Source organism: Elgaria multicarinata, chromosome 8 (genome assembly GCF_023053635.1).
Source record: "Elgaria multicarinata webbii isolate HBS135686 ecotype San Diego chromosome 8, rElgMul1.1.pri, whole genome shotgun sequence".
NCBI lineage: Eukaryota > Metazoa > Chordata > Lepidosauria > Squamata > Anguidae > Elgaria > Elgaria multicarinata.
The window spans coordinates 52,685,635-52,934,716 of record NC_086178.1 but is presented as its reverse complement, the minus strand read 5'-3'; the positions used below and the strand labels follow the sequence as shown (position 1 = coordinate 52,934,716).

Sequence of the window (249,082 nt, the reverse complement as noted above, 5' to 3'; positions counted from 1 at the left end):
TGCCCAAAAACAAATCTGACTCTAAATAAATGTAGCACTCTTCTATCTTCCCTACCCCCTTCACCGTGCTTATCTCTCTGTCTTTGGTCATCTCTAACTTACCAGACAATGGTCCCGTTCAGACAACACGCTAAACCAAGCTGCTTAACCACAAAATGGTTAACGAAATGTATTAACCTTAATGCATTCCATTACCATTTTGTGGTTAAGCAGCATGGTTTAGCGTAGGGTGACCATATAAAAAGGATGACAAGGTTCCTGTATCTTTAACAGTTGTATTGAAAAGGGCATTTCAGCAGGTGTCATTTGTATTTATGGAGAACCTGGTGAAATTTCCTCTTCATCCCAACAGTTAAAGCTGCAGGTGCCCTGCCCTCTTTTAAATCTGGTCACTCTAGTATAGCTCCTGCATTTTAACTGTTGTGATGAAGAGGGAATTTCACCAGCAGGTTCTCCATATATACAAATGACACCTGCTGAAATTCCCTTTTCTATGCAACTGTTAAAGATACAGGAGCCCTGTCCTCCTTTTCATATGGTCACCCTAGTTTAGCGTGTTGTCTGACCGGGGCCAATGGTTTGTTAATACTCCAGTACACCATTGTACTAGATATTAGGGATTCCCAAACTTTGCTACTGTGAACCATCATAAGTCAAGAGGGAAGAAAAAGTTTAATAAACCACTTTAGGTGTATTTATGGAAAAAATGTGGCTAATGATACTTGTCCTTCTCCTGAAAATAGTGTGGGATCTTTGTACCATTCACAATGGAACAAAGAAATGGGGGAGAAATTTGTTCCATTCACATTTTAATGCTAATTTACATAATTTTACATTTTCAAACCACTGCAAACTGAAATCCTTCCAAATTCGCAGTTCTCCAAATTTTGCAGTGTGCTCCCCACCACAAAATGCGCACAAAGATGGGTATATTACCGAAAATAACATTAAAAAAACATATTAGCAAAACTGCATGCAAAAAATGTGTATATTAGGGAAACATGCACAAAAAAATACATGGATCAGGAGTAATGTTCAGAAGAAATGCTTTTGAACTTTCATGCAAACTTTAAAAAAACACCTCAAAGTTTTGGACAAACCAAACTTAAGGCTGGAAAAATGTGAAATGGAGAGAAACCAAAATATATGGATTCCTCCACCCTTACTTTACATATTGGTCAAGGCTGATCGTTCAGGGCAGTCTCAGGAGCTTCTGGTTCTGTATGACCATTACGGATTGCCCTAAATATGTTACAACAGGACAGACATGAGAGTTGATTTTCTGCTTTGGGTTGGGAACTTGTGCTTTGTTGATTGCATATGTTAAGAAGATGCTATTGTCATGATTAAACTATTACTTACTGAAGACTTAGTTCTCTACCCTCTTGTCACCCTATTGGGAAATTAGGTCTAATGGATCAGTCTGTCACCAGCACTGCATGGACGCCCTTACCTCTCAACCTGGCCCAGAGCTTTGAAAAAATTATTAGTGTTCTTTAACATTTTTCGATCCCTTTGGGTAAGTTCCTTATATTTCAGGCTGCCTGATTTGTTTTTTAGCCAAGTGGAAGTTTGACATGCATAAATATTAATTATACACGGGAAGCAAATGCCCTATAGCTACTGTTCCATATCCATGCACATGAAGCTGCCTTACATGAGGGATGCTTCCAGATGAGGCTTTTATCACACAATCTGCCTAAGCCCTTTCCTTCCCTGAAGCCCCTCTCCAAAGAGTGCCTGCATGGAACTGGTCCCACCCCCCAGGAGCTGCTGCTTTGAAGTGCCTAAAATGCCTTGAAGTGGTGGTTCCTGCAGGCTTGGCATTTCCCTCACCTTCCCTAATGGGAAACGCAAGGGGTGCACAGAACTGGCTCCTTTGGGAGCTGCTGCTTCGAGGCACCTTGAGTGCCTCGAAGGAATGGTTCCTGAAGAAAGAAGTGTGTGGGTGTGCATGGGTGGGAGTGCATGGGTGGGTGGATGAGAGTGGGGTGGCCTTTAGAATCTGACCACGCCCACTTCAGGTATGTAACCATGGGAGGATTCTTGAGTGCTAATCTGTCCCCTGGGCCAAACAGTTTCCCTATCCTTCACCTAGATCAGGGTTACAGAACCTCAGGTCTGGGGGCTAAATCCAGTCCCCCAGGTGGCCATGCCCCCTTCCCACAGCCCCACTCCCTTTTCCCTAACCACTGATCATTTGTTGGGTCCCTCGCTTTTGTACAACTTTCCCCGTGTTCTAAAAGGTTGAAATGCCTCTCCTAAGGCTTAGTTATGGCTGTAAGAGCTTTAAACTAAAATATGCTGATATTTTTACCTCAGACTTTTTGCCTTTTTATTTTTTGTCGTTGGCTCCGCCTACCACTAGGAATGCAGCCCAGGAGCTTTGGAATTTGGCCTTCAGGCTGAAAGAGGTTCCCCAACACTGACCTAGAGGCTGAGATGGGAAACAGTCACTTATTGACCCTTTTAGGCCTTCAGTACTGCGGACCATGCAGCCCTGGTGTCATTCCTGCATTGAGCTGGGGGTTGGGATCGATGGCCTTGTAGGCCCCTTCCAACTCATCTATAACTGGCAGAGGTTTATAAAACCATTTTTAATTTGAGAGGTTCTTATCACTGGTAGAAAAACCCCAGGGATGGTGAAGTGTTAATGCTCATCATCACCTCAGATTGTCCCTGGGAAGTTCAAGGGGTCCCACCTTGTCCCCTTTCCTGTTCCATGTGTCAATAAGGCTGTTGGATAAACCAAGACACTGTGCAAAATTATCCTTGTCAAATGTGTTATGCAGATATGCTACAGGAGTGTTGTTTTTCTAATCAAAGTGCTATTCTTGGCAAGGAGGTTGGCAGGTCAATATAATTTGTATAACTGTAAAATCTGTGGTTTCCTGTATGAAATGGATAGCAGTTGTACCAAAGACTTTGTCCCAAGTGTTTTAAACCATGGTTCCACAGCATAAATTAACGTTAACTTTAAGAATGCTGGGGGTGTTCTGTACATCAGAACTGTATGCTTGAGGAATTATGGAGAACTCTCTCTCTCTCTCTCTCTCTCTCTCTCTCTCTCTCTCTCACACACACACACACACACACACACACACACACACCACCTTTGCATAGTTGTATAGTCTCAGTTATTCTGCATCCTGAGAATGGATGTGTCAGCTGCTCAGGACCTCTTACAGTTCCGGTTCCTGCAGTTTCTGTAGCTGACAGCAACAGCATAGTTCCAAGAAGCAAAGTGCAATGCCATCATGTTGCTTCCATATAGCAAGGATATATAAAGATTTAAACAGAATAGCAGCGATGAACAAATAAGTCTATTGTTACTGAAGCTATATAGCCTTATGGTATTCTTTGTTGCACATTTATTTCAATATAAGTGATATACCAGGAGCATTATAGAACTCGTTTCTAAGATAGATAGGGCCTATTCTCACAACTTTCTCAGCTGCAGTTTCAATCAGGCCATGTGTCTTTAAAGCAGCTTTGCCAATGACTGAGCTGATTGTGCTCACTGATGATGAACTCAAGTCAGCCCAAACTAGGACAAAAAGCTATATTCATATCAGTGTTTTAGAAACTGGAAAACTAACTTTAGCACAGCATGCATATGACTAGTTCAGTCCTTACTAATTAGGGATGGACAAATCTGCCTGTTTTGCTTTCCATATCATTAACATTTTTTTTTCATGCACAAGTTCATTTCATCCTGTTTCCACAACAGTTTGCAAATGTATTTGCAAATATATTTGCAAACTGCACAAAAAATTGTGCGCAAAAATGTATATGCGCTTTGTGCACATTTTCATACATTTTTTGTACAAGCAATTTTTTGTGCAAGCAATTTCCCCTAATGTACACATTTTGCTATGCAATTTTCCTTAATGCATAGACACATTTTGATTAGAGAACTGCATCACAAAATTTGGAGAAGTGCGAAAAACAAAGGATAATTGTGTTTTTGTTCGTGTATTAGTTCAGGTAGTGCGAATTACATTGGTTTGTACTAAAAACAAATTTCTCCCTCATCCCTATATAAGTGGATGGTAAATCCACTCTTTTAATGTCTGTGTCACTTTCACAGATTTTCACCTATAATTCTCTTCTGTTCCATTTCCATATTAAACTGCTTTAAAAAATCAAACTCAAAATACATATCTAATGAGTTATTTTCATGCAGATTTAAATATGTGTTTTCCCTCAAAAGACATATTCAGTGTATATTTGTATTTTCTAGCTGGCTGCATCCCACTCCCACACTTTATCCCTTAATGCCTAAGATGTCTTCACTGGACGTATTGTGGGCTGACAGCTGATTGCCATCTCTAGCACAGTGACAGGAACTAAACAACTCCTCTGCAGCTGTGCTGCTTGACAAACAGAGCAGATGGTAGCCAGAAGAAACAATGAGCTATGACTAAACTTCTGGTCAGCCAAAGATAACCCCCTTCTTGTTTTAAAATGAGGAGGAGGAGAGAGGAAGAAGCTGTTGAGAGATCTAAATGGAGGTGCCATAGAACTGAGTGATGCCATTTGTGTAAAAGATACAGAAGCTTACCCCTACTGACTGAGAAGTAGAAGTACAAAGTACAAAGCAATCTGACACAACAACTCCTGAAACAGGACCACAATATAGGGGAGGGACCCTACATCCTCTCCCAGCTCAAGCCCCCTCAGAGCACAAAAACATTCTTTGAAGCTTACCTTGGCGGCTGCCATTTTAGTTTTCCAGATGCAGCATTGTTCTGGAGTACTCTGGGGAAAATGTTAGCCACAGTCTAACCAATAGGGAGACACCACTACATCCAGGGCATTCTGAGAAATAAAATAGTGGCCGCCAGTTGAAAACAAAATGCTGCCACTGCTGCCAACCCCCATTTTCCAAATAATTTTGCTACTCTTATGCACACATAGTGAATATTAGTAGAAAGTTTGAAGATTTGAACTTTCAGCCTACTTCAATATACTATCCTACAGGCTTGTACCATAGCTTGATGGTGATCTTAGAGGGAATACTGAAATAAGGATTAAAATTACCTGGTTATTAAAGATTAAACCAGGTTATCAATAATGAAATATCCTATAGATCAAGGTGTTTTTATTAGGTAAGGAAGGCTATTTATTAGGCAAAGAAGGCTATTTGACATCAGAAGAGTAATTAATTGACACAGTATTGCAATGCTACTGAAAGTTACACCAACTTTATTTTATTGATTCTAAGAAAGCATTAAATAAGATAGAGTGGACATCTATTTAAAGTTACTGGTAAATTTAGTTAAGCTGATAAATAAGATTTGCTCTTTTTGTGATATTAATGGTTGTTGCTTTTTACATCTGGTATAGATAAGTTTAAATTCTTATTGGAAATTTGCTCATCAAGCCCAACCCTCCGCTCAGTGCAGGAATCCAGCTGAAAGTATTCTCTGAACCTATTCCAATTCATATGAATGCTTCTTAAAGTATAGTGTTTACAACTAGACACAGTATTCAAGGAAAGGTCTGACTAGTGCAGAACAGAGTGAAATTATTACTTTCCATGATTTAGAAACTATACTCCTATTGATGCAATCTAAAAAAAATTAAATTTTTGCAGCCACACCACACTACTGACTCACATTCACCTTATGATCAACTACGACTCCAAGATCTTTGTCTTACGTACTATTATCAAGCCAGGTATCCCCCATCTTATACGTGTGCATTTGATTTCTCTTTGCTAAATGAAGAACTTTGCACTTGTCTTTGTCAAATTTTCGTTATTTTCTGCCCAGTTTTCTAACCTATCAAGGTTATTTTGGATTTCATTTTGGTCTTCTAGGGTATTAGCTATCCCACCCAATTTTGTATCTTCTGCAAATCTGATAAGCATTGTCCACTACCTCATCTTCCACCTCTTTAATGAAAATGTTGAAGAGTACAGGACAGAGGACCGAACCCTGTGGCATCCCACTCAATACCTCTCTCCTTTGATGAGGAACAATTGTTGAGCATTCTTTGAGTATGTTTTTTCAGCCAGCTGTGGATCCACCTAGTAGTAGTGCCAACCAGCCCACACTTAACTAAGTTAATAATCAGAATATCGTGGGGTATTTTGTCAAATGCCTTGCTGAAGTCAAAATATATTATGTTTACAGCATTTCTATGATCTATTAAGGAAATTACCTAATCAAAAAAATGAAGTAAGATTAGCCTAGCAGGACTTATTTGTGATAAATCAATGCTGGCTTCCAGTGCTCACTGCATTAGTGTCATGGTGACTACAGATTTAGCACTTTATAATGTACTCTAGAATCTTTCCAGTTATTGATGTCAGATTGACAGACTCCCTGGATCTTCTTTTTTGAAGAAATGACAACACTTGCCCTCCTCCAGTCCTCTGCTACATCACTCGTTCTCCAGGATTTCTAAAAGTCAATAGAGGTTCTGAGAGTCCATCCACTAGCACCTTGAACATCCTAGGATACAATTCATCTGGATTTGGCTGTCAGCATTTTGCCATCACTGAGCAGCTGGTCTTCTATTATTTTTGTCCTCCTTTGAACATACCTGAAAGAGCTCTTTTCTGTTTTTCTTAGCATCCCTCACCAACCTCAGCTCATTCTGAGCTTTAGCCTTCCTGGCCCCATGTCTTCAGTTCCAGGCTATCTCCCTGAACACTTTCTTGGTAACTTGTCCCTCCTTCTACCTGTTTATATGTGTCCTTTTAGATTTTCAGATCATTGCTCAGCTGTTTGTGTAGCTGCACTGGCTTCTCATGTGGTCTTCCATTTCTTTTCCTCATTGGGATTGTTTCTGATTACACCTTTAATATCTCCTTTTTTAGGAATTCACATCCCTGTTAGGTTTTCCTGCCATCGAATCCTATTTATCATTGCTCTGAGTTTATTAAAATCAACTATCCTGAAGACCAAGGTACATGTTTAAGCTTTAATTTCCCTTAAAATCAAAAACTCAGGAATTACATGGAAAGCTCCAGCTACTTTCACCTCATCAACTAATTCTTCCCTATTGGTCAGAATCAAGCCAAGAATGACTGATCCCCTCGTTCTTTCCTCCACCCTCTAAAGCAGAAAGTTGTCAGCAAAGCAGGTCAGGAATTTTCTGGAGAGATTATGCTTGGCAGTTTTAGTCCCCTAACAGATACGTATATATCAGGGTAATTAATGTCCCCTGTTACTACTACTTCATACTTTCCTGACATGTTTGCAATTTACTTTCAAAAGCGTCCTCCACATCTTCTCCTTCGTTGGGTGGTCGGTAGTAGACTCCTACCACAGTATGGCTATTATTCCTTCCTCTATTTATTTTAACCCAGCTCATCTACACCTAGAGCCCTTTCGAGAGGGGGGAGGGGGGATCGTGGGTTTCCAGGTTCCAAGATAATTCCTCACAGGGCACATACAAGGGAAGTTTCCCAGGAGTAAAGGAGAGGTGTTGCGGGAGGACTTGCACCCCATGATGGCTCTTCTGAAGGTGTTTCGGGAGAAGTGGGCAGGACTGGACAGATGGGTACTAAACATGGAATTGTTTTTTTAATAACTTCTCTGAGATGCGCACCAGCGCAAATACACAGAAACGCAGGGGGGATAGGTACTGTGTTGAAGAAGCGCTTCTGCGCATCGATATGTTTCTGTTTTTTAAAAATACACATGATCGGCGCCAAAACAAACCAATAGCCAATCAAAAATTGTGCCGAAAATGGCAGCTGCCCACTCCCACACACGTCCGAAACTTCTGGACACTCCCCTGACAGCAGGTTAGCTGTTTGCCGAGCCGGGAACTCACACCAAACAGCAACAGCTTCGGGAAGGGGGGGCACACCAGCTGCAAACTTCAGGATTGTTGCGAGAGAGCTGAAAAACCATGGCAAAAGCAGTCGGTGATATTCCTGGGTAACTGAGGGGTCGTCCCTAGATCACTGTGGAAGTAGGTGAATGCCATGTGGCGCAGTAGGGATGACCTTGATATTATCCCAGAATAAATGGCTGGTGTAGATTAGGCCCAAGTCTCAGTTGTACCTATTAAATCATATTTACCTTCTTGAATTAAAGACATCGAAAGCCATGAACTTTATGCTCCAATGACCAAGGTTTAACAAGACCCACTACAGCTGCGCTCCCAATTCCTGCTACAGTCCATGAGCCTTTAAGTGTAGTCCTTACTTCTGAGCTTCATCTCCATCATCCACAGGATTCAATTTAAAGACCCCCCTGCTCAAACTCACCATTCTTCGGGCAAACACATTCTTCCCAGTCTTCATGAGAGGCAGTTCATTTTCTGCCAGTAACCCTTCGTCCAGAAGTCATGGTCCTAGAAATCTCTCCTGGTGTCACCATCTTCGTAGCCAGTTGTTCACTTGCAGTATTCTTCTTTCCCTACCTAGTCCTCAGCCGGAATGATGGCTGGGAATGCTTGAGCCCCAAAGGTTTAGAGCTTGCTTCCTAGTGCTTCATGGCCCAACATGATGTGATCATAGCTGCGCTTGGCAGTATCATTCAACCCCACATAGATAAGGAGGAGGGGATAACTATCAGTGGACTTGATGAGTGTTAGCAGCCACTCTGTTACTAGTTCAATCCATGCTCATGGGAGACAACAAAGTTCTCGAGCAAACAGGTCTGGCCAGCACATATCCCCTTGCAATAGAGAGCCACCAGGGACTCTCCTTCTCTTCTTCTTGCTGCAGGGAACAATTTCATCCATAGGGCTCCAGCATCTTGCTTACTATGCTGCAAGATCTACTGTAGATCTTCTTCCAAAGGCTGAGCCACTCTCTTCTGCAAGATCTCAAAGTGTTTTCATAGAATCATAGAATAGCAAAGTTGGAAGGGGCCTACAAGGCCATCGAGTCCAACCCCCTGCTCAATGCAGGAATCCACCCTAAAGCATCCCTGACAGATGCTTGTCCAGCTGCCTCTTGAAGGCCTCTAGTGTGAGAAAGCCCACAACCTCCCTAGGTAACTGATTCCATTGCCGTACTGCTCTAACAGTCAGGAAGTTTTTCTGACTGTTAGAGCAGTACAGCAATGGAATAACGGGCTCAAGTTAAAGGAAGTCCAGCTGGAATCTGGCTTCCTTTAACTTGAGCCCGTTATTCCATGTCCTGCTCTCTAGGAGGATCGAGAAAAGATCCAGGCCCTCCTCTCTCTCTCTCGTCCTAGCGGTGCAGTGTTTCTTTTGACTCTCTTCCTCCCTAGTGTCACTGTCATCCATACTTGTCCTGCTCCACTTTCCAAGTCGCCCCTTGTAGTTGTCCTTCCAGTGCCTCCTGTGTTCTGCCCAACAACTCTTCATCCTCTCTTATAACTTGAAGTGTGGCCACTTACTATTCCAGGCCACTTGTTTTTTACTTCAAGTAATGTAACCAGTTTGCACTTGCTGTAAATGTACACACATTCAGGCAGGAAAGCAAACACATTGCATACCTTGCAGGTTACCACTGCTGAACTGCATCCATTTCCTCTTCCAGATGAGTCCTTCCTCTTCTCTATAGGTACAGTGGCCATTTCTCCTACTTATTCCATTAGCAGTTGATGGGCACTTCTATGCATACACTGTCCAATTAACTTATAGGAAGATTTATAGAGACAACTCTCCACTGCCAAACTCCTGTTAGTTCTCCTAGTTTACTTGCTCAGTAATGTCTATTAATGCCATGCCCCTGCTAGAGGAACCTTCCTCTGAGGAGGAACTAGAGCTTCCATAGGCGGACAAGGACACCTTTTTCAGAAAATCTGAAGGGGGGGGCTCAGGGGAGATCACTGCTAGTCCATCCCTGCAGGAGGAAGAGAGTGCCAACCCTGAGGCAGAGGCTGGGCAACCACCTAGCCCCTGAGAACACCATTTCCTCAGTAGGTGGGTCAATATGGTTTCTTTGAGAATAAGTGCTTGAATACAAAGGAGGACTCATCGAGAGAAAGGACTCTTCAAAAGCAAGGCCCTCATCCCAAGTAGGACTTTTGCCCGGGAGGCCTGTAATACACTACAACTGAGCCCTGCGTAGGACTCAGGAAGCTCTGATTGTATAAGTCTTCAGTTTTAGCCTAGCCAGTGTTGGAACATCATTCTATGAGCAACAGTATCTTGCATTCCTGACCTTGCCTTATGACTGAACCTCTGTACTACTGACCCTTGGACTCTTGCTTGACTCTGCTTCTGGATCGTTTATTGTATCATACTGCTTAATTATGCTTTCACCTTTGCTTGAATCTTGACTACTCCTGCCTTGGCCTGAATCCATACTGGGTTGAAGCTTTTGTGCTTGACCATGTGCCTGCTTTCTTGCCTTGCCTTTGGATTACTCTGTAGTTTGTTCTACCACTGAGTCAAATTTAGCCATAACAGGACAATTAACTGCATTGTTACTGTAATGTTTCCAGGGGTTCACTTTGAAGGCCTTGGCTTCTGGCTTTGAGTTACAACAACATCTACCACCAGGATCACTTCCACTACCAAGTCATTTTCAATTAATATGGGGGCAGACATATAATTCATTATGGAAAACCACCTCTGATGTACCCTCCCACCTTTTGTATCTCATCTGAACGCTAGCCATAGCTACAGGAAAAGGAACTCCCCCACCCACTGACTTGTAGTTAAGATCTGTTTTTCAGGGAGAATCTCGGTAGATCCTACGAAATTACATTCAACCAGTATAATTAAATCAGCTTAATTTTTTTTTTTAAAAAAAGAAAGATTTCAGAATTTATTGGTATTCTATTGTTAACAGAAGTATTCTGCAATAGAACATTTGCTTACATTAAAACTGGCTTTTTTTATTTATTTATTAAATTTATATACCGCCCCATAGCCGAAGCTCTCTGGGCAGTTTACAAAAGTTAAAAAACAGTGGACATTAAAAAGTATACAAAATTTAAAACCATCAAATATAAAAACAACAGTATACAGTATCCATTTTAAACAACAACGGTTCTGGGGTCTATTAAAAAACAACAACTTAGCATATGTTGTTAAATGCTGTTAAATGCCTGGGAGAAGAGAAATGTCTTTGCAAATTTCTATAGAGTAATAGGACATCTACAGTCATTAGCAATTACCAATCGGCCACAAGAGGGCATTAAGATCTTTGCCCATATATGGGGAACTACCAAAATTAATCTAGCAAACTAGCATGTGCCAGTTACGTAAACTATTTCTCATCTAGCTTATTAATGGCTTTTCTCTTGAGGGGAAATAGTACAGTGAGAATAAACTTTTATTAAAGATGGCATAACAATTTACAGTTTCTCAGATAGCATTACATAAGAACATCAGAAGTGCCATGCTGGATCAGACCAAGGGTCCATCTAGTCCAGCGCTCTGTTCACATAGTGGCCAACCAGCCATCGGCCAGGGATGAACAAGCAGGACATGGTGCAACAGCACCCTCCCACCCATGTTCCCCAGCAACTGGTGCACACAGGCTTTCTGCCTCAAATACTGGAGATAGCACACATTGCTCATTCTGTGCCACAGTTAGGTTTTGCTAAAATTTGGGTGGGGTGGGGTAGAAAGAGAGTTGCAAACTGTTGAACTTACTTCTATAACTGCCCCTTTAGCAGTAGTTGGATCTGCAACAACTAGAAGTGATAATGTTAAGCTTCATGCCATGAGAAGCTTCACCTACTGATTTCTGCATATAAAAAACTCTATTAAGGGCACAGGAACAGGCTAGGACATTCTTTCTCTGGCGACTTGACATTTCCAGGCAGATCTGGAGTTTTCAGTTTTGCATTCCAGCTTGTTTTGCATTGGCATTTTAATATTTTGGGTTTTTATTGATTCTACCCCCTTTGTTTTTGCTCTGATTTATTTGGATTTTATTGTATTGTATTATTTTATTGGGCAGTATAGAAAAATGTGTGAGATAAATAACAGAAAAAGAGATCTGGCTGCTGCTTTCTTGAAATCTCTTCTAACAACAAATACAATCATACAATCATAGAATAGTAGAGTTGGAAAGGGCCTATAAGGACATCAAGTCCAACCCTCTGCTCATTGCAGGAATCTACCTTAAAGCATACCTGACAGATGGCTGTCCAGCTGCCTCTTGAAGGCCTCTAGTGTGGGAGAGCCCACAACCTCCCTAGGCAATTGGTTCCATTGTTGTACTTCTCTAACGGTCATGAAGTTTTTCCTGATGTGCAGCCGGAATCTGGCTTCCCGTAACTTGAGCCCATTATCCCATGTCCTGCACTCTGGAATTATCGAGATCCTGGCCTTCCTCTGTGTGACAACCTTTCAAGTATTTGAAGAGTGGTATCATGTCTCCCCTCAATCTTCTCTTCTCCAGACTAAACATGCCCAGTTCTTTCAGTCTCTCCTCATAGGGCTTTGTTTCCAGACCCTTGATCATCCTCGTTGCCCTCCTCTGAACACACTCCAGCTTGTCTGCGTCCTTCTTGAGGTGTGGTGCCCAGAACTAGACGCAATACTCAAGATGAGGCCTAACCAGTGCTGAATAATGACAATCCATGATTCAACAACAACCCATACTCTAACCATATTCTGTGTTGTTTTATGCAAAACAGGCAAATAAATAAAACAATTTTAAATTCAAAACAATAAAACAAATAACAATAACAGTATAACACAACATAAAAACACAGGTCACACAGAGTAAAAACAGCATAAAGCTGAGACAGATTAAAAGATCTGTAAAATCAAAGTAGGTATCAGGAGAGACTCTCTGAGGAAGGCACTCTACAGCCAGGGCAACTGCAGTGAAATGTGCTCATTAGCAGAGAATGGAGAGAAAAGGCCTATATGGTTGAGCATGGAAAAGTGAATTTAAAAGCCAAAGGACTAAAACTCCAGAAAAAGAAGCCTGCATTAGTGAGCTTGTTGCAATAGCTCTTAGTTTGTGGACAATAAAAAAATGATTGTTATTATACTGCAGTCTCCAATATTCATTAAACAGCCACCATTGAAAAAGCTTCTCTCTCTCCCTCTCCCTCCCTCTGTCACCCCCCCACCCCACCCCACCCCACCCCCACCCCCTTTGGAGGATGACTTAGAGAAGGACCTTCAAAGATCTCAAGGTCTGGGCACATACCGTTGTGAGATTGGGCAAGTGGTGATCTTCAGGTATCTTAGATCCAAGTTGTGAACGGCCTACATTGACAGCCAGTGTGGTGTGGTGGTTATACAGTGCTGGTTCTCATCCCCATTCGGCCATGAAGCTCACTGGATGACTTTGGGCCAGTCACTGACTCTCAGCCTAACCTACCTCAATGGCTGTTGTGAATATAAAATGGTGAGGAGGAGGATCATGTAATCCGCCTTGGGTTCTTCAGAGGAAAAAAAGCGGGGTGTAAATGTAATAAATAAATAAATAAATAAAAGGTAAAAAAAACCACAGTATCTTGAATTGTACCCAGACATGGACTGGGAGCCACAGCTATGATAGCAAAGCACTGGCATGATGTGCTCAGAATACAGAGAGGTAATACAAAAGAGGGATCAAGGTTCCCCCCCCTCTTGCCTATATCCTCCATGTATTGTGCAAAAATAACTACCTCTCTCCATTTTATATGTGAACAAGGCAGACATGTGAATAAAATATTCGTTGCTCACCCTTTGAATTTGGTCCTAAATGTGAGCATTGTCTTGTTAAAGCATTGCTGAACTCGGTTATGCAGTTCTGGGCCAGGAAAAATGCAGCAAAGAAAACTATGAGCAGGTTGGGGAAATGGAGGGGCCTATATAGTTTCAAAGGCTGTGTTGCTGTCTTTGAACCCCACCTTCTGCTTGGTTGGTATTGGCTGCCATACTACCTAGCAACAGAGCAACAAGGAAGCAAGGCTTAAGGGCCTAGCCAACATGCACATAAGGACTTGCAAAGATTCCAGCACTCCATGTAGGCAGCAGCATTGGGCCCCGAGCTGGGTTCAAGGCATCAGCAGCTCCCTTACTATGCCAGCCTCTGAAGCCAACCAAGTCTCTGATGCAGATAAAACTAAACATCTTGACATATGAAGCACATCTCTCATATGGTTTTCCTGAAGAGATATTACCAGAGGACACAACACATACAGCTATGTCTGTAAAGATGCAATCTGAACACTAGCTGTTTCATTTCTTCTGAAGTAGGCATGTGGTCTTGCTTCTAAACCCAGATCTTTTGGACCCAGGATCGATGCAGTTTCTGTGGGGAGCTTAACTGAACATAATCCATCGTTAAATGTCAAACATCATCTCTGTCTCTCTTTTTCTTTCCACACATGGAGATGTACCATTGGGATTAAGTTAACCAATTCTTAAAAAACACTAAAAGCATTTTAAATCATATTGGGAGCAATTAGTGCTTGAATGTGCATCTGTAATGAGTAATTTGAATAAAACAAGGGAAATGATTCTGTTAATGGCTAAAATTTCTGATGGGGTGATTTTCTTTGTTCTCCTATTGTATCGTATCGTTGTACTACAAGCTGGAAAATTTGCTTTGTCTCAGGTAGCTACCAGCTGCTTCAAAGTAATCTTTGATGATATCACAGGAGATTTTTTTCCTGTTGTAACTCTTGGAATGAAGGAGCACCTCTCTCTCTATGAGTCTGCCTATATCTTAACATGTTGAGGCTCTCTTCTGTTGAAGTAGACAATGTGGCAACAAAGGACAGCCTTTTCTGTGGTGACACCACAACTGTGGAATACTCTCTTCATAGAGTACAACTGTGACCGCAATATTTCTTTTCAGCACATAATTCTTTTTTATTTGCCCAAGTGGTCTAAGATGGGCAGATGGAGAAGAACTCCTAGTGGATGCAGTCAAACATTGGTGTGTGCTTATGGTGAGGTATGTTCAGGGGCCGTGAGGGCAGGAAACAAACAACACCTTACTGCCGCTCTTGAATCTTCTATCTGCTAACCAGTGGAGTTTTCCAGAGTTGTCTGGGACTATTATAAGCCGGCCTTAAGGACACTGTAGATCCATCTGAGGTTAGTGCTAAGCACTTCCAGGATAAAATCTTTTGCATCCACCAGGACATAGGCTGCATCTACACCTTGAGGCCTTCTGGGATGGGTGGAAGGGGGAAGGATCCTGGGCGTACCTGCTTCTGGGATCATCACAGAAGTACACAGAGGTACACAGCAGTACAGCAACTCCTCTGTGCGATGCCAAGTGCGCACTTGGCGTCGCCGAGGCGCTGCCTCTGGCAGGCTGCAGATATACCTGTGGAGTAAGGCGGAGCACCTGGTCAGCTGACGTCAACAGGTGAGGGAAGAGGCTGCAGAGAGCAAGCAACTGCAGCCTCTGTTCTTCTTTCCAGAGAGCTTCGGCTATTGGGCGGTATAGAAATGTAATAAATAAAATAAATAAATAAATAAATAAAATCCCCCTGTGTCTAAACTCGAGTGTGCCGTCTGGGACATCAAGAGGGATGTTCCGGCATGGCTTTTTTAAAACAACAACAACGAGAAGAGACATTGTGCTATTGCGCAGGCGTGATCCTGCGCCAAAAATAATTTGTTGAAACACACACACATAAAACTCAGTGCCCTAACATGTTGAGAGCTATCCTGGGGATGACGAAAAGCTGCCCCCCTCCCCTGATGGGCACGGAGTCCCCCCGCACAGCTCCATGCCCATTTGAAGAGCTCTGCTACTCGCAGGAAGGAAGAAGCACACGGGAGTGCTTGCCACACCACCTGCGATCTTCGAGGTTGTCATTTGGACGCACAGGGACAATCTCAAGCTAACCCCAGGATAACTGGATGGTGTAGATTAGGCCTTAGACTCCAGTGTTACAGCAGATGAATCAGGTGAGGTATGCAGAGTACAGTTTTCTTGGATGATTTTCAATTGATACAGCTCGAGGACAGTGACAATGTGCTTGGACAGGCTCATGCAACTACTTCTGTATTGAATCCTTGCCTCTCCTGGCTTATAAAAACTGGAAGGGAGGGAACAGCAAGCTGGGCCAAGAAGGTGATTAATGCTTCCTTGAAAGAGGGAGTAGCCCCATACAGTCTGAAAGCGGCAGTGGAAAGACCACTCCTGAAGAAATCCTCCCTAGACCTGAAAAATCTTAATAATTTTAAGCCAGTATTCAATTCTGGGGCAAGGTCCTTGAGCAGGCATTTGCAAGCCAGCTCCAGTCCAGACACTTTTGGATGAGACTGATTATCTGGATCCATTTCAGTTGGGATTCAGGGCAGGTCTCAGCATGGAAACAGCCTTGGCTGCCCTGTGTGACGATAAAACTGAAATCCTGCGGTCTGTGGGATTAGCCTGGGGGCCAAAGGATTTTTCAGATCTCTCTCTCCAGGGGTAGAGAGGGGGTTGTGACATTTAACATCCCATTATGACTTAGGAGGCTCTCCAATATTAATAAATGATTAATTTTAACGAAAGCCTGCTCAGGTGACGTCACCACTCCCTGTTGGCCATGATCTTTATATATCCAGACAATAGTAAGCAGGATCAAGGACAATGTGTCATGGGGAAGGTCTATGAGTCAAGAATCTGTAAAATCAGGGCCACAGAATTGACTGATTATTCAAAAAGGGGCTTGTTTATTCCTAGGCAAAAAGGCAGGATTTACAGGTGGAAAACAAGAATCAACATGTGCAACATATACTCAGGAACAACTTGCTACCATGCCTAGCTACATAAACTTTATTCCTGGGAGCCCTTAGTAGGCAGTTTGTGTCTCCCTCCCAATGATGTTTTGGCCTACAACTCCCATCATGCCTCCCCATTGGCTGTGTTGGCTATGGCTGATGGGAGCTGCAGGCCACAACATGCATACTCACATGAACAGCAAGCGTACTCACAAATAAACAGGGTAAGCCTCAGCAGCACTTTCAAAACATGAACATCATGTGTACTCACAAGTAAGCAGGGCAACCCTCTGCAGGACAAATGGGTAACAAAATGAAGAACCTGTAGCCCTTCAGTTGGACTACAGCAAGGCCAATGGCCATCCCTGACCATTGCCCTAGCTGGCTGGGGCTGATAGGAGTTGGAGTCCAACAACATTTGGATGGCTGCAGGTTCCCCACTCTGATTATGGTCATTACTGGTCACAGGGCAATTGTATCTGGGAATCCCTGCATACACACCTGGGTAGAACTTCAACGACAGCATTGCAGAAAAGTCCATCTGTGTGCATTATGGGGGGTGGCTATACAACACCGCTTTATAGCTAATTTCCTCACAACCCGCAGTAGTGCTGCTGCGAGGCAGAAATGATTAATAAATACAGACTATCCGGCCAGAAAAAAACGCAGCCATTTGGCTCGTCAAGCCCGCCTCCTGGCCTGTGTTCCTGTGCTTACCCTGGATTGGGGGCGGGACAGAATCACAATTTGATGCAGAAATGAGATGGAACTACCTTACAAGTGAAAAAAAATTAAAACTCAATAAAAATCCAAGCTTGTGAGATGTACCATCTCTTGCAGAATGGGAGATGAACTGTTGCATCCTGCTGAAAAGCTTGAAACATGTCAAGTTTGAGGAAGAAGGGATATGTAAAAAGGAGGCTTGGGGAAAACTGATAAATAGACACCCGCTTGGATTCTCCTGCAGCATGGCACACTGGCTTAACTCGAATTGAGGCCATCACTGACAGAGAAACAACGTGGTGACTTTAAAAATTCGCAGTAAAACCACACCACAAAAAAGTGCAATTTGAGGAGTAGAAGCTCAATGTGACTGAATTGGTGGCTGTGTCATATAAACAATGCAGTGCCACTGTGCAGCTTCAATGGGGTAAATAGGCTGCATAGACACCCCAAGGACACCATTAAGTCAATGAAGTGTGTTTTAATCTCCTTGCCTTGTATACAAAAGGAAATGAGCAGCAAGAGTTTATGGGGAGTCAGCAATTTCCCTTGGAAGACCACATTGACAGCATAAATCATCCCCTACCCCTGTAAACAATTTACCTTTCTTGTAAAAGAGCAACATGGTGAATGCTGTAATTAGCCTTAAACTGTTTCTTAAGATCATGAAAAGCTGTGTGTATGTGACAATTTGGTGTGGGCCTGACTCCCCACTTGCTTCACTGGCATAAATCCATAATGAGTCATTTGGAGTTGCAATGGCATATAAACCAAGTGACTGAGGGCAGAATGAAGCCCTTCAACATCTGTTACTCTGCATTTGTTACTTCGCTTCTCTTACAGTATGGTAGAAACTCTGATTATTATTTTTTTGCTATAAAAATGCAAATAAGATGTGTGGGTGCAGTAATAAAGGGATTCAGAAATAATCCAGAACATAATATAATGACAGCATATTGAACAATGAAGTACTCATTTGGAAGACGGTGCTCAGTTTGTAGTGTCACCTCTTATGAAAGAGGCATAGGTAGGTTCCAATCAAAAGAAGTGGGCTGGGGTAGAGATGTCAAGTATTGGGAAGTGTGTCTGGAAATAGACTAATAATGGGACAATTTTGATCTATAACGCACACTATCCCTCAGGTTGCATTCAGAAATTTGCAGGGTGTGTGGGTGTCTCCTTGCGTGCTTCCTATGTTGTGAATCCCTGAATCTAACAGATAACCAGGATATTTGTTTAGTCTCCTGCATTAGTGAAATGGGCATATTTTCTGGATTATTGTAGCATTACATTACGTTCATAGGAAAAGCAGGCATAGCTAACACAGAAAGGTTTCATAGAATAGCACTCTATGAGTCCATGACACTGCACTAACAAAAATCAACACTGGCCCAGTGTCAGTGGCACTTGTTAGTACAAAGGGGAAAAGGGCCACTGAAATTCTGCAACAAATTGTCACACTCACTTTGTACTAGCAAGCATTAATTACATTGTGCAATCATTGATTTATGCAAGTGCATTTGTGCCAGTACTACAACACCATTGGATCCTACCCTATATTATGTAGTGGATTTGGAGAGTACTACCAGTGCTCAATGTTCTGGATGTATTCATCAGTCCATTCCTCTTTTGCTCAACTGCCAGAGAGAAAGTAAAAAAGAGCCAAACTTCAAATTAATCTCTTGACTTGCAATGTTGGTGACTTGACTGAAGATTTTTAAACTCTTGCGGTGGAAATCGAGGCTCTGTCAATGCCAAGGTTCCCGGAATGAATTTAAAAAATACTGCAAAACAAAACCTCCAACAACAACAAAACAAAAATAGCAATAACTTTGCATTGCATCAAGTCGCTTTAACACCCATATCACCCCATCCTAAACCACTTTGCTTTTTGACTCAGCCATTTTGCAGGTGTCACGTGTCAATACAAAGCTCACCCAGACATTTTTTTAATGGGTGTTTGGCTTGCTTAAGCCTTCGAGCAGCACAAATGGCACTTGGCATTGTGTTTGCATTAACTTATCTGAATAAAAGAGACCTGTTGCTTTAAATCATGTTTGCTGTGACTCTGGAAACTAAGTAAACAGTGACTTGGTAAAACCTTGCTTTCAAACACAGAGAGGTTGGTGACAGAAGGTGCCAGGCTGAAGGTCGTGGCTGTTCTCAGCAAGGATTTTCTCAATCAAGGCCTCAGAACTTCACGGTAAGCTCCCTAAATCACTGCAAATAGTGGGTGGAATTTATGGTTATACCTATACCCTGTTGGTAAAACATCCAGATTGAGTGAGGAAACCAGTCATAAAGCAATAGGTGAGAGGAGGAGGAGGAGGAGGAGAAGGAAGAGGAATTGTTTCAAATCATGGGAGAGCGGATGGAATCCCAGAAAGCTGAAAAGTATATAAACCTGGAATGTCTGACAGAGCATGAAGTGAGGTAAATGAGGTCACCTTATCCCATCCAGCATGGGAAGCCACTGGGAATTATTCAAGCTGTTTAAATGTTTGCAAAAGCAGGGGGGTGGGCAGGGACAGAACACACCATTGGCAAAATTATAGCAGCCAGGTCAGCACCGCAAGCTGTTGGAGATCCAGTGTTCACAAGTTGGTCTGAGGAACACTGTTCAGCAGTTAATTCGAAGGAGGGGCAAAAATTCCAAAAGAAACATTCCAAGCACTAATCCACCAAATAACGATATTTTGCAGAGGCAGGGGCTAAGAAGCAACTGCATTTAGGAATTTGGGAATTCTTTGGGTGCTTCCAGACAAGGCTTTTATTGTATTATCGTCCTGCCTCACTTGCAGAATTTTACGAGGGTCCAGATATTGTTGTCTTCCATTTGTAACCCCCCATTCTTTCCCACCTCTTTGTCCTTTTTCTTTCCACCAAAAAAAAAAAAAAAAAAAAATGTTAAGAGAGAAAGATGGAATAGCAGTCTTGTGATTGGTAGTGCTACAAGTCCTCCACCTGGAAGCACTTTTCATCCCAAACCTTTATTTTTTAAAGAAACATTTTTTGTTGTTTTGTTACTGTTGTTAAAATAGTTGCCCTTAAAATGCCTAGGATCTTATTAAGTATTTTATGCAATTGCCAACATGCAAAGTTTACCTTCTTAAAATATTCAAGGCCTACTTGAGCTCAAAAATAAAATAAAAGTAGTTTCGGCAAACAGCACTGATTTTTTTTTTAAAAAAATAATCATTTTGTGGAAATGTTTTTGAACCTGAAGGAAAGATAGCCTGATAAATCCAGATTCATTTTTTTTAAATAAAAGTGATAGGTGGAAACAGTAGTCTCTTCAGACTTCCATTTATCCAAATTCCTAAACCCACTTACCTGGAAGTAAGTTTTAATTGAATTTAGTTTAGGTTTGATGTACGTACAGGAGCATGTATGTAAACAAGGGTATGTTAATCGGCTGAACAGACTAGGCCAGAGGTATACTGAGAATGTATTGTTTTGACAGCTCTATGAGTAATAGGGTTCTTTATCAGTACACACCCAATAGAGTTCACATAGTTAAATAACCGCAAGCCATGCATGAAGAAATCCACGCCTTTAAAGTAAAATGCTTCAAATCAAAACAGTTTTAATTTTTAAAATGCCATTAATACTCAAACTGAAATTTTGAAACTGTATCCACTTGCACAGGGTCACTTGACTTCACCCTCTTAACTGTACCATCCATAAGCCAAGGTCAGAGCATCATGGAGCGTCAAGGGGGCACTCTTCCCTTGGGAGTCTTGTCCAGGTCCACGCTGGAGTATTTCCCAAAGTTCTATAAAATGGATGTATTTGGGCCAACTTTTAGTTAAACTTTTAGCTTAAACCTACCTGCATAAATTTTAATTTATCATACAATATTGTATATATTATAAGCATTTTATTCAGTCGGAATAAAAAAAATCCAGAAAAGTAGATAAAAATTTCCAGTTACTATGCTACTCCCTTTCTCTCTTGTAACTTCCTCTCTCATGAAGTATCTTCTCACCTGTTTCTTTCTCTCTGATACATCTCTCCTTCTCTCATTACTTTATTGCTTTTTGAAAATCCAAATATGGATTTTAAAAAATCTGGTTATCACATTTCAGGAAAAGCTAAAAGAATCCCATACTTTCCTCATACTGTTGCCTGCTTTTGTAACAACAATCTCATACCATTAAGATAACCCAGGAACTGCAGTTCTTTGAATTCCTCCCATCCTACTCCTGTAATCTTGGTCAAAAGACTGATTATTCATCAAGATCACTCCAGTTACTTCTGTCTTCAAGCTGTTGTTAACATGAAAGCTTGAGGACTCTGATTTTCAAGACATGCTAAGGCCTTGTCCACACCAGCCTGTTATTCCTGAATAATATTGCAGTCGTCCCTACCAGGTCACATGACGTTCACTTACTCCCATGGTGATGTTGGCTCGACCCCTCAGTTATTGAGGAATATCGCTGACTGCTTTTGTCACGTTTTTTCCAGCTCTCTTGCTATGATCCCGAAGTCCATGGTAGGTGTGCCCCCCCCTTCGCTGTTTGGAGCAAGTTCCTAGCACAGCGAACAGCCAATCTGTGCCCCATACCCATCTATCTAGTCCCGCCCACTTCTCCCGATACCCATTCAGAACCGCTGTCACGGGGCACACATCCTCCCGCAACACCTACCCTTTAGTTGTGGGAAACCTCCCCCTTTGCTTGCAGGAAACCTCCTTGCCCCCTGAGGGATGATCCCGGAAGCAGGAAACCTCGCAATTATCCCTCCTCCATTGTGAAAAGGCTGTAGGTGTAGATTGCCCCTAAAAACATTAAGGTTTGTCTGGCAAATGACAGGAGGGGAGAACAGAACAGAAGATCCCAAAACTAAAGTTCCCAAGGTCAAATCTTATATAGCCTATACAATTTGTATGATCACAGCACAAAGAAGACCCATGTTAGACTGGGGCATCTTTATTGTTAAAGTATTCTCCAGTAAAAGGGTTGTTGTAAGGACAAATTAATTAAGAATAATGACATTATGATTATCCTCCTCCTCTTTCTTAGCACTTATCTAGCACATTTCAAGCGTTCACAGTGCTTCTCATGCATTGTAACAGTAATCCTTATAACAATAGCACCATAAGGTAAGTACAATATCCCCATATTACAGAATTAGGCTAAGAATGGAGAGGGGGCTGACAATGAGAGAAATGTAAGCATTTTGTGCACTAAAATACTACAGATGTGGGCAGTCTTCAAGGCATCAGGTTGGCACCATTCCACTGCCAAACCCCACAGTAACGCTGGTGCGCAGTGGCAGAAAGTTGTCCTTATGAAGGAAGGCAGCGCGGGCATTCTGGCGGCCATTAGGCTTGCAAGGCCCTCCCCCTCCCGTGGCTTCCGGTGACCAATAGGAGGTCGCCTTACATCCAGAAATGCCCCCGGAGTGGCTCCAAACGAGGACAGACTGGTGGAAGAACCAGGCTGACCTCACCCTGGCTCGAAAAGTACATGCCTTTTCAGCCACGCAGCTTCACCTCTTTGCCCTGGGGTGGCTTCGAATCTGTGGCTGCGTCATATAACTGACACAGCGCAGATTTGGAGCCACCCCAGGGCAAAGACGACGTCAAGACAGCCCCATGATCTGCAAGCACTCATTAAAGGAACAATCCTGCCCTGCAGAAGAGGTAGTATAAAGACTGACAAAACAGGAGAGAAGGAACACAAGTGCTGTTTCCCAAGGGTAACTGAGACAGAGAAACTTTTAGGCTGCAATCCTATGCACATGTACCTGGAAGTAAATCCCATTGAACCAAATGGGATTTACTTCTGAGTAGACATATATGGGATTGCGCTGTAAGGCACTTGCCATAGCTCTCAGAAGGCACCCAGTTGGAAAACGTACACAGATCTCAGTCCAGTAACAGATTTTAAGCCATTAAGCCTTCCTTTCTCTCTTCCTTTCTTTTTCATTCCAAAATAGAAACAGAGGTGTTTCTCAGAGGAACTCTGCACAGTGTTCTAAAAATAGGCAGCCACTGCTCCTAGAAACAAGCTGAAGAAATGTCAGTAAAAACATAGAGGAGAGGCTCATTTGTGAACCTCTCATCATGCTGGTATCGGTGGTGGGCAATAGAAATTCTGACCTTGTGACATATTCCAGCATGCCATTCAGTGTAGAGACTATCAAATTAATGCAGTCTACCATCTCCCCAGTGCAGTATTTCCACCAGACTGAGCTCCATTCTGAAGCACAATCCTTTGCCAGCCTCATTAAATTTATACAATAGATCACAGAGCTGGGGAGGTTTGCTCTGTGACACTGTAACGCAGGATGCTAGCTATATCTACTGGTGTGCGTCGAATAGAAGTAAATGGTTATTGCCCTCCGATGCTGCACATACCAGAGCCAGGTTGCACTATGCTTGCCTAGAGGCATGCACCAATAATGTCACTGGTCTGCACCAGGGTGGGATGGGGGAGATCTAAATCTTCCTCAGCGTGCAGAATGCGGATTTGGCTATCCCCACACTCTCTCCAGGGCACAGAGATGGAGAAGGACCGATTTGCAGGTCACTCATAGGGATTGGGAAAAACACGTTCAGTTTGGATTTTAATGCAAATTTATCAAATTCAGCACTTCCAAGCCATTTTGCGAGCTAAAGCTCAGTTATTCTTTGAAATTCGTATCTTACAATGGAGTTCTCCAATCAAAAATGGGAGAAATAGAAAAATTAAGGCTAATGATACTTGCCCTTCTCCTGAAAATGGTGGAGGAAAAATGTGTTCTTTTCATATTTTAATGCTAATTTACATAATTTCACACTTTCAAACCACTATGCAAACTGAAATCCTTCAAAATTCTCACTTCCCCAAATTTTGCAGTGGAGTGCTCCAATAAAAAAATGCACACAAACACACATATATTACAAAAATTGTGTATATTAGGCAAAAATGTATACAAAAGTATATGTATTAAGAAAATGTGCATAAAAATGCATATGAATTTGCATGCAAACTTTTTAAAAAAAAGTATCTCAGAATATGAGACAAACTGAACTGAAGAGTAGATGAATCAAATTTAAGATTGGAAAAATGAGAATCTGCAATTGACAGATTTGTCCATCCCTAGTCACTCACAGCAGCTTGAAGGTCCTTGATATGCCTGTGTATGTGCACTGCATCCAGGGGAAGGATCAGGGGTTATGCATGTTCCCTCAAACAGTACAACCCTAGATGCTCACTTTTGCATAGGCAGAACAACACTCTGAACATGTCTACACCATTCCTTATAATATGTCTACACCGTTCCTTATCCTGGGGATAGTCCCGGGATCATCCCTGTGTGTCCACATGATGCACAGAGGATTCCGGCGGCAGGGAGGGATGATCTCTCCATTCCCTAGGGATAACCGGGACAGCTTTTAGCCCAATTTTTCCCATGGTCTCAGGATTGTCCCGAGACCGCGGGAGGTCTGGGCGGCCATCCCGGTTTAGTCCTGGCTCCATGCGAGTAAATGCGAAGAGCCAGAAACCGGGCACGGAGTTCTTCAGGTGCTCCATGCCCATCAGGAGTGGGGTGCAGGAGCCAGGCTTTTTTTACCGTTTAATTTTCGCTGGAGTGCAAGTGTACTGCAGCACTTCTCACTGTAAAAAAAATGGCCGCCGCAATGGGTGCAGTGCCTGAGACGTGGCGTGGCCCATGTGGACTGAGGGGGAGGATCTCACGATCAGCATATCACGAAATATGAGGGCTCTATGCCCCCAGAACATGGTGACCACATAATAAACATGCACAAAGCCCTAAACGACTCCTGTGGGCAGGTATAACAGGAACAGATGGAACTCACCACAGCATGTGGCAGGCTTCCTCTCAATGCAGCAGTGTTTTCTTCCCAGTTGGACCCCCACCCCACCTCTGAATTCCCTTTTCCCTTGGAGTTATAACCCTAATAACAGTATTTTGTAATAATGATGAACTAATACATTAAAAGCAAAAATCCTTTTTTCCTGTGGTTTTAGACTATGTTTCCCAGAGGGAAGGAGGGAGGGAGGGAAGGAGGGAGAGAGGGGGCTGTTCAGACAATATGCTAAGCCATAGTTAGGCTTTTTGCAGCAAATGGTTAGTGAGGATGTTTAAACTGTGGTTTTGTAGCCATATGGTTAGGAATGGTTCACATGACATGCTAAGTCACCGTACACACAACAAGCTACGCCATAAACTTCAGATCAAAATGCTTAAGCGCCGTGGCTTAGCGTGTCATTTGAACAGGGTCAAAGAGATAAAGTCTATCACAGTTATTTTATTCCTTCCTTCCTTCAATCTTTTATCCAGCCTTGGAAGCTAACAGTAGCAAAATGCAGATCAAAACGTAATTAAAACATAAAACCAAATTCTATTAAAAACACAATTAAAACCCGTGAAAGGAAATAAGCAGCACATAATTAGATTTAAAAACAAAAACCCTTCAGCAACAACCAGCTTTTTCATATGTGACCATCCTCTCCATTGTGGATAGTGTACCATACAGCGGCTACAGCCAACATTCACACAAATGAACTGATCAGTGTATTAATTTTTACCCATCTTCCTGTTCCTTCTTTACAATATCCAGAGCAGAAATAAGATATTTGTTGGTACATTTTTAGTGATTACCCCAGCTGCAACTTTGAGTCCAGTTCCCCAGCACAGCCCCACATTTTGGATGTTTATAGTTATATGAATGTATTAATATTATTTTAAAGTGCTGAAGTGTGAAGTTCAGCCAAAATAATAGATAGAGTTTATTGCAGTAAATGTTGTAATAATAAGACTGATGAAGTACAACCCTCAACATCACATTGAAGTATGACTAGAGTGGCCAGATGCAAAAGAGGCGTCCTGCACCTCTAACAGTTGTGTAGAAGGGGGAATTTCAGCAGAGGCGACTTGTCATGCAAGCTGCATTTGCTAAAATTCTCTCTTCTGGAGCAGGAACTCTGTTCTCTTTTGCATCGGGCCATCCTAGATGTGAACATTTTAATGTTCAATCTGCAACTTTCTCTCTCTCTCTTTCTCTCTCTCACACACACACATGTACACATGGAATTTTTTTTTTTAAAAAAAACACACATTGAATAATGTGCTCTGTTATGTATATAAAAAGTGAAAGTCTGAACACTGCATAGTTGAGTTTGCGGACTTGCAGTGTCATTGTACTTGGAGCCATTGTGATTTATATACATTCTCATTCATGAACAACATAGACAAAATATGTACAGCTAGCACCAAGATCCACGGCACGCTTCCTTGGTGGGGAAGCTCTATTGAAATCCAAGGGAGAAAATGGGGTTCTGGCCATTACAAAAACAAAAGTCGGCCCAGCTCATGAGAGAAGGTTGGCTCGGCTCGCATCTCGTCAGAAGCTGCCTCAGAATTAGTCTCTCTGAAGTTAATGTGTCTTAGGAAAAGGCTTTCCATTCTTCTTGAAAGGACAGTTGTCTCGCTTAGTTTGCATAGTTTTGCCTAGGGGAAAGTTCCTAGAGATTAGACTCTCTTCAGGTGGGAAGAGATGTTTATCGCGTGAATAAAGCTTTGTGGATTACTTAGCAGGCCTCATTATTTATTGTCTCCCAAGAAGGCAGAAGTTTTGAGAAACACGACAGCGAATAGCCAACCCGCTGTCAGAGGCTTGTCCAGCGGTTTTGGACGTGTGTGGGAGTGTGCGTCTGCCATTTTCAGGACATTTTTTGATTGGTTATCGACGTGTTTTGGCGCCAACCATGTGTATTTTTTTAACACAAACATATCAATGCGCAGGAGTGCATCTTTAACACAGTACCTATCTCCCCCTGTGTTACTGTGTGTCTGCACTGGTACGCATCTAGGAGGAGTTATTTAAAAATACATTCCATGCCCTGTACCTGTCTGTCCAGTCCCACCCACTATTGCCAATGCACATGCGGAACCGCTGTCACTGGGCACACCTCTTCCTACAATGGCTCTCCTTTACTTGTGGGAAACTTCCCTCATGTGTGCCCCGTGAGCGATGGCCGCGGAAGCAGGAAACCTTGCAATTATCCTTCATCTGTTGCGAAAGGGCTGTAGGTGTAGATTAGGCCCTAGTGAGTTTCATTGCTGATCTTTGATTTCAACCTGGAGCTTTATCCATTATATCATCCAGGATTTCCCAGTCCCACAGCAGTACAGAGTGTCCTCCAAAAAGCTGGAAATTTCTAAAAAAATAAATATTTCAGCCAGTTTTAAACTATACTGTGCATCCTTGTACTAGAAGCATTACATTGTGGGCGTAATTATTGGCCTTAACTCCATGCCTGCAGAAATTTAATATTGCTCATTGAATCTTTCTTTGTGGTTTGGTGATTGCGACCACACCCATCCAAGTATGCACACGACAATCATGGTTGCTAGCTGAGGCATTTGAGAACAGAAAACTTGAAGTGGATCAGGCAGTTTTAAGTTAGCGGTATTGAGCAATTTGTTCATGACTATGAGTTATAGGAAGTAGCAATGGTCTGCCAGGTAAACACCCATATCCAAAGGGATAAATCCCTGTACTTTTTTTTTTCATCACAAGGGTGTGGACAGGGTATGAAGCAGTATGATAACATAAACCTTGAATACTTGTAAGCAGTGTGCTATTCAAGTGCTGCCAGACTGTGCTGAGCAAAAAGAAAAAGAAAAGAACATGTATAGATGTAGCTTAAGAAGTAACGAAGAAGATAAACAAAGTATGGATTAATGACAGGGTTGTTTTAAAAACAGAGATCTACTTATGGCTTGGCTTTTTTAAAAGATAATTCTGTCTACTGGAGTGTAAGATCTAAGTCCCTCACAATATCTCCTTTGGCAACTGCCTTTGCCTCCACAAGTAGAGGTTTTGCAAGCTTTGACAATCATTGCATTAAAGGGACAAAAAAATCTTGCTGGATTTTGCTTAGCCTGGATCTTGGATCTTGGGCGATGTAAGCTAACAGTAGCCTTGTCAAGATTATGGGTTATATTTGCCCCAGTGTAACCTTGTAAATCACCTTGAAGTATATGTGAAAGCTGTGAGATGGACAGCTCTGAAAAATTTAGGTTTATGTTTATCCTTACAGCAAGGAAAGTAGGAATGACATCATAGTAAGCTGTCCTGACAATTTTTCATATTCCTTCTAAAACTCAAGGGGTTCCAATTGCTGAAAAAGGATCTCTGGTTTTTGATGCCATCATGTTTTGTATTGTTATAAATGGGAATGGGAGGTTACAGTGGCTTTTCAATCTAGTATCTTTTACAGTTATACTTTCCCTTAATAGAGTCCCTTCAGTGAAAAAAATAACCATTAGACTTTGTGTTTGCAGTGATTTAAGGAATAAGAATAAGATAAGGTCAGCTGATAGTTTCATTCATTTTGAAATCTTATAATAGCAGTGAAAACTCTGTTTTCAGCTGGTTTTCAATATTCTAAAGGCTTACTTTACCTACATGACAGCAATGAGTACTTAATAGTCCCAAAGGAAACATCCTTCCCTAAGATACAGCTTTTAGCTGTTTCTGCTCAATAAGACCCATGAGACAAAACACAGATTTGTGCAGGATGTGAATGGACTAAGATATGATATATGAACTTAAGAGATATTTCTTCAATGTGTTGTGTAGTGTTGCAAATATGCTTTGTGAACACTGGTTATTTACTTTGGTTACATAATGAATCAACAGACAGATGTGATAATAACAGACAGATGTGACAAAACAGTATTACAAAATACATTAATTTTAACTATAATCTCACATTTAAATGTACCTCTCATTTAAATATGCAATAATGATGTACTCTGTTTTAGCCAAAGATTCAAAAGAAGATAACAGATTTTAGAAGTGGAACATTTTAGGAGAGATTTAAATGTGCCACATATTACTTGCTTTCATCAATCTGCATTTGTCTGTATGACAGTTATAGCATTACATAACACAAGAATTGGTTGAAAACTTTTTACAGAACAGTCAGCTAAGCACTTTCAGAACCGGCTGTCTATACTGCACCTGATCCACAGAGAGCAACAGAGTGGAAGTGAGGGGGCATGCACACCTCCCTGGCCCTGCCCCCCAGACACAGGTTACACTATAGCACTAGTCTCCTGGGGTTCAAGGCTGCATGAGATGAAGCAACTCACCTGGCATCAGAATCAACTTCCCAATTATTTATACTCTCCCACCTTCAATGCAATTTGCTGTGGACCCCAAACACGTTCCTTCTAATATAAAATTTGGTGGTTCTGTGTGTATCAGTAGGGCAGCCCTCCTAAGATGCTAGGAGCTTTTAAGGCAGAGGTGGGAACCCAGTTTTGATTTGGGGGCAAGATTGCACCCCTGGACCAAGCCAGTGGACCGAATGATGTCAAGGGGCAGGGCCTCTCCACAAAGCTCCTCCTCACCCATGACATCATCTGGCTCTGCCATGACCATTTTCCTTTCCTCTGTGCAGAGAGAGGCATGAAGCTCCAAATTAGGGCCAAATTAGGGTGAATGCAAGGGTCTGAAGAGGCGCTTGCATACAGGCATTTGCATGACCAGCTCCTGCAAGCACCTGCTGAATCAGGCAGGTCCATCAGCAACTTTGCTCTTGTATTTCATTCCCTGCATAGAGAAGAAGCAGGAGTGAAGAACACTCAACTGGCACTTGCAGGAGTTTCTCAAGCGCTAGTCGAGTGCAAATCATCTCCCACAAGGGAATCCCCTTATTATCTCTTATCACAGACTGGATATGAGGTAACAAGGAGATTCCTTTCTCTGCCTCCTCCCCAAGCCCCCAGGAGCCTCCAGACCAGGGGGCAGGACTCTGGCCACTTTGAAGTTAAAAAAATGTATTGGATTAGGATGGACAATGAGAAATACAGATGAGTGAACCTGTCAATTTCACTTTCTCCGGAATATGAAATTTGCAAATTCTGGTAAATTCTTATCAATTGAAACAAAATGCTCACCCATCTGCACAGGCCAAATTCAATTAGTGATCCCTCTGCTCTGAACCCACCCACCCACCCACCCACCCACCCACCCACCCACACACACACACACACACACGTGCTTCTAGTTAAGGCTTTTGTTGTGTGATCGCTCTGCCTCATTCACGGAATTTCATCAGGGGTCCAGATGATGTTATCTTCTATTTGTAGCTGTTTTGTGTTTCACCACTGCTGCTTCCTCCTTCTTACCAGAATAAAACCCATTAAGGAAGACAAAACAGAATAACTGCACAATCTTTGGATTGTGCGTACGAGGAGCCCTCCATCTGGAAGCACTTAATATTACCTGTCCATGAATTAGGCAGGGGATTGCACAATAAACGCCTCATCTGGAAGCAGCTGCTGGAGAAGCCCTGGTGGTCATTTTGAATAGAGCATTGCAATAGGAAAGAGGCTGACAGAGTAATAAGGTCAAATATTACCTAATGCAGTGCTGTGACTAAAGCAATGGAGTAGGAATTTTCAGAATGTGGAGAAAGTATGCATCCAGGTTGGAGCTTCACTGTTCAATGAAAATAATGTTGCACTTGAATGAGCTCTCATTTCAACTATCAGTTAAAAAGCACCAAAAGGCTGATAATAACCTTACAAATAGAAATGACTCCTAGAACAAAGACCCAGTTAGATGGATGGGCAGAAAACAGGAGCTGTAGTTGTGTTTGGAGGAGTAGAACTGGCTGCATTTCAATTACTAAATCCACATTGAACTCACGTGATTGTGATTAATGTTATTAACACCTTTAGGAATGTGCAAGTTGGAGGTCCCCAGGATTCATGGAAGAAATAAGCAACTGGGAATCCCTCACAATAGCACCATAGCAAAAGACTCCAGAACTTGAAGGTTTTGGACTTGGTGGGCAGCGGTACTGTAGTGATAAATTTTGAAGTGCAGGCACTCATTGTCCCCACAGCCACGTCCCAGGGAGACTTAATTGAACTTAATTGCCCATTCAAAACCAAGCCACCCCAAAATACTTCCCATCAAACAAAGTGGTACAGTTGCCCTCCTCATGGTGCAAAGGAGTGGGAAATTCAGATCAGAAGACAACAACAACAACAACAATAACAATAACAATAATAATAATAATAATTTTATTACCCGCCTCTCCCTCTGGATCAAGGCAGGAATAACACTAAATAAAATATAATACATAAAATTAGTTAAAAGAGCATATAAAACCAATACAATATTAAAATAACAATAACAGCATCTTAAAATTCTTAGGTTTAAAATTCATCTGGGTAGGCCTGCTCAAAGAGACTAGGCTTTACAGCTGTCTTAAACTCAGAGAGAGCATTAAGGTGATGAATCTCCTCTGGCAGGCCATTCCACATTCTGGGGGCAGCAGAAGAAAAGGTCCTCTGGGTAACAGTTGCCAGCCTAGTTATGGCTGACAGGAGTAAACCCTTCCCAGAGGACCTGAGTGTGCAGGGCAGATTGTATGGGAGAAGGCGATCCCGCAGGTAACCTGGACCCAAACCATGTAGGGCTTTAAAGATAATAACCAACACTTTATACGTCACCCGGTGTGGATCTACACTTCTGCTTATATCGATTTTTTGAGCCTTTGTAATGTTGTAACTTGTATCGCTACCTTGTATACCATTGCTCAGTAGCGTTACTTAGCTTTTCTTGTAACGTTGTTGCGGAACACACTGTTCGTTGCCCCGTTGTCTGTGTTGTTTCTTCTTCTCATTTCTGTGATCCTTGCAATTCCCAGACTGTCCTTTCTCTGCGCCTCCCACTTCCTTGTTTTTGTATTTTCCGCACCTCTCTAGCTAACATTCCTTTATGCGCATGCTCTTAATTTCAAATCTTTGTGGTGGGAGTTCTTCAGAGAGAGTGGTTTGTGGATTGTCAGAGTTGTCTGTCTCTTGAGGAAAGTGTAGGGATGCCCGGTGAACGGAATGTGTTAAATCTTTCTCATTTTTTAAACATTATTTCCGTGGCATTACATGCAACCTACCTCGGGTGAAAACTTTTTTTTAAAAAAAATATATTTAAAAAAAAATTAAATTAAGGATGCACATATGCGCATCGTTTAATAATTTTTTTTTAAAAAAAAAGTTTTTACCCGAGGTAGGTTGCATGTAATGCCATGGAAATAATGTTTTAAAAATGAGAAAGATTTAACACATTCCATTCACCAGTTCTAACAACAGTTACTGAAGGCGTGTAGAGGAAGTTACATCAGACAGGAAGCCCGGTGAGGGATCATGTGACATTAGTTTCGCAATGCGACACAGAAGACATTGTAAGAAGTCTAATGACGCAGAAGTGTTACAACGAAAGGTAAAACAGTACAAAACCTTTCTGTATAACGATATAAGGAACACATCACGTGATCATTGACGTCATCCAGAGCTGTCTATAACATTACAGCTACAGTAATGTAGATTCAGCCCCGGAAACTAATTTATAGCCAGTGAAGTGATTTTAAAGTTGGGGGTACATGCCTCATGGCATGTACCCGCAACTTTGGTCTTACCCTTCCTCCCGGAATACTTTCACCTGTTACCCCCCCTGGGGCACTTCCAGACGGAGGGTCCTATTGCTAACAATCTCACCTCCTTGACTTATTTACTTGATGCTGCCACCACTCTCCATGTTCCTAGCCTTGGATTGAGAGAATCCCAAAATTTGCAGATTAATTCCCAGAGATTGGTGGAGGCAGTTCTTAACAAACTCTTCTAGTCACCACCAGGTAAAGTCCAATTCATTGTTCCCTTCACATTCCTTTAAGCCAAGCATGTAGTATGTTGGTAGGGCAGATCCTTGGGTATGCAAAATATCCATCCAGTTCCAGGTTTATTGCAGTTTACCTGTTTTGGAATGGACCCCCTTTGCAATGCCTTGTCCTTCTTTGGATTTCATACCAAGATTGTATCAAAGCTATTTGTAAACCGCCCAGAGAGCTTCGGCTATTGGGCGGTATAGAAATGCAATAAATAAATGAATAAATATTTCTTTTCACCACATAGAACTTTATGTGATAATTGCAGACCCGCATCTTTGAACATGAGTCATCATCATCAAATAATAGTAAAGTGAGGTGCAGGCAGGGGGTAGGCCTCCTTCTGCCTGCCACTTTTCACCCTGTAAGTACCTTCCTTCAGCCACTTTTCTCCAAATTGGAGTCTGGGACTGGAAATAAGCCTGGCTTAAGGATGAGGAAACTGCTGTGGGGGATGAGTTGTGCTGGTGAGTGGATAAAGGGTTCGCTAACCCTCTCCTGCCTGCTCCTCCCCAATGTTTTACTGCTGTTTGGCTTCAACCTATGTTCAAAGGCAAAAATCTTCCATCATCCTGTTCTCCCCCCAGAAGTCTAATACTTCTAAGTTTTTCCTCTATATAAAGTTTGATAATCATACACCCCTCAGCTGCGTTGTTGTTCTTCTAGCAGCAATCACCCCTCACTTTTGAGAGCTGTTACTCTGTTAGTGAATCATCTGTTCAGTTTGAGCAGTTTTCGTTTCCTAAGTGGGAAGCAAAATGTCTCCTCTGAAATCACATCATTCCTTTTAGCTCTCTCTTTAGGCTTTATGTAGCACTATCCATGCCAACGCAATTCACCTAATCAATCTTGCAAACAGTACATTGTTTACTACAAGGACATTTGTGTGCTGCCAAATGCTAAAGCCAGTCTTAACATGATGAAAACCACCAGTTCACTGAGAGCATGGTGATTCATCCTGTGAATGCTCCAGTAGGTGTCATCAGGCTAATGGAAACTGTCTCTCAAACTGGGAATTAATCTCAACGCAGAGGAACATTCACAAGACTGGTCACCACACCAAAAAATCAATTTGCATTAACAAATCTCCAAGTAACAAAATGGTTGTGTGAATTGACCCTGAGTTTCTTCCAAGCAATACTTTCCTTTGTCCATGGCTTCCTAGAATCCTGAATGCAGTGAAATCAACACTAAGGTTAATCACTGTTCTGAAACTCCACAATCTGGTTTAATGAAAAACCAATCACTATTAGCAAGGCTTTAATAACACATTGACTCAACTTTGGTTAAAGAAGTGCAACTATTACTTGGTCTCGTATCCTAGCTTGAAGTGGGTTTGAAAGCCATGGTTTATTCTAACTATCGTTTAACATGACATATATGTTGGTAAATCATAGAGGCAGAGGCAGCTACGCCATAGAGACAGAAGTGAACTTATGATGCTGAGTGTTGAGAAGACTGAAAACAAGAGCAGGCTAGCAGCTCTATTCGATGGTTTACCAATCGTATGTTTGGTAGCTCAAACCAAGGTTTCAAAATGTAGGGTATAGTTAGCTAAAACCACTGTTTGGTGCGATGTCTGAAATGAGGCATATTCATGCACAAGACATGAAAGAAACAACCTCTGCAGAAAATCAAAGGAAGTCAAAGTCAAAAACAGGACCAGTGCTAAATAGCTGGAATCAAGTGATTTTTAAAGGATATGTTAAGTGTAAATAATGTATTATCTTAGGCAATTAAAATGTATAATTGATGTAAAATTGATCGATGGATTGTATCTTGAGAGTTTATTTTTCTTGATGTTTTATTTATTTACTAGAGATTTGCTATATTTATTTTTTTAGGAAATATCAAAGCCGCGTTGGTGGTTCTTGTTAAAAAGTTAATGTATAATTGCTTCTTATTGGTATCAGAAGTGTTTACAAGTTACTAGGCAAGGGAGCAGGTCTTGGCTAGTCAAGGATCCAAGTATTTATGTATTGGGGAAATATGAGGAAACAGAAACGAAGAGTACAATTAGTCCAGATCTAATTTCTGCTAGGTGATGTGAATGGGAGTCAGGAGAACGAACCTGACTTTTCCTTTCTTGTAAAGCAACTTTTTTTATATGATATACAGTAAAGGCTAGATTGATTTGATCTGTCTTTTTCTATCAAATCACCAACTGATTTTCCTGAAAGTAATCAACTCTTACAAATCACAACTAAATCTAGATAATCCAGTTAAGCAAAAAATAATAATGATAATGGCCCTAAATGAATGTATTGCACACATGTCTTGCTTGTGGGTTTCCGGTGGATGTCCACCGTGTCAACAGAATGCTGGACTAGAAGGACCCTTGTTTTGATCCAGCGTGGCTTTTATGTTACATTTCTAATCTTTAATTTTGACACTAATCCTTAATATTGGGGGGGGGGGGGGGTACAGCATGTTCTGGGTGGGGTTGCACTCCCATTGACCTACCAGGTTTACTGCTTGGAGGTGCTCTTGGATCCAGCCTTTGTCCAGCTTTGGCATGGTCATTATCCATATATCTTCCCCATAGCATTTGAAAATATCTGCTGTTGCGATACTCTTCTTCTAGAGAAGTTTTAATGTGCCGGGTAGCAGTTTAGATTTGGGTTGGGAAGACCTGGCAATGTTGAGACCCGTACTAGCGGTGAAACACGTTTATGACTAACATGGGTTGGTTATCTCAGCCTAATCTACCATACAAGTTTTTTGATGATAAAACAGGATTTCTTCAGGTATGCTGCCCTTTGCTTTCTGGAGAAAGGGCAAAATATGTGTGATAAATAAATGAAAGTTGAGAAATGAGGGAACCCCTCCCCATAAATATAAAGAATAAATCCTCAGTTATCTCTTAAAATTGTTTCCAGCAATTTCTCACCAATCTCTACATAATTCTTTTTCTGTTATTTGTTTGTACCATATGAAGACGTATAATATAAATGAAAGAGGAAAACCATGTCTTCAAAGACCTTAGAAGAGGCTTAATGACTTCTGGTGCTTCCAGACAAGGTTTTTAATGTACAATCACCCTGACTCATTCACAGAATGATATGGGTGGGGGTCCAGATGACATCATCATCATCATCCACTTGTAATCCTAATATGTTTCCCCACCACTTCTTGTCTTTTTCTTACCATGGAAAATCTGTTAAGAAAGAAGACAAAATACCTGTGCAATGTCTGTTGACAGTTAGTGCTAAGAGGCCTCAATCTGGAAGCACCCTTCCATTAAAAAATAATTCTAGTGAATGGGAATTTGCAGTTTAGCTTTGTAGAAGGATGATAATGATGAGAAATCACACCCAGCTGAAATATTTTGAAAGCATGAGGACTCTTAATTTCAATTCATGTTTCAGACAGTTTTATAACTTTAATGCAGGTGTCGGAGACTTCAGGCCTGGGGTCCCAATCTGGCCTTCCCAGGGTCCCAATGAAACTCTCCTGTTTCCCCAGATGGCCCCTGGCTCCACCCACTTTCCCCCAACTGCCAATCTTTTGGTGGTTTCCTGGCTTTTGTACATTTTTTTTCACCATTATAAAATGTTTGCCAAGGCTTAGTTACTGGAAGTAAGAGCTTGAAGCTACAATAAGCTGGTGGTTTTTTAAAAAGATTTTTGGGCTTTGCCTCCTTTGTCTTTGGACCCACCCACCACTGGAATGTGGCCCCTGAGAGTTTCCCCCAAATTGAATTTGGCCTTCAAACTTCAAGAGGTTCCTTGCTGGGGTGACACCTGTGCCACTAGAAAAGTAGCAAATTCTGCATTGTTATAGATGAACAGTACTCTTGGTATGTAAAAAATACACACAAGAAAACCCACCAAAATACTTTCCTATGCTTTGTTTTTAATTCTAAAGCAGAGAGATCTGATGGAGGTGATAAAAGTTCCTTGCTGGCTGCTTCTGTGCTATTAAACAATCAAATCTGTTGCCATGGAGACCGAAGAACAGGAAGAGGTGGAAAGACACTGTGGAAAATCAGCCAATGGTCTCAGGACGGATTGTTCTCCACAGGCAATATCATGCCTGGACTTGATCTATGATGAGTCTGAAGCTTCTGAACACATGACTGAGAAGGAACCACAGACACACTACATCCCTATTCGAAGAAATTCCAGATACTATCGCTCCTTCAGACATCGGAACAGAGGGAAAGCGAAGAGTAGCAAAGAAGTTCAAACTGAATGCTTTGAAGGTAAGTAGCTGTCTAAGTAGTTTCTCTGCCTTCTTTGTCCGCTGAGATTGAGAGTTATGAGTACAAATAAGACAAAGTTGATATATAACAATAGTGACTATACTTAAGACTCTAGAATCTGGATGTCTGCCTTCACACATCTGCTGTATATCAAGCTGTAGCAAACCTGAAATTGAGAAGTCAAAACAAGGCCTCAAGAGAATGGGTAAAATAGGGCGAGATCTGATGCCATTTCATTTACAATGAAGCACTGTTTAGTTGGCAAGACCTGCAAAAAAAAAAGAAGGGATGAAGAGCAAGAACAAGAACAGTATTTTATATAAACAGATCTGCTGGAACAACAGACATTAACAGGATAGTCCTAGGCACGTTTACTCAGAAGTAATTCCCTTCAAATGCAAAGGGACTTCCTCTTTAGTAAGCATGTTTAGGATGGCAACTTTAAGAAGTAAACACAAGGCTATTGTTGTATAAATGATGTGAATAATATCAAGCCAGTGAAGATTTCTTTATCACACAGCAAAGGCATTATTAATTATACTTAGCATGTATGTAGCACATTCAACTGTTCAAAATGTGTCATACACACGTCAATAATTGTGCTGCTCCTGGCAGGAAAATTTACTATGACGCCAGTTAAGGTCATTTCCCCTCTCAGCAAAGACTTGGGTTTTCCCTGAGAAGTGGTAGTACTTTCCCCCCTCTTCTGGGCATAGGCGTATCTTGCTTATCATTGCCCCATACTAGCATCAACTCCTAAAAGACTGGGCCCATTCTGTCTTGCAATATATACAAAGTAGATGTCTTTCTTTCTCCGAAGTTGTAAGGAGCTAAAACTGCTACTTAATATTCTGCTCTAGTCATCAGTGTCATTTATGGTCAAAACGAGCTCTTCTGTATGCCAAGGCAGACGTCTTCTCCACCCTGTCAATGCAGTACGTAGCCAGGCTAACATACAGTGTTTCTCATTGAATCACCTGAACTCAAGGGAGACACTGCACCAAGGCTGGTGCAGATGAAGAGAATCTGACCTGCATACAGCACAGAATCACAACTGTAAAGAAAAACAACACTGTTTGTTTGGGTCCTAGCAGAAGAATCCATCTAAAGAAAGCCTGTTCTCCTGCAGGTTAAAACTGGAATGTTTGTAGTTCTGCTGTCCTACATACTCGGTTTTTTCATTGCTGAAGCAACATTTGATCATCTAAAGAGCTGGAAGAGGAATCAATGTCTTCTTCAGAACATAACATGAGTTTATTAAGAGGCAGTAAATCTCTCTTCTGCATGAGCTAATATTTACTCAGACAGCTAGGAAAGAATAATCTTCAGCTTCATACCTCAGTGGATACTGCATGGCCCTGTAAAGCCTAAATCTTCAGCAAGCAGGGAATCTTTTCTTGCAGCATTGGCTAAAGTGCATGGACAATAAAGATGGGTGAGCTCTTTTATCTTATCGTTTGAGAGACTACTGTAATATTGTTTGTTTACAAAACTCAGTCAAGCTGGTCTTACTCTGTTGATGCAGATCTGGGCACGTTGGTCAGGAGCTCTGTGTTCCCCTTCCTCCCCCCTTTTTGGGGTGGTGGGGAGGGAAAGCATGTTGCCTTGCTGGATCTTATAAAAGATGCCAGCCAATTTGCCCTCCCCTATACCACCCTCCAGAATAGCCTGTTTGGAAGTTAAAGGACAGCAAAAAGAGCATCATTAACCAGCCACTGGCTGGTTTGTGTCCTAGTTATCAAGGTCAAATGTCTTATACATCCAGTAATACATCCTCTGGATTTGCACTGCTGTAGTAGAAGAGTGGCGAAGGGCAGACAGACAGACAGACAGACAGACAGACAGACAGACACACCCACCCACTCCACCCACCCACCCACACGTTATTGACTAGAATGAAATGTATGTGGTAGAGGGAACTGGAAATACAATAAGTTAAAATTGTGCAATCACTACACTGAGTATATAGTTGTGTATCATATAAGTTGCCAGGGGAACTGGTTATCACCAGTTCCATCACAAAAAATATCCAATAGCTTCTCATGACTCTCTTGCAACCATATTATGTGCAGCAATCATAATAGGAATGAATGTGCTCTCTGGGGAAATACTGCAAATCTTCGGCTTTGTTTCCAAAATATACTATTCTGTCTACATGAGTGTATCTATGGGAGAGGAAGACTATGCAACAAATGATAAAAGCTCTTTAAAAAGAGTGCCACAGTGCATTATTTTCATTTCCGACCTTCAAAATTCTAACACAGAGCCATGAATCAGATTAGAACATGCCTGATTCCTTATGGGAACTATTTGGGCCCATTTTAATGGAAAGGAACAAACTGTATATGATATTACTAGCGCAATCCTAGACACATCTACTTGGAAGTATGTCCCATGGTAAGTCTTCCTTATTGGAAGAAAAAGCAAATTTAAAGTCAAGGCCTGAGAATGGCATACAAATATCTGTAATTCCTTCTGTCTCCTTAATAAAGTTTTATGTTCCGAGAAACTAAGGGATGAATTTTGCATAAACAGTTATATATTTTGTGCTCATTAACATTTTAGAAAATTCATGTCTGAAGGAATGCAACCAGCCTTCTCCACTGAACGTAACTCAACTTCTCTCTTTTTTTCTTAATTGCAAACAGTTTGTAATAGTGACAGAAAAGAACAGTAACTATTTACCTATCAAGATTTCTTTCTGTATTTCAAGGCTCACTAAAAAATGGTAATACCAGAAATGAACTTCTGAACAAAGAGGAACTGTTACGCATATTCCACAAGGGCCTGTCTCTACATGTAAAACCAGATATGACAGCCACAGAAGAACAATGGTTTCAAAGGTAAGAAACACTCAATTTCCCTTAAAACAGAGAAAGTAAAAAAGATGAGAAAAATGGATTTTAGCGAGGATAAAACAAATTAGTTAAATTATATTCACCAATTTCTATTTTGTTAAATGAACCTTCAGTTCATTTTTTCAGTTTTTCCATTTCTCTGTAAATACCCACATATCAGTTCAGTTTGCTTTTATTGTTTTTAACCATTGGCCGTCACAACATACAACACTGCATGAAGTGCTGACCACACACAAGCCAATTATTTAATTTAAACCAGAAAATGTTAAATCTCTATAGCCCAGTTTATAACATGATGTTGAACAAATGTATCATAAGATTTTGCTAAAGCTAGGATAAATAAAAATGACCTTACAAACAAACTGCAATGTTATTCTTAGCAATATTTTTAAAAAAGAATTCTAGTTCTTTAGTATAAGTCACCCTGTGACATTGAGCAACTAAACGAAAAGTGAGGAAGGTCCTCAACTTGATTATTATCTGAGTTAATAGAAGTGAGATTTATACCAGATCTTACAAAATCTTCCCTTTGATAACAAAGGTAGCATCAGTTGGAACTTAGCCAGTGCAAACTCTATTCTTAAAGTAAATCTTCCTTAAGTAAATATTCTTCTAACCTACGTATGCACCCCTTATACCAGAAAAAAAGTGTTTATTCATCTAATATTACAAGAGTAGCATTAGACCTCAAACATCAATGGGGACAGATATGGTATATGAGCTCTGATTGTTTTAGGCTAAAATCCTATACCGCTTACCTAGAAGTAAGCTCCACTGAACTCAATGGGTGTTACTTCTGAATAGACATGCCTAGGGTTATTAAATTAATATTAATTATTGATGCTGTCTATTTTATAGTGAGTATAAAATGTTATAATATTCACATTGTTGAAATAAATTGTTTATTTGCATTATTTTATTACATGTTGAGATGAATTTGTACTAGACTGGTTGTAATGATATATTGATATATGTTCTTGTGTTGTGAACCACTTTGGGCACATTCATTTGGAAAAGCGGTATACAAATTAAAGTGGTGGTGGTGGTGTGGATTGCACTGTTAATGAATTTTCTTATGAGATTTGCTTTTGACTTTGTATTGAAAAAACAGGGTATAAATGTTTTGAACAGACAAAAACAACTAGGCAAGATAGAAAATAATTAAGATTTCAAGAATATACTTTAAAAGATATTAATCTAGATCCCAACATCCCCCATTGCAACTATACTCATAACATCCACCTGCTGCAATGGGTTGTATTGGAACCAACATTCTTGAATATTTATCTGAAAACTAATTATTTTCCATCTTGCCTACTTTATCTATACATTTATCATTTTTAAAAATCAAGATTCAAGAAATTATGAGTCGGATCCAGATTTAGGTACATACAACTGGATTGGTGGAAGTGGATTTCCCTGCTCCCTACTTCCCTTGGCAGTCTCTCCAACCCACTGAAAGTGCTCCAGAGAGGGTCAGGGCACCCTGCTGAATGGGGGAGCAGTAGTGCAGGGGGAGGGGATATCCCCCCAAATCAGGCAGACACTTTTCCAGAGTGGAGCCCTCCTCCTCCTCCTCCTCCTCCAGACAATATGACACAAACCTTCAAGGTTTCTGCACATGGAAGCCCCACAGTGCATATGCAAAATGGTGCTGTAGGGATGGGAGGAATTCCATGTATACAATTGTCCCAGTTGCATTCATAGTGGGAGCTCTAATCCAGAGACCTTGAGTGCAACAGCAAGCTGCTGGCTCCCACCCACACCCTTCCCTGCTGGCTCCCACCCACATCCTTGCCTGCTGTTATCAGTGATGGACTACAATCACCGTCTTCCAATTATCTCTTTAATAGGGGGAAGAGATGGTGATTCTGAGTATTGCTGCAATGGGGAATGTTGGGATCAAGGTTAACATCTTCTTGGATATTTGGTTGAAACCTAATTATTAATGCTTATTAATTTTGCACAGTGGTTACAGTGCAGGTGTGAAACCATTTATTCAGTGGCACACTAGGTCAAATAATTAAACTGAAAGTTAATCAAATGCAAGAAAATAAGTAAAAATAAGAGTCTGTCCACTCAACCTGTCAATAAATCCTTAATAAATAATGGTCTACAGTTTTAGAGCTCCATCCGACAAATGTTTTATTGCATGCTCGTTACTGGGCACTCACAGATTTTTTGCAGGTCCCTCCCATGACGTCGTCTGCCTCCCATGCACCTTCCGCCCCTTCTTGCCTTCCTTGCATGACAAAAAAACTCTCCACGAAGTCCGATATATTTTAAACCCGGAAGTTGCTGCTCTCTCCTGCTGTGTGTAGGAGAAACAGCGCGATTAGAACAGCCAACTGAATGGGCCTCATGCTTGTTGTTTACTTCCTCTTTTGAAAGAAATGAAAACACGGGCGGAGAAGCGACGGTAGGGAGCGTGTTCTCCCCATGTGATGGAGCTCTTAGGCTTCATTTGATCCAAAGGAAACAGTAATCCTTAAATAAATAATAGCTCAATTTAAAAAAAAATATCTTACAAGTATTTCCTTCTCCATTCCATATATCAAAATGTGACAATATTTGACAAAATGTGCTAGTGACCACATGAACACTTTTTCTCCTTGCACTTCTCCATCGTAAACATAAGCTGGTCCCTGATCACATAGGAAATATTAATTTGATTTCAAGATTAATAATAATAATAATAATAATAATAATAATAATAATAATAATAATAAATTTATTTCTTACCCTCCTCTCCCTTTGGATCGAGGCAGGGAACAACATTAGTACAGGAATAAACACATCTTAAAAATTCTTGATTTTACATCGATCTGGGTAGTCTTGCCAGAAAAGGCTAGTCTTCAAAGCTGCCTTAAAATCATAGAGAGAGTTAATATTACGAATCTCCTCCGGCAGGCCGTTCCACAATTTGGGGGCGACAGAAGAAAAGGTCCTCTGGGAAACTGATGTCAGCCTAGTCACTGGCAGATGACACGCCCCAGCACCAAGTGATGGTCAAAGCTCCGCTCTCTATGTCCTTCCCACGTGCCTCACCCCATTCCCTCCCCCATTCTCTCTTTTAATTAGTGTATAATAATATGTTCCTAACTGTACTCTTCAGCATAAATGTTCAAACTGTTGCCAAAACATAGATTAAAAAGCATAGCTAATTAGGCTTGAGTGAATCCACAGGCAGGAGTAATCATGCTGTTTGCAAAACTATGAGAAGTAGCAATTGGAACTGGAAACTAGGAACCAGCTTCAGCCTCATTGCAAAGCTTCAGTTGAAGGCAAGAAATGGGGAGAAGGGTAGTCCAGCCAACTTGTACACTTCTGAAAATAGTGAAGCAATTTCAGGCAACTTTTGTATAGGTTTGTGATTCACTATTTTCAGAAGTATCCATTATCAGCATGGCCGATTGATTTGAATCCTGCTCATAGCCAGGGGTAGTCACGCAGCAGGGTGAAGCTATCTGCTTCAGGTGGCCCTATAAAAGGAGGATAGAGGATGGCAGGAATTGTTGTCTGAATGGTGTAGCAGAACTTTTTAAAGTGTTCTGCAGATTGGCCCTTCCAAGAGCCAAGGAGAGTCTCCTGGCTCAGGCAATGGATGAGGAATCATGACAGATTGTTCCCCTGCCTATCCACCACTGTTTTTGGCCATCTGTAGGGCTGTCCGCTGCCACTGGTCTGGCATCCGCTCCTGCCAGATGCTGGTCTGTCTGCCTGCCTCACCTTGCCCCTGTCCAAGAGAAAAAACCATGACCTAGACATTCCTGCTAGCTGTGGAGCAGCTGCCAATGGGCACTGCCTAGGAACGCCACTACCACAGCAAAAACAGTTTGAAATGTAACGGTGTTTGCTGCAGCAGCAAAGTGGCCAGCAGAGCTCCTGCGGGATTCCCCGAGGCCTCAGTCTGAGGAAGGTTACAAATAGCACCTTTCCTCAGAGTGAAGCATTGTGGGTTGAGATTGTGTCAGAGAATTTGTGGGACCACTTGTGTTGCTGCTATTTTGCAGTGGCAGCAAAAACTATTTAGAGGAGGAAGAGCAGTGTACATTGAGTGGCAGCCGCTGTTCCTGCAGCTCAGTGCACCAAATGGTGGGAGTGGGTGAGGGAGGAGGCACAGTGGGAGATGGAACGTAAGGCAGCTGGGCAACATTTTGCTGGTCTACCTCTGGTAGCAAAATGTCTTGGGCCAACCCTGAAATGTTAGCCTTAGTGGAGGTGGGGAGTCACCATCTGGACTTGGCTTCAGGCAATAAAATTCCTTGAGCCATCACTACTCATAAAAGGTCCACCAGAGTGTGTTTTAAAGGTGGAGCACAGATTTCAACCCAATTAATGTTTGTGACTTTGAGTGCAGAAGCAGTAGGATGGCAGTTATTCTGGGCTAACAATCCTAATAAGCAGGCCTTATCACTTCCTCAGCACATCAAGGGATTCAGTTCCCTTAAAATCTTTCATTTGTGGTCCAGTGTGCAGTTAAGACAGATAGATAGTTCAGAGTTCATACATGTGAACAGCAACTGCACATTGCATTTCCTGCAATTCCAGCCCAGTTCCTTGCTCTCCCCTGATTTGAATCAAAGAGAAAACGTGCCTTCACAAACAAAAGATGATCCTACCATTTTAATTTCTATTTTACTGAATTTGCCTACAAATCCCCCACTGACCGCCAAAATAGTTTCCTTGGCTTCCAAAGTTCAGGAGTTAGTGGGTTTTTTATGTAGCCAAAATGGCACCATCCATACACAAAAGGGAAGTATGTGGAGTCTTGAGTAAATCCCAAAGTTTACAGAAGTAACCCACCCCATCATTGGAAAATAAAAAACTCTGACCGTGGGGGGGGGGGAACGAACCACAAAAACTGAGCATGCTCAGTGGCCATGGAGTGCTGACCGACTGGTGGAAGGGTGGGTGGGAAAGGAAAAATATGTGGGGGGGGGAGAGAGAATGGAATGGACTATTCTGGAAGAGAACATAGCTGTCTAAATGGAACCCTAAAAAGAAACCTCCACACTGCAACATTTTGTTGCAGGTCCCATTTATATAATTGATTATGAATTAATATACAGTAGTTATATTCCAGGCATTTGTAATACAATCTCTGTCAAATGATACCTGAAGTGATAAAAAATAAACAATGATTTAAAAATCCCATATAAACAGCAATGAAGAAATTCATAATACAATAAAACATTAATTCATTATATATATAATATATATATATATATATATATATATATATATATATATTTAAAAAAACCCAGTTAGAGTAAAACAACAGTAGGCCAAAACCATGCAGTACAACCATCAGCCAGAAGAAAATGCCTTTTAAAGCAATCCAAAAAAATGTATGTCTTCCTATTTACATGTGAAAGCTGAGACTAACTTGCTAAAGGCCACACATTGAATCCATGGCAGTGTTTGAAGAACTAGAACACAAGCTCCCACAAATTTTTTTTGATATCGCACATCACATTCCCTGCTAATCCTACCCTATCTCTACCCTTCAACCACCCATATTTTGCTTTCAAGTAAAGAGGAAAATAGAACATTCATGCTTTTGTAAACAAATGCTGCTCTCACTAATCTTTGCCATTTTTTACCTCAAAATACACCTGGAAATTGGTAAATATTTTTGTGAACCGCTCAGAGAGCTTCGGCTATTGGGTGGTATAAAAATGAAATAAATAAATAAATAAAAATAAATAAATATGTTATTTCCTTAATACAAATGGAAAACTGACGTTCAGAGAAAATTGTTTGCACAAGGCCAGTCAAAAAATCTATGATAAATTTGGGAGTAGAGTTCAGGTCTTACAAAAACAACTGCACTTGTTTGGATTTATTGTTTTCCTTACTCTTCCAAGAGTTCTCCTGGCTTCCCTTTCCTGCAGAAGTACAGAAATGAAGGAAACTCTGTGCTGCTTCCAGGCTTTATCACATTAAAAAAACACTTGGCACATAGGTCAAAATATTGTTCCCATACATACTGATGTGAGGTTGAAAGTAGCACACAAGGCCAGACTGTAGCAGAAAAAGCTTAACTATACACAGTGCATATACTTTTGGCTCACTCTGTTAATTCTTTTTTTATAGATTGTGAACAGAAAATGAGGGGAAAGGGACATAAATTCAGCAAACAGTCCACAATGCAGGTTTTAAAATTTAAGAAAACCGTTACTACCCGTATAAAATTCCTGTGCGATAGCTAGAAAAGTGCTAAACTAAAAATGTGTAGACTCCCCCGAGAACCTTTTGTTAAATATCACTAGCTAAGTGTTGCTTTTTCCAAAATTGGCATTATAACAGTAATATGGCGAGGATGGGGGAGAAGCGTAGGGGAGAATTGGTGGTCGGAAGTGTATCAATAGGTAGAACTAAGTGAGACACACAGGAAGCTAGATGGAAGAGGAAGTCAGGGACACAGACTTTGATTGAAGGAATACTCGCCCAATCAGGAGGTGACACAGCAGTCAGTGACTCAGCACTCTCAGGAGTCAGCCAGGGCTGGAGAGAAGTTAGAAGCTATGTTTGTTTGAGGCAATACAAGTTTTATTTTTATATAATACTGCATTCCTCATTTGCAGCAAACCTATCTTTGAAACAGGGAAGGGTGATCCTCCCTGCAAATGCTCCCCTCAAGGATGTTTTCACCCCAGCAAGGTTTACTTCTAGTCTCAGCTAGTGGGTGGAATTATTAAAAATGGCCTAGAGGGCATGCACAAGAGAGAACTGGCAGGCAAGGGATTTCCTCTCCCCTGCTGTTTCTCCCCTGCAAGTCTCTCCTTCCTAGCATTCAGCCCCTATATTAAAATTATGACGAAAACATGGGATTGGGCACATGCAGTTTTATCCTTATGGAAATACCTTTGTATTCCTTCAAATTTTAGGCTAACTTCTTTGTCTTGATTTTATATGATGAAGATAGGAATGTCCCCATTTTAAAAAAATCCACCATAAATATTTTAGCATTATCTGGGGTTTATATTTCATATTGGTCACAATTAGATTTAGTTAGGTAAAAGTGAGGGCCTCCTTTGTAGGGTTGCTGCTGTATTTATTTGTTTGTTTTGCTTTTTGACTTTTTTTCAAAAAAAAGAAAGACAAAAAAGGGGTTAACCTCAGCTGATAAAAGAGCTATGGAAAATTACATTCAGCAAATCTAAATAGGATTTTAAAATGTAAATAACCTGTCAGTTTCACTTCTGTATTAGAAAGAAAAAATCCAAATATCTCAAATTCACAGAAATTGAAGTCCCTTCTCAGGCAGAAAGAGAGAGAGAGAGATCCACTTGCATGGATAAATGATCCTGCAGAGAAGGAAGTCCACTGTGGAGATCCCTCCTGGGGCACATCTATACGGCTTGTTTTCCCCGACTTAAATGCACATAATCGCATTTTAAGTTACATGATGCAGCCGTCCATTCGCCCTAGCACCGGGGTTTTAGCACGATAATGCGCATATTCGCATCCGTGATTTACCGCGACTTTTTGATCATGTCTGGGTTTGTACCATGTTATAGTTATGTGTCATAGTAGGGGGAGTTAAAGTGCATTTTGACAGGTGGGTGGAGCTTTGAGGGAAGGATAACGTGATTGGACGATTTCCTGCCTTCCTACCTATCGCAGCCAGAGGGAGGAGATGTGCACAGTCCCCCCATCTCATTGGTGCCGTTGTAAGTGGGGGGGCATCAGTGAGGCATCCAAGGCAAGCATCTCTCCAAGGCAGCGGAGCAGTAAGCCCATTGGGGGAGGCGTCATGGCAGGAGGCACCGCAGCCTGCCCTAGGGAGCACCCCCTTATAAGCACAATGCTCTCGCTCACTCAGCAGACCTGCCCACGGTGCCTGCCTCTCTCCACAGAGCAGATAAGCTCCAGCAGCAGCCTGCAGCAGGACCAGCAGCAAATCACCCGCTGGAAGGACATCCCCTCACCTTGCCAAAGTTCACTGGGTGCCTCGCCATTACGGGAACCGGCGAGCGTGTCCTCCTCTGCTGCATCGTTACTTCCGTGTCCCCCCAGCCTCGCACCTCTTACCCCCACCTGGCCTCAGTTCTCTGGTGGCAGCTTTTGGCGTTTAAAGGAAGGAAAGCATTCTCTTGTGGTGTAGGGTGCTGAGAGCAGCGACCTTAATTTAGATTCCTTTCAACAAGAGAGGGGAAGGAGAGATAAATTGCTGTTGCTGCGGCAATGTGATGCTCACTGGCTAGATTCGAACCTACTAAAAAATGGGTTAAAATTAAAAGAGAAGCAATCCCGCTGTCGTATAGCTAAGCACCGGGACCGGTGGCATTGCTCTGTAGGCCCTAAGAGCAAAAGGGGGCCATGTCAGGGCATGTTGGGCAGATTGGGAGAGGCTTGAAATCCACCAGATCCAAAGCCCTCTCATTTGCCAGACATCTCCCCAGAACAGGGGAATAACTACGCCAGCCCTGGAGCTGATATCGTTATTTTCCCTTCTAGTAGAACCAATGGCACAGTGGGGAGAGGAAAAACTGGTGAGAAAAAAATGGGGGAAAATTAAAGAGCCCAACCACCTTCCAATTCTGGCTAGCATGCGCCCAGCAGCATTTAGGAAGTGGCATTTCCTCCAGCACAATCTCTCTCCCCATCCATCCTGCTTTCCATACGACTGTTCTGTTAGGAGAACTTGAGCTTTTCTACTCTATGACTTCCACAAGAGCACCTTTAGGCAGTTAAAAAAAAGGCAGGCAAGACCAGCATGGCTATTCTAGCTGTCCCAACACCCTCAGAGACGTATCTTCCCATCACCATCTATATGCATTATAGGTGGATGGAATAGCACATTATTGTCACTGAAAAGTTGCTTGAAATATCACACAATGGTTACAATACATTTCAGTGGCATACTTTAATTGATCACGCAGGAAGAAGTTGGCTTGGGCTTAGCATTGTGGGTGCTTCCAGACAGAGGGCTCCGAGCACTATCAATCAAAAGGCACTGTGTAGCTATTCTCTCCTTTCCTCCTTATTTTTTCTGATAAAAGAAAAGATGGAAGCAGTGGAAAAACACAGGAAGGTTGCAAATTGAAGACGATGTCATCCGGCTCCCCAGTAAAATTCTGTGAATGAGGTAGGACAAGGCACAATAAAAGTTCTGTCTGGAAGCATCCTAAGAGTCTAGACTTGTGGTCATAGAAAATCATCCTTCTAGAAGCCCTCCTTAGTCCAAATTAATTAGTTTTTTGAGGTGACTACTATCTTACTCACAATAATATGTGCCTATAATAGAATTTAATAGAAAAATAGCTTGCAGATCTGTAAAGAAAGAAAATCAATTATAGTACACAAACTAAATTAACAGCACACTGTTATGAAATGACCAAATGTACTGAAATGTTATAAATATAAAAACCAAATATCAGTTTGCCAGTGAATTAAATTTCCATTGAAATGTATTCAATGTAGTGATTAAAGATAACAAATCACTTTGCTTTCAAAATTAGTCATTGGATGATAATACTGGAAGGAAGAATTTAAGAATTCATTATTTTCCAGCTGTAAAACAAGGGAGTACTAAGTTTCTTAAGAATTCATTCTGACAGTGATTAGATATAATCTTCAAAGATTCTTGAGAATGATAACAAATATCCAAGCCTAAATCATTTAAAACTAGTTATTGGAATTTAACCATGCACTGCTGTGTTTTGCTGTATTATTTTTCAACAGATACCTAGGTAGTTTAAATCTTCTGTTATAGCTAACTGCATTTGTGTTATCTTGCTCATTAATATTAATTTCTTCTTAGCTGACAGTCCATAGTGAGCTATTTCTATCACTACTTCTGCTTATTCAAAGACTTCCAATATCTGCTATACACTTTTACCTCAGGAAGGAAGTTCCGCCTTTCCCCATCACTTAGCCTTCCTGACCATGCAATACTCCTCAAAATCTGAATCCAGATAATGAGAGTAAATCTAGTCTCTGCATTGCCTATCATATTATTATTTTTAGATTAATTCCTAGTTAGGGATGTATGAGAATTTTATTGCTGTTAAAAAAAAGGACAAAAATGCCTCACTTACAACCCTGAACGTGAACGTGATTGCATTTTTCGAGAAAAGGTCACACTTTCACAAATTTAGGATTATGTTAACAAATTGTATCATTTTTGGAAAATGCACTTTAAAATTACATTTCCCCCAAAGGACACATTTTCATGTTTTAATGTGGGGGGGGGGGGAGTGCACATTTCAGTGTGTGCTTGGAAAAAATGTGCACCTTTTCTGTTTGCAAAAAAACTCCACTCACATTCCGGAGTGAGAACAAGACGAAGTAAACATTGAGGTGGAAAACGTAAAACCTCCTCAACGAGCTCAAACATTGCTCATTTTCCCATCCCTAGTTTATCTCATCAACTCTCCAGTTTATTAGTTTATTTGGCAGAGGATGCATTTCTGCTAAGGTTCTACCTAACTTTTGCACAGCAGCTCCCGCACCCCTCTATTCCACGCATCACTTGGCTTATCTCTGCAGAAATACTGCATTCTAATATGAGGAAGACTTTTGCATTGTGTGTTTAGATCATTAGACTAAACATGTCATGTTTTTCTAGTAATCAGAGTGACTTCAGTTGTATACCAAATTTAGTGTTTCTACATTTTGTGAAAACACTAAGAATTTCACACATAAAACAAAGTAAATCACGCTGGTCTGTGAGAAGAATTTCCAAATTCACAGTCAGGTAATTCCTTTATAAGGAACAATCAAATGTGTTCGTCAGTGTAAGTGAAACCTAAGCATCGATATAGAGCAGGGATGCACAACCTTTTTGGCCACAAGGGCCACATCCAGTGTCAGCTGAAGGGCTGCAAGCCACACATGTGCACACATTGCACACATACACACGCTCATATCTCACCTCCCTGGCTACTGCATTCTAGGGATCAGTGTGTGTGTGTGTGTGTGTGTGTGTGTAGGTAGGTAAAAGCCTCTTCAGCTCTCAGCTCTCTCCACCAAGATGGTTGTTTGTCTACTGCTACTAGCATTGAGAAAACAGTGGTCTCAGAAGCCAAGAGCAGCATTTCCCCCCACTGCCCACCTGATTGCTGGGCAATGGGGCAAAGTAGTTGGGATCCTGCTGGTTTCAGGAGCCGCACAGAAAGTGCCCAAGAGCTGCAGTTGTGCACCCCTGATATATAGAGCTACTTTTAATTAATGTACAATTCAAGACGTACTGTAGTCAAAAATAAGTGATGAGTTTAAATCTCAATCCCAATTATGAAACTTTTAATTACTAATACAGGGTTCATAAAGCATTTCCCTCCAAGCCCCCCTTTTCAAATATTAAAGCTGATGCAAAACTGTTCTCCTGATAAAGAACTGAGATGTAATTACTTCTAATATGAAACAATCAAACTGTATTTGACTCCCTTAATGAGTTACAAAATTTACAACTAGCCTGTATACTGCAACCTCACTGACATTTCCACAGCCTAACCATGCAATTTTTTATTTCCATTCACATTAAGTAACTGACTGGAACATTATCTGAATCAAATGCCCAACCCTGCCCTGCCCCTTCAAATCCTCTTATGAACTGTGAGTTCCTTCTGGTAACAAAACTGTCTTCTCACAGCACACACCCTATCTCTTAAATGCACATATATCATGGGACAAGTTATTTTTTCAGCAGTGCAAACATAAAGCTTGGTCTTGTTTATGCGACTTGACCTAAGTTTATACCACATTAAGCGACAGGTTTTGTCAGCATGTTCTAAGACAGCACATATCTGGCAAATATTAAAGCAGAATGAGGAAAAATAATATGCAAGCCTTCTCTAAACTCAGGGATAAGCTAAGACATGGATTATGTAATAATATTTCGTCAGCATATTCATTTCCACAGGTACAGAGGAGAACTGAAGTCTGTATGCAAAATGTGCCTGATTCCTTCATTGAGAACCTCAAACCTATCATAAATAGAAATGAAGAGAGCTGTATTTGCACCAATTTGATACATTGAATAGAATTTCAAATGCATGGCTGTTTGGAAATATCCCTGAATCAAAATAGATATTAGGGATATTAGGTACATTTACACAACCCCTGCATTGAAAGAATGCAAGAGGGGAACTGTGGGGCCATATGGGCTAGCCCCACCCCCTGCTGCTGATGTACGCCACAGCCACACACTGTGCCACCTGCAACAAAAACTCTTCCCCATTGTTCATATATTTGAATGACATGAAAAAAGACTGCATGCATACTGATGTATGCAAGTAGAAATCCACAAGAGGAGAAACTTGGTCCAATCAGGGTCCCCTTCATGTGGCGATCTACACACATATATGGGTATGCATGGAGATTCCATTCTCAGGCCACCTGAATGTGAACAGCAGGGAAACATTTCTGCCATAGGGGCAGGGCCATGGTGTGCATCAACAGCAGAGGTGGAGCTAGTCCATATGGCCCTCAACCCTACTCCCAATTTCTTTAAATGTCTGTCAGGATGTCATTTGAACCTCCCATTTATCTAAATCTTTTAGGCTCTTGGGTGTTTTTTTTAAAAAAAGTTTTTATAGTGGTTTTAAATTTGTGTGCCTATTGTATGTTTTTTTGTGGTTTTTAATTTTTGTATATTGTTTTTAAGTGTTTTTATCTTTTGTGAATCGCCCAGAGAGCTTCAGCTATGGAGTGGTATACAAATGCAATAAATAAATAAAATTTTAAAAAATCTGGAGTAGGCAGCTTTTGTCTCTCCAGATGTCTTGGCCTACAACTCCCATCATCCTTCACTACTGGCTATGCTGGCTAGAGCTGAGGGGAATTGTAGGGCAAAACAGCTGGAGGGCCACATATTACCCACCCTGATATAAACCTGATTCAAGAAGGATTTGGGTGACTCATGTTCCAGTTATTTTTCTCTATGTGTGTGTGGTGGAAATCTCTACAGAGCTAGTAACTCTAGAGGCAGAGATAGTGTAAAAAAGATGAGGGAAAAGATTGCTGGGATGCTCTGAAATCCCCAGAACTGATATGTTTTTCTGTAGTTTAGATCTGTAAGTTCCTATATTGGTTGAATACAGTGAATTCTTACTTTATTTATTTATTACTTTTCTATACCATTCAATAGCCGAAGCTCTTAATATCCGTTCTTTAAAAAGAAGTGCATATAATGCACTAAAATAGAAAGAGATTGAAGAAAATAACTCTCCTCCTACACTCCAGCTTGTAAAAGAACATAAGTTGGACATCAGATGAACATCTTGCTGGTTCAGACCTATCATCCCTATAGTCCAGCATTTTGTGTTCCAAGTGTGATAATCCAGACGGCCCTGAGAATCATTCGAAGTGGATATGATTGTATACTGTAATTACCACTACCATCTAATTTCATACTTAAAACCATAAAGGACAATTAGACTATCAGACATATGCATGCATTGAAAGGCCTGATTGTGTCTGATAAGATCATTAAAGTGTTTAAAGGGGAAGTAGATCAGATCAAGTGGTCTGGAATCTACAGCCTTATACAATTTGGCTGCTCTCTCAGAAGGTCTCAGGTTCAGACCCTGTCATTTCCATCTGAAAGTGTCTCAGCTGAGCTAAGACCTTGGAGAGTCTCTGCCAGTCAAGGTGGAATATTTTTAACTAAATGGGCCAATACAACGACCTGAGCACCTGACACATTTTCGTGGGAAAATCTCAGCATTACTTCCACATTAGATCTAAACCCCTCCAGGTGTTTCGGCTGGTGCCTTGCAACACCCACCCACCCTTGTGGAAATGGCTTGTTTTGAAGGGGTGCCGCCTGCGCCTTTCTCCTAGTTCATGGTGGTGGTGGGGAGCTGTTTCTCATGATTTGGAGTGATTGCGAGGGAGGCCTCCGTGGGGTCCCAAGTGCCGTCCGAGGAGCCTGTGTGAACAGGAGGCTTCTGAGGGGACCCTTTGGCTTTGTTTACTCCTTAAGACTTTGCCCCTCTTTTAGGAAGGTGACTGTTGAGGGAAGGTTTCTTAAAAAATCAGCGGAAGAAGCGGGGTGGGGGAGTGCCTGGGGAAGAGCTGTAGAAGTAATAAGGACAAGCGCTGAGGGGGTGGCGGAGCAAGAGGGAGGGGCGGCGGCTGCCTCCCTTCCTCCCCCTCACACGCCACCCATCTTTCTCCCTCTTTTTTCTCTCTCCCCCAACTCCCCGTTCTTCTCCTCACCCCCCCTTCCTTCCTTCCTTCCTTTTTTCCCCTCCCGCGCAGGCTTCTCCCTTCCTACCCCGGTTACCGTGGCAACCGCCCGGACTCCCCCAGCCCCGCGCCTGCTGCGGAATCGCTCCGTAGCAGTAGCAGCAGCCGCCGCTCGCTGCCGGAGTCGCTGCTACTGTCGCTGCCGTCGTCGCCGCCTCGCATGGAGCTGCTGGCCGCCGCGCTGAGCGCCGCCTGCGCCCTGGAACATGAAGGCTCGCCGGAGAGCGTGGCCGACGGAGCCAGCCCGCCCGGCAGGTGAGGAAGAGGAGGAGGAGGAGGAGGAGGAAGGGTATGGCTGCTTCTTTGCACGGCGCGACCCGTTGCGCGTTCGTGGCTCCGGAGTGTGCGTTGGCGGCGCCCCGCTCCTTTCTGCCCAGGCTTCGACGCACACCTGTGCTGCTGTTCGTCTGGCAAGACTTGAGCGCGGGAACTTCGGCTTGTCTTCGGACCAAGAGGCGCCAACCCCGAATAGCTGTCCCCTGTCGGGAGTGTGGAGCAGAGCTCTCCGTCCACTGCCTTACTTGACAGGGCTACTCAGAGCTGCCCTCGCCACCTCCTTTTCTCCTCCCACCCCGTTCTCCCCCCCCCCCCCGCCCCCCGCCGCGGCGCAGACAGGGCTTGCAAGGGGCAGTCAGCCGCTCGGCCACCCACCCTAGTTTTCTCCACGCTTCTAAGTGGTCTCTTTTCCCACTCCACCCCACCTCACAGCTATCCCTCATTCCACATTGGGATCGGAGATGGACTTTCAGAGTTGAGGGTGTGGCGCCAGGAAGTGCCTAAGGCTTTACAGCTCTCATTAAAAAAAACAAAAACCTGTCCATGGGGTTATAATTCTCCAAGGAAATCCTGATTCTCCCCGCCCCCCCCTTTCTCCTGTCCTTGAACTCCATCATTGTTCTCCTGCCCAATTTGCTTCCCTTCAGGAGGGTCTCTTAACAGGTAGCTCCGGAGAGTCGTAGATGGGCAGCGAGGAGTGATGGAGCCTAAATGGATTCAGTTTGGTTTACCTTCACTCCTTACGCATTCGCAGCCCATGTAGCCACTGTTGTTCAGTAGCAGTGCTCCTGTCTAGAGGTGTATGAATGATGTGGAACAAGCACCCACACTACTGTTTCTTTCTCTCTCTCAAAGTGAATCCCCTTCTATGGCTGGAACAGTTTCTATTCCAGAAGAGAGCCCTGTGAATCCCGACTGCCCTGCTGCTTTCCCTGAGGCCCTGCAAATGATTCACCCCATGACAGCTGACTCCTGGAAAAACTTCATTGAACAAATAGGTAAGGAGAATGTTTAGGCAGCAATCCTGTGGACTGCAAGTTACATTCAAATGTGCGTATTTTCTTTGAGAAAAGCAGCTTGAGGAGAAGATAATTAAGAGTGGAGAATTGTCCCTTCCTCAACTTGATTTTGCCCTTCCAAACGTTTGTTTGAAGTCCTGTGAGCTGGGATGAGGAGAAAGTAGTTTTAGGATGGCTGATTTGGAGCAGGGAAACAACAGGCAGGAAAAGGGTTGAGTCCCCCCACCAACAACAGCTGCTGCTGCTGTTTTCCCCTGCCAAAATCTCTTTGCTTAAACAAAAAAGGATACTGTGGATTCTGGTATGTATGTTTTCATGTAACATGTAGTTAGAACCTCAGCTCAGTGGGATTTACTTCTGCATAAACATGCATATGATTAGTCTGTTAATGTGCTATAGAAAACATACAAAACAAGTTGATTGATGGCATGTCTACCACTTTCAATAAAACGTGATAGTAATCTTAATATTCATTTTTTATGGCTGAAGTTAGGAAATATATGTTATTAGGAAAAATAACATAACCAGAAGGAAACTTGGACTGAAATCTGCAAAAAACAAATTTGAGGCTTATGAGCAGAACACTTGGAGAAGAATTTTTCCTGTAAAAAAAAAAGCACTTTAACCAAGATCATTCTGAAATATTATTCCTTCCTATATATAGCCCTAGCCATAGATACTACCTTTATTGCTCTATTTCATATCTCCAAGTAAAATCACAGTCCTTAAATATTCTTGTTAAGTTTCAGCAGTCACACAAGAAGTGAACTGTCCTTCTTAGCCTCTTACCAGCTCTCAGTCGAGATCTTAAATCTCATCCTTCATGCCTGTTACTATTAGTTGCATTGCAGTAGTGTTCAGAGTCCTGCATTAGTCCAGAGACCTACTGTGGTAGTGTATGTAGGGAGGCTCTCAAAATGGGGTCAAAAACTGACAGCAGTATAAAAATAAATGTTTTATTTATTTATTTTATTTATTATTACATTTATTTATTACATTTTCAAGATAATAATATCTAGTTTTTTTAAAAGCAAACTGTTGGCATCTGTAAGTTAGATATTGCCTCTAGATGATCTTCAGGATGATGAAAGGAACTTGAAGATCATCTAGAAGGAAGAGGAAAGTACACTGTTTCCAAAATACAGTTGTAAAATTCTTCGCTTTTTCAGAATTGTTATTTGTTTATAACGTCTCTTGAACCTGATACAACCTGTATACCACGTCAGCAAATAGTTTAGGTATATGCTTCTTTTTCACACTGCCTTCTATTATCGGTATATAACTGGTTTGGGCCATCACCACTAAAGAGTTATTTTCCCCCATCCCTTTCCATATCCAGTGTCCTCCATAATGCTAAGCACAGCTCAGCCTTGATTGTTAAGAGCAATTTCAACACTGACTGAAAATATGTAACAAAGTAGTTCAAGTGGAATTATGTAAGTATCATTCCACTAGAACAGCACAACACATTTAAGGGCAATCTCTCCTTTTCAGTTAAGTGTGGGAAGCTAACAGGAAAGTACATGGTTTCCAAGGTACAGTTTCTCCTATTGCTATTTTAATCCCATTTTGAATAGTGTTCCAAAAAGAAATGATTACTGAATATACTCACAGTATGCAAAAAAACCCCAAAAACATTATTTATGGCCACTTTCCCATTATAAGTAGTGTGTATCTAAGATCATAAACTAAAAATAGTTGCAGTTGTGTATAAAATGCTCGAGTGCTTGTCACAATGATAAGTGCAAGCAGTTAATGAGTTATAATTTTGTTTATAACATCATATAAAATGTAAAAATAAATTTAAAAATAAATATACTTTTGAGTCCAGCTTACAAAATATACTTTTGTGTCCAGCTTCGTCCTGTGCTTACTAAAACTGAAGGGAAAATAATATAAATTGCACTTAACTTTTATATGGAAGAAATGACTCACAAGAAATTAGCACAACACCCTGTGGTTTTAGAACTATTATTTCTAGAAACCTGTAACTGGTATTTTGATTTGTCTGAAATAGGATTTATAATACTAGCTTTATGGTTGGCACACATCCTCAAACTTTCAGTTATTTCATTCTCTTCTTGTAGGGTGAATTATGCCAATTTTTGTAGTATTCTTGCATATTCCTTCTATATCCTCAAACAGTGTGATTTGGTTATTATTGTCTAGAGAATGATTGAGAAATTATACAGAAATGAATTGTATTAGATCTTTCAGTGGCCTTTGGCCATGAGGAACATCATGAGGTGTTTCTGTTATTTCTGCAGGGTCTGATAAGCATTTGTAAAATAGCACTTGCATTGTTAGAGTTTTAAAGATAACAAAATATATTAATAGAGAACCTCATATTTCATTGTGCATTATAGGATCCCACAAGTTTTCATCATATATTCCTTCCTGGTCAACATGTTTGTGAAGCTGCTAGATCAGATTGTGTGACAATTTGAAGTTTGGTGTCACCAGTATTATGATGACCTAATCAAGATCCATAATGAGGAAATGGAGTGTAGGTTATTGCTCGCCAGGATTGCTCCTATACCATGGTTTTCAATAAAAGTTTTGAGGCAATTCCTGGTTAGTGCTAATCATAGTTTTCCCAAATGAGACAACACAGCAAACTATGGTATTGAAAACCATGGAAGGGAGGGGAATCTTCAAATTAAAGAAAGGAGGCAGAGGAGGAAGTGCTCAAGCCTGTAGCATATTCCCAATCTGTAAATCATACTGGTGTTTGGACCAGTATGGCATTTGACTTAGGCCTATGTTGAGCTGTTCTTGGTGACTGTTTGGTGGTTGAAGTGGGTATAGGATATAATTATTTATCTCCTAATATGAATATATTGATTTAGTGTTTGGTGTAATGTTTTTAGAATGCTGTCTGTAGGATAGTTCCAGGAAAAAGTAATGTCACTGTATTCACTACAGTTAGATATATTTATGAAGAATTTATGATATTTTTAGTTGGGTATCCCAGTGTTGTCCCATTTGGATCAGAAATGGTTCCCACCCACTTACATGTGATCTTCTCTGTTTTCTTTCTTTTCTTTTTTCTTTCCTCCGGGCATCAAGGATGTATACAACTAAGGAAAATCAGTGGATGATTAGAATTTTATGAAATAAAATCTCCCTTGCAAAGAAAAAGCAGTTGGTGTTCGCTGATGCTCAGAATCTGACTGATCATCCTATTTGGGACTGGGAAGGATTTCCCCCCCAGATCAAACAGGCTCTGGGTTTGGCTCGTCTGTTTTATTTTTCCTGATATTATATGCTTGTATCACTTGCTTGAGTCAACTAGAGCTATCTGTTCTGCTGTTGTCTTTCTGTGGCTTGGCTGATACAGATCAAAACATTATCCTGGAGCCACTGTGAGGGTCTAGGAGTCAACATTGAGATGCATCAGATGAGCATTTTATTGCAAGCTCATTACTGGGCACTCACAGATTTTTGCAGGTCCCTCTCACGATGTTGTCTGCCTCCCACATGCCTCCCTCCCCTTCTAGCCTTCTTCATGTGACAAAAAAACACCCCAGTAAGTCTGACTTAAAGACGGAAGTTGCCACTATCTCCTGCAGAGGGATCAAAACGGCTCACTGAATGGGCCATGTGCATATTGTTTACTTCCTCTTTCAAAAGAGGAAGTAATGAGGGACAAACTTGCGGGCAGAGAAGTGACGGTAAGCAATCATGATTTTCCCCTGTGTGATGACTCTCATTGTCTCAAATTGCAGCTCTCTATTTTCCAAGCTGTTTTGGCTGAAGCCGGGATATATAATACCTACGGTTTGTGCAATAACCGTTACTGTTCCCAGGTCTGAATGTGGCTCAGTAGTAGATATTCTGAAATGTTCGTTTGGCATAAAAAATAATGTTGGTTCAGTAACATTTTGTATACTTTGGTACTTTTTAGGTCTCTTGTATCAAGAATATCGTGATAAATCCACACGTGAGGAGATTGAAACTAGGCGGCTGCAGGATTCACAGACAGATATTGAAGAGTGCTCAGCTACTGAAGAGACACCATTGGAAACTGAACCTATAAACACCACAGAAAGCAGGGCTGTTCCCCAGATTAGCTTGCTCAGGAATTCCACTTCCAGGTTTAATTTATGGCAAGATCTTCCAGAAGTCAGAAGCAGTGGGGTTCTGAACATTCTTCAGCCAGATGAGGTCAAACATCAAGAGGTAATATGAGGGGAAAGGGTATTGGATTGTTGGCATTTGAATAAAAATCATTGTAGTTTGATTCATCGCATACAAAATGACACCATTTAAAATTAAGCTCACTGGTTTTAGTAAAGAGACTGTTTTATGCAATCTTGAACTAAATTCCTTTCCTTACTTTAAAAAGTCAGTGGACATTCTGTTCCTTTTCAATCCCACCCTCTAGCTCTCAGAATAAGATTGTGGTGCTAGTGAATTAGCATCAGTGAGAGATAGAGCTAGGGCTAAAGTTTTTAGAGATAATAAAAGTGTATTCAGAAGCAGGAAAGCTTCTGAATACACTTTTGTGAACTGCTCAGAGTGCTTCGGCTATTGGGCAGTATAGAAATGCAATAAATAAATAAAGCAGGCCAAGGAGTGGAAAAAGACAAAATTTCAGAGAAATTAATGAATTAATTACATCAGTCCTCAGAATGAAAGATGTTGAAAAAGTACCCACCCCTTGTTTTCAGACAGTGCTCATGATGAAAAACTGTATGCCAAATTGAAACAGCTGGTTTAGATGAACTGAAAAACTAAACAGTAATAAGTCACTGGAAATGGATGGCATTCACCCAAGAGTCTTCCAAACCCTTGAATGTTAATTGTTGATCATTTAACTAAAGTACGTAACTTATCACTAAAACCCTGCTACATTCCTTAATGATTGGAAAGTAGACAACAATGTCTCAGCAATTTTACAAAAAGATTTCAGGGGATCCAGTAAATTAAAGAACAGTCAGATGTCCTGGGTAGACTGCTGGAAAGCATGATAAAAGGCACAATTCCATGCCTATTTAGACAGAAAAAAGTCCTACTACTCCCAGTATTCCCCAGCCAGCATTGCTAGGTGAGGAATACTGGGAGTTATAGGCCTTTTTTCAGTCTAAACATGCATAGGACTGCGCCCTAATGCTTATTTATTCATTTATTAATCCAAGAATTCTGCCCCACCCTACCTTTTTGTCCAAATTAAAAACAATAATATGTAAAATAGAATCATAGAATAGCGGAGTTGGAAGGGGCCTACAAGGCCATCGAGTCCAACCCCCTGCTCAATGTAGGAATCCACTCTAAAGCATCCCTGACAGATGGTTGTCCAGCTGCCTCTTGAATGCCTCTAGTGTGAGAAAGCCCACAACCTCCCTAGGTAACTGATTCCATTGTCATACTGCTCTAACAGTCAGGAAGTTTTTCCTGATGTCCAGCTGGAATCTGGCTTCCTTTAACTTGAGCCCGTTATTCCGTGTCCTAAACATACTAAATAAATACTAAACATACAACAACATAAATATTAAACATAAATACTAAACATACAACAACAACAAATAAAGCAGAGAACTGAAAATTGAGCATGCAAAAAAAAGGGAAACGCACACTCATAGAAAAGGAGGTGGGGTGGGGGAAGTGTTGTTGAGCATATAGAAGAAAAACCCTCCCTGAGAGGCGGGGGGTGGGAGGGAAATCATGGAAAAGGAAGGCCATTTCTACACCTGCCTTTTTCCCTGGGATTGTCCCGGGTTCATCCCTGTGCATGCAAATGACGCACAGGGGATCCCTGGAGCAAGCAGGGATGATCCCTCCATTTACCGGGGATAATCCTTAGGTGTAAAAAGGGCTGAAGTTTAGCCACACCAACCTGTTAGAATATTTTTGAAGGAGTCCACAAGTTCATAGATAGTGGGAACTGTTGGAATTCAGTGTGTAAATTTAGCCACCCCATCACTAAAAAAGAAGACAAAAAGAATATTTAGGAGCTGGTAAAAGCGCAGTCTAGAGGCATTTATTGTACAAAGAGTGTTGGATTAGATGGGTCATTGTTTTGATCTAGCATGGGGTTCTTGTGCAGTATTATGCCCAGCATAACTTGAGGAACATAATGGTTTATGATTTGGAGGGCTCAAAGTTCAGCATCATAATAATTTCAGCTTTCACGCTGGGCTTGCATGTTTGCCATTCCTGTTTCTCTTCTGGTATGGCCACAAGGAGGAGATAGGAAGCTTCCACTTCTATAATTGATTAACTGCAGTTTAGCATGTCATCTGAACACTAAACTGCAGTTAATTTTAACAATGGGTACTGAAAACAAAGCCGGCTTCATAAACTATAGTTCATGAACTGGCTTGCTTTCATTAATCATAGGTAAAATTGACCACCTTTTGTCCAAGTTCAGACAACACAGCAAGCTGCAGTTAATTAAAAAAAATGGAAGTAAATGTTACAGACTCCTTGCAGAAGCCCCAGAAGAGGTGTGAGTCCTGTGGGTCTTATGTCTTAGTTATAGCTCCTGGATTCCCTGCTTTCATTTAAAAAGCAAGTCTTTAATCCTTGTTGAAAACAGCATACAAGGCAAAATGTGAAGGTACTGTTCTGTCCATTCATTTTGTAAGAAATTAGCCTGCTCCTACCTTTAAATGTTTTTAATCAATCAATGAAGTCATAGCTGTGCTTGGCATTTAGAAAAGTAGAGCTAGCCACATAGACAAATAAAAGCTAGAGTGTTCACATCCATTGCCTGGAGAAGCAGTCTCCTGGTTCATTTTAAGCCCTTTTTTCGTCTTCCTTAGCGAAGAAGTGATTGCTACCCTATAGAAACAATGTTAAAATCCAGGATTTTAGTGAAGATGTGATTGGGCAGAAGTCTGTCTACCCAAAAACAAAGGTAGCAACAAAGATAGGAATTCATGAACTTTCTAACTTAGGTCTTATTTCATACCTCACCTCCACAATTACCATGCCAATGCAGATAAAGCCCATTGTTATTATATAGCCATTTAACAGGGGATGGAGCTGTGACTGAGAGAGGGGGGTGCAGATCTACACCAAGCAGGATATAACACTTTGAAAACAGTTTGAAAACTGTATGGAGTGTGTCCTCGGCCCCAACAGTTGTCAATACTATTATAAACTGTTTTAAAGCAGTAGTGTAGATTCTGCCTGAGAGTTATGCTAGGCCTGCAAAGTAGTCCACTGTTATTATACCCATTTTGCTTGGTAAAAAGGGGAATTAAAGTAGTGTAAGACAACTCTGCATTGTATTCCAATGTTATCCAGCCTTCTGCCATTTATTTATTTATTTTAGAAAAATGGAGTCGGGCAGGGGGGCAGTGAAATTGATTGTAGCAGCAGCGCTGCAGGAGAAGTGGTGATAAATTGCTTTCCTATCTATAGAGGGAAAATAGGGGAATAGGAATATTCTTATAGGTGGGGGGTTTTGCTGGCAAAAATAGCTTGAAGAGAAAGTGTTGATCCCTCATCTTCCTGAATAGATAATAGTGAAGCAACTTGAAGCAATTAAAAAAAATTGTTCAGTTCGGACAACATGTTAGTCAACGCAGTGTGAAAACTCCACTCACCGGTTGAGTTTTTAGGAGGTACTCCCTATACAACATGTTCTAACTCCACCGTTGTGTGACTGTGGGCTATCATGGAATTGAGTACAATCCATCGTGATGTTTGGCAGTTCCTCCATCCTCTCTCTTCCCCCAGTCCTCCCAATGGTATCCCATCAGCCATTGCTGCAAAAAAACAATCCCGGTAGCTTTCCTAGAATGGCACTCACTCCTTTTGCCACTCTTGCTAACGAACTCTGTAGCCAGTGGGAAAATTCAATGCAACGGAAAACTCCACAGAGACCTCCACACAACACGTAATACAACTGTTGTGCAGTTATTCTCCTCTGCACAACGTGGATATTCTGTGTGGAGTGTTTTCCAAAGAAACCTACACTGTGGGATGGAGTTTTCCCGCCACGCAACACATTTCTCAATGGTGATGTAAAAACTCCACTGTGGAGTTCTAAAGCCACTGTTGAAAAATATGTTGCATGAACTGAACCAATGTCTTTTTCCTTGTTTAATGGATTTAGATTTGTATTTAAAATTTTATGTGTATATATAATTTGTGTTAGCTTCATCCCACCTCCACTTTTTTCCTGGTTCTCCCTTGGATTATCCCATTTCGCTTATATAGCATTTACATAGCGTATGTGCGCTTGTAGGAACCAAGCCTCTTTACATCTCTGCTGTAGTGCGTTGCTGTGATCATTGTTGTTTTCGCCATCGCCTCCGCCCCCTCTTCCCATTGAGAAGCACATCCTCACCCACCCACCCATATCTCCTTTGTACCTCCCTCTATAGTTTATTGCTTGTTGGAAGTTGGACAACACCCCCTCCATTGCATAGGCTACTGCTGTTCCCCTCACCCTGCCTGGAGATTTTGTTGCGTGCAATCAATGGGATTTACTTTTGAGTAAGGGAACCAGGAAAGTCTGATTACTGCCCCAACCCCCTGCCTCACTCTTGCTGATTACTGCCTCTTGCTCCAAGTCCTTGCCTGTTTCAAAAGACTTTCCAGCCTGACTGAAAGGGAAGTAGGTAACTGACTGGACATTTGGGTGAAACTGACCAGACTTGTCTAGGATCCAAATTAGGAGTGGAAGGGACAGGAGAGTTTGCATCTTATTGCCCTGCATCCCGCCAGCCCGGCCTGGAGCGTGTTGCTTTGAAGAGCACTCCTAGCGCTTCGCAGTGGTAAACTGTAAACTCCAAGGGAGGGAGGGAGCCTCCAGGCAGGGTTAGGGGATTTACTTTACTCAAAAGCAAATCCCATTGATTTCAACTGCTAACGTGACATGCTGCCTCTTGGTCTATGCTTGGAGGGGAGAGAAACGGTGAAAGGGGGGGCAAGGAATACAAAGAATCCTACCTAGGATTACCCTGCCTGGAGGCTGCCTCCCTCTCTCTGTGGCTCCTCCTTAGGAAAAGGGCGCAGAAAGAGGGGAGATCTTTCCAGTCTCACCTTCCCTCCAAGCACAGACCAAAGGGCAGCAGGTCATGTTAGCAGTTGAAATCAATGGGTTTTACTTTTGAGTAAAGTAAATCCCATTGAAGATGCACAGCTTCGGATGTTCAAAGGAATGAAAATGTGATCCTACTTTCCTCCACACTAGCTCCAACAGATTTGAGGGAGGAAATGTAAAAAATCATTAAAAAATCAATGGATGACCCAATCTGGTTCAAATTCGGCATGCTGAGAGCTCTCCTTAAGACATACCACTGTGCCAATTTGGATCTCTTTATCTTTAAAAATGAGGGTGCTGCTGGCAAGGAGGGTGCATTTCCCACATTTCTTTTAAAGTGAAAATGGACGAGTTAAGATGGAGGAAGCAGGAGGAGGAAGGATTTGAATTGGCAATTAAAAACACTTGGTGGAGACAAGACACACCCCTTTCTTTCATCAGCAATTCTTCCCCTTGAAAACACACCCACAGAACACCGGATTCAAAATGAGGGATGAAAGTACATGTTGCAGTTTGAGCGATGTGCTTTTGCATGATCAGAAGAACCGTACTCCCTGCACACCAAAATATTTCACTTCTTTTGGCTAAGAAGTACAATTAAAGCGGGATGCATGGGAGTACTTCACAATAAAAGCAGATTATAAGCTGGAAAACTTCGGAGTCTTTTGCACGCAATTCACAGTGATTGCACAGTGTAACGCTGGTGTGATGAAGCTCGTATATACTTCATTGACTCCTCTCAGAAAAGGTTGTGCGGAAGCTCATGCTTCCATAAGGCACAAAATCAGTGCAATCCAGTGCAATTCAGTGCTGTCTGACAATGCAATCCTATGCATGTCAACTTAGAAGTAAGTCCTGCTGAGTTCAATGGAACTTACTCCAAGGAATGTCTGTATAGGAGCTCCATTACTGCCAGAAAAACAACAACTTATGTTTGGACTGTTTTTATGAAGTTTTAAAATAGCTGAAGAGTTGTAGGAGTAATGAGAGGCCCTCAGCTCCGGTATTAGCTTTTTAGTTACCAGGAAAGATCGACCAGTACTATCAGCCTAAGCGTTATTGTAATTTCCTTTTGAGCAATGCTTGGTCTACAAATGTTTTAAGTTCAACATCTGGGAGCTTTGAAAGGCAGATATTAAGGAATTAAATATGGTGAATATTATTTCTCCTTGATTGCAGATCATAACTAGGCCAGACTGAGCTGAAATATGGCTTAATTTAAATAGTGCTCTGCCTTATGCTTGTTTATGGTTTGTGCTGCTAAAAGAACATTTTTTTAAAGTGTTTTAAGAAGTTATAGCAATTCACAGTTAATGGATGGTAAGCAGATATAGATGGAAAGAATACTGAGCCCACTTATTGTAAATAGCAGACCAATGATTGCAAAAGAAATATGTTTAAACATAAAAATAACTGTCTGTTATCAAATATAAAAACTCAAAGATATTTATTTTTTACATTTCTATACTGTTCAGTAGGCGAAGTTATTTTGAAAGGAGGGGGAGAACGCAACACAGCAATGTGGATAATGTGTTCTTCCAGACTTAGACATTTGTCTGTCAAGATGTGACAATGTTCAGACAACACGATAGTCAATGGTGGGGTAATAACCAACTCAACAGTTGTTTATCTAGGGTGTACTCCTCACACAACATGATAATAATCAATCATGGTGTGGATTAGGATCAGGGTTGAGTTAACTATTAGTTCACGTTGAGTTGACTCACTCATCCCCTGCCCTCTCTCCCCAGTCCTCCCACTAGTATCCCATCAGCCTTTGCTGCCAAAAATCTATCTTGCCAGTTGGACTAGAGCTGCAGCCATGCTTTGGTTGCTCTTGCCTTATGACTCTGTGGCTGATAAGATAACCAATGATGGCTGAAGAAATAACCAACGGTACCCTCCACACAACACAATAACCCATGGTGGGTTAAATAACCAACGGCTGACTATTTAAACCAACACTGGATATCGTGTTGTCCGAACCCAGTCATAGGGTCAATTGGGTCATTCAAGCATCCATAACTTAAGTGATAAAGAGCAAACTAGAATGGTGGCCCACAATACAGCACCATTTAAGAATAACTGTTCTAGAGTGTAGAGGATATAAGAGAACTTCATGAGCAGCATGAAGACTATTTTTGTTTAGAAAGGAAGGGCAACTCTACATACGCGCTTGTGACAAAGTGTGATAACCAGGGGCACCATTCGAGGTTTCAGTAGAGAGGAGGGCAAACTGATAGGGAGAGGGAGTAAAATTCACAGGCAGATTCAAAGGTTTCATGCATTATTCAGGATTGTGTTGGGTGGAAGTGAAGAGCCTTTGTACTTGTTACTTTTTATGCCTCATAATAACTAGAGGAGTTATGACATGTTGTGACATAAGTTACTATATGTACTCTGAAACACAGGGGTGCTCCCCCCACCCTCCCTAAATGACTCCCCTGCTCTTCCTAATGGGAACAGGAGATGTTGTGGCTACTCCGGAATGGATTGACAGGAGTGTGCGTGGTACAAAGCATAGGACTGTGGTCAGGATTCACAGAACTGGCACGGGGAGACTCTAGCACTGGGAGCTGGCCCTAATGCAGTCCTGATTAGACTGTTGTGGAAAGAGCTTTTTCAGGGGATGCAGGAGGAGGGATGGAATTGCTGACAGCCACTTAGGCCCTGTCCTAAACCTACCAGAGCGCACCCACAACTCCTAATGCTGCTGCAGCTGGGCAGTGTAGTAAGCTGAGCATTACACTAACTGTCCATCTCCACCCTGCTTGTTTTGCACAGGATGGCCTGATGGTGGCTGGTGAATGCTGGGAGTTGTAAAACTTTTTTCTGTCTAAATATGCATAGGATTGTTCCCCTAAGACACAAATCTTCATTTGCATTACAACGACAACTGTGTGGAAGACAAAATTAGACTGGCCAACAAGGTTTTATACTACCCTGCAACGACTCCAACAACTTTACAAACCAGCATTGGGTGTCTGAGGGAGATGTATCTGTCACTATGCACATTGGAAGAAATTTGAACATTCATAGAGAGAGGTTGAAGGAATGACCACACATCTGTAAAGAAAGCAAACAAAAGTTTGCAAAAATGATACTGAAAGCTAGATTTGAATCTTCATATTTTTGTTTTTATGCCTGGTCGAATAGGTTGGTTGCAAGACAAGGTGGAAAGTTATGGCTTTACATTTGCAATAAACACAATTTGAAATTATGCTATTTGAAAATTATGGTAACTGCATAATATAGCAGGCTGAAATGGTTTAGGCCATCAGGGGTTATATGGAAGGGGGAAAACACTAATGGAATAATGAAAAAAATGTCTATAGTGCTGATAGGTAGTTTTAATTATCTAGACATCTGTTGAGCATCAAGCACAGAACAACATGAATCATCAAGGACATTCTTGAGCTATATGGAAAATAATGTAATGATGCAGAAAATAGAAGAGCAAGTCAGAGAAGACATTACTCAGGTTCTTGTACTGTACTGACATGGAGGAAATGACTGAGAAAGTGGCTATAACAGTCACTACCTTGAAATCACTACCTAGCATTTACATGATTTCATAAGTTTATAACTATAGCATAAACATTTTTTTGTCATATTGCTGGACATTGAAATCTTCATAGCATTAAGCAAGCTTGAAGGCATGAGTATCTTTGTAACGTTGGGCTTCTTCAGACAAGCCTAAATATGTTTTTGCTTTCTTGTTTAGTCATCACGTTTTGTTCTTTTCAGCCTTTTTCCAGTTCACACCTTTCACAAAGTCATCCTTTGTTTTTGCATTGAGTGACCCTGTTCAGACAATATACTAAGCCCATGGTGGTTAAGCATTTTGAGCTAAATTTTATGGCTTAGTGTGTCATGTGAACCATTCCTAACCATGGTGGCTACATAACCACAGTTTAAACATGCTCACTAACCATTTGCTGCAAAAAGGTTAGCAGCCTAATCATGGCTTAGTGTGTTGCCTGAACAAGACCATTATTCTAACCTTGTCTTGTCCCTTCAGTTAAAAAAAATGCCTTGGAGGAATATACACATGAGGCATTATATTGGGATGGAAAAGCTATATCATTTATTTCAGGAAAATATGTGAGAAGGACACCAGGGGCATATCTAGATGGGGCGATACCCCAGGGATCGCCCTGGGATCATCCCTGTGTGTCCTGTCTTTTACTGCGGTCTCTGGATCGTCCCGAGACCACGGGACATGTGGGCAGCCATCCCGGTTTTGTCCCAGCTCCTCGTGAGTAACTGAGGAGCCGGGCACGGAGCTCCTCAGAAGCTCTGTGCCCATCGGGGTGGGGTGGGGGGAGTGGGAGGGTTTTTGTTGTTTTTTTAAAAAAACTCCTTACCTTTTCACTGGAGCACTCAAGTGCTCATCTTCACAAAATTTTAAAATGGCGGGCGCAGCGTCCTCTTGGGACGTCGCATGCTGCATGTAGACTGAAGGGGAGGATCTCGTGATGATCGCGAGATCCTCCCCCCTCCGTCGGTAGGCCTAGCCATGCCCTAGGACAACAGATTTTCCCCACAAAGGCCATACATTTTTCAGAGATACTCCTCTAGAGGATGTTATGTTGGAAATGGACATTCGATGTCACATTACGGTTGAATAACCTATTTTTTTGTTTTGTGATTTATGCAATTATGCAAGAAATTGGTTAGGTTAACATGTACCCCAAAACAACCAAACATTTAAGAAAAATAAAACTAGGGAAAATTGATACATTGCCATTCAAAATGTATTTGAAATGTTGCTTGTAGTGTTGTTTCAAAAAAATTTGTTCACAAAATATTTTTGAAGCAAAAAGTGGACTTTCAAGGCTTGTGAAAAGACCAGTTACCTTGGTGGATTTTTTTTTTTTTTTTTGAAAAAAATTGGCACCACTTTAGGGAGATTTTCTTCTTCACTGCATGCTTCTCTCAGCCAGTGAACAGAATGATGATACGTTAACTCATATTTAACTGTATGACAGTGTCACAATTTGAAATTTTGAACAAAAGCAGAGAGAGTAAATATGTTTACTACTGAAATTTAGTTTTTTGTTAGATGCTTTCTTGAAAAATGTGCTAGTACTGGGAAAGGGTTTGCAGGTGTCAGAAATCTTTGTTGCTTTGTGCTTGTGATTTGTATTTTTCCCTTCAGATTCTTTGCTATCATGCTTAGCAATTATGATGCTCTATTCTTTAGAGATGGTGCAATTAAAGAATAATCTGCTTTATGTGGATCCTTGATCACTAAAAACTAGCAATAACTCTGAAGCCTGAATGTTTATCCTTTCTCCATTTTGTACCACTTTTCCCACAGGCACTTCTCTTTCACTTCTAGAACATTGCTCTCACTTCCTTTCCCTTTTCAACAACAACTGTCATGAACTATGATATAATACATTATCAACATACAGTGGCATTTTTTATTTAAAGTGCCATAATAATTTCAAAGTAATGGAAGTCACATTCCAAGTCTATAGTATCTTCCCTAGACTTAGGAAAATAACTGAGAGAACATTTTCAGGATTCAACACTTAAGAAAGGTGTTTTGCATTGTTGTTGTTTTAAACTTATAGGACTTGATTCAGCTGTAGCTGTACTTTGGTTAGGTCCAGGTGAGATGTTCAGCCTCATCTGCATCCATGAAGGTCAGTGGGGTATTTGCATCAGCTGCAAGTAAAGATACCCTTTGCTGGAGCAGGACAACAGTGTCCAAAATCTGCATACTGCATCCAGTGTGCATTAATCATTCTATTAAGCTTCCATTTTTCAGCTATTGTCATGGCTTTTAAGCTGCTGCATGTGTTTCAATTTCTTTTGGTCCATGTGCACTGAACTGGCTTGGTAATCAATGCAGTAATTATACGGAGCTTGTGAACTTTTATACTGTCACTATGAAACTGGACTTGAGTGATAATCTCTGAAGCTTTCAGTGTGTTTTCACTTATGCATCTTTCATATATAGTTTTGACATTCTCCTGCAGGCTATGTTTGAACTGGTCACTTCAGAAGCTTCATACTACAAGAGCCTGAATTTGCTGATATATCATTTCATGGAAAATGAGCGATTGAAAAAGATTCTACATCCTTCAGAAGCTCACATTCTCTTCTCCAATGTTCTGGATGTCATCGCAGTCAGTGAGCGGTAAATCTCTTAATGGTTATTGTGCATAGGAATTAAACCTATCAGATCAGGAATTACCCATTCTTTCTTTTAAAATTCTGCTTTCCCTAAGGAAACATTGGTGGGTGTTGTCCTTGATTTCCACCTCCCTAGACAATCAGTTTTAGCTACTGTTTCCCTTTTAATACTATCATAGGGAAATGTACCATTGTCCATGATTACTATATTGAAAAAATACTGCTGAATCCCATCTAGTTCATTTACAGAATCTCTTATTTTGCACCAGAAGCAACTACATACAAAAACACTTGCAAGCAAGGTGGAAAGAAGATCCCCACTCTATTGTGAGGATATGATTATGCTGGGCAGAAGGCATGTCCAGGTTACCTGCGGGATTGCCTTCTCCCATATAATCCGCCCCACACACTCAGGTCCTCTGGGGAGAACTTACTTCAGTCAGCCAAAACTAGGTTGACAACTGTTACCCAGATGATGATGTTTGACTGTATCGGTGGCAGTATAGTGAGCTGAGAACTTGGTTAGCCTCTTCCCTATCCTTACAACCATGCAGTCCTGTCCCTCATTTTGACCTGGTGCTACAGGTTTGCTCAGAGGGGGCAGGACTTAGAGGCAGCCCAGAGGGAAGATGCTTTCCTTTAGATTGCCCCAGCAGGACATAAAAGTGTCGGTTTTCAGGCCCACATATACATTTTCAGTGTGTATTGTGCTAGTTACTTAATGTTGGGAGATTCAGAACAGACAAAAAGAAGTACTTCTTCACACAGCACAAAGTTAAAGTACGGAATTTGCTATCACACAGTCTAATGATGGCTACCAACTTGGATGGCTTTACAAGGTGATTAGACAAATTCATGGAGGATACAATGGCTACTAGTCAGAATGGGTAGATATTACCTCCGATATCATAGGAGTATGCCTCTGAACACCATTTACTAAAGAACATGAGCAAGACAGGTGCTCATACCCTCACGATCCTGCTTCTGGGCTTCCAATAGGCATCTGGTTGGGCACTGTAGAATTGGATACTTGGTCTGATCTAGCAGGGCTCTTCTTATATAGTTATTTGTTTATTTAATTTATATCCCACCTTTCTTCCATTGTGGAACTCAAGGTGGCTACATTAGTTCCCAGGTGGTCTCCCTTCCAAGCACTGCCTAGACCCATACCTGCTTAGCTTCAGCAAGGTGCCTGCCTCATGTGCCTTCAGAACTTGACCTGGGACCTTATGACTAATCTCTTATGACTAAATTAGTTTCAGATCAGTATCCATCCAAGGTAAATTTGAAATAGAAATAAGTCACAGATTTTCTGGCTTTCATGGCCTGTTTCTATTGAATTCTTTGTTACAGTTATAACATGAACGCCACACTTATTTACATACATGTATCTGGATGCACATTCCTTTCCTCAGCTATACACATGATAGGATACCTTCCTCACCTATACAGCTACATCTTGTCCTGGAAATCAGAGACATCTGAGCATATGTATGTGTTTGATGTGGCTAGAAATATAAACCAAACAGTTATAGCTACCTATACCCACTTTGACCAACCTTCATTGCCAAGGATGGATCATTAACTAAACAGGAATGCTGGAATTTCTTCAGGAAGCTCTCGGGCTGATTAAATTTTGCACAGCCCACCTAAAGCAAGGGTACAGAACTTCAGGCCTGGGGACCAAACCCAGCCCACCTGAAGACCAAACCACAGATGACTATGCCCCCTTTTCCTCAACCATCAATTGTTGGGTGGTTTCCCAGCTCTTGAACAGTTTTTTCCCCATTCTAAAAGATTGAAATGCTTCTTCTAAACCTTAGTTACTGGCAGTAAGAGTTTTAAGCTAAAATAGGCTGGTACTTTTGGCCCTGTTCCTTTTGCCTTTGCCCCTTCCCCCACCACCACCACTGGAACGTGACCCCTGAGAACTTCTCCGAGATGGAATCCGGGCCTTAGCTGAAAGAGATTCAATATTCCTGCCCTAAAGGGTAGGATGTCTCACTCTGGGAAGCTAGACCAAGATGAAATACCTCTCGTTGGTGTTGTACATCTTATCAACTAGACCTCTTCTATTCAAATAGAATGAAGATAACTGGATTTACCTCTAAACTGATAGCCATGGATTAGCTTACATTCTCTGATATATATTCTGAGCATTTTTTAAACCAGCAGTTAATGGATTTTCATGTGGTTCATGGACAGTATAAAACAAAAAAGGTACATCGCTTCCAGCAAGCACAAACAAGAATGAATGTGCTTCAGAATCTGTATTTGACAACTCTCCCCCCGCCTCCCAAAAGCAAAATTTTGAAACCGAAGAAGACTCACTTTAAATTTGTACTTTGTGTTTGTTGACTATGTCTGTTCTGGAAACTGATGTCAATGATTAATTCTGAGTTTCTCATTTAGGTTCCTCTTGGATCTTGAGAAGAGGGTAGAAGAGAACATTGTAATCTCAGATGTCTGCGATATTGTATATCAGCATACAATTAACCATTTCTCGGTGTATGTAACCTATGTCTCCAATCAGACCTACCAGGAGAGAGCTTACAAGCAACTTCTGTGAGTGTGATTATTATTCAAGTATTGCTGGCTCATTAAATCCATTCAGCTGTTACAGCACAACAAGTGAGACCAACTAGCACGGGTCAAATGGTGGGAGCTTATTTTGACCAGTGTATAAGAACTTAGTTTTTCTCCAAAGTATAATTAGATGCTCACACTCTAATCCCATTTCACACTAGAAAAAAAGAGTTAGATAGACAACTGGGAATTGGTGTGGAACCTGTTATGGGTTAATTCTGTCACTTAGAATTAACTCTGCACAATTTTTACAATATACTGCTGCAAGTGTGAGCTTGCGGTGCACTGTGCTGAAATTAGAGTTCAGGGGGGGATCTACACTACTGCTTTTAAAGCACTTTAAAGCGCTTTGAAAACGTTTTGAAACCTGTATATGCAGTGTGTCCTGGGCCCCAACAGTTGTCAAAACTGTTATAAAGCACTTTAAAGTAGTAGTGTAGATTCCCCCCCACCCCTGGTTGAATCTATCAGCACAAGAAAGAATGAGTCCTGTGTGTCTCTTCTAATGGATTTCTAAAGGTCGGTGTCATTTTTTATGCACTCCGGTGTATATATGAGGGATTGGATCCAGATTTATGCTGGGACACCTGTGCTGACTGAAGTAGACTTCCCTGCCTCCTCCTTTCCACTAGCTCCCTGAAAATGCTACATGGAGAGTTAGAAGACTCAAATGGGATTCCCAAAAATCAGGCAGAGCGACCTTCCTCAAACAGAGCCCTTCCTCTCCTGGAAGGTTCCTTCCTCTCCTGGAAGGCAGATCCTGGATCCAACCTGAGATCTGCAGTCTGACCTAGGTATATAAGTCTAATCTCTGCCTACACTGCTGGACAGATTTTTCAGTGTTGAATTGTTTCTTATGATGAAGTGGAAGCAGCTAAAGATGCACTCCACTTTCAGCCTTTGTTTATTTGAACAGCCCCAGTTCATTCAAACCCATGATTGTCAAGTGGAAAGAGGCAATGTTTATGGAATGGAATATTGCTCATCTATTAATTTCTGATCTTTAGAGGATGTAATACTACTAGAATTCTCAAAACTATGCTTACTCTTTGAATAATGATTATTTAACAGTGCAATCCTAAGCATGTTTATTCAGAAGTCCATTCCAGTCTGTTCAATGGGACTTACTCCCTAGGCCTAGGACGTGTGTTTAGGATTCCACAACTGTCATAGTCTTGGATCAAATGTAGAATCTGGTTTTAGATGTTTCCTCAAGTATGTTTTAATATGCACTTTGCATGACAATAATTTGAGAAATTATTATTTTAACAATGCTTAGAACACATTGGAAATATACCACTTATGTCCAAAAAACAGTCAAGAGGGGGCCCCTATTGGATGCTTTTGCAGTCTTCCCATTTAAAATTAATGAGTAAGAGAGCTTCGGCTATTGGGCGGTGTAAAAATGTAATAAATAAATAAATAAATAAATAAATAAATAAATAAATGATAGTTTTCTGGATTTTCATATCTGTGGTCTACTCTGCTTTCTAATCAGATTTCTCAGTGCAGCTGTTTGAATTTGTTGGGGGACTTTGTAAGGGAAAAGTGATTGGGCAGTCTGCAAAAATGTTAAGATAAAAATATTTAGAAAGGGATAATGAAAACTGGAAAGCATTCAGCTGCTTACTTGAACACATAGGTCTGAATGTGTCCCAAAAGTCCACTTAGTTCAATACTACCTGTCTTTTTCATGTTTATTATGGACACATTGTCTTTCTTCTGAGAGAGTAAATGGAGTTGCAAGCTATTAAGCTACAACCATGCTGATAAGCTGGGGAACCTAGTAATTCATCATGTCATATAGTCACTCTTAGCTTTCATTTTGTAGAGCTACTTTATGTCCAAAAGAAGAGAAATTAATCCTTAAACCAATTTAATCTCTATAGACGCAGGCTTTGGAGACTGATTCTAAGTAACCAGATGTATGATGAATGCTGGAAAACTGTCACAATCCCCCTTCTTCTCTTCTTCTGTCATTTAGGAGAGGAGCTACTTGTCACATGTTTAAAAAGCAGGTGATTGTATCAGTATTCTTTAGTGATGACAAGGGATGGAAATTAAAATTGCCTTCATCTTAAGAATAGTTCTCACATAGGAACAACACATTCAGGAAATGATAAAGATAATGCTGGAAAGAAAGTGTGTTAAGGCAGAAGTTAGTAAATAAGATCAAACACAACCTTAAAGTTAATATAGTGCAGTACTTCAGCTCCCTTTTTTGCATCAGCTTCTGATTAAGATGCTGTAAGATTGATTTTCAGATTGTGAATGTGAGAGGCACCAAATCCCTATTAGAAGACAAGCAGAACTTCCCCTTTGTTCCTTATTACCCTCCAGTTGAAGTTCCCCCAATAACAGAGGGCAAAGCAACAACAGAACAGGAATATGGAGTCAACCTGAACTCTTTCAGAAAAATCTAAAGGGGTTCAGTATTTTCTCAGTCGTGTATATGGTGCATAACCTTGCTCCTGTTCCCAATCCCAGGGCTAATTCATAGCTCTATTATTAGTTCCATCCCTTCTTTCCTCTGCCTTAGAGAAGTATTTTGCATGGTTTAGCTGGCTTGGCCCTCACCAGGAACAGCATCCAGAATGGCTGTTGCTATGTCAGTGCTTGAGCTGGAAGTCAGGTCCTGGCTTGAGTTGTCTACTTATGCCGATGCTTGGACTGGTGCACTCGATCCTATAACTGTGTTCCTGTTAATACTTTCTTTAATACTTTTATTCTGAAGGTTTCTCCATATTGTACACTAGTTATGAATAGAAGAGTTTCTTCACATTAGTGCCCTTTTTGTCAATGAGGAACCCAATAATGTGATCTTCCTTGCAGATTATGTGCTGCTTTTCTGTAGCACTGAATTCACACCACCAGAATTCTTACTACTGAAGACCCTGGCAGATCTTCAGTAGTTTCACTGCTATGGAAGATGATTTTTTTCAACCTGTCATTTCCAGCTAGGTCTAGCTTGGGAAGGCCTTTTTCCTGTGACTATATGTATTTCACCTTACCACCATAATCCAACTGTGTAGAGATGTATAATTATGTCTCTGACTCATCTACTTGGACACACAACCCATTCACGCACACCCACACACACAGCATATGCTGCTAAGTCTGTATGTGCTACACATGTGAAACCATTTCTCTGGCTTGCACATTAAAAGCCTATTTTCCCTTTCCCCGATACTATAAATAGATCCAACCTTAAACCCAAATTCACTTAGTACTATTTCCCCCCACCCCCAAAATTCTCAGAGCTGAATACCCATAGTGTCATGGAATAAAGGACCCACATAAAGCAGGTCAGTTACTCACACAAGTTTCAGATAGAAGGAAATAACAAGCACCATTCTCCATCTGTCTCTGTTTGTCAGTCAGGACAAGCCAGCTTTCCGGGAGGTAATCACACAATTGGAATTGGATCCGAAATGCAAAGGCTTGCCTTTCTCATCGTTCTTGATTTTGCCTTTTCAAAGGATCACTAGGCTGAAGCTGCTGGTACAGGTACAACACATTATACTCTTCTGGTAGCCTTTAATTGAACAAACCCCCCTACTTTGTCCTAGATTGAATTAGCTGAGACCAAAGGACTTTTTTACAGGGAAGGAAAAGCCACTGAGGAACATTCCTTGCAGGGGGGCGGGGGAGGTATACATCACTACATCATCTACACAAAAAAGTGGTGCTGATTCCTCTCCCTTTTCTTACACACAAGTGAACAGACCCGGGTTCGTACAGGTTTGAATAGGCCTTAGTTTGATAAGGTGAAGCCTTCAAGCAAACTTACCAGCTGTCAGAATTGGACATATTGTGCTTGCCCTGTCTGAGAGAAGCCTTACCTACTGGCACCCCTGAGCATGGCCCTCCCCATGGTGCATCCTATAGCTCCCTGAGGCCCTACTGAGGTCCACTGGCTGCTCTGCAGCAGGAGGGAGGAGCATGTGTATAATTGTGTCTCTCAGCTTATTAATTTCCCCTGGCTTCGAAGTGCATGGACTGTAGGGATGGACGGACCCACCCACCCACCCCTGGTGGGCACTCGCAGAGTCGCCACTGCTTTCCCCTCTGCTCACCAGGCCATGCGAGCCCATGGGTGAGGGGGTGAGCATTGCGGGAGCACCTGCCAGCTGCCTGCTTCTCTATGCGAACCACCATTTTTATGCAAGATGGTGGCCCTGTAATTTTTGTACTTTTAAAGCTGAGCAAAATGGCAGCTATACAGGTTCATTTCCTCAACATTAGAGGCATAGAGGGGCCCTGGTCCTTTATACCTGCCTTTTTTGTGCAACATTAAAATACGGAAATTACAGAGTATAAAAATGGTGGCTTGCATCAAGGAATGGGCGACTGTGGGGCACTCCTGGACTGCACTGCACTCAGCGAGCACTCCTGCACGTGCCCCGTGGCTTGGTAAGCAATTTCCACCCTCATTTCGGGCAAAGCTATATGCAGGTTGCAAACGCCTGCCCCTAGTGACTGAAATTATAACTGCAGGCTTCAATCAAATGGACACATTTAAATTAATTCATGCATTTTAAAAGCAAAATAACCCCAAGATACACACATCTAGGATCCTCTTAGTGTGTACAGTCCCCTTTCTTTCAAGTGTCTAGATGTTATGGTATTGGCGCTGTGGTACCAACATATGGATGGACAGCCAGCTGGAAACATACCCTCTTTTATTATTATAGATATATAAAAGTAGAAGCTGTTTAACAACAGAGGTCCCGTTCAGACAACATGCTAAACCATGCTGCTTAACCACAAAATGGTTAATGGAATGCATTCAGGTTAACCTACCATCTCTTAAAGACACTCAATAGTGGCTTAAAACATCATCATCATCACTATTATTATTATTATTATTTCTATAAGTATTTCTCCAAACTGAAATTTGAGCTAAAAATTCTTAAGGTGAATGACAGTCAAGCCTATGAAAAGATGTCCTAAATTATTCTTAACTGTTAGAAGGACTGTGACTGTTGAAAAACTTCCTCTAGTATAAAGTAGGTGTTGAAATTAATAACATCCTTCCTGTCTCCTCCTGTGCAGAATATCCTGAAGAAAGTGGAAGAAAAATCTGAACGTGAAATCACTGCCCTTGAAGCTCACAAGGAACTGGAAACAGTAAGTCTGGGCTAACTAAAGTTTGTCAGAATGTTAGGATTTTTGTGTGCTTTTCTGGGGCAATTAAATAAATCTAAATTACATAAAAGTCAGGAATGTAGCTGAGGTGATATTACTATAAAGTTATTCTCTCCTTTGATTCTAGCTTTGATTCTAGATTACTAATTATTGTAATCAGTGTCAGAACAGGCATGCTGGGTAGGAATTTACAGTGCATTCCTAACCTCCAAATAGTGATGGCTGGAAGGAGTTGACAGGCCCTAGGCGTGGCCCTCTGCCAGCAGAGAGAAGCTCCACTGGTGTGTTTTGTGGGTGATCCAGGCATTGTGCATTGGCAGCTTTGAATCCACTGCACCTAATGCCCCACAGACTCCCCAAGGGGCCTTACCAAGAGAGGGACCGCCTACACACACACACTTCTATCCCGGCCATCGTGAGCCAGCAGGGCTGGGGATGTGGTGGTGTATCTGCTGCTCCACTCCTCCCTGGGCCTTTTGTATTGTTCTGTTCATGTTTAACTCTATGTACATTTTCAGCGTCTGGTAAGAGGGCCTTTGGAGAAAGAATTTCTGAAGACAGGTTGCCTCAGACTTCAGAATGCAAAAGCTTTTGTCAGACACTTGAAGGTGATGGAATCCATGGAGAGCCGTAATTTAATTAGCTGCTAGCAGAAGCAAACTGTTAGTAGGTCAGGTTACATCCAGAAGTACAGATTTATTTTTCTGACCCAAAACTCCATGGGTCATTAGATGCTTTTTTATGAGTGCTGCAGCTCATTTTGAGTGCCGCAGCTCATTTGTAGGAGGCCTCTGAGCCTGTGTGCTGCCTATCTAATTACATATTTTTGGGCCAGGCCAAAGTGCAATATACTTTTCAACGTTAGGCTGAACCAGGGGAGTATGACTGCACCTGCTCTCCCTGTCTATACAGCGTAGCAGCCCTGCCTCCACTGTCCCTGGCCACCCATACAGAAGGTCTGTATACACTGTACACAGGAAGGGCAAAATTGCACAGTCACTTCTGTGGAAAAACAAATCTAGCAATCAGCTACACAATTTTTGGCCTACACAGAGGTAGGCACAAATGTTCTGTTCTCAGGAAGATACACAGAGCAGGGAAGGCATGCTGGGTGGGTAGAAAGGCATGCTGGATGGACACGTTCATTCCCCTCCACATAATGGGTGGGATCAGAATAAAGATTATCTAGTCGGGGCCCATCATTCAAAGTATATTGTACTTTGTCCTACCCCAAAATGCAGTTAGCTTCACTACTGCAGAGTTGGCCCTTCCATCCAGGCCTCATTACTATTACACAAAGCAGTTACGGAGGCAGGCCCCAGAGCATGGGCTCAGTGAGAACTGAGCAAACGATAAGGGGATGATCCAGATATTTGAGGGGAGGTAGCTCAGGAAAATTTCCTTGACTGGGCTAGAAAACCTATTTTCTAAGGAGTCAGGGAATTGTCCAAGCACAAGTCAAGAAATACCATGGTGGGGGTGGGAGAGGCATGTTCCCAGGCATGTTCTAGGCATGTTCCCTAAGCTCCTTTCCAAGGTTCTTAGGGTGCTAGAGTTGAAGGAGAAACATAAGGAAGGAGGCAACTCTTCAAAAGGTCTTTGAAAAGTGAACAAAGCTTTCTTCTCCCAAAGAGACCATGAGCAATCCATTCCCCTTCCAGGGGTTTTCAGCAGACTCATCCAGAAGGAATGGGCTATGCGTACAAACAGTCCTAGCTTCCAATTCCAATGGTCTTCACAAAGACCAAAGTGGCATGTGCATAGATGTATCCCTACGATACGGTTTCGAGGCCTCTACTTTAGCACTTAGAGCTTCCATTATAAACTCCTCCTTCTGCAGGACCATTTTCCTATAGGCCGAGAATTTCACCTCAGCTAGATTCCTCTTCAGCAAGAGTTCTCTCCAGGAAACCAAAGATGAGCGACACAAGATTGCCCTCTTAGACCCTTCACAGGGTGCCGTTCAATTCTCAATCCAAGCTATGACTGTGAAAATCACAGCACATAGGAATACCTGACTACATCACTGGGAAGTGGACCAGGCTCTCAGACCCATCTCTAGGCCTCCTTTTCAGGGGCAAAGCTTTTTAGAGAGAGATTGGATGCAATCCTCATGGAAATGATGGATAAGAAAAGGAAAATCTCTTCCAACATGAAAGATGGAAGAGAAGACTTCCAGCAGGTTCCAGTGCCTCCTATGGCTTCAGTTATGCTGTATGCCATAACTGTGAATCTATGATGAAATGGTGTGATATTATTACTCCCTAACTATCAGATCCAGTGTATGGAGTTAAATGAACATAATAACAATGTTTATATCACCTCTGGGGACTCCATCCCAAGCATCTCCACAGGTGATACCAGGCTCAATACTGTAATGTGATACTGTCAGAACATTACATCTGATGTAATGTCTTCTATCTGATGAAGCACCCTCAAAGATATGTACAGGTACATGCAAAAAGCCACCTTACAAGAGCAGAGGGATTGACTGTTCTTGTAAGTAAAACTTTGTGGTAGCAAGAATGCATGTTTAAACACTTCATTCCAAAGTGTCAGTCTCAACATCATTGGGACTGGCATCTTAATGGTAAGCATGTTCATTTCAAAGAAAGTCTCAGAGTTTTTAATGGACCATATTTCTTAGCAAAACACGTTGAGACTTGTACCCTAAAAAGGCTTACACAGAAATATTTTTGTTTAAATGGGTCAGGCTGCCTATTCCTGCATCTATGGTGTGTCATCCTAGAGAAGTTACGGCTTTTAATCTATCACTCCCCAACTCTTTTATAATATATTATATGCAAGTCTTAAAAGCTGTCCAATAAGGGAGCATTTAAACATGTTTCCCACCCACAGTGGTATAGTCCAGAAAAAACCTTTCCAATCCTTCACGAATCAATTTGTGGAAACCTGTGTTTACATCAGACAGAAGGCTGGCTCTGGAAAATGAATGCAATTGGGACAATGCAAACAGTGAAGGGAGTGATTGGGGAGGGGGGCTTAGTGGATCTCAGGAGCTTTGAACACCCAACTCTGACCTGCACTTAGGCATGGGCTAGCATCCACACCATGAGAAAGCGGCTAAGGCCTGCAGCCATTGACCTGGTTCATGTAACACACCAGGCTTGTCAGGGGTTGTTTAACCCATGACGAGCCATATTGAGTGCTGGGAAACATTTTAAATATGCAACCCCTGATTGTGGCGATTGGAGGGTTACCATGACATGCAAACCCTAGCTGTGGGTTATTAAGCAACCCTTGCATGACCCTCAGTTTGTAGTAGGGTTGTTTAACCCTCCTATAACCCACGGTGACCAGGTTCACATGACACGGCAACCCCCCCCCCCAATTGTCCCAATAGTGGTTGCATATTCAAAATGTTGCTCAGCATGTCCTGCAGTTCATTGTGGGTTAAACAATCCCTGATGAACCCTTGTGACATCCTCTGTTTAAGGCCTATCTCTAACCAACTAGGAGGCAAACTAGGCATTACTAAGCCCAAACTTTTGGTACTTGTGTTCCCCCCCCCCCCCCCCGTTGGGCCCTTTTTCCTTCCATCTGTGTGTCTCCCCTTCTCCCACTGGGGGGCGCAGTGGCTCGATTTCCTTCATATTAATTATGGCTTTAGGTCCAAATCGTAACCCTGGGCCAAGGAATCCTATTTCTGAAGCATTCTCATCTCTCCTCTTCCAGGTGGTGAAGGCATGTAACGAAGGTGTTAGGAAGATGAGCCGTACAGAACAGATGATCAGCATCCAGAAGAAGTTAGAATTTAAGATCAAGGTATAAGTATATTTTGGTAACTACTGAGGAGAGGGGATGGCCATCTGCCCCAGTGCAAAAACAGGGAATAAATTTAGCACAAACTTTGTATATAATTACCTTAGTCAGTAATCTAATTTAGTATTGGATGGAATAATTGTAGCTTTGATACTGCATGTCAGTGTTCAGTTTACCAGGCTTCTTTACTTTGGGTTCAGGACCACAAAGAGTCACCCATCTACCTCAATTTCTTTTTCAATTGCCTGAGCTTGCAAATAAAGCTCTTATCGTGCCGTCATCCTGCCTCAAACACCTGCATTTTATGGAGGATCCACGAGTCATCTCCCATTTGTAACCCTCCTGTATTTTTCCATTGCTTCTTCCATCTTACTGCCAAAAAAAAAAAAAATCCATTAAGGAGGGGGAAATGGAATAGCTGCACAATGTCTTTTTATTGTAGCATTGTAAAATTTTATGGAATATATATGAAAACCTTAGAAGGATAAAGAACAAGGGAAAATAATACATTTTCAAAACAAAAAGTTATCATTAGGCTTTTCATTAAATAGCACCCAGTGTTTCACAAAATTATCTACTTGGCATGCCTCCCAGAGCTTAATATAATTTGTCACTTTTGTCAGTCTCAGCTATCCGCAGATCCTCTGCAAATAGCTTTTAAGCTTAAGTGTAGCTGCCTATTTGCAACTCTCTGCAAAATTAATTCTGGCTGTTTACAGAAGATCTGGAATATAAATAAGTTCAGGGTCCCATTTCTGTCATTCCCTCCAAGTCACAAAGAGCGTTAATGGGTCGAAGGGTAATTCATAGGGTTGGATCCACTTTTAGGGTGCAATGCGGTCTTTGGTCAGAGCACTCTAACATTTTGGAAACCCTGCCAGGTTCCTGCCAGCAGGGCAAGAGTGAGAGATGAGCACCAATTGCTGCTAATCCTCTCGGGGTTTCTTATTTTTGTTTTTGCATTATGGCACAGATAGACACACACCTTATGTTGTGCAGTTGTTGTTGTTTTGCTTGATCCTTACTTTGCTTGTCCTCCATCTCTGTCTCCTTAGGGTTGCACAGTTTTTCTCCTATATATTAGCCCCCATTGCTTCTTTCCATACGATTTTCTTCTTCATAGTTGTTTGCCACTGTCTCATTGTCTCCACATTTTCTCCTGCTTCTCTTGATCTTTCTTCTAGCTTCTTCAAATTTACTACTTGTTTGCTTGACTTGGTTCCTTTGTTTTTATACTGAATTGCTTCTTTGTGCTGTGGTCTTTTGTGTATTTTTAAACCCTTTCCTACTGTGATTTTCCTGCTTCTAAAAAAAGGGGCCATTGTTTAGAAATTACTTCTTTGTCTAGATAAAAAAACGAGTTTAGTACTCTCTCTCTCTCTTGTTTCTGATTTCTCTGTTTCATTTGTGCCTGTTTCTGGTATCACTAGTGTTATTGCTCAGAATTTAGGTGTTATGTTTTATTCTTGCATTTCCTTTAATCTCATATTTCTTCTATTGCCAAAACATGTTAATAGCAACTTCATAATCTTTCTAAAATTCATAATTTTCTCTTCTGTTGACTTGTCTCATTCTTTAGTTAATTCTTTAGCTTTAGCTTATTGTACTACTATATTTAGTTGACATATGTCGTCTACCTGAGGTCCTTTATTTCAATTTTCACCTTGAATCCAATGGTGTCTTTTTAAAAGTGGAATAGAAACAGATCAGATTTGGGGATCCCTCCAGAGCAGGATGGGAAAGTATGCTTGCAGGAGTGGGGCCAAATTTGCCAAACATAACAGCACATTTTAGTTTAAAGCCAGTAATTAAGCCTTAGGAGAGAGGCATTTCATCCTTTTAGAATTGGGGGGGGGGGGCTATCAAAAGACACAGAACCACCCAATGTTTGGTGGCTGAGGAAAACGTGGTGGGCCCAAGAGAATGGGGCATGGCCAGACTGGGACCTTGGGAGGGCTAGATTTGCCCCCTGGGCCTAAGGTTCTGTACCTTTCTAATTCTTTCCAGAGGGGGAGAGAGAGAGAGAGAGAGAGAGAGAGAGAGAGTGAGAGAGAGAGTTGTGGTTTTTTTTACTGCCGGTGTTCCACATCTTTATCTCATTTGAGTTCTTTTTCAATAGCTACCATGTGATCTATCAGGGTGTAGTGATGGTGGAACTTTCCCTTACCGGTGGACTCCCTTTTTGTAAGGGTGTCCCAAGAAGGAATTACTGATAAGCTGTCAATACAGCTTAATCCTCTCCTGAACATTTTAGGGTAGGGATGGGCAACATGCAATAACCACACAAACCCTGCTGTATTCCTTGCTGCCATCTAAATTCTGTAAACGAAAAAAAAAATGGGGTGGTGGGGAAGGTGTCTATAGTGGCTACAGAGCACCAAAAGCTTGTTTGCAAGCTAATTTGACCCTTTTAGCACTATATAGATGCTACAGAACTACTACAGATATCATTTTTTAAAAAATTAACCCTGGTACCAGGAAGGGTTTCAGCCCATGGGGGGGGGGCAGGGGGCAAAATGCCCCCCAGACCTCCTGATTGTTGCCCACCCTTGCTGTAATCTGTCCATCTGCTTCAGGAGATTCTAAGCCCTATTACTGAGGATCCTTCCCTTCACCCCAGCTGTAAAAGAAAAATAAAGAAGGTGCTTTGAATTTATTTGCTCAGAGAATGCCAAATCTTACAGGGTTTTGTGAACTAAATAAACATACAGTCTTAGCACATGGAGAAGGTTTTAGTGAGAAATTATTTTTAAAACAATGCATCTAAATGTCAAGGAGTAAGAATAAGTTTGTTTGAGAAAAGGTGTAGGAGGAAGAAAAAGGAAAATCAACACTCATACACACAGAATTCCAAATAAAAAGTAATGAAGTCAACCTTAGATAGTACATTTTACCAATTTGAATAGAGTTTGGAGTTTCAAAGCATGTGCAAAATTCCTTGTAACGCAAATGGTCTGAGAGAGAAAATCTTTGGATACTGGATTAGATGGTTCCAAGAGACAAAATACTGTGGTGTTACTTTACATAGTTATGAGCATTTGATACAAGTAAAAGCTAGCTGCTTAGTAGAAACAGATTGGTCAAACCAACAATCATGAATGAAACACAGTGTCTGATGAAAGTGTTCTAGCTAGCCAATCAGATAATAATTTAGAGTTTGCTTTTACCACCTTAATGACCCTTGATTTACGTTACTAAAGGATTAGCTGTTTTCAACTTGCTGAGTTTTTGTAAAATGAGATTCACTTCAGAAAGTATACGGGATAAACAAAGACAGGATATCTATCTGAGGTGGACTTCCAGAGAAGTGGGATGACTGCAGAAACTCTAGGGGTCATTGTTGCTCTGTTCAGAATATAAGGTTCATCACATATTCCCTGTGCCTGGAATATACTTCCTGCTGAGATCTGGTCAATTAGATGTCTTCCAGCTTAAAATCTATTTCTTTCTGCTAACATTCTCCTAATTATTTTATTGGTCCCATCTTCCAGCATTTCTTTTTCTTTCTTTCTCTGTCTTTCTTGTGTTGCATTACTTAACTTGATCAGGTATTGTAAGCTTGCAGGCAGGCTATATCTTCTATTTTTGTACAGCATCTAGTTCATTTTAGGTGCTTAATAAATGTTAGTAGTAATAGTATACCCTGTGGCAGGATTTCAAAACTGAAACTGTATTTCTTGTCTTGGAACTCTGGAATATTTACCATATTGGCTGCCTACACCTTAGGAAAACTATGCCCCCTTCCCCTGACAGTGTATTCAAATTGATTACCATAGGGTGCTGTGTTGCAGTGTTTCTGATTATTATTTTATTTCTTTCATTAGTCTGTGCCCATCATCTCTCACTCCCGTTGGCTGCTAAAGCAGGGAGAGCTCCAGCAGATGAATGGCCCCAAAACATCACGTACCCTTCGTACAAAGAAACTCTTCCGAGAAATCTATTTGTTCCTCTTCAATGATTTGCTAGTGCTCTGCAGACAAATTACTGGGTGAGTTTGAAACACAGAGAGGCAAAATCCTGAATTATATATATGCAGTATTTCACAATTGGACAAGTCCCAACCATATAGGCAGGGACAGTATTTAATTATCATTGTAACAATTTCCAGAGGAGTAGCTGTGTTAGTCTGTTACAGCAAAACCAACAGAGATCACATTTGGGCTACACGCTATTGCTCATTGTTGGTTGATTAACCCATAATGACCAGTGGTGCCCATGGTTGCCAAGTTGCATTTCGACCCCCTGCTTATAAATGTAATAAATAAATAAATAAATAAATAAATCATACCATGAATTTTGCAAGGGTGGTTTAAACCTAGCATAACCCATACTTGCCAGGTTCTCACATCATGACAGCCCCCAAGCAGGGATTGCGTATTCAGAATGGTGGCAATACATATCCTGCACATGCCACAGCCTCATTGTGGGTTAAATAATCCATAGTGGGCTGTCCTGTCATGTGAACAGCCAAGAGAGTCTTTCAAGTGCCACAAAACTCTTGTTATTTGGTTATAAGTTCTTGATGCATTTCAGACCAGCTGTACAGAAAGGTTTTAGACAAATCTTTATAGCTCTCATTAAGCAAATTTGCAAATCTGTACACTATCATCCTAGACCTCTAAAACTGGGGATTCCCTACCATTGTCCCCTTCTTGTTTGCAAAGGGACATTGGCAAGTGGCAATTTACATCAGAAAAGGATTGGGAGGGAAGCAAGTGTTCAATTCTTCCCCAGCTAGTCACTTTTCATCTACATCCCACTGTTCAGCAGCTTCATTTCCAGAGCTGTGTTTGCAAGGTAAACAAAGACTCTTGAATACTGGCAGGAGATAAAAGTGCCTGGGTTAGGGAACGTTTTAGACGAAAAGTAACTGACACAAGAAAAATTAAGCATTTCCTTCTCTCCTGTTCTTCTTTAGATGCAAACCATCTCTTCCTGAATGCAATGGAGAAGAGTTTGTAAGAGTTTTGTTATGCCAAGATATAGCTTAATCTGTAGTTTACGCCTTCGACATCAAGCCATACGTTATTCTATTTCCCCCCCAGAAAGGATCACTCTGTTTCATCTACAAGAAATGTGTTCTGGCTGCTTCTCTGTCCCATCTTTTACCCTCTTAACCTGTAACTAATGATACTAATCTCTTTATTTTCTCTCTCAGGGACAAGTATCAGGTGTTTGACTCTGCTCCCCGAGGACTTCTCCGGGTGGAGGAGTTAGAGGACCAAGGACAGAGCTTGGCCAATGTCTTTATCCTGAGGCTGCTGGAAAATGCAGATGACCGTGAAGTCAGTTACATGCTGAAGGCATCATCCCAGTGAGTACAGTTAGACTTGCAAGTGGAAATGTGTAGATTATATAGTAGATTATTATCAACTTGCTCTGCTGTAATGGATTCAAGACCATTATGGCTTGGGAGATAATCCACAAAACTTGGGTTTGCTGAAGCTTGCTCTGAGTTGAGTCTGTATCAGATTGCAAGCATTGTTTTTTTCTTTGTCTTTTTTTCCAAATCTATACATCAATCATACACATCTTTGAAATGTATATTCTTCTACCAGTGATTCAAGCACATCTGTGTGCATTTTTCAAAAGTATCCATTCATTCATGCATACTTTTTGAATGCGTGCGTGCTGTCAAACCCTCTTTTTCGTCCACAAATTACACTGCAAGCTCAGAAATGTACAGACCTCAACCGCAAATTGCATCCAAGACTGTGTTTAATCCAGAAGGTGCAAACTGGGTAAATCCTGATAAAAAACCCAAATTGAAACAAGTTTCTCATACATCCCTAGATAATCTATGAGGAAGTTGCTTGGATGTGTCTCATATTATATTTGTATGTATATATATAGACACAGGAATCACTTCAAGGGTTGCTTTATAATGTTAGAGGGAACTGCCTTCTAAGTGATAAGCGTTCCTTTTCAATTCACGTATTTAACAGTAAAGTTTGTTTCTCCTGTCTCCTCTATGGCTCTTGCTTGTTTTACAACCCTCATGGGTGAAATGCTTCCTGCCACATTTTGGCCTACTCTTTATTTATTTAAGGTTCTTCAATGTTGGAGATCTGGTCTGGCCTGAAATCCTAGCAGAGGCTGGAAAGATTTTGCCCTCCCTGCTATAGGCAATGAATGAAAGATTGTCAAAAAATGTTTCCTGTTTGTTCTAAGAATACCATGAACAGTATTGATAAGGGGGGTTGGGATTAGTCTGGATGACATTTCAAGGGTCTCTTACAGCCTCATGCATATGATTGGAAGGAGATTCAGGATCCCCTCCAACTATGCAATCCTTGACTCTTTAAGATTTCTGTAAGTAGGGCTATTGCGTGGATGCCTTGAAGTAATATCTTAAGTCCTGAAAAGGACAGTTGATAGCTGGTAATATTCTGATGATTCAGTGGGAACTGGGGTGGTCCAAAAAGACCTATATAATGGGTGGGGGTGACTCCTCTTTCTTCCCTGTACTAGACAAGGGGTGGATACAAGAGAGGACTGTGTGTAGTGGCTCAGGTGTTGCACTGGGAGCAGGGAGATCCGGGTTCTAGTCCCCACTCTGCCATGAAAACCCACTGGGTGACTTTGGGCCAGTCACATACTCTCAGCCCAACCTACCTCGCAAGGTTGTTGTTGTTGTGAGGATAACATGGAGAGGAGGAAGATTATGTACGCTGCCTTGGGTTCCTTGGAGGAAAAAAGGCAGGATATAAATGTAATAAATAAATAAATGACTGCATGTGTAGCAGGAAGTTAGTCTGTGCTGGAATGGATATGGCCCTAACACTCTCATTGGATTTTTAACACTGGGGCTGTCTACACACGGGGAAAGCCCTGCAGTGGCTGTGGATCTGCATCCTGTCAGTTAGACAATGCAGATGTAGGTTTGCAGCCACCGCGGGGCCTTCCCCATGATGCTGCAGTTTTGAAATAGTTTGGGTTTTACCCAGACTTTTTCAAAGGAAGCGACATCAATGTAATGTTTCTGCCATATAATGTTGCTCCGCAGCCAATCTGGGGCTAACCCAGGAGCAGAACCTGGTGGAAGGTGATCAGCGATTGGTCACCTTCCACCAGGAAAGTGGCGCGGCTGGCTCTGGGACCCAGACGGCCGCCCAGAAACCCGACACTCCCTTCTCAGCATCGGGAATCCACAATGCGGCCCCGGGAGAAGGAAAGCACAGGGTTGAGGAGGGAGGCAGCACCAGCCCCAGTGCCTTGAAGACAGTCCCACTGTGAATGCTTGTCTTATGCTCAGCTTGTATATATGTGTAAACAAACCTTATACCCATAAGCCTCTAGTGACTTCCTTCTAAGGAAACTGAGTACTGAGTAAACACTGGAATCCTTGAAACTTCTCACCACTCAGAAGTGGGGTGCATATGTGTAACATTATTCACATCACTGCTAGCAATATAGTGAAATAACTGTGGATGGTGATGGAAAAAGCAGCCAAGGAAGAGAATATATATTTGAACAGAAGACTGAATTCTAACCCAAGTAACCAACCATAGAAATACAGCCACATATATATTGTCCTTATATTGTCCCTATAAATTTGCTCTAAAATATCCCATTCAGATTCTATAGACAATCAAATAAAATCTGCCTTCCCCCCACGCCCCCCGTTAATATTGTTGTTCTCTTTATCAGGCTTTTTTTAATACAACTTCATGACAATTTATAGATTGTCTACCAGCAAGTTCTGTGGTAGTTTTTCGACTGTTCCTAAAGTGCATATAAAATGTAACAGTAAAGCACATTGTTGTAGCTCTGTGCTTTCTGCACAGGTGGCATATTCAAAATGAATTCAAGCTCTGTAATTGCTGCCCCAAATCCACTGAATCTCTTTTCCACGGGCACTTCTGCTTTTGCACTAAATTGCACCCTGCTGGAGTGGGAAGCTGTCTTCACCTGGGGGTGCTCCAAATTAGATAAGCTGCTAATTACATCCTGCTAAGGAGATTAAGGCAGATTTCCCCTCAGTGTGTTATTGTCCAATACCATTTATTTAAACAGAAGTTTTATTCAATTACCTGAATTACTGACAAGCAGGACCCCCACACACAACAAAACGTGGTAGAGGAAGGATTAGGGTAAGACAGAGGAAGAAATGTTTCCTCCCTTTACCCTATTGTCTTTGCTCCCTTCCTCATACTTCCTGAGTCCTTGGAGAGCAGCTCCAGGGACAACCGCAGCCTTAGCTACCAGGAAGTGCTGGGCTTTAGCAGAGAGGAGCTGTAGCAATGATTTTAGAGGTGGAAGGTTTTTTTTTTAATTATTATTATTCCAGGCTTGCTTCCTCCCCAAAGCTATCACAGGACTTGTGCTTAGCCTAGGTGGGTTCACCCCTTGGGCTCACATTGCTCAAACTTCATGCTGTTGTTGGGAGGTAAATTTGGCTCAGATTTCACTCCACCCCCACCCCGTGGCTCCTTGAGTTGTAGAAAGGCACTGAAGAGGGGGGTCAAATTGGGGGTCCCCACATTTACATATTCATCATGAATCCTCTGAATCCTCATGAATCCTCTCGTTTGACCCTAAGAAAGGGGAATGGCTGTTGTGGGTATCTTCACGTATGCCTGTAAACAGAAAGAAGTGAGAAATGAGAGGGTTTTGGCAGTGGAGTGCATCTATCTCTGCTGTGAAGGATTTTTGAATCATGTCCAAATTCTTTCAGTGTAGTTCGTAGATTTGCCCTGAACACCTTGTTAAATTACCTTGTGCGTGACATTCAAACCAACGAGTGGGAGACGATGAGTCAGGATGCATAAATGTCTTTCTGACAAGTGACACTTGACAGGCTTGGTTAACAAGGAAAGAGAAAGGGAGCACATGGATTTCGTCTTTTCGCATGTGTAGAAGGGTTCAAGATTGAGGTGTGTGTGGGGGGGAACTGGGCCTCAGCATGAGCAAAAGAAAATACTTTAAAAGAAGCATTAGACCTACAAGAAAGGAAATGATGGCACAAATGGGTCTCTATGACAAGGTTCGAACAATAAGCCACAGCTCATTGCAGTCACCAGTTTGCAGATGCAACTTCCACGCACAACCCGATGAGATGGGTTGTACAAAGGTTAAACAACCTCTGATAACCCATGGTATTTTTTAGGGTTATGCAAAAGTTGTTTCACCCTCACATAAATCACATTTGCCAGGTTCGCATGAGATGATAACTCCTGAGCAGGGGTTGCTTATTCAAAGTGGTGGCGGCATGCCCCTCAGCCTCACCATGGATTAAATAACCCATGGTAGACTGTCAAGTTGTGCGAACAACCTCTGTGTGTCATTACTATCAGTGAAATGAAACCCATAATATGCTCACTCGGGTGTTCAGACAAAGGGATAAAATTGCATTAGCCAAAAGAAGAAAGTCGTGACGATGACCTGGGGGTTGTCTTCGCAGTGCTGGGTTGGCATCACCTCCCTCTCAATCCTTGCGCTTTCCCTCCCCTGGAGTGGCGTCAGGTAATCCCAATGCCGAGAAGGGAGCGCGGGGTTTCTGGGTAGCCATCCAGTGATCGGAGCCACCCCCGCCCTCTTCCTGGTGGAAGGCGACCGATTGCAGGTTGGCTTCCACCAGACAGTGGCAACATATAATCAACAACACCCCACCATGCATCCACCCCGGGGCTTTCTGAGCTTTTAGACAGCCCCTTGGCAAGAGCAAATTGTTGTAAGAGCATCACTGTTGTTACTGTCTCTTTCCAAAAATGCACAACCCTTGATTTCTGTATTTCCTCCCTTACATCTCCCCCCACTCATGCAGAAGTGAAATGAAACGCTGGATGATCTTGCTGGCCCCAAATCGGCGAACCAAGTTTGTTTCCTTTACATCTAGGCTCATGGGTAAGGAGGGCAAGGAAATTGGGAGGGATAATGACACGTCCAGAGAGCATGTTTCTACTTCTTTTTTTTATTTTGTTGGGTTCTAGCAATGTCGGTTCTAGAGCAGGGCAGGGTCCTATTCATTGAACAAACATTGTTTGAAACTACATTCTCAGGTTCAGCATTGAATTGTCTCCACAAGCAACATTTTGTGAAGCTAGTAAGTTAGTCAGTCTCATCTACAATTACAGGATGGTTCAGTAAAAGGTTACCTGTCCTATTCTTATCTTCCCCTGTCCTATTTGAGTGACATTTTCAACCAATGTCAAGCTGTGTAGTTCAGGTTTTACAATGATGTGCAACCTCACTGTTCCATATTTGCCTGCTTCCAGTTCCCAGTCAGCCCTATCCCTTCAGATTAATCCTTAGTATCATTCCATGTTGCATCCCAGTGCAAGGTGCCCTTCTGAGGTTAGTTCTCTTCTTCCATGAAATAGTGCATTTCCTGAGCCTCATAAGTCTGTCAGTGTATGTAGCTGTACAATGACCCGCCAGTGCCCTCACCAGCCACCTCATTGGACCATTTGCTGAGATGAAAAAGGTCATTGGCTAGGTTCCTTTTTCCCCTGGTCGCTCACAAATCCCTTTTGTCACCACAGAGGTACAGGCAACAGAATCCTCATCAAGGATCACATGTTATGATTGCCATTCTAGGCCCTGGGCCAGAGAGTCAACAGCTCTAGTCTTTGGATATTCACCTAAACTGGAGTCTCGTTAGCATCTAACTCTGCCTCAGACATCCTCCCAGCTCCCACTCCATAGTGCTCATAAAGCTGTATTAACTTTTCCTTTCTCATTGGCAGATTGCCCTCAAGTTCAGTGTGTCCACCCATATGTGGCTCAGCAGCCAGATGAGCTGTCGCTGGAACTTGCTGATGTACTGAACATTCTGGAAAAGACAGATGATGGTAAGAGCTGTCATCTCAGTCATCTTTTAACAATAACTATGTCTTTAATCCAGAAACATACACTCAACAATTCGAACAGGGGAACTGGATAACACTTGGCCTGCAGGGTTAAAGGTTGATAATCCAATATTGCTAAAATAGTGGGATGTAGACTAATTGGGCTAGCCCCAGGAAAAGGATGAGAACCAGTATGTGTTTACGGTTATTCTTCATACTCTATTTTTGAACAAATTAATGTCAAATCCTTGCAGTGCCAATGAAGCTAAATTCTTATAATCCTCCTAAGTTGTAGCATCTGCTTCAGATTTAAAAGATTATGTAACCGGTTTCCATTAATACATTCTGATATGATCCATTGTTGTTGTGGCTTTAACTTTCCCAGTATTGCCAGTTTTGAACTTTCCTTATATTGTTAACATTGATTTATTGTGTTTCCTTCACCCTTCACCATCCTTCTTTTTAACCTAGGCTGGATATTTGGGGAGCGTTTGCATGATCAAGAGAGAGGTTGGTTCCCCAGCTCGATGGGTGAAGAGATTATGAATCCCAAAATTCGATCTCAGAACTTGAAAGAGTGTTTCCGGGTGCACAAGACAGATGACAGCCAGCGGAGGAAGATGGGCAGCAGGAATAGGCAATGATCATTGCAGACAGTTACCTGTTGTTCTTCAGAAGCAGAAGACTGAGACAATGGGATTCAATACCTGGGAGGTGGCACAGGTATCAGCTTTTTACAAGGAAGTCCTCTCACCACCAAACTAGTGGGCTTCTTTGCATACTTGACACAGTGTGGACTATATCTCTAAAGACAGACTTGAAAGGAAGTGAGGCTGCCATGAGCCTGTACAGATCTAGGAGTTGTAAAATGTATTTTCTAGTGTACTTCAAACTCCAAAGAATGTAAATCTGCATGGTGAGCAAACACTGAACAACTGGAAAAACTATGCCAAGGGCCTGGAGTTTAGCAGCTCCACCCAATCGAACAATCGTTAGCAGTTCCACTCAATCGTACAACAGGGTGCAGCATTCAATTTTCTAGTGGCAAGATGGAAGTTAGGGAGCTTAGGAGCCCAGTAGTACAACACCTTTAAAACTTGTTCACTGTAAACTGTCGGTATCTACTCAGGAAGCTCCTCTTTAGGAACTGAGTTCGGACTGCCCACACAAGCACACTAAGAAGTATCTGTTATCAGCAGAATAGAGGTGAAGGTATTATTATAAGGCACTTCCTTATCTGGTACAAAATATTTCACAGCATCCATTCACCTGTATTCTTGAACTACCTTGTAGAAACTTTGGACTCCAAATTCGCAGAAGGGAATTCTGAAGCAAGAAAGTTACACTTCCTAAAATAAGAGAGAGTCACTCCCAGAGGCAGGACTGGAAACTCAGGCTAATATCCCTGTATTTCATAGCCCCGCAGTTCGCTGCCTAGCCCTTGCTTCCCAAAGTAAAAACTTGACTCAGCCAGCATACTGAGCCAAACTAACTGCCTCTCAATCTGCCCCAACTTATTCTGTCCTGTAAGAACTTTCTGATATGAGCAACCACTAACTGCATTTAACTATCAAAACAAAGTTCTCCTAGACACCTGGTTACCACAAACAAACCGTATAGACAATTTTGAGAGATGACGGTAAAGTGGATAGCACATACTTGGGATTTCCTTTGCCCTAGACAAATGTTGCACTGAATTGTACAGGGTCAGTGAGAACATGGGACAGTATCCCATAGATTGGGTTCACTGTTTTGGTCTGTTGAGCATGCTTAGGAATATTTCATCTGTTGAAAAGAAGAAGACAAACAAGAGCCATAAAGACAATGTTTTGGCAGCCAAATCAAGGCACAGGTGATGTTCTACAGAGATGCTACATCTGGAGAGCTAGAGAACTCATTTGTGGCTAGGCCCACTATGTTCTGTATAAATGTATTGCTTTTCCTTGGTGTATATATGGACTCTGAACACAGTACTTTAAATAATATTTCTGTCAAGTTTAGACAGTTCTAAATGGAATGTATCCTTGCCAATATAGGAGGATTATATTCAGATAACAGCTCAATGCTCATGCAAAGAGATACTGAGGTCACTTGTCCTCCTACCACCACCCCAAAAAGGCTGGAGACAAAAGATGGGACACTTTTGTATTAGCTGTTGTCTGCAAAAGTTGTACTAAATAATAGGAAGGCCTCTTGCACATCAGCTGGGCACCCACTTTCAGTGATGTGCATGAACTCTATGTATAATACTTTCAAGCTAGTGTACATAGGAAAGCCTTAAAGAGCCAGAAGGAACAAGGAAATATCTCCTCTTCTAATGCAAAAGTTATAACCAGCAACAAAATGCTTCTGGAAAGAAGAGAGAGAAGCTCTATAGAGAGAATTTGACGAAGGACAATCATTTGGTGAACCATGAGACTGCGATCAACTGATTAAAAGATTGTAAAGCACTTTGCCTATTAAAAGTGTTATATAAATAATAACTGATAAGTGTTTATTTAATCACAACACTCCTGTACTTCATTAAAAGGTGCCTTCCACAAGGAAAGCCAAGGACAGACAGACAGACAGCAGATCTAGCTTTCTCAAGGTAGTTCATAGGGTAATGATGAACATATGAAGCTGTGTTCTCCTTGAGCATCTACTCCGGTTGGCAGAAACTCTTTTAAGGTCTCTGCCAGACTTTCTAAGCTCTTTTAGACAGAGATGCCAGAGACTGAACCTGGAACCTTCTGCAAGCATGCAAAGTCTTCCCTCCACTTTTTTATTGACTAATATAATAGCACTTTTGTTTCTCTGGATATTTATACAAGCTTTCTGGAGGTCCTGATTTAGGATGAAAGGCAGCCTAAAAATGTAAAAAGAAAAATCAATAGATGGGGGGGACCCTCCTCCCACATCTCTTCTTTGAGTCATGCAAAAAAAAAAAAAGCTGCATAAACACCTTTTTTGCCAAGTCGACAAAGTCAGCTGGAGAGAATGGCAGAAAGGACAGTTGAACCAGTGCATTCAGTCCATACAAAGCAGCCAAGGGCAGTGTTAACCTGGATGTCTGTCACCTCATATTTTTGTACCTTGTTAAGTTTTATTGGGAAAACTTGTTCTAAGTGACATAGCTTGAAATGTGCAAACAACTTCTCAGTCAGACACTTTTTGAAAGACAGTCTAACTCTGGGTCTAGGTTAGGACTTCCTTTAGCACTTGCTTACAACTAATTATTTAAAGCCAAAACCAGTGAGCAACAGTAAGGCGATCTAATTCAACTAGTGGAAAGCCATGGGCGTTAGTAGACTGAGGGCGAAACGTACTGCAAATGGCGAATTCTTCAGCACTAAGAAAATCCCACCCATTGGGAAGCCCAAGATGAGTTGGAGCTTTTAAATTGCTGTACCATCAGATGGTGCGGATGATGTAGCCCTAACTCTGTGGCAGAAGCAGCATCTCAGCTTAGTCCAGCCTGTTCTTCACCTGCTCCATGGGTCTTCTGAGTCCAGGCTGGAGCAAAGTCAGAAGGAGGGTGTGGTTACCAAGGTGTCCTCTGAGAGAGAGGAGGAGGAAACAAGCGGCCCCTTCTTGAGCCGGGAGGTCATTTAAAGATAGGATAAGGAGGTTAGGGGCATTGGGGGGGGGTTGCTATCCATTCCAGTGGGCGTTATTGTGATTTCTTTTTTCTTTTCTTTTTTGAGGGAGGTTTAATGGTGTTCTATTCATTAGTGAACCATATTTTCCGCCATCCACATTCACTTGGAGGATGGACGGAGGAGGGCCTGGAGGGTTTCCATAGCCTCTTCGCTCACCTCTGGGAGGCTGAATTTGCCCTTAGGCTCGTAAGGCGACAGCTCCACTGTTGTGTAATTCATTGACATTCTCTTGCTGCCATCTCCTCCTTCCCTATGTTATTTATTTTTATATCTATAAGTTTTCCCTCATTAACTTCAACTTAGGGGAAGCATTGTATGCAGACGTGCAGCATCTGGAATGTTTGAAGGGAGGATGGATAAATGCAACAGCAGGTACCATCTTTTTCTCTGGCAGAGAGGCTGTTCTCTTTGAAGGGGCGATGGCAGGTCGCATCATCTTTGCTTCTGGCGGGGATGGGCCTTTCATTTTTAATGAAAGTGGGAGGGAGGCAGAAACCCACGAGTGGGAGCTGCCATCTTTTTTTCTGGCACAGAGGCTTTGCTTGTTAACGTGGCAATAACAAGAAATGCCATTTTTGCTTCTGGCAAAGAGGCTATTCTTGTTAACATGCTGTTTGGCTATTAAAGCTTGAGCTTTGAACTTTTTCGAACTTTCAAAGTTTTCTGCATGTCTACACTGTTCAAGCTTCAGTTTAAAACAAAAAATGAGCAAAGTTGGTCTGGTAGAGTAATAAGTGTTACACTACCATATTTTATATAGATAGATATCACATTCCTGATCAATTCAGTCTTGTGCAGTTGTCAAAAAATGTTTAGCCATGGCACTAGCACTGCCCAAAACTGAGATTTTTACAAATGATAGTGTTAATTTCAAAATTGTTTTTTCCTGATGACTATCTTATTAAACTCTACAAGGCTAAGGTCACAGTGGCTGAGTTATGTAAAGGATAAGAGGTGCTGGCATTGATCAACCTGTAACCAATTCTGCTAATTTAACAAAACAAAGCAACTCAAAAGCTGTTATTTTGCTGCAATTTTGAGACTACTGAAGTGTTTCAAACGTTACAGAATGTACCAGTTCCTTCATAGCCACCTTAGCCAATGTTGCATCATTCCATTTTTACACAGAAGTGTAGATTTTAGCATAAGCCAGTAGATGAGTGCCTGAATAAAACGGGGAAGGGAGGGGTAATAATTTTTCTTTACAAAAGCATAATTTAGCAAACAAGCAATTTCACAGTCTTATGCTTTTAGAAATTTCATTTGGCTTTTCCAGAAGCTAGCCCTCACTTACCAATATACACCCAGTATCACAAACATTCATACAACATTCTAAGTGTACAATCCTATTGTATTGATAAGCTTCCAAACTTACAGTCATCCTATGCAAAGCGGGAGGAGGAGCAGAGGCGATCTTCACCTTCTCAACCACCCGCCCTGCATTTTGTGCCAGGTAGGCTTTTTTGTCCACCTAGATGGGAAACTTTGGAGGAGGAGGAAGAATGAGGTGCCTCAGGGTAGCTTGTATCCTGGTCTCTCCAGTCTCCTCCCCTCCCTGCTCATCAGAACGCCCCCTTCTTCCCTGTACCAAGATTGATCATAGAGCAGCTGGTGTGGTTCTTTCTGCACCAGCTGCAAAGGGGAGGAGGAAGGGGTTGAGCTCTGATTCCCGGCTCTGAAGTCAAGCAGGGAATCTGGAGTATCCTATGACCCCTCAGATAATCTCTAGGGGCCATACGATTGCTCCCTAACTGGATTTACTTGTGTCATAAGTGAGCTCATCTGGTTTTGCTGATTTGCTTCTCACTCTCAAACCTACATTTTTGCTGCGCTTTACATTTTATTTCATTTTATTTAAGTACAAGTACATAGTTTGCAACACAACAAACCGATAATAATAGTGTAATAAAATATAAAATAAGATATATGACAGCATATAAGGAAAATGAATTAAGTCATAGCCCCTAAGCTGTGTAAAGCAGATTACAACATGATTACTAAGTCAGGCAAGTATCTTTCCAAAAGGATAAATGAAATTCAAATGTCCGACACCCCTTTGTTGATGTAAGGGAAGAAGGAACATCAGGTTTCAAAGAAAGAGAGTGGTTTAGCTGTGCCTCTTGCCATCTGCTTTGGTGTGTTAACATATTTGCCAATGCCAAAACCCAAATACTTCTAGACCAGTTCTGGATTGAATCTCCAGAGGAGTTTTTTCAATGCCTAGCTATGTCCATTCTAGCGGCTATAGGGAGGAACAGGATGGAATCCTTGTAGAGAAGCTGTTCTTAAACCACTTCATATATTGAAAGAAGCACTAACTTCAAGTCAAGTGACATGATCGGAATGAACAATGCCCAATATAATCCCCAAAACCTATTCCCCAAGTATCTCAACAACCTTACAAGTATCAGAGCCCCCTTTCATTGCATTCCCATTTCTTAACATGATGAAGGCAGAGGGAAGTAAGATGGCACCCACTTTCAAGGAAGCCTCGCATACTGCAACTGAAGCGGACCCAAGGCGTTCCTTGGTCCATACAAATGGCCAACGTTGCTCTGCCTTTTCAGAGTGCTGCCTACCACTTGTCAAAAATCGAGGGCTGAGCTGACTGAGTCAACATGCTTCCCAGACCAATTGCTGTAGTGAATTTTATCACTTGAGGTGAGAGATTTTAGCAGAGTTTCACACACTGCTGTTTAAAATCCAGAGTTGTTACCATCACCAGGGCCAGCATCAAGGTTAGGCATGGTTGGGCACCATACCCCAGCAGCGGCCTACTGGTGAGCCACCTGGAGTTGCTCCTCCTCTTCACCATGGCAACCTAGTTCGTCTGCCTCTCACTCTGGCCCAGACAATGGCAGTGGTGAAAAGGAGAAGCAGCAGGTGTTGCTGCCTTCTTGCTCACTGGCTTTCTGCCTGTCAAACAAGCAAGCGGTTGAAATCTTGGGAAAGTCGATGGGGAACAATAGCAGCTGGTGACAATGGTGGTGAGAAGGTAGACTCACTCCGGAAGAGGGCCCATTGCAGGTGACTTGCCCATGGGGCTTTGAAAACCTGGAGTCAGTCACCCTGCTGGAGCTTTATATCCAGGAAGGAAGAGGCAGGTAGAGAGGTACACATCAATAATGGTATGGATCAGAATGCAGGTAGACTTTCTAATTTCACTGTCCCCCGCCCCACCTTCCCCAAATATAGCATCCAAGGGCCAAAGCAAGGCTCATTGATCAGCATGAGCTTCTTTCTAATGAGTCTGGGCAAACATGTGTTGTTGTTTTAAAAAAAAAACACTTTCACGAAACAGAATAGGACATAAAATGAGGCCTTCCAAAATTAAATACAAGATATCATGCTCCCCCATCCCCAGCCACCAATGCTACAGAAACTAAAAGCCAAATGTCCATTTTATTTTAGCTGTAGCAATCAGGCCCTTCCATGGTGAGGTTGGGTGTATGCCTTTGAGCACATGCATGATGTTAATGTGACGTTTAAATAATGCATGTACTTGAATCACATTTGAATGGTGATGCAAACGTCTTTTTGCCAGAAAGTTGCAGAAGCTTCTCAATCTATATCCCATCGCCGCCACAAAGCCCACTTGTGAAATCATGAAACATGACGTTTTCAAAACATTTTTATCAGAAAAAGTAACAGGCGAAGTGACCCTGATCCCAGGTGGTTCGAGGGACTGGCTGACCTGTGAGGTTTGGGGAATACAACTGATAAAGGACCTTGCTAGAAGCACAGAGGAAGGAGGGAGCTTGGACAAAAGTATATTAGTGGGGGGAAACGTTTTATTGATTTCAGGAAGCAGAAAACTTTCGCAGAGTGATGACAATCAAGGCCACAATCACAGATGTTCCCAGCAAAGCAGCAATCACTATGGCGCCGATCGCTCCAGGACCCAGAGAGCCTGCAGTTGAGAAGAGAAGAAAAAGAGAGACTCAGGAGAAGAGAAAATGTACGCAGGAGACACACACTAGCGGTTGTATCCATTTAAGTCCTTCCACAGGTAGAAATGGTGAGAGGGGGTGATCCCCCCCCCACAGCCCCCTCATATCCAAAATCTTCTCCAGAAGGTTGGGGACCCTCTGGATCTAATATGGGTGGACGCAGGGGGAGGAGAAAGTCCATTGTATGACATTGGATTACACCATATGTTCCAGCATATACTTCTGCTTAAAAATGCAGCCCCAGGAGGATAATATCACTGAACTGTACTGGATCAGCCTAAGTAACGCTGTGTCTAAAACCCTTCTGTCACAATCTCTAAGCCAGTGGTTGATGTCTATATTTAGCAGGTAGACTAATCTAGGTCAGAGCATAAGGATAAGGACCCACCCTTTATGGTCTTGCTGACATCATACGTACTCATAGTTGCTTATTGAGGTAGAAAGCTCCATCCTAGCATGGTGCACTGACGTTCCTGGGGGGAAATGATTGCAGGAAACCCAGGGAGTAGTGATAGCTCCATTGTGTCATTCTTTACATTGCCAAGATAAATATAATATTGGTTGGAAGGAGGAATGATCAATAACTCCCAATCTAAACCAGAAGCTGTAAGGATTTTCAAGAATTTATGTAGCAGAGCACTGAGATATTCAAACTGTTCTCACAACATGACAGCTCACTATCAGATGTTTAACCCATGGTGAGGCTGCAGCGCATGCAGGGAGTGTGCCACCATTTTGAATAAGTAACCCCTGCTCAAGGATTGTTGTGTCGTGTGAACCTGGCAAGAGGGTTAAACAAGCCCCGCAACCTCCACGCTCTGCTTTAGGGTTATACGAGGGTTGTTTAGCACTCACATAACCTATGCTTGCTGGGTTCACATGACACCATAACCCCCAAGTGGGCTTTGCATATGCAACATGGCTTGTCGTGGGCCAAGTATGTCTTCTAAACCTGATCGATTTTTGTTGCTGTTCTTTTTACATGTCAAACATTTTCTTCTGAAAACCCTGATATTCCAAGTCAAATAAAGTAGTTAACACATCTTTTTGAGCAACAAGAGATAGTGGCCTGGTTTGCATAGTTTAGCATTATGTGCATGTGCCTCAGGCTTATGTGATTCTCTCTCCAACATGGCCATGAGAAGGAGATAGAAAGCTTTTGCTTCTATTTTCAATTAAGCATGTTTACTTGTTATCTCCGACCGAGACATACTCCGGTTAATATTAACTATGTTTACAAAAACAAGTCAACCTCAAACCATGGTTAATTATCTTCGCTTGTTTCCCTAAACTGTAGTTAACACTAAGCACAGTTTGTGTTTGGACATAGTGACCTGATTTACATCATCACAGCAGCCCCCTGTCGCTTATTTAAGCCACGATGGGTTATGGGGCCAAACTGCCAATTCAAGTCTCGTGCTGCAACTTCTCATGCTGTCTGAACCCAGTAAGGGTGGCTTGCTAGGATGGTTAGCAAACCACCCAACCCTACAACAGGCCATGGGTTCTGGTGATTTGTTCACCACCCCAAGTCACCCTGATTGGGTTTGGACTACATGAGAAGCCACACCTGGCAGGGCTAATTATGTAAATTGGGCCGGTACGCAACCAGCACATACAGGATCATTAACAAGCTACCATGCCTTATTAAACACCCTTGTTTCAATTACTGGGTTAACACAACATGGTAACTCACATTCAAGGATTGAGTGTAGGTTGAATGTGGACTGTTGAACCATGGGTTATAGTTGAACCATGGGTTATCATGTTGTCTGAACCCAGCCATGGTAACAGACCATGCTTTGTTAACCACAAATAAATTCACAACCCAACAACAAATCACGGGGTCTCTTCATGGGTTGTGTGTGGGTCAGTCATAGTTTGTTAGTGCAGCTGGGTTCAGACAACACCATAACCCATGGTTCAACAACAAGCCAACCTTAACCCATACTCACCCTCTGAATGTGGGTTATCATGTTGTGTGAAACCAGAGTAACCATGGATAGTTGAAAACTGAAATGAATTATTCCAGTCACCTCACAGCTGTGCTAGAGGAGGTTAAATTATGGCTAAGTGTTATGTGGGAGTGTCACCATATATTTGCCACCATATAGAAATAGGCAACTGTCCATTGTACAATTGGAATGTCCAGTTCTGGGAATCTCTAGCTCCATGGTTAAGAAACAGAACTGATTACTTATGGTTGTTTATATAGCACTCCTATATTCTGTGGTCTTTCTCTAAGGGATAGGTCTTTTATTATTTCTGTTTACAGGTGAGAGCAACTTGCCCAAGACCACCCTGGGATTGAGCTGTGGGCTAAGATGTGAGTTTAGATCTCCTAGATCTAAGTCTTCTCTCAGTTGTAGTAACCTGAGCATCAGAATGCCCAGGAGAGGGAACAGGGCTAGCAGTACAGTGAGAAAGTCCATATGATTCAAAGCTAGACCCCATGTTTTGCCAGGAATTCTCTGATAAATACACTTAACATAAGGACTCATGCGGCCCAGATAATACTTCAGAGAAAATCTGGGAAACCCTCACAACATTTAGTGGGTTCCCCATTTTGGGGGTGCAGGTATGTTTGGGCCCACCCATTTTTGGTTTTGGCCCTACCCACTTTGGCCAAAAGTGTATTGACCAAATACCACCAATTTGGCCAACACATAGTTGGTATGGAGTCCCACCCACTTCTCCCAAAGGAATTCAGGCATCAGAGTGAAAAATGGTTCTCCACCCTACATGAGTAGGAGTTGATAGGATGCCGATATAACCATCCCAATAGAGCAAACTGCTGTGACCTCACATACAAGAAAAATAAAGCCCTGCTGCTAAGCTCTATCGCCAAGCACACGCACCATTCCCACTTTCCAGCTGGTGGAGGTGGGTTGTGTCCTCTGGTTCATAATCAGAAGTATACGGTGGTAATCCTGCAGAATCTGAGAAGCGGGCAGCGGTGGAGGTTTCTAAGGGCCCTCCACCTGATGGCAGCTCCGGTGGATCATTCCACAGTGTTGGCAAGGGTCCTTGGGGATATTCTGCCGGAGCAAGAAAAATAAATAAAAAGCCCAGTTAGTATTTTGACTATCCCAATCAATGCCTCTAAGAAGGATGTGCAGGGGGAGGGGACTCATTACGTCTTCTGGCCTCATTCAGCAATGCTCCAAGTGCACATCTTACAATAGGCAGCTGAACAAACAGGACAGACTGTGAAGCATAGAAAAGGTTGCCCTCTGCTGGATAAAGTCTTAAGAACTGTTCCATTGTCCCATAGTTTTGAGTTTGTTATCTCCAGCAGCACCCTAAAGATGCTGTCAAAAAATCATCTTTTTAAAGTTCACCTGTCCATCTCTCTTCTTTCTGTTCTACGGACAGTTTTGTCCTTTGCTACTTGCACGCAGTCACTGATGGCTGTTCACATGATTTCATTCACCTTCTACTGGTTTTAAAACAACAATTCACTTTATGTTTGCAAAGAAAAAGCACATTTTTTTTGGCAAAGAGTGATAATGTTGAGAGAAATGCACAGATCTGCCCTTTATATATGTTTTTAGGTTGCGGAAAGAGGACAAAAGAATGTATGTATTTGTGATACATTAATTAGGATGAGCATTTCCACGTCACCAAAAAGAGAGGAAATACATCACCAAACAGGACAAAAGTTATCTATTTGCATACAATTTGCACAGTGCTAATTTATAGAGAGAGAGCTGAAAATTTAGAAATAAAGACTATAATTTAAATAGAAGCACAATATCTCATCATAGTGATGAAGGCTGAGTGGGTGACCTGGTGCCTGCTGAGTCTGTCATCCAGGTGCTCACGGTTAATAGGCAACTTTGAAGGCTCCTGTCTGATAGTTCTTGGACTGGGCAGACCTTCAAGTAGAGGACTCCTTCAAACAAAGTGCCACAGCCACCCTAAGACTAATGACAGTAAAAATAGAAGTAGATCACGTAAAAGAGGATAGAGAAACAAACGCACAGTAATGACTACCAAAACAGCTTCCTTGGAATTGGGTGGAAAGGAGTAGTTGAGTTGGGTGTCATCAGCGTACTGAGGCACCGCACCCCAAAACTCCAGGCAACCTCTTCCAACAGTTTCATGTATATGTTAAACAGCGTGGGGGACAAAACAGAACCCTGAGGGACTCCACAGGTCAACGGCCAAGGAGTTGAACGGGAGTCTCCCAGCACCATCTTCTAGGTCTGTCCCTCCAGGAAAGAATGGAGCCACTGTAAAACAGTGCCTTCAAGTCCCATCCCAGCAAGGCAGTCATGGTCGATGGTATCAAATGCCTCTGAGAGGTCCAGCAGAAACAACAGGGACACACAGCCCCTGTCCAGTTCCCAGCATACGTCACCAAGGCAACCAAAGCTGTTTCTGTCCCATAACCGGGTCTGTTGCTAGACTGAAATGGATCTAGATAATCCATCTCATCCAGGAATCCCTGGAGCTGGGAGGCCACCACACACTCCAATACCTTGCCCAAAACCCTAATATTGGAGACTGGCCAGCAATTGTCTAATACATTGGGGCTGAAGGAGGGCTTTTTCAACATAGGTCGCACTACTGCCTCCTTCATGCAGGGTGGAACCCTGCCTTGGCAGAGGGAGGCATTAACTACTCCACTTACCCACTCAACCAATCCCCATCTGGCTTCTTGTATGAGCCAGGAAGGGCAAGGATCTATTACACATATGGTGGCTCTCACCTCTCCAAGGATCCTGTCCACATCATTTCCCCCAATTAATGCCCTGCTCTGCTCATATAATGCCTCTGTGGTTCAGGCTTGTCTGTTCTTTGCCTTGCACAGCTCCTAAGAGAGCCATTGGAAGCAGAGGTGATGGTGACACTCCTCTGATTTCTAGCCATCCTGCTTTTCCACATGTGGCCGCATTCCCTGCTTTGTCTCTCTGGAGGACTTGAGGAACCCGATCGTCTCTCTCCATGCAAAGGCCTATGTGTCATCTGAAGTCCACTCTGGTGGCTTTTGCTTGTCAGACTGAACATACAAGATGATCCATTTTTATTTGACCTGTCCTCTCAAGGCCTCTGCCTGCTGGCTGAGTTTGAAACAGCTTGCAGTGACTTAAACAACCGGTTAGCTCAAGAAGAGGACAGGCAGTGAGAACAGTTGTAGGATTAACAGAGCCTTTGCATTGGCAATCGCTTCCCTGCCCACAATGTTAGCGTCTCACTCCCACAGCAGATGTTCACTGCCAGGACAGTAGGCAGGACGCACAGCCCTGGAACAGGAGCAGACAGGAACTCAGGTCCTCCCCTGACTGGGCCCCTATGATGCCTTCTCAGGTGAGATTCCAAGAAAATTGCTTTTGCTTTGATGTTGCCATTCATGTCCTGTTTTTTCCCTTAAGCGGGCTCTGGAGGGACTAAAAAAGACTTTTCTGTTTATATGTGGCTGGACCCAGAAGGCAGCAATCAATGCTCATCTTGTTCAGGCGGAATGAAGCAGAGGCCCTGGCAAGAACTGGAGACATTCTGCAGGGCCCTGTTGAAACCGCTGGAAATGTCACACTGGGATGAAAATTGGAACAGAGCATCCAAAGCTATCTAATCACCTAAGATGACCATCTGACCTAAAGAAAAATGAAAGGGAGGCCCAAAGCTTGCCAGTTAACCAAGCAAGAACATATAGAAGGTGGCGGTTTATTGTCATTGTTGTTTCTATTATTAAAATGCACTGTAAAAGAAAAAATGGCCAGGGATCAGAGTAAAGCGCGGTTAACTTGTTGAACTGTGGGCTATTGTGTTGTCTGAACACAGAACATTTTCTGCAGAGTGGCTTGTTAACCATGCAGTGTGGCTGGGTTTTTTTTGAACGAGCCACCTTGAGAACCCATAGTTTGTTGTTGGGTTGTTCAGGGTGTTTAACAAGCCACACTGCATGGTTAACAAACCACCCAAGCTCTGTTCAGACAACACAACAACTCAACCCGTAGAAAACATTCTGCGTTCAGACAACACACTATCCCTCAGTTCAACGAACACTTCACGATTCAAAACAACCCACACTCAGTCACTGAGTGTGGGTTAGTGTGTTGTGTGAACAGCCCCTAAGTCTCACCACAAGCCCACAGATGAAAAGCCAATCACTGCTAGAGTACTATGTATGGAGACACAGCTTCAGTCCACAGCATGGCTTAAACAATCTAAAGTAGCAAGGCTAACCGGTTAGCATCAGTAGCAGAGTTACATGGATCACTGCCCTAGCTCAATATAAAGGCAGCTCCTCATTTAGACAGAACTGTTTGGTGCAGCACAGCGCATACTCAAAGCATGCCATTTGCACTCACTTGTATCTTTCTGAAATTGCACCTGTAGTCCACCTTGTTGACTAGGATAATTTTTGCACCACTGAGTAGAAATAACTACACAGAACTGTGGTCAGCAGCTAGCGGCACTTTGGCCAAATCAACGCTTACTAGCTGGCCTGCAAACTGATGTTGCCCCACCCTCTTATTGACAACAGCTCACAGCCTGATTATGGAAAACTGTTGTGCACAGAGGATAGTCTGCTCACAACATATGAAAATATCCAGCTATAGGACCTCATAGACAAGCCCTCTTCATATTTCCCCTCACAATTAGTATTAAGGTAACTGTACCAAAGGGCAAAGTATTGCACAAAGCCTGCGACAATTCTAAACCAGGGGTGCAAGAAGCTCGCCACTTAGACGGCATGCAGCCTGCTAGACGCCCCCTGTTTATGCCTCCACAGGACTGGCTGGGGTTATCTGCCTGCTAGCATTAGCAAGGGAATCTCCTCCTTGTCGCCAATCTGATCAGCAATAAGGAAGGACTTCCCTTGCTAGTGCCAGCAATCAGGGAAACCTGCATGTAGGGAAGCCTTTCCTTTGGATCTGTTCAGATGATCAGCAGGGGAAACAACACATCATTAGTTGTTTCCCCTGACCCCTTGCCGGTTGCGTGGCTGGGATTACGTGAATTACCTGCACTGTGTCATCCAAACCTGGTGCATGGTGTGGTCATAGTTCATTTTCAACCACTCTACAACCCTGACTGGACGCTGTGGGTTGTAGGGTGGGTGAAAATGAACTGTACTTGCACTGCATTCAGACAACATGGTAACCTGCAATGTGCCACGGTAACAACTGACACTGTATTGTTTCCCCTGCTGATCATCTGAAGCTGGGCTCTCTGTCCAAACTCTGACGAGAGATTAGAGGTAAGAAAGGGATCCCATTTGTAGAGAAATCGCAGGATGAGAGGGTTTCTGATGAGAGATCTGAGATAAAGAAAGGATTCCCTAATCCCTGATGAGATTAGAGATCAGCTCCTTTCCACTAGCAAGGGAATCCCCCAGCATGCGTGTTTGTGTGTGCGAGCACACTTCTGTGCCTGTGTATGCACCACCTGATGCAGCCCCCTGGCACCACCTGATGTAGCCTTCAGAGCCAAAAAGGTTGTGCACCCTTGCTCTAAACAATACTTCTCACACTAGTTAATGACATTCTCCCACTTCTGTTCCAAAATGTCTTCTAATTTTGGTCTTAAGGTGCTCTGTATCCTCAATATTTGGAAAGCAGGTGTCACTTTTGTCAGACCTTTGAAGCATGTCTGGAATGCTTCCAAAGTAACCACTAAGGCAAAGATGCTGAAATACCGAGACTGTGTTTTTAGGATCCTGCAATATGTTGGCGAGAGAGGGACCACTTCTGGTTCTCACGATAAGACATTTAGCTTCCACTGTTGCTGTTCCAGCATGCCACATCTTTGACAACCAGATGGCAAGGTAAGATATACACATTATTGCCCAGGCTGCCCTAGCTCTTCACAGAGATGTCTGTGCCGGTCCTTTTGGTGAAGCAGTGAATGCTAAGGGACTCACAGGGCACCCAAACCTCCAATATGAGGATGTCTGTAAGACATGACATAGGAGACTGACATCAGTAAGTGAAGGAAGCTGGCTAATAACAGGAATATCTGCCATCACAGATGCTGGACAGGCATGCTCTAAACAGAGTATAAGTTAGGAAACAGAGCATTGGCCATCATCTTTCCATTTTGGATTCCAGATGTGACATACATGGGCATGTCCTGACAATCCCCAATAGGTATCTTCAGTCCCCAGCAGAAATAGTTATTCAACCATCCAAATTATTCCTAAGGTTGCTTGTTATAAGGCCAGACCATTTCCATACCAGGCTCCATCACACCTACTTTTCTCCTCTGGTTTGTCTCCATGATTTGTAGCTCCATTTCATTAGCGAGTCAAGCTAATGGCCCCTTTCAAGTGGGTTTGTGGTATCATGCTATACCAATGAAACCTCCTTTTCACTTGTCTGCTCTTCCATTCCACCCCTTCTCCTTCTGCCTCCAGTTCATTGGTTGTAACATTGTGATTGGCGTGGGCTCCTTCCCCACCTCACTCTGGCTTTGTTGTCTAGCAATTTACCGATTTAAAGTTTGATCGGCTGGGCTCCGTTTCTGCGGGCAATGAGAGTGGGGTTGGAGCAGTAAAAGTCCATTCAGCTGACTCAGCACAAGTCTGTTGGTTCAACAAGGTGCTGGAGAAGGAGAACTGCCCCGCCCTCCCCTTTCATTAGCAAGCTCTCCCTTCAAAGCACACGCCCCCAACAAAGGAAATAGCGAGAGAATGGCACTACACGGGGGCTGAAGGGTGATTTAATTCCATTTTGGGGAAATAATCCAGACTTTCCCAGTTCTAGGAAAACACGAAATAAGGAAGGGAAAAGGTAGGGTGTCTGCAGGACAGGCACAACGTCATCTGAGTTCTGTGCTGCAAAACTGCAAACCAGGCATGATGAGAGTGCAATAAAACATTGGTGTGATGGAGCTCATCGTTATTTGCATTCATTCTCCTTAAGTAGGGAATTTGGTTGTAAAACCTTCTCTGCTTTCATAGGGTTATTTCTAATTGGCTGCATCCAATGTAAGTCTGACTTAAGTCCCATTTATTTCCATAGGTCCACTCTAAGCAAGACTAAGATTGGATACAACCCATAAAAAACTTTTTAAAAACTTCTGACATGCCATCACTTGTAAAATCTATGCTGTATAAAATGTAACACTGACTTTAAGGATCATCTTATCTAAGGGATTCAATATGAACATGACTTATACATTCTTGTAACTTGGTAAAATTAAAATTTGAGTTGAACGATATTGATAATTTAGAAGAATGCACTGTACTTGCACAGTAATGAATATATTGGCACCATTTTTGTAGTGCAGGAATCTATTTCTTTCATCATCATCATCATCATCATCATCATCATCATCATCTTTATTTGCAGTCAATTGACCAGATACAATTTGGATACAACATTCTGTGTTTTTTTAAAACACAAAATTACTATTCTACTCTACTTAGAGCGTCATCGGATGTGGGGGAAATTGCAGTTCCCTACCGTTGCTTCTCCACCCCTGCTCCTGTCCCGTGATACTTCCTCTTTCTACAGGGAGAAGAGGAAGTAAACATTGACCATGTGGCCCATTCAGGGGCTGCTTTTATTGTGCTGCTTTTTCTGCACACAGCAGGAAATAGTGGCACATTCCATTTCAAAAAATTTTAAAAACTCAGTTTAAAAGTGGTCCATTTTGTGATGGAAAACAGGCAAGAAGGAGCAGGAGGCATGCAGCAGGAGGCAGATGTTGTCATCTAAAGTAGGGTGACTCTATGGAAAGGAGGACAGGGCTCCTGTATCTTTAACAGTTGCATTGAAAGGGGAATTTCAGCAGGTGTCCTTTGTATGCATGCAGAACCTGGTGAAATTCCCTCTTCATCACAACAGTTAAAGCTGCAGGAGCCCTGCCCTCTTTTGTATCTGGTCACTCTCGTATAGCTAGTCATCTAAAGGATGCACGAACATCCATAAGTGGACAGTAGCGAGCATGCAGTAAAGCGCTCATCTGATGATTGTCTTAGAGAGCAATCCTATGCCCCCTAGATAGTGTCTGGGGGAGGGCCATAGGATATTTCTGATCCCTGGATCCGAGGGTCCGATTTCCCCGCTCCCTTTGCAGTTAGTGGCAGGTGCCTCTGAGCTTACAAGTTTAAGATTGGAGGGGAGGGGAGAGTAGCATTCCGGTGGGTGGGGAGGGGACATGGGAAGAGGGGTAAGGAGCAATATCCAGCCTTCCCCAGCTTCCATCCCTCCCCCTCCCCAATGTCTCAGCTAAGCAGATGAAATCACCTGTCTAGCTGAAATACGGGGTGGGGTGTGGAGCTGTGCTGTTCCCACTCTGCATAGGATTCTTGTCAGCCTGCAAGTTTGGAGGCTGATGGGAATCCCGCAGCAGATGACTACCTAGGCTTCTCTTCAAAGCTTCAAGAAGAGATTCTGTGCCTTCCTAAGTAGCTTAGGGGGCAATCCTATGCATTTTTAGACAAAAACAGGTCCTATGAGCTCCCAGTATTCTCCAGCCAGCATGGAGTTTTTCTGTTTCAATGTGCATAGGATGGCACCTTTATTTCATTGTTGATCTGCTCTTCATTCTTCTCATGTTTATGAAATTCGGGGTGAGGATGGGACATGAAGAGGTACGTACAAAAACAATCTTGCATGTCTTATTTATTTGTACTTACACTTTAACAGTTATGTACTACATTACTGCCGGGAGCACTCCAAGCAATTACAGCAAATTAATCCTGCTCTAAAAATGTAACACTTCAAATCATCCCAACAAATATTGAACTACAACAAACTGATAACAGTGTGAAACACTGCTCTTTAGCTCTCCGCCAAATAAAGCAAGTTTCAACAATCTTGGGGGTTGTATATTTGTTCTGGGACCCCCAAGGTGGTGCTGCATCGGATGGAGTGAGGCAAACACAGCCCTTTGGCTGTCGAACCTCACTCCATCCTTGATGCGGAGGTGTGGCTGGGTGGATGGTGACTGCTGATTGGTCGCCATCCACCTGGGCAGAGAACAGGCCCAGACACCTCTGCAGTTTCTTAGCTGCCGCCACCCCAACACAGCAAAAGTGCACTCTAGGAACCCCCCTGGTAAGATATGGACCTCAAATACCGAATATGGGTTTTCTATGGTGATCTCTCGTAGCTTCATCTAACACTACTTCAGTGACAAACAATAACTCAAATTCAGTGCCTGTTCACGAGCTCTGTGGTCAGTCTGTTCTCTTCAGCAGGGGTGGGCAACTTGTGTCCTTGCAAATGTTTGGGACTATAACTCCCATCATCCCTCCCTACTGGCTATGCTGTCTAGGGCTGATGGGAGTTGTAAGTCAAAACATCTGGAGCGCCACAAGTTTCCCACCCCTGAGCTAGAGCAAAAATCCTGACCAGGAGATGGAGATGCTAGTCAAGGTGTCCCTGCTGCCAATTCCATCCAGCAGGGACTTCTACTTGCTCAAGAGAGAAAGGCTAGAGTGGAAGCCTAAGACAAGCTGGAAGTAATTTACTCACTGAGAGCAAATAACAAGGAGCTTGGCAGACCACTGCTCCAGTTACCCTGTGGTAAATAGGTACACACATATGCAGGGAGGTAAAAAGTGTGGGACTAGGTCATTTTTTTTGTACAATTGGCTTGACTTTCTATCATTCAGCAAATGGCAACTGCCTCTGCTTCTGGCCTGAGGAGAGAGAAGCCACAGCCTGAGAGAGCTCAGTGGAAAGGCTTTGTTTGGATAAAACTTGTAAGTTTGTTTGGAAGGCAGGGTCTGGGTGAATCTCTAGGCTGCAGTCCACCAACTTTGAAACATGGTGGCAGCGGTGGCTAAGAGGTCCATCACACCAGCGTTTTAACACACTTTCGACATGCCTGGTGTCCAGTTCTGCAGCACAGCACTCACATGATGTTGTACCCATCATGCTGTGATCACACGGTGATCGTGCCATTTCCCCCTCCTCTTCCATTTTATTTTTGTGCAGGGAAAGTCTGGTTCTTTTTGCTATGCGCAATAACATCGCTGTTCCATTCCCATGTAATATCCTTTTGATGCTATTTTGGATCGTCCCAATTTTTCTGCTGGGGGGTTGTCTGTGGAAGGGTGGGTGTGTAGGGCAGCATTGCTGACGAAAGCAGAGGTTGGGGTGGTTCTCCAGCGTGCCATTTCATTTTCCTTTCCTCATCATTCTCCCTGGGAATGCCTGCTGGATCATTGGTACGGAGTTTGCTGAGTCGGTCCATCATACTTTCGGACCTCCAACTCAGTTTATAAGGATCCCAGGGAAAGCATTGTGTGTTCTTTTTTACCCCGCCCCCATCTCCCTTCTAAGTTTTACAGTGCAACAATACTTCGTTGAAACGAGGATAGGTAGACCAGTCTGTGGAGATGCAAGGGGTTGACTTTCCCTAATCTCTTAATCGTTACACCATTTCAGCCTACCAGAATTGCATTCAATTGTATTTGCGCAGAAATTAAACAAAAAACAAAAAACATGGGAAAATAAGCATTAGGATGGGAAGGAACCCAAGTCTCACATCCATCTCAAAGTCCCTCCCAGACACAACAACCAATGAACTGCAAGGGAAAGGAGAAGGGAGGAGGCAGGGCAGTATGTTAGTGAGCTTGCACAAGTGAAAGGATGCATGCGTTGAAATAGCACTGAAATAGCACAACAACACACACACATGAAAGTGATCAGCACTTGATGCGCTGTCAAATCGGATGCGAATAGGGGAAAAACATGATGTGATGGAGCTCTAAATCCTAGACAGAAGAAGAAGAACGAACTCTGAGGAGAGACAGAAAGAGAAAGAAAATGGAGGACCTGAAGCCATCAAGCACATTAAATCTGCAAGCTCAGAACTTAGCCCAGTCCAAAAATAGAAAACCTGGAAAGAGGAGCTTAATCTTTTTGTGGACATTGCAATGGCAGATAAAGAGGAGTCTGTTAAAATGAAACTGTTTTTATATTTGATTGGAGAAATGGGGAAGAAATAAGTGAGACACTGTGTGCAAACATTCTCCAGGCACAGTGTACTTTGGCTACAATAATAGTGTTTTGATGCTTGCTGCAACCCCAGAAAGGATGAATCAGTGGAAAGATACAGCTTTTACATGCAGAATCAAGCAATAAGAGAAGGCATTGTTGAATATTGCACCAGTTTAAAGATGTTAGTAGCCAGTTAGAATTTTGGACATATCAAAGGTTTCTTAATAAGGGACCAGATAGTGTGTGGAATACAGGACGCTTGCGTGTGAGAGATTGCTGAGGGAAGCAAACTTCAGAATTGCTGGATTCAGCCTGAGTGATTTGTGCTTCTTGGGGGGAATCAGAAAGTAGACAATGGCAACACCTAGTGATTCTGGCCTGAGGAGAGAGAAGCCAGAGCCTAAGAGTGCTCAGTGGAAGGGCTTTGTTGGCAAATTTGTTTGGAAAGCAGAATCTGTGTGAGTCTGCGGGGTACAGTCCACTGACTTCGAAACACTGAGTTGTTGCTACTCTGCTGCCAAACCCCACGGTATCACTGGCGTGGGGTGGCGGCAAGTAATTTAGATGAATGGAGGCAACACAGGATTTCCAGCGGCCATTAGGCTCACTGGGCCTGCCCCCTGCCACCCAGGTGGACAGCAACCCATCAGGGCTTGCCATCTGCCCAGCCACGCCTCCACTGCAACTCCTGAGCTAGGATAGATGGTGAACGTGCCATACTCACCTCACTCTGGAGCAAAAAGTTGGGGTGAGTCCCTGACTTTTTCTCTCCAAGGGGCAGACAGCCCCCTGGTATGCTTCCAGACCCAGGGCTCCTAACACTACCAATCAGAAGGCATCATGGAGTTATTCCATCTTTTTCTCCTTAACGGATTTTCTGCCATAAGAAAAAAAGATGGAAGAAGTGCAGGGAAAATTCAGGCAAGTTACAAATGGAAGAGGCTGATGTCTGGACCCCTTGTACAATTCCATGAATGAGGCAGGCCATGGCACTACAAAAACCTTGTCTAGACTGGAAGCATCCTAACCTTGTGTCTCTGGCCCTAAAAAAGGCGATATTCTCTCTCCATCATCCTCTCCCCTGAGGTGATACCTGAAATGTTGTAATTGGCTCTTATAAGCACAGAACAGAAGAGTTGAAAATGCACCTAAACCTAAGAAAATACTTTTTAATGGAACAGTTTTTAGAAGAAAATCCATCAAAAGATGATATTTCCAGCCCAAAATGCATACAGAAAATATGTTATTTTCCATGAAATTCAAATATAAAGGAGCTATTGGTTTATCTTTCAGATATTCTGAACAGGAACTGGTGTTTAATGAGAGCAGTTATATTATTCCTTTAATCTGGAACTAATTGCAGGCCTCAACCACTGACAAAGCCTTTAACTGGGTTAGCGCTACCTTGTACATGTGTGCTGTAATTAGTTTTTAATTTTTTATTTGTAATCCTGTTTTTGATGTAATCTCTGTATAAAAATACCTCTGTATATAAAGCCACATTGTTCCTATTGCAGAAACCATCTTACAGAACAACCCTGTATGGATTTCAGCTGGGCTTACTCCCAGGTAAGCCAGTATACAACTGTAGCCTCAGTTTGATTGTATCCTAGAAAAGTGGATGACATAAGAACTGAGTAAGGAGTGATGGAGACAGTATTAGCTTTGCGTAGCATTTTTTTTAGGATCTGAGACTACACCTCAGAAATGGATTTGTAATATCTTTCACTGTGTTTACTTGCCTGAATATTTTAATGACGGGTCTATGTAAGGGGAGAAATTCTTTCAGATAACCTGCTCCGAAGTTGTTTTGGGCTTTATATGTCAATAATAATATCTTGAAATTTACAATTGGCCTGTATGCTAGTCTGTAACTTAGCTTAATAATATAGTTTAGCCTACCGGGTAAAGAAATAGGGTGTGGTCCCATGGACTTTTATTCTGATCTTACTTGCATAGATAGGAACGGAGGGCACAATACTCTGCACATGTTCAAGCCCACTTATTTTGATGCAGAACTGAGCTATCACCTTTCAAGCTAATTGTGGGGCTACATCTGTTAGCTTGGCTCATATGATGTGCTGGAATAAGCAATTGCCTTCTCTTGCCTTCCTCTGCATCAGAAAGTGGGTTATTCAAATACTGGTTCATTCTTTGCCTGATGTTTGTGTGTAGTGTGGCTGTGAAGAAATACCTGCACAAGCTCTTGATTCAGTTACTTCCATTTCTGTTTGCAGGAAGACTGAGGTCTTTGATGCCGAACTGATTCCACATGAATATTGGGAGGCGAAGGTGATGAAGGGCCAAGCTGTTGGTTGGGGCTTAGCTTCTAAAGTCTTAAAACATCATTAGTGCTTTGGGGCTGAGACCAATATCTCCTTGCTCACTTTTTTTTTGTGGGGGGGGGGAGTTTCTGCCGTGTAAAGCCAGAGGCGTTGACCCCAAAAAGCAGGGACCTGAAGTGCTCTCAAAGGCCAAGAGTGGGCTGTCCGAACTCAGGTAGCCACAACGGGCATGTGGCCAGTGTGTGAATGAAAGACACCCTTCTTCAGAGGCACAAAGGGAAGCCTGTGATGGTGCAAGCTCAAGCGTGGGTCTGCACAGAGCACCATGGATGGGCTGAATGCTAAATAAACTTGTTTACAAAAAGGCCAGGACTATGTATACCTCTAGGCATACAGGGGACTGGCTGTACCACCCTTTCATCACTTTGTTGAGAATTGGAAAGGCTTTTTCTTCTTGACAAGTATGTTGAAAGGCAACCCCTCCCCCCACCAAACACACACACATATGCCAGAGCACGAGAGTAAAAAATCACATACATTGCACTTTCAGATTTTGCTGCTTTGATCTGTTTATGCTACACAGATAAAACTGCAACCATTTAATAGTATCTGTTGTATATTTCGATCTTGCAAACTGCTCTGGAAGGTGGTATACAATGCATCACCATAATAAAATTTACTCTTGGGTTTCATCTGCTTCTTCTGTTTCCTATTTTTAGTCTATCTATGTCCTAAGGCAGCGCAAGCAAGGATTATAGGCAAATCTCAATGGTCTATTGCATTGAGTATTGTACCTGGATTCAAATCTCAGGCGAGACGCTAATTCACAGGGTTGCATGTTTCAGTGGCATGTCTGCATTAGTTGAAAGACCCAGGGGCCAAGTTTGTAAATGCATGTCCAACACACCATAAATGCAGTATTCAAGTGAAGTGTAAATGAGCCGTCATAGAAATTCAATATTACTCCAAACACAAAACTTTTCCAACTAAGTCAGCTCATATATTCATCTATGAGTTAAGGGCTGATTAATGCTGTGATGAAAACGCATGTACAAACTAACCTATTAGGTCCTATCCTGAGAGGCTCACTGCTGGATGCAAACCTAAATAAATAAATTCTATTTTTATAACCAAAGGGACATTGCTCAAATAAACTTTTAAAGATAGTTGTGCTACTACTGTAGTTCCAGAGAATGAGAAATGCCATGTGGCAGTACCAAATGATGCCATTTCAATTGTTTTGCTAACTTCAAATATGGACGACTGATTCAATTAACACATTGCAACACAAACTGGAGAGAAAATGATCGAACTATACCGTTTTATCATATATGGATCCCCTCTATCCACTATGTCAGCTGTTATTATATGGTGCATACGTTCGCATGGGTACATGTATGCATGTATCTATATCTATAAAGTCCCTTCATAGTCTCATAAGTGGATGATTTTTTGTGTTGCCTCTGAAAGTGAAAAGCCTTCACGTTGATAAATATTTAAGAGGTAACTTTCTGTAGGCAGTTTTCTTTTGTAAAACGGTGCAGATGTCGTTTCATCATCCTAAAGTAGTGAGACTTTGGGGTTCCTCTTTTGATCTCCTGAACAAAAATGGATACCATGTCTGCCATGTTGCTTACCAGCAAAATGGGCAAGGACTGTGTTAATGCAAAATACTAAAGACAGATGTTGAAACATATGTGCAACACATGGTAAGAAATTTAGCAGCTTAATATCTCTGGCACTTCGTTTGAATCCAAATTTAAGATAGAATGGACACATTAATAATTGCTTATTAGCATGATTTGGAAACCTCCTCACTATACCATCCACATTTATATTTCTAACTGAAATAACTTTCCCCGCAAACTCTGGTGCCTTCCAGATGTTTTGACTACATCCCCATAATCTGACCATTAGCCATGTGGCTGGGGTTTATAGTTGCTGTAGTCCAAAACATCTGGAGGGCATCAGATTACGCGCGCGCGCAGAGAGAGAGAGAGAGGGAAGTGTAAATCAGCACAACAGCAAAGCAACAAGGAGGCCCTGGATCCACTATAGATGCAGTCAGTCTGAAATTAAAATATACAAGGAAGCTAGATGGGCTAACAAAAGAATAATATCAAAATATATTTAGAGCTAAACATTTAACATTACAGCTGCAGATGAAGGTGGAAGCTGAAACGCTGAGCTCTAAATATATTTTGAAATTACTCTGCTGTTAGTCTATCATATATATTTGTGCATGTTTGTAGGACTGTACTCTAAGAGCCTTGAAACCACATTAGTAGTAGTAACTGTAGAAAAATCCTTCTCCAATAACTACAAGGAACAGCAAGGGCTCAAGACAGGAGTGATAGCTGAGTGGTAGTATAAATACTTACCTCTTGCAAGATCCAAGCCATGGCGCAATCCATTTAAAGGATCTCAAGTACCAGGGTTAGAAAATATGTCTTTGCCTGAAAACTTGGAATCTTGGAGAGCTAAGGCCAGATGGAGGCCGGGGGGGGGGGGGGGGGGGGAGAAAGAAGACAAAAAGGGCTTCCCATTGTTTTCCACATGTGGCCATTTATTTTATTCAATCATCACACAAGTAGTTTGCCCAAAGCAAAGGTGAAGTCTCGGTATCCCAAGTTCTGTCAATGCGTTAGGTCAAACTTTCAGTCGAATTTAGTTGCCATTGAAAACAGGGTGATAAGTTAGTTAAGACTCAAGTCCCATTGATTTCACGTGGGAAAGCGCTTTCCTCTGCATTGCTCCCAAACTCTGGAATGCACTTCCCTTGGAATTGAGACTGGCCCCAAACTCTCTGTGTTTAGGAAAGAGGTCGACACATCTTTTTAACTTTGTTTTTTAAGTTGCTATGATTTTGAGGCTTTTTTAAAAAATATATTTTACTATGTTTGCATTTGATTTCTCTCTCTCAACTTATTGTAAACCACCTTGGTTGACTTCAGAAAAGCAATATAGAAATACAATCAATCAAAACGATGTTCACCTAACTTAAGTCTGATTTTTTAAGAAGGGGGAATGCAGTGTTAGGTTGTTTTTAAACTTACACTTTTTAATAATATTTCTTCTTAAATGTTATCCAAATGCTGAATGCCACTACTATTTGTAACTTCCCATCCCCAGCATTGTGAAAATGGACATAAACTGACATAATCCAAAGGGAATCCACTAGTACTGTGCATATACTATGTGCTTTAAATGATGGCTCAAAGAAAAATGAATCTTCTGCTAATCAAGGGAAGGGACAAGGAACTAGGAATGACAATGAATCCCTGCCTCTGGACCGCTGTATGGGGGTGTTCACACAACATGCTAACCCACACTAAGTGGTTGAGTGTGGGTGTGGGTTGTTGTTGAATCGTGGGTTAGCGTGCTGTATGAAACCAGGACATTTTCTGGAGAGTGGTTTGTTAATCACCCTGAACAACCCAACAACAAACCATGGGTTCTTAAGGTGGCTTGTTTGGGGAAAAAATGAGCAACATTTTATAGCTGAGTGTGGGTTAGCATATTGTGCGTACCCAAGTCCATATCTTACTCAGCCACCTCCCTAGTTTTTGAGTTTTCACTAGGCATTACTCAGGCAATAAAGACTAGAAACTTGCTTTAAAAAAACCACACAAAATAGTAAAAACATGATTCCCAAGATGCTGAATTCTATAACCAATATCCAATTCCATACTTGTACAGTGTTAAGGGTGGAATTACAAAATGCACATAGTGCTGCCAATGATTGAAACAGGAGTCCCGTCCTCCCCCCAAACAGCAACTTCTTCATTAAGGCTTCAAAGCATCATTGTGTTTCCATCTGAACACAAACTCACAGAAACAATCTCTACAATCTACACTCCTAAAGATACAACTCTAGATGTTTCTGGCTAACTTTTCCCTCTTATAAACCTCACTTGCTCAGGACTAGCTATCAATATATCAACTGGATTCCACTGTTGGGACTGGAAAAGAAATGCAGAATTTTGGGGCTGGGCAACAAACAGGAGAAGTAAAGATACAAATGGTTGGATGACCTGGGCTGCAATGATGGCCGGAGAGAAGGAATTCAACTTACCAGTTTTTACAAATGGGACCAGGACTCCAGATAGTGTCAGCAAGATGAGACGAAGGACTTTGGTGTGGGGCATTGCCTCCTTCAGGAAGTGAGATGCCTTTGAGAATGCTCAAACTCTCTGAAGCCTTAATGAGCAAGCAGCTTTCTGAGGCTAAATGAAAACCTTGTTCAGTCAGCTCTCAAGTCTCTTCACATGTGTATACACATATGCGCGCACACACACACTCACAGAAATGCAAACACTCTGCAGTCTTGTTCACATATACTGATTCGGGCAGACCTATCTCCTCATGCCAGTTGGCAGCTCCACCCTTTCAATTTTGTCTTTACTTGCCCACCCCTCCAATTCAATCATTGGCCCTCCAGAGCAATGCACACACCTTCTGGCAGTTAGCTGCAAAACCCAACGGGCGCCAAGGACCGCACCAGTTTTCTAACAACTGGAGCACACATCTAACGTTGCCCCATGTTAAGGACAGTGGTGAATAACAGCATTCATTAAAAATGCTAAACCCAAAGTAGGCATATATTTGGATAGGCTGCACCGTATATCCTGTGAGTGTGCAGAGGCCACCTCCAGAGCAACATATAATTGGGGGACAGTGATGACCACAAAACCTTTAGGGTTATCATTGTCAGACGTGCCTGACTGAACATAAACACCCTATCAATACAGACTGAATAGAGAACAACAGATATTCACATATTCACTGCATTTCATCAAATCCCAGTTTATTAACTGTCCTCTGATAAATAGATTTAAATTACGGGCATATGGTATGTTATATATATATCACCTTCCTCTTTGCTCAGAGATGATGGAAAACAGCACCAAATGTGTTCTTTGAGCAGAGAATTTGAAAGAATAATATACACAGAGAGGGGCTGATTTGAATGTTTCAGAGATTTTCAGTGCCTTAAGAAACATATCTCAACGTTCAAACACATTTCCTTCTAAGTAAGTGCCACTGATTTCTTACTGAATAAACACTTAAAATAAGAGGGGAGGGGTAGATTTCCAGACAAATCACTTCAGGGTGAATATTGCCAGTGCCCAATGCATCAAGTAAAATTTTCCAGTTCGGTTGGGCACGTTGAAATTCTTAGAAGCAATGAGCTAGTCTTAAAGTTTACATTCAAAACGCAACATAAACATCTTTGCTCAGCCAGTTTTACTGGAAATATAACACGTTATTCAAATAATTTCCTCTGCTGGTTCACTTGATAGTGAGCTTTCATTTTTGAAAAGTTGGAAAAAAGACTGTGAAACCATAACCATTTTAAGAACCAATCCCCTACCATGCTGCAACTTTTTTAAAAAAAAGTGTGGAATGGTTCTCCACTGCAGCTTAAGAGGCACCACCATAGATGGTAAATGACAAGTTAGCACTTATTCCATGATTTCTCTCTACTATGAACCCATTGATTTCTTTGATAAAGTTCCATCTTGTTCTCTCAGGTTGGTTGCCAGCCACTTCTGAAGTAACAGTATTGATCTGTTAGAACCTAATTGTGTTGTTTGTTTAATAACAGAGTATTGTGTTGTAATAAAACTTCAGTTCACATCATGACTGAGAGAATTTTGGAAGGCAACAGTTGTCTCTGGACCTCTTCATCAAACCTTGTTTTCTGAGATGCCCTGAGCCTATCAATAAAAATACTTTACACTCACACATGAACTTTTGGGGGTGAGTTTCCTGAGACATGCTACAAAATAAATGCAGAGGCTGTGAAAGAGTTTTCCCATTAGAAACAGCTTTGCAGGCCAAATCAAGTGCAGCAGTATTTTTTTTAACATGGGGAAACAGAAGAAATGGGACTTAGCACCCGATTCCCTTTCCACACACAGGATCACTTCTCTTTGAGTATTCTCATGGATATCATGATGTCTTTCTAGTGCACAACACCATTCAAAACCTCAGTGGGAGAAGATTGTTAATGGGTAAATACAGATGGCCATTTGCCAATTTATAACTCGCCATGGTTAACTGGTGATCTCTACTGCCTTGTCAAATGGTTACACACACCCCATTATTGTGTTTTGTTTTTAAACGAAGTTTAGTCATTTATATCTTGCCTTTTTTCCCAAGAAGCTCAAGATGGCACAATTTTCTCCTCACAACAACCCTGTGAGGTAGGTTAGACTGAGAGATAGTGATTAGTCAAGGTCGTTCAGTGAGCTTCATAGTTAAGTAAGGATTTGAACCTGAGTCTCCCCAATCCTAGTCCAATACTCTAACCACTTGGCTGCACTGGCTTTGTAAACAGTAAATTACCAATTGATAAATGGCCACCTTTGGGTGAATACATATTATGATTTGCCAAGTGGTAACCTAATTACAATGTGTACATAACCACTTGGTAAACCAGTCATCTGTATTGTCTTGCCATGTATTGAGAGAAATTTAACCACACTTTTGCATCTATCTGAAAGCCAAGGCAGCAGGAATTGTGAGATTATCCCTACCACATGACAGTACAATACAGATGACCAGCTTATCAAATGTTTACCATGAATGCTCACCTCTATTCACACCTGCCCAGGTGCACAAATGTGGTAAGATTTTCTTTACCAATAGGCAGTACACTACAAATGAGTGGACACCAAAAATCATTTCCCCAAAGGTAGCTTATACCATAGCTGTGTATATGAGCAGTATCATCTTGCCAAAAGGTAAGGTGTAACTTGCAACTTCCCTCATTTCCCTAGATCTCTGATCAGTGACAGATGTATGGTAAGGTTCCCCCGGCCCCAACCATTTGGCATGACAACACAGATGGCCAGCTTACATGTACACTACTGCGGTTTGTTTACATTATGCATAACCCAATTTTCTCCATTAACATGTACTCAAGATAGCTTACAATTTTGTTTAAAATTAAATAACAAAACAATACACTTAAAAAATATCATCATGGTTATTTCATAGCAAATGATCATCTATAATCACCCAGACATCTTGCTTCCCAAGTGATTACATGCTCATCAAAGTGAATTACTACCTGGTAAATGATCATCTGTATACACCCTTATGCACCATTAGCAGCAGACAATATTACTATGTATCCTTTCTTTCCAAAATGTTAACGTAATTGACCCAGATCATTCTTCCTCTTTTTGCAGTGAAATAATACTGTGAGCCATATTAAAACCATTAATATATTTTAACATCGTCTCAATACTGTAGGATATCTGCATGTGTGTAATACTTAACAACCCTACCAAACTGTTGAGTTCACAGGCGTGTTCCACAGGCTTTTGGCATGAAACCCAATTCATACATCATGAGGGAGCTGCCTGTAATTCACCCATGTTTTGTAGCCGACATTTTAAAGGCACTTGCCAGAGCAGCTTGCCATATTCGGAAGGTTTTAACCACATTAGTGGCTCAGTTCGATGGTTAAAATCTGTCTAAATCATACAAGATAGTGCTCGCACAAACAGCTTACTACACAGAGTTCCATCCATACAGCTGGATGCTTTTATATGTGAAAAAAGGCCTTCAAATAAGGCACAACTGTGTTAGAGTCAAGCTCCTTCCCTGCTGCAAAACTTTACTAAATTAAATTTTATTTAGAATGGCTTTTTAATTCTAATTTTAATTTTCGTGAACTTCGGCTTTTGGGTGGTATAGAAATGCAATCAATCAATCAATCAATCAAATTCTCCTATGGCCCAGAATTATTCCTATTCAAGTAAATAAAATGCTCCTCCAAGGATACAGCTACACTTCTATTTATATTATAAGAACAGATGACCTCATTTAACATTATTCTAAAGCCGTAAAGAATAGATGATCAACAATGCAATCCTATATGCAATTGCTGAGTTCAATGAGCTTATTCCCAAGTGTGGATAGGATTGCAGCCTAAGTCATGTTATAAGCTTAAAACAGATGGGGGGGGGGGAGGAGAGAAAGAGAAGAGAAATTTAAAATGTTTTATATAAAAGTTGACATGTAACAGCCAATCCATTTCATTTGATTACTTCCCTCACCTCAACCTCACATTTCAGTGTATATCTTTTGACATCATAAAACAGGGAATGAAAATTACTATTCAAAAAGTGCAAAACAAGAAGCTGCTTATGTCTATATTTAAGAGCGACATAAAATCCCTTCTGTCCCTAAAAAACAAGAGTATTCTAGGCTTAGGTTAGAGAGCTATCTCTTTGGTTTGTTAAAAAAAAAATTATGGGTTGAGTACAGTACTTGCTGTTTTGATCACATTGGGCTTATTGACATCTCTCTTTTTTACATGTTTACAGCTTTAAAAAGAACTAGCCAGGCTTGGTCCTCTTGGATAAACAAGACAAGACCATGAATAGGTGTGTGTCTTCAGATGGAAGAAGGGAAGAGTGAAGATTTGTCAAACATTTCCAATCTCAACTTAACTGATGTTTATTTCCATCTCTAAAATTATCAAGTAGCAAAACCACCAACTTTCCTCTAGGGGTACGAAATAAAGCCTCTGCTGTCCCTCCATGTCCAGCGTACTTGATGCTACAGCAACTGATAGAGCTTCAGGTCGACTTTAGCACCAGAAAGCATTGCAAAAGCTGGCTTTGACAAAAGCAAACAATATGTGCTCAGGTATAATACAACCAGGTTTTATTTAAGTTCTCTCTTGTTTACCCTCATACTAGCAAGAGTTCAGAGGGAATTTAAAGTTCTGTAAACATTAACTACCCCTCTTCCCCCCTTTATAAGTTTACAAAGCAAAGGAGATCAGGAGACCAGATTTGTGACAGCACCTAGCCTCTCTGTGCTAATGGATTCAAAAACTATATACAAGTCTGCAACCGTCTCTGTATAGTTACTGTACATGTTGGGGGAGAGGGGGGAAGAGAGAGGAAAATCAAATGAAAGAAAATCTAAATCAAACTGCTCTGGAGCAACTTCACTCGTCTTCTTCAGGCGATGATGGCAGAAAAAGCTCTTCACCCAGCAGCATAACTTCCATGGGCGACCCTGCGACCCTGTGCGAGTGAGAGCGTGGGCAGGGGCTTGAAATGAAACGCACTGGTCACTTCAGACTGTTTAGCATTCTGGGATGGGACAGGAGAAGTCGGATTACATAAATATATAAGCACAACGGCTTGGAAGCAACGGGAGAGTGTACGATATAACGAGGAACAGCACACCTCACTTTATCCCTCCTTGTGGTTTTTACAAACAGAGACGCTGCCAATGCTCAGATTCCTTGTCTCATTTATTTCACTTTGAAGATGACAGCTTCCTGTTCCTTGGCGTTAATGCTGCTGCAGAACTTACAAAATTCTGAACCACCATAAGTAACCAAATGACTAGGTTTCTGGCTAGGTTTCAGGTTCCAAAGGTAGTGTCAACTCCCACACAAAACCAACTGGTGAAGATACATATGGTAAAGATCCTATGCGTCTCTGAAACGAGACAAATTCACAGCAGAAGGGTCCAAAATAACTGGCCCAATCACTCTGGAGGAAATATAATTACAGGAGAAATTCAGCCTGAAATAAGTGCCTCCTCCCACAACTTGAGTACCTAATTGTCCAGGAAGGCTGGAGTGTGCTGAAGCATGAACTCCAGCGTCTTTGACATCACCGCCCAATGAAGGTAGACTTGAACTTCTCCAAATTCAATGTGCTGAAGAAGGCCTGGCAGGGATGTGCAACGCCAAACCAATCCAAGCTGGATGCTGCCTACCACCACCATTCCCAGTTGTTACCAGTTCTACAGTTAGCTTATGAATGCACCTCCTGAAACTGGAAGGCATCTTTTGCCCTGATGGAGCGTGGAAGTCAGTATCTGCGTGGCATTTTGGTTCTGAATGACATCTGTTAACCATGAGCTCTCCACCATGATTGCACTAGTTAACTGTGATGAGAGTGATGAGGGGAGGGGAGGAAGCTACCATATGTAGACTTCCAAATGGCTTTCCAAATAGCTTGGGAGAAGAAACCACCGCACAGTGATTTGCATTCAGCCTCTTGAATAAATCTTCTTTCCCACCTATCCAACAGAAAGAACCAGAGGCCGATAGAAATGAAGGTGGTTGTGCAATCCTAGGCAGAAAGGACTTGTTGAGACTAGAAATAGCAGCCTGAGATGATTGATTCTATGATCCATTAGCAAGGCAAAGATGACTGCAGGGGATAGAAAGTACTCTGTCCAGCAGTGGAGAATGCATGGTTAACAGACACAGGAAAAGCCAGTCATGTTGCATATATTCAGTAGTCATCCAAAGTCTCTATTTCTCCCATATTGAGCCGCTCTGATGAGGCATTGACTGAGAAACCTGCAAAACAAGACAGATCCAAGTTTTTAATACACAGGTGTGCTAGGCTTGATATTCCCAGATCTTACAAATCTTCTTAAAGTAAGTAATATAGATTGCAGAAAGTATTCAAGGCAATTCAATGCCACTCCAGTTACTTTCCCTTGGTGTTTAAGCTCCCCGTTGAAAGTTATTTTTTACACTATAAACATATGAGTGAGGAATCTTTCCAATAAACCCAGTTTAATAACAAAAATAACAAAGAAATTTCATCCCCTTATAAACCCGTTACCTAGGGCAGGGCTAGTGATTAAGATTAACATCAGCATGTACAAAAACATTCAAAACTTTTATCAGCCTGTCTTTCTGCACATACCTAAATGTGGAAGCAATAAAATGAGGGGAAAGCAGAAGTGAAAATGGGAGTGGCAATTGTCAGGCAACAGATAAACGTGGTTGTAGCTCTAAGAGGGAAAGAAAGCACTTTTTTTTTAATAGGAAAAGTAGAAGAAGGAGAATAAGTAAAGAGTAAGAAGAATGCGAAGAAACAAGGTAAGTCTTAGCTATATTCGTTTTGTTTATGAAAGTGTTCCCGACGAGGCTGTCGTTGAGATGGTCGAAGAAGAACTGAAGGAATCTGGGCGGGAACTCCTCTGCATATGCGCAGTAGAGGGGGAGGGGTTCCCGCCCAAAATGCCTCTTAGCTATAGAAGATTCCCGAAGCGGGGCTTCGCGCAGGCGCAGAGCCCATATGTGTGATGCACAGAGACCACGAAGAAGAAGCACTGGGGTTGTCACTGACTCTGGAATCTTAGTTTCTGTTTTCCCCTTGAGACTATGACCCCATTTATTTAATATACCACAGAATTAGTTGTTACTCTGCCACAGCAGAAATATGTGCAAGATATCTGGGATAAGGATGTTAAGCCAATTTGATTCCAATTTGGAGGTTCCTGAACTCACCTAACAAGCTGGGATCTGCCCGAACCATTTTTTGTTTCTTCTTCTTTTTGCCACTCTGAACTGCCTCAAAGTTAGATTGCTGGTTGTTGCTTTGATTGGTCTGAAAGACTGAATGCAACGAACTATGGTTTATCCCCCAGACAGAATCCTGGAACGTAAGTAAATAATATATTACAAGCTGGAATCATGCCTTGCCTAGTCGATAAGAGAAAACAAATAATAATAACACGACCCTGTCCCTATCACAAGGGGCACATCAGCATATTCATGTGCACCTCTGTTAGTCACCTGTCACACTCTCTCCTCCCACCTTACTTCACCACACTTCCATGTTACCTACATGATGCTTGAAGAACAGCTGTACTGCTAATACATCAGCTATCTCCTAAGCCATTCCATAATAAAACCTGCCCTCCTCTCAAGAATAGATTGCTAATACTATATCCATCACAATTAGAGCTTCTGTTCCTTCATTAATGAAAGTAATTTACTTGTAAGTGTTCGCCAAAGACAGAAGTATGAACCTGTTGCTGCCGCTGTTGGTTGGCTTTTTGTTTGGCACGACGCTCAAGAAACTGCTTGGCAAATTCCTTGGCTTCAGGGGTGTCTCCAAGGTAGGCTCTGATGTAATCGTGGACCTCATAAGGAGATTCCACTTCCTTCAGGAAAGAAACGAAAGTGGGAACTGCAACAGGAAGGGAAGATGAACCATGAGATACATGCAAGCACTACAGATGCATGAACAAGAATCCAGAGCTTTTCAATACTAGATGCTTGTTGAATATATCCACAAACATTATGTAACAGAAGATTACCTTTGCCTGCAAGACCATAGAAAGCTCTTTCCCCAGGACACTGGGACAATTTATTTCCCCACTAATGAAGACAACAGTCCCAGCTCAGTTGCTAGCTGTCAGTCCTTACCTCATCTAACTTTTAATCACTGGCTAAGCCCTGTGGTAAAATGTACAACTTAATAAACAGAATATAAATGGTAGCATCAGCCCTGATTTATTTACCCCCAAGAACACTGAGAAGTGGACTACTGGGCCCTCTTAATTTTCCTATATTCCTTAATGCTTTTAAACACAGTTTTGAACAAGGTGCAGCAGAATACCACATAACATATATTTAGCATGCAACTGTGATGCAGTTTGACATTGTGTCTGTCAGTCTGCACTGCACAAAATGCCCATACTCCTTTTCACTACTTACCATCCAAGTTGTTGGCTGTGTTGAGTGCATGAAGCATTTGTTCACACCACTGAGTGAATCCATCCTGGGCTTTATTAACTCCCTGGAACAACTTCAACAATTTTTCTTCTTCTTCCACTTTCTTATTCTGCCTGGTTGTAACACCTATAGATTTACTAAGACAGATAAAAACAATGTTATAGCAGAACATGAGGAAGAGGCACAGATTGCTAGGAAGCAATCTGCAAAATACACAAGCTTGGAGACTGGAAAATTCAAGCAGCCTCTTAGAAATTTTTGCCTTTTATTAAGAAACACAAATAAGAATGTATATTGAGACAGAAGCTAACATAAAATAGAAGGGAGATCCTGGCTGTGTTGATACCATAGAATCATAGAATAGCAGAATTGGAAGGGGCTTACAAGGCCATCAAGTCCAACTCCCTGCTCAATGCAGGAATTCACCCTAAAGCATCCCTGACAGATGGTTGTCCAGCTGCCGCTTGAAGGCCTCTAGTGTGGAGAGCCCACAACCTCACCAGGCAACTGATCCCACTGTCGCACTGCTCTAACAGTCAGGAAGTTTTTCCTGATGTCCAGCTGGAATCTGGCTTCCTTTAACTTGAGCCCGTCATTCCGTGTCCTGCACTCTGGGAGGATCGAGAAGAGATCCTGGCCCTCCTCTGTGTGACAACCTTTTAAGTATTTGAAGAGTGCTACCATGTCTCCCCTCAAACATGCCCAGTTCTTTCAGTCCCTCTTCATAGGGCTTTGTTTCCAGACCCCTGATCATCCTGGTTGCCACACACTACAGAGTTTGCTGGAAAGGTTCCATCTACTAGAAGAGTTTAGAGAGAATTCATTTTATTTGTCTATGGCACAAAGGCCATTACAACCACAACAATAAAACAAGATGTCTCTATGACAGCCAAAATTCTTACAAACCCAGAGGGAGAGAATTCATATAAACGAACCAAACAGAGAGAAAAGGCTGAGATTTATACTGGTGAAAAAATGATACAGATCCTAGCAGCAATGATAACAGAAAATTATAGCAGGTGGTCCTAGAAGAGTTTAGAGGGCTTGCAACAGGTCTAGCAGGGAAGCTCCCTGGATACCAATTCCTACCTGATGCTAGCATTGCTCTTGTTCTTATTGGTTGCATTGCGAGGTCCCACTTCTTTGACTGCATCGTCCCAGAATCCCATGTTTGAGTTTTTTGTGTCAGCGTTGCTCCAAATACTGCTGACAAGGTCTGATGCCCACTGGCTGCCAGGATTTGTGTTTAGAGAGCCCCATACTGTATTGCCAATGCTGGTGTGCAGATTAGAATGTTGCTGGGACAACAGGAAGGAAGAAACTGTTCATTATCTTATCTCCTATGCTGTTTAACATATACATGAAGCCGCTGGGGGAGGTTATCCGGAGATGTGGACTGAGGTGTCATCAATATGCGGATGATACCCAGCTCTACCTTTCCTTTTCATCAAACCCAGGTGAGGCAGTGGCTGTTCTGAACCAGTGCCTGGGCACGGTAATGGACTGGATGAGGGCTAACAAACTGAGACTCAATCCAGACAAGACGGAGGTACTGTTAGCGGGTGGTTCATCTGTCCGGCGAGGTGATGTTTGCCCTGTCCTGGACGGGGTTGCACTCTCCCTAAAGGATCGGGTTCGTAGTTTGGGGGTGCTCTTGGATCCAGAACTGTCACTTGAGGCACAGGTGAACTCAGTGGCAAAGAGCTCCTTTTATCAGGTTAGGTTGATATACCAACTGCGCCCTTATCTGGACAGAGATAGCCTAGCTACAGTTATCCATGCTCTGATAACCTCTCGTTTGGATTACTGCAATGCGTTATACATGGGGCTGCCTTTGAAAACGGTCCGGAAGCTTCAGCTGGTACAAAACAGGGCAGGACTGGCCGGCGAGATCACATTATGCCAGTCATATTACAACTTCATTGGCTGCCAGTCCAGGTCCGGGCCCGATTCAAAGTGCTGGTATTGACATTTAAAGCCCTAAAGGGTTTGGGGCCAGGTTATTTGAAGGAACGCCTCCTCCCATATGTACATGCCCGGACCTTAAGATCATCTACAGGGCTCTTCTCCATGAGCCCCTGCCAAAGGAAGTGAGGCAGGTGGCTACTAGAAGGAGGGCTTTCTCCGCTGTGGCACCCCGGTTGTGGAATGAGCTCCCCGGAGAGGTCGGCCTGGCGCCTACACTGTACTCCTTTCGTTGCCAGCTGAAGACCTTTTTATTCTCTCAGTATTTTAACACTTAGTTTTAACTTAAATTTAAATTTTACTGTTCTAACTCTGCATTTTAATCTTATATCAATTTTGCTGCGTGGTTTTATCCTGGTTGTGCTTTTTATACTGTATTTTGTGATTGTGCTTATTTATTTATTTATTATTTATTTATTACATTTCTATACCGCCCAATAGCCGGAGCTCTCTGGGCGGTTCACAACATGCTTTTAACATGTTGGTTGTTTTATTATGGTTTTAATTTTTGTGAACCACCCAGAGAGCTTCAGCTATTGGGTGGTATAAAAATGTAATAAATAAAATAAATAAATAAAATAAATCATCAAATTTACAGGGAAAGAACTAAATGAGCCTGGACTTCAACAAGAGGTTTATACTCTTTTTTTAAAACTGGAAATTAAGACACTGTACTCACTGTAGTGCTGCGGGACCTGTTTTGCTGCTGGTGGTGTTGCTGCTGCTGCTGCTGCTGTTGCTGCTTCTGCATTTGCCTTGCCTCTTCCTGCTGTATCTCCAAAAGAGATTTTGTAGTGGCAGCAGGTTTGGCAACATTTCCCCAACCAGACAGTTTTTGTTGCTGCTGCTGTTGCTGCTGCTGTAGGGCTTTCATTAGTTCATGCTGCTGACGCCGTTGCTGGAAGAGAGTCAATGCATGACACTCCAATGCATGACATTTTTCACTAATCTCTATTCTTGGAAACTGCATCTGGACACAAATACTTTCATATTCTGCTTTTCCATCAAGCAAACCCCATTGGTAGAGCAAATTACTTCCCTAAAGAACTCCCTTATTTTGTGATATTAACTAAAAACTCACAAGTGATGAATTTCATGCTTTAAATTCGAAGAGAATCAGTATATTTAATTATATCAGTTACTATTTTAGGTCTTTAACTTCCTTCATATTTCTGAATGATTTAACCAGATAGGCAATGTATTTCCATAAAAGTTTTAAAATCTTTACTCTTCCTGTCCTGAGAATCTAAGATTGTGGCCATATTTGAATTATCATACCTTGGCTTAATAAGCAGATATATGCACAAATTTCTTGCACAAACATGTATCCCTTTCCCCCCTCTGTGGCATGCAGAATTAAACACAGACATTTCCAATTAAACACAGTTTCACTGTTTTGTCTGAACTGGGAAACTTTGGTTGACAACTTCAAAATGAGCCAGGAACCAGGGCTAGAAGCTGGTTTATGCTCCTGACTTGTTTTGAACCTGGCAGCCATTATTTCACAGTTTGGATGAATTGGGAAACTAATATAATTGAGTCGCTGTGTGCCACAACAGGAGAGAAGCAGCTCCCTGCAAAGGCAAAAGGCTTATACATATCTTGACTTATTAAGGTTGCTCACAGGAAAATGTTGGGCAAGTGTCAGAGTGACCCCTAGTAGCTACAAGCCACAACTGCAGGCAAATCAACAAGCAAGGGACTTGAGGTAAGAAAGGATGGACTTCTTAAAGGCAGAAAGAGATCGGAGGACATCAGGTGAAGATATCTTTCCCAATGAGGGGCATCACAGGCTTATGGCAAGCAAACATGATTATTCTGTTGCAGCAGCTACATAAAACCGCTTTTCCAAGCTTTAAAATATACCTCTTCTCGAAGCTGCCGCTCTCTCTCTTCTTCAAGCTTCTGGATTTCTGCTAATGATAACGTTGCCTGGGACTGACATGCTCTTGAATTGGCTTGTTGACCCCATGTTGAAGAAGAAGGGAGCTGGGAGCAAAAAGACACAGAGTTATGTTCTCTTAATGGAGAGGGTAAATACACCAAAAAATCTGATGACCCAGATAATCAGAAGCACCTAAACCACTGCTATTCCGCCCTAAACGGTTTGGGGCCAGGTTATTTGAAGGAACGCCTCCTCCCATATGTACCTGCCCGAACCTTAAGATCATCTACAGGGGCCCTTCTCCGTGAGCCCCTGCCAAAGGAAGTGAGGCAGGTGGCTACTAGGAGGAGGGCTTTCTCTGCTGTGGCACCCCGGTTGTGGAATGAGCTCCCCAGAGAGGTTCGCCTGGCACCTACACTGTACTCTTTTTATCACCAGCTGAAGATCTTTTTATTCTCTCAGTATTTTAACACTTAATTTTAACTTAAATTTAAATTTTTCTGTTCTAACTCTGTATTTTAATCTTATATCAATTTTTGCTGCATGGTTTTATCCTGGTGTTGTTTTTTATACTGTATTTTGTATTTGTGTTTTTAACCTGTTGGTTGTTTTATTATGGTTTTAATTTTTGTGTACCACCCAGAGAGCTTCAGCTATTGGGAGGTATAAAAATGTAATAAATATATATATAAATAAATAAATAAATAAATAAATAAATAAAAGTTGCTAATGTGACCACAAACTGTATTATACTCCCTTCTACTGCAGAACTGCAACCATTTTTAACCAAGCCCCATCCCTCAAATGGATTTCATATTACTAAACAAATAGCAATAGTTTCTTCCATAGTAAAAGTAGTAAGATTCAGGCAGCTGACTGTGCTGTAAAATAAATTGATATTATTCAGCTAAAACTGCCAATGTAAAGGAAATGAAACAAATCAAATAGCAATAAGAAGGGGAAGCAATGAAATATGTATTAAAGGAAGTGGGATGGAGAGACCCTAAGAAAAAGAAACAGCAGCCTGTAGAAGGAGTTTTAATCTGGAATAATTACAAACATCATGATGGTTGTGGTGGAGTAGTTCCTGAATTACTTAGAGAAGTTAGTATTCTGGGATGAGTTGGTTGATAGTATAATCCATGGAAATGCATCATTGCTCAGCATATGTAAAGCCATACATACTTTAGGAAGGGTTGTAAGTTGCTTCCCCCACCCTTTGCTGATCTAGAGATATAAACATGTCTGTGTATACTCTGGGCTAGAAAAAAATACTAACTCTGTCAAGAAAACTTTATCTTTTTGCAAATTATAGAGATCTGAATATATATTGCATAATTTATTTCACTTCTTCTAATCATGGAGAAGGGATATGTCAACATTGAAACCCTTCTCACTGCTGCAAATCCAGACTCCTTCCCTACTTTTATAGCTAACACAAACTTCGGCATGTTTTAATAAGGCTCTGCCTTGAGATTCAAGAAACTTTATCCTGTCTTTAAAGACTGGCTGACCTGCTTCCTGATTATGCAAAATGGCAGGTTTTGGCAATGCAGCGTAAATGTTTGGATTCCCCTTCTACCGGCCCATGCTGCCTGGGTTTGGACAACATGGCAAACCCTTGCTGGGGGGCTGAATATTCAAAATGGCCACTGGCATGTGTTATAAACCACTGTGGCTTAAATAAGCCACGACAGGCTGTGGTGATCTCCCAGTTGTTTGGCTATTTGAGGGTTGTTTCCCCTCCAACAAGCCATACTACCTGGATTCGGATGACACAACAAGCTGCGTCCAGGTGGATAATTAGGCAAATCACACCCTGCACGTGCCAAGAATTAAACAAGCCACGGTGGCTTCTTAAACCTCGGTAATCGTGCAAACCAGCCCATTGTAAAGTATCGGTACCTTCATTTGTGCAAGTTGCTGCTGCTGTTGCTGCTGCTGCAATCGGCGCAAAGCCTCCTGCTGCTGTTGCCTCTGCCTCATAATTTCTTTCTGCCGTTGGAGTTCCAGCTCCTTCCGCTTTTGTTCTTCCTCCTCGTGCCGCTGCCGGGCTGCTTCCTCTTCCATGCGCAGCCGGTTTTCTTCTAACTGACGCTTTGCCTCTTCTTCTTCACGTGCCCATTTCGCAGCCTCCTCTTCCTTCCCAGAACAGAAATAAGATGCAAATCCTTTGAAGTTCGAAATTAAAATGCTTCCTTTTAAAATATTTTGCCAGATATCTTTTACGTCAAGGAATATAACTTGTTCTAGACATTAACTGTTTAATGGAATACAGCTAATTTCAGAACATCTTCCAGGGCAGTGCTTTGAAGCTCTATTACACCTCTAATTATTTATTATTTATTGTTTTACAACCCAAAATTTTAAGAGCATTCCTCAATTTTGAACCAATAAAGAATTTTGTACTTGACCAAAATGAAAGCTCTCTCGGCTCATTCATACATATGAGCCACCACTTGATGCAGTCCAATGGTGAACACGCAAGGGTGCACCAGCCTTCTTAACATGAGAAGTTTTTTACCCTTCTTTTCACCTGTTTACGAAGCAACTCTTCTCGCTGCCGCCTTTCCTCTTCTTCTCTTCTCCTTTCCTCCAGTCTTCTAAGCGTTTCCTCTTGCTGTTGCCGTTCTTCTTCCTCCCGCTGCCGTCTTAGTGCAATTTCTTGTTCCCTCTGCCGCCTCAGGGCTTCCTCCTGAAAACAGAAATGAGATACACGTTGATATTAAAGTCTTACAGCCACACGTCTGTCTTGTCTTGCCTGCTGACAGGATTCTGGCAGCTTGGATATTACATTGTATGTTACGACAAAAATTGACTTAAATTAAGAGAGGTTATCTTATGACATCTGGAACATTTCTGTCATTCCTTTTGGTGGTGACACTCCTGATTGAAAAAACTGAGACTTTTGAGGGAGAATAAAGATTTTCTGAATCCAGTTCAATCAGGGTTCCAGCTTGGCTTGGGCACTGGGATTGCCTTGGTTGCCTAGTATGATGACTTGTGTCCGGAGAGAGACAGAGGGAGTGTGTCCTTGCTGATATTCCTTGACCGACTGGCAACATTTGATACCATCGATCATGGTATCCTTCTGCAGTTGCTATCTGAGCCAGGAGTTGGGGGCACTATTTGCAGTAGCTTCAGCTCTTTCAGAGGGTTTTGTTGTAGGAGGAGTTGTTTGACCCCATGGAGATTCCAATGTGGAGTTTCACAGCATTCAATCTTACCCCTGATGAAACCAAGGGGGAAGGTCATCTGCAGTTTTCTAGTCCATTGCAAACAATATGTTGATGACGTTCTACTCTACTTCTTTTCATTTCAAACAGGTATGGCAGTATATTGAACTAGGGTCAGACCTTGATAATGGACTGGATGAAAGCCAAGAAATTGAGGTCCAAACAAGAAAGAGGCACTATAAGTGGGTGGTTCTGTGGTTGGACGGGGGAAATGCTACCTACTTGGGATGTGGCCCCGCTCCACCTGAAGGAAAAGGTGCACAGCTTGGGGGGTTATTCCCAGATCCAACACTGTCATTGGAGGGCTCAAGTGGCCTCCATGACAAAGAGTGCCTTCTACCAGTGGCAGCTGATAGGTCACTCTGGACAGGCCTGGCCTGGCATCAGTGATATATACTCAGGTAACCTCTAGGTCAGACTACTGCAATGCACTATATGTTGGGCTACCTTTAAAGAGATTTGGAAACTGAAATTAGTGCAGAATTTGACAGCCCAGGCGTTTGACTTGGTCAAGGAGATTTGAGTATGCAACTCCAGTCCTGGCCTGGCTGCATCAGCTGCCAGACCCGGTACTTCAAGAACTGCCTTTCCTCATATGAACCTACCCAGACCTTGAAAATAGACTAAATAATGTACCTTGGCAACTGAAAGACATCTGAGTCCCCTCTCTGTGGGCCCCCTTCAAGAGATGCTGGGGTGGGTGGGGTGGGGTGGGTGGCAGTGCAGGCATTTCTGTGGTAGCTTACAGAACGCTCTCACTAAGAAGGTTCGTTGGCACCAACATTGTCATGATACTTATTTTCCCAGGTAGCTAGTACCCTGACTGTAGTGGGCTTTTGGGTTGTTCATTCTAGGTTTTGGTGAGGGGAGAACATTGGAATCCAGTATAAGTATTGTAGATAAACACTCTTACCATTGTACTGACTGTATGTTAATATTATTTGACTTTGTTATACTGATTATTAATTATGCAGCCCCTGCCCCCAGCAAGCTGAGGCAGGGCTGGGATTATTAAGCAAGGGGCACCGGGGAGTTGAGGGGTATCACCTGGAGCTCTGACCAGCAACAGGCCATACACCCGGAGCTGCCCCTCCTGTCCTCACAACAGGCAGGCAATCTGCAAGGACTGGAAGGGTCCTTGCTTAGCAGTAATGTAGCCTAGCAGTAATGTGGTTTGGAGCTCCAGCCTACAAGCTCCAACTCCCCACCACTCTCACATGAACTGTGCTGGCCCTGCCCTAAATGTATGTACGTCAGGGACAGGCCCAGAAAAATTAAGATGGTACCTGTGAGTCCAGGTGTGCGGCTTGCAGGTCTGCACAGTACGGCTGCGTGCTTGCAAATAGGCCAGGGAGCACACTCCAAGCATTTGGGAGGGGGGGGGCACCAAGGGATCTCTTGCATGGGCCTCCCAAAAAACATGAGCCTGATTGTAATGCTCTTGCAGCAGAAATATTCACTATTACTAACTGTATAGCTCATTTTGTTGATGCTGCTACATAACTGAAGTCACATGTAAACCTGTTTGGGTCTCTTTTACTTTTGAATTTGTTTTTAAATTTGCTGAGACATTTTTGTATATTTTAATCATTTGCTGTGGCTTATGTCTTGTGTAATAAAGTAACTGACTGACTCATTCCAGCTTTTCCAGTTTAGAATGGTTAGACTGCTGTGTTCTTATCTAGAAAAGGCAGACCTAGCCTTGGTGCTACATACGCTTTGGATATGTCCAGGTTAAGCTACTATAATGTGCTCTATGTGGGACTGGCCCTGAAGACAGTTTGGAAACTACACTTGGTACAGAGTATGGCAGCTAGAAAATTTGTGGGACGTAGGTGTTAAGATTACATCATGCCAATTCTTTAGTGGTTACATTTGCTGCTTATTTGTTTCTGGGCCCAATTTAAAATGCTGGTTTGAACCTTTAAAATCCTAATTAGTTTCGGATCAGGTTATCTGAAGGACCACCTGGACTCATATAAGCTTGCCCAAACTCTAAAATCAGCATCAGATGTCCTGCTGTTGGGCCTGCTGGTAAAAGCTCTTATAATGGTGGTCACCAAGGCCTTCCCAGTGATGACCCCACATCTTTGGAACTCCCTCCCCAGGGATGGAGGTATGTTTTTTTTTTAAAGAACTTTGACAATATTTTTATTTCAGTCTGCATTTGATTGTTTGCTATACTGGAAACGTTCGGGTAATGTTTTCTTTTCTTTTCTTTTCTTGTAAGCTGCCTTGTGAGGGCAATGTGCCCTGAAAGGCAGGATAGAAATGCATTAAATGAATATTTTGGCCATTATACAGATAAAAAACTAGTTTCTTAGAGCAAATATCGAGAAGAGAAAACCTGCATCTAACAGATAAACTGGAATGTCACTAATCACAAAGCAGACTTACATTTAGTATACAATTATAAGTAGGCAATAAAATATACTTCCTCCTCTCTCTAAGACCCACCCACCCACACAAACACAAACACACCCACACCCACAGCCATGAAAACGGGTTCTCTTCATGATACTGCAGTAATTCTTATTGTGTATATTTGGGACGTCACCTGTTTCCTGCGAGCTAGCTCCTCCTCTTCTCTTCTTTTTCTTTCCTCCTCTTGCCTCCTGATTAGTTCTTCCTGTTGCCTCCGTAGCTCCTCCTGTCTCTTCCGTTCTTCCTCTTCTCTTTTAGCCCTAAGTTCGGCTTCTCTCCGCTCTTGCTCTAGCTGAAATGATAAAAATAGCATTGGAAGTGAAGAACGAAATGAAATATATCTACAATTAACTGCATGATTCTTGCTGGTTAGGTTATAGTATTAAATGGTTTCTCATCACCATCCTTCTCTTTGCGTACCGTTTGGATTGGTTTTTCCTAAATCCTGTCTTTGAGATCTCTTGTAAAAGAACAAGACCTGCTCCGAAATTAAGAACTCATTACTAATTTCTTGAACCACAAGAAATTATGGCAGAACAGCATAGGCCATGTCACAACCACTCAGAAAACAGGTGAGATGGAGGCTGTAACTGGAATCGCCAGTGACATGTAGTAGAACTTCATGTACTATTTCTTACCTTTGCAGCTTTGGCCTTTTCAAGCTGCTGCAACTGTTCTAAAGCTGGTCCCTGAGCTGTAGTATCAATTGGGAGATCCCAGACACTGCTTCCTTCCCAGACTGCAAATCAAACAGGATAAAATAGGTTGTAGCAGACTATTGAACATTTAAATTAGGAGAGCGGAAAGACTAGAAACTAGTAATCCTGTGCTATCTGGAAAAAAAAATTCACAGAGAATATTAAGAATATCACAGTACATAGCTTGGACAAACTCTTATTTGGATAAACCTTTTTGTTCCTAAGGGCTGGAATCCTAACTTGTTTAAAGGTATAAAAAGAGAAAGAACCCGCTGGAATTCTTAGAATATCTATACTGAAATGAGGGTCCAATTCTATGTGTCAAGGATCAATTGTTTTACCTCACTGAGAAATCTCAAACAGAAAAAACACAAAGACAATTAAAGATGAAGAAATAATCAAATGAAAATAAACAAAAATAAATTCTTATAAACGAAGGTTTTCACATTATTTTTATTTTATTTATTACATTTCTATACCACTCATTAGCCAAAGTTCTCTGGGTGGTCCAGAAAAGTTAAAACCCCAACATTTTATTTATTTATTTATTTATTGCATTTCTATACCGCCCAATAGCTGAAGCTCTCTGGGCGGTTTACAAATTTAATACATCATGATAAAATATAAAACTTTAAAAATGTCAAAACAGAATGAAACCAAAGTTAAAAATACAACAACACCAGAGTACGGGCGCTGTCCTATGAAGATAGCGGGCAGCCTCTGAACTCAGAGGCTGCTGAGTGTCCACTGCAGGATGGCAGGGGCCCTACATTTTTGCTAGGCAAGGGGAGGGGAGAAGGCTGGGTTGGCCATAGGAAATGTCACATGGCTCAACCCCAGTCTTCTCCCCTCCCTGCCCCAGGGGCATGCCCTTTTCCCATCTCCATGCTCCATTTCCAAGTGTAGAGACTTAGCCAGAACCGTGTTGGCTATGAGGGGGACACAGGGGAGCATGGTTTCTGGGCTCTGAGGCCTGTTTCCGACCTTGGAGGCTATAAACTGATGCTGCCTGGGGAGGGACCTAGGATTGCTCCCTGAAAGCCTGCAACAATGTAAAGATCCAATAACACATTTTAAGCCAAAACTGAAGGACATTAAAAATGGAATCTTAAAAGTCAAGTAATATTAAAACTAGAGACATTAATGAAATACACTTGTTCCCTGTGCTCCCCTCCCTAAATTGCCATAGACGGGATTCACACAAGTCAAAAACATTTTACATAACACGTCCTAACATGGTGCAGCTTAGCGAGGCAGGCTATGACAGCACAGCATCATCCCAAATCATAGTTTGTAGGTTTGGATGCAACAGCAAAGCACAGTTTTCCCAAACTATGGTTTGTAAATTAGCTTCAACCCATGTTTTCAGATCCTGGTTTGGCAAACATCCATAAACAATCATTTTTGAGTCCGTGTTGGTTTAGATATCACTACAAACCAGAGTTTGCTTTTGCAAATCATGGCTTGATGTTATGTCTGAATGTAGCCAATATCAAAATATTCAAAACTGGGTTCGTACCTGTAGCCTGTGGGGCTGCTGACTGAAGCTCCCAAATTGAGCCAGTGTCTGGCACTGATACAGACCTTGTTACAGGCGGCATGTTCTGCTCAGCTTTTCTGTAATTCAGAGAGAAAGGTTCAACATGCTACTTCAAAAAGATTGCTCTACTCAGAAGTTGCAACGAATTTTTTAAAAGCCTTTACTACGATTCCCCCCTTTCTCTCCCTCCTTGTCAGCTGGAACAAAAGAGCCAATTGGATATAACCTTTTGTGCTGGTACCACTAATGTTGTGAAGCTTTCTCAGGCGGAGCATGAAACAAGCAAAATCTAGTAGAGGCTGCCTGTCATGTTGATCATATTGGCTAGTTGTCTTCCAATATTTGTTTTCAGAAGTTGAAGTCTGTTTTACTAACTGACTTTTGCACTAAAATTCTGGACTACTAATTCTAATATTGATGAGCAAAATCCAGATGTCTGAGCTTCATGAAACATTTCTTTATTAATACTGGACAGAATTTTAGTGCAAAGGTCAGTTAGTAAAAGAGTAAAACAGACTTCAACTTCTGAAAACAAATATTGGAAGACAACTAGCCAAAATGATCAACATGACAGGCAGCCTCTACTAGATTTTGCTTGTTTCACGCTCCGCCTGAGAAAGCTTCACAACATTAGTGGTACCAGCACAAAAGGTTGTATCCAATTGGTCTCCCTCCACTGATGGAAGGCTCTTTTGATCCAGCTGACAAGGAGAGAAGTGATTTTTCAGCCATTCCCCCTCCCCCTTTGTATCTCTCCACAACCACTTCCCATGCTATTCTGGGGCTGCAGCTCGGGGAGGAGGAATCACCCAAAATACCTCCCTCGCAGTTCACTGACAGAAGCTTGCCCTCTATCAAAGACTGTTCCACGAACAGTGACCCCGACTGAATACAACCCACATCAATTCTGAATTGGCAGAAAAAAGAGATGTACCTTCAATGGCCACTACTGAGGGCCACGTCATACAATATATATCTTAGGTGGTGTTTTATTTGAAAATGTAGCATGTGAATGTGACAGGTGCATACATGCAAATACACACAAAGACAGATTTGTCAAGGGGTTGTGATTGACTGCAGCTTCCTGTTGAATGTACTGGATTTACTACGGCATAACGTGTCAAATGGCCCTGAAATCTGCATTCTTACCTCATTTTAAGTGCCTGGAACTGTTGCAAAAGGAGAGCCAGCTGTTGCTGTTGCTGAGATGAGAGGGCTGCTTTTTGTTGCTGTGCCATCACCTGTGCATATTGTTGTCTGAAAGAGAATGGGGGGAAAGTTCACTCTACTCACAGAGAGAATTACTAAAAAATACAAAACAGAACTGCAAATGCATATCACAATAACATTCAAGCACGTCAATACAAAAAAACACCCACATCTTGTAAAAAACAATAATTACAAATTGGATCATACTGCACAAGAAAAGTGGTTCTTTAACACAGCCATACAGAACATTTACTTAAGTCATAATGGCTTGGATCTTAGATGTTCATGGAACAATCCTTTTGTTCATGAAAGGTTTTCAATCCAGTGGAAGATCCTGCTGGTGGAGGAGGGGGCGACTTTTGCCAATTCCCTTGCCCCCTGCAGCCCCCACCCCCATTCCAGAGGGTTCACCACACGCCCGGAGCATGTTTTGGGGGGCACAAAGGGCTGCAAGGAGAATGGGGAACCAACAAATATATTCTCCCATTTTTGCTCCACCATTCCATTTGCTGGAATGGACCTTGGGATGCAAGCCATCTACTTTAACCGTTCTCTATTTCCTCATAAATCGGAATGCATACTATCTTATTCCTGAAAAATGAAGTGAGTTGGATCCAAATAAATATGCACATAATGGTGGAAGCTGACTTACCTATCCTTTCCCCACTCAATAGCTTCTTTAAGAGATTAATGGCATAGGCTGTGGTGTGGATGACTGAGGGAGAAGTGGGGAATCACTGAGCAATGGGCAGAAGCAGCCTCCATGAGGAGCAACTGGGACTGTTGGCAATGACAAGTGTCCTTACCTTGCTCCTTCAATTGAACATGACAAGGTCTGACAATGAACTCCCCATTGCACTCAGTCAAGTCACTCGCCCAAATCTAACCATTACTACATTAGCAAAGAGGTTTGTGCTTCCCAGCTGCAAGAGAAGTCATTGGATACTCATAGGCACATAACAAAAACAGCTCAATACTATACAAAAAGGCATGTGTACAGCAGGCAGTTGAGTCAAGGTGTAATCAAAATCATAGCATGTTCTGCAGAAGCTAAATGCTGTGTGGAGGTACAGTTGTCCAAACACCATTATTCAAGAAGCTCAAGGATTTCCACATTTTTAAACAAACCAAGCAGATCCATATTTCCTGATCTAATACATGGATCGGAATACAGTATCCTTCTATTTTTGAACTCTGCTCAACAAAAGTACCAAAGTGCATATAAAATGTGCATTTTAGGTAAAAATGCATATAAAATTACTCATTTTACAGGAAACTGGGTACAAAAAACATATTTTAGGAATACATTAAAATAATTCACATTTTTGTGAGTTTTTTTTTAATTCGCAGATTGATATGGAAACAGGACAGAATGTGGAGCAATGAATGAACACATGCAAAGCTGACATGGATTAGACATAAGACTGATCTGTCCTTCCCTACTCAAGAACGACTGATGCAAAGGTCAGATCACAGAAATAGCACAACAGAGCCAGTGGCAGATCTTTATGTTGACTTACTGTAACAAAAATTGCTGGTACTGGAGGTGCTGCATTTGGTACATGGCCGTGTATTCCTGTTGTCTAGTCAGTCGTTCCTGGTCCAACTCGCCCTGTAGATGTGAATAAACCAGCAACTGAACTTGGGGGGGAATTGCACCAACCATTTGAATTCATTTGATTGTTATTAATATTATCTTATGATTGTAAAGCATACCAAGGGCATCTGATAGTTGGGTGGTATATTTATTAAATAAATAAATAAGGTATTTAATGGGAAGGGCCAGCTCAGCTATAGTCTGTTATTCCTCACCTCTAAAATGGGCATTGTATCTAGGGCTGCGTATACTCTGTACAAGCAAAAAAACACTTCAGTTCTATCATGGCAATCAAATTCCACATTAAGAAAAGCTGAATTATAACTTGCATCCATTAAGCAACTTAAATAAATATGTAAAAGTTAGAGAATTTTCATAACGTTTCTGCAAACGTTTCCAATGATCATCCAAACTTGGCCAATAGCACATGAATCCTTAATATTGATATGTCTTGTTTTAGCTATCTAGTATAAAATTAATTCTGTTTGTCAGATATTTACCATATGCAGAGGTGGTGCTGGACCTGGAGTGAAAGGGACCCTGCCCCACATTTTCATGATGTCTCCAAGTGGTTGGAAGCTCTCATCACATGCTCTTTTCACCAATAGTGACATTGTGAAATACCCAGCCTGGAACCACTCTGTCATCTCCTGGTTACTGAACGGACCTGCAAAAACACCCAACAACATACATGGAAATAAAGATGAAGTCCATGGAAACAAGGAGAGAAAGTTCCACTGAGTGTTGTACCCAACAGCCGCAGCCCATATGTAAGAATGTGTGTGTAGGACCAGTCTTAAGTATACTAACGTTTCCCCAGAAAAAAATATGCATATTTATTTTTATTTATTTTAACATTTATATCCCACTTTTCCTCCAAGTAGCTCAAGGCAATGTACATCCCCCATTTTATCCGTACAACTGTTTGAAGTATATAATGCTGAGAGAATTTGACTGATCTAAGGTAGCATCATGGCAGAGCAGAAATTTGAACCAGATTCTTCCCAGTCCTAGGCAGACATTCTAACCCCTATAAACCACATTGGCCCTATAAACTCACAATGGCTGGGTTCACATGACACACTGCAACCCCAATCAGGAATGCATATTCAAAATGGCAGCTACATGGGCCACAGCGCATCATGGGTTAAATACTCCATCAAGAACAAACCATGGGTTCTCTTAACAACACATAGCTGAACCATAGGGCAGGATTCACATGTAACAACAACCCATGATTCAACAACAACAACAACCCATACTCTGGATGGTTGTTACATGCAAACCAGGTCATTGTTTCTTCTGACAGAAAATGTTTATTCTAAACATTTCTTTCTACTACAGCGACAAAATCCTGCATCTCCTGATACAATTCTATGTACACAAGCAATGTATGCAACTTCTCTTAATACCCCTGTAGAGTAAAAAATAATAAATAAATAAATAAATAAGGACGGAAGGCAGGAAGGAGGAAGATTTACCCTGAATTTCTCCTTGCGGATCTTTGTAGAACCACTTTTGCATGGCCTCGTGGTGTAATGGTACTGAAGTACCCTTTGCTCTCTGTTCTTGAAGCTTGGCTGCTAGCCTTTCATCATCCAGGGCACTGTCTTGCAAATATGCAACCATTTTTTCTGCTTGCTGCAATAAGAGGAAGGAAAAGACATTAAGAATTACTGGGGCCACTGCTAAATTAACTGGAATAAGGTGAAACTCACTAGAATAAGGTGAAATTCTCTAGAGCACCTTTTGAACAATATTTGGTGGGTTCAAGGGTAAAATGTAAAATATGTTAACAAAGTTCCCCTTGGGACTGTACAGATTTTCAGTTCGTTGCAATAACTTTAGACTGAGCTTGTATTGCACAAGGATAATTTGAATCAGGAAGCTTAAACGACGAGCAGGCATATAATCATTCCGGTTAACACAGGAGCCTATCTTAAGTAGAAATCATGTTTGAAAGCACATTTCCTCCATCACTGGTCCAGAGTACCTGGACATCCACTTCAGCAGTTAATAATGATTATGCCTTAGAACAGCTATGTCATGTAATGGAACAGAGGAAGAAATCCTGAGTGGTACCAAAGACTTCATTCAAACTGCTGAACTATTCAAGAACAGTGACCATGGTGCTATCAAACCCAACATATATCAAGTGTAAAGTTGCCCTGAATAATTGCGTACAGTGTTCTGTGCATGCACCAGGGCTTTCCTGACCACCCTTTCCTGCTGCAGCTCCTTGTGCCTCCAAAAAGCTGCTCTTGTGGACTGGAGGATCTTCTGGAATGGTGTGCAGAGCAGCATGAGGGCTGCAGCAGGAATGCAGGTATGAGAAAATTGGTGACTGTCTGGATCCAAGCCACTATCTAAACATTAACTTGACCATTATCGTATTGCTTTTTTAAATCTTTTGTAAACCGCTCAGAAAGCTTTGGCTACTGGGCAGCAGAGAAATGTAACAAATGAAATAAAAATAAATAAATGGCTTAACAACATAGGATACAAATATAAAAATATACAAGAAAAAAGAGAGTGGCATGTAACTAGCAGAAATACAAATTATTTAAAAACATCAAAAGTTCACACAGATGCTCTACCTGTTCTAAATGTTTGAGGCCCTCTTCATCATCAGGGTCAGCAGGAATACTCCCCATGCCGGGAGCTGCTGTGACTGATGTCTGAACAGGCCTTAAGGCAGACTTTGGATGAGTCTCTGACGAAGGAAGATGAACAGGGGATGCTGCATCTGGAGGAATCGGTGGTAAAGGCTGGACAGCAGAAGTTGGCTCTACTGGGGAGAAAAGAATGGACGTAAAATTCCTTTATATGCCCTTGGACTTTTTAACTCATCAGGAATTCTAAATTCTGGCTTTTATATCTCTTTCATTTATTTTTTTCCTGAATTATGTATGTTATTAAAACAAGGATAAAAATACACCTGACCTTCTTACACCTAACATTCTCAAGTTTGTGCTCATAAAATTAGTTTAAGGCCATATTAGGTGACTTGGTTTTCAGAGTAAAAGCTGCGAAGCAAAACATTTTACACTAACAAGAGGCAACTGGTATCCCATAGGCTACATTTGGCCCGTAGATAATTACTCGTTTGTCCACCATCCACATATGCCATTGCATACAAAAGGTTTTTTTTAGCTTTAGCTAACCTCCCCACAGCTGTCTTTGGGGCATAAGGGAAACATTCCAAGGCATACAGGCTTTATCATCTACATGTTTCTGAAGAGTGCCCTCCTTCCCAGGACATGTAGTGAATTGGCATGTATTTTCCATCATCTATGAATACTCTGAAAATGTCCTGTAAGTAGGAGGGGGTCAATGCAGGTGCCATGTGATGCTTTATATCAAACTTGTATTAATTCGTGCACAAAATGTTACAGTGAGTCACTTAACATGCTGACATACTTTCAAAACTGCTTAATTAACTCTTGAATTCTCAGCTGGACTCACACACCATGCTTTGTCAATACAGTCTTATGAGCATACTTTAGATATATGATCTTCCAAACTGTTTTGTTTACCTTCTCTATTGGGCACTTTGGCTGTTGGAATATCCCCTATTTGGTTCTCTTTATATTCTGTTTTTCCTATTACTTCTGGAACACAGTCTTCCCTCCTTTCAAGCAGGCTTGCTGGTAATGGCTCCTGTGGCGGAGTTCCTGACCTGGTGGATGGTGAGGATTCTTTGACTGTTTTTTCTGCTACTTCTGAAATGATTGATAACTTTATTTAACTGATCTGGGAGGAGGAAGCAATATATAAGGGATAAGCATCAGAAACCCCTCTTACCTACTGCTGTTCGCTCAGTCTTAATTGCTTCCCTTACATGGGTCTTATCTAGTTCTTTGGCTTCTTCATTGTGACTTCCTTCTGAATCAGATCGCTCTTCCCCTTCCTCTACTGGCCGGAAATCCATTTCCTGTTCCTCAGGAATTGGCTCCTTTTGAACTTTCTAAGGAGAACACAAACACCAAACTTTATAATTCCAGTTATAAATAATATAAGACACGTTAAATCAACTCCACAGAAAGTTTCTCACTTTTAAGGAGAGAAATGCTCCTGATGAGTCAAAAGTTCCCATTTCTTCTTCAGCGTCTTCCAAGCACCATTCAGGAAGGCTGTCGTCTTCCATACTGCCACTGCCACATCGCACTCTTCGGTAACCCCGTTCATCATCCCGATCTCGGAAATCAAATTCAAACCTTCGCCGTCGCTCCATCTGTTCTCTCCAGCCTGCAGAACGAGGGCCGTCTAAGGGGGCGGGAAAGTAACTTTACAAAAGTGTTCCATAGGGCAAGAACTTGTTTGGAAGGAGAAAGGGATAGAGGAAAACAGGACAGGGAAAAGAGAGGACAAAGTGACAGAACTTCAGAACGCCACTGCAGCTTACGTTCCACCTTGAAACAGGCATTTTATAAAATATCATTACCACTGTTCTTCTCCACAAAGTGCCCTCTTTAAGCCCATTGTCTTCTGGAGCCATATTATTAATATAAATAATTGAATGGCCCAACTGCAAGTAACTAGACCTTCAAGAATTAAAACTCCTTGAGTTAATTCCACAGAAGTTTCTCTTCCTGCACAGTTACTAAACCTTACAACCTGTTCAGACACAAGGGGCAGTCTTTGCTAGTGAAAACATTCTATGAGGCTCTGCAAAGACTGACAAACTCCATTTTATGGGGTTTTACAAGAATGCTTTTATGCTTCCCTTTGAGATCATAGACACATGAATTCTATAACTTCATCAGTCCCCCCCAAAGCCACTCCAAAACTGTTTGCCTTTTTCCTGTCTGCTAGTGAGCAATCCTTTTTTTCTGGGGTTTGAAGTATAACCTGTAATCTGCGATTATTGATTCTATTTACTGAGTCTGCCCTTGTTTTGCATGTCACTATGGTGAGGTAGCCTGCTAGCATGTTAATTCTGTAAAAGGATTTGTAGCTGACAGCTTATTTCTAAGCTTTGCTTTTAATGGCTGTGCAACTGCGACTAAACCTACATGAGACTGAGGCAGGGAGGGAGTGGCAGATTGTGACAGCTGGAAATTACATTTCTCTGCAACTTAGGAGGGTGAAGAGTTTCCAGGTGGGTTGATTCTGGAGTTTGGAATTTGTCAATTTTCAAACATGGCTCAGAACAAGCCACTATCTTTGCTAACTTCATTCTACATGATACAGGTTCCAATGTGTTATCCTAGCAGAAGTGGCTGTTGGTAGCAAAAACCCGGGATGCAGTTATATAGCAGCAAGCCTCTCATTGATTAATTTCAAGACCTAATACCCCAAATCTTTATCTTTTTAAAATGCACACAGTGCCTCGGGGTTCAGACAACATGATAACTAACAATGGTTTAAATCGTCGATGGTTGGTTATTTAACCCACTGTGGATTAGCATGTTGTGTGGTGGGAGTTTTTTTAACCAACTGTTGGTTATTTGACCAAAATAAACAACACAAATAACCAATGCTGTGCAGTTAGCTATTTGAACCACCGTTGGTTATCATGTTGTGTGGAAACTACCGTTGGTTATTTCATCAGCCACAGAATCGTAAGGCAAGAGTGGTCAAAGCTGCGGCGGCGGCTCTAGTCCAGCCAGCAGGATAGATTTACAGCAGCAATGGCTAATGGGATACTACCAGGAGAACTGAGGGGGCAGAAAGGGCAGGGGATGAGTGAGTCAACTCAACGTGAACTAATAGTCAATTCATTATTGATCCTAAACCACACAATGGTTGATTATCACCATGTTGTGTGGGGAATATCCCCCAGATAAACAACTGTCAAGCTGATTATTACCCCACCATTGACTATCGTGTTGTCTGAACGCAGCCAAAGAGAACAGAACTTTGACCAACCAGGGATCAAGAATATTCAATTACTTGTGTTTCATGGCCTAAATGATTGGGATACTTTCTACCTGTAGTGACTAAAATATGCACTCTTAGCAGCTTATTTTTCTATTGCTAGAAAGTTGTTTCCTTTCTGTTGTGTCTCGCAGAGACATCTATGCAGCTTCCTGTACCTACTTTTAATATATTCCATAGCATGGAAGGGAAACAGCAGCTTCAGTCCTGAGGGCACAGAAAGCTTTAGCCCTAAATATTGTACATACTCCATTTAAACAAGGAATACAGCTCTCAGGAACTGTGTTATTGCTGGTCTCATAGTTCTCTGGCGCCAATATGACAACCATTGATTCTATATCAAACTAATTTTAAAAAAATAATTTAGTTGGAGATGTTATTCATTTATTTATTAAGACAGTTGTATCCCACCCTATATCACAAGGATCTCAGGACGGTGTACATATAAAATCATACAACCAATATAAAACAATAAATATACACAATTAAAAACAAATTAAAATCTGAAAACAGGAGGAGAAAAGCACCCAAGTCAGGTGAAAAAAGAGAGAAGCAAATTCACAGGATTAGCCTACAAATAAAAAGTTCAGCATCCTAAAAACAAATTAAACCATTAATAAACTAAATCCAGTACAAAATTTAAAAACAGTAAAACCAATTAAAATAATTAAACATATGTTTATGCTTGGTGAATATTAGCCACAAAAGGCTTTGTTAAAAAGCCATATCTTAACTTGGCACCGGAATAAAATCAGCATTGGCACCAGTGGGGCTTCCAAGGGGAGGGCATTCCACAGCCGGGGTGCCACAACAGAGAAATGCAACAGATCCAAGTTCTATCATCAGTAAGATATGCTAAAACTGTTATCACAACAGTTGAAAAGAAACAAGAATGTTTTTTGTAGTCTACATAATGCAGCATTCTTTGTGACAAACATTGAACTCTACTTCTCTTCAAGTAGCAGAAAGTACCCACTAACATTTTAGCCTCAGGACATTTGCCATATGGACAGATTACTTTTTCCGTTCTTAATAGATGGGATTCAGTGTTGATTGTTGTCATGCTAAATGGATTTTAATTATTCGTGTCCTAAGTACAACCCTCACATCTGATCATCATGAGGTGCTGGTTCAGCTGTTTTAATATTGTTAGGACACACTGCTGCTTTATTGTGCATTTATCAGTATATCTGACGTCAAGAATGCAGTATTCACCATGACAAACATCTCTTTCTTCTTCTATTTAAAAGAAAGCTTACAAGAAGCCTTTCTGATAATATTTCAGCATCAGGCGTCATCGTTAAAAGAAATCAGATTTGAGAACATTTTGTGGAAAGGGAATCAGAGAAGGTAAGACGAGTTCTTTTATTGTCTATGTATTCTGGAAATACTGGGTTAAGAACAAACCCTTAAAAAAAAACTAAAAGTGATGATTGCCATCAAAGAGCAGCCTTACAGCTACTTTTTGCAAGAACTTTTCCTTCCAGATTTTGTTCACTAACTGCCTTTTTGACCAGTCTGTGGTTCTCCTTTCTGTATTTCCTCTCACCTGGACTATGAGGACGCCACCTTTCACCATCCCTTCGTGAACCAGTAAGCCGCCAACCTCCATCATCATCTTCACCATTTTGCTCTTCCCTGAAGATGCGCCAGTTCTCGCTCTCAGAGCGAATAAATTCGTGCTTCCTTGCTGCTGTTACTGTTCCAACATCTTCAAAGTTTGGTCTCACTGCAAGCAAAATTAAGTGTACAAGTATTGAATATATTTGCCAAGAAGGGCATCTGAAATATAATTCAAAAATGTGCAATTTAATTCATAGAAGGTTAGGGTGAAAGAACAGAAGACCAAAGGTATGTTTCTTCACTTTTTTTTTAATGATAATTATTTTCTTTAAGCTATTTTTGTGTTTTTTGTGGGGTAAAAAACCCAGAAATTTAGGATTTTAATCTCCGGAAAGGAGATTTAGTAAAATAGCTACAGCACAGCTGTAACTATTTAAGAACGTCAAAAGTTCACTCTGCAACAAGTGAAGGAAGAGCATCTGCAAAGTTTGTTTGCATAAACAGTTAGATGCCACCTGATGTTCAACGAGATAGCTTTACCATAGTTCAGAGTATCAAGACACCATTCCTGGTCAGTACAAAGTTTATAATGTTGCAAGGATTATGCTGATTTTTGTTCGGAAGTGTTCTTAAGCAGTGTAAAATCCAACTCAGAAGAAAAAAATCTATTTTCTATCTAAAAATGTAATTCAACATGAACTTCTACTTATCCTAGAATAATTAAAACTTAGAAGCAGCACCTCTAAAATTTACATTTGAATCAGCAGCAGTTGTTCAATAAAAATCAGTATCAAATTATTTCCATTAAAAACTTCATTGATATCTGTAGAATACTGCATTTCAAAAAGCAATGTAGAAGATAAGGGCTACAAATAATTATTAAGTCATGATGCTGCTTAATAGCAATTACAGTAGCCTGAGAACAAAAGAGGGAGATTTTACATTTCATAGGGTCAAGTTTGTTTTGTGGATAGAAATGTGGGGCACTGAAGCAGTGAAATAGTGGTATATAATGAAGTACAGCTGCTCATCATGCCGGTCCCCATAGCCATGCCACCCAGGAGAGTCCAAAAATGCAGACAGCTATGTCGATCCATATCAACAAACCAGTTCTAGCATTTTCATCTCCACCAGCAGCAGGTCTTTTGTAAAGTAAATTAGTCTTAAAGGCCCATTCAAGAGCAAGGGACCTCAAAATACTTTGCATTACAACAGAGCAAGGGGCTTCAAAATAATTTGTATTACTTTGCAATACTGTTGTTGGGAAAATTCATTCCCTCCCCCCAAGCTATTGCAGCTAAGCTCAGAGGGAACAAGGAATTCAGAGGGGGTGACAGATATGATCAGGATCCCTGTGAGCCTTGGCTCCACTACACTACTACATTGAAGTATAAACAGTGCATAGTGGAGAATAGCATGATCTATAGTTCTGGCATTTGATGTCTTTCCAAGCATTAACTATAGCAGTCTATGAGGTTGCATTAGGGGAAGGCTTCAATGCCATTCTGTTAGATTAGGATTCCATAAAACCTAGAAGGAATTTGGGGGGGGGGGGGCAGCATACCAACGTTTAAGATTGCAGTCCTAAGCAGACATTCTAGAGAGAAAGTTACAATGAAATCAGTGGGACTTACTTTTGAATAAACATGCATATGACTAGGCTGTAAGTCTCTTAATTATGGGACAGCACAAATGTGTTCATCAACAGGTAGCAACAGATTTAAAAGCTTAAGCAGACTAAAAAGTGGAAAAACAGAAGAGGGTGAATTTTTCTTTCTTTCAAACTGCAACTATGAATAACTCGGATAATATTACATTCTGAAGTTGCTAAAAAGTAGGAAGTACAAGGTGACCACACACACCTACTTCATAGAGTCTAAAGTTCTGTAAATATGCACGTCGTTTATACCAATAGTATATCCATTTTACTGGGTTTAAATTACTTGGCGCAGTGGTCGGTGTTTGGCCATGATTTCCCAGGATGAAAAGAAAAAAGAAAAAGATCTGTGGCTTTGCCTCAAACTAATTGACTGGACTTCCTGAGGAGAAGGAGCAGTGAAAGGGCACCTGCATTCCATGTCTGACCCAAAGCCAGCGATGGTGTTTATGGAAAAGTTCAGATACAACAAAGACATCCAGCCAACAAAGTCTACAGCTATGTAATTTGAAGTTTTAAAAGGGACTAACTTCAAAGTACTGAAGTGGTGTTCTGGAATACAATCTTTTGAGAACTTGTTTATTGAGGATTTTTTTTTACTAGAATAGCAAATAATAATGTCAACAATGTTTCTATAAGATATACAAATGCCCATACTGTTCTCTACTATACTGAAGAGTTTCCTGGCGTCTCTCTCTCTCATGTTGGGATAATATGGACAAGAACACCAGGTTTTCAAGTTCCTCAAAGCACTTTCAATTGTTGGATCCAAAGAGGTGTGTAAACAAATCCCCCAAAGTTAAAGGCAGCTTGTGATGCTGTGGAGGAGGAGCTTTTTTTTTCTTCCAGCCGAAAAAAGTCCATTGCCCACCTATGATTCAATGCACACAAGGTTTCAGGAGACTGTGCTTTTGGTGCACCCAAACCAAAACATGTCATAGTTAATTTCAGTTTGGTTCATTTCTGTCTCTGAACAATTAATTACAGTTTTCCCATATTTCCTATGGGGATTTCCTTAGTAAAAAACTGAATTTGCACATTCGAAGTCATTCACCCTAGCCTCCACATCAAAACACTGTACCTCAATTATTTTGTCTGCAAAACTATATGCTGCCTGCAGTAAAAAGAACAAGCAACAGGAAAGGTCTAGGAAGAACTGAAAAGTCTTACAATTGCTTGGGTGAAAAGTATCCTCTTGTCCCCATGGCCATGAAGGTCACAGTGCATGTCTCAATTCTATGGTGCTATGCCTCAACATGTATTAAAATGTTCTCTACTAATGAAATGAAGAATTAATGTTTTGTATTTTGTGGAGTTTTTAAAAAGGAAAAACATGAGGGAGATTTCAGTTTCTAAGTAGCATTATATTGGTCTACATTAATAATTTTCACAGCAGGTCTTCAGTAGTTTTACTGCAAACAATCACAGTCTTTGTTTCTCAGATCCTCTTAGGTCTGACGTTCGATCAAAGTCCTCACATCAGCAGCTAACTAAGGAAAAATGTGAAATGCTGAACTGCTTTACAAAGCCACCCTCACACATCATGCAAGTGGTTCTGGAAGGTGGACATTATGGGCCTCATTTCAGCTATTAGCTTTACTAGTTAATTTTTAAGTGTAACAACTTATTTCATACAGCATATGTTCTGAAGACCATAGTTTTACTCAATGCAAATTTGTGGCTCATTTTTGTCATAACCATATGCTCCGTCCTAGCAATACTTATTCAATAGCTAATATTACTTCCACCAATTTAAAGACAAGCCTATGAGCAATGCTGACTTAACAGGAATGGAAAAATAAAAAATCCATTAGAAATAAAGACCTTGTACCAATAATTATTCTGCAAATTATTTAAAACTACCTAGCAAGTTTGATCTATATTATATTGATATCTGCTACAAGTAGTATGGTTTGCCAATCCCAAAATATGGGTATAAAAGCAATTCTTAAAAGGAGTAAAGTGAAACAGAAAGCACACTTCACCTCAACCTGCCTGACTTTGATTAGAAGAAAATATCTCTAAAAGTGTGAACTCTAAACAGCTACCACAACAAAAGCTGAATGGAAAAGAGTTCTGAGGAACTGCATTCCTTTGAACTTCCAAGTAAAACCTTAAGTAAGATTATGCAAACCTAAAAACCCCATCCTGATTAAGAGAAAAAATGCACCCCTTTCTCCAAGTAAGTTTTTGTGGATTTCTCCACAGCTGCTAGGGTATGTGTTGGGTAAAGAAAGCTCTAACGAATCAGCATTCTTTTCCACATGACCACAGCTAATTGGCCCCCCTGCAGACCAAATGACCAATCACATCAGCTTCATATGAAAACCAACCCCCCCACATTATAAACTGTGGAATGAGACCTGTAAGCCCATTTTGAACAAACATCCTTCCAAACTAGTTGTCAAAAGGGTTTCTCTTTGTTGCATTGGGATCACTGTATACAGATTCAAGATAGCTTGGTGCACTTTCCATATCCAAGACATCCACCTTCCTCCCTTTCCCCGCCAGACAGATAAAAGCTACAAAGATACCGGTAAGTACACGATGCTAAGAGAGCATAACTTCCTACACTAATATTTTAATTTGTGTTTTAGTTTTTCTAAAAGAAAAATGATTTTTTTAGAGTCTACAGACAGACTTGCTTTGAAAAATAACTACTGAAATGCCAATTTCAAATACTGTAGGGTTTTCTTAAAGCATTTCCCCCCCCCAAAAAAATTAATGTTGCCCAATGACAATTTCCAGAGCCAAACTCGAAGAAGAAACACATTTTTGTGCACGAGATCACTGGGAATAATGTTAGCATATTACACAGCTTTTATAGGGTGAAGCAGATGGAATTTCATCAAAACTCAAACTATCCTGTGATTACAGTCAGATTTGAATTACCATTCAAATTAATATGACTGCCTATGTAGTCTTAAAGATTTATTAGAATTTTACTTTACTATTAGATGTAAAAGTGTGTAGTTCTTATACTGGTCATGGTTTCTTTCAAGAACAGTAAACAAAACTGTCATTACAATTTCCAGGATTTAAAATAATAACTTTCCAGGCCACACAGTTTCCTCATCTTTTTCTCTAAAGGCCTGAAATGTTACTTTGTTACTTGAACTTCAATTTAACTTAAATGACAGACAAATGGTAAGAAATTAACAATCTGTGTAGCAGTGTAAAGAAAATTTCACTGAGTTATTGCAACTTCTTACTTTTCAACCATCAAGATAATAATTTGAGTGATTCTGTTGTATGGTTGACTTTTTGGGGTGGGGTGGGGTGGGGTGGGGGCTCAGTGCAGAACAATCTTTTGCTGTCTTGGATACAAATTCAGTATTGAAGAAATTGTGCAAAATTTGAATTTAACTGTTTAGTTGCTATTCAAATGAACTTCTAGATCAAGATATGTTCAGAACTTTTCCCTTTCGTCCTATACGATCATCTGTAAATCTTTAGCAATGTCAATGTTTTAGATGCCTCTGATTTTTATATCACTATTTCTTGTTAATATAACTTCCTGTACCTGGGAGATATAGAGTTTGAAGGAGACAAATGAATGTTCCTTTCTGGGGGGCATTTTTAAGCCTCTATAAAAATAAGCTTTAAACATTTGGTAAGGAGTATCTGGCATGCAAGCCTAAATATTTGAATTGCTATAAATGCCTATGAAGCTGACAGAAGTTTGGTGAAATGTTGGCTATACTATCATGATTTGCAATGCTGCATTTGTGTAGCTGTTGGTATGACCTACCCTAAGCATATGTGAATTTTGTACAGTGAATTTTAAGATTATGTTGTTAATCCATTTTCTAGTGTCAGGATCCACATACATTGCATTTTTCTAGTTACCGTAATATAAAAATGAGTACTTATTCTTAAGCAAATTTGCCTTCTAAACCTATGCATATTCTTCTATTTTACCTTACCGATTTTCATAATGAACTATTCAATGCAAAAACCTCTGGAAATGTGAAAGGACAAAGGCAATGAAAGAGACATTGGTTTTTTTCACTGATTCTATTCAACTGTATTGCATTAGCATTTTAAACCCATAGGCCTTGTATGTCAACGCTGTTGAATGTATCAGTGTATTCAAGTTGTGGTCAACCTATCTCAGGCACAACATGCCTGTTATTTATATATAATCTCGCCTTTTTTTGGCTAACGCTCTTTTCCTCCACACTTTAACTTCGCCATGTTGCCATCTCTGGCATCCATCTCAGCCCTGCCAGTGGAGACATTTCAGAACACACTACACTATGTTGGCTGTAAATATGTGTATACATTCATGCAGGCATCCATCCATCATGCACACACACATGTGCGGGTGCACACACACACACACTTCCTTCTAGCTTTAAAGAGCTGGAATAGGCATTTGAACAGGGGCAACATTAATGCAAGAGCTGGTTGACATTAGCCGTAGTGGAGGCTGGGTAGCAGTGGGATGGGGAAGTAACCCTTGGCAGTTTCCTTGGGACAACTGTTACTCTGAGCAAATGGCAAACTGTATGGCTATAACAAGCATCACAAAACACCACTGCAACGATAAGCTGCACTAGTTACCAGTGTTTTTCTGAACCCAATTTAAAGTGCTGTTTTTGACTTTTAAAGCCTTAAAAGAGGTCAAATTACTCGAAGGACAGCCTTCGCCGTATCAGCCAGCCCATACTTTAAAATCAGCAACAGAGGCCCTTTTCACTTGTCTACCTTTGAGGGCAGTTAGGTGGGCAAATACATGAAAGACGGCCTTTTCCAGTGGCCCCAGGACTCTGGAATGGGTTGTCATTGGTTGTCCACCAGGCACCATCATTGCAGGCTCTTAGGAATCCCTGAAAACCTATTTGTTTACTCTGGCCTTCCCCTGATTATGTTTTACTGGACTGTTCTGTGCTGTAGCTGCAATTATGTTATACGTTTTCAGTAATGTTTTATTGCTGGTGTCTCTTGCTTTATTAATGTTTACTGCCTTATTATGTATCATTTTTAATTATATGAATTTTAATGTTGTATGTTCCTTGCTTCTGCCCTGAAAAGTAGCCTAGAAATATTGTAAATAAATTAATATATTATGTGTTCAGAGTAGTGCAGCAGAAGCCATTTAAAAAAAGAAAAATCTAAGGGCAATACTCTGTATCTTTAAACCTCTGCAATGGAATTCTATTCCAAAGTCTTTACATTATCTAGTCTCCAAGTACAGCTATAGCAAGAATTACTCTGAAGACCACCAGTAGTTTAATAATAATTTCCTTCCCTGGCAATATTATCTAGAGAAATTAATATTTATTAATTGCTATAGAGTAGGTACTAATGTGAAAATCTGACATAGGCTTGATGTCAATGCTAAGCTACTATAAATTTGCTAAATATCCTGACTTAGGAACAGACTGCAGGTGCCACTACTACAATGACTACCATTTTGGAAAAATCAAAAATAAATTCAGAAGAATAAAATGCCATGTTTGTATTATGGGCCGAGGAAAGCATAATATATGTTTCACAAAAGTACACATTATGAAATTCTCTCCATCTGATGTTGTGGCTAATACTGGTCACAGCTGTATGTTCTTTGAACCCAAAGTGGTTGAAACCTGGTGAAGACAGAACTCCACTATATGTCTCCAGAACTACAAATGTCAGGTAGATATTGTACACTTGGACTTTCAAATAGCTTTTGACAAAGTCTCTCCTGAAAGTCTCCTGAAAAACCTTAGCAGCTATAGGATAAGTGGTTGTAGAACAGTAAGTTAAAGGGTAGAAATAAATGGATTGTTTTCAAAATGGCAGCAAGGAAGATACAGGGTGCCCTAAGAATTTGTATGTAGAGTGGTATAATTTAATGTACTCATACATTACCTAGAGTCAGGTTTGAGCAGTGAGGTAGCCATGTTTGTGGACGGTACCCATTTTTTCAGAATGATGAATGAGTCTTTCAAAACTAACAAAATGGCAAATGACATTCAATTTAAGTAAGTGTAAAGTAATGCATGCTGGGGCAAACAATCCCAACCACATATATGATAGAATCCAAACTGTCTGACATTTCAGGCAAAAAAATCTGAAACTGTGGTGGATAGTTCAATGAAAATATTAATAGCCTGGCAAGCATTTTTTTAAAAAAAAGGGGGGGGGAGACATTTCATTTTAGGGAAATGGCCAGTATCATAGCATCCTTACATAAATCTGCATTGCAGACAATTTGAAATACTACGTAGAGTTCTTATCACCCTCTCAAAAAAATGAATCATAGAATTGGAAAAGCTGCAGAAAAGGACAACCAAAATGTTCAAGGATTGGAGCATCTTCCCATGGAGAATGGCTAAGGCAGGCTTCCCCAACCTGATGCCCATCATTTCTGACCACTGGCCACATTGGCAGGGGCTGATGCAAGTAATAGTCCAAAACATCTGGAGGGTGCCAGATTGGGAAAGGTTAAGCTAGAACATTTGGGGCTTTTTAGTTTATATAAAAAACACAAAGTTTCAGAATAGGTAACAGAGTCCCTTCTTGCTCCATTTCCATAAGACTGGCCTTTAGGGAACATTAGTAAAAAGGGAATATTGGATAAGTTACAAGCCAAACATCTATCTTGTCCCAATATCCATATAGATGTATTGGTATATTCATTCCTTGTTTCAATCCTCCCATAAGGTAATTCCTAGTGCACTTGTCCCTGCCCACCCCTCTCCAACTTACCCAGTGCACTGAAAATCCAGTCACACTAAGGTAAATTTTTATGCATCACATATAGTTGATTGCAAGTACATGGTAGAACTTCTAGCTCAACACTGAACTGAAATCATCAAATAAATGCATATCCTTGAAAAAGAAGGAGCAGAATATTGCTATTTTAGTTAACTTTTCTTCCCTCAGCATTTAGTTAAATTCTTTTTTTTTTAATCAAGACTACAAATTATGCTAGAACTTTTAGAGTGCGCCCAATTTTGCTCTGTTTCTCCCTTTCGGCCTCCATCACCAGGGCCTGTAGATGGGTACATGCGTGCAAACTGCTCACCATGCACCTGCTATTCTTTATCAATTCCATTTCCTCTAGTGAACAAGGAACATAATCTTAGAGCTTATGTAGGGGTGGGCAACTTGTGCTCCTCCAGATATTGTTGGACTGCAACTCCCATCAGCCCTAGCCTGCATAGCCAATGGTGGGGAATGAAAGAAGCTGCAGTCCAACAACTTCTGGAGGCCCACAAGTTGCCCACCCCTGTCCTATGATGATCTCTCTGTACACTACAGCTGCAGTGGACTAGACTGAACCCACAGCACATTTGCCATTTAAAGAAAATGCACATTTAACATCACCTTTGGTTGGCTCACTTCCATTTCAAAATATTTGTTTCCTAGGTTTAGTTTTAATTTTCTCTTGCAAAGAGATGCTCCACCTCTGACAGACAAATTTATGTTCCAACAGTCTTATTTAAAATATAGTTGATGAATTTCAGAAGTAATATTAGGCTTATTTGCCATAAGGCAGCAGTTCAAAAGAAGTATTTTAATCAGCTCTAGCTACTGTAACTACAGAAGCAACCTCTATAAGCCACAGTGGCATTAACTAGACACATACATTTTAGTGAGATATGTACCTTAGAGAGGTCTTTCTTATGCTTTATTTCCAACAAAAATTCATGATTAAGAAAGCATGCTTACCAACTCACTGAATATTTTCCAGACTTCATGTCAACTTTAAAAACAGCTGTTTTGTTCTAAGAACTCATGTGACTGAGTATTGTTGAATAAACACCCACTTTTCCCAAACTGAAGTGAGCCTCCCTTTAAATAAGGGAGCTCATATTACGCTGGAATGAAATTGAGGCACGACCTACAATTTGCCCCATCTGCATAGACCTAGTACATTATAATGACAAAGACTGAGCTGTGAATCAGGGAACCCACAAATCATTCCTCTGCTAGAAACTTAGCCTCAGACCTCTACTTGCAATATGGATATAATAATACTGACTATTTTGATAGGGCTGTTGCAAAGATGACTGTGATAATGTATGTGAACCACTTTGAACACTGTAAAGCGCTACATAAAGGCTAAGTATTACTACTATTATTCTTAATTGTCCTATCAGTTCTGTGAACTGGCTATGCTCATGTTCTTCAATCCTTCCAACCATAGAACACTGGTATTTATGGACACATACCTTCCAATGCATGGGACCTCAGCAAGAATGTTTCACCATTCTTTGTTACAAGAGTAATGAACACAGAGACCATTTTTAAGAGGATGGTGATTCTAGTCATACAGAATTAGATCAGTAGTCTGGGCAGTATAGAAAACATCCAAGTGAGTATCTGGTGCAGATCAGCATCTGAATAGTTATAGATGTACTGCACCACTATTTTACTCCACACTTTAAAGAAACTGATTCTAGATAGGCCCAGAGATGATTTTTGTATTTATTTATATATTGCATACCTGAGGAAACAATCCAACAGATCTGTTAATATATTTACATCATTTTCATGTATCAGAAGCATGTATCAGATCACAAAGTAATCATTTACAGCTGTCACACACGAGAAAGTCTGCAATTCAGTCTTTAATGGCTGCAAGATGATCTCTAAGTTCAAAACTATGAGCAAGTGTTTCAGAATATGAATCAATATTACACAGACAATATATGGCCCAAGCATACGCTAAAACTATTCTGACTTTTAATAAAACAGAGAGAGAGAGAGAGGGAGAGGGAGAGGGAGAGGGAGAGAGATGAATGGATGTATATTCCAACTATGGCTATGTTTTCCTGAATTGGTCTAGCACTGCAGAGGAATATACCGAAAGCAAACATTAAATATAAATATATTTTAAAAAAAAGAAAAGGTCTTATAACTACAGTATTACTTTCCTTGCAGAGTTATACTGCTGTCTTGAGCATCTATACTATTGTACATACAATCCTGGAAATACAAACATAGTTTCAATTTTACCATCAATTATTAGATCACATACAGAACTTGGTGCCCTCTAGCAATATCATCGAGCAGTAGATCAATTTCAGCTTACATATGTTGCTCATTTCAATGAGTGTTCCAAGCATAACTTATTTGATTCTGTTTATTATGATTCCTGCTTCTAAAACTGTGAGCTTTCTTGTGCTATAGAACACAGAGGCTTGGTGAGGTGGGGTGGGGTGGGGTGGGGAGAGACTCAATACTTACAGCCCCCATAAGCTGCTCTGAAAACCAGACTGCATCATTAGAAACTAGACATCAAAAACAGTGCATAAAGAAACTGCACTCACTCCACCTATCCCTTTGGCAAATTTGACATAGAGTCAGGGTTTTTTTTTATCTCAGGACTTCCTTGCAGTTTATATAATTACATAATTTTTCCGTATTATTCTCTATCCCCTTTTTAATGCAGCTTTACATCAGCAGTGGCCTGAGTATGTTCAGCAGAAGAGGCTATATCCCAGGTACCATAATTCTAGACAATAAAATATCATGCTTGGTAGCAGTAAAAGTTAAGATAGAAAACCCCTCAAAAGTTTATAAGGAAGAAAATTTCATGAAATAAGCATGGTGTGTCAGTCTTGAGATTGCCACCAAAATAATTATATATAGAACAGCATTTATAATATTAGAAATAGCTCTGATAGAGTGGTTTACTTAAATATTAAACACATAACTGTTAAAGTAAAAAAAAATCCAAAAACGTCTGAGTTAAACAGAATTCAATTTGCAGTACTCCTTTTAATAAACCATTAGACTCACAGGTAAAGTGATAAATTAAAATACAAACTTTTGGCTTACATTTCTAAATTATATACAAGTCTGAAAAAGTCATCTGACATTTAAGGTTCTTCTAGGTAATCGTTATTGTACCATGAAAGCAGTGGTAAAACCGGCTCTCCAAAGTTAATTTCCTCAGAACTGCATGTTTTAAGTCTCCCTTGGTTAGCTGCAGGTGGCATCTGGTCCACTGCCAGTGTGTCAGAATCTCTGATCATCATCTGTACTACAAATAAACAAGCATCCAACAGTATTTTACTTTTCATTTTCAGAAGATGAGGACGGAAGTGATAGAAGGCAACAACACCAAACCTAGTGCTCCTCTCCTGGCCCAACGGTACCCAAGAATGGTCACTAAAGATGGGCATAGCACACTCCAGATGGATGGTGCCCATGGGAAAGGCCTTGCATACCTAAAAGATGCTTGGGGAATCCTAATGGATATGCGCTGGAGATGGATGATGCTGGTATTTTCTGCTTCCTTTGTCCTTCACTGGCTTGTCTTTGCAGTGCTTTGGTATCTACTAGCAGAAATGAATGGGGATCTGGAGATTGATCATGATTCCCCACCTGAAAACCATACGATTTGTGTAAAGTACATCACTAGCTTTACAGCTGCTTTTTCCTTTTCACTGGAGACACAGCTCACTATTGGTTATGGCACAATGTTCCCAAGTGGAGACTGTCCGAGTGCAATTGCTCTACTTGCTATACAAATGGTACTCGGACTGATGCTGGAGGCCTTCATCACAGGTAATTAGATCTTATTTCATAACTACGTTCTTTAAATGGTATTATTCAAATAGAAACTTTGTCAAGAAGCTAGAGAAGGGGAGCAAAGATAGGTCTATGCCTATCTGAACGTTCTGAAAAATATAGTTATTTTCAGAACAACTTGACAAGGATTATTTTTTCAGCATGACCAGTAACAAAGATTTGTACTAACTCATTGTGTATCATTGTGTAGTAGGACATAGCTGATGCGTGATTAATCAGTTCTTCCTAAATAAGTGTTTTAGTTCCTAAATTATTTCAATGTGTGCAAACAGTTAGCAGTCTTAGATCTGTGTAGACATTTCTAGAGGTATGCCGACATCCACGTGTGACTAAAAACTAGCAATATGATCCTAAGCAGCTTTACCTAGAAAGTAAGCCCTACTTAGTTCAATGCAACATTTCCCTTTAAATATGCTTAGAACTGCAGCCTAATATTTGTTTTACTGCCAAGATATCAATAAATATTGGAGGGCTTTCAAACACTGGTATGTTTTATTTACAATAATTTTAAATGGGCTAATAAACAGAAAAAAACTTTATATCATTAGAATTTTATTTTACTATATAATATAATCAAGTTTGTTATAAAATAAACCTATTCAGAGATAACATAGCCCAACATTAGTTTGAAATGCTAAATTTCAGAGCAGAGAATGTAGGTCTTGTACTCCTCAAAACAAATGTCAGTATTAAAGTAAATGGAGATAGTAGCAAATATTTTAAATCAAAAACTGATTATTATTATTATTTTTAAAAATTGGACATAAACAGCATTTTTGTGGTTCAGGTAATTAAAGTGATGAATCTGAACAACATGTGAACTATAAAAAAAATACTGATGCTAATAATAGCACTGTAATCCTCATATAGAACCACTTATTTAATTGTGCTTGGTTTCCATCTACTATAAAAGGCATGAGGAAATCACACTTACATGCATGATCTATATTTAAATTCTCTTTTTATTTAGGTGCATTTGTAGCAAAAATTGCCCGTCCAAAGAACCGAGCTCTCTCCATCCGGTTTACTTATTCTGCAGTAGTGACACACAGAGAAGGAAAGCCATACCTAATGTTCCAAGTGGCCAATACTCGCCCGAGCCCACTCACCAGTGTTCGAATTTCTGCAGTTCTTTATGAAGAACGGGAAAATGGTCAGCTGCATCAAACTAGTGTGGATTTCCATCTGGACAGCATCACTTCTGAAGAGTGCCCATTTTTTATTTTTCCCTTGACCTATTATCATTCTATAACTCCATCAAGCCCTTTGGCGATTCTCCTACAAAGGGAGGCTCATCATCATTTTGAGCTAGTAGTTTTCCTTTCAGCCACACAAGAAGGCACAGGAGAAACATGCCAGAGGAGGACATCGTATCTCCCATCAGAAATTATATTACATCACCATTTTGCCTCCATGTTGGTTCGAGGTGCCAAAGGGGAGTATCAGATAAAGATGGAGAATTTTGACAAGACAATCCCAGAACTTCCAGCAGCAGACTCCAAAAGTTCAAAGAGGACTGACATGGAGATCCGCATCAATGGACAGCACATTGACAGCTTCCAGATCTGTGAGACTCGTCTGACTGAATAGACTTTGAATGTAGATCCAGGTGTTGTTGGTTTTTTTTAAAAAAAGAATTGGATTAGACTATCATGTCTTAATTTTCCTCCCTGTTTTCTTGTGCTTTTTTTGTTCTATAATGCTTTTGACTTCAGAACAGTGTGCAGAACAAAGAGCATAGTATCCATGTAACTGGATGAATCACTGGAGTAACTGCACAAAAACAGAGTCAGGGACAAGAACCACTGCACAAATTCTGGGAAAACAGAAGTGCTACCTGCTGAATTCACTAGACTATGATTAAAACTGCACTGACCCTGAAACAAGAGACTTTCAGACTTGGACAGCTCGTCAAAGGTCTAATTAAATGATATGAGGGTAAATACTGTGGCAAAATGGACAAAACTGTAGTAAATTGTGTCAACTAAAAAGAATTTTCATCTGAAAAGCCCAAGATCCCTGAGATTCATAGAATCAGCCATCTCTTGCCTTATGGTTACAACAGAATATGCTGATGTCTAAACATGCTATGAAGAATGTTGCTAGTATTTTCTGTGGCAATGAAATTGCAATCCTGCTGTGCTTGTTTATTAAGGAAAATCACAAGCATTTGCTGAAGCTCTTTGTTCCAGCAGCTAAGAACAAGTTCAACATCCTTAGGCAGTTTTCTGATGAAAGTGTATGAAAAGCATAATGACATGTGTTAGACTAATATTTTGTATCGGGATTATTTTCATACTTAGGAACATGCATCAGGAATCCATCAATCTGTATTCGTAATTACGCTGTCAAGGATAACCAACCCCTCATGTACCTGCCTTGTTGCAAGTCAAAACCTGAATATTGTCATCAGAAAGATCCACTGCTTCCTGCATTTATTGCAATTTCTTTGCAAACTAACTACTCAGTTCATACAGGGCAGAGATAAACAAACAACATTTGACTCTATAAAATAATTGTACAAACAAAATCCAATTATGAGACTTTGAACTTAGGCTCTGTATGTATGCCAAGTATGAATCATGATTATTACCTGAACAGATTACCAGGACTGATGGTGGTGGTTCTTTGATTTTTAAATGATCCAAAGAGCCACTTTTATGGCTTCTCAACATTTTTTCATCTAGAGAGATGAAGAACTACTCTGTATTCAAAACCAAGAAAAACTACAGAGCATAATCAAAACTGCTAACTACTTTTATCTTAAAGGATAATTTAAAGGCTCTTCCCAGAATACATGGCATAGGTATCAATATTTTTACTTTCAAACGGCCATTTAGTTACTGACTTGTGGTTACGAAGAGTCTGACTTTTAGCTCTTGAACTTGGATAAACATATTTATATGTATATACTAGTGTTGATATTGAGATTTGTTACCAAATCATAGAGTATTTTCTAAGAAACCATCTCTCACCTCCCCAAATCTAAGGAATGGTTATGCACCTGACAGTTAAGGTTTAGTTGCTGCGGTCAGCTGAGAACAAGGTGGGATTCTGGACAACCAGCTGGTCACAATGGTGTCAGCTGCCAGTACACAGCTGCTAAAGGGTCTTAAGGCAACTAAAAGAATAAGTATTTTACTTATATTACTAATGTTGATGTTCTATGTAAGCAATTACTAGAGTAGTCAGCATATATTCAGATGACAGGAAGTGCCTTTTGCAACTGAACATAAGACAGCAGGAAGTCATGACAACCTATGTGTTAGAAATAGCTTATATCTGGAACATAGCCACACCATAGCAATAGATCCTTGTGTTCTCTTACAGGATTTTGGAAGTATTTATTCCAATAAATACTGTGCTGAGGCTTTAATCTTTTCATTCACAGTGTACTGTAATAATGGCTTAGCCCAATGCAGAGACCGAACAGCAATAGCAATCACCACCTTGGATTAATATACATTAAATTGTATTTGTACTCACTTTATTCTTTGTCAATCATGGTCACTTAAAAGATTTCGCTCCCTTTTACAGCATTATCAGCCTCACAAAGCCTACCATTTTTAACCTATGTGCCCTACAGCTACCAAAAATCCAGCCTATGATCTATCCCACTTTGCTAGTACTTGTTTAAATTTCAGTGGAAGTTTCCACTGTTTAGTAAATCCAACACGTAAAATGAAACTAATTCAAAATTTCCCTCAAGAAGTGAATAGTCTACTCAGGATGTGACATGCTTTCACACCCTTCTATATGAAAGGGTATGTGCAATGCAATTACGTTTTGGGTTTTTTGTTTGTTTTTTACTACTTTAGTTTTTTTCTGATTCAGATATCAATTTGCAGAGGCAAATTCTTCCTACAATCCAGTCGTAGCTACTGTACCTGAGGTACTGTTAAGACCAGTCTTTTCTCTAAAGATTCAGAAACAGAAAATTACTTAAACCAAAATGCATGTTACAAAATATGCAGTTGGGTTAGACAACTTCTGCACTGAGGGCTATAATGGAAATATGTCAGTACCAACAAGCATTTGTTCAATTCATTGCTATTACTTAAGGAACAGGAGCTCAAGATTAAGTATGTGGTGTAGCGGATAGATTATTATGTCGGTACATGGCAGATGCTTCAAAATCCACTGGGTTGGCTTTGGCTGTCATAATTTAGAAGATTAGCCTACCTTACAGGATTGTTATGAGGAAAACAGAAAATGCATTGTAAAGCATTTTACGCACTGAATTGTATTATACAAATAATAGACATAATTTTAGACTCTCAAATATTTACTCAGAACTATATAATGTAAGTGATACTTAGTTCAAATAGCCTCCAGGAAACCAAAAGATTTAAAGCTATGGAGGACTGAAAGCCAAAGTCATAAAACCAAAATAGAACAGCAAAACAAAATAATTTAGATGCTTTAAAGGGACTCAGAGGGCATTAAAACATGATTTGTACAATTTTCAAGCACTGATCACCATAGAAATCTGGCAGTGTTACAAAATTCTGGGTTTATGTTTTGAAAAAAAATCCTTATACAGAAGGGCAAACTGCAGTTATGCACTCAAATCCTATTGACTTTCAGAAGGAGTGGGTGCTTAGTTGCTATTGGCACCTTCAAAATCGCTGAGAAAAGCCTTAGGTTTTTCTCTTCTACCTGCTACCTGAGAATGCTCTTCTCCAAAATCCTGATGGATGTCTAGAAGCATACACCAATACAGAAGGACACACAGAAAGAACCCTGTATAGAAAGGGTGAGGTAGAAACTTTTCCTCCAAATTCCTTTCTTTTGGGGCAGAGGGAGAATTGGAATATTAGAACTGACATCAGGAAGCAGCAACTGATACAACATACATATGGTGAGAACAAACGTACAGTTATCTTATAATAGACAACTGGATCCATGCCAAGTCACAAGTTATATACAGTTGGGCATGGGGTGGAAGACATAATGTGCTATTTTCATGAACAAAACAAAGCCACTCAGACTCCTAAAAAAATCTTTAAAAACGTAATATTGCATTACATTCCAAAAAAAGTCAGACACTAATTTTATTGAAAAAAACTTATTCAAGAAAGAATCTTTCATAGAGGATGGAAATAATACTTGGCACAATCCAACACTTTACCTTGGTCATATGGTTAATCCAATGTACACTGCAATTTACTGCATACTGCAAAGTATCTGATGGCCGGCCAGAGCGAATTTTAGCACAGAATTATTTCCATTTACCTAGATACCAGTTGAAATGGCTTTGTGGTAGGACAATGCAGTGGCTGCATTGTAGCATGACCAGATCTAACAGGAATAGGATTCACTATGTAACTGGATCATATGAAAATCTGCTGCTTTCAACAAAGTACGTATTATGAGAAAACAAAACAAAAGTTTTTGACTGCTAAAAAAGCAAAATAATTCAGGATTGTACTTTAAAATAATAATAATAATAATAATAATAATAATAATAATAATAATAATAATAATGCAATTCTCAATAAACTAACAGTGTACCTATTCCAGAAATCCCAGCAGTCAAATTTTTAAAAACTGACTGTCTTGCTTAATTGATTATACGTAATCTGCCTTCTGGCTGAAGAATGACATAAGAATACTTCAAATAAATAAAATCCATTTCAAAATCAGGATATACTGAATATGGGTTGTCTTCAGAAACTTAGTTGGAGACTTTAATCTGGTCAACTCCTAAAAAAACACCTCTCCTAATTTCCTTTAGGCCGGGCAGTATTCCATTTCTCTAAAGAAATCATAGCTTCTAAAAAAAGGTGTGGGGGGGATTCTTGCTACACTTTGGATAACTAAAGGCTCAGATACATTTGTAATTACTGAGATTCATGTAACAGAATATAGATTGTTATACCCATATAGCTTTTTTAGGGAAAGCAACAATCTGCATACCTGGTTCTTTTCGACCTGGTTTTTCAAACCGCCTGTCCCCCCTAAAAAGGCAAAAAACAAATATACAGAAGTATTTAGAAACATTACCAAGTATAAAATCTTTATTGTTCAAAATTTAGAAGAATGATTGCTTCAGTAATACAGTACCAACATACTGAAATAATGTGTTTTTGGGAATTTATTTTATTTATTTACTTTAATTTACTTCATTCTGGAAAGTAAATAGATATAAATCTAGAAATCAGAACAGATATAAAACCACTCAGAAGATGGACCTGTAAAACCACGAGCATTATTTATTCAACTATCCACTGCCCTAACGGTCCAGTATTTAGTCACACTACACAGGCTTTTAATATTGGCTGCTTTCAGACAACACAATAGTCAATGGTGGGGTAATAATCAACTCAACAGTTGTTTATCTAGGGGATACTCCCCACACAACACAATAACCCACAGTGGATTAAATAACCAACTCTCAACTATTTAAACCACTGTTGACTATCATGTGGTCCGAACGCAGCCAGTATTACCGTATTTCTTCAATTCTAAGACACTTTTTTCCCCATATAAACATCTCTAAAAACGGAGTGCGTCTTAGAATCGCGGGTGCATTTATTATTTCTTAGAATCAAAGCTTTTTTTCTGTTAGTGGTACTGAAATTAGTGTGCATCTTAGAATCAAAGAAATACAGTACTTCAATAGTTCTTTGAATACTGGCATGGTTTTCTTATCCTTGATGTCTATACAGTAGCATAAAAGCAGGTTCAATTCGTGTCCATTCTCTTGAGAAGTATTTAGGCTAGTACTAATCCATGATTTCATGAAGGCTACCAAACCTCAGGTCTTTCAAAAATTCCCTTAGGGACAATATTTTTCTAACTTGACTTTTTAATTCATCAATACTATCTAGCATACTCCTATTTCTGTTTGTTTATTTAAGCATTCTTTTATCCAGTGCTTTTTTATAGAAAAAACAATTGCCCACTTTAGATCTCGTAAGTCCACACTTTCTCAAAATGGTAAGAATCCTGGGGCCATCTCACACATTAAGCTGGGCAAAACTAATTTGCTACTGAGTGTACTCTCAATGGGGAGCTGCTGCCAATGCTAGGTTCCTCTCCAGTGTTATTTATTTATTACTTTATTCAGCTTATGAATCACCCCTATAGCCAAAGCTCTCAGGACTACATAAAAATTAGATAAACAAATCACTATAAAATCAATAAAATACAATATACCCGTTCTATATGGTGGTTCAAACACATTGGTCACATTCACTTGTGATTTTAGATACACGTCTGGAAATACAAGGTGTGACAAGATCCTCTAGAAACATGAATTTTAAAGCAGAGCCAGGATTCTACCATCATAAATAATTATCTCAGCTCCTCAACAGATACAAACCAGTTTAACATATACACTTTTGAAATTACCTTTCCTCCCAACTCTGCGATCTGTGCATTTCTCTGCCGCCGCCTCGGCCAAATCCACCCTCCACATCATCAAAACTTCTTTGGTAGAAACCACTTTCTCCTCTGCCTCTGCCTGAAAGACAAAATTGGGATGATTTTAAATAAGTATTACAAATTTCCTTTGGAATCAATATGACAATAAGTAATTCTTGACTTTGCTAAAACTGAGTTGAAACAACTTTATTCAAAGGAGGTTCATAGGAAGGCAATTCAGAAACTGCAATCTGCTCCATTCTTCATAAAGCACAGATTACATCAGCCTTGTAAATAAGCCCACAAAAGTTACTAGCCTGCAAAAGAAATAAAACAAAAATAAGAGTTGGCAAGGAGCTCTGGCTGTTTCTCCAGCAGCTCACTGCATTATTATGCACAATACGGAGGACAGGGGCTTCCCTCCTCAGCTAGCCTGCTTGATTTCATTGGATGGTGCAGAGGAGGTACGGAGCACTCTGACCCTTCTCTGTCAGCCTGCTCACTCGACTGCATGTAATTCCTTGTTATCTGTGCTATCAAGCAAGTGATTAAATACAAGGTTGGCCTACAGGAGAGATAAGCAACTTCTGGTCCACCCAGAGAGCCAGTTGCTGGCCTACAGATGGTTCTGAGAATGCTCCTTGTGTTTGGCCCATTATGACTGTCCTTTTTATTTATATTAAAAAGTTCCCCACACTACACCCTCTCTTCTCCAACTGTCCCCTTTCATCTCAAATGATAATTATTAAAGAAAAGGCAATAAAACAAAACAAAACACTTTAAAACCAACAACCTAAACAAAACATTGAAATGACCTATACTTTTCCATCTCCCTTGTATACCATTCATTATTCCCCTTTATACTAAAGTGCAAGTTCCTAGTCAGGTTTGTGCTAGTCAAGCTTGATATGAGTTAATTTAGAGGAAGAGGGGAGGAAATAATCATGTGTGTAATTGGTCGGAAACCGCATATACAACCCTTATTGCTTTCAAATTGCCCCTATTTTCCCCACTACTTCAACGATGCTACTTGTCTTAAAGTGTTGGCAGGAACAGTGCAGGAGTATCACCTACAACTCTACCACAATGTAAGCAATCTCAATGGTGCTGGCTAGCACAGGGTATATGGCCCACTGTCAACACCCCGTACTGGACTGCAAACTACTGCTCTGCTGTAAAAAGGTTTTAATTTATTTATTTATTTATTTATTGCATTTATATACCGCCCCACAGCCGAAGCAATCTGGGCGGTTTAATGCCAAGACTTGGTTTAATGCCAAGACTTAGTAATTTTTACTTTTTATACTAAGAATTTGAACAACAATAATTTTAAATCATTTCTTCAATCAATTGGCAAAACAGTCTTAAAGGCATGGAAAATACTACAAAGCCAAATTGCTCATATTTGGCAAAGGCAGTCAGAGAATGCTTGCAAGGCTGAAAATTCAAAGATTTCCACCAATGTAATATTTAATTGTCATCACTGTTAAATTTGGTAGAATATTATTTCTTCTTCACATCTAACAATCTCTTGCAGGAGGGTCACCACTAAAAACAGTAAAACAACCACCACAACCTAAGCATGCTTCCATAGAAAGTTATAAACCTTTCCTTCATCAACAAGACAATTATTTAAATAATTAGATTCAATGGCAAACATTTCTGTTAAGTATCAAATTGAGTCACAAGTTCAGGAATCTATGCATGACCAAAAGCTAGAGCAATTCTTGCCCTCAATAACCTTACTTCTAGTAACACGGGGAACAGGGGTCTCTATAGTCAGTCCTATGCAGACTGGTAACTGAATAGAACTATTTTTCCAATGTTTCTCATAGGTTATTGGGCAAGTGTCCTATTTATTTTATAGCTAGCTTTATTTTGACATCTAATATTGCAGACAGGTTTAAGATAAGTGTGCTGGTTACTAGGACAGAAATGGCTCATTCACCCTTCTATAGCTCCGGCTATTGGGCGGTATATAAATGTAATAAATAAAATAAAATAAAATAAAAATAAAAATTCTCCATTTGCAGGTGGATTATATCTTCTACTTATTTATATATCATCACCCTATGCTGTTTTTTTAGAGTAACATCTCTTATCTGAGATATTACATTAAAATCCACTTCAATTCATCTTCTATTACTAAATCTATGATTGCTAGTTTAACATTAGTAAAGCAGAACTTGGGAAGTATATATATACAGAAGTTTTCTTATTTACATTTCAGTAATGCAGCATTCATCTTCTCTGATACAAGGACCCAACCCTATAACTCTGCTATGTGCTTTTTACCAGTGCTTTGGGGTAGGTTCTCTCTCTTTGGCTTATATTGATTATTTGTAACTCCTATCCCGTCTTTCTTTCCAATGAGAGAAGGCATGGAGGATTATAAACCCCCAACATATTTGCATATGTTGCATATGCAAATTTTTCCATATTTGCATGAGCAGTTCTATTATTCTAGCATGTAAAATGATAAAATGTTCACAAACATCTCACCTCGACCTCTAGAAGAACTTCGACCTCGAGGAGCCCCTACCACTGTTCCTCCTCCTCCTCTTCCCATCAATCGTACGACAGCAGCACTATTTACAGACATGGAGAAATTTCTCTGCCAAAAATGGAACAAGTGAGAGAAACAGTTAAAAGGTATCATAAAAATCAGCCCTATTTTGATTGATTGCTCATCTCTGATGCATTATTCTGCAACTGAAAATACTTCCAAAGAGGCTTCTAGTCAAGACTAGTGCAGCTACTGAAATACCCCAGTAATGGCTGCTGATAAACAACTTAAACATCTTGGTTCTTTTCCTTCCATTTTCAAATGTTCAAACTGAACATATATATATATATATATAATTTATTGAATATGAGTGTTCTAGAATGTTTGGAAGGAGCTTTGGCTAAATGGTAAGAGTATATATAAAAGGAATCAGATGCAATCTCTAGTTAAAAAGGATCCAAGATAGCAAGACTGGGAAAGAACTCTACATTAATTGGAAAGGCAGGAAATAAATGTACTAAATAAAAAAATCTTCACAATACAGAATATCAGAATAAAAATACAGAATATCAGTATAAAAATAATTATATCTTTCTACAAGTTATCCTAATGAAGTTTAATATATTTAAGAAAAGAAAGAAAGAAAAGGAATTAGATTTCCAAGCCTGAAAATCTAATTCCAAACTTGCATTTCTAAGGTTTCTGATAAGTGACTAAGTTGAAATGGGGGGGAAATCACTCACTTCTTAACATATGAGAAATGATCAACTTGTACACTTATAATATCCTTTAAAAAATTATCTTATAACCTAATTCTATGATTTGCTGAGCCAAAGCAGAAGTATTTAGAAGGACACATAGCCATATTTATTCCAGAATGTGAAGCTGATATGGCACTAACATCACAACAGGACAAATGTTTTTCAGCTGCTTGCATCTCTCTCAACCTGGATAATCAACGTGCTGTAATATTTGAATATCGTAGCATTTTTTATTTATAAAGTTTAATGCTTGGGGTGGGGGGAATCCCATTTTCACTTGTTTAGAAACCAACCTGTTCTTCTTCTGTAAAAGGTACTAGTGCCAAGGGTGGTAGGGGCTCCTCCTGTAGAATAGGCAGAAACTCCTTGTCCTGAAGGTCTGAAGGTATCTAAAAAAGGGAAGGGGCAGAGTAGAGGAGAAATGAAAAATAATCCTATTATTATTATTATTATTATTATTATTATTATTAATGTATATGGCGGCCAATCAACACTTATTCCCTGGGTGATGTATAAACATTAAAATAAAATACAAAATAATAACTAAAAACAGTAAGAAACAGTAAAATGCAGCATTAAACTTTCCATTCTGGTGGAGAAAAAAGAAGTTGCTTAGCAACTCAAACTGATAAACAAAGCTTACATAGTGAGCTCAGATTTTGTTTGTTTAAAATGCAAGTTGTTTAAGAGGCCTGGGTGAACAAAAAGGACTTCTCCTGATGCCATGAAAGACAATAAAGAAAATGCCAGGCAAGCATCTCTGGGGAAACTATTCTACAGTCAGAGTTCTGCTATGAACACTACTCTTAGCCAGAAATTAATGTATGGAGCAAATAATTTTATTTCTTCTGAAGCATAAACCCTGAAGTCTTGTTTAGAAGATGAAACAACAACTAATCCGGATGAACCACCCTTTTTTTTTTATGATTGCAAGAAAAATGAGAAAGGGAAAGTATTAAAATGTAAGGATTAAGATCACAATATGGAAGATCCAGCAGAAGCACTGCAGAATTGTGAGGTAGGTGTGTGTGTGTGTGTGTGTGTGTGTGTGTGTGTGTGTAGAATCCTAAAGGATTGTGGATTTTGAACGATCTGGGAATATTTATTCTTAATGGTGAATTTAAAAATAGTTTACTACCCTAAATACATTTGGTGGAGTTACAATTTGGAACAGAAAAGAAGGCAACTGAATCATTTGACTTAATATTATATCCCACTTAGGAAAATGTAGATAGCAAAATCTGGATGCAGCAATGATGACGGAAACAGTGCCATGAAATTCACAGAGCGGCTTTTTCTTGTTTTTAGAATTAACCAGACCAGAGGAAACCAGCATGTAAAAACTGCGAGCCATCAGAAAGAAGAACAGGAGAAAGTTTCAAAATGCCAAGTTGTACTACATATACAAGGAGAGGAACCCTCACGGAGAAACAAAAGCAAGCAAGAGGACCCAAAAAAGGGGAGTATTAAAGTCGTGTACGTATATGTAAATGATAAATCAATATATTTACAGATATACAAACATCCAAATAAATTGATACTTGCAAAAGTTCCTTCAAATTGTGCTGAAAGCTATACACAAACGATAATGAGAGTAGTCAGTGTACACTAATGTATAACATCAATAACATGAGATAAGGCTCATAATATGTGATTATGCATGAATTGCCATATCATTTGAAAACCATTAAACAGAACCTGATTTACAAACTGGTTCAGTTTCTGTTTAATGTTTCTCAAATTAGACAGAAGTGTTCACTTGTAAATCAGGTTCTGTTTAATGGTTTTCAAATGATATGGCAATTCATGCATAATCACATATTATGAGCCTTATCTCATGTTATTGATGTTATACATTAGTGTACGCTGACTACTCTCATTATCGTTTGTGTTTAGCTTTCAGCACAATTTGAAGGAACTTTTGCATGTGCCAATTTATTTGGATGTTTGTACATCTGTAAATATACTGATTTATCATTTACATATACGTACACGAATTTAGTATTTCCCCTTTTTGGGTCCTCCTGCTTGCTGAAGTTGTACCACATGGCAGAGGTCTTTTACTATATAGTGGCCCATAGAGGTAAAATGTAACTGGGAGAACCTTACCTTATCATGCTTGAGCAGTGCGCTAGTGCATGCTGCATTACTGCTCCCACTTAGCTCTTCCTGCAAGAGAGAGCAGTAAAGCAAAACACAGACCTTTCCACCTGTGGTTTGCTTATCGTTACATGTGAACCAGGAACTCCAGCTTCTCTCTCCCTAGACACAGAAGAGTCATAAGCCAAGAACAAACCACCGTTTATGAATCTGCCCTCTTTGGAGAGACAAGCCAGTGTTCCGGTTTGCATGTAATGATAAACAAACTATTAACAGAAGATTAATGCTTTGTTTAACTGCTCCCATTTGCAGGAGGAACCAAGCAGGAGCGATTAGGCAGTGTGCATGATATTGATCAGGCAGAGCTTCCCAGAACCGTGGCTGATCATTGTGTCGTAATAAGCCTAGTGTGTACAATTTTTACAACAACGTAAGAGCCTAAAATTTGATTATAGAGGGGAAAACATTCTCACCTTTGAAATAATACGTTTAGAAACAGAGTGAAACTTGCTTCAGTGACTGAAGGGAACTGAAGCAGGCTTCCCCAACCTGACATCTCCCAGATAGGTTGAGACTGAAACTCCCACAATTGCCAACCAGCATGACCCTTTGCCATTGGCCATAATGGCTGAGAATTATAGAAGTTGCAGTGCAACACAACTGGAGGACCTCAGATTGAGGAAGTGATGAATAGCAACCGAAGAAATAAAACTTTATGTCTTACAAAGACAAGAGCTTACCCTAGTAAGGGACATACTCATGATGAATGGCAGTATATGAGTTCTTCATTTATATTAAACATGGTTTGATATTCCTTCAGAAACTCTGTATAATTATAAAAATCACTTGATGTAGCAGTTAAATAGAGTTATGGAACTGATAAGTGTTTTCTCAACAATTTGGTTGAAAGATTTTTAACTGCTCCAATGCACTGAAGGAATTTCTAGTATTTACGGGGTAGCATCCAATGATGATGCATAACTAATGATTTGTGTAAGCATAACCCAATGCTACTGCAACATAATTAGCACTTGCTAATGCAAAGACAAAAGTGGCAATTTGCCACCAGAATTTAGTGCAATGTCATTAATCCTTGTTAGTGCTAGGTAAAATGCAGCAATTTGCTACCAAAATTCAGTGGCGCCATCTAATTTCAGCGGCAAATCACCATTTTCCCTTTGCACTAGCATCTGCTAATGATGTTGGTTATGCTAGTGTAGGTTTACACTCACACAATGTCATTTGTGCCAGCGTTGCGCCACCACTGGTTACTACCCATCAAGATTTGTGAGATATTAATAGTAGCCACTGAAGAAGACCTCAGGGATAAACATATTCAGCATTTTCTGTGGATTTTTCTAATTAATCTTCATTCAATCCAGTCCAGCTACTGAATATATTTGTGTTGAAGTTCCAAGTAATGTGGAAATATTTATATGAATAGTTTGGATTAACTTTATTTTAAAATTGCTAGCGGTTTAATGATATACATTTCTGATTTTTTAACCATATGATTTTTTCTTCATTTTCTTCAGCATTTGATTTTTTTAATGAGTCATGTGCTCTCTCCTAGGTTGTATCAGCATTAAAACTCTGAATGGTTTGGCCTACAACCAGATATGAGCACTCCTCTCCCTACTTACCTTATTATCTTTCAGAAAAAGTGCTAACATTTCTTCTCTCCCATAACGATAATCTGCTAATTTATACTTTGGCAAAGCTGGAGAGAGAGGAGGAGATGTCACACTCCCACCACTAGACAGAGCTCGCAGCCTATAGGGGAAAAATAAAGAAGGGAAAATCAAGATGACCAGTTATTTTATACATGTATCCACAGGTCCGGACTATGGGCCTGCAGACTACAACAGATGTCAAGCAGAAAGCTCACACACATATAGCTAAGGAAAGATATTTTAAAACAGCTTTAAGTTAAAAATCATTTTTCATATTAGACTCTTCAATGCATTATACATAGTTTGTTTGCTTTTAATATGAAATTCACACACATGGAGTCAAACAGTTATGATTTGGGGTTTGGTTCCACTCAGGGTTCCACTGTGAACAAAGTTGTTTGTTCTAGTTCAGTTCTGATTCAGGCCAATACAAGTTTGTTAATCACTCCAGCACATTTAAACAGCTATTCACATTGTAATTGCAAATTAAACATGTATTAAAGTGATTAGCAATGTAATATTGCAGCACCAGCAGTCAGCACCCTCAATAAAAGACGGAGGTATTAAAATAAGTAGGACCACCAGAAGGACTACCATAGCTGATACTGGCACCTATTTAATTAAATTCTTGAAACCTGGAACTTAAGAAGAGCATCAGGCCAGGCCACATGATTGACATTTTTGCCATCTTACTTCATGGAGAATATCTTCAGGACCCAGATGCATTCTGGGCTAAATAACATGGTGGTGGCTCCAGACTCAAGGCCTGGTGCTCTTCCCCTCAGTGCTGGGTGGTGCTTAGAAAAGCTGCCAGTGCCTGGTAAGCTCACCAGGGGTGGGAGGGGGGGGGCACAAAGAAGATAGTGGAGAAGCAACTGGGAAGCTGCTTGCCCAAGGCCAAGGTCCCCTCAGACCTAGCATCAGATCTGTGTGATACTGTATTCTACTCTTAAGATTCTATGATTAAACACACTAGAAAGAAAAGCCTACAACTTGCAGAGTTGCAACATAGGGAGAAGACACATTCCACAGCCTGGTTTTAAATAACTGTGAAGCTAGCTCTGCCAGTCCAATGAAGCTTTAGACTGGCTTTTCTAATAATAGTCAGATAGCCGTGCTTGCATGGCAAACATCTTCTGAACCTCAAGTTTCAAAAGCACACTGTAGTGTTATACGGCATGGAAGTGTTATCTGTTCAAACTTAAAAGAAGTCAGGCAGCAGAAACCCCTTGCCTGAGTTCAAGTAACTCTTTGGATCCCAATCAAAGAAGCACTATGTTGAGACTGAATTATTATTTGGTATTGAAAAATGTAATATAATGGAAAATGTGAATGTTTAAATATATATTTTGCTATTCTCTGATTCAACCACCTCCAATCTCCAAGTTATCAAATTCTCTCTCTCTCTCTAATATTTTGTAGATAACTACCCTCAGAGTCTGGCCCTGGACACTGAGAGGCTACTGTACTCTGCACTGGTTGGGACCCTGAAGGCCTAACTACCATACATGAGCTTGTCAGGGAACTCACTGTTTAGTAAAGAACTATGCATATTGACACTTAGGGTCAAAGGTTGGAGTGAAAAGCTTTCAACAACATCTTTTAAAAGTTACAGAGACTAGCTGAGCATGCAGGAAGCATTCCACAGTGGACAGAAATGCTATCCTCTTCCCTCCCTTTGCCAGGCTGTTTACCTTCACAGCCTGCTCTACAGTGGATTGCAGCATTAAAGCAGCAGGCCTCCATCCTGCCTGCTGCTTCCTAGCTCTTGAAGAAAGCAGAATATAGAAGCCTAGAGAAATCCAAAACGTATGAAAATTCACCCATGTATTATGTATTCTTGATGTATTCTGACTCGGGCCTGTACACATACCATCACTCTTATTCTGAACTGGTTACCTGAATTATTGGGAATGGGTTTGTGTGATCTGGTTTGGTTGAAAAGAGCCTTTCAAATAATGGTTCAGGCTTTGTAAAACTATAAGTGCAATGTGGTTTTTCAATTCAGGTTGAAAGAACATGTATACAAGAACATGTATTTTTGAATGTTTTACCTTTATTTTAATTCCCATAGTGTAACCTAATACAAATAAAGCAGATACTTTATTCAGACAATACTCCAAGAAGTAGCTAAGAAAACTGGCTTTTGTGCCCCATCTTCATCCATGTATTTTGAAGTTATTCTAACCATAATTTGCCATATTGTCCGGATTGGGCAACTATGATTAGTATATAACATAATGGATATGAGTTTAGTATCTCAGTGGAAGGGGAAATGAAGGATTGTTAAGACATAAAGGGCTGGCTCACACCATCAAAAGAAGCCACAAGGGCATGATTTCTCACTGCAACAAGCCATGGGTGAAAACCTGTCACAGTTTAAATAAGCCACCATGGCTTACTGATATTGTGACAAGTATTTTGATTGTGCGAACCAGGTCAAATGCACCTTTATTTACTTCTTGGCTTCCGTGCTTTATATCTTGATAAGCCCAGAATTACATATTTGAGCGTCTCTGAAAACAAGGTCTTCAGACCTAAGAACATTTTAGCTTTTTGTAAACAGCAGCCACTGACAAAGGATTTTAGTTTGTTTCCTTGGCATGAATACTGTAATTTATATGTATCTAATTACTGTTTTATAAGATGAAACGTTTTTAAAAGGCACCTTCTTTGAAGTCCAGTATTTGCACATACTATCTGATTTCACAAAAAAATGTAAGTTGGATCTGATTTAGTAATATTTAAAGTAGACCCACTGAAATCAGTGGAAGTTAGTCATGACTATCTTACTCTAAGTGTTGACCTTATGATAGCTAGACTAATTATTACCTTCTGGAGCTCAACCTCCTTACAGGTACTGATATACTCAATAAAAGCTAGTGGTAAGTAAAGGAGAACCAGAAAAAGTTTTTCTGAAATATTACAATAAGTATAAAATGTTTAAACCAAGATACACTAAAAGCTTTGTCTTATGACTGTTCCGATATTCTATCCCTGTTGCTATTTCTCGGGAGAACTGAAGGCAGGTATTATCTCATAAGTTTGCTGCCGCCCTGTGGCAGCTGTTTTCATTACATTTGAATAAACGTTACTCATTTGTGAATAACCTTCCGCTTTCACATGAACTAACACTCTGACAAAGTAAGTATGATAGAAAGTATGAAAGGCATCAAAACAAGAATTTCAGGACCTCTAAAGTAATTAATTCATGTGCCAAAAAATTACTAGTGATTTTAAAATGAAAACAACAGCTATCCTCAGTTTTAACACCAGATTTCTATTACTGTCCAGCCAAAACAAAATCACACCCTACAGTTCTCTGTCAGACATATGAGATAAGAGAAGTAGATTCTAATGAGATACAATATTTTTGAAATAATGCAGCATATTTGCCTCGGCCCATTAAAAGTTTATTATTTTATATTGATTTGCTAAGCAGTTTTCAGTGGGAAATGGTGAAAATGGTAACACTGCTACTCTCTTCTTGTGCCAGACCTCCACTTCAGACTGCAACTGCAGCAGCTGCATTATAGAAAAATAAAAAGGCATACACACATAAAAGCCTTCACATACCTGCTCTAAACCACTGTCCCAACTGCAGCCAATGCCAGAGAAAACAAGGCAGGCAAACAATCAGGTGATGGCTTCCTTGTTTCCAAGTGAAAACAATAACATTACTACAACAGTGAATGGACAACAGAAGCAGCAGTTTTTTCACCGAACCTTCTTTCTATGGCAAACCATAGTTCCCTTATACACTAGAGACTGAAAACACAGTCTGACATAGTTTTTAAAACCATAGTTACAAGGGAACCTGGTTTGCACTGGTACACTTCTAATGAAAAGCCACATTTTACAACAAGAAAGGAAGTGGGAATATGGGAGGCAGGAGCATGCATTCCTGATTTTCAAACCACGGTTTGCAGGGAGCCAGCATTACATCTGCACCAGGTCAATATGTTTATTAGTAACAGATGGAACAAAATAGCAGATGGAAAATATCCTGTTGAACTGCAAAATATTTATCTTTTGGATAACAAGTTGTAAAGTATGCAAGTTTTCCATGAAATAAATATTAAAAATACAACTCTTTAAAGTTTATGACATGAACTATACACTATTCCCTAATGAAGATCATTTATCCAAAAGTAATTCTAATAACAACAGTATTTTTATTGTAAGGAATGGTAATCTTTAATTGGATCAACAACGGTGACCCTTGTCCATTGTGTCCCCGAACACACACTGAATGATGCTTTGTAACTACAGTGCAGTTCCCTTGTAACCAGATCTTAATATAATAAGAACATGCCTCAACACTCTTTCCACACATAATGTACAAGATAACAGGGAACCCGCTCAGGAGTATCCATCCCACACATCACTACCCCTATGCTGTATATCGTTATGAGAAAGAATGACAATGAGCAACAAAAGGAACTACATCTATGCCCCAGTGTTCCTTGTATGACTTATTCTAATATGGACTTCCTCACAAAATTTGGGATTTCTTTAACAGGTTGCTTACCTATAACTGCAGTTTTTCGAGAGCAATGCACAGATGACATCCTATTTTGGGAAACCTCTATAGCTGAGGAATTTTAGTAGGAATCCTCCTTCACCATCCCAGCGCCAATGTCTCTAACAGGTTCCCCCTTATTCCCTCAGTTCCTTGAGACTGATATTGTAGCCTCAGAACCAAGATGTATCCTTGCTACTCACAATGAATTCAAGTATAACACCAAAGGGAGACATTGGGTGGGTCGTGTGAATGCATAGATGACCGTTTGAAGAACTACAGCAACAGAAAAACAGCCCGCTTTTCTTCTTTGTAGTCTCTGTGCATCACACATATGGACAAGTAGCAAGGTGACTCACCAGAGGCAGATAGGTGTCCTACTGAAAGACAGAGGAAAGGATTGTGCACTTGAAGGAGCAATCAGCTCTGGCCTGAACATCTAGCCAATAGTGCCAAATAAACATAGATGGCCCCAACCAAGTTGCAACATGTCACAGATCTGGAATTTCAACTGCCCTGTCAAGTGCAACTGATGTTGCTACTGCACGAGTTGAGTGAGCTCAGACTGGGACAGACAGTTCAAGACCAGTCACTTCATATGGCAGCTTGATTGTCTTGACGACCCACAAGGCAAAGTATTGTGTTGAGACTGGGAGCACCTGCACTTACTGCTGTAACAAACAAACAGATAGGGTGACTGTCTGAATGACTCAGTCCTCAACTTATAAAAGGCCAACATCTGACAAACATACAGAGCATGAAGGGTTGGTTCAAATGGAATGAAAGAACACTGGAAGAAGGATGTCCTGATTTGGATGAAACTCCGACACCACCTTTGGAAAGAAACTGATGTCAGGGTGTAGAACCAGCTTGTCTCTGTGAAAAGGAAGGCAAAGAGGATCTATGTGCGCAGGGTGGATAGTTCACTGGAGAGCTGTGTTGATGTAATGGCAACAAAAAACACCACTTTCCAAGTAACAAGGTAAAGATCTGCTGTCACCAGCAGTTCTAAAGGCTTAGAGGATAGTGCCTGTAAGATGACCAGGTCGGTACCTTCCATTAAAATGGGAGGAGTTAGGTTCCTCTGGACAGAGGAACTGTTTCGCTTTCAGGAATGGAGGAACCTTCCATGGGAAGGTGAGAAGCAGAGGTAGAAGCCATATAGCGCCAGACGGAACAAAGTTCTGCTGTCAAATAGTGACAGCAGGAACTGTAGAACTTGGTACACAGGGCACCTAAGGATTAAAGCTTCCAATGTGTGTGAAGGATGAAAAAACAGCCCACTTCCTGGCATAGGATTGTCTCACTGAGGGCTTATGAGAAACATTTAAGGTGTGCTGGATTGGAGCAGGGGTATCCTCATTAGTACCGATCACCAGATCCTACACGCCATCATGCAGAGCACTTTAAGGTCAGGTGCTGAATTCTGCCTCAGTCCCAGATGAGAAGATGTGGCGCTGCTGGAAGCCAAACATAATGGTCCCTCACTGGGTGCAGAAGTGGAGCAAATCAAAGCTGACGAGGCCACCAAGGGGTGATCAAGATGCACTGTGCACCAACCATACCTATCTTTGCCAGGACCTCGGTGATCAATAGAGAGTGGGAGAAGAAGTAGAATAGTGCTCTGTCCATGTGAACACAAAGGCATTCCCCACTACTTTGGGGTTCAGGCCCATTCAAGTCCAAAACACTGGGCAAAAAACATTGTTCTTACGCGCGCCCCAGCACTTGGAAAACATCAGTCAGGATTTCCCTGTCCATCTTGCACTCCTGAGAGGTCAGCATAGTCTGGCTGAGCCAATTGTCCACACTACCCACAAGATTGCAAACAGACCAACCCGATGGGACATACACCAAGAAATAATCTGGAGAGTGAGGGTGATCAGAAAGAGTAATTTCATTCCTCCCTGCCTGTTCAAGTACACAACAATTGTATGATTGTCCAAATGTTACCTGGAACAGTTTGCCCAACAGGTCCAGCTTGAACGCTCTGTGAGAACCTTATCAACTCTCTTCAACTCCTCAAGGCCCAAGTCATTTTGGAGATTGCAAGTCACCTTGAATGGCTGAAAAAGCTGGAACCTGGTGATGCTACCAGCAGCAAGTCATCTATATATGGGTAGATATCTCGGGCACTTGAGGATAAGAATACAGTACCACGATACATTTCATGAAGACTCTTGGGGTGTTATCAGAACCGAAGGGAAGCACTTGAAATTGGTAGATATCAGTCTCGATCATGAAGTGAAGGTGTGGTTATGACTTCTCAATCACAATGTGAAAGTAGGCGTCCTTCAGGTCAAGCAAGTCTCCCTTGGACAGCAGTTGTAGGATTGATGATAAGGAGACCATGCAGAACTTCCTGGGCATAATGGAAGTGTTGATGTTAATGTCCCAGAGATCCAGGATTAGGGAAAAGCTCTCCAGCCTTCTTCGGTACCATAACGTATGGGAGAAAAACCTGTTGCTGAGATGACAGGACAGGACAGGTGCCTTTTATGGTGCCTTTCGCCAAGAGGATTCATATACTTGCCAAAGGGCTTGCAATGGGGCTGTTGGTCAGAGGGCACTGAGCAAAGGAGGGCGTTGTACTTGATGCTATATCCCTTCTGGATGATGCAAAGGACCCAGGGATCTGATGTCATGTTGGTCCAGGCTGGTAGAAAAGAAGACTGATGAGTTTGAAAGATGGGCGGTAGAGCAGGGAACTGAAGAAAGAAGGGGAGAGTAACAGGCAATGCTTTTTGCCCCCGTGGCAAAACTGCTACTGCTTCTTGGCACAGGAGCCTGCTGTGCCCCAATTGTTAGGAATACTGCATTGTGGGGAGATGGGACCAGCAACATTACTTGTATGAAGGAATTAATTGGTTCAGGCATGACATATTCCATGCCTTCCAAACTGCATCTATGGCCTCGTCAGTCTTAGAATTGAAAAAACTTTGGCCATCAAATGGTACATTCTCGATACCTTCTGGGATAAGTCTGTAGACCTCAGCCAGGTGCAGCACCTCAAAGCAACAGCTCCAACTAGGACCTTAGCATCAGTCCACTTGAAGTTAAGAGGTGTTGATCTGCTGCCTGGATAGGCACATGGTTTCACCTTGAAACAACCGGGCAGGATCTCTAGTTCTTGGGATGGTGGTTGAAGAGGCAGCTAATTTTCTCTCAGAGGAAGAGTTGAAACCTCAATACATCTGGCTGGCTGTTGGACACTTTGGTTCGCAGGGTTGCTGAAGAATATCAAGCAAGTCAAGACAGCAGCCCTCCTTGTCTTCAGGAGAGAAGTGAAGTGTCCTTGACTTACCCTGTGCTGCCTCAACAACAATAGAGTTTAGGGCAGGATGAGTGAATAGAAACTTAGCCTCCTTATCCTGAATTCAATACATCCCCACAAGCCATTTAGATGGGGGAGGCATAGATGAGAGGGGCTTACACAACTGTGTTATGGTATGGTGCAGAGATGGAAGAATGAGAGAAAATTCAATATTTACAGAATTAAACACCAGAACTCAGATGGCTGAGACAGGTTGTTGTGTCTCAAGTCCTAGCTGCCCCAAATTGTCTGATGGGAGATAGCATCCTGGGATCCCACTGCTGTATCTGGAGAGAAAATCGATGGTGCAGCAGACTGCGAAGTCAAGTCTGACTGATATTCATCGGTCCCCAAAAATGGGGGAGGCTCCCGGAGGGGCTGGCTTGTGATGGTATGTGTCTTGCACCTTTATAAGTGAACTGGTGAAGGCCGCAAGGCAAGAGTGATTGACCCATTGGTTGAGAAGACTGCATTGGAGGCATTAGTTAGGAGGTTAGATTTAGATTGTAAGCTATACATGAATGGTGAGTTATACCTGGGAGGCACTGGTTGGGAAGTGATGATTCCATCATTGTCTAGTGGTTTCAATACTGTGGCCGAAGATGGTGATTAATACTGACAAACACTGTAATCATAGGACTCCTGGTGAGAGTAGTATTACTGCCGGTGGCGTTGACCCATGTCCCAATCATGAGATCTCCTGTAAGGCATTTCCCATTTCATGTGTCTATCCCAGTCAGAGAAGGGGGATCTGGATTGGGACTGATGCCACTTGTAATGTCTACAGGCACAATCACCATCGAGGAGACGAAATCTAGTGATCCCAGGCGTCACTCCCAATACCTTCCACACCAAGGTGATAAGTATTGCTGATGTTGCAAAGGATTGGGGAAGCATCCCCAATCTCAGCCTTTGACATCGACGCACTCCGAATCAGTTTTTGCGACAGGGTGGATACAGCCATTGGTATTGGGGATTGTAGTAATGGTGGCAAAGTAGGAATCGTGATTGGAACAGTGTGGTCAATCCTGCACTGATTCTGTTGTCATTTTAGAGCTGCTGCTCCTCCTCCTTATAGCCAATCAGTTAAATTCCTTCAAGTCTGTTTGGTAAATGCCCAACAGTGCAGACAGGCTTGGACCTAGTGCCCAAAGGCACAAAGAATGTCCATCAGTTGGAGGTTTTACTTCCACAATGGACACACATGTGAAAAGGAGCCCGGGGGGGGGGGGGCATATGCCTGTTGGGCGATCACGAAAAACAAAATCTTTTTAAAAAATTAAAGGATGAACAACAATAGACAGAGATAAAGAATGAACAAAAACCTCAACAGAAAAACGTTTTCAGAATGACTGAATGCAGAGATGTTCCCTCACAAGGCCACCACCATGGCAGTCAAAAGAGAACTCAGGGTATAAGCAGGAATCTGCCAGGGACATGCACACTGGGATGGTGGTGGAGGGTTCCTGCCAAAATTCCTCAGCTATAGAAGAAATGGGCTTCTATAGCTGAGCCCATATGTGTGATGCACAGAGACCATGAAGAACATCAACAGGTGCCTGCTCTTAATTCAAACCAGGCATATAATTAACCAATTGTAACTAAAAAGCTAGTTTAACGACTCACATATTCTTTCCCACCCACCACCTGAAGCAACGCATCAATAAGCCAGCTACTGCCTAAATTCTTAATGAAAATCCCTTGGACACACAATCATAATAAACTTACCATTCAGGCCCAAAGTTAAGCGTCTGAGTTTCTGCTGCCATTTTTTTTTTAAAAAAAAGTATTAACCTGAAAAAGAAAGACAAGATCATGAATCAGTAATCTCATTTTAACAAATGAAAAGCTAAAACTAGATGCCCAAACAGGCATCGCAGCTGCATCCGCACTCACAGCTGATATTCTCCCTGCTGAAAAGATGTGCGGGGTAGTGCATGCAGTTTTTCTTCCTTGTTGTGAGGGAAAGAAATAGGAAATTGCACTCTCAGATCTGAGCACCAGGGATCCCTGACATGTGGAGGCAGGGCTGATGGATTCTCCTTATAGCCCTAATTCTACACAACTTCCTGAAACCTCAGCAAAAGCAATCCATATACAGAAATCAGTTCCCACACACAAAACAACTCTCACTGGCTAAAGATCAATTTTCAATAAGCCATTATAATTGTACTTTTAGAAAGAATTCAGAGAAGTTAATAAAAAATCCACTTCTATTACCAGGGGTCTACTAATTTTGGCTTGGCTAGACATAATTTATGTTCATCACTGACATATCTCCACCACTTAGTCTATGCAAGAGAATGGGGGAGTGCTCTCTCATATGACACTTGCATTTGGAGCAAGTAGGAGCAACAAGTCTTTCACACTGCTTCTTCCTGCTCTAAAACAGTATGACATAAGTAAATCCTCCCTCAACTCAGAAGAGAGAAGGAGTGTTTTTTCATGTTGTGATGTTAATCAAGACCCTTGGCCTTGATGAATTGATTTCTGGAGGCTTAAATAGTACCAAAAATGTCCTAATTAACTACACTTCGATATTATACGCCCCTGGCATATAACCCCTCACTTAGTCGCCCGCAGCAAGTAACAACTGATTCAAGGTGGGCTGGCACGGGAAGCTTTTGGGACTGGAACAGAGTTTTACCATTTCTTGTAAGCCACCTGTCATGGGTCCCCTTCCCTCTGGCATTCACACATGCTGGCAAACTGACACGGGACATCCAATCAGTGAGACTTCTTTTATTCAGGGAAATCTCACCGTGAAAAGCATAATGATTTCAAGCTTCCAAAATACTTAAAGCTCCGGGGGAACTCTCAGCCACCTGAGTCTGGTAGAGAAGAAATCCAGCGGTCAATCCCAGCCCGCCATACGCTGAGCTGACCACAAACACACAATCTAGGGGAGGTAAAACCCCAGATGCAAGGAGTCCAGTGCTTGTACTTCAACCCAGGAAACTCCCAACCACCTGAGTCTGGCAGAGGAAAAGTCCAATCGTCAATCCCAGCTTGCTGTGCTGAGCTAACCACAAACACACAATCCACAGCAAATGCAAGCTCAAGTCTATAAAAAGCCTCAAAGTTCTTTTCATGACACAGTCCTTAGAAATCTAAAGTCCAAATAGAAGAGAATCCATGTGCAGAGTGCTTTCAAAGTCCCAAATGATGGATCCAAACAGGGAGGGATTTCAGGCCATGAGATTATAAAGGGAGGTGTAGGCCTGTTCAAAACCCCTTGACAGACAGGAGCTCTGGTCCGTAAATCATGCCCGTGTCCAAACAGGGCGACACTGCTCAGCCCACCAAGATGACGCTACAATCTGAGTCTTTCTAAACATTCTTAAGGGCCTTTCTAAACAATCTTATCAGTTTCTCACAGAAGTCTTACAGCTTCAAGGTCAAGACAGGGAGGGAGGGAGCAACTCCCGTAATAAATAAATAAATAAATAATAAACTCTGACAGAGATAAGCTTGCACAGACATACCAAAGAAGTTCTAATTAAATCTACCTATAACCTGCAAGGCCTCCCCAGCCTTGCATGAGACTTATACCTGACACCATTTCTGCGCCATTAGTAACTGACATAGGAATATGTGGGTGGGCTGGTAACTTATCAGACACCAGATATCTCAAATATTGTTCAAATACAGGTTGTTACATTCACACATTCACCTTCAAGTTATTCAGCAATACACATTTATGCATGAATCCATCCAGAGCTTCTTAATAAATCATACTTGGGTTTGGAATAGAAATTGACCTCTACTGAGAAGTGGAGTTTATTATCATCATCATCATCTCTACTTGGACAGTAGTTCTACTTGGACAGTGAATTCCAGAAGATGATGCTATGAAATGATTGCTTTGCCCCTTTTAGCGCTAAGTCAATTATAGCAATTTTAACTCTTTTAGTGCTAGGGAGTGCTATCTGACTCAATTTTGGGGGAGAATTTTTTTGGTGGTGCCCTGTGAACTGTGGCATGAAAATGGCTCCCAGAATTACCAAAGTTGCCCACCCCTGCTCTATGTCAGGGATTGGCAATCTTGTGCAATCCAGATGTTTTGGACTACAACTACAAGCCAGCATGGCCAATGGTCATGCATTATGGGAGTTGTACTCAAAAATACCTCATTTCCTATCTCTATTTACATGGAACCAATGGGAGAGGTCTTTTGGAGATGTGCACAAGCTTGCTTGCTCTCTCTCTCTCTCTCTCTCTCTCTCTCTCTCCTTTTCATAGAATCCAGGTGGGTTTCTCCAGTGGATTTCTCAATCAGTGGGTGCAGAAATGGATTGAATGAGGGCCAATAAACAGATTCAATCCAGATCAGATGAAGGTGCTGTTAATAGGTGGCTTGTCTGCTCAGTTTAGTGTTCAACCTGTTCTAGATCAGGTTTGCAGTTTGGTGCTCTTACATCCCAGCACTGTCGCTCAATGCATAATTAGCCTTGGGAGCATGGAGCATCTTTTATCAGCTCAGGCTGTTTTACTGAATGAGATCCTACCTGGACAGGGATAAGCTTGGTACATTTATTCACGCTCTGGTAATCTCCTGTATGAATTACTGAAATGTGTTATATGTGGGACTGCCTTTGAAAATGTTCCAGAAACTTCAGTTTGTCCCAAACTGGGCAGTGAGGTTATTAACTGGGACTGGCTGATATGACTATACCATGCCAGTACCTCTTCACCTGCATTGGCTGCCAGTCCATTTTTGTCCCCAATTCATAACACTGGTTTTAACCTTTAAAACTTTAAATGGCTTGGAGCCAGGCTACCTGAAGAAATGCCTCCTTCCATTTATACCAACTTGGACATTAAGATAATATTTGGAGGCCCTTCTCTGGATGCTTCCATGAGTTGTAATGGGTGGCCAATAGAGAGACACCTTTTAAGTGGTGGCACCCAGATTGTGAAATGCCCTCCCCAGAGACACTTGCCTGGCACCAAGTGAAGACCTTTTTACTCTCCCAGGCATTTTAACATTAAGATTTTTAATGCTTTAAATCTGCTGTATAAACATCTTTACTGTTGGTAGATTGATTTTTCTTCATTTTTATATTATGGTTGGGTTTATTCTGTTTATTTTTACTTGTCTTAACTTTTATGGTCCTAAAAATTGTATATATTTTTTAGAAATAACTACACTGAGGAAGTTAAACACAGCTCTAGTAACTTTTATTGGCAGCACTTAAAATCTTGCAATCAAATCTGTCAAGAATTAGGAACAGTTTAATACTCCTAAATAAACATCTACAAAGCAATCCTAGGCCCATGCCCCCAACCCCCTGGTACAGCTGTCCAGGAGGTCCCTGTCCACGGGTGGAGAGGCGCTCCATTGACAGAGGAAAACTGTCTGCCACCAAGGCCACATTGCACCTATGCAAACCAATGCTGGCATTGTTCCCACTTGTAGTAGTGCCCAAAATGGGGCATTCCAGAGGTAGGGTGGATCTTCTGGATTGGCCCCTCACAGCTTTCAATACCCCTCCACTGCTTTTCAGTCCAGCACAGCCGCTCCACTCTCTTGTCCTAGCTGTTTCACACTTTTCTCCCTGCCCGCCCCAACCTTAGGTCTAATCTGCTAGACACTTCCAAGCAGCTTTTCTGGTGAATGAGAATTAAAAAGTTTGATGATAGCACAATATTTAAGGGTGAAAAGACTCTCAGTGCCAAAAAGATTATGTACCTCTGTCCTCGGATTTCTTATTCAGATTTTCCTGGGCAGGGCCCACACAATTTTTCTATCCTTTGAGCTTCTGAAAGGTTTTAATCCCAGCCAAATGAAAAACATGCCCTCACAGAAACTTGATTACAAACATTCTGTTACTAACAGGCTTATTCACTGAGCAGTGGTGGCAACATTCAGGAATATTTTGTGACATCACATCTATTCAAATCAATGATTGTCAGAGATTTTGCCATGAAATTCTGTAACACATTTTTTAATGTAGAAAACTATTCCATCTCAGACAGGACATCTAAAACATGTTCAAGAGAAGAGAAGAAAACAAAGTAAGTTAAATATTATCAGAGAATTTGTTTAAGATATGGAAATCAAAATTATTCTACTCTTAATCACAAAAGGCCACAACTCTTAAATATAATCAGAAAGATAGGTTGAAAGAACCATCTTCAGCTACCTGCACAAAAAAAGTGCACAATTCTAACTTTATTATAAAGTAACTACCTCAAGATCGTATACTTTTAATATCTACATTAGATCTCACCTCAAAACTCTGTCATGTTTGAAGGTAATAAAAAATGAACTTAACTACTTAAGGTTAAAATCCTGTATCTACTTACCTGAAAATAAGCCCTGTTGAACTTAGTAAGACTTATTTCTGAGAAGGCATGCATAGGATTGCACTGTAAATGACTTTCCCACTTCAGAGACCTACATTAACTTCTTGGAAGATATGTTCAATCTTTTACAATATGTCTGAAGTGTCCCTTGCATTTTTAATCACACTATCCTGGGTATTACAAGGTGCTGCAAAAGACTAAGCAACTTTAAACAATGTTTATATCACTCCCGCCTATATTGTAAGTAGCATGACTATGCAAACATCTATTGTACCTAAATGGGTGTGGGAAAGTTGGGCAGGAGAGGACTATGCTGGCAATGGGTGGGGGAAGGATACAAAACCTGGGAAACAACCAAATGATTACTGGTTGGGGAAAGGGGTCATCTGGGGAATTTGGCCCCAGGCCTGAGGTCCTGCACCCCTACTCTACAGAACTAAGCAGCCCACTGTTTAAAGGATCAGGATTATGGCCTTGATGGATATTTGTCCTGTGACAATCTTCTCTCACAGCAAAATTTCCACTCCCAAAAAGATAATCCCTTCACTGGAGAAGTGACTATCCCTTTATTTAACTTAAGGAAAGGAATTAGAACAAGTGCTTCCTGTAAACCCCAATTTCCCCTTCCTGTATGAAAATTCCTAGAACCCAACTTGTCTGAATACCTTTTTTCAGTTAATATGTAGAGTTTGAGTAAGTTTTTCATCTATGTTATGATGAACCACACAGTCTAATAATTCTAACATTCTGATGAACTTCTTGATAGCTATGAACAAAAAAGCACTTAGTTAAACCTATGTATTACACACTGGTCAGATTCGCACATTATGTCAAGATGCCCCGTGAATAAGCCGTGTTGAAATGGTTGCTTGCAGAACAACCCACTCTACACCTGACATATGATCAGGTTTGCCATGGGCTGTGTTCTCCCCATCCTTCCCCCTCAGTCCTCCAGCTGGCTCCATCATATATCCCAAGTGATTTTGCAGAAAAAAAATCTTGTTTTCCTCACCCTATTCCAATCACTACCACTTTTCGTTCCCCCAGTTTTTAAAAACAAAATTCAGTGTCTCAAAAATGCACAATTTGGGGGTGTATTTTTTAATATATATATGGCTGTCTGATATATGGAGTTCCCCTGCTTTTGTTGCACTTACTCCTCTGGCTCCCCTCTCCCCAACATTTTCAGTGCTTCTGCACTGCGCTACCAGTTCCCTCCTTCCCCTTAGTATTATTTCTCCCTTGGTCCTTTGTAACTCTACACTAATTAGCAGATTTGCAACCTCGTCTTATCAATTTATTTATACTTGCCTGCTCCCCTTCCCTGTTCCCTTTGACAGATAAAACCGACAAGGAAATTGACCAGCAAGATTCCACATATCTGACAGCCATAAGAGCAACAACAACAATAATAATAAATTACAAACCCAATTGTGCATTTTCCGAGCCCAATTCAAGGTGCTGGTTTTTTATAAACCGCCCAGAGAGCTTTGGCTATTGGGCGGTATAAAAATGTAAAACAAAAACAAACAAACAAACAAAACCCAACCCTATAAAGCCTTACATGGCTTGGAACCACAATACCTGATGGAACACCTCTCCCGACATGAACCTACCCATACACTACGCTTAACATCTAAGGTCTTCCTTTGGGTGTCTACTCTGAGGAAAGCTCGGAGAGTGCCAACAAGGGAGAGGGCCTTTTCAGTGGTGGCCCTTCAATTATGGAATGATCTCCCCAATGAGGCTCGCCTGGCGCCAACATTGATATCTTTTTAGCGCCAGGTCAAGACTTTTCTCTTCTCCCAGGCATTTAACAGCATATGCTGAGTTTTTTAACTAACCCCAGAATAGTTGTTTTAAATGGATATTGTCTGTTTTTGTTTGTATTTTATGCTTTTTATGGTTTTAAATTTTGTATATTTGTTTTTAATGTTCACTGTTTTTAACTTCTGTAAACTGCCCAGAGAGCTTCGGCTATGGGGCAGTATATAAATGTAATAAATAATAATAACAACAATAATAATAATTTTTGAGGCACCTTTTTTTAAAAAAAAAATGCTGGGAAATAATTTACAGTCCTTCCACAGTGCCATTTCGGCACTTTGGCAAGAGAGTCACTGGAAAGATCACAAAAAGCAAGCAGAATGGGCTTTTTTGCCAAGCCACAACCCACAATAAAATCAGTCTCCTGGGTTTGGACAACACAGCAATGCATTGTGGGTTAAAATAACCCTACAACAAGCATGGGTTCTCAGTATTCCAAAAAATAAACCATCCCATGAAAAGCGCTCCAGGTTTGGATGACATGACAATCAAGCATGGCTGGCTGCCCATGATAATTGTCATGTTGTTCCCATGGTGGTTTGTCATCTCAATATTTACCCTGAACAGCAAGTCATACCAGCCTTCCTCAATCTGGTGCCATCCAGATATATTGGCCAATAGTCATGCTGAGTGGGGATGATGGGAGTTATAGACCAACACTTCCAGAGGGCACCAGGTTGGGGAAGGCTGGCACATACTGCCATCCTAGTGAAGAAATGTTATGTATGCACAGCAAAGTTTCTGCTCAATACCATCAGAAGCAAAAGGCAAAATTGAAACCCATTCCTGGCAACGGCTGCTAAGGAGCTTAGAAACAAAGGCAGTCCTTTACATCAAGAACAAATAGCCTGGATGGATGCTATCACAAGGTGCCATTTGAATGCAGGTAATATAACTGTGGCGAACATCAAGGTGAAAGACATTGTACACTACGTGCTAATTTGCCCTCTGTATAAGGGACTCAAGAGAGAGATTCTTGAAACCCTTATTAACACATGGATATAGGACTGCCCTTGCAAAAAGTGTTCATTTCCTTTTGAGTGACACCCTTTGCCATCTGACACATAAAGTGGTTCTCTTTGACCTGGCAGCAAAAAGGATTAGGAAGAAAGAACTAGACAAAATTGCCATAAGCTGCCTTGAAGATTCAGACTGTTAAGTGAAAGCTGAGTTTCACCTAAGGTAAATCCTAATTCATCTGTAAAATTTTGTAATGTTCAAAATATTTGTGTTTCTGCGCATATATACTTTTGATGTATTTGTCATGGCCTTTGGCTAGTACAATAAACTTTTTTAAAAAACGATTTCTATAGAATGTTCATGAGAAATAAATCACTGCACCTTTTTTTCAGGAAGCTTATGCTTTTTGCAAATAGGCATAAATATCTTGTAACATTATGATAAAGCAGCTCTGAGAACCAAAGGTAAGGCTGTGTCTTACACGTAGCTTGTCATATGAAACAAATATTCACTTTTCCAAAGTTAATGTTTGAAAAATAAAATACACATTTCAAATTTAGGAGTGGGCTTGACTTTCTAATCTGTGTTGCCCTAACAGAAACATCAATGATCCTTTGGGGGAGGAAAAGTGGGACTCAAAGAAATGTCTGACTGCTTATATTGTTATTTAAGAGGATCTTCAGGAATAGTTATTTGAAACTAATATTTCAAACATACTTACATCCTTGATATCACGTAAAGTATTCCTACAATTGACCAGTCAAATATTATCAATTGCCGGACTATTTTTTTAATCCGGTCGATCTAATTTTTGTGAACCACCCAGAGAGCTTCGGCTATTGGGCGGTATAAAAATGCAATAAATAAATAAATAAATTATTTGATCATGGCCAAATACTGGAAAACCTAGCTTCTCCTACTGGCCAACTGCTAGAACTACAGCAAACAGAAACTGCATCTACAAACAGAAACATGGTAATAAGCAGTTATCAGTGGCAAAGGTCACTGCCTAGGGAGGATCATCCATGGCTCCCCCTTTCTTGCTGCAAAAAGCACCTCTGTGTGATTGGGATGTCTGTTTTGCAAGAGTCCTAGAGGGGCAATATTACTGTTTCACAATAACTTAACAATTTGATTTTGAAATTATTGTTAAGTATCAAACCTGTTGATGACTTATATATATTTAATTCAAATAAAGTTAATACTTTAAAAATACTTGACAACATTATTTGACAATATTTGACTGACTCAACATTGACTGGTTAACTGCCCAGCCCTGAAAAGTTCAGAAGGAACACTCTAGATCTCACAACACTAACATTAAACTAATGAAGTAAGCCAAAGTAATATTACATCATTTTCTGCACAATTCCGAGAATCACAAAAGCCTTTAAACTTCTAAAAAGCAGCCACTAAACAAATCATTACATACAAAATACAGAATCTCAGTCCTGGGAGCCAAATCTGGCCCTCCAGAATTCCCCCCATGGCAACACTGTATTCTCCTGGCCCCATTCTACTCCCGACTGTCTGGTAGTTTCCCAGCTTTTGTACATTTTTCCCCCATTCTAAAAGGCTGAAATGCTCAGGCTTGATTAATGGTAGTAGGAATTTGCTTAAGCTATTTTTGGTATTCTGGCCTTGCACTTTTGGCATCTGGCCTCCAAAAGCTTCTCCAAAATTGAATTCAGCCCTCATGCTGAAAGAGCTTCTGCACCCCAATCTAAGATGTAAAGAAAATAATTTCTTTTAGGGAAAGCAAGAGACAAACTGGATATGATGTGGTAGATCTGTGAAAAGGATACCCCACATTCTTTGAAGTTTAATAGCAGCCACATGTCAGATCATGGCACGGGAGCAGGGAGATTGAATCCTTTCCCCTTACAATGTCTTGCTCTGGGAGGAAGTTGATAGGTAACTGCACCTCCACACATGGAATCAGCTTTGGGGGTCACATTTTCATCAGAAAAGCAATGTGGAGAGATATTTTGTTGTTGTTGTTGAAAAACCCTGCACTGGTGTCATGGTCCTGAGACAAATGTTATGCTGGGGAGCTGCTATTAACTTTTTCAAAAAAGGCACAACATATTCACAGACCTACTGCAATATGTCTAGCTCCATCATCATTTCCCAGATCCACTACTCAAGTCACATATGATACAAGCACTTGCAGGCGCACAGACTACCACTGTGTTTTATTGGCTGGGAGCTTTTATATACTATTTGCAAGGCTGATAAAGAACACAGGTTAATACTCACAGTAGCTTATTAATCACCATGGCTTATTGTGTCGTTGCAAGCAGTTCCCCCCTACCACTGTGGTTTATTTAGCCAAAATAAGCCACCATGATAAGCCATGGTCTGCAGCAAGGTTTATTTAAACCATAATGGCTTATTGTGTCGTCTGGCACTCCACAGTGGCTTATAGAGTGATTGAAAGATCGGCTACAGAGTTGCTTGGCAAAAGCAGTCAAAACCTCTGCTGCTGCTCTGCTCCAGCCACCAGATCTGTTTCTGAGATCTGCCTAGCAACAGACTGCGTATGTCGCCTGACCCCCACCCATTTTCTTCTATGGATGGCCATGCTACTGAGTGCTGCGGCAGTGCAAGGAAAGATGGGAATGAAAACCGGCTTGGAAGAGGGCAGGTGATGTGGAGGCAGTGAAGGGGTGCCAGGATTTGGTTTCCATCGCAAACGAAGCTAGAATACCATTCTGGCTGACTGGGAGGACAACAGAGGGAGGAGGGATGGGGGACATAAGCTATGCACAGTAGCTTTTTTGTCTGATTATGTGGAGAATACAATAGCTTATAAACCATCATGGCTTAAAGTGATGTGCGAAATCGCCCACTGTATCATATGATGTGACTTGACTTGTCATTCTGGGAAACAACGGTACAAGCCTGTAGAGCTCAATCAAGCTGCTCTTCTGCTCAAGGAAGTCAACACAGCAATTGTCTTTATAGCATCTACAATAAAAATCACAGCTATTCTATTCTGAATGTTTCACAAGAAACTGAAAAACACACACATCTATTTTAATCCATTCCATATTCATAGATCATTATCTTCAAAGCCCAATTCAAGGTGCAGGTTTTGGCCTTTAAAGCCCTAAATGGTTTGAAATTACATTATCTGAAGGAATGCCTAAATCCGTATGACACTGCCCAAGCATTAAAATCAGCATTAGAGGCCCTATTTTCTGGTCCACTGCAAGATGCATTTAGGCTGGTGGGTACAGGGATAAAGATTTCTCAGTGCTGACCCCACACTTTAGGAACTTCTTCCTGAGAGAGGTATGTAAGGCCTCATCCCTGCTGGTTTTTAAAAACAAACCTGAAGAGGTATTTATTCCAGAGGTGCTTTAAATCATTAGCTGATGTTGCATGTGTGGGAATTTTAATTTTAATTTTTATGTTCATGGTTTTAATCTGACTGAATTCTGTAAACCACCTTGTGAGGGCAGTGCAACCTTAAAGATGGGTTAAAATTATGTTGATCATCATCATCACAAAAAACAGGTCCAACATAAAGACACCATCAATGACCTGGAGTTTCTCCAATGTGACAACATTTATAGACTGGCATAAAATAACACACACACACATCACTAAATGCAGTGAGAGAGTGACCCTTTCCTCTGAAGTCCAGACTACCTGAAAGACTACCTTCTTCCATATGAGTATCTCTGGGTGTTAAGCTTCTCAGGAGAGACTCCTTCTTTTGAGACTGCCACATTCAGAAGTGTGTTTGATGGTGACATGAAAGGAAGCATTCTCGGTGGCCGCTGTGGACTTCCCTGCCGAGGAAGGCTAGGTTCACTCCCTCTCTGCTGTTGTTCCATTCTTAATTGTTTTGATACATTTGTTTTATTATTGGTTAAGTCAAGCTTTATTTGTGATTGTAAGCCACCTTGAGTGCCATTTTCTTGGTATAAAGGTAGGGTATAAGTCAAATAAATAACTAATAATTTGGAGAAAAGGAGGGTCCTTCACTCACCTTGTACAATGCTTTGGAGTTACTAAGAAGTAGCAAGAGAGATTCTTGGCACTTCTGAGTGTCTCACAAGCTGGCATGATCAGTGTGGTTAACCCCTTCTCAATTCCTTCACACATACTACAGGACTTGTAAGGGGGTAGGGAGGAAGGGACAGCCCTGCTCTGCCATACAGCATCTCTCTCTCTCTCTCTCTCTCTCTCTCTCTGGCTCCTTTTATCTTTCTCTCTCTACTTTCTTTCCTTCCCCACCCCCTCTCTCTCTGGCTCCTATTCTCCCTTTGGCTCCTTTATCTTTCCTTCCTTCTCTGGTTGTTCTTCCTTTCCTTTTCTCTTTCGCTAGCTCCTATCTCTCCTTCTCTGGTTCCTCTTTCTTTCCCCCACCCCAGTTCCTCTTTCTTTTTTTCTTTCTCCCTTTTCTCTGATTTCACCTTTTTCTTCCCACCCACCCGTCTTCTTTCTTTCTTTCTTTCTTCCAAACTTGGCCCCTCCTTCTCCCACCTACTCCTTTCTCTGGCCTTTGTTTCTTTCTCTCTGGCTAACCATCCTCATGCAACTGAATGGAGCAATTTCTCCACTCATTTGCATGGGATGAGAAAACGTCCTACTGCCAAAAATCGACTGGAGAGGGGACAAATCTCAACCCCAACATAGACCTAATCACCCCAATGGTCCAGCTGCATTTTGGCAGAGGGGCTATTTCATCCTCTATAGAAGCCTATGAGGAACTGCTCCATAGGTTTGGTCAGGGAGCAGAAAAACAAGACTCGACTAAAGGGTGGGGGTGAAGTGCACCCCCCATCAAGAATCCCTGTGGCAATAGGGTCCTTGGCAGAGGAGTCAGCTTTGCCACCCCCACAGCTGATTCTCGGCAGGGGGGCTTTTCTGCTCATTATCCAAACCTATGGAACGATTCTTCATAGGCTTTTAATAGCTTGTCGGGTACCTCAGCCTTTGGGTGCAGCAGCACCCACAGGCAGTGTTGCAGACCCCTGCTCTATCCACAACAGCTCTCTCACTTATCTGGTTTGCACATAACAGTGAAAAATCATGGGTTAATTAATCCATTATTTGCAGCAGCACATGCCACTGCCATTTTGATTATTCAAGCTCCGATCAGGCATTGCTACATGATGTTTGAGCCCAGACACCAAGCTAAACATGGGCTAATTAAATTAGTAGTTCACTTAACTGTGGATTAATTAACCCATGGTTTGCTGCGAAGGGGCCCATTCACTTTTACAGAGGACACAATTCTACACACAAAGGTAATACATGCAAAAAGCTATCCTCTCCAATTAAGAGAAAAAAGAAGCCAAGCAGAATCTCTGCATAAAATAAATCAAGCCCTGAATGTGTTTGTTTCCCCTGAACTGTTCATTTACTTCAAATATTTTAAAATCTATGCATGTGAGCATCCCAAAGTTTCCAAACAAATGCCCACGTTAAAGAACTAGAACATCTACACAAACTACTAAGCCTAGGATCGAAACATACTATCTACACAGTTTCCAAACACTTAGGGTGCTTTCAAAATTAATATTAAGAAAGCTGTAAACAGCCTAGGAGTCAAAACAATGTCTGAAGAGTAGTGAAACAATAATTTCAGATAATAGCCTGAGTAGAGATGAGTCCAAGTGAGGTTCCAAGATTATATATCTACCCTCTAAAAGACAGATACATATATTACTCTAGTGACATTACATTAACATTTTCAATTTGGTCTTGAGGATGTAGAGACAGATTGCTAGAGTTTGTGACAGCTACCACATCCTTAAAGCTGAATCCTTCCTTTCTCGCTTGTGAAAGCAAGCTGGGGGAAACTGGGTGGGATTTTGGCTACGATTATCAATGATCCTAGAAGGAATATTAGGGAGGAACAAACAGACTTTCACCTTCATAAAATGAGGCTGTGAACAGGGCCCTCCTTAAGAAACCATCTTTGGACATTGATGATTCAGCTAATTTTAGACCAGAACTTCCATTTCTTGGGAAGGTGACTGAGCATGTGGGAGAAGAGCAACCCTAGGGCTTTCTGGATGAAACAGCCTTCCTCAATTAATTTTAATCTGCCTTCATAACTACATATGGGAGAGTGACTGCGTTAATTGTTTTGTGGACAATCTTTGCCCAAAAACTGACCAGGAAAATTCTATCCTGCTCATTCTCCAAGACTTCTCATTAGCATTGTTGGACCACTGTATTTTATCACATTGGTTGGACTATCTTGTGGATACCAAAAGAGAAACTCTCAAATGTTTATACTTGAATTTGAGCACATGGAATCCTTACACAATATCTGCTCACTACTGGCTTAGATGCCAGGATGTGGTGCTTCACAGGGTTAATATTTATACAAAGCTGCTAAGTGAGATCATTGGGACATTTGGAACGCAGTGTCATCGTCGGTATGGTGATAAAATACAGAGCAGGGTGTTGTTTAACAGACTCAGGATGAATCCAGAGATGGTGGGTAAACCTGATGCTCTTGTGGAGGAGTCTAACGCTGTGGCTATGGGGGTATCTGAAGCTCTATCAATCAGTTAAATAGTCTTAAGTTGCTCCTGTATGGCAACTATAGCTAGTGGAGCCTAGTATCAATTACATCTGACCTGAAAGATCAGGTTTTGGCAGATATTAGCCATTCTTTTGTAACCCCAAGGCCTGACTACTGTAATATGTGCTGTATAGTGGACTGGCCTTGAAGACTGTTCAAAAGCTGCTACTCATTTGTAATACCATATCTTCAATCCTGACAAGTGTAAGAAGACAGAAGCTCATTTAATCAGTTTTGCAGCAACTAAACAAGCTGCTAGCCTGTTTGTGGTCCAATTTAAGAAGCTGGCATTGGCTTGTGAAATCGAATTCAACAAGAGAGCTTCGGCTATGGGGCGGTATATAAATGCAATAAATAAATAAATAAATAAAAATGAGAAAGCCCACAAAGGATGACAAAAACCAATGGGCTAAGCAAAAGAACAATTTTATTCAACAAAAATAGTGCGTTCCAGTACATTTCAGACCACATGAAGGTCCTTCGTCAAGGAAATTAATAGCACAATGTATGGAATTTATATTATATTGAAACATGTCACTATATTTTTAAGATATTTATACAACATAACTACAACAATATCATCCTTTGTCATAAACTTTAAAATGAAATTAAAGAGTGGCTCAGAGATCTGAACTATGCATAACCATAACATATATTGAATGATAACATATATCAGGAATAAACAAACTTACTCAATGTGACCAAATTCAATAACACTTGGCCTTCAAACTCCAGTCTCCTGTGCTATACCAGACCAGGAAGAAGAAGCCAAAGCAGTATGTGCACAAATCCCGATTGGAAACAGCTGTATTTTAAAGCAATGATGCAAGGCTGTTGATGTAGTTATGTTTTATATATGCTGTGTATAATATAAAATACAGGGACATGTTTAAATTCTATAATATATAAATTTTATACATTGTTCTAGAGATTTCCCTGCATATTGTCTAAAATAAATTGGAACTGTTTATTGGCTTGTAAAACCCTTACAAGGCAGTTTATATGCCTTGAGCACACCTCTTTCCATCTCCCAGCACCAGCCTATTAAGGTCTATGGGAAAGATTCTCTTAAAGATCCTGACATTGCAACAAGAAAGAATGTTAGCAGAACAGAATAGGGCTTTGTCTGTAATCACCTCAAGGCTTTGGAATTCCTTTCTGGATGAACAATATAAATGTCCATCCATCCATGCTTTTCAGAAGCATCACATGGCACACTTGTTTTGTCAGGCATTACAAGGTTGAAGTTGTACTGCTGGTTGCTAAGAGGAGTTCCTAATGCAAGTTCATATTCAAACTCTGCTCAGTAAGCCAATTAGTCGAGTGTAGTAATAATTTGTCTGAACAAGCCAATTTTAAACCATGGCTTATCTTGACTTGTTTGAACAAACTACAGTTCATAGATGCTCTCCAGATGTTTTGGATTACAACTCCCATAAGTCCCAGCCAGGATGGGCAATGGAAGTTGTTGCCCAAAACAACTGGAAGGCACCAAGTTGCTTTCCTCTGCTACAGTTAAAATTAATCACAGTTCCCAATTTGGACATAACAACAAACCACAGGTAGTTGAAGATAAAAGCAAATGCTTCCGATCTCCTCTCAGTCGCAGTGGAGCAGAGGGAAAGGGAGAGTGCATGAATACGTTGTTATCTTTTCGGAGCCAGGTCAAGACTTTTCTCTTCTCCCAGGCATTTAATAGCATTTAACAATATATGCTAAGGTGTGTTTTTTTTGTTTTTTAATGGACCCCAGAACTGTTGTTGTTTTAAATGGATACTGTTGTTTTATACTGTTGTTTTTATGTTTTTGATAGTTTAAAATTTTGTATACTTTTTAATGTTCACTGTTTTTAACTTTTGTAAACCGCCCAGAGAGCTTTGGCTATGGGGTAGTATATAAATTTAATAAATAATAATAAATAATAAATAATAATACATGGCTCATTCATGTAGCCACTTAGTGTTATGTCCAAACGCAGTCAACCACCTCAAATGCCCTTCTGCTACTTGGAACAAACTTTAAATATAAAAAGTAGTTCTAGCTGTGCCCTTTTATCACTGGCTTTAGGTCACAGGAAACTGTGAGAAGAGCAGGAAATGGTTGCTGGGAGAGTCTGATCCAGCAGGGTTCTTATCTATGTACCTTTTTAAAAAAGCTTCCAAAAACAAACAAGACAGTAGTTTCTTTATGTTCTTATACACCTGACTATGCTTTATAGGAAGACCTCTCCTTATAAAAGTGTCCCACTGGCTTTTGAATCTGCTTGCTCTAAAAATCTTTCAGGTTTCTCACAGTTTAGTCATGTTTGCCTCATCTTTGCTTCACACACAGACTTATCATAGCCAATTCCTATGCCTCAGACTCCAATCTTGTTTTCTTGCTCATTTGGTGTTCTTGGTCCCAACCTAATCAAAGCGCCTGACCTAGACATTCTCCCTACACTCAGCGTTCCAAAGCTTTTGTGGGTCAGCACCTGTAAGCCCATTCAGTATAGAAAATTGTATTAATCACATTGATACAAACAATGCCAAGACCATCTGTTAGGTTGCTATTTTCTGTCAGAAGTTGAACAATGAATAAAGCAAATAGGAGGAGGATCAACTCATTTGAATTGTGGTGTTGGAGGAGAGTATTGCAGATACCATGGACTGCGAAAAAGACAAAATGGGTTCTAGAACAAATTAAGCCAGAACTCTCAATAGAAACAACAATGTTGAAATTTTGATTATCCTACTTTGGACATAGAAGAGAAGAAATGACTCACTAGAAAAATAATAATGCTAGGGAAAACAGAAGGCAGAAGGAAAAGAGGAAGACCAAACAGGAGATAGATTGACTCCATAAAGAAAGATACGAACATGAAGTTAAGTATCTGAATTGGCTGGTTTACAACAGATGCAACTGGAGGTGGCTGATTTATAGGGTCGCCATAAGTCAAAGTCTACTTGAAGGCACATAACTAACTAACCCTGTCATGTTGGTAAGCCAATGGGCCTGTTCAGAAGACACTTTAAACCATGACTTTAACCATGGTGAATAAGGCTTTTTGATTTATTCACCATAGTTAAAGCTGTGATTTAAGGTATCTTCTGGCTTAACCACCATGGTTAAAGCCATGGGTTAAGGTGTCTTCTGAATGGGGCTACTGTTTATTACTTTCGTTCTGCTGTATTAAGAGAATTCCAATATTACTTGACACATGGCATTTGCTGGCTCTCATATTATTCAATTTACACAGGATGGATTCAATTTATCTTGTTGTACTGATGATAAAACAAGCAGAGCATAAAATGATATCTACAGAGCTGTTCTTTCCCTTCACTGTACTTCGGAAATCACCAATATATGCTTAAGCTACTTTTCCTATAACCCTGTACTTGGTGGAAGTACCTGTCATTTCGAGTAACCTATATGCCTCTGCTGTTGGAAGCTACCAAACATTCCAACCGCTGCTTTCCCAAAAATAATGATCCTCCATTTCCCCAAACTCTCTACACAATCACACAGATATCAAGTGCCATTCCGATGCGGGGTCACTGGGCAGCAGCTGCTGAAGCCGTTCTTCCCTCTTGGTGTTGGCAAGTCACGACTAAGGAATGAGAAAGGCGAGGTGCTTTCCCACAGTCCCATAGCGCGAAGAGGAAATGGTCACCGGGGGCGGTGGGGAAGACACAAGGGCTAGGAATAATCACACACTCCTCTGGCTGCCTACCAAGGAATAGCCCACCCAGACCTAGCAGCTCCTGCCAACATACCGCATGGAGAAGGAAAGGCCCACAACTGTCTAGTGTCAGGCTGGAGCCAGGACAGGCGGAGACCCACCAGGGCTTCCTCCCGTTCACCCGTGCCCTGCAAATAACCCAGAAACCCACGCCACAGCTAACGACCTTCCATGCCAGGTTGGAACCCCTTTTCCACGTCTCCCATGCGTTTCTGCGGACACGAGACCTAACGGAGGCCGGGGCTTGGCGAGAGGCCTAGGCGCGTTCACGCGGAAGGGCCGCGACAACGGGGTGGACATGGGACGGGAGGAGAAAGCGGAAACTCAGCAAGGGGTCGCGCCTGAAAGAGAAGGCGAGGGGCCACGAAGGCTCGGTTTACCTGAGGTCGTGAACAGAGAGTCTCGAATCCAAAGCCAATCCTCAACCCCAACAACACAAGATGGCTGCTGCGCCGCCACGCAAGGTCATGTGACCGCGCTGCCGTGGCTCCACCCTCTTCTTCCCGCAGGCCGCGGGACGAGAAACGGGCTGGCGGGCGAGAAAGCGTTTTCGAACGTGGGTGTCAACGGCGGCGGCAGCAGCGGCGGAAGCCGCCTTTTCTCCGGAGAACGGGAATGCCGTAGGCGTTGAGGTCGCGCTCGGTGTTAACTACACAGGAACAGCTACCTACTTTCCCACATCACACGCCCGGCGCCCGGGCTTGGTCCCTGCTACTCAAATTCACTAACACCGATTAAAATCTCTTCCCACCCGCTTCTCCGTCACAAGCGTACACTGGGGGTGGCGGGAGGGTGGAACTGTCCCCTTGTACAGGAGGGTGGTTGGGGGGCAAATAATCCGTGTGAAGGGATGTCCCGAGTATCCTCTGTAGTCTATTTCTGTCAAGGCCACCACAAGCGCATCATCATCATCATTATTATTATTAATATTATTCTCTACCATGTAGGCAGTGGTGCAGCTAGGACTAAACCTTGTAGGCAAACAGATCGGCACTTGGCTTGGCAAACCCATTCTTGCAGATACGACGGCGCTACGCTGTATATATCTGAAATGTGAAACTGGACATGCTCACTATTTCTTTCTTGTATCCGGGCTTGCAAAAACTGTTTTTGTTCTAATATATATCAAGCATATAGAAGCAGTTGTAAAGACTATTGTGGGGGTGGGAGAAATGCGAAGTGTGTGTTTCCCAACTGAAGTAATACACATGACGGTCTAAAGCCTCCCCCTCAAAGGGAGCATGGCTGGCTGGGGCATGCTGGGAATTGTAGGACTTTTTTTCCGTCGAGGCATGGATAGGGTTACAGCCTAAAACGGTTAAGTCTGGGTTTAAACTTACCTAACTGCACTACTGCATGCAGAGAACATCGTGTGTGCATATCAATATCAATGCAGACAAGAGCTAGTCATCTAGGACACAAATTATTATGAATACGATTTACTCAGTTTTTATCCTGCCTTTCCATGACAGAGCCCAGGGCAATGTACATGGTTCTTCCCTCTCTTCCCTTCTCTATTTTATCCACACAACAACCTGTGACATAATATATGTGAATGACCCAAGCGGATCAGGAAGCTTCATGGCTGAGCAGGGATTTTAATCTGGTTTTCCCTAATCCTAGTCTGACACGTTAACCACTGCATGCTTGTTCTTGTGTGCTGTAATCTTGGTAAACAGTATTAAGAAACCAGGAGCCAGTCAGAAGTAAACAGAAGATCCTTTCATGCTGGATTAAGCAGAGTTAACTGTCATCCCATGATTGTATTCAACAGCAAATTGCAGATTAGTTACTCCACCCATATATTAAAACTTTAGGTTTTATGTTAAGAGTAGTACACTAGAATACGAACAGCCCTGGGACTACAATTACTAGTGCAGATTTGGATTTAGACCGGGGAAATCCCCACCCCATTTCATATTATTATTATTAATAATAATATATATTAATAAAAATATACAAAATAAAAAGTGATGGGGAACTGTGGCCTGCAGCCTCTTCCCATGCAACACTCTGGGCCTGCTCTGGACAGTGTGGACTGATTATTTGCTCAACCTTCAAGATGCAAAAACAACTCCATTCTTACAATCCTGCATACCCTAAAGACCCTTTAGCAGTTTGTGGAACTGTCCACAAATTTATATACCAGCTTATTTACCATAAGCATATGGTACAATGAATTCTAAATTGGGTGGAAAGAAGATAGATCTCCAGATGTATGAGTAAGTAAATTATTCATCTCCCAGACTTCATCTCCCAGAAGCCCCTGCCAATAGTCAAGACTACTGGGAGCTGAAGTCCAAAACATCTGGAGATCTACTTTTGCCCACCCCTACTCTAAAGTAGTGGGTTGAGGAAAAGGTATCCTTCCAGACTAGTGGGCAATTAGAAAAAAATCCAGCTGTTTTGGTCTACAGCTCCCACCAGCCTTAGCCAGCATAGCCAATGGTGAGGCATGTAGGCCAAAGGGGCCACAAATTACCCACCCCTGCTTTAAGATAAGACATAGTCAACTTATTTGTATACTGCATTTTCCACAATGAGGGAAGAGACAGTCTGTGTTTGCCCTTGGGGTGTGGCTGTTACCACCTGCCTTGCCATACCCTCAGCTCCAAGAACCTTCACAGGGAAGCTGCTGCTACTTTTGGTGTGGGAAGGTGTTTGTGCTGTCTCCAGGTCAGCTCGGGGACATCTGCCCAGGGAGAGGCTTTTTCCATCTTGCCTTTCCTGGAGCTCTGCTGCCAAGAAACAGCTGGGAGGGGACGTGCCATGAGGATGAGGATGCCCTTTCTTCGCTCAGGATATGGGACCTTGTTGAGTGTCTCTTTCTGCTGCTTGAAGGTGGACTGCTTGAAGTACCTTTGTGTTTTTCTTTCCCTTTGCCTTGCATGTTTTTGCTGCAAGTTTAATGTGGATGTGAGATTTCTTAACATGAACTGTCTAATTAATTCTTTAATGTGATTATATGGCGTTACTGATAATGGATATTGTTAACTAACTTATTGGTAGGCCTTGTGAGTATTTAAATTTTTGATCTGTTTTAAATGAACTGCAATTGTGTTAATGTTGTATTAAAATTATGGTGAGTGTATTTGTTCTGAGAACCGTTTTGAGCACAATGTGCTTACCGTCTTCAGCAGATTGACTTGTTTAAATTATCAAGAGGAAACCTTTCCGATTATATTCCATGTGCATTATTTTTCTCTTTCCCAACTCTCATGGTCATTTCCCAAAATGTTTCCCTCATTGGGAGAAGAATTGGGACTTTCAATACAAAGATTCCTTGAATCTAGAGATGTCAGTTCCTTTGACATTCTTATGCCACTAGAGGGCATACAATGACAGGTAAGTTAAATCAGGGGAGAGGATTGGAATACAGTTAAGGTTAGTGCCAAAATAGCAGATTCCTTTGTGAGACAAATAGCAACTTGGTAGCAAGGTGAATTTTAATTGAGAAAATACAACATGGGGAAAGGGTTAACCCCTTCTCCCTCCTGCACAATAGTTTTGATGTGGGTCAGGGACCCACAGCTATAAAACAAACGAACAAACTGATCATATTGCTGTATCTATAGTAGTTTGTTTGTATTATCTGTTCAGTTGCTATAGTTTTTGGTTTAATGCTGCTATCTGCTTTGGGCGTCCATTCTTTTGCAGCAAATGGTTTTTGAGCATCTTTAAACTGTAGTTATCTAGCCACCATGGTCAGACTGAAAGTTAAAATAAGTGGATGGGTTTGGCTTATGCTCAATATCCAGTTACTATATTTGGGGTCTGGGGAAAAAAAACCTAGGTCAAATTTGCTAGAGCTCCTTTGTTGTTGTTTTTCTTTAGTACAGCATGTAAAAATGTTCTGGTATCTGAAACATGTATGTTCGGTTGACATCTTATTTATTTAAAATATTTATACCTTAATGTTTCCTCATACATTTCCAAGCTGGCTAGCAAAAGGTAATAGAGTCGTTTTTGATTCAACCAGCTTCACAAGAATTAAGATTGCTTTTAAGAAGAGATTGGTTGTGGCTATGTATTTGTAATTTATTTCCAGAAGTTTTTATTATGTTCTTTTATGGATTAATTTTCATTGGGCTTGTTTAAACAACATGCTAAGCCATGGTCAGGCTGCTAATCCTTTTGCAGCAAATGGTTAGTGAGCATGTTTAAACCGTAGTTATACAGCCACCATGGTCAGGAATGGTTCACACAACATTCTAAATCATAATGATGAGCTCAAAATGCTTATTCACTGTGGCTTAGCATGATGTCTGAACAGGATCACTGTAAATTACTTTGAGGAACTCATGGTTGAAAAGTGGCCCATATTAGATAATGAAAAATTCTCTATGAGTACATGACACGAATGGTTCTTAAATGTATCTAGTTTGAATACCACAGTAGTAAGAAAAGACACAAATTCTGAACATATTGGCAAAGACTAGAAACTTGGCACAAAACCAACTTCATAATAATAAAGAGTAGTCACAAATTATAAGGTTCAACTTGAATGTTAGTCATCCACCCTGGCAAAACTTAGTTGTGTAGTTGTTTTTATTTAGCTTCTGTCTTAAAGCAAGAGCAACAGCCTCTAATTTTAATTTAGGGGCAAGGGTATGGAAGAAATGAAATTGGGATTTCAAGAATTCCTTCACCTGGCTACGCCCAATTTGCCCATTATACATTCTCATACTCTTCCCTTCAGTCATCAGTGTAATTGCCAACATAAATATTGCCTGTTCATATTATAGTTGCTTTCCCTTCATTACTGGGAAACCATAATTGCTCTGTAATAATCTCATTTGCATACTATGAGTGCAGCTGTTGGTTAGACTCTTCCATCCTGCCTAGTTTTGTATCCTTTCTCAGCACAGTGCTTAACTTGCATTAATACTAGATAAATCTTGCTGTTAAAAATCAGGGACTTGGACTCATTGGTGCTGGTGAAGAGAATAGACAAAAGTTTGAAACACAGATGGATGGGATTGTAGATGACAGTTGGGATACTCCCAACACCACATATGACAAACCAATATATTCTGATTTAGTTCAAGAGTGCCAGTAAGTTGGCACTTGAATAGGCAGACCATATCTTTTGTTTTCCAATAGACATATGCATGCTAAGTTTTTATCTTTTTATACAATAGCCCACTTGGTAGAACTGGTCAGCTCTTTTGAGATGTAAGAAGGTTGGTCCAGCTGCTTACTAATTTTCTGATTTGCTGGCTAGGCCCCTGATGTCAGAAATGGAGAGCATTGCACTATTCAACACAACAGTCAGCCTTTGCTAAGAGGCTGACTTTAGAGCAGTAAAAGTCAGCCTCTTAGCAAAGTCTGACTGTTGTGTTGAATAGTGCAATGCTCTCCAGTTGACTTTGCTCTCGGCCTATATCTTCCTGACAATGTCTAATCTGGAGGCCAGGGATTCTACTAAGGTATGGAACATTTAATTGGCTAAATTAGATTGACTTTATTGATTTTATATCTGGAATTCTATGTGTGTGATTTTAGCCTTTCGTTTTCTTCTTGTTTTCTCCTTTCCCCAATAAACTCCTTTTTATACCAGAACATTTGGTTGTATTATTCTAAAAGGGAATTTCTCACTAAAACCTTCCCTACATGCAGGATTACAGTTGCTAAGCTACCTTTTATGAATCCTAACTAACTCAAACTTAAAAGAAATAAACTATTTTACTTTTACTTTTCTTTAAAATCCCCATTTCTGTACTTTTATTTCCAGTGTGGTTAACAAATAAACATATATATTGTTTTAAAAAGCCAGATAAGCATATCAATACAACCACCACCACAGTTGAAGAAAAGCAGACACAATAAAAGCATAGCAGCAGAGTAGACTAATTCAAATGATGTTTTAAAAGTGCCATAAAAAAGAAAAAGGCCTTTGGAGCAGAAAAGACAAAGTGGGCATAGGAATTATCCCAGACAACATCCTGAAGACTGCAGGCCACAATTAAAATAGTCTAACATCTGCCTCAACTTACAAGGTGGGATACCCAGAGAAGACCTCAAGATAACTTCTGGTGCGTACCACTAGCGTATAACACTGGTGTATACCAGGAGCAGTAGATCTCGTTATGTCTGTACTATTCCTATCTTACAGTACACCCGAGTTATGGTTAATTTTGTTCAAACATCCCATTCACACACATAACCCACTCATACACTCACATGCATACTGGGCAGCAGTGCTGCAGCAACGGCTGGACCTGGAGTCCAAAGCTCAGGGACACCGAAAGCCGGTGTGGTGCAGTGGCTAGTGTTGGACTGGGAGTCGGGAGATCCAGGTTTGAGACACAGACTCTCAGCCCAACCCACTGTTGGATCCTGGAATGGATCCTGGTTATGTTTTCCATTGATTTGTTAATTGCTGAGGATCTGGAGGAACAGAAGACTCAGCAGAAACTTAAAGGTCAACTCTACACCTGGACATTGAGTGTCATAATTGAATAATTGTCTAACTGATTGTCTTCAACTAAGGGTTGCAAGGAGTTGCATCATTGTACAGGTTGTCTATAAAAGTAAATGTATTTTCAAGTTCCTGTATAACTTCCATGTCCCTCATGTGAGCTGTATTGACTGACAGTTTGTAAGTATTTGTATCTGTACTGCCATAACAAAATTATATATTTATTTGCCAGTAAAAAGGTTTCTTTTAAACTACATAAATCTCTGTCTTAATTCACGTCTTTGCTGACTTGGCTGAGAACCGCTGTAATCTCTGCTAGTCTCTGTAGGGCCCAAACAAAGACTTAACACAAAAGGTTATGTGCCAGAAACCCAGTCTGTGCAATAACTAAACAGCTCCTAAAGCCATAACTCAACACCCACCTCACAGGGCTGTTGTTGTGAGGATAAATGGAGAGGAGGATTGACTATACCACCTTGGGTTCCTTAAGGAGGAAAAATGGCAGGATATAAATGTAATAATAAATAAATAAATGACCACCCAGACAGCAGGATGTGATCAGGGTAGTAGAAGCAAACTCCATTTTATTCTTGTAGTCATAATTGTGCAATGATTTGAGTGTGTTTAAAATGCAAAGCTGAGCATTTTTAGTTTAAATCAAGATTGAGAAACAATATTATTGTTTCTCATCTGTCAGGGATTGACAACCATCTGTCAGGGATGCTTAAGGGTGGATTCCTGCATTGAGCAGGCGGTTGGACTCGATGGCCTTGTAGGCCCCTTCCAACTCTGCTATTCTATGATTCTATTATTATTGCAACATATTAGGAAAGCCAAAGCAGTTGTAAAGTGTGGAATAGTGGTGTTGGGAGGAGGGGTAAAGAGAAATGTTTAGTTGTGTGCTTCACCATTGAAGTAAATACTTGACTGTCTAAAGCAACTCCCCATAAAACCATTAAATCCAGGATCTAAAATTACCCAGTAAGCCAGCTTTGCATGGTCCTCACCTTGCCTGTTGAGAAAAGTGTGGGATGAGCAGAGCATGGAAGGATCAATGCAATGAAGTACTCCCAGAGCCTTGAAGTGGTGGCTTCCCGCTGAGGGGCGTGGTGGCTCACCCAGGGTTCGTCCGGCCAGAATAGAGAAGCCACTGTGGGCCATAAGAAGCCCACAGGGTGGATGTTCCTCATCCCTGCTTTAATCAATTCCCAGGATAAGATTCAAAACCATATTTTGCTCTTGCCCATGCAGTAATACTGCCCCTGAAGTGGGTATAAATCCCAGAAATCAATAACAATGAGTTGAGAGCATAAGTAACTGGAGAAGCAGTTACTACTAGGTAGTGGAATAATGCAACACAGAATATACAATTGTCAGCCAAAGGAGAATAGCATCTGTCGAGATACTTGATTTACTCCCACCTCTCCATTCTTCTTTCTGCATTACTCATTTGCTAACATTGGTATGTTTTCCTTGGGCAGTAGCACTTGCTATACAAGTACTTGTAGAGTGCTCAGAGACCTTCCAGTAAGTGGCATTCAAACAAGAATGTAAGCAACAGAACCTGTTCCCATTTTAATAATGCAGAACTGCTGACCCAAAAAATCATTCAATTAAATGGGCTGTGCTGTGCTCTACCATTAATTCTTTCTCTGATAGCTTTCTTGTTTCTTTTTCCTTGAAGGCAATTGCAATAGGCAAGGGACATGATGCAAAATACTTTTTCCTCTAGCTTAAAACAAAGTTTTTTTTTTAAAAAAAAAACCAGAAACAAAATCACCAAATAGAAATTCCAGAATGGCTCCACAAGGGGCATACTGAGCCAGATCACATCATAGGGATTTTACCAAGGATGGAAGGAAATTACAAATAGTTGGATCAATGACATTAGATTCAAAAGCTCACTAAACAACACTGAATACACTCATCAGAAATAAGGTCAAGAACATCTTGGGCTGGTGAGAATTAACCATTTGATTCATATTTGCAGAGAGTGGTCTCTTTACGGCTCAACACAATAAGCCATGTATTATTCTAGCAATCATTCTGTGCTGTCATGAAAATAATAGCACTAACAGGAGTTCCACAACAGCCTAAAAGTCTTGACTGTGGTACAAAGTGCAGACACATTTTTCAGTGTAGAAATCTAGACCAACCACCTCTGAAGGATGAGACAGAACAAAGGATTAGCTTCTGGCACATTTAAAATACACACACACACACACACTTATTTGCATAACTAAGCAACAGAAAAGAAAAATAATAATTCAGACTTCGTAATGTATAAAAACATTTATTATAAATATTTTTTAGCTAAAACATGTGATTTTTATCAAATATAATTTGTGGACTTGCAAATACAGCTTTAATTGTTTAGCAATTCTCCTGCCCAATATTAAATATTAGATGGGCTCCCTTTTATTATTCCACACTCACAGTTTAGTATCACAGTGTAAAAAGCTAAAAAAAAAAAGGCAAGTGAAAATAAAGATGAGATATCCAGTTTGTGACCTGGAGAAAAGCTTGGCAAGGAAAAGGGCATTCTCCTTTTCTATGTAAGCAGACATATATATATACACACACACGTGTAAATTCTGAATATAGTACATGCTTGTTGAGCAGTATATCATACCACTTTCTGTATCTGGGATATTTTCTGTATTTTCCCTTGCAAGCAGAAACTGCTAAAATTGACAGTTTAATGTTAGTGATAACTCTACAGAAGTAGTTGCATTTCCACCCATGTTCACAAGAGGAATAAAGATTTCTTGGGTGGAAAGCTAATGTGCCCCTAAATTATATTATCCACTTCCTTAAACACCTTATTGATAGACGTTTCCTTCCTGCTTAAAAGCCAATGGCTAAAAAAGGAAAAGGAAAGAGGGGAAAAAGCTGTGGACCCCATGCAGAAGATGCAAAGGAATGTAATTAGAGAGGTAGAGTCAGGAAACCTATTTTTAGTACTGTTTCTTGCTTAAAGTACAGTGATTTGTATATGTTGAATGGGAAAAACAGAATGGTGACTGTTGTATGCTGAAAGAGAATGTGAATGAAAGAGTCAAAATAGTGGCTTGGATTCAGAAAACAGCAGGTGGTGTTCTGCCTGTGCAACAGGGCTTTCTTGCCTCCTCTTTCCAGGTGCTGCCCCTGATGCCCTTCCCCCTGCCAAAAACCTGCTCTTGAGGATCAGGGGACAATGGGAGCAGCAGTGGGATGGAGGAATTGGCACAAATTGGGAAAGCAATTTGGATTGCAGCCAATATCTATGCACTGACTACCACCACCATCTGTATGACTAGTCCTGTCCCAAAAGCCTGTTTTCTAGGGAACTGAGCACAAGGAGGGAAATTCGGACTGGGAAATTTGTTTGTACATGGAAGTACCATGATTGGTACCTAAGAAGAATCCTCCTGCTTATCTGGTAGCAAGGACTAGTTTTGTGAAATTAAGGAGGAGCCCAAAGGCATACAGAAAGGAATCCTAATGGAAATGACACAGAATATTTTCTGACCCAGATGTTATTGGTCAGCATCCTTGTTACTTATTAGGGGCTCCAGCCTGGTTTTTTAGCATTAGGATATTTTAATCCTTCTAACCCGTGGCCAATAAAGTGAAGGGGTTCCTTGAACCACTCAGGATTTGCAACATTCTGAGTGCCGCCGTGTATCTTAGGAGGAGGCTCAAAAAAAGAAAAGAAAAAGGGAGCGTCAAATCAGGTTTGTTTCCTCTTCAGCTGGGCGTCTAGTCAAAGGCAACACTTGTAAGAATGTACACCAGTCTCAGGTGACCGATCAGCTGCCTTGGTTATTGACTGAAGGCGGACTTGAGCTCTCGGAAGGCAGCTCGGCGGTGCCTTCTCTCCTCTTCCTCACGCTTTCGCTCATCTTGCTCTGCTTTTATTTCTGCTTCAAACTTGCTAGCTGAAGACAAAGCTTGAACCTAGAAGGCAGCACAAGGGAAGGATCAAGGGATGGAGAGAGATATTGCAGGTTTAGCAACTTCTGTCACTTCTCCAAAACTGAGGGTTTAGCTTTTCTACAGTGCTAGGCACATTACAGCACAGGTCTGTCAACAGAGCTTCCTTTGGAAATCTTAAGAACTTGTTCCTGATCAAAATTAGTCTATGGATGCATAAAGATACCAAAAAACCAGGAATCACAGCACATTTCCCCCGCAGTTAAATAGTTGAAGAAATGCTTGAAGGAGGGAATAAGTGGTTTTCTGATGTTTGAGCCGGAGTTGTACACAGTTGTAGCAGGGGTGCAGAGTCTCAGGCCTGGTGGGTCCTAATCCATCCCTCTGGGGTTCCCCAAATGGTCATTCCCCCTTCCTTCCCCTGGTCCCACCCCTTTCCCCCAACCCCCAATCATTTAGTGGTTTCTTGGCTTTTGCGAAGTTTCTTTTCCATTCCAAAAGGTTGAAATGCCTCTCCTAAGGCTGAGTGACTGGCAGTAAAAGCTTTCAGCTAAAAATTGCTGGCATATTGGCCCCTCCCCCTTTGCCTTCAGCTCCCCCCACCACTGGGATTTGGCCCCTGAGAGCTTCCCCAAAATGGAATTCAGTCCTTGGGCTAAAATAAGTTCAAACCCCCTGTGAAACAGCCACACCGAACAAGCTTCCTCCCAACCTGAACGAGAACAGTCTATGGAATGAGCTCCCCTCTGAGGCCCACCTGGCCCCGACACTGTCATCTTTACAGCACCAGGTAAAGACCACCCTCTGCTCCCAAGCATTTAATAGTATATGATGAGGCATCTATGTCTGCTATTTTGGAACAGGTCTACTAGGAAAAACACTGCTTATTTAAATTGTTTTTAGCTGTTTACAGTGTTTTAATTTTTCTACATTAATTTTTTTTAGACTTATTATGTTGGATTTTGTATTTTTATGAATTGTTGTAAACCACCCAGAGAACAGAACATAAATGAAATACTACTACTACTACTACTAATAATAATAATAATAATAATAATAATGGATGATGATAATGATGATGGATGGCAAGTGTGAACAAAATGAAATTAGTGTACTTACCCAGGAAAGTCACCTCATATTATTATGTACGCCTAAACACACCCTGTGACTACTTGTATCTGACAGACTCATAACTGACGTTGAGAACAGGCACATCAGGAGAGCCATTTGCTGCAAGCCATCTGGGCCATTAGGCTGTTGCCCCTCTTCCTCTGATGCTACATGACATGACTAACATTGGATCTTGTGCACCCAGTGGCTCTAAAAGTTGCCTCTATCCAGGTGATGGAAGTAATGGTGTGAACCAAGTGGCATTTTGGTTCAAAGTCTCCGAATACGGTCAAGGGAACTAACTGATTAGTCACCTTGCTCTATTCTAAAACGAGGCGGTCATTAAGGAAGAGGAATATCTTGTGCCTAGGCCTAGGATGATACTGTCACTTCACAGTTATCTTCACAAAGCCCGATATGTTTCGGCCTGTACTTTATTCAAAGGCCTTCCTCAGGGGGGGTATTAGAAAATAGTGTCTCTAGAATTTCCACTAGCAAAATAATTGTCCCTGTGATAATCTATGGCGACTGTCAGGCCGAAACACATTGGGCTTCATGAAAATAAATTATTTGCATCCTGAGAACTCTTTGCTCCTTTTTTCCTGACCTGGTTTGGATGCTCTCCTCCTTTTGTTTTTGACTTCACAGTTAACAACATCCACTAGTCTTGGCTAACAAGCCTTAGGAATACAAGTGGAATTACCTGCAGAATGGGGTGGATCATGTTGTGCATTCACAGTACATGTCACAGGATCTTAAAATTAACCAACAAGAAGACTAATGTTAAGACCCACATTTCACAAGACCTACTGGCTACTGCTTTCATGGGAAACCATAAGAAATGGAAGATCTATTCAGTAAATCTGATTCATCCAATCACTGTTCCAGTTCCGTTTCACCTGACCTGAAACAGAATTGCATTTTCCACTTTTAACAAAGCACTGCGGCTTACCACAAAAGCAGTCAAGTTGGCAGACCTACGCCTTCCCTTGTGCTCTAGATGGCAACATTGAATTGACCTGCAGTGCAATGCTGTGCATGCTCCTCAGAAGTAAATCTCACTCCTTAAAAGTAAGCTCCATTGGGGAAGATGGGGAAAATCGTGATAACTGCAGTGCCCGATATCCCGGGAGAACGGAGTGAGTGTCCCTGGTTCACCCCAGGATCAGCTGTGCGACATGTGGCCTCATAGGGACGACCTCGATATTCTCCTGGGATAAATAGCAGGTATAGATTAGGCCTTCTTCTTCTTTTTACCTTTGCTTCAAAGAAGTTCTTGGCTCCTTTTACCCCTTCAAGGGCAACATCTATTTCGGAGAGTTTTGCCAGTGCCATCAAGCCACTGTCCTCTTCAAGCTCCCCAGCTGCAGCTTTGTGGAAAATCAGCAGGAACTAAGCAAAAAAAAAGTGTGAAAATAAATCCCTTAAAAAAAATGGAACAGGATGAGCCTAACACATAAGCCTAAGCTTTCATAATTAGGAAAAATCAGCAGTAAAGTTCTGCATTTTTTCAGAAAACATTCATTTTCAGGACTAAAACAGATGAAATACAGGAGATACGTGGTTGGAACTTCCAGTGTTTAAATTTTTACCTAAAAGAGGCCATGCACGGAGGGGTATTCTACCTTCCCTCCCACTTACATTTAAAAATTGAACTGGTAATATAACACCCCAAAAGCTTATGAAACTTGTCTACTATTTTCCTCCAGTTGATGCTAAACCTGCTTATTTCACATAAAATTGTTGCATAAAATTATCTAAGTTGTGTGTAGTCAATTTAACAAATCTAGAATTTATTAAGGGAAAAACCAGAGACCACATTTTTGAAATGCATGAAGATTAGCAGTGGGGCAGCCGGGGTCACAGCATCACGAAGAGCAATTAGGAGTGCTAGTGTGCTTGATACATCCTAAATAGCACCAAAACCTTCACAGCATTCATCAGCAATTTCTCTTTCTCTCTCTCTTGTATCACGCGGTTATGGAGACTATTAAAAATCTCAAACACCAGCCCACTTCACCCTCAGATTGATAAGCAATCCAAGTTCTTGCCACAGAGAAGTCTTGCCACTTTTGAGAATTAGAAGGGCAAGTCAGCAGCCCAAAGGTATGCCCTCAAGAAAGCCTAAACGAGACCAAGCTGAGGGAAACGATGTTGCAGTTCATCTAAAAGAGGCTCTTAAGTAAATAATTTCTGAAGAAAGGCAGGCTGGGTGGATAGAGAAGTCTACCTCTTTATCTATGTGACCTTGACAGGAGACCTACAAATTATTTTTATTTATATAGCACCATCAGTGTACATGGTGCTGTACAGAGTAAAACAATAAAATAGCAAAACCCTGCCGCATAGGCTTACATTCTAACAGAATCATAATAAAACAATAAGAAGGGGAAGAGAATGCACCAAACAGGCACAGGGTAGAGTAAAACTAACAGTATAAAATATCAAAATCAAGTTTTAAAAGCGTTAGAAAAAAGAAAAGTTTTTAGCTGAGCTTTAAAAACTTGACAGAAGACCCAAAGATATCACTAGTTTTCAGACTGTGGCTATTGTTTTGTGATGCATCATAACAAGATTTATTCCATGAACTCAAGGGATTTGGGTGCCATGCCATTCTACATATGGCCAGATTACATATACAGTAGTCCTTAAAATGTTTACAAGCTAGTTAGCTAGGATGAGATCACAAAAAGCATCAAAGTTAAAGTGCTTAACTGAACCATAAGCAATGCAACACTGACGATGTAAGGGTACTCTGACATAAATCTCCGCAATTCTTATGTTTGTGCTCCATTTATATTGCAGGCTGGGTCAGATTTCTGCATAGTCCCCAAGACAGGGGTGAAGAGACCATGAAGAACGGAAGTCACAGCCACACCAGAAATGGGCCTGGGTGTACAAAAGAACCACCATCATTTCCTGAGGTTCTTCTGGGACCACATGAGGTGCCAGCCTCAGTTGCTGAGGGTTCTGAGGAGTTCATTGGTGTGTCGCAAAATGTTTCTTGAGCTGAACAGTCTAGCCCTAATCTGGGAAACTGGAAACCGTTGCTCAAAATCGAACGCCTCCCATGCCATGACTAATGCTGCCATTCCAAACCCTGTGGCATAGACAAAAGACCTAGCTTAGGTCCTAAATAGCATATATGAGCTTTCCCCAGCCTGGTTCCCTCCAGATGTTGGACTGCAACTCTCATCATCCTCAGCCAACATGACCATTGGGAATGGCCATTGGCCATGCTGGCTAGGAATGATATACATCTGGAGAGCAGCAGGCATGGGAAAATTGGCATATAACTGGAGCAAAAAAACAAGGCTTTAGCAGAGATCCTACAAGAGGCACATTTCATTACTATTACATACAAGCCATTCAGGTTTCAACTTTTTTCTGTATTCAGTCAGCATTGATTTCAGGGTTCATCCTGTGCAAAGCTTGCATTCTTTCGCTAGAGGGCAGCAGAGTCTTAGGATGCCAGAAACTCTATCCAGTTCTTTCCATCGGGAAGTTCTGCGTCTGGCAGAACGCTTTGTTCCCAAGATTTTTTTTCCTCCTCTCTCTCTCCAGCTGCTTACTAATGTTGCATTTGAAACAAGACTTTGAAAAACTCCCAAAGCCCCACGGGGATGGGTGGGGGAAGATTACGAAATGGCTGGGCCATTTTCATGCCGCAAGGATGGGTGTATAAAGGATGGGTGTATTCATCCAAATGCTTGGTAAACTTTGCTAGGACAGGGCTTGAGAAGTCCTCATACTGAATCACACTTTCAGTCTCAGTACATATCTAAACCACAATATTGCCTTGATGACACACACAGCCATGACTCACCAAGGAGGCTGGAAACTGGGGCAGAGCACAGGGAGGAGCTCAGACTTGGCACCCTCCCCCAAGATTCCCTTTTAAGCAGTGGAGGCTCATAGCTCCGATGTCAGTGGGGCAGTAAATCCACTCCAGATTTCAGTCAGAACTCTAAGCACCTTGGATACTCCCTTTAGAGTTCTGACTGGTTCTGACTTGAAACCCAGAGCAGATTGGCCAACCCACTGATATTCAAGCCACCAGCCTCCCCTGCTTCTAAAAGCATAATTTTGCTTCTGATGCTAGCTTTCCTGCAGCTGAAAAAACATAAATTATTATGAAGCTGCTGCCCAATACCAAGCCAGAACGTTGGTTCATCTGCCCCACTACTGTCTTCTCTGGTTGGCAAGAGCTGCTCAGAATCTCAAGCAGCGATCTCCTTTCCTAGCTTACCCAAGATCCTTGTAAAAGAGACTGAGGAAGGTGCCATCTTGTTATGCATTACTAATGTATGAGTTGGGAGGAATGGATCTTCAGCGGCTGGGATCTCGGTGCAGCACCAACACAGAACTGATGCTTGGCAGAGAGGTGATCTATAAGGATTTTCGGCCTCTTGCCAGGCTTCCTGCCTAGTCAATTGCAGGGTTTGAGTGTCTGAACTTGGTGTTGGGTAACAGGGACAAATGAGGGATTCTGTTAGGTGTACCACACAACCTTTGTTCAAAGAAGCCTAGTAGGGGGAGGAGGTTTGGCAGCTGGGCATTGTACATAGAGATTTAAGTTGTATTTTAATAAGAAGCCCAACTAACTGGGAGAGGAACCCAGTCCAGCGATACACACCCTTCTCTCAAACACAAGTAACCCATCATGTCAGGCAGGATGATCTGTTCCAACTCATCGCAAGCTGGAATTTCAGTATGTCCAGCACCGATTCTCATGCATTTGAGACTTCCTCAGCTTGGCTTGGACCATTATTAGTCAGATATTCCTTCCCTTTGTCCCAACACCACCCACACAGAAGAAGCTTCCCATATGTCTTGTTACCAACAAGAAATTCTTGAGATCCAGGACCCGTTCTAGTCCAGGGAATATCAGGATGGCTGCTGTAAGTACATTGGCAAAGACCACTTGTAGGGGAATGGGGAAATAATCCAGAATCCTCAGAAATGGGCAGGTTCCTTCATTTGGCTGGGAGAGTTGTGAAATATGCTGTTGTACCAGCTGACATGGCCAATAAAAAACATGGGGGAATGACTCACCAGGCAGCTGGAACAGGTCATAAGTGCAAGTAGCCAAGACCAGATAATCTATGCATAGGGACAGAAGGGATTCTCTCTGTGCAAGTGGCAAGTGATTTCAGCACGTTTACATTATCTACATGGCTTTTGGAGAGATTCTTCACAATATTATACCAACGTTTGAAGGCACAATCAGGGCTGGAGCATGTTCAGGAATGCAAATCAGAGTTTTGCAAACTCTGCAGCCACTCTATGCTCTTTAGGGGGGGAAAAAGAATTCCCACATTGCTCGAGTATGATTGCTAAGCCTCATAGTAGTGGGACAAGCCATATCAGGGAGGCCATATTATAGTCTCGGCAGTGAAATGAGCTCCCCAGAGAGGTTCACCTGGCGCCTACACTGTACTCTTTCCGTTGCCAGCTGAAGACCTTTTTATTTTCTCAGTATTTTAACACCCAATTTAACTTAAATTTAAACCTTGTTTTAATTCTGTATTTTAACCTATATCATTTTTTGCTGTGTGGTTTTACCCTGGTTGTGCTTTTTATATTGTATTTGTGTTTTTAGATTGTTGGTTGTTTTTATGCTCTTCATGGTTTTAATTTTTGTGAACTGCCCAGAGAGCTTCAGCTATTGGGCAGTACAAAAATGTAATAAATAAATAAATAAATAAATAAATAAATAAATAGTCTTTAATGGCAAGTTCACTGTGACATTCTTGTGAGCACAGCAGTCCTCCCATAAACCTGTGACATGAATGGATTCCTCCTGAAGTAACACAGCAAGGGTAACGTTGCAACTCTATATAATGCGCAGGTTGTAGATACAAATGCTATCTTTTTATGAGCTTCTGTCAAACTCCCTTTTAGGAAAACAAAAAGACAGCTCCACTAAAAAAAAGCAAGATGCACAAGAACAAACAGTAGCACAGAAACAGACATCCTGTGCATATTTAGAATTTTGGGTCAGTGTTTCAAATTGGCAGGTATAGATTTAAAGAAGTGCTATCCACCACTTTGTGGAAGTGAAGTTCACTGTAGCAAGTGTATTGCTTTAAATGCAACAACTTTATTCACCCTGAGATCTGGACTGGAACGGTCTGGAAGCAATTGGTGATATATTGATGGACTGATAAACATTGAAAGTACAGCATTAACTTTATTAAAACACCCTTTTGTAAAAGCAGACTGGAATAAGTAAACATTATAACAGGACAGATCCTTTCCACATCCCAGAGGTATGAAAGGCACCATTCTGGGGAATACCCATTCCTTCTTTTCATCTAGCAGAGTGGTTAGAGCACGGATTCAGTGCAGAAATCTGACAATCAACTTTCAATGTTAACAGTAAGACCCATACAGTGTAGGTGGTAGAAAGTGATGCAAGTTGCTTACATCGAGGATGAAACTTCTAATGAAACTTCAGGGCTTTTCTATATGAGGCTTTTAACTTGCACCTTTACCAAGGCCTCTGCTTCTGGATTCTTTGAGGGATTAATATTGGCTTCTTGACATGTATTTTTCCCTGGGGGTTTTCTTTCTCTGCCTTTCTATGTGTTACATTACATTACCACTAGGTGGTGCTGTAGTATAGCAGAATGGCACAAATACACCAGAGTTCTATAACACCATTCAGAAAAAATATCAACTTTCCTTATTAGGAAAAAAATAGCAATAATGGTTGCTAACCATGGGAGAGGCTTTGGAGGATGATGACACTGTGTAAAGAACCTGCAAACTACTGTGCATGAGGAAGCACACAACAAAAGTCTCGTGTAGAAAGGTACTCTGCCTGAACAGCATCTTATGTTCCCCTGTGGAGCCAATTTGCAGCCCAGTGGTGATAAACCTCTTTCAGCCGGAGGGTTAAATTAAATTTCAGAGAAGTTCTTGTGGGGGCACTTTCCAATGGTGGGTGGGGACAATGGCAAAAGGGGTATGCCCAAAATATCAAAAATGCCAGCATATTTTAGCGTAAAGCTCATACTGCCTGTAATTAAACCTTAGGAGAGGCATTTCGACCTTTTAGAATGGTGGGTGGGAATATGCACAAAACCCAAGAAACCACCAAATGTTCAGTGGTTGGGGGAAAGGGGGAGACAGGGTGGCCACCTGGGGAACCCTTGGGGCCTGAAGTTCCCCACCCCTGTTGTAGCCTTTTATAGACTTATTTCTTGGTTGTGACAGATCAGCACAAAATCACATATTACATCCTCTTACTGAGGCTTATTTTTAAAGCGCAGAGAAAGCAGTTTAATTTCCTTAAATGTTACAAGTTAAGTGACTTATTTTTTATATTGATTCATGAGATCATGATGAGAGAAGCAAGATGTTCTCTTGCAAATCAAATGATTGCCTATTTGTGATCCAACGGACCAGCCCATTTATTTGCTCTTATAGGGCCACCCCTATGAGAACTAAACTTGTTTGCTGCCAAAAGGCATTTCTATTCCATTTTCCATTGTAGAGAGCATAATCCAACACTTCTTTCAAAAATTAGAATGCTTTTCTTGGAAGGAGGAGCTGAGTTGGGGACATTGGGTTGAAAAGAAAATTAAATAAGCACTGAGCAGGAAGGCTGAATGCAATTTAGCACAGGCAACCTGAAATGTGGGAATAGTATGCTGTCTCTTTAAGACTTGCTGAGTGCACGTTGTTGATGTTAAGGAGAACTGGATGAGACTGGCAAAGTTAGAGTAAGTTAGCTGGTAGAAGAGGAGAACCCTGTTCTAGAGATTGCATTTACTATTTTGCAGGGAGGGATCTTTGCAAGTTAATAAATAATGCTTGTCTTTAAAACCAGAAGACTAATTTATTATCCGGGAATACAGCACAAAAAGCCTTGAAAACTGAGAGTGTCCATAAACTGTTGGGAACAGAGAGCAGGAGGTTCACAAATCAAGAAAGCATATAATCAAGGGCCAATGTAGCGTCCTCTCTCCTCCAATATAGTCCTTTGCAGCTTCCTTAAAGATCCTATAAATTTAGTATTGTTGTAGGCTTGGTCTTGATTCAGTTTGGTCTCTGTGGGCTGCCTGCTTCAGATGTGGGAAGCTGTCTCATGGGACTTTCCTGGGGAGATGTAACAGCAGGGAGGGGAATAAAGGATGAACACCTTGTCCCTCCACTCCCAGAAGCAGATTCCCCTTTGAGCTGCAAAGAAGCTGATAAAAGTGGAGGAGTGTGTGTGTGTGTGTGTGTGTGTGTGAGAGAGAGAGAGAGAGAGAGAGAGAGAGGGAGAGGGAGAGGGAGAGAGGTCAGTGCTAAACCTAGAAAAAAGCAGTGCTCCCCATCCCTATCATAAAAATCCACTTAAAGAAAGAAAGAAAGAAAGAAAGAAAGAAAGAAAGAAAGAGTCTCTGTAGACAAGAACAGCCCCCCCCCTTTCACTGCATAGATGGTCATTTGTCCAGGGGAAAAGGAGAATGAATAAGACCTTTGTCTCAATTTCTTTCCAAGCCTTTCCTCACTGGAAAAGAGAGGTACAAGAGAAGCAGAGCTGGATAAAGGTGTCCTATCCTACTTGTGCGCTGCCCAGAGAGCTTTGGCTGATGGGCAGTATAAAAATGTAATAAATAAATAAAATAAGATGCTAACACAGTTACTGTAAAAAAAAAAAAAACAGAGTTGGAAAAGGGCACACCAAACCATTGCTCTGAAAACATCTCCTGCCAAATCATGTGCTGATGAGAAATAATACTGTTAATTATAGCGGTACTGAGTGGGGTACCTCCCCAAAGCTGCAGCCCTTCTTCTACTCCTATTTCTACAATTAAGGAATTTATTCATGTGAACCTGGACCTGACCACCACCTCCTGTAGGAGCTGATGCAGCAGATGAAACAAAAGATCTCGTTTGCAAACCACAGCAGAAACAGCTGAGTGTAGAGTGACTCACAAGAGTGGAAGTTTGTTGGCGATCAGTGCAGCTATCTCTGGCTTAGATAAAATGAGAACAAAACTTCTCACATCAGCAAAATGAGATGGGTTAGTTCTTATTTCTTCAACGTGCACCATTTCCCCTTGCTCTTCATACCCTATTGCAAGACTAGTTGGCTTGCTGGGATATGTCAAACAGTCTCTCATGCACATTTGCCCATTAACATGACAGCAGGTTTACACTACCACAGCTTTCCTCAACCTGGGGCGCTCCAGATGTGTTGGACTGCACCTCCCAGAATGCCCCAGCCAGCCGATGTTAGTTTGCTGATTATTAGTTTATCAGTTTGTTAGTTTGTTGATTATTTTCAATGCATGATTCCAAAGGGCTTCAGAGTAGCTTATTTCTCTTGCTACATGTCAGCTAAGCAGTCACAGACCATTCTCCCCTCCAGGGCTATCCCTTCTTTTCCTAGTACCATGCCACATCACCTGAATTCGGGGCACTGAGAAGCTGCTATCTGGACATGTCCTTTGAGTTGTACCTGGCAACCTCTCATAGCCTACTCCCAGTGTTCACAGCAAGGGGATAGAAGACTCTCTATCTCTTTCCCCGCATCCCTGTTTGCAGAAAACTAATTGTACTCACTGTCCTTATTCAGATGTCATGATGGCCAAACTACAACTTGGCCATCATTAACATGCTTTGCGCTTGGATGCTCACTCCTCACTTCATGAGTGCTAATTTACTCATCGACTTACTAGCATGGACAAACCATAGATTCCCATGGCATCTGTATCAGGCAGACTCTGGGCGGTATCCAATACTGCCATGTGTTTTCACTAGTTCTGCTGTGCCTGTGGGAGCAACCACTAGTGTAACGCACTTCCAAAAGAAACCAGCAGAAACACTTGTTTCTGTAACAGGTCAGTTGAGCTTCGTTCTGCAAGCTCTGCTAACCTGCCTCATTCCAGGTATTAGTATTTCCAGTCATTTCTGGTTGTTTGGGGAATCATTACCTTCCCCTTTGTACTAGCACTAGTCCTGCTAGTGCAAAGGCAGCGTTGGATACTGCCCTATGGTTTACACAAATCATAATTTGTACATCACAGTTTGAACTGGGTTTCCAGTTCTTGTTTGGAGGCAAACGTATGAAAATAACATCAACGCTATTAACAGTGAAACGTCTCCAATACAGACTTACATCTGCCTTATAAAATCTCGCACAATACACTGAAAAGGCTCCTGTATGAATAGAACTGTGTTGCTAAATCTTGCCCTTCGGAGTTTATCTGGTTTTAGTTATACCAAGCTGAAGTCTTTTGTAGAAGTAAAGCAGCACTACTGAAAATAGAATATGTTAAAATAAGGAACTTCGAGGCATACAAACTTTGAGAAGGGACAAAGAGGATGTGGTGGCAAAGTTCCACGTTGTTATTCCTCATTTAATTCTGCATTATATTTATTTCTTGTTGGAACTTACCTCACGGAAACAGAGTTTGTTATCAAAGTCTTCATCCACTTCCTTGATCATATTCTTTAGGCCCAGGTGAGTCTGAGGTGCACCAAGTTTCTCCATCATCAGCTTCAATTCCATTAGGTCAATGTAACCATCCTTCCCAGAGTCATACCTGAATGGAAGCAAAAAGGAGAGATGTTAGAAGGACATAAATCTGTAGAATGGATTTCAGTGTAAGGAGCATTCAGTGTTCCTTTATACATAACATAGTTGGCCCAAGATATTTTGTTGCCTGAAGCCAATCTATATGGCATCCCCCACACCCAACCATTAGGGCCAACATTTAAAAAATATCTTGCTGCACCATTAAGAGAACTATTCCTGCCGTTATCCATCCCCATCCCCATGGTGCTGCCTGAAGACAGTCGCTTCACTCTGCTATTGAGGCAGGGCCAGTCCTAGAGCTAGCTACTTCCAGAACAATCAAGTCCATCATTACATACTTTTTATGAAGAAAGAGAAATGGTAAATAGGTAGCTTTAGGACAGCCTTCCCCAACCTGGTGCCCTCCTGATATTTTGGATTTTAACTTCCATCAGCCCCAGCCAACATGGTCAATGGTTAAGAATGCTGGGAGCTGTAGTCCAAAACAGCTGGGGGTTACCAGATTGGGGAAGGCTAGTTTAGCATCTTTGGGATGTCAAGTTAACTATATTAAGCATACCACATGACACGGGAGATGAAGTATTGTGTAATATAATTATAGCCATTGATAAACACAAATAATCAACTTTTTTGGTCCCACTCAAACCTGTATTTCTCTCTCAGTCCTCAAGATTGCACTCTTATAGCTGCCTCATCTCCTGGGGGAGACATAGTTGTCAGCTCTTTAATGTGAGATTTGAGTGAGGATGACAAAAACAAGTCAGGCATTTTCACAACAAAGATTTCTAGAATCTAATTTCTGAAAAGGCAACTGAGAAGAGAAGTGGACACTCATTCCTGACAAGGGCAATGGAGTGCTTGTTGTTTTCCCTTGAATTAAAAATAACAATAAGACTTCTCTGTTTTAAAATGCGTTTTCCCCCTTTTCAGCATATCACATTATTCCAAAGATATAATGTTCTTTTTAATTACAAATGCCTGGCTTCTGAATGCAGAACAATGATGAAGCGCCATGTGCCTGTTATTATATTCTCCTCCTTCCCCCAGCTAAACTTCAAGGCAGCAAAGATAGATATGAACTGGAAATAAAATTGGATGATATAGTTCCAATGATGACAACAAAGGAGCACTTCATGTACACATGGTTCATTGTCACTGAGGGGGCGGGGGGAAGGGAGGTTGAATCATTGTGGAAGCTTCTCTGTCCCAGTTAGGTCTCAAAATCTCCTTTGCCACCCCACCCCATCCCCAAACTTCCTGTTGCTTAGAAAAAAATGAATTCACAAGGAAATAAACGAATTTTGTAGAAAAGGAGGATTTCTACAGAAGGAATGACAAAGAACCAAAGGGATCAGGGAGTGTTTAGGAAGGGAAAGGGATGTGCATGTGGACAGGACAGGGGTCTGGGGACAAACGCCCTAGCGGACAGAATAAGTGAAGATAAGGTACTATTTTTAGAAAAGGAATAAGACTAGGAAGCACGTCCATTATGAAATACAAGTATTCTTATTGATCTTTCAAGCCCTTGCCAAATTAGTTATTTCTATAGCATCCTGGAGTTGTCCACTTGCCTAGCTCTTTTGTCTCCTTTTAGAGACAACTAAGAACTTTTTTATTCCATCAGGCCTTTTAAATTGCTGATTAGTATTGTTTATTTGTACTTGTATGTTGTCAGCTTTTATGGAATTTTAATAGTTATTATAGTACATTATATTGTATTATATATATACAGAGAGAGAGAGACCTTTATTTTATTTATTTGTTTATTTATTGCAATTTTATACTGCCCAATAGCCGAAGCTCTCTGGGTGGTTTACAAAAATTAAAACCATAGAAACCATTCAAAATATAAAACAACCAGTATAAAAGCATAATATAAAATACAATATAAAAACACAACTGTTTTGAGAACAGTTGCGTAGAAGAGGAGTACATAAACAAATCCAGGGCGTTCGTTTCTGAAGCCAGGCTAGTAGGTCATATGGGATGCAATTAACTATCAAGATTCCACCTCCCCTCCCCACCCCAAGATGTAGCCACCAATCCAGAGCCAATATCCAAACAGCCTCACATGCCCACAATTCTAGTAAAGATGACAGAAGTGGTCTGTTACGCTTTGGCGAAAAGGAAGATTGACATTGATAAGCAAGCTTTCTCCCTATGTGACAGAGCACATGCTTTGCAAGCACAAGGTCCTAGGTTTGATCCCCAGCTTCTCCAGATAGGGCTGGGAAAGAACCCTACCTGAGGCCCTGGAGAGCTGTTGCGGTTCAGTGTCGACAATACTGGGCTAGATGGATCAAGTATAAGTAGGGTGACCATATGAAAAGCAGGACCGGGCTCTTGTATCTTTAACAGTTGTATTGAAAAGGGAATTTCAGCAGGTGTCCTTTGTATGCATGTAACACCTGGTGAAATTCACTCTTCATCACAACAGTTAAAGCTGCAGGAGCTATACTAGAATTACCAGATACAAAAGAGGGCAGGGATCCTGCAGCTTTAACCGTTGTGATGAAGAGGGAATTTCACCAGGTGCTGCATGCATACAAATGACACCTGCTGAAATTCCCTCTTCATCACAACAGTTAAAGATACAGGAGCCCTGTCCTCCTTTTCATATGGTCACCCTAAGTATAGGTATTTACTTATGAAAATTCCATAAAAGCTGACAGGAAGCTGCATAAGGCAGCTTCCTGTGGTCCTGCTGCTTACAGCACACACAAAGAAGTAAAATGTTACAGATCTTTTCTGAATATAATGGTGCACCTGTGGTGATGGGGGAATTGAATTAAGACAGTGGCCTTGTTCAAGGAGAGGCTGTAGCCGAGAAGTAGATCATTACAATCCTAGGAAACCTCATTCTCTCTCTACCTAACTTAAGCTACTGCTCAAGTCAAAGTTCCTTCCACAAACACATGGCTAACCAGGTTATTGTCTTCAAACGCGCCACTTTGGTAAAACAGGTTTTAAGGGTGCTACACAAGCTGTCAGGCAGCACTGTAAGAGGAACAGTCGCTCCACAGGGGTTAACTGACTGTACTCCAGATCCGCAGCCACGGCAGCGAGTCTCACGTATCCGTCATTCCGGCTCACAGGCAATACAAAGCCGGGATTGTGAGAAACTGGGTCTTGCCAGCAGTGGGCTGCAATGGCAAAGCATGTGCGATCCCTGCAGCACAATAGGTGTTCAGTGTGCTGTGCCAGAGCCAGCCTTCAAAGCACGCCTTCCCAAAGTTATGCCGCCTCCAAAAAGCAAAGTGGCTACGGAATACTCAATACTGTTCTCAGTTTAGCGGGACCCAGGCAGCAGATGAATCGACTCAGCAGCACAAAAGGGAATTAGAAGGAGATAATGTTTCTTCTCGGCTGAGTCTTGAAAGGCAGCACCGAGCCATCAAAAAAAAAAAAAAAAAAAAAAAAAAAAAAAAAAAAAACCCTCGTCAGTGGGTGTGGAGCGAGAAAGACAAACTTGTTTTCCAGACCAGAAAGAGCTTAATACAAATTCCTGCAAGGAGGAAGGTTGCATCACAGAGCTGGACTGTAGCATTTCCCACAAGCGTTGTTTTAAGGCCCCATGCTCAGCCACTCCAGAGTTACACAGGAGTTACGCGACGTTTTACGCTTCATCAGTTGCACTGGCTCCTGGTCCATTTCCAGGTTCAGTTGAAAGTGCTGGCCTTGACTTTGAAGGGCTTGGAATGAGCCTCAAAGTTTGCCTGTCTCCACATGTGCCTGTCTGTATGCCAGGGATATACAGTTTTACCACACCATCACCCTGTCACATTCACAGAATTTTATGGTGTATGTGTCCAGGTGATGATATTTTCCACTTGTAACCCTCAGGTGTTTTCCTACCGCTTTTTATTTTTGCTTACTGTGAAAAAAATGTTAAGGAAGAAGATGGAATTAAATGGCTGTATTATGCCATTTAACAGTTAGTGCTAAGCACCGTCACTCTAGAAGCATCCGCAGTCCTTCACCTGAGGCCCCTCTCTTACCTCCCACTATCCAAAGTCCATTGGGCAGTTACTGGGAGAAGGTCCTTTTCCGTGGTGGCATCCAATCACAGAATATTCTCCCCAGGAAGAGTACCTAGTGCCTACACTAATGCCAGGCAACATTTTTGTTCTCCCAGACCTTTAATGTATTTTATCTGGTGATTCTACACTGTGTCATACACAATGTTTTTAATATGTATATGTTTGCTTACATTATTTTAATGGAATGCCATTTTGCGGTAGAAAGGCCAGGTATAAATCAAATAAATAAATTGTAATTTTCAGGGTGGGGAGGTTGTTTGAAGGGTGGGGCAGAAATAATAAATACATTTGCACCATTCATTCCCTCTTCAACAGGAAGCTGCATATATGACTGCAGCCATGCAAAGAGGGCTGTGCTTCTTTGAGTCCCAATAAAGCCTGCTATGTACGCAAATGAAATAAGTCATAACGCACAGAGCATGTCACCACTTTGTTCATGTCACTCTTGTTCACATTACGCAAAAGTAATTCTAGTCAACTTATGCAAAGTTCATGATTAAGAAATCTCAAGAATTCGAAGTGAAAATACTTCCAGAGTTATTTGCCTCATGGCAACTCCCCTTGATGGATTTGACTGAGGCCTTAGCTAGACCTAAGGATTATCCCAGGCCAATGGAGGGGTCATTCCTGCCTGCTCCCAGGATCCCCTGTGTGTCATTTGGATGCACAGGGATGATCCCGGGACAATCCCAGGATATAGACCTGGTCTAGCCATGGCCTAAATCTCCTGTGGGAGAAAACTGAGCCAGACTTTTCTTTTCTTTTGCCTGGGGTTGAGGAGATGCTGATGTCAATATTTATTTATTTATTTATTTATTTATTTATTTATAGGATCATACTAAGATATCAGCAAACAAATAATCAAAATGTTAATCTTATGAGGGGGGAAAAGGGGGTTAACATAGTTCAACACTCCCAATAGTGCAGACAGAAAACGTAGTTAAAGCCAAGTACTCCTTGTTGAATACGTACATGAAGTTTCCGGAGTGGGTGAAAAGAAACTAGTTGGAGTTGACAGACTGGTTTTATGAGCTGTTCTTCTTCCTTCCCTTAGGGAAAGGAGAGGAGAACACTCAAAGGAAGGTGCTATTGATAAGGGGTATAAATTGAATGAGACTAATTGAAAGACAAGGCAGTTCGTTTGCTCTAGAAACAGTTCCAAGTTGCTTATGCTACTTGGTGTGTGAAATCTCTCTATAAAGGCAGACATGTGAGAAAGGCAAGAGTTTTAAAAGAATAAAAAGTCTGTGAAGGAAGAAACTACAGATGCATTTTTTCTGGGATAACAAATAATGCTAGTTTTATTAATTCTGTGTTGTCTGTATGAATTCTCTTTCCTTTTCAGCCACAATAGCAAGTTATATATTTGCGGTTGTATCCAACGTTAGTCTAGCTTAAGTCGCATTCATTTCAGTGGGTCTATTCTAAGTAGGACTAATATTGAATGCACAATTGACTGGTAAAACAAAAAAGTAAATAATTTAAAACATTAACTTAGCAGGACTTTAACAAAGAGACTTACAAAACCCAAGTTTGGTAACCATTATTAACACAACAAAATTAAAATCTAATCAACTCTAATCAATTATTGTAAATCGGCACCATTAAGCAAATATACAAATGCCCATTAATAACATTAAGGAGACTTGGCTTGTTGCTCTTAAGTTTTATCTTGGAATTTCAGTGACAACCTAAACATTTACACAATTTGTTTAAAATGATGTTAAATAATGCACACTTTGCAACTATAAAAAATGAGTTGTGCTCTGATATGTGTTTCTGATTATAATTAAAGCAGGTCAGCCTCTTCCTAAATGAGAGAGTGTCTCCAGACTTCTACAGACTCAGGAGAAAAGGGGCATTACATGGTCTAGAAGACACTAGGAGTGTGCAGAACTTTACGTGTTCATTGAACAAGTGAAGCAGGGTGCAGGCTTGCAATTATGTGGAGGGTCCTTTGCACATACAGCCCCTTTCATATTACTAGAACATAGGAAGCCTGCTTATACTGAGTCAAACTACTGGTCCATCTAGGCCAGTATTGTCAACCTTGACTAGGAGGCATTCCCCAAAGTTTCAGGCAAGGGTTTCTCCAGTCCTAGCTGGAGAGGCTGGGAATTGAACCTCGGACTTTCTTCATGCAAAGCAGGTGTTCTACAACTTCCTATACTGCTGAATGCATAGAAGGCAGGGGGCAGGGTCCCACATGTGTAAACATCTGTGTGTGTGGTGGGGGTGGGAGAAGATAGTTCTAAAATTATAGCGACTAACAGCGGCTGCCACATACACAAGAATATTCTTGATTTTAGAATATCTGACTTCAGTCAAATATGGGTTAATTAACTACAAAGTATATGAGTGTCACTGACCAGCGTTCCATCCTTAGCACTAAAGCGGCAGATCACAATATCAAAAGAGGCATTTCTACCTCTTGCTCCACTGCCCAGTTTCTAAATGAAACTAAGCTAATGGGGTTGTGCTTTAGGTATCATCAGATACATACAAGCCCTGAAGGAAGGTTCAGTTTGCTACCTCTGGATGGCTCCATACTGGCCAGTTGCCCAAACAAGAGGTTGGTTCCAAGGTGTGATGCAACATGCTGGAGAGTTTATTTTAAAGTTCCTAGGAGCAGGGCTGGGCAGAGTGGGGCCAGTTGGCATGGGCCTATGATTTTGAGGGAGCCTACTCCGAGTCCCCCTGGAAAAGGCAAAAGGGGGACTCTTTGGTAAAGATTTGTTACAAAGTAGCTCTCCTGTGAGCGAGCAGTACTGACTCCATTTTGAGACAGCCAAAAAGCCAAGGTGTCTTCACCCCCATCTCCAGCAGAGATGAGACAAAAGGACATAAAGCATTTCTGAATGTGAAGAAGTGATGTCTTATATACATCTTGAATAGAAGTGCTTGCCATTACCTTTTTTATAAATCGTTCTAGTTCACATGTATTTAGAACTGATTTTAAAAAATACTTAATGAGCAGTTTGAAATGGGGCCTACATTTCCCATCTGGCCCAGGCCTATTACCAGCTTTGCCCAGCCCTGCCCAGGAGGAATAGAACAGAATAGTTTTAGGTACCTTCTCACTTTGAGGCAGCCAACCAATTAGATCAGAGAGGACAGTAACATCCACAACAGACAGAGTAATTCAATCTGCACAAAACCAGTTGCCAAGTGGAGATCACTTGAACATCTACCTAGGTCAAGGGTGGGGAACCTCTTTCAGTCCAAGGGCCAAATTCCATTTTGGAGAAGCTCTTGGGCGGGGGGGGGGATTCCAGTGGAGGGTGTGGCCTAAGGATAAAGGAGTGAGGCCAAAATACAAACGACCAGTGGTTGGGGCAAGGGTGTGGGGCAAGGAAAAGGGATCTGGCCATCTGGGGAACTCTGGAGGGCTGGATTGGGATGTCAGGAAGGCCATCCCCGAGCCTGAGGTTCCCCACCCCTGACCTAAAGTGGTAACAACTCTACACAGCACACTATTAGTGTACAGCAGTTTGCTGCATGGTTCAGTCCACTGCACATGTAAGAGCAGCTGCAGCACACTTGCATTATTTTTTAGCAGCTTTATTCATTTGCTTGTTTACTCATTTGATTTACTTTCCACCAAGGAAATGACACTCAGGGCAGCTAACAATAACAGTAACTTTGTGGCATTTTCATCTGATGCAAGTCAAAATGAGCCCATGTGGTACAGTGAACAGAGCAACAGACGGTGAAAGTCTGAGCATGTCCCCACTCGGCTATGACAGTCACTACGTGTCCTTGGGCAGTTTCAGCAGAGCCTTCCTTACCGGACTATCAAGATGATGGGAGAGAATGTACACTGCCTTGCACTCCCGGGGGAAAAAAAGTGGCCTTAATATGTAGAAAGAAACTACAACCTGTTTGTCAAGAACAGAGCCCTTATCTTACACTAGGCATCCAAGCCCCATTCTCCCTACCCACCCTCCTAAGGAATTCCCCAGCCGGCGTATGGCTCCTAAGTATCAGCAGACATTTGTTCTAGAAATAGACATCTGTTTTAGAAATTCCTATTGGTTACTGCTGTTGATATAAGTAACAAGGGGAATGCTGTGGATCTAAGTAACAGTAACTAATTTTAACCAACAATTAAGGCTTGGTTAACATGTGCTCTCTTGTAATTTCCCATCAAACGCCAACTGCTCATATTTCATGGAATACAAACCATGCTGCCTTGTCAACGGAAGCAGGGTATAAGGCATCGGGTATTGGACTGGCAAAGCAGAGGTCTCTGCCTCTGTTGCTCCAGCCCAATCCACTTCTGTTCTGGCCGCTGAGAAAGCAACTTTGCTGCCTCCACACTTGGTATGGAAAGAAAGAATCCTATGGTCCCTAAGGGAGCATCCCAGGCACCACAGGATGGCACAGGAAACCTCTCTGAGGTTGGAGACAGCACTCCAACTTTGGAGGGGGGACTGGAGATCCAACACCAGATCCCTCCCGCTCGCAGAACCGCACCAACTGTGACCTCAGAGGAGGAGGAAAGGTAGCCTTCTGGTAGGCAGGGAGGAGAGGAGCCTGGAGAGGCCAGGATACAAGCTATCCTAAGCTTCCTCCAGCCTCCTTCCCTTTCACCCTGAAGCACCCTTGCTGGATGCACTGAAAAATCTGTCTTTGGAGATTGGAGGGCAGAGAGGCGAAGGTTGCCTCTGCTGCTCCTCCCAGCTTCACCACGACAGGACGTAGGAATCTCGGAAGCCCCCTGGGTTCAGGGGTTTCCAAATGGCAAGGTCACAGTCCATAGGATTGTGACCTAACATGCTCCCCATTCAAGCATAACAGCGAATTTGCATTCAGTTGCAGGTTCCATCATTCCCATTGTTATAGGATTCTAGGTAATGGGATTCACTCTCTTTCTAACTCCAGTTCTCTATTTTAAAGTTGGTTTTAAACATTTCTCACTTATACTTGGAAGAGAATGCCCAATATTGGAGTATCAGTTTGAAGCAGTGAAAATTCTCAAGGAAGCTCTTTAAATAGCTCCCCCCCCTTGAGACAGTATCAAATCAGCCACATTCTGATTTTAGTTAAGGATTTAGTTAAAGCTCAATGACAAACAGCCCAAAGTGTACAGTCAAGGCAAAGAGTTGTTTTTTTACACTAGCAGCTGTCTGAAGCACATGGTTCTGGACTCCACTCTGACAATGACATGATGAATGATGATTGACTCATCACTTCTCTTTGTAACATTTGCCTTTAGCATGCCTATTCTGTAAGCTGAGAAGCACATGGACTTATTCTCTGTGCAGCACTTTGATAAAGTATTATTGCAATATTTTTGATAAGCCACAAATAACCCTTCTAGCAGGGATGGGGAACCTGTGGCCCTCCAGATGTTGTTGAACTGCAAATCCCATCATCCTGGATCATTGATCATGCAGGTGAGGGCTGATGGGGAAATGCTCACGGTGTCTGTTATTTATGAGCATTTTCACAAGCATTATGTCAGGGGTGGGGAGAAGATAGATCAGCAGATATTTGAGACTTTGACTCTCAGAAACTTCTGCCAGCATGGCCAATGGTCAAGAATGCTGGGAGTTGAAGCCCAAAACATCTGGAAATCTATTTTCTGCCCACCCCTGCATTAAGTTGCTTGCTTTTAATTTTTGAGGCTATAAAAATGACATGTATCCATAAAATGTTTGTTGCATTTATTCATTCATTTATTTATTCCTTTGATATTTTATATCCCTATTTGATTTTTGACTTCTTAGTTTTTTGATATCTTAGAAAACTGCTGATAAACTCTTCATGCAGGGTTTTTTGGGGCTATTTTTCAGCATTTGCAAAACATCTGGAAGTGCTTAAAGGCTCAGCTACAACTTCCTTCCCTCTGTCGGGCCAGCTAGAGATGACTGATTGCAGCGTCATACCACTGCTCCCTTCCTGGCATGCACTACCCCTGAAAAGCTTTAGACTGTGATCTTGTGGATCCCTATATAATTAAAGAGGGGTGTTCCATCCAAACAGAAAGGGTAAGAGGCAATCATAACAGGAAAGACTACTTCCATTCTATTTAGATGGTTTGTACCAGTCTTTCCCAACCTAGTGCCCACAGATGTGTGGAATAACAACTCCCAGCATCCCTCAGCCAGCATGCAGGGAATCCTAGCCCAACACATCTGGAGGGCACAAGGGGGTAAGGTTTATACAAAATGCTTCCATCCCCTCCTCTCTCTCTCTCTCTCTCTCACACACACACACACACACACTAATGGAATGTGCAATTCACACAAACAGTGAACACAGACTATTTTCAGAGGTTGGCATAATTAAAATTGATATCTAAAATCTTCCACAAGTCTTTTTAGAAGAGGCACTTCCCTTCCCCTCCCCTTCCCTGTGTTTCTTGCCAGATTAACGCAGCAATGAAGGACGTTACACTACACAGGCTACTCAACTGAAAGGGCACAAAGGCAGCCATCCGAAAGGCAGAGGAAAAAGACAAGTTCCTGCACAAGAGGCTGGATTACAGCCAAAGAAAAAATCAAAAGACAAAGTGTCGCTTCAAAACTATGCACTAATGCAACTGCAGGGGAAAAGCTATTTCAAAGCTCACATATAACACCTCCCCACCCCACCCCATAGGCTGTATTTGTTGGCTACAAGCCAGAGTGTAGGAAACAGGTACTGCTGCCAGAAGGCAGGTCTGCTTACTGACTGTTGTAAATGCTACAGAGGTCATTCAGATTTCCCTGCAATATTTACAGATCACACCAGATCCCAAAAGGCAGGCTTCATTTCACCTGGCCTTGGCCAGGATATTCCTATGTTGCTATGATGGGAGCAGCAACTTTTTCTTGCTCCTTTATTTTCATTGCCGATTAAAGAGGGACATTACAAGCTGGAAAACCATCAGAAGAGACTCATTTTCTTTGGCAAGAGGCCTGAAACTAATCAGATCATTCATGCTGAATCTGTTATCATGATTTCCACTAGCAATTATAGATTAGTCATGCCCACACAAAACAAGCCAAGATATTTCGACTTCTCTGGAATTATGTGTTTTTAGATTCCCTAACTCGGACATTGAGGGTTATTTTGTATGTTAATACTTGTGCCAGAAAAATATATGCAAAACGTAACATATAGCTTCCCCATTCCAGCACCTGGAGACAAACAAATGTGAAACCATTCTATGTTATGTATTACATGCTGTTGGTATTAGATTCAGCATTGATTCACATATGCATATTCATCACTAGGTATCTCATCACTTCCTATATTTTCAACTAAATTTATCAAAAACAATAAACATATTAAGAACAAGTATAGTGTAGACAGATAACAGCTACATGATTATGTTCTTCCAATAATTAATATAAAGTTGGCAATCCTCTCTGGTGTTTTATCTTTCCTTTGTCCATATAAAGTATATCAATTTAGCAAGTACAGCATAGTCATGTGGTTTTCCATTTCTTAATAAGAGACACACATCGTCTACAGTATTTGGCATATAAGATGCTGGCAATACTAATCACACAAGCGATGATTTCTTAGTAATTCCATGGGGTGTGTGATACGGCATAAATCAATAAAAAAGGATAAAAATCCAATACATTTTTATCCTATAAATTGTCACTCTAAAGTCAACTCAAAATTTCTGCAACATCATCATCGCCTGCTATGTAATCCGTGAGGATTCACAGCTGGGTATGTGAAAATGCCTCTATGGAAAAGTGTATTACAGATGATGTTAGGTGTTTGATCCATTATGGCTGTTTCCAATGTGCAAGTTGTCACCAATAACGCAGTAATCAAATGTTAAATTTGCTTCAAAGTCAAGGAATGGGGGGAGGAGTGTGAATCCACCCTTAGGGACACTTCTAATATTGTTTATTTAAGACAGGGATGAGCATCTTAAGTAGGATGCAAATGTTGCAAAGTTAGTGTTTGTAACCGCCCAGAGAGCTTCGGCTATTGGGCGGTATAGAAATGTAAAAAATAAATAATTTTAAAAAAGCGTTAAATGCATGTCTATTGCACAGTGAATAAGCAAACATCTTAGCTATGAAATGGACACAAACTTAATATTGAACACATTTTAAGCCATTAATGTTGACATGGAGATGTTTCAAAGCTCTTGACAACTCTCTGCCCACTCCATCATCAATGCCCTATTCAAGCATTAGACTTCACTTATGTAAACATGTGAGCAAGGAGCGAAGCACAGCAAGTAGCTCTGCCCTGAAGTTACATAGGTTATGTAGCTCCTCCCCCGATGTCCATGTGTACATTGTAAATGTTTGCAGAGAGGGGGCTCTGCATGTCCAGCTGTATGTGCAGGGTCAGCCAAAGGAGCTGAAAGATGGGAGATTCAGGACAGAGGGGAGGGAGTATTCTTTTACACAGTACATATTTAAACTGTGGAATTCACTACCACAAGATGTAGCAACGACCACCAACTTGGACAGCATTAAAAGGGACAATTGCTGGGGATCATGAGTGGAAGCATGCTGTTGCACTCATGCCCTGATTGTTGACTCCCCATAGGCACCTCATTGGTCACCATTGGAGCAGAATGCAGGATTAGACAAGCCTTTGGTCTGATCCAGCAGGTCTTTTCTTATGTTCTTCCATACCCTGCTTTTATATATTCAGGCACTCTCAGATTCAAAGGCATGGGTTTACCACTGTCACGTGCAGTTTGGCTCAATATCATTAATGTCTATCATTGCAAGTTATACCCTTGCATTTCTTAAAGCGAGTATGAATCTGTCATTCAACTCTTTTCCACTCTTGTCATGCATAAGAAGCAGACCAGCAAAGAAGTGGTTATTTGGGGAAGCATCCAATGTTGCACCAGCAGACTTCTTGTTCAACGAGACTTTCTCCTCCCCTCATCCCCACTGAGACATCCCTCAACCCACTGGAGCATATTTTGAGGAAGCATTAGGGGGTGTAGGGGGGGAGCACAAATCTCTCTCTCTCTCTCTCTCTCTCTCTCTCTCTCACACACACACACACACACACACACACACACACACACACACTGTTCTACTGTTGGAGATGTTAAATGGATTCCACCCACAGAAAATCACAGGCATCTGAAAGAGATAGTTTACATCCCTAGTATGATTTGTTTAATGCTCTAATTAAATATGCATCATTAAAAGATGCCATCAACATTTATTTAATGTGCCAATAGCTACCAATTCTGCTCTTGAAAAACACCCCCCCACAAATGGTTAACATTTTAACCCTCTATAATTATAAGGGGAAAAACCTGAAGATGCCCTAAAAGTTCCTGATATTGGAACACAGATACAAAGGTTTTTCCATTTATTAGAAAATCTCTACATTTCAAAATGTAGATACTGAAGTCTTAGATTCAGTATCAAACTCTAATAATGTTTAACTTGTTAAATAAGCAATATGACTACTCATTCAACTTATTAAACACAACCAAGACATTTTTGCATATCTTGAGGATATAGACAAAAGCTTTAGAGTTGTCCACTGAAAAAAAGAACATAAGAAGAGCCCTGCTGGATCAGACCAAGGGTCCATCTAGTCCAGCACTGTTCACACAGTGGCCAACCAGCTGTGAGCTAGGAACCCACAAGCAGGACATGGGTGCAACAGCACCCTCCCACCCATGTTCCCCAGCAACTGGTGTATATAGGCTTACTGCCTCTGATACTGGAGCTAACACACAGCCATCAGGACTAGTAGGCAAGTTCTCTGAATAGAAAATGAAAGTTTAGTTACAGGAACTATTCACTGTAAATATGCTTTAGATTATTTAATAATAAATATTATGAAAGCAATTTGGCAGGGAGGAAGTGGAGGGGAATGTATAACAATTGGAATGTTTCCCCTGAAACAAGCCCCAGATTCTCAATGTTTTGCTAATGCCCGGCATTCTGTGACTAATGGAGAAACCATTATTATGCATATCTCAACACCCACTGGCTGCGACCTAGAGCCAATGTACAAAGGACTGCCAATGATCAGCTATAGCAGTCCAGACTCCATGAATGCATGGACCTCATTGCCATCCATAAGCAAGGAAGTAGTGGAACCAGCTCGCTCACAAGGATGCCCCACCGTAATCTTATCCCTGCATCAATCTCCAATCAGTTCTTTATTCTCCCACATAACAATCTGTACACGTCAAAATTCTCCAAACCATTCAAATGTGGATCTCATTCTCTAAGTGGCAGTTGGTGAACAATATCCCATTCATAGCACATTTAATTACTGAGAACCAGCATGGTCCACTAGTGAGAAAGGAGATTGCATGATATGAAATTGCTCTTCTAGGTTACCAGTACTATTAGAACTAGAGAGCGCTTGATGATATTAACATGCAGTCAGCAAAGGAAATATTGTTCACAGTGCACAATTGGCCTTTGGAACTTACCAGTATGTGGCAAACAGCCAACAGTAGAGCTGGGTTCAAAAAAGGTCAAAATGAATGAATGAGAATATTGATGGCTATTAACCAAGATGATCAGGGGAAAGGATACATCATTTACTCACTGGTCATTGAAGATGATCCTGAAAAATCAGCATTCCCAGATCAGCCTTTGGGACTAGATTATTCCATTAGGGGTCTCTGCTGTCAATGGCTTCTTCTAAAGTATATGGAGCCAATCACAGTGTTAAACTTACAGAGATGAGACTGGGTTTGACGGACCACTACTGTGGCTCTCTAAGGCTGTTTTTTAAATATAATCTGGAGTGGCAGCAAGTTAACATGGATGTTATTTTTTAAAAACAACAACAACAAATGGAAGCGGTTGCTGGACTTCGAAGCTGGATACATTTTAAAACAAAAACTCCAGCTGTATGTCAAGTTTTCCAGCAAAATTGACTAAAGCCCTTTTGCAGAATCCTCAGGCTGAATAGTAATTGCTTTGTTTTGCTATGTGTTATTTGAACTGGAAGAGACTCATTACCATTCTTCTCCTCCTGGAATTATCTGTAGGTCGTCCCCCACCCACCCACAAGATGATGCAGTTTAATTAGCAACTGTGCCTTCTTCAATTTGAAAACTGCTTTCTTCCAAGGTAAAGGTGACTGTGAACAAAGGTCATTTATGCTTAATTAGGGCTGAACAAAGAAAGTTGCATCAGCGGCTGTCTGCGATGGAGAGCTCCCTAGTGTGCCTCAAAGAAGCCTCTTGCACATATGCTAACCTCACCAGTAGTAGAAGTCTCCAAAACCCAAGGGAAAAAAAATGCACCTTAGCTTTCTGATTGACACAATTCAGGCAGCCATGTGTCTGGCTGGTTTACATATAAAGTAGGAAAGGGGTGTCTAATGTTTAGATGAAAAGGGGTACACAAAAAACTTTCCCCTCCCACAATCAGTTGCTTCAAGCACATCTCCAAGCCCTGCTAAGTTCTGCTATCTGAGCCAGGCTAAGGCAAAGGAGTGAAGGGGAAGTCAGATGGAGGCAGGGGGAAGTTCAGCTTCCATTACACACCCTTTGAATGTAAAAATTACACCCCGTCTGCAACTTTTTATGTAAAGAGAGCAGATGCATGAATAAACAAATGTGGCTGCTCCCATCCCATCTAATTTGGCCCTAGGTAGGTTCTAAAAAAAGTTCTCTAAAGGTGTGCTTGCAACAGAGCATTTTCCATTTGCAGTACAGTGTGTCAACATTAAGGTTTGGAACTCTCCCGACTTTCCATGAAAGCTGGACCAGAGGCTGCAATGAGTGTATAAGAGCCCATGTTTAGGCAGAAAAGCATGTTGACTGAGGTCAGGGTTATCATCAGGAAGGCATGGAAGCTGGAAGATGCAGCCCAAAATCAAAGTGGCCGGGTCTGTACCCCGAGAGTCTCCTGTGCCTTTAGAGAGCCAGAGGGAAAAGGATACTGCTAGGTCCTACTTTTCCAATCACTGCAGTGTTACAATAGGGAAAACGCAGAAATCTCCTTTCTCTAGAGCTTATTAGAGATACAGAGGTCCTTTGAATGCTTAGAAACCCTAATCAGGTATACCGTGCTGACATGCAATGGAGCACAGCATAAGGAATTGGAACAGTGAGTAGTGTGAGCAGCAGCAGCAACCCACTCCTTTCTATTTCTCCCACTATGGAACTTGCTGCTTTGCTTTAGAGCTGCCTTCCCCAAGCTGGTGCCCTCCAGATGTGCTGGACTACAACTCCCATATCCCTACATCCAGCTTAGAGGCACAGCTGCTACTATATTTTAAAGTGGGGGGCAATAACAAGAGCAGGCAAGCCCGACCTCTCTCCTTCAGAACTGTAGCCCTGTAAGCCCATCAAAGAGTTGCAATGGTGGCCTTTTGCCTCAAACAATAAATAATTACTCTTAATCCTGTCCTTGGGCCTGAGACTAAGAACAATGCAGTTGTCCTCTGGCACATGGACAAAAAGCAGTTTCCCCAGAGGAATGTAAGAAGAATCCTGCTTGATTAGACTGAAGGCCTGTTTAGTCCCGCATTTTGTTCCCATAGTGGCCAACCAGATGCCTACGGGAAGCCCACAAGCAGAACATGAGCGCAATACCATCATCCTGCTCATGTTCCCCAGCAACTGGTGTACATAGGCACACCACTTCTGATATTGGAGGTAATATTCAGACATCACTAGTAGCCACTGACAGCCTCCATGAATTTGTCTAATTCCCTTTTGAAGCCATCCAAATTGGTGGCCGTCCGTAAGACCCTGTTCAGACCTAACAGGAGCATTCAGTGGCAATTCACTGGTTAATTAACCCACGAATTCTGGGAATGCACACCTGCAGGGATGTGCACTGCTCCACAGCTGCTTCTGGTTTCCAGCAGCAACCTACAGATGCAGCATTTGAAGGTTGTTTCCATGATGTCTGGACCTAGGCACTTAGGGTTGTTTGTGGGTTAAACAGCCCTAATTTAGCCCATGGTTTGTCCTTGGTTTAGGTTGGGGATGTTTAACCCATGAACAGTTCCTGGTGGAAACTAGAAATGGTTCACCCACAGTGTGCGCCACCACAATTCATGGTTTAACGAATTGCCCCCGGTTTAAGTCTTATGGTAGTCCATTCCGTAGTTTAACTATGTGCTGTGTGAAGAAGTACTTTTTTTAATCTGTCCTGAACTTCCCACCATTCAGCTTCATGGGATGACACCAGGTTCTAGTACTGAGAATACAGGTAATACCGGAATATAACCTCAGGAAGAAACATATTGATGGCATTTAATACAGGGGCACAAGTGGTGTGATACTATTAGAATCTTCACTGCTGGAAAAGAGTCTGCTCTGTGCTGCAAGGCTCAGATTGAGGGGTTAGCAGTATCAAGAACTTAGAAAAAACAGTGAGAAAAGGAACATGAAGGGGGTTATAAAATAACACACAGGGTGGAGAAAGTTGAGGAAAAGACTCTCTGATCATACTAGAACTCGGGGTCATCCAATGAAGAGAAAGAGGCACTGAAGGTGGCAGACTCAGGACAGACAAAAGGAAGTACTTCATATAGCATGTAGTTAAATTATGGAATTTGTTACCCAATATGTGGTAACAGCCATCAACTAAGATGGCTTTAAAAGGTGATTAGACAAATTCATGGGGGACAAAGCAATCAGTGGCTACTAGTTATGATGGATATGCTACTAATGTTATTAGATGCAGTACTGCAGACGCTGACAGCAGCCAGGAAATCAGAAGGCGTTTACTTCTTGGGAGGAGAGCAATGACAAATCTTGATAAAATAGTTAAGAGCAGAGACACCACACTGACAACAAAGGTCCGCATAGTTAAAGCAATGGTATTCCCCGTAGTAACCTATGGCTGCGAGAGCTGGACCATAAGGAAAACTGAGCGAAGGATGATAGATGCTTTTGAACTGTGGTGTTGGAGGAAAATTCTGAGAGTGCCTTGGACTGCAAGAAGATCAAACCAGTCCATACTCCAGGAAATAAAGCCAGACTGCTCACTTGAGGGAATGATACTAAAGGCAAAACTGAAGTACTTTGGCCACATAATGGCCACGGGACACTCTGGAGAAGATGCTGATGCTAGGGAAAGTGGAAGGCAAAAGGAAGAGGAGCTGACCAAGGGCAAGATGGATGGATGATATTCTGGAGGTGACAGACTTGACCATGGGGGAGCTAGGGGTGGCGATGGCCGACAGTAAGCTCTGGCGTGGGCTGGTCCATGAAGTCACAAAGAGTCGGAAACGACTGAACGAATAAACAACCATACCTCCCAACACCAGCAGCTGGGAACATGGACTGGAGGGTGCTATTGCATTCTTGCCCTTCTTGTGGGTTTTCCATAGTTGGCCTCTATGGGAACAGGATGCTGGGCTAGAGAGGCCTCTAGTCTGAGTCAGCAGGGTTCTTATGTTATTATTACTATTAAAAACAACAACCTCAAAGACAAAAAGCTCAAAGAAAAACTGTTCACAGCTGCTGAGAACATGTAAAGAAGACCTCCAGAATATTTTTATAAGCACCATTTGAGGTGTTGTCTTGGCCATCCATTCTTACATGCATCTCTTTGGCATGCAAACATGTTTTGAACACTTCCTAGCTGGAATATGGACAAAATTACCACAGATTGGGCAGAGCTACCTGTAGAAGTAGCAGAAGCTGAAAAATGGGTCTCAGGGACAAATAATTGTTTGGATAACATTGCCTAATGTTTCTGCACATCTCGTGCTTTATTAACTTCCTCGATACTTTGATGGCATGTTGGACAAAATCAGATTTGTCAATAAGCTCAAAAGAGTTACCACTAACAGCCAACATTCTTTCTAGTAGCCCACAGGTATCAATGCAAATAATTTGCGGCACATTAAGAGATGGAAAGAAAGAAAGAAAGAAAGAAACACAACAGACCACCTTTCTTCCATTTTACAAAGACTTCTCTATCTGGTTAGCCAAAGGCAATGCTTGCTCAGTACAAGCAATTAAGCAAGCAGCTCATTTACAAATCTGGGTAAAGTAATAACATATTACAAGTTAGCTCCTTCAGGTGACTTTCCTGAAAGGGTGTGAACCAGAGGACAGTCGAGAATCGTCATGATCCTTGAGCTGTTGCTCACCACAACCCACTTGTTGTAACCTCTACTCTCTCTTTCTCTCTTCTCCCCTTCAAGATCTGGCAGCTTTTCAAATGTGAAGTTTTGCGCAACTGCCTCATGGTTTGTGTGGGGAGGAGAATGATCAGTTTCAGTTCCTTGTCTCTACATAGGAATAGGAAGTGATTCAGGCTTGCTGTGTTTCACAGGTTGCACAATCTCTTTTCCCTAGGCTTGGAATGTGCTTTGTGCGTCCAGATGCCTATCTCAAAGCTATGATCAGCTCTGTACTTCGCCCCAAACTCCACTAGCAGCACTTCCTAAAAGCAGCAAGTCAGGGAAAAATCATGATCAAAGGGCCATTGGCTGAAGAAATAAATTTGGTGGAGTTATTGCAGCTGTCACACCTCATATTATAAAGGCGTTGTCTCCCACCTGGTCCCTACCAGGTGTATTGGACTACAATTCCCAGACTCCCCCAACCAGGTGGAGTTTTAGTCCAATACATACAGAGGGCATCAGTTTAAGGAAGGCTGTTATGAAGAAACTGTGTTTTCAACATCCATTATAAATAGCTGTTTGGTATCACCTTCTCTTCCAGGAGGAAAGGTTCTGGGACCAACATCAGGCAGATGGAAGTGGTTATCAACACAACACTTGAAAAGATTAAAAAAGAGAGACACTTTGTATGTGTAATTCCCCTTGGGCCTGCATAAAAACCTTTTCTTCAGAACATTTTCAAAAACCAGTAAACTGTCAAATTGTTTTTAACCAACCTAGCCCTACTTCACATCAACATGTTTTGAAATAGGGAGATGGATGCCATTTGCATTTTTACAGCCAACTAAGTAATTCACCTGCAGTGCCACATGAAACTATTAGAAATAAAATGATTATTCTAGAAGTCAATACTAAAAGTTAGCCTACAACCTTCAAACCATACAAGACTCCCAAATATGGTCAAGTCCCACTGAGTCCAATAGGGAATATTATTGCAATATTAATTTAAGCTGCAATCCTAAACACAGATGGAACACTGTGGGCCTTACTTCTGAGTAAGCATGCATAGGATTGTACTGTCAATAAGGCCACACAAGTCTAGCCCTAAATGTAGGCAGCCCAAAAGATTCTTTTCAATCGTTGTTTTACGTTGGAACAAGTGACAAATAATCATCTTTCATGACTTAAAAGGAACATGCTAAATATAACTGCCGTTAACTTTGCAGAGATGGAGAAGGTCAAGCTTTTTATTGCAGTGCGACTTTTTGAGCATTATTACTAAGTCTACACTGCTCCAAACCTAGACCACAGAGGAAAACCAAACCACAAAATTATAGAAGTGAGGTTTGCTTGGCACTCCATGTTTTGCAAGTTGAAGACCATAACTTTTTCAAAAGAAGAGTAAAAGGAAAAAAAGAGTGGTGAAAGATCCCCTTTCACCACTCCTAAGATTAGTAAAGCAAAGAAGTTGGTCTGTTACATTTCTTTTGACTACTACCAATCCCTTCCCTCAGATGTACCCTTTCAATGATGGGTACGGAAGTAGTTCTGGGAGGCTTAGGTCCTAAGAACATAAGAACAGCCATGCTGAATCAGACCAAGGGTCCATCTAGTCCAGCATTCTGTACACACAGTGGCCAACCAGCTGTCCATGGGAGCACCACAAGTAGGACAAGAGTGCAACACCACCCTCCTGTTCAAGTTCCCCAGCAACTGATGTACAATGGCATACTACCTCTGCTACTGGAGGTAGCATACAAAGCCATCAGGACGAGTAGCCATTGATAGCCTTATCCTCCAGGAATTTGGCCAACCCCCTTTAAAATCATCCAAATTGATCCAAATTGGAGGCCATCACTACATCTTGTGGAAGTGAATTCCATAGTTTAACTATGCCTTGGGTGAAGAAGTACTTCCTTTTACTTGTCCTAAATCTCCCACAAACCACCTTCATCGGATGACCCTGGGTGCTAGTATTATGAGAGAGGGAGAAAAATATCTCTCGATCCACCAGCTATTCTCAGCTAATTCAAGAACTCAAGTTTAAGAAACCTGACCCTACACTCACTCTACAGTAGAAGTTCCAGATTTTCGGCTGCCTACCTTTGAATTTAGTGGGGCTTATTTCCAAGAAAATAGGCACAGGATCATGCAGTATGGCTGCAATCCTGAACTCCCTCGGTAGGGAACTGTTAACTACATTTTACACGATGCGATTCATTTACACCTGAGTAAAAGTGGTCAGGAACAGCGCTGCAAGGGTGGTACTTTAAACACACGTGAATCCCTTTTCTGTTCCGAGCCACGCGTGCTCAAGTCTGCAAAGGATCCGAAAACAAACCCCATCGAAAATCATTGGGTCACTTCCAAGTGAATGGAGGGAGGAGAGGGGCTTTACGGGAAAAGGTAGAAGCAGGGCCGGACTAGAGGGCGGTGCTTACAATCGGAACAGGCGCTCCATATCCTTGATCTGCCGGCGAGTGAACTCTTTAAACTCCGTGTAGGGATTGAAGATCTGGGCGAGGCGGGGCCGCGCCGCGCCCGCATTGATGTCCTGCCTGCGGTTCAGTTTGGCGCTCAGCTCCGGGTCGGCGTCGGCGCTCAGCACGCTGCGGTCCTCGTCCGGGTCTTCGAAGCTCGACTCGGATCCCGCAGGCTCAGCACCTCCGGGGGCGAGAGCGTCTTCCCTTTCCTCGGGAGGAGGCTCCGAGGTACTCCCGTCCCGCAGCAAGCGACGCTGCAGCTTCTGAGCCAGCTCGGCCGACGCCATGGTCGGCGTAGGGGGAGGACCAGGCTACCCTGCAACTATAGGAGCCGCGGGGGCCGCTTCCCTGCTATGCTCAAGTAAAGTCCGCCCGCCCCGAACTTTATTCTAGGACTTTGGCGAATTGGCGGGGAAGGCGAGCCGGAGCCAGGGGGCGGGGAGCTGGGGGCGGGAGGCCGGGCTGAGAGTTAAGGAGGCGCCGGGGAATTGGCGCGCCCTCTGCCTCTGGAGACGCCGCTGCCGCCGCCGCCGCCGCCGCCCAGGGAAGCTACACGTCTGGGAGCGGTCTCCATTAGTTCCACTTTTCCTGCACCTGTCACCCCCGACGCAACGTTTATATTTTATTTCTCCGCGGCTGTAAGCCGCCTGACTTGTATTATTCATTCAATAGCACCTACACGCATGCACACCCACGACACTGGAACTATTCTACTTACATACGCAGCATTCCCCTCTAACTCAGAAACTGTCCTGGGTCTTCTTTGGCCCCTCACTTATTTGTGAAAATATACGCTTTATTTCTGAAAATGGCAGAGAAAGTGGTCATACGCATAGGCTTGTAAAAACAAAGAGAGACATCTTGGCCCATGAGGGGGAAAACGCACACCAAAATACACAGTTGGCCACTACCTTTATTAGGATCAACCATGATACCACAAAAGTGTGCAAGCTTGCACACTCCACGCATTTGGGCTCGAAAGCTTGCAGTTTTATGGTATTTTGGTTGGTCCTAATATACCCAACTGTCCATATACTTTTGGCATAACTCACCTCTGCTCCTCTTCCAACATTTTACATTCACAAATGAGCTGCACAGTACTAGCTAAGGTCAGAAGTGCCATTAAAGATTTTGGTAGGAGGGAAGCAAGATTCAAAGACCCCATGCAGGATATATTCAAGGATAAGAGTGCCTTAGGACTTCTCTCTCTAAACATATATAGGACTGCACCCTAAATTGCCTTTAGGAACCCTGTTTAGTTCCAAATTCATGCAAAGCTGCCTGGTCTTGCCCATTCTACGAATGAGCTAACATGGTAGCAAGAAGCTGAAACAAACATGAGGTTGACCACAGGTAAAGTGCTGGCCCATGTAAGTGGTCCATTCAATACCACAAAAATCAACCAATTCCCATGTAGAGTTAGCATGTTAATTCTACATGTGTATGGACCAACTTG

General features: G+C 41.3%; 5 protein-coding genes across 9 annotated transcripts; 2 read left to right on the top strand and 3 right to left on the bottom strand.

Moving 5' to 3' along the window:
- Positions 1-19,422: 19,422 nt before the first annotated feature.
- NGEF (neuronal guanine nucleotide exchange factor) lies at positions 19,423-95,477 on the top strand. The gene is made up of 16 exons (XM_063132396.1): positions 19,423-19,495; positions 36,864-37,200; positions 39,914-40,043; positions 54,273-54,515; positions 55,392-55,534; positions 59,463-59,737; positions 70,547-70,707; positions 73,116-73,268; positions 76,667-76,796; positions 78,345-78,419; positions 82,134-82,223; positions 86,045-86,208; positions 87,379-87,534; positions 91,987-92,066; positions 92,909-93,013; positions 93,482-95,477. Exons 2-16 carry the CDS (start codon positions 36,939-36,941, stop codon positions 93,652-93,654), a joined length of 2,340 nt encoding a protein of 779 aa, XP_062988466.1. The 5' UTR covers positions 19,423-19,495; positions 36,864-36,938; the 3' UTR covers positions 93,655-95,477.
- A 4,916-nt stretch (positions 95,478-100,393) lies between these two features.
- On the bottom strand, positions 100,394-120,143 carry SNORC (secondary ossification center associated regulator of chondrocyte maturation). Its single transcript, XM_063131541.1, has 3 exons — positions 119,870-120,143; positions 103,460-103,639; positions 100,394-100,561 (listed from the first exon to the last, which is right to left on the bottom strand). The coding sequence occupies exons 1-3, from the start codon at positions 119,940-119,942 to the stop codon at positions 100,452-100,454; spliced, it is 363 nt and encodes a 120-aa protein (XP_062987611.1). The 5' UTR covers positions 119,943-120,143; the 3' UTR covers positions 100,394-100,451.
- Positions 120,144-124,457: 4,314 nt separating this feature from the next.
- On the bottom strand, positions 124,458-204,530 carry GIGYF2 (GRB10 interacting GYF protein 2). 4 transcript variants are annotated; one of them, XM_063132392.1, is made up of 28 exons: positions 204,501-204,530; positions 186,479-186,544; positions 176,886-177,015; positions 173,436-173,531; positions 172,378-172,489; positions 169,864-169,975; positions 168,427-168,467; positions 150,304-150,483; positions 146,929-147,140; positions 146,679-146,841; positions 146,411-146,596; positions 145,472-145,662; positions 144,356-144,515; positions 143,375-143,541; positions 142,798-142,889; positions 141,218-141,325; positions 140,048-140,145; positions 138,469-138,569; positions 137,964-138,122; positions 134,707-134,865; positions 134,076-134,312; positions 132,152-132,274; positions 130,965-131,183; positions 129,410-129,618; positions 128,303-128,457; positions 127,579-127,772; positions 127,088-127,235; positions 124,458-126,145 (listed from the first exon to the last, which is right to left on the bottom strand). In XM_063132392.1, the coding sequence occupies exons 2-28, from the start codon at positions 186,517-186,519 to the stop codon at positions 126,078-126,080; spliced, it is 3,861 nt and encodes a 1,286-aa protein (XP_062988462.1). In that variant the 5' UTR covers positions 186,520-186,544; positions 204,501-204,530; the 3' UTR covers positions 124,458-126,077. The 4 variants fall into 4 exon arrangements, with proteins under 4 accessions (XP_062988462.1, XP_062988461.1, XP_062988464.1 ...); XM_063132391.1 differs by having other exon boundaries at positions 145,472-145,665; positions 204,501-204,529; XM_063132394.1 differs by having other exon boundaries at positions 127,612-127,772; positions 204,501-204,529.
- Positions 153,835-164,800, top strand: KCNJ13 (potassium inwardly rectifying channel subfamily J member 13). Of its 2 annotated transcripts, none has more exons than XM_063132397.1 (3): positions 153,835-154,510; positions 162,003-162,483; positions 163,478-164,800. In XM_063132397.1, exons 2-3 carry the CDS (start codon positions 162,006-162,008, stop codon positions 164,095-164,097), a joined length of 1,098 nt encoding a protein of 365 aa, XP_062988467.1. In that variant the 5' UTR covers positions 153,835-154,510; positions 162,003-162,005; the 3' UTR covers positions 164,098-164,800. The 2 variants fall into 2 exon arrangements, with proteins under 2 accessions (XP_062988467.1, XP_062988468.1); XM_063132398.1 differs by lacking the exon at positions 153,835-154,510 and adding an exon at positions 161,357-161,414.
- An 8,297-nt stretch (positions 204,531-212,827) lies between the features above and the next one.
- EFHD1 (EF-hand domain family member D1) lies at positions 212,828-247,981 on the bottom strand. The gene is made up of 4 exons (XM_063132400.1): positions 247,585-247,981; positions 225,963-226,110; positions 216,824-216,958; positions 212,828-214,480 (listed from the first exon to the last, which is right to left on the bottom strand). Exons 1-4 carry the CDS (start codon positions 247,911-247,913, stop codon positions 214,346-214,348), a joined length of 747 nt encoding a protein of 248 aa, XP_062988470.1. The 5' UTR covers positions 247,914-247,981; the 3' UTR covers positions 212,828-214,345.
- Positions 247,982-249,082: the final 1,101 nt, after the last annotated feature.

What these genes read in the sequence shown, in the direction of transcription:
- NGEF (XM_063132396.1), top strand. Translation starts at nt 36,939, where the DNA reads ATGGAGACCGAAGAACAGGAAGAGGTGGAAAGACACTGTGGAAAATCA. An exon ending in AAACTTCATTGAACAAATAG is followed by an intron (nt 55,535 to 59,462) that starts GTAAGGAGAATG and finishes GGTACTTTTTAG; the next exon opens with GTCTCTTGTATCAAGAATAT. An exon ending in AGTTAGAATTTAAGATCAAG is followed by an intron (nt 82,224 to 86,044) that starts GTATAAGTATAT and finishes TTCTTTCATTAG; the next exon opens with TCTGTGCCCATCATCTCTCA.
- SNORC (XM_063131541.1), bottom strand. Translation starts at nt 119,942, where the DNA reads ATGCCCCACACCAAAGTCCTTCGTCTCATCTTGCTGACACTATCTGGA. An exon ending in GGTCCCATTTGTAAAAACTG is followed by an intron (nt 103,640 to 119,869) that starts GTAAGTTGAATT and finishes TTGCTCCGGCAG; the next exon opens with AATATCCCCAAGGACCCTTG. An exon ending in CCAGCTGGAAAGTGGGAATG is followed by an intron (nt 100,562 to 103,459) that starts GTGCGTGTGCTT and finishes TCTCAACTGCAG; the next exon opens with GCTCTCTGGGTCCTGGAGCG.
- KCNJ13 (XM_063132397.1), top strand. Translation starts at nt 162,006, where the DNA reads ATGAGGACGGAAGTGATAGAAGGCAACAACACCAAACCTAGTGCTCCT. An exon ending in GCTGGAGGCCTTCATCACAG is followed by an intron (nt 162,484 to 163,477) that starts GTAATTAGATCT and finishes CTTTTTATTTAG; the next exon opens with GTGCATTTGTAGCAAAAATT.
- GIGYF2 (XM_063132391.1), bottom strand. Translation starts at nt 186,519, where the DNA reads ATGGCAGCAGAAACTCAGACGCTTAACTTTGGGCCTGAATG. An exon ending in TCCGCAAGGAGAAATTCAGG is followed by an intron (nt 143,542 to 144,355) that starts GTAAATCTTCCT and finishes GTGTTTTTGCAG; the next exon opens with GTCCGTTCAGTAACCAGGAG. An exon ending in CACAGCCAACAACTTGGATG is followed by an intron (nt 127,773 to 128,302) that starts GTAAGTAGTGAA and finishes TTCCTGTTGCAG; the next exon opens with TTCCCACTTTCGTTTCTTTC.
- EFHD1 (XM_063132400.1), bottom strand. Translation starts at nt 247,913, where the DNA reads ATGGCGTCGGCCGAGCTGGCTCAGAAGCTGCAGCGTCGCTTGCTGCGG. An exon ending in ACAAACTCTGTTTCCGTGAG is followed by an intron (nt 216,959 to 225,962) that starts GTAAGTTCCAAC and finishes TTTTTTGCTTAG; the next exon opens with TTCCTGCTGATTTTCCACAA. An exon ending in AGAACTTCTTTGAAGCAAAG is followed by an intron (nt 214,481 to 216,823) that starts GTAAAAAGAAGA and finishes GCTGCCTTCTAG; the next exon opens with GTTCAAGCTTTGTCTTCAGC.